Source organism: Rana temporaria, chromosome 1, assembly GCF_905171775.1.
Source record: "Rana temporaria chromosome 1, aRanTem1.1, whole genome shotgun sequence".
NCBI classification, from domain to species: Eukaryota; Metazoa; Chordata; class Amphibia; order Anura; family Ranidae; genus Rana; species Rana temporaria.
This window is the reverse complement of record NC_053489.1, coordinates 668,299,636-668,587,993: the sequence shown is the minus strand read 5'-3', so window position 1 is coordinate 668,587,993 and position 288,358 is coordinate 668,299,636. Positions and strand designations below refer to the sequence as shown.

Genomic DNA, 288,358 nt, shown 5'->3' with positions numbered 1-288,358 from the left:
CTTTAATAATCCTATTGTGTATACTACGGAAAAAAATGTGCTAAAGTGTTCGGGTTTGGCTTGAAGAAAAGGTGGCAACTCTACCCCTTACACAGCTTAAGGCATGGGCCCCCTGGAGCAGAGAACCGGGGGGGGTGCTGCCCTCTGAAATTGAGAAGCGGGGGGCTGCCGCAAATTGAGAAGCAGGGGGGGGCCTTTACAAAAAAATAAGAAATAAAGAAAAATATATATACAGTACAGACCAAAAGTTTGGACACCCCTTCTCATTCAAAGAGTTTTCTTTATTTTCATGACTATGAAAATTGTAGATTCACACTGAAGGCATCAAAACTATGAATTAACACATGTGGAATTATACATAACAAAAAAGTGTGAAACAACTGAAAATAGATTTCATATTCTAGGTTCTTCCACCTTTTGCAGCAGACACATCTCTAGAACTGGTAAGAGGAGACGGTGTGAATCAGGCCTTCATGGTAGAATATCTGCTAGGAAACCACTGCTAAAGAAAGGCAACAAGCAGAAGAGACTTGTTTTGGGCTAAAGAACACAAGGAATGGACATTAGACCAGTGGAAATCTGTGCTTTGGTCTGATGAGTCCAAACTTGAGATCTTTGGTTCCAACCCCCGTGTCTTTGTGCGACGCAGAAAAGGTGAACAGATGGACTCTACATGCCTGGTTCCCACCGTGAAGCATTGAGGAGGAGGTGTGATGGTGTGGGGGTGCTTTGCCGGTGACACTGTTGGGGATTTATACAAAATTGAAGGCATACTGAACCAGCATGGCTACCACAGCATCTTGCAGCGGCATGCTATTCCATCCGGTTTGCGTTTAGTTGGACCATCATTTATTTTTCAACAGGACAATGACCCCAAACACACCTCCAGGCTGTGTAAGGGCTATTTGACCAAGAAGGGAGAGTGATGGGGTGCTGCGCCAGGTGACTACCTCTTGAAGCTCATCAAGAGAATGCCAAGAGTGTGCCAAGCAGTAATCAAAGCAAAAGGTGGCTACTTTGAAGAACCTAGAATATGAAATATATTTTCAGTTGTTTCACACTTTTTTGTTATGTATAATTCCACATGTGTTCATTCATAATGTTGATGCCTTCAGTGTGAATCTACAATTTTTATAGTCCTGAAAATAAAGAAAAATCTTTGAATGAGAAGATGTGTCCAAACTTTTGGTCTGTACTGTATATATATAAAAAAGGGGGTAGCCATCCGGGGCCCTGGGGACCTCTGGACCCTTTAATAAAAATAAAAAAGAAACCTCTGGGCCCTTTAATAAAAAAAATAAAAAAATAAATAAAATAAACATTTATAAAAAATACATAAAAAAAGGGAGGTTGACATCTGGGGCCCTGGGGCCTTTTAATAATAAAAAATATATATATAAACAAAAATAAAAAAATAAACATTTATAAAAATAAATAAAAAAGGGGGGGGGGTTGCCACATGGGGCCCTGGGGACCTCTGAGCCCTTTAAAGTGCAGTTTCCATCCCAATTTTTTTTTTCATTATTGTGCTCATTAGACCTAAAAAAGTAAAAAAAAAAAACTCATTTGGAAATGCCTGTTGCTATGCGGTCCCACGAAATCTGCCTTTGAAACCACCTAGGATTCTGACATCATCTCCCTCTAATGCTCCTGGGAAATGTGTGTCATAATTTCCCAGGATGCAGTTCGCTACCCAATTATCACTCCCCATCCAAGACTTCCAGGAAGTAAATGCTTGTAGGCTTCACAGTGGCCACAAGCAAAATGACAACGATGTAGACATAGTTTTATAAACTATCTTTTTTGAATATCTATGCGGATCAGCGGCGGATTGTAAAATAGTAAGTGACCGGATTTATATTATAAAAATGCAGGATGAAAGGACATACAGTTAAAAAATGCTAATTGTGGTTGGAACTCCGCTTTAATAAAAAAATATATATATATATATAAAAAAAAAGGGGGGGTTGCCATCCGGGGGCCCTGGAGACCTCTGGGCCCTTTAATAATAATAATAATAATAATAATAATAATAATAATAATAAAATATATATATATATATATATATATATATATATATTTTTTTTTTTTTTTATATATATAAAAAATATATAAAAAAAAACTTTTTTTAATAAAAAATAAATAAAAAAAGGGGGGTTGCCGTCCGGGGCCCGGGGGGCCTCCGGGCCTCTGGGGGCCCCCTATTGGGCGGGGCCCATGGGCTTGAGCCCAGTCAAGCCCAATGGTAAGTCCGGCCCTGTCTGTAGGCTTCCCCAAGCCCTAATTTCTTGAATTGATTGGCTCCACCTGTTACTGGGACTGGAGGGAAGAAGGACTGGATTAAGAGCATCATGGGCCTGGTGCTGGGGGGGTGAGAGAGGGTTAAGAGAAAGAGGGGTGAGAAAGAAAGAGGGTGATAAAGAAAGAGGGGGTGAGAGAGAAAGAGGGGGTGAGAGAGAAAGAGGGGGTGGGAAAGAAAGAGAGAAAGAAAGAGGGTCAGAGAGAGAGAAAGAAAGAGGGCGAGAGAGAGAAAAAGGGGGTGAGAGAGAGAAAAAGAGGGGGTGAGAGAGACGGTGTGAGAGAGTCTGAGTGTGTATGTGAGAGAGAGGGGGGCGCGAGACAGGAGGGGTGAGAGAGAGTGTGTGTGAGAGAGAGAGAAAGAGAGAAGGGGTAAGATGAGAGAAGGGGTGAGAGAGAGTTGGTAAGAAATAAAGAAAGAGAGAGTGAGAAAGAAGGAAAGGGGGTGAGAGAGAAAAAGAGGGGAGAGAGAGGGGGTGTGAGAGAGAGGGTGAGAGAGATAGGGGGTGAGAAAGAAAGAAAGAGGGATGAGAGAGAGAAAGAAAGAGGGGTGAGAAAAAGAAAGGGGATGAGAGAGAAAAAGAAAGAGAGAGAGAAGAAATAGGGGATTAGAGAGGGAGAAGAAAGAGGGGGTGAGAAAAAGAAAGAGGGGGTGAGAGAAAGAAAGGGGGGTGAGAGAGAAAGAAAGAGGATGAGAGAGAGAAGAAATAGGGGTGAGAGAGAGAAAGAGGGGGTGTGAGAGAGAGAAAGAGGGGATGATAGAGAAAGAAAAGGGGGTGAGAGAGAGAAAGAGGGAGTGAGAGAGAGGGACAAAAAAGAGGGGTTGAGAGAAAGAAAGAGGGTGGGAGAGAGATAGGGTGGGTGTGTGTGTGTAAGAGAGAGGGTGTGTGTGTGTGTGAGAGAGAGAGAGGGGGCGTGAGAGAGGAGGGGTGAGAGAGAGAAAGGGTGTGAGCGAGAGAGGGTGTGAGCAAGAGAGAGACAGAGAGGGGGTAAGAAAAAAAGAAAGAAAGAGGGTGAGAGAGAGAGAATGAAAGGGGGTGAAAGAAAGAAAAAGAGAGGATGAGAGAGAGAGAGGGAGAGATAGAGAGAGAAAAAGAGGGGATGAGAGAGACAGGGTGAGCGAGAGAGGGGGTAAGAAAGAGAGAGAGAGAGAGAAAGAAAGAGGGTGAGAGGGAGAAAGGGGGGTGAGAGAGAGAGAGAGAAAAAGCCCAACAGAAATATTCCGTCTGGAATTCTGCAAGCACCTCCTCCAAGTCCATCGGAGCACCTACAACAGTGCTTGCCGGTCCAGGTTGGGCAGATTTCCCTTACTTCTTGCAGTACAGAAGAGGGCGCTATCATATAGGGGGGTGATAAAGAAGAAAGAGGGGTGAGAGAGAGAAAGAAAAAGGGGGTGAGAGAGAGGGGGATGAGAGAGAAAGAGGGGGTGAGAGAAAGAGGGAGTGAGAGAGAAAGAGGGAAAGGGGGTGAGAGAGAAAGTGGGGATGTGAGAGAGAGAGGGAGAGAGAGAGAGAGAGAAAGAAAGGAGTGAGAAAAAGAAAGAGGGGTGAGAGAGATAAAGAGGGTGTGAGAGAAAGAGAAAGAAAGAAAGAAAAAAAGAAAGAAAGAAGGAGGGTGTGTGTGTGAGAGAGAGAGGAAGAGGGGATGAGAGAAAAAAGGGGGGAAAGAGAAAGAAAGAGGGGGTGATAGAGAGAGAGAGCAAGGGGTGTGTGTGAGAGAGAGAGAAAGGGATGAGAGGGAGAGAGAAAGGGGATGAGAGAGAAAGAGGGGGGATGAGAGAGAGAGAAAGAAAGAGAAAGAAAAGAAAGAAAGAGGAGGTGAAACAGAGAGAAAGAGGGGTGAGAAAGAGAGATAGAGAGAGAAAGTAAGGTGATAGAGACAGAGAGAGAGAGAAAGACAGGGTGAGAGAGAGAGCAGTGACAAGAGGGAGGGAAAATGAAAGAGAGGGTGAGAAAGAGGGGGTGAGAGAGAAAGAGGGGTTAAAGAGAGAGAAAGGGGTGAGAGAGAGAGAGAGAGAGAGAGAGCGAGAGAGAGAGAAAGAAAGAGGGGTGAGAAAAAGAGAGAAAGAGGAGTGAGAGAAAGAGGGGGTGAGAAAGAGAGAGAGGGAAAGGGAGAGAAAGAGGGGATGAGAGGGAGGGAGAAAGAAAGAGGGAGTGAGAGAGAGATAAGATGCGAGAGAGAGAGAGGGGTAAGAAAGCAAGAGAGAGAGAGAAAGAAAGAGGGGGTGAGACAGAGAGAGAGAGGAAGAGGGGTGACAGAGAAAAATAGAGAAAGAGGGGGTGAGAAAGAGAGAGAAAGAGGGGGTGAGAGGGAGAAAGAGGGGATGAGAGAGAGAAATAAGGTGTGAGAGAGGGGGGGAAGAAAGCAAGAGAGAGAAAGAAAGAGGGGGTGAGAGAGCGAGAAAGAAAGAAAGAGGGATGAGAGAGAGCGGGGTAAGATAGAGGGGTGAGAGAGAAAGAGAAAAAGAAAGAGGGGTGTGAGCGAGAGAGAGAAGAGGGGATGAAAGAGAGAGAGAGGGGGGTGAGAGAGAAAGAAAAAGGGGGTGAGAGAGAGAGGGGGGTTGAGAGAAAAAGAGGGTGTGTGTGCGAGAGAGAGGGGGAAGAGGGGGTGAGAGAGAAATATGGGATAAGAGGGAGAGAGAAAGAAAGAAAGAAAGAAAGAAAGAAAGAAAGAAAGAAAGAAAGAAAGAAAGAGGAGTGAGAGAGAGAGAAGGAAAGAGGGTGAGAGAGAGAGAAAGAAAGAGGGGTGAGAGAGAAAGAAAGAGGGGGTGTGAGAGAGAGAGAAAGAAAGAGGGTGTGTGTGATAGAGAGAGAAAGAGGGGATGAGAGAGAGAAATAAATAGGGGGAGAGAGAGAGAGAAAATTAGGGATGAGTGAGAATGAGAGAGAAAGGGGGTGAGAGACAGAGAGGGTTGAGAGAGAGAAAGAAAGAAAGAGGGGTGAGAGAGAAAGAGGGGGTGAGAGAGAAATAAAGAATGAAAGGGAGAAATAAAGAATGAGGGGGTGAGAAAAAGAGAAAGAAAGAGGGGATAAAAGCAAGGGAGAAAGAAAGAGGGGGTGAGAGAGAAAGAAAGAGGGGGTGAGAGAGAGAGAGAGAGAGAGAGAGAGAGAGAGAGAAAGAACGAGGCTTGTGTGTATAAGAGAGAGAAAAATAGGGGTTGAGAGAGAGGGAGAAACAAAGAGGGGGTGATAGAGAGAAAGAAAGAAAGAAAAAAAGAAAAAAAGAAAGAAAAAAAGAAAGAAAAAAAGAAAGAAAGAAAGAAAGAGGGGTGAGAGAGAGAAAGAAAGAGGGGGTGAGAGAGGGGGGATGAGAGAGAGAAAGAGGGGTTAAAGAGAGAGAGAAAGGGGTGAGAGAGAGAGTGAGAGGGGGCGAGAGAGAAAGTGAGGATGAGAGAGAAAGAGGGGCGAGAGAGAGAGAAATAAAGAGGGGGACAGAGGGCGAGAGAAAGAAAGAGGGGGTGTGAGAGAGAGAGGCGGTGAGAGAGAGAAAGAAAGAGGGGGTGAGAGAGAAAGAGAGAGTAAGAGAGAAAGAAAGAGGGGTGTGAGAGAAAGAGGGGGTGAAAGAGAGAGAGAGAGAGAAAGAGGGGGTGAGAGAGAAAGAGGGGGTGAGAGCAAGAAAGAGGGGGTGAGAGAGAGAGAAAAAAATAGGAGATGAGAGGGAGAGAGAAAGAAAGAGGGGGTGCGAGAGAGAAATAAAGAGTTGCTCATCTTCCTTTAAAAAAGTAATTAGTTACAGTTACAAATTACTTCTCCGAACACTGTCCTCTGCAGTTTGCACCTAAAGCTACGTAGTGTGTGTACTGCCTTTGTCCTCTGCAGTTTGCACCTAAAGCTACTTGGTGTGTACTGCACGTGTCCTCTATAGTTTGCACCTAAAGCTACTTGGTGTGTACTGCACGTGTCCTCTGTAGTTTGCACCTAAAGCTACTTGGTGTGCACTGCACGTGTCCTCTGTAGTTTGCACCTAAAGCTACTTGGTGTGTACTGCACGTGTCCTCTGTAGTTTGCACCTAAAGCTACTTGGTGTGTACTGCCTGTGTCCTCTGCAGTTTGCACCTAAAGCTACGAGGTGTGTGTACTGCACGTGTCCTCTGCAGGCCATTAGTATGTCTGGAAGGACAACAAGGAGAGGCAGAGAGTCACGAGGCAACTGTGCTGGTCGTGGACACGGTGCATCCTCATCAGTTTGAACAGCCATGAATCCGGCCGACGTGTCGCTCCCCGCAGACGATCCATTACAGAGCATTGTTTGCAGACTCGAGACGCACGAAGCTAATCAGACTCAGGTGATGCGTTTCTTACAGGATCTGGCTTCCCGCTTTGATCAGCTTCAGACCTCGTTGGGAACCCTGAATCCGCAACCCCAAGTACAACCACTGGCTGCTCCTGTCGCACCAGTCGCAGAGTCGCATTCACCTCCAATCCGTTTTTCTGGAGACTCCAAGGCCTGCAGGGGGTTCCTTAGCCAATGCACTATTCATTTTGAGCTCCTGCCCCAACACTTTCTCTCTGATCGGGCTAAGATAGTCTATATCATTTCCCTCCTCTCTGGTGAAGCCTTATCCTGGGCCGCCCCTCTGTGGGAATCGAATGATCCAGTGGTTTTTAGCCTGTCTGTTTTCTTGAAACTTTTTCGGGATATCTTCGAAGAACCGTCTCGTGTCTCTTCAGCGGACAGCGCCCTTTTACGTCTCCGCCAAGAATCCCGTTCAGTGGGACAATATGCTCTTCAGTTCTGTATTTTCTCAGCTGAATTGAGCTGCAACAATGAGGCCTTAGTCGCAACCTTTTTGCATGGCCTTTCTGATAAAGTGAAGGATGAATTAGCAGGAAGAACCATCCCCACTGATCTGGACGGAGTGATCTCCTTGTGTAACCAGATCGATATTCGCTTTCAGGAAAGGACCCTAGAAAGGCGACGCCAACATTCCTTGGTCCTTAGTCAGCCTGACCTCCCCTCTCTTCGACCTGTGGAGAATATCATGCCAGCTGAGGAACCCATGCAGCTGGATCGGACCAGGCTATCTCCTGAGGAACGTGCTAAGCGCAGAACTCTGGGCCTGTGTTTCTACTGTGGGGTCAAAGGTCACTTTCGTGACACTTGCTCTCTTCGCCCGGAAAAACGCCCTGGTTCAATACATCTGGAAGGTGGAGTATTGGACCCAGAGATATCTCCTTCACCTTCTCGTCTTCTTCTTTCTGTGTCCCTTCATCTCGGTGCTTCTTCTCGTTCGGTCTCGGCATATCTAGATTTCGGGGCTGCTGGCAACTTCATGGACTGGGAAATCGCATCATCCATGAGACTTACTCTCTTGCCACTCACCACGCCATTGGTGGTCTTGGCGATTGATGGCACTGTTCTCCCAGGGGGCCCCATTCGCTTCCAGACACTTCCTGTTAAGATGTCAGTAGGGACACTTCACCAGGAGTAGATATCCTTCCTTGTCCTACCTAAGGCCTCAGCTCCTATCGTTTTGGGTCTTCCTTGGTTAAGACTCCATTCTCCACACATTGACTGGACTGCCGGACAGATCCTGGCTTGGGGTTCCTCCTGTTTCACTTCCTGCCTAACAAAGGTTGCCCCAAAAGAGAAACTTCCTGTTGCTACCATTCCAGTATCTTTTGCTCTTCCTATCGCATGTAGTGGTGTCCGGAATGTGTCCTGCAATAGTCAGGCTAATGCATTTTCTAGCCAATGTGGCACTCTGGATGAGGAGTCCGCCTGTGAACCTGAGCCGATCATTCACTCCAGGTTACCGTTGTCTGTCCCTAAAACGCACAGCCAGGCTAACTTGTCTACAAGTTCTGCAGTCGCTACGCCTTGTGATGCGATTCAGGTAGTCCATACACCTGACTATGCTATTCAATCGGCCTCTGCATCAGCTATGCCAGGCCAACCCATGCCCAGTGAGCCTCCTACCTTTTCTTGTTCAGGACCTTCTGCAACCTGTCTAAGGGGCTCAATCCATCCTTTTGATAGATTGCCTCATTCGGCCAAATGGGGTTTTCTACCTTGTTTTCAGGGCTCTCTGCATTCTGCTGGTTTCCCTGCTATCCAGCTTGACTCCTGTGCCCTGTCATCTTCTAACCAACCTGACCTCAGGGTTCCTCTGTCCTCTGCCCAGTCTGATGGTCCTGTGCTAGATGCCCAGTTCATATTTAAAGGTCTGCTTGATCCTCCTCAGATTTCTGTTGATCCTCTCACGCCCTTACTTATTCCTGAAAGGCCTTTGGTCCTCAATAAATCCTCTCGTCCTCTCCCTACTTCGGTTCTGGTCAATGAGGATACTCAAGTTCTGGATTCTCGTCTCTGCAGAGGCATTCTTCAGTACCTTGTGCTTTTGTCCTGAGGAGGCGTCTTGGGTTTCTGCATCTGAGATCTTTGCGCCCCATTTGTTGATGAGGTTTCATCTGGGATTCCCCTTTAGGCCTGGGTCCAGGCTGGGGAGGGGGAGGGGCCTTAAGAGGGAGGGTACTGTCATGGATATGCAACAAAGTCTGTCTGCTTACCTGATCTCCAATAGGTAGATTCAGAGAGATGGGATTAAATTTAGGGCGGCGTAGCCTAGCCTGTTTAGGCTACACCGTCGTAAATTAGCTAGGCTAGTAGTGATTTTCAATCTACTTTCCTGCTAATCTACGGTGGCGTAGCCTCAAACGAGCGGGCGTAAGGGCGCCTAATTCAAATTGGTTGGAGGGGGGCGTGTTGTATGGAAATGAGGCTTGACCTCAAGTTTTTTGCTACTGCGCATGCCCCGTGCTCCTACATTTCCCAGTGTGCATTGCGGCTAAGTACGCCGTACGGGCCTATTGATTTCGACGTGTACGTAAACGACGTAACTCACGATTCGCGGACGACTTGCTCAAACGACGTAAAAAATTTGAACCTTGCTGCGGGAACGGCGGCCATACTATAACATTGTTATTCCACTTCATAAGTGGAATAACTTTAGGCCGCCTAAGGCCTTACGGAAACGACGTAATTCGACTGCGGCGGCCGCGCGTACGTTCGTGAATCGGCGTACAAGCTAATTTACATAATCTACGCCGGCTGCAATGGAAGCGCCACCTGGCGGTCAGCCAAAACATTGCAATCTAAGATAAGACGGCGCAAGCCGTCCTATCTTAGATATGTTTAAGTGTATCTCTGTTAGAGAATACACTTAAACATAGGTCGGTGCAGATTCAGAGTTAGGTCGGCTTATCTGTAGATAAGCCGGCCTAACTCTTTCTGAATCTACCTACAAGTGTTCATTAAAGGCCTGACCCTGTTCTGGTTCCCCTTTTCATCACTTCCTCTTCCTGTATGGCCCCACCCAGGCCATTCCAGGAAGTCTATATTAACCGTTCATAGGAAAAAATGTTACTGCGCTGATCTAATTATCCAGAGGGTTTAGTCTCTGGAAATGTGAGCTGTGACTTAATATAATACACCCTCAACCATAAGTGGAATATATATATATCAGGGCCACAATGTGCCCAATCTTAAATGTGAGTAACCTAAATACAAACAATCTGTGAAAATATATAAATTAAATTTAAATCATGCATATGTGACACAGTTTTTGAATCACAAATATAAATTGGTGTATCGGCATACACATCAATCAATGTGCCACAGTGCTCCTGTGAAAGAGTGGCTATCGTTGCTGCTACTAGCCGGCTAAATAATGAAAACAATACAGAAAAAAGTATACTATATAAAACACACAATGTGCAATGTGCCAACTGCACCGTGAATTGTCCAATAACTGGTATTGGAAACAGGTAATCCCCAAAAAATTATGTATAGCAAAAAAAATATATGTATATATATATATATATATATATATATATATAGTTATCAAACAACCAATAAAAAGTGCAATGTGCTAGCTGCACTGACAATAGTCCAATGACAAGCAATCTTGATCCTATACAGTAGGTTCCAGCAAACAAAAGGTTCAATGTTGGTGGTGCTGTATACAGACAAGTGCCGCTATCTCTTCCACCCGATAAAAATGTGCCACCATCACCAATGGTTAAAATCAACACTCACCAGACCCCAGATATTAATAGGCTCCAAGGTGGTGTCTTTTCTTTATCTGTCAGTGGGTGTTACCTCCTTTTTCCTTTTACAAGGTATCCTTAAATCCTCAAAGACAAGGGGCTCATCATGGTGTAGTATGTTAAAAATATATTTATTTTAAAAAAGGTAAAAAATAACACTTACAATATAAAGTGCCTCTGACCGGCACTGAGTGTCTTTGGCAGTGTCAACGGTTAAAAGCCGCTGACCAGCATTTAAATGGCGTCCTAGGAGGTGTGCATGCCCCGCTTTTCTCCGCATGTGTTGCTACAAGGGGTCCTTGCGTGCTAATGTGCTTCACCCTCTATGTGTGTGTCCAGGCAGCCTCAGAGGCTATACATAATTTTTTGGGGATTACCTGTTTCCAATACCAGTTATTGGACAATTCACGGTGCAGTTGGCACATTGCACATTGTGTGTTTTATATAGTATACTTTTTTCTGTATTGTTTTCATTATTTAGCCGGCTAGTAGCAGCAACGATAGCCACTCTTTCACAGGAGCACTGTGGCACATTGATTGATGTGTATGCCGATACACCAATTTATATTTGTGATTCAAAAACTGTGTCACATATGCATGATTTAAATTTAATTTATATATTTTCACAGATTGTTTGTATTTAGGTTACTCACATTTAAGATTGGGCACATTGTGGCCCTGATATATATATTCCACTTATGGTTGAGGGTGTATTATATTAAGTCACAGCTCACATTTCCAGAGACTAAACCCTCTGGATAATTAGATCAGCGCAGTAACATTTTTTCCTATGCACTATTAACCCCTACCAAGGGCACACAGTACTGCAGCAGATCACGGTTTATAGTCATATTCATTTTATTTTCTTTTGCGCCGGTGACACTCACAACCAAATTCTATATTAACCGTTGCTCTACAGGTCTGCAGTGCTGTTCAACAGTGTTCCTTTGCTTAGTTCCTGTCTGCAGTGTAGTTTGCTGGTTCCTGTTTGCAGTGTGCTACGATCATCTTTCCGTGTACCGTTTTGGCTTGTTCCTGACTTATCCTTGTCTGCCTGTGCCCCTGACCATTTGCCTGTCCCACGGTTATCCTTGTCTGCCTGTTGCCCTTGTAAGCGGGGATGGGGTGCGGCGATTCACAGAGGGAGACACACGTAAAGTTCTTTGAACAAGGTAACGTTTATTACCGAGAGGCGGTAGTAGTAACAGTCTTTATAATCGAATGGCAAATGGTTCCTCTCCAGGCATGGAGGCACAAATATGCAGTACAGATACTGTTGTTCTAAGCGATGTGGATTTCTGAGTATCACAGGCACTTCCCACTTAATGGTACATTATATACTCCAGCACACAATGCTTATTGGAAGAGGCTGGAAACACATTACCTGTAGCAGCTGGGAGTCTTTCATCCGACCAAGGTTACCACTGCAGGACCCCGTAGGACCCCTAAACTATCCCTCACAGGCCGGAACACTCTCCCTGGCTTCTCCTCTCTCTCCCTCACAAGCAGGGTCTCTGTCCCTATCTACATCCACTTGTGTTCTGCCTAAAACGTGCCTGAGCTTTACTATAAAAAGAAACCACCCAAAAATGGTCACCCAAATCTCTTGAGATCTCGTGCGGCCTATCAGAACACAGGGCTTCTCCAAAATGGTGTTGGAGACACTCTAGAGGCAGAAGTGTTAAACATAAATACATACAAAAACATAACAATTCGACTGCAGTATGAACACATATGATTACTTTACCACTTGCTTTTGCAGAACTAGACTGCCCTATCACTGACAGCTGCTTACATTTCCCCCCCGTTTAAGAAGTGCAATCCCTTGCATTACCACAGTGCGAGAAGATAACAAGCAAGTCAATAAGCAACACAACAATTCAAGGTATAGTCAGCATAACGGACAGGTTTCAGTCCCTGTGTCGTACGCCTTGGGAAGGCTCCAGATTCCCCAAATGTCCATCTCTATCCGCTACAACAGGGCACTGTTCCTCACCCACGACAGGGTCAATAGGCGCTACTTCGGTTCTAAGAGGATCATCCTCCACAGGGATGGGGGTAACTTGCACATCTGGTAACCCTGCTAGCAAGTCCCATTCAGTTACGGTAGCTTGGTTATCTGTAGCTCCTTCAGCTGGGGATAAGCTCTCTACTGCAGGCAGAGGAGGCAAACACCATGTTGCAGAGTCACTGTTGAGTATTTCCTGGCTGCAGTCCCGTCTAGCCGACGGTGGGAAGACAGGAACAGGATAATCTGTTCGTGACTCCGCACTGAACACACAGGGACGAAGCAGATTACGATGCAGTCTTTTACGAGGCCCATCTGGCTTCTCTAAGACCAGATCATACACAGGCCGCCCCGTGAAAGGTTGGTGTTCGACCCGATACGGACATGGCTCCCACTTAGGCTCCAGCTTGCTGCCCCTCAGATGTTTGGGATTCCTCACCAAGACTCTGTCGCTCGCTGCAAGTGGCAGCAATTGGACAGCACTTTCCTCGGCTAAATCCTGGTGCTTTCCCAGCACTATTTGTTTGGCTTGATCCAGCCGGTGCCAGTGATCTTGGACCCACTCACCCGGGGGGTCCTTGACGTAATAGGCTCTGGGGTTTCTAGGAGTAAATCCACCGGTAACCGGCCGTAACGCCCAAACATCAGAAAATGAGGAGTATAACCAGTGGCTCTATGCACAGTCTGATTGTAAGCCCAAACGACATCTCCTACATACTGCGGCCAACGTTCTCGATGTTCCTGCTCTAAGGTGAGAATTAATCCCAACATGGTGCGATTAAAACGTTCACAGGCCCCATTTCCTTGGGGGTGGTAAGGAGTAGTATGCGACTTCCGAATACCACTAAGACGACACAGTTCAGAAAACACCTTAGACTCAAAGTTCGGCCCTTGGTCCGACAGAATCCTTTTGGGGCACCCATAGGGCTGGACTACATGGGTCCAGAACAGTTTAGCCGTGGTTGCGGCAGTCTGATCTTTAGTTGGCACCACGATGGCGAATTTAGAGAAGTGGTCCACAAACACCAAGGCATAGCGATACCCTGAAGATGTGTCAGCCACTGTCAGGAAGTCCATGGTCAGCAATTCAAAGGGTTCTCCCGTTCTCACCACCAGAGGGGTAGTTTGCTCTGTTCCTCCCTTGTGGATGGCACAACTCTGACACTCCTGACATGCCCTTTGCACCCACTTAGACAGTCCCGGACAAAATATGTACTTACAAATAAGGGCCTCTGTCTGTTCCGCACAGAAGTGTCCCCCAATCCGGTGAAATATTCGACAAACCTCCAAGGCCTCCGATTGAGGGATAACCAGCTGATGAATAACTCGCGACTCTCCAGGCACCCGTGCTTGTCGGTATAAGAGTCCATTATATCTTTCCAGCCGATCCCACTGTTTTAGCAGCTGGCACAACGTTGGTGAGAGCTTTCTTTGCTCCCTGGAATCTGGCTTCCGATTCCTGTCCCAGTATCTAACGAGCTGATCCAGGTCAGGATCGTTCCGCTGGAGTTGCAACCATTCTCGAGGAGTGTGGATTTCTGACCCTCCTGGTAGGCCCTGATTACTTTGCAGAGTCGTTGAAGCCAGTTGCTCCTGCGTGTTGACCCCGGAGGGAACAACCTCCTCCTCCTCGAGTTGTTGATCTAGATCATCCTGAGGCCGGTCAAAGGGAAATCGAGAGAGGGCATCAGCATTACCATTGGAGCGCCCTGGTTTGTAGTGAATGGTATAGCTGAACCGGGCCAATCGTGCCACCCAGCGTTGTTCCAAGGCGCCCAGTTTCGCCGTCTCTAGGTAGGCGAGAGGATTGTTGTCAGTATATATGTCCACCCGGCCACTCACCAAGTACTCAGCAAACTTTTCGGTGACGGCCCAGACTACCGCTAACAACTCCAGTTTAAAAGAGCTGTAGTTGACTGGATTACGTTCGGTAGGGCGCAAGCTCCGACTTGCATAAGCGATGACCTGCTCAGTTCCATCTTGCTCCTGAGCAAGCACAGCCCCCATACCTTGAAGGCTGGCATCGGTGTACACCCGGAAGGGTTTACGGTAGTCCGCGTAGGCCAATATGGGTGCAGAAGTCAGCTGCGCCTTGAGGGCCTCCAATGCTTCACTCTGTGCTGCCCCCCAACTGTCAATGATACTGGGAGAAGATTTATCCTTGTGATGAGCAGGCTGACCGCACAGCAACTGGGTCAAGGGGGCTGCAATAGTAGCAAAGTTCGGAATGAATCTGCGGTAGTAACCCACAAGTCCCAAAAAGGAGTGTAGCTCTGTTCCCCTTTTAGGGCTTGTCCACGCCTGTACAGCCTGAATTTTATCTGGATCGGGGCACACCCCTTTTGCCTCGACCACATGCCCCTAAATACTGGATTTTTGTTCTCATGAGATAACATTTTTTTGGTTTGAGCCGAAGGCCATACTGGGTCAACCGCTGGGGGACTTGATCCAGATGTAGCAAATGGCCCTCGAACGTTCTGGAGAAGATGATAATGTCATCTAAATAAATCAGGACAGATTCAATGTTCAAGTCTCCCAAGCAACGTTCCATCAACCGTTGAAACGTACTGGGGGCATTGGTCAGGCCAAAGGGCATCCGATTAAACTCCAAATAGTCCCAGAGGGGTGATAAAGGCCGTTTTTTCACGATCTTCCTCTTTTACGGGGACCTGCCAATATCCGCTGGCCAAGTCGAGCGTGGAGAAGTACTGTGCCTGCCCCAAGGCCATTAGGGATTCTTCGACCCGGGGTAGTGGGTAAGCATCCCGATGGGTACAGGCATTCAATCTGTGAAAGTCCACACAAAAACGTAAGCTGCCATCTTTTTTTCGCACCAGGACTATGGGCGCAGCCCAGGGGCTACAACTCTCTCGAATCACCCCCCCTTTCAGCATACCGCGTAACAAGTCTTTGACCTCTTGACAAAGAGCAGGGGGTATATTGCGATATCTTTCCCGAACAGGAGCTGTGTCTCCGGTGTGGATGGAATGATCCAAAGCATTAGTACAACCATAGTCCTCAGGGTCTTGAGAGAATGCCATCATATGTCTGTGAACTAATTGCTGGAGCTTGTTACGTTGGTCAAGAATCATTCCCGGCACCGGAAGTGCTAGTTGTGCTAACAATTTCGGAAGATGGGCTTCTGCTGAATCAGGTAGAGCCGTTTGCAGAGCAGCGCAGGCGGTCTCCACCCCAGGGCAAGGGTCAGTAATGCAGCTTTTGGGTACTGTATATAACTCGGCAATGGTCACGTCCGTGGGCACTCGAATAGGGGTGGACCCCAAGTTAACCAGTTGCACCAACACCTGTCCCTGACGGACAACAGACAAAGTTCTGGCTACCAGCCATTCACCTTTGGTTTCCAGATTGCGTTGTGGTTCTACCATTACAGTGGCCCCTCTGACGGGTCTTCTAGCTGCCACGTGAAGGGGGCACACCAACTCCTGGCGTGGGGGCATAATAACCCGATGTCGGGCAGGGAGGTGGATGAGCCCCACTTTCTCAGTATGTTTATGGCTCTGCGTCTGAACTGCCCGACAAGCTTTGATCAGATTCTGCAGCTGTGGTTCCGATTGCCCAGATGCTTGTGTTGAAGCTTTCCGAAGGAGGCGTGTTAAGTCCAGTTCCTTTAGGGCGTTCATGCCCAACACTACTGGGATCTCTGGGAAAGAGGCATTCCGAGTCACCACGATTCCAACCCTAGGGAGGATCTGCTCATATACATTCATGGACATCAAAGTGACCCCTACTACTGGAATAGGAAGGTTGTTGGCAGCTTTCAGTCTCACCCAGGAGGGGTCTAGCGTTGGGGTCGGCCCAAAATGTCGCTGATAGAATGAATAGGCCATGGTAGTGACTTCTGATCCAGTGTCCACCAGACATCTGGCCGGCTGTCCAGAAATCATTGTAGGATCACGTTGAGGCGGTGACTGAACATTTCCCGCGGGTCGCCCCTCTACCAGGGCAATCACTAGTTTAAAGGATGCCTTTGTACGTTCTGGGCTCCCAGTTTCGCACAGTCCCTTTGCGATGTGGCCAAACCGTCCATACTACCAGCATTTTCGGTCAGTATCTGGGTCCCTCCGGAGTGGGTTGGTCACCGCCCGGGGTTGTTCTGACCCTCTCCGCAAGGCTGCCACCTCTTGGCTGAGGGAGGCGACCATCTCAGCTAAGTCTCGTACGACCTTCTCCATCGAGGGCATCTCCACCGTTGAGACTGTGGCAGGGCATGGGCCAGTCGCTTCTTCCCGCCCCACCAGCCACCCGGCTCCCTGAGTGCAGGTAACCTGGCTTCTGGCACCAGCCCGTTCATGGTTCGACTCTTCCTGTTCCCTCTCGATGGCCTCTTGTAGGATCACTGCAAACTTCACTGTACCATCAGCCCTCACTCGATCCTTCAAGGCTCTTTTTAATGAAGGGGACCACACACCAGCGAGGAACTGGTCCCGTATTAGCTAATCAGGGTTAGCAACTCTAGTTCCTGTGGGGGCCATTTTCCCCTCCAACCGGCACCAGATCTCCTGCAATGCCACTGCAAATTGAGGAATAGTCTCTTGATCATACTGCTCCCGACTGTAGAAATTCTTACGGAGTTCGGCTATGGAGGTACTCTCACCATACAAACTTTCTAAGCGGGCCACAATGGCGGCTCTGTTATCTCTCTCCTTCTCGGGCAGAACCATCACAGCCTGGCGGGCTTCTCCTTCTAGCGCATTAACCACCAAATCTGCAAAGTGTGCTGCGGGTATTTCAAACAATCGGACCGAGCTGTCCAGTCTCTCCACCCAATCTGTCAGGGGAATATTTGCACCATTGAATTTTGGAATCAGTGCTAAGGCCGCTCCGTACGGTGCCATGAAGGACCCTCTAGCCGCTCCCCCGCTTGAGGACGATGGAAATGACATCCTGCCAACTACGCCAAAATGTAAGCAGGGATGGGGTGCGGCGATTCACAGAGGGAGACACACGTAAAGTTCTTTGAACAAGGTAACGTTTATTACTGAGAGACGGTAGTAGTAACAGTCTTTATAATCGAATGGCAAATGGTTCCTCTCCAGGCATGGAGGCACAAATATGCAGTACAGATACTGTTGTTCTAAGCAATGTGGATTTCTGAGTATCACAGGCACTTCCCACTTAATGGTACATTATATACCCCAGCACACAATGCTTATTTGAAGAGGCTGGAAACACATTACCCGTAGCAGCTGGGAGTCTTTCATCCGACCAAGGTTACCACTGCAGGACTCCGTAGGACCCCTAAACTATCCCTCACAGGCCGGAACACTCTCCCTGGCTTCTCCTCTCTCTCCCTCACAAGCAGGGTCTCTGTCCCTATCTACATCCACTTGTGTTCTGCCTAAAACGTGCTTGAGCTTTACTATAAAAAGAAACCACCCAAAAATGGTCACCCAAATCTCTCGAGATCTCGTGCGGCCTATCAGAACACAGGGCTCCTCCAAAATGGTGTTGGAGACACTCTAGAGGCAGAAGTGTTAAACATAAATACATACAAAAACATAACAATTCGACTGCAGTATGAACACATATGATTACTTTACCACTTGCTTTTGCAGCACTAGACTGCCCTATTACTGACAGATGCTTACACCCTGACCTCGGCCTACCCATCACCACCGTTTGTCCTGCCGGCTGCTTCCCCTCTCTCCCTGCGGAGTGTGACCTAGGGAATCTCGGGGTCGCGACCTGGATCCAGTTGCGGCCAAGGCCATCCCCACCATCAGGGGCTCCGGTGAATACAAAACTGGGTCTTAGACTCTGCGCGCGGGTTATCTTAGGTTCACGCTTCGTCCCTGATAGCAGCGGTCGGCCATAGGGTTCACCACCCTGTGGTGCATCCCTGACCCCAACGGGGTGCCCTTGTCATCTGACTACGGGTGACCTGACACTCCTTCCCTAGCCCCACCATGTCCTCCTGAGGAGTCCCCCGAACTGTTTGACCACAGTGTTGGGTACATGCTGCATGAGGATGCGCAGCATTTTGAAGGCTCCGATGATGGTACACAGATAGAGGAAAGCAGTAACGTGAGCCCAGAGAGAGGGGGTGCCCAAGAAGGACAGCAATCTGGCAGTCATGTTCCCCTAGCTGCAGCATACTGCCAGGTTTTCTACAGTGATGAGGAGGGAGGGGATGATGAGGTCACTGACTCTACGTGGGTGCCTGATAGAAGAGAGGAGGAGGCACAGGCACATCTCCAACGAGGCAGGATGCCCTCCAGGGGCCAGCTTAAGGGCAGCACACCGACTGCATCACAACGCAGAGCTACGCATATGCAGGGTGCTGCTGTGTCTCAGCGTTTCTGCAAAAGTTCTTTGGTGTGGGCCTTTTTTGAGACAAGTGCATCAGATCGCACCGCTGCCATATGCAAGGTACAGTAGTATTGGAGGTTGTTCCGCCACCACGCTTTCAAAATGCTACTACTGGTTGTGACACACCTCTCTCCTCCACCCCTCCTCTTCTTCTTCCTCTGTGGCCTCTTCCTGTGCTGATGTGTCCTCGGAACCAGCGGTGCTCCGTAGGCATTCAAGGGGCTACGCAGGTACGCAGGCAAAGAGATGCCATGCGGTGCTTGAGCTGGTGTGCTTGGAGGACAGGAGCCACACTGGGCCAGTGGTTCTGTCAGCTCTGCAGGTGCAGCCTCAGAGGTGGTTGAAGCCACGCCAGCTTAAGCCAGGAATGGGTGTTTGCGACAATGGCACCAACCTCCTCTCTGCCCTGCGACAGGGAAAACTGACCCATGTGCCCTGTTTTGCTCATGTCCTTAATTTGGTGGTGCAGCGGTTCTTGGGCAGGTACCTGGGCTTACAGGATGTCCTATAGCAGGCCAGGAAAGTCTGTGTGCATTTCCGATGGTCATATAATGCCAGTGCTCGGCTGGCAGACCTCCAAAGGGAATACAACCTCCCCAAGAACCGCCTAATCTGTGACATGCCCACCCAGTGGAACTCTACGTTGGCCATGCTGCAGCAGCTGCACATGCAGCAGAGGGCCATCAATGAGTATCTGTGCCAATATGGCAGCAGAACTGGGTCAGGGGAGCTTGTTTTTTTTCCCACGCCAGTGGGCCATGATCAGAGATGCATGCACTGTCCTGTCACCATTTGAGGAGGCCACGAAGATGGTGAGCAGTGACAGTGCATGCATCAGTGAGACTGTCCCTCTAAATTCACATGTTGGAGCACATGCTGCGTGGAATAATGGACAGGGCCCTTGAGGCAGAACAGAGGGAGGAAGAGGAGGACTTCCTTACCTCTCAAGGCCCCCTTTATCCACACAGTGTTCCTGCTTGTCCGCCTATCACACAGGAAGAGGAGGAGGAGGAGGAGATTGTGTCAGCATGGAGGTGGAGCCTAGCACTCAGCATCAGCAGCAGTCTTCAAGGGATCAACTACAGTCCCAAGGAACCCATGGACTTGTACGTGGCTGGGATGAGGTGGCTGCGGATCATGTCGTCCTCAGTGACCCAGAGGACTCTGCACCGAATGCCTCAGCAAACCTACGTTGTATGGCCTCCCTGATCCTGCAAAGCCTGCAGAAGGATCCTTGTATTCGTGCTATCAAGGAGAGGGATCATTACTGACTGGCAACTCTCCTTGATCCACGTTACAAGAATAAGGTTGCGGACCTTATCTTGCCGGCGCAGAGGAAGCAGAAGATGAAACATCTTCAGGAGGCCTTGCAGAAAGGTCTGTGCAACGCGTTCCCAGAGACTGGGGGGGGGGTTACAAAATCCAGGTCCTGGACAACGTGTTGCTGAGGCTTCGGTGAATCACAGAAGGAGCGTTGGAGAAGGTGGCCGTCTGACCGATGCGTTCAGACATTTTTTTAGTCCGCAGCCCCAAGGTATGACCGGCTCCAGCAACCATCACCAGCGTCTGTTTTACATGGAATACCTAGGGGCAAGATCAGACTTGGACACCTTTCCCACCGAAAATCCTCTGGCTTACTGGGTCTTGAGGATGGATCACTGGCCAGAGCTTGCACAGTACGCAATTGAGCTACTGGCTTATCCTGCATCCAGCTTTCTTTCAGAATGCACATTCAGTGCTGCTGGAGGCTTTGTAACTGATCACAGGGTGCACCTCTCCACCGACTCGGTCAATCGACTGACCTTCATAAAAATGAATCAGGCTTGGATCACCACCAGCTACCAAGCACCTGATGCTGATGTAACTGAGTAATTTTTTTTGAAATGTCAGATCCCTTCAAGACTGCCTATGCTGATGCTGAGTGACTATCCTGTTATACTGAGTGACTATCCTTTTCCTCCTCAATGATCATGCTGATAGCTTGTAAGAACATTTTTGGTTCTGGGCACCGCCACCAGTGGCTAAGGCCCAATTTTTCTGCCCCTGTTTAACAGGGGCATGTAATTACAATTTTTGATGCAATACTTTGCAGCGGGCTCATTCCTGCGCTCCAACAAGAGTATCGGTGAGGGGTTGCAGTTTTGTGGCACCAGCACCAGTGCCTAAGGCCCAATTTTTCTGCCCCTGTTTAACAGAGGCGTGTAATTACAATTTTTGATGCAATACTTTGCAGCGGGCACATTCCTGCGCTCCAACTAGAGTATCTGTGAGGGGTTGCAGTGTTGTGGCACCAGTGCCATCACCACCACCAACAAAGGCCCAATTTTTCTGCCCCTGTTCAACAGGGGCATGTAATTACAATTCTTAATCTAATATTTCACAGCAGGGCCCATTCCTGTGCCCACCAAGAGTAGCTGTGAGGGCTTACAGAGTTGTGGCACCAGCACCACCACCACCAACAAAGGCCCAATTTTTCTGCCCCTGTTCAACAGGGGCATGTAATTACAATTTTTGATCTATTATTTCACAGCAGGGCCCATTCCTGTGCCCACCAAGAGTAACTGGGAGGGCTTACAGAGTTGTGGCACCAGCGCCAGCACCAAAAGCCCAATTTTTCTACCACTGTTCAACAATGGCATGTAATTGCAATTCTTGATATAATAGTTCACACAGCAGGGCGTTCCAGCGCCCACCAAGACTAACTTTGAGGGCTTACAGTGTTGTGGCAACACCAACACCTAGGGCCCAAATTTCTGCAGAGTATATACAGCAGGCCCCTACTTTCAAACATCCAACTTACAAACGACTCCTACTTGCAAACGGAAGGAGACAACAGGAAGTGAGAGGAAATCTACCCCTAGGAAGGGAAATTCTCTTCTGTAATAGGTGTCTCCTGTCCACTGATGCTTTATCACCAATCCTTGTTTCACTAAAAAACCCACATTTTCAAAACATCATTTGTCATTGGGACAGAAAGTGAATTGCAATCTTCTGAACAGATGCACACAGACAGCAAAACAAATGTTTACAGGGGTGATAACCCTTCTCTATGTTTTCAGAAAAGCTTAAAAATGGATTTTATGGCTGGAGCTACACTTTAAAAAAGTACCAGTTCAAAATTACAAACAGATTCTACTTAACAACAAACCTGTATTGTTTGAACCGCCTGTATAATGCTTTTTCAAAGTATATAGGGCCAAAGGGGCTTGTAATGACCTGGGGGGAAGTGGGGGGAAACCCATGCTATTTTTCTCAATGATTTTCATCCATATTGCAGGGACCAGACATTACATTAAAGCCGCAAGCAGTTTTAAATTACTTTTTTCTTATAGTAATTTCATTTTGAGCAGGGACAGTTCTAAACACGTGCCACCTCACAGGCATACTATAGACACCCAGCAGGTACGATATTTAAAGGAATTTTTCTTTTTTTTTTCACTTTAAGCATCATTAAAATCGCTGCTCCAGAAAAAACAACCGTTTTTAAAACTTTTTTTTCCATTGATACATGTTCCCTGGGGCAAGACCCGGGTTCTCAAACCCGTTTTCCGACAATAACTTGCATATTAGGCTTTAAAATGAGCACTTTTGAATTTGAACGTTCAAGTCCTATTGACGTCAATGGGGTTCTAAATGTTTGCGCGAACGTTCGGTCCGTTCAAAGGTTCTGGTACGAACCGAACGGGGGGGTGTTCGGCTCATCCCTACCTGTGGCACTGTAATCACACGTTTCCCTAAAAATAAAGATGAATTCCCTCTAGATATATATTTTTATATTGCCCTTTTCCATTTGTATTTTGAAAGCCAGGAGAGATTTTCTGTTATCATCTGTGCTTAGTCCCTGAAGGAATACTCTAGAAAGTATAATTATGCTGAACATTCATTCCTGTTAGTATTCTTTGATTTCTCAGAATCAATCTATATGTTTTAAATGAGATATACATTTTTTTTTCATGTTGGATGGAGTGCAGAAGGGTTACAAATTTTGATAGGTCTTTACTACTGACCCTACTTGGAGTTACATAACAACACACGACCATTTTTCATGACAAGAAAAATGCAATTTTTTTAATTGGTCATTAAAAACGATCGTGTGTAGGCTCCAGAGCATTTTTCTCGACGTGAAAAATGGGCATTAAAAATTTAGAACATGCTCTATTTTTTCTCAACGTTTTTCACGTCGTGAAAAATGGTCGTGTGTAGGCTTTAACGACTGGAAAAGAAGCAAGTTATTAGAAGGGAAATTTGTATAATCAAGCCCAAAGAGTGGCGCCATTTAAATTGAACTTCCCCTTTATAGTGCTGTCGTACGTGTTGTACGTCACCACGCTTTGCTCGAGCATTTTTTTTTCACGACTGTGTGTATGCAAGACGAGAATCGCATCAAGAAAAACTTTGTTTTTTCCATGACACTAAAAACGGCAGTGTGTACGCGGCATTAGGTGTTGGTGGTACCTCACAGTTACTCTTGTTGATCACAGGAACGGGCCTTGCTGTGAAATATTGCCACAACACTGCAACCCCTCACAGATACTCTAGTTGGAACGCAGGAATTTGCCTGCTGAAAAGTATTGCATCAAAAATAGTAATTACATGTCCCTGTTAAACAGGAGCAGAAAATTTGGGCCTTAGGCACTGGTGCTGGTGCCACAACACTGCAACCCCTCACAGATACTCTAGTTGGAGCGCAGGAATGAGCCCGCTGCAAAGTATTGCATAAAAAATTGTAATTGCACGCCCCTGTTAAACTGGGGCAGAAAAATTGGGCCTTAGGCAGAGAGAGAGAGAGAGAAACTTGTATAGCGCAACACATGCGAACTGAATCGCCTCTGGGCGCTGTTTCCAGGGTAAGGAACCCCTTGACCTCAGAAGAGATGGGTTTTAATCTTTCTCCTGAAGGCCAAGTGGTCTAACTCCAGTCGGATGGTGGTTGGTAGTGCATTCCACAGGCGAGGTCCCTGGACTGCAAATCTTCGATCTCCTTTGGACTTGTATCTGGCTTTGGGTATCTGGAGGAGGATTTGATTGGTGGATCGCAGAATGCGTTTGGGGTTATTTTATTTTTTCGCATAGATATTGGGGGGCGTTACCTTGAATACACTTATGCATTAGGCAGAGTGCCTTGAAAGTGATTCTGTCTTTTACTGGCAACCAATGAAGGGATCTCAGTGAAGGTGAGATTGATTCCCATGTTTTTTTCCCAGTCACTAATCGAGCGGCCGTATTTTAAACCACTTGCAGGCGAGTGATTTGGTATTTGGGGAGTCCTAGATAGAGGGCATTTGCGTAGTCGAGTCTGGAATTGATGATTGTTCCCACCACGACTGCTATGTTTTCTTTTGGGATAAAGGGGGTGAGTCTGCGTAGTAGGCGCAGCAGATGGTGCGATCCGCTGACTACTGACCCTATTTGTGCATCCATTGTCATGTAGGTGTCGAAAATGACTCAGACACTTTTGACTTTGGTGCTAGGGGTGATAGTTTTACCCAGAATGGGCGGGGGAGTCCATGTTGAGGCGGGTTGATTTTTTAGGTTGGCGTGAAACAGGAGAAGTTCTGTTTTCGAACCGTTGAGTTTGAGATAGCTGTTTGTCATCCAGTTATCTATCAGAGTAAGGCATTTCTCTAGTACAAGAGAATGATCCTTTTTGTTGCAGATGCGGAAATACAGTTGTGTGTCATCTGCATAGGAGTGGTAAAGTAACTTCTGGTTACTGATGACTTCAAAGAGAGGGCGGAGATAGATATTGAACAGTACGGGCGATAAGGGGGATCCCTGAGGGACTCCCCATGATACTGTGCGTTTTTCAGAAGTGAAAGACCCCAGTTTCACTATTTGTGATCGGTTTTCCAAGAAAGAGGAGAACCAAGCTAAATCACCTTCCGCGACTCTGGCTACTTCAACTAGTCTAGTCGGTAGTAGTCCATGGTCTACAGTGTCAAAGGCCGTGCTTAGGTCCAACAGTATCAGGAGACAAGATTCTCCTTCGCCTGCGGCCTCTAGAGCGTCATCCCATATTTTAAGCAGCGCCGTTTCTGTTCCGTGACCCGGAGGGAAACCTGATTGAAACGGATCAAGTAATTTATGGGTGTCTAAATGCTGTTGCAGCTGTTGTACAACTTCTTTCTCCATTACCTTGGAGAAGACATTTAGGCCTGTTATGGGTCTCCGGTTGTTAGGATCTTTGGGGTCGAGGGTAGGATTTTTTTAGAATTGGTTTTATTGTACCTTGTTTCAGCAAGGTGGGCACCGTGCCCTCCTTGAATGATTGATTTATGAGCTGCGTGATAGCTGGCGCCAATATATCGGCACTTTCTTTCAGCAGTTTATTGGGGATGATGTCATTGTGTGCTGTGCTGTTTCGCAGAGTACTGATGATGGGCCAGATTCACAGACATTTGCTCTTGCGCCGCGTATCAGTGATACGCTACTCTGCCGTATCTTACCTGGCGGAATTCCGAATCCTCAGCGATTTTGCGCCGTAAGTTACGGCGGCGTAGTGTTTTTCTGGCGGTGTATTTGAAATTGGGCGGGTTGGGGGCGCGATTCATTTAAATGAAGCGCGTCCCCACGCCGAATGAACTGCGCATGCTCCGTTTTGAAATTTCCCGCCGTGCTTTGCGCGAAATGAAGTCGCACGACGTCATTTTTTGAACTTAGACGTGAGTTACGTCCTTTCCTATTCACGGACGACTTGCGCAAAAAAAAAATAAAAAATTTGACACGGGAACGACGGCCATAGTTTAACATGGCAAGTCTATCTATATGCCACAAAATAGCAGCTTTAACTATACGCCGGGAAAAGCCGACTAGCAACGACGTAAGAGAATGCAACGGCCGCACGTACCTTCGTGGATCGACGAAAAAAGCTAATTAGCATACCCGACGCGGAAAACGACGCAAACTCCACCCAGCGGGCGCCGAAGTATTGCACCTACGATCCGAAGGCGTACGAAGCCGTACGCCTGTCGGATCGAAGCCAGAAGCCGTCGTATCTTGGTTTGAGGATTCAAACTAAAGATACGACACGGCAAATTTGAAAGTACGCCGGTGTATCAGTAGATACGCCGGCGTACTTGCTCTGTGAATATGGCCCGATGTTTTTAGTGGCCTCGATGGAAATGGGTTTTAGAATGAATTTTGGTGATTGCGGCGGATTTATGTGGGTATTCGGTTTGTGATTTGGGGAGGGGTTTGTGACGGTTCTATTTTGCTGAATACTATCACGGATTTTTTCAATTTTATTAATGAAATAATCCGATAATTCGTTGCAAAATTCTTGTGAATCAGAATTGGGGGCCTCTAAACAAGCAGGATTCATAGTCTGAGTGACCAGCTTGAAGAGTTCGCGGGGGCGGTTTAGGGCATTTGCGATGATGTTGGAGAAATTATTTCTTTTGGCCATAAAGATTTCTTTGTGATATTTCTTGGTTATTTTCTTATAAATGGTGTGGTTTTCCTCTGAGGAGCTCCTTTTCCAAGCAGCTTCTGCTCTTCTACGACAAGGACAAGGAAAAGCGAAAGAAGAACTTCTCCGTGGATGAGAGGGCGATCCTGACCACGGCCATTGCGAAGTATGATACCTACCTCCACGGAGCACAGAGCAGGAGGACAAGCAAGGCCAGGAAACTAGAAATCCTCCAGAAGGTGACCCTGGAGCTGAACACCCTCGGCCACGAAACCAGAACATGGAAGGAGGTCCAGAAAAAAAATTAATGACATGCGTCGGCGTGTCAGGGAAAAGTTGGCAAAGATGAAGAGGCACCTCAGGGCCACGGGAGGCGGATCAGCTAGTAATTTAAAGCTGACTGCTGAAGAGGAGGTCATAGCCAGCTGCCTGGTGCAGGAGCAGGTGGAGGGCCTGGAGGGATTTGACTCCAGTGAACAGGACTTGAGGATAGGCAAGTGTGTTTCATGCCCCATCCGGTGTGGAGCATGTGAGGGAGTGCAAGGGAACATGTGACAAGTGTGTGGGCCCACCAACATGTGAATGCTGTGTGTCATCCACAGATGTGCTGGAGGGAGCTGGGCCATCATCTGCCTCTGGACGACCCACGCCAGCCAAGCAACACCATGTTCCTCGGTCTGCCCCCCTGGGAAGCCAAGAAGCTTGTCAACACACTGTGGCTGCAGCAACGGTGGAGGGGAGTGCACACACAGGTGCATTGGAGGTCGTTGTGGAGGAGCCTGTGGACATCCAACAGGAGGACTGGCTGTACCTCGATGATGAGACCATTTGCGCCGGACCCTCCGAAATGGTGGAAGTCGCAGACCTCCTAACGCCATCGACGCCCATCAGGTGAACCTCCCGAGGGCCAGCCCCGCCAGAGGAACACCTTCAAGGGCCACCCAGGCCAGAGGGACGCAACCGACTGCAACTCCCAGGAAGGCCCTGAGCAAGACCAAGGGTGCAGCCGGATCAGTCCAAAAAGGGCTCGAGAGGGAACAGGCCCACCAGACACGGCACATGGCAGACATTGCCATCGACCTCTACCGTGTGGCTGACAGCATAGCCTCCTTCGTTGGGTCCTCGGCGAAGGCACAGGCTGAGTCCGGGGCACCGCAGCCACAATGCAGCAGTGCCTCAACCAGCAGGCCGAACACACCAAGGCCATCTGTAACTGCATGCAGGAGGTCAATGCGAATTGTGCAGCCATGGCCACATGCCTATGTGACCAGTCACAGACCCTGGATGCCATGTATCACCACATGGTAGCAGGGGGTCCGGAAAGATCTGAGGACCAGGGATCTGTAACGCCACACTACTAACCTTACATTAACTACAACCACAGCTGGTTCTTTCCCTTACTACTGCAATCCGTTTCTATTGAAATCCTCTCACTTCCTGTACAGGCCTGTGCTCCACGCTGGTAACGGAAGCGGCACTTCCTGATGTGCTTCAGCGCGGCCTATTTAAACCCCCAGCACTGACAGTATGGCGTTCCTATATTCTGGCAGGACACCACTGTCAGCTGGGGTTCCAACCCCACCTGTATTGACAACCATCTCCTCGTACTGGACCACCAGGATTCCTAGCAGGGCTCAACAGCTAACATCAACCAGGTCCAGATCTGCAGCATGCCCATCCGTTCTCAGCAACCTATAACCGCAAGTACTCTGCTAATGCTTCCAAGTAATATGCAGCGCTCTCTATACAATATGCTTTGCTCTCATGCCTGTATTCACTACTAATCTTACCAAGTATTGCAGCACTGTCCATGCCTCACGCTTTGCTCTCATGCCTGTGTTCACACTCAATGTTACCAAGTATCATGGACTGCTTCTAAGCTTGAACTGCAGCTCTCATGTCTATGTTGATTGCTATTGATACCAATTACTGTGCACCACTCCCCATGCTTCATCATTTGCTCTCATGCCTGTCTTCACTACTAATCATATTAAGTACTATGGAGCTCTACCAATGCCTGATTGTTTCCCCTCATGTTATTGTGCACTACTAATATTACTAACCACTGTGGATTGCTTTTCATACCTACTCAGTACTTTACTTACCGTTGCTATTAAGAACTAAGGGGGTAATCCACAAAAGGGATACGCCGGCGTATCTACTGATACGCCGTCGTATCCCTGTTTCTATCTTTGGAACTGATCCACAGAATCAGTTTCCAAGAGATAGACAGAAGATCCGACATGTGTAATTGAATTACACTGTCGGATCTTAAGGATGCAATTCTAGGCCGGCCGCTAGGTGGCGAGGCCATTGCGGCCGGCCTAGAATATGCAAATGAACACTTACGGCGATCCACGAACACTCCGACGGGCCCGTCGCTCTAATGCTACGTCGTTTACGTCGAGTTACGCCGTGTAAAAATAGGGCTGAGTCCTATTTGACTAAGCCCTATTAAGTATGGCCGTCGTTCCCGCGTCGAAAATTCAAACTCTACGTCGTTTGCGTAAGACGTCCGTGAATGGCGCTGGATGCCATTTACGTTACCGTCTAAGCAAATGACGTCGGAGCGACGTCAGTTAGCGCAATGCACGTCGGGTAAGTTACCCGACGGAGCATGCGCAGTACGTCCGGCGCGGGAGCGTGCCTAATTTAAATGGGACTCGCCCCATTAGATTCGGCACGCCTTGCGCCGGACGGATTTGAGTTACACCGCCGCAAATTTCCAGGTAAGTGTGTTGTGGATCGATACCTAACTTAGGAAATTTGCGGCAGTGTAACTTAAATCACTTAAGTTACGTTGCGCTGCGGGGCTGTGGATTTGGCTCAAAGTATTGTGGATTACACCTCATGCCTGTCACTGCCTTATATGCTATTTATAAGGAGATTCACCTAACCCTGCTCACTACTTCAGATTCCATTTAGCGCTGCCAACGCTGTCACCTATTACTTCGAACCACTCTAGTCTGCCAACTACTGTCTACCAATTATTGAACTATGATGCTCAGACCAAGCTGTCCACAAGGACCTCATATCAGTCTTTACTAATCACGCACCACGGTGCTCACTCACCCAGGTCAGAGAGACCCCTAGTGTGCAGTCCTGATACTGCAACTACTCAACATCCTTTTACCTTATTGATGTCTTTAAACAAGATTTACTTTAATGTCGCCTATGCTGAAATAAGCGCCATATACCTTAATGAGGCTGTGATGATAGAACCCTAAGCAAGTTAAGAGTGAAACCTGGGTTCGAACCTGAGAAGTCTCCGCAGTTGCGATCCATAGATCTAAACCCAATTGGCATATCGTTACAGGATCGGACATGGACATGCAGATGACCCAGGAACGCAACACCACGACTATTGAGGAACTGCAAACAACAGCAGCAGGGATTGTGGCGGAGGTTAGGAGCCTGGGCGGGATCGCGCAGGCCAACATTGCCGCCATACGGTTTGAGGGACGCCAGAACAGGCGCCTGCAGCGCCAACACAATGCCAGTCAGAGGCAGTTACAGTCAGAAACAAATGGCGTGCTGATCCGCATTGCCATTGCCTTGGAGGGGATGCAGGCAACAGCTCAGTCCATATCCAGGAGCATCAGCCCAGGGGATGAACCACCACGAGATGCCCCACCCGAGTCATCGCCACGACACCTGCGGAGCAGATCCCTGGGCACGAGGCATGGACCGCGGGAGGGCAAGTGACTGTCCCGAGGACAATGGCACCACGAGTGCAGCTCAGAGTCTGAGTTTTTTTTTTTGGGTGACGTGCAATGAGGCATGTGCCTTGCACCTGTAAGATCTTGCCATGGCGGACAATGGCATGGTCCAAATTTGTATTTTCCTTTTCACGGACCCAGACCGTGGGACATGCGAGTCACCCCCACTGATGTCACAGCACTATCGGACTGCACACAGTCAGGAGTGCAGAAGTGTCTATGGTAACTGGACACCGGTTTGCAGGGGCAGGGTTTGTCCGGTGATGTCAGTGCTACGGTGTGACTGGTGTGTGAGTGTGTGTATGTGTGTGTGGCCAATTAGCTAGATTCAGGTAGCACCGCGCAACTTTAAGGCGGTGTAGCGTATCGTATTAACGCTACGCCGCTTAAGTCAGAGAGGCAAGTACTGTATTCTCAAAGTACTTGCCTCCTAACTTACGGCGGCGTAGCGTAAATGCGGCGGGCGCAAGCGCGCCTAATTCAAAATAGGCTGAGGGGGCGTGTTTTATGATCATTTTGTTTGACCTGATGTGATTGACGTTTTTTTGGAACGGCGCATGCGCTGGAGAAGATTTACCCTTTCGCTGAACAGGTTGTCCGCACAGCAACTGAGTCAAGGGGGCTGCAATAGCAGCAAAGTTCGGAATGAATCTGCGGTAGTAACCCACAAGCCCCAAGAAGGAGTGTAGCTCTGTTACTGCTTTAGGGCTTGTCCATGCTTGTACAGCCTGAATTTTGTCTGGATCGGGGGACACCCCCTTTGCCTCGACCACATGCCCCAAATACTGGATTTTGGTTCTCATGAGATGACATTTTTCCGGTTTGCGCCGAAGGCCATACTGGGCCAGCCGCTGGATGACTTGATCCAGATGTAGCAAATGGTCCTCGAACGTTTTGGAGAAGATGATGATGTCATCTAAATAAATCAGGACAGATTCAAACTTCAAGTCTCCCAAGCAACGTTCATCTGCCACACAGTCACCCAATTAGATAGAGCATTGAGGTCGGCTTGTAAGTTGGAGACATCCTGTAAGATCGTTATTCCACTGCATAGCTTGGTGTCATCTGCAAAGACTGAAACGGTAATTTAATCCCAGACCCTGGGAAGTTTCCTTCACTTTTTGTCCTGGTCCTGGTGAAGGGAATTTCTCCGGTGGGGGTTAACCTCCACCTTCCAATACCCACTACTTCCCTGACACAGTTTACTCCGCCCTCCAGGACCCCAGGGTCACTGACACACAACCTACCATATATAGTCTATTAATAGGCAGTAATATTCCTGTTGAGAAAACTTTATAGGAATGCCGGATTTAATAAACATTGGGCCAGATCCACATAGCGAGTACGCCGGCGTATCCACTGATACGCCGGCTTACTTTCAAATTACCCGCGTCGTATCTTTAGTTTAAATCCTCAAACCAAGATACGACGGCTTCTGGGTTTGATCCGACAGGCGTACGGCTTCGTACGCCTTCGGATCGTAGGTGCAATACTTCGGCGCCCGCTGGGTGGAGTTCGTGTTGTTTTCCGCGTCGGGTATGCAAATTAGCTTTTTCCGACGATCCACGAACATACGCGCGGCCATCGCATTCTCTTACGTCGTCTCTAGTCGTCTTTTTCCGGCGTATAGATAGACTTGCGATGTTAAAGTATGGCCGTCGTTCCCTCGTCGAAATTTGAATTATTATTTTTTTGCGTAAGTCGTCCGTGAATAGGGATGGACGTAAGTCACGTCTAAGTTCAAAAAATGACGTTGTTGCGACGTCATTTCGCGCAAAGCACGGCGGGAAATTTCGAAACGGAGCATGCGCAGTTCAATCGGCGCGGGACGCACTTCATTTAAATAAATCACACCCCCTACGCGCCGATTTGAATTCCGCCACCAGAAATACACTACGCCGCCGTAACTTACGGCGCAAAATCTTCCTGGATTTGACTTAAAGCCAGGTAAGATACGGCGGCGTAGCGTATCTCTGATACGCTGCACCTATCCAATTATATGTGGATCTGGCCCACTGTGTCAGAATACAGGGCAGTGAGGTTAGGTGGATTGATGTAAACGATACTATGAACAGAGATTGCTATAATTTGCAGTATGCTTGGATTTGGAAGGCAGAGAACCTTGCAATATATAATAAAAGAGAAGAAAGTAGTCGGTTCATTGAATACTTTGCTGTAATAGGTATGGGTCTGAAGTTCAGTTGCTCTTGCCCTTATCTTGTGATGAGCCCAGTCAGGGCCGCCATCAGGGGGGTACAGGCAGTACACCTGTAGGGGGCCCGGAGGTCCCCAGGGGCCAAGATGGCAACCCCCCTTTTTTGAAGACAGTTCTAAACACGTGCCACCTCACAGGCATACTATAGACACAACCATTTTTAAAACTTTTTTTTCCATTGATACATGTTCCCTGGGGCAAGACCCGGGTTCTCAAAGACGTTTTTTTCCGACAATAACTTGCATATTAGGCTTTAAAATTAGCACTTTTGAATTCGAACGTTCGAGTCCCATTGACTTCAATGAGGTTCTAAATGTTCGCACGAACGTTCGGTCCATTCGAAGGTTCTGGTGCGAACCAAGCGGGGGGTGTTCGGCTCATCCCTACTTGTGGCACTGTAATCACACGTTTCCCTAAAAATAAAGATGAATTCCCTCTAGATATATATTTTTATATTGCCCTTTTCCATTTGTATTTTGAAAGCCAGGAGAGATTTTCTGTTATCATCTGTGCTTAGTCCCTGAAGGAATACTCTGGAAAGTATAATTATGCTGAACATTCATTCCTGTTAGTATTCTTTTTTTTTTTTTTTAAAGCAATTTTTATTAAAGTATTCAGCAAACAAACAATGACACTCAAGTCCAGGACTGGGTGCAACCAGCAGTACATTTAGGTAGACATAAGAGCAGTTACAAGTAAAATCCAACTGTTACAAACGTGAACTATCACAATGATAATGGTGAGGCATTTAAACACCAATTGACAGTTATCCTAAGTATGGGAAGGGCGTAACCCAGGTGTGTCATTGAAGCCAGAATTATCTTCCCAGCCTGGAGCGTGAGAAAGCACAGTTAAAAGTGCTGTGAACCTAAAGGGGTCTCCCCCTATCCCGCCCACCCCTATGGGGAACTATCTGTGGGCGGAGGGAAGCCCTAGGTAAGTCAAGAAGTCCCGTCGTCAGATACGGTTCAATTATAGAACGGCAGAAGAGAGAGAAAAAAAAAAAGGGGGGGCAGAAGGGGAAGTGGAACGCGGTCGTCACCTAGACAAGCAAATTAGCAATTAGAGGCCTGAACTGTGGGGGTGTCAGCAGGGGCTGGAGGATCTGTAGGGTTCAGGGATTCTCTATAGTGAATTCAGCAGGCCCATGTTTCTCTAAACTTAGCATGGGTATCATGGGCACGGTGGATAAGTTGTTCCATTTATTCAATTTTATTCACTCTGAGGTGCCAGTCCAGCACAGTGGGGGGCGCAGTAGATTTCCACCTCAGAGGGATACACTGGGTAGCCGCGTTGACGAGGTGTTGTGCCAATGATTTACGGTATTGTGATTTCGGTAGGGTCGTGTGATGCAGCAAGTATTGCGCTGGGGTGAATTCCAAGTAATATGTGGTAATCTTAACAATGAGGTCGTGCACCTCTTTCCAGAATGGTTGCACCAGGGGACAGTCCCACCAAATGTGGAGAAGCGAGCCCCGTGGCCGAGCCAAATCTCCAGCATTCCGGGGGAACAGTTGGGAAAATCCTATGTAATTTGTCAGGGGTTCTGTACCACCGAGAGCAAAGCTTAAACCTATTTTCCTGTGCAGACACGTTAATAGACCCCTTGTGTGCATGTTCCCATATACAGTCCCAATCATCATCCGATAAGTCTACGGACAAATCCGTGTTCCAAGCAGATTGGATCGTAGCGCTGGGGACCGTATTGGAAAGCAGTAATGAATACATAGAGGAAACCAAATGGCGTTGGGGCTCTTGCGAATTGCAAATGCGCTCAAACGGGTGCAAACCTCTGCACCAAAATGACAGCGTTGAGGCACTGTTGAAGAAATGCCTAATTTGTAGGAATTTAAAGAATGGGAGGGCCAAGTGTGGAAAGGCAGCGGACATCTCCGAAGGGGAGAGGAGGGTGCCATTTCAAAAGAATTGACTAGCCCGCACCCGTGTGGGGTCCAGATCTGTCGTCGGGTCACGCACTGATATGTCAGGTGAGAAGTCAGGGATATGACGTAGAGGGGTCATGGGTCCAGGTGAGGGGGTCAGATTGAGCACGCGGCAAACTGCTTTAAAGTTTAGAACAGTAGATCTAATTAAAGGGTGATCTAGACATGGTTTAGGCACCGAGCACGGCTCAATCCATGGGAGATGGGTTATGGGAAATTGAAGGAACTCGTCTTCCAAAGCTACCCAGTCTTTGCTACTCCTATGGAGGTGCCAATCAACTATTCTCTTGAGTTGGCAAGCCTCGTGATAGAGTGCAATGTCTGGTAGACCAAGTCCCCCCTTGAGTTTCGGAAGGATCAATTTATCCCAGCTCAGTCTTGGGGAGCGGCCGGACCAGAGGAACACCCTACAGTATGTTTTGAAAGCAGAGAAAAAGGATCGTGGGAGTCTGATCGGGATTGCCTGTAGCAAGTATAATATTCTGGGGAGCTGTTTATCTTCAGCACTGCCGCTCTACCGAACCAAGAGAAATTACCCTTTGTCCAGCACAACAGGTCCTCTTTGACGACCTGGAGGACCGGCAAAAAATTAAGAGTATAAAGATCCTTCAAATCCGGGGGTATTTTAATGCCCAGGTATGTGATACTTTGGGTTTCCCATCTAAATGGGAAGGATTGCTTGCATAGGGAGACCACCGAGGGAGGAAGGGAGATGTTCAGCGCTATAGACTTGTCAAAGTTTATTTGGAGGTTAGAAAGGAGTTTGAACAATTGGAAATCCTGGAGTAGATTAGGGATCGTGGTGACGGGATTTGAAAGGAACAAAAGAATGTCATCAGCATACGCTGCTACCTTACACCACTTACCCTGAACGTCGATGCCCGTGATATTCGGGTTGTCTCGCAGTCTACGCAGCAGCGGTTCCATAGTGAGAATAAAAATAATTGGGGATAGAGGGCACCCCTGTCGGGTTCCATTTGTGATTGAGAAGGCGTCTTACAGTCGGCCGTTTACCCTGACCCTGGCAGTGGGGACAGAATACAGTGCCATAATCATTTGAATAATACGTAACGGGAGTCCCAGCTTGCCAAGAACAGTCTCCATGTAGTCCCAAGCCACCCTGTCAAACGCCTTCTCAGCGTCTAAAGACAGAAAGAACCCTCTTTTCCGTGACGACGTTAACCAGTGGTGTACATTAATCGCTTTAGTGGTGTTGTCCCTAGCCTCCCTGCCAGGGACAAAACCAACTTGATCAACCAAAATAATATTGGGGAGAAAGAGCAGTAAGCGGTTCACTAGGATTTTGGCATAGAGTTTCACGTCGACGTTGAGTAAGGAGATCGGACGGTAATTCGATACTAAAGTGGCGTCTTTACCTGGTTTAGGAATCAGGGATATGTGTGCTCCAAGTAATTCTTTGTTGTGAGGGACGGAATTTGGGAGGTCATTATAAGCTGTTAGAAAGTTCGGGAGTAAGACGTCAGCGAAAGTCTTATAGTAGCTAGTTGGGAGGCCGTCCGGGCCTGGGCTCTTTCCTGCCTTCATTTGTTTCAACGCCTTGAGGGCTTCCTCTGTCGTGATGGAGCAATCTAAGTGTGACAGGTCTTCTAGGGGGGCAATGACAGGGCCATAGTCCGCCAGAAAGTCGTCAATAAGCGTTTTACTATTCAAGGAGGTCGGGGGCAGCGGTGGTGTGGGCAGGTTGTATAGGTTAGAGAAGTATAGCACAAAATGGTACGCAATCTCATCTGTTTTCGTGACTGAGTCCCCCGACGCGGAAGTTATAGTGTGGATCGTGTGAGATGCCCTCTTCTTCTGAAGAGCCAACGCCAAAAGTTTCCCAGCCTTGTTCCCAAATTCATAGAATAGCTTATGGGAGAGCGTGTATCTGCGTTTCAGTGTCTTCTGGAGTTCCTCTAGGAGCTTCACCCTAGCCGCCAGTAAGTCAGCGTGTGTGCTATTCGCCAGCGTTAGTTTGTGAACGCGTTCAAGTGTTTTGACCCGATCCGACAGTTCCAATATACGTGCTTTCCTAAGTTTGTTGCGTTTGGCGAGCAGCGAGATAAACACCCCCCGAACCACACATTTATGAGCTGCCCAGATCCTAGTTGGTGAGGAGTCATCAACGGTGTTTTCGTGAAAGTAATGGGACAATGCTTCGGACACCTGCCTGGAGTTTTCTGGGTCAAGCAGTAGAGAGTCGTCTAACTTGACAAGATCAAGGATCTGGTGTGTTGCGAGGGGATCGTCAAGGTCAGAGTCATCGGGTGGTGGTCAGACAACAGCATTGGTTCGATGGTGTCGTTCATGAGGAAGGTGAGGTCATTCTGCGAGAGAAAGAAAAAGTCTAGCCTGGAGTATTACTGAACACCTTACTGAGGAGGAACAGGAAGTGAGAAATTCAGACAAAGAAAAAGAAACATTTAGAAGACAAATTGAAGGAAAAGGTAAGTAAACCAACAATGCACTAGCTTAAAGTAACCTATTTAGAAAATAAAAAATGAACCTTTACAACCCCTTTAAGGTCACTCTCACCTGTTCCTGGTGTGCTCTCTTTGGATTGCCACCTAAACACACAGTTATTTTTATAGTCACTAACATGCCTCATGTATTTCTTTCGTTTTTTAGTTTTTTGTTCTCTCTCCTCCTTTTCTAAATGATTTCTTAAAATGGTGGACATGATGTTATATTCGGAAGTGGATTTATGTGGTAGTAATTTTTCCCTAATATCTTTGATTTCTTTATCAATGAGACCTAGACGGGCTCTTTTTTTCCCCAATAGGAAAGTGATGAAAGAAATTCCTGCTTCATTAAAATAGCGGAACCATAGATCCAGTTCCAGGTCACCCTGTTGTGGATGTACGTCCCATTGACGTACATGAATATTGTTCAAGGAATGCACTATCCCATTCGAGGTGTAGCTGTGTGGTCATAAGATTTTTCAACCTCATAAACAAACCTTCCATTTCTGAGTCAGAGGTAATGGACACAAACACGCCCTCTGTGGTAAAAGTGCGATTAGTGCGGTATTCAAATACATCCATGTTGGAATGTAAGCGAGTACACAGGTGAGTGTGAAGGAGGCAGCAATATAAAAAGTCCAAAGTAGCAATCAAAAAAATATATATAAAATATTGCGCCAAAGAATAATAAATGATGGTGGAAGCTGCTAACACAACAAAAAGACAAAAATTGTAACAGTGCAAGAGTCATAAAGTGTAGCGCTGAGTGTAAGAAGAGATGAGATAACCCCACTCTATAGCGTAAAGATGATAAATAATAAAATTATAACCAATGATATTGTGTATAAACACTATACCCATACAAAAGATATCATGTGTGCGTATACGACATAAATTCATAAAACACTGCTGTGCTGATCGTAATGGTGAACAACAGAAAAAGTAAAATGTAAATAACTAAGTGACATAAAAGACCACTGCAATGAAGAAGTGAATCAAATAATCACTAAATGGAGTGTAGACAAAGTCCAAAGTAAATTCCGTGACATCCGTCACTATGGGATCATCAGTAAGTGTCCAAAATTGAATATCACAAATCAGTGTGAAGAGATAATCAAAAACTTCAATTGGTCTCTATATGAGCAGGAGTGGTATGCTATTCAGAAACATCACCAGGGAGTGCCTTCACCTTTGGGCTGGGGGGAGAAATAAATACTCTTACCCTCCAATGTGGATCCAACTCACCCTACAGTGGTGGATCGCTTGCGCTTATGTCCAAATCGGGGACTCGAGGGAACCAGATCTGCAGGTCATCTCCTCTCTCATCCACGGCACCTCCTCCAGGATTGGTGACTTCAAAGCAGGGATCCGATGTAGCGGGATCAAATATCCAAATCAAAAAAACTTTACCAGATGTCAAACATATGAAAAAGAATGGGAGATCCTCCAAAAAATTGACTTTATTAAAATCTAGATATGTGCATTCCCGTTCGTACGAATGTTATTTTAGTACAAAAATGTTCATTTTCGTACCCGCAGAATAATGTGTACATACGAAAAAATTAAAGCACCAAAATACGAAAAAACGACGGGATTACGAATGAGCCGCATAACGAACAACCGCAAATACGAATGAACGATCCGATGAAAATACGACAAAACGAAAACGGCAAAAGAACGAAAATGACATCTATAACAAAAGACTTGCATTCTGTATTTTGTTTGAATCCTTGTTCTGTTCGTATTTTGATTTTCAGTCGTATGTTCATATGACATCTAACAAAAGATTTTTATTCTGTATTTTGTTTGAATCCTTTTTCTGTTTGTATGTTCATATGACATCTCATAACAAAAGATTTGTATTCTGTATTCTGAATTCCTTTTTTCTGTTCGTAATTTGGTTTCAAAATACAGAATGCAAATCTTTTGTTATAAGATGTCATTTTCGTTTTTTTGAATGGACAGTGAGTGTAGATAGTTAGTGAAGCAGCTTCTCTTTTGTGCTGAGTAGTACAGTAAAGCCAAATAAACTTTTCTGTGGATTTTCGTCTGAAGGGAGAGATCAGTTGGCCAGACTTTTGAACCCAAAAATGGTTTTCTGATGGAGTTTAAAAACGAACAAACGTTCGGTAAAACGATCGTTTTTATGTTTGTTGTTTAAAAAAGTCTGACCAAGTGTATGGGGCTTAACAATAGTTAATATGGATGAGCCGCGTGTTGAAAGTGCCGCGAATCCCGCGATATATTTACGAAAGTACAAAATGACGAAAATTCACGAAAATTATTGTCTAACAAGTAACGAACATGAATTAAACAGAATAACGAATGTACGAAAATAAAACGGTAACCAAAATACGAAACGATCGGAATACGAAAAAATCGCGTTGTACTAAAAACGAACGGAAACAAACAGGAAAACGGGCGTCTTACGAAAAACGAACGGAAACGAACCTACGGAACGATACGAAACGGAAAAAAAAAAAAACGAAAAAAAATTCTGTGCACATGTCTATTAAAATCTTAAAAAGCTCCACAACTCAAAAGATATAAAAAATCCAAATAATATCCAAACCAACAATCCAAGAGCGTGGTATGGACAGCTGGAGCTAGCGTGTGATCCGACGCGTTTCGTCTGAAAAGGACATCAACTGGGGTGCACGCCAACTCACTGCCCCCATGCTTAAATAGGAAGAGAGAGTGTATTGAGAACTAATCACCATGTTTGTCCTACTGCGGAACACACCTGTGGAGGAGTGTGGGGTGTAGCAAGATGGCGGCGACATAACGTCACTTCCGTTACCAATTTTGACGGGTTGCCTAATCTGATGGAACACTGCCTTCTCACTGTGTCCTTACTGTGGACGAGTGCAGGGGGTGTAGCAAGATGGCGGCGACGGAACGCCACTTCCGCTACAAATTCCGGCGGGTCGCCTAATCTGACGAAACACTGTCAAGCGGACATCTTTTTACACCCACCAAAGTCCTGCATTTCACACTTATTTTTACCAGTAACCAGTGAGAGCTTATGTATCGTGAAATACAGTACAGGATTTTGAAATCCGTGACACTGTTTTGATGTTGAATTTCAACTACTGATGGACCGAGCCTCTTTCTGAGATTTGGTGTTTACAAGTTAAAACATTTTTTTTTGCTAGAAAATTACCCACAAAAAAAACACAAACATTATATATTTTTTTCTAACACCCTAGAGCAGCGGTGGGGAACCTGCGGCCCGCGGGCCGCATGCGGCCTGCGAAATCATTCCATCCGGCCCCCCGTGCCGCTGAGTGTGGGTCCGCGGAGCTGTCAGAAGGAGCCGATGTTTACATTGTAGTTTCGGCTCCTTCTGACAGTGTGAGTCACAGGCGGAGTCAGGGCCGATCCTGGCGGGGTGCAGCGGGTGCGGGTTTACTTCTGTCCCAGACCAGGACACATCATTCGCACAGACTGCACTGAGAGTGACATGTCTCCCCTCTCCCTGACAGCAGCTTGGTATAGCAGAGAAGAGCAGAGTGTCAATGTATCATAGCTCCTCCCCACAGGCTGCATATGATGTGCACAGAGGCTGTATGATGGACACAGGCTGCTTATAATGTGCACAGAGGCTGTATGATAGGCACACAGGCTGCATATGATGGGCACAGTGGCTGTATGATGGGCACAGTGGCTGTATGATGGGCACAGTGGCTGTATGATGGGCACAGAGGCTGCATATGAAGGGCACAGAGGCTGCATATGATGGGCACAGAGGCTGTATGATAGGCACAGAGGCTTCATATGATGGGCATAGTGGCTGTATGATAGGCACAGAGGCTTCATATGATGGGCACAGGCTGCATATGATGGGCACAGAGGCTTCATATGATGGGCACAGGCTGCTTATAATGTGCACAGAGGCTGTATGATGGGCAGAGTGGCTGCATATGATGGGCACAGTGGCTGTATGATGGGCACAGTGGCTGTATGATGGGCACAGAGGCTGCATATGAAGGGCACAGAGGCTGCATATGATGTGCACAGAGGCTGTATGATAGGCACAGAGGCTTCATATGATGGGCACAGTGGCTGTATGATAGGCACAGAGGCTTCATATGATGGGCACAGGCTGCATATGATGTGCACAGAGGCTGTATGATGGGCACAGAGGCTTCATATGATGGGCACAGGCTGCTTATAATGTGCACAGAGGCTGCATATGATGTGCACAGAGGCTGTATGATAGGCACAGAGGCTTCATATGATGGGCACAGTGGCTGTATGATAGGCACAGAGGCTTCATATGATGGGCACAGGCTGCATATGATGTGCACAGAGGCTGTATGATGGGCACAGAGGCTTCATATGATGGGCACAGGCTGCTTATAATGTGCACAGAGGCTGTATGATAGGCACATGTCCATTGTGTTTCGTTTGTTCTTTATTTGTAAAAATGGAGTATATAAATAAAGATTATACAAAAAAAAAGTTGATCATTTTGTACGGCCCCCGAATGATGTTACAAAAATCCAAATGGCCCTTGGCAGAAAAAAGGTTCCCCACCCCTGCCCTAGAGAATAAAATAGCTAATACTTTTTGCCATGCCCTATTTGCGCAACGGTCTTAAAAGCGCACTTTTTTTGGGGGGAAAATCACTTTTTTTTATTTAAAAATAAGAAAACCGTAAAGCTAGCCCATTTTTTTTGTATTGTGAAAGATAAGGTTACGGCAAGTAAATTGATACCCAACATGTCACGCTTCAAAGTTGCACCCGCTCGTAGAATGACAACAAACTTTTACCCTTAACAAATCCCCATAGGCGACTTTTAAAAAAATTCTACAGTTGTATGTTTTGAGTCACAGAGGAGTTCTAGTACTAGAATTATTGCTCTCGCTCTACCGATTGCGGCGATACCTCACATGTGTGGTTTGAATACTGTTTTCATATGCGGGCGCTACTCACGAATGCTTCTGCAAGCAAGCTCGTCAGGACGGTGCGCTTTTTTTTTTAAAAAATCATTATTTATTTTACTTTACTTTCTTTATTTTTACACAGTTTTTAAAAAAAAAAAAAAAATCGGTCACTTTTATTCCTATTACAAGGAATGTAAACATCCCTTGTAACAGAAAAAAGCATGACGGGTCCTCTTAAATATGAGATCTGGGGTCAAAAAGACTTCACATCTCATATTTAGACTAAAATGGAATAACAAATAAAATAAAATGATGTCATTCTTACAAAAAAAAAAAGGCCCTTTAACCACTTAAGCCCCGAACCATTATGCAGGTTAACCACTTCAGCCCCGGACTATTTTGCTGGTCAATGACCGGGACACTTTTTTGCGATTCGGCGCTGTGTCGATTTAACTGACAATTGCACGGTCGTGCGACGTGGCTCCCAAACGAAATTGGCATCCTTTTTTTTTTTCACACATGGAGCTTTCTTTTGGTGGTATTTGATCACCTCTGCGGTTTTTAGTTTTTGCGCTATAAATAAAAATGCACTGATTACTGTGAAAATTACAATGGCAGTGAAGGGGTTAACCATTAGGGGGCGCTAAGGGGTTAAGTGTGCCCTAAGGGAGTGATTCTTACTGTAGGGGGGCATGGCTGTAAGTGTGACGTCACTGATCGTCGTTCCCTATATCAGAGAACAGACGATCAGTGACACCATACTTGCCAACTGTCCCGTTTTTAAAGGGACAGTCCCGTTATTTGGGACCTAGTCCCAGCTAATTTAGCCTGCCGGGACTTGTCCCGGCTATTGGGGAAGGCAGGTGCGTCTTCTGGGTCTCAGCAGGGACCTGAGCCTGCGGTGTGTGTTTGGGATGCAAAGCTCCTTTCTGTTCCCTCCCCTCCTTCCAGTCTCGTGCTGCCTGTGCGGGGTCCTTGTTATCTCTGACTCAGCCTCCCCCTCCAATCAGCAGCGCGCTGTGCTGTGAGACCTTGGAGGCGGAGCTCACTGTAGCTCCTGTCGGCTGGCCAGAGGAAGGGAGGAGGTGAGTAAGCTGAACTTTTCTGTGGGAAGTTTCCTAGGGTGGATAGTAGTAGTACAAACTTTCAAGGAGATTTTTTCTTAGGAGAAGGATCAAAGGAGATAGTGAGGGGGAGGGGGCTGAGGTCTGCAGCCCAAACACATTTTGGCAGATCACTTCTAAGCATGAACACTCTGTGCAAACATCATCCAATCCAATTGCTCAGACTAGATAATGTGGAGTCATTTATAGCCATTCATGTAACCTGTGTGTGTATGTGGTGAGTTCACACTTCTGATTGTACATGTATACAGGTTCTGAGTCTGTGCAATCAGAAGTGTGAACTCACCACATACACACACAGGTTACATGAATGGCTATAAATGACTCCACATTATCTAGTCTGAGCAATTGGATTGGATACAGAGTGCTATAAACTGGATTACATAGATCTGTACTTACATCTAGTACTGTTGTATGATTCATTGTTTTAAATGTTTTTAGTGGATGAGTTTTTTTTTATTATATACATCGCTATCTGACCACTTCTCAGTCCCCCTCTCCTGTACATACTGCCCCCACCTTGCATCACCCCCAGATCACATCATACAGACATCACTCCGAGCAAAATCCCCCCCCCCCCCCCGCTGAGGGACATCATTCCATGGTCACTTACCTTCCCTTATCTTCCCAACATCACTTCCTGATTACCCCATAGACACCACAAGAAATCCCTCCCCATTATGCCACCGCCATACCCTCCAAACTCCTCTCCCGTACTAACTGTGCCCATCATACCCTCTGCACTCCTCCTCTCCTGTACATACTGCCCCAGCATACCCTCTGCACTCCTCCTCCTCCTCTCCTGTACATACTGCCCCAGCATACCCTCTGCACTCCTCCTCCTCTCCTGTACATACTGCCCCAGCATACCCTCTGCACTCCTCCTCTCCTGTACATACTGCCCCAGCATACCCTCTGCACTCCTCCTCTCCTGTACATACTGCCCCAGCATACCCTCTGCACTCCTCCTCTCCTGTACATACTGCCCCAGCATACCCTCTGCACTCCTCCTCCTCTCCTGTACACACTGCCCCATCATACCCTCTGCACTCCTCCTCTCCTGTACATACTGCCCCCATCATACCCTCTGCACTCCTCCTCCTCTCCTGTACACACTGCCCCCATCATACCCTCTGCACTCCTCCTCCTCTCCTGTACACACTGCCCCCATCATACCCTCTGCACTCCTCCTCTCCTGTACATACTGCCCCATCATACCCTCTGCACTCCTCCTCTCCTGTACACACTGCCCCCATCATACCCTCTGCACTCCTCCTCTCCTGTACACACTGCCCCATCATACCCTCTGCACTCCTCCTCTCCTGTACATACTGCCCCCATCATACCCTCTGCACTCCTCCTCCTCTCCTGTACACACTGCCCCCATCATACCCTCTGCACTCCTCCTCCTCTCCTGTACACACTGCCCCCATCATACCCTCTGCACTCCTCCTCTCCTGTACATACTGCCCCATCATACCCTCTGCACTCCTCCTCTCCTGTACACACTGCCCCCATCATACCCTCTGCACTCCTCCTCTCCTGTACACACTGCCCCCATCATACCCTCTGCACTCCTCCTCCTCTCCTGTACACACTGCCCCCATCATACCCTCTGCACTCCTCCGCCTCTCCTGTACACACTGCCCCCATCATACCCTCTGCACTCCTCCTCCTCTCCTGTACACACTGCCCCCATCATACCCTCTGCACTCCTCCTCCTCTCCTGTACACACTGCCCCCATCATACCCTCTGCACTCCTCCGCCTCTCCTGTACACACTGCCCCCATCATACCCTCTGCACTCCTCCTCCTCTCCTGTACACACTGCCCCCATCATACCCTCTGCACTCCTCTCCTGTACACACTGCCCCCATCATACCCTCTGCACTCCTCCTCCTCTCCTGTACACACTGCCCCCATCATACCCTCTGCACTCCTCCTCCTCTCCTGTACACACTGCCCCCATCATACCCTCTGCACTCCTCCTCCTCTCCTGTACACACTGCCCCCATCATACCCTCTGCACTCCTCCTCCTCTCCTGTACACACTGCCCCCATCATACCCTCTGCACTCCTCCTCCTCTCCTGTACACACTGCCCCCATCATACCCTCTGCACTCCTCCTCCTCTCCTGTACACACTGCCCCCATCATACCCTCTGCACTCCTCCTCCTCCTCTTCTGTACACACTGCCCCCATCATACCCTCTGCACTCCTCCTCCTCCTCTTCTGTACACACTGCCCCCATCATACCCTCTGCACTCCTCCTCCTCCTCTTCTGTACACACTGCCCCCATCATACCCTCTGCACTCCTCCTCCTCTCCTGTACACACTGCCCCCATCATACCCTCTGCACTCCTCCTCCTCTCCTGTACACACTGCCCCCATCATACCCTCTGCACTGCTCCTACTCTCCTGTACACACTGCCCCCATCATACCCTCTGCACTCCTCCTCCTCTCCTGTACACACTGCCCCCATCATACCCTCTGCACTCCTCCTCCTCTCCTGTACACACTGCCCCCATCATACCCTCTGCACTCCTCCTCCTCTCCTGTACACACTGCCCCCATCATACCCTCTGCACTCCTCCTCCTCTCCTGTACACACTGCCCCCATCATACCCTCTGCACTCCTCCTCCTCTCCTGTACACACTGCCCCCATCATACCCTCTGCACTCCTCCTCCTCTCCTGTACACACTGCCCCCATCATACCCTCTGCACTCCTCCTCCTCTCCTGTACACACTCCCCCCATCATACCCTCTGCACTCCTCCTCTCCTGTACATACTGCGGAGTGGGTGGAGCTTCGGGGAAGTGAGTGTGGTAATTAATTAATAGCTGTGCTGCAAAGTGTCCCTGGAATTTTTTTTCAAATGTTGGCAACTATGGTGACACTGCCACAGAGAAGAATGGGGAAGGTGTGTTTACACTCACCTCTCCCCGTTCTTCAGCTCCTGTGATCCAATCGCAGGATACCAGTGGCGATCGGGTCCGTGGGTACCGCGGGCGCGGTCACGGAGCTTCAGACCGGGTCGCGAGCGCACCGCCGGGGGCGGCGCGCGCGATCCACGGCTGAGCTCTTAAAAGCGACGTACCTGTACGTGCCTGTGCCCAGCCGTGCCCTTCTGCCGACGTATATCGGCGTTAGGCGGTCCTTAACCACTTAAGCCCCGGACCATATTGCTGGTCAATGACCGGGCCACTTTTTGCGATTCGGCACAGCGTCGCTTTAACTGACAGTTGCACGGTCGTGCGACGTGGCTCCCAAACAAAATTGGCGTCCTTTTTTTCCCACAAATAGAGCTTTATTTTGGTGGTATTTGATCACCTCTGCGGTTTTTAGTTTTTGCTCTACAAACAAAAATAGAGCGACAATTTGGAAAAAAATGAATATTTTTTACTTTTTGCTATAGAAAATATCCCCCAAAAATATATTAAAAACTATTTTTTTCCCTCAGTTTAGGACGATACGTATTCTTCTACCTATTTTTTGTAAAAAAAAAATCGCAATAAGCGTTTATTGGTTTGCGAAAAAGTTATAGCGTTTACAAAATAGGGGATAGTTTTATGGCATTTTTATTAATATATTTTTTTACTAGTAATGGCGGCGATAAGCGATTTTTATCGGTACTGCGACATTATGGTGGACACTTTGAAACATTTTTGGGACCATTGTCATTTTTATAGCGATAAGTGCAATAAAAATGCATTGATTACTATAAAAATGCCACTGGCAGGGAAGGGGTTAACACCAGGGAGCAGGGAAGGGTTTAACCACTTTAGCCCCGGGCCTGTTTTTCAGAGTCGGTGTTTACGAGACAAAACCATTTTTTTTTGCTAGAAAATTACTTAAAACCCCCAAACATTATATATTTTTTTTTCTAACACCCTAGAGAATAAAATGGAAGTCATTGCAATACTTTTTGTCACACCGTATTTGCGCAGCGGTCTTACAAGCGCACTTTTTTTGGAAAAAATTCACTTTTTTAAATGAAAAAATAAGACAACAATAAATTTGGCCCAATTTTTTTATATATTGTGAAAGATAATGTTACGCCGAGTAAAATGATACCCAACATGTCACGCTTAAAAATTTCGCCCGCTCGTGGCATGGCGTCAAACTTTTACCCTTAAAAATCTTGATAGGCGACGTTTAAAAAATTCTACAGGTTGCATTTTTTGAGTTACAGAGTAGGCCTAGGGCTAGAATTATTGCTCTCGCTCTACCAATCGCGGCGATACCTCACTTGTGTGGTTTGAATACCGTTTTCATATGCGGGCGCTACTCGCGTATGCGTTTGCTTCTACGCGCGAGCTCGTCGGGACGGGGCGCTTTAAAAAAAATTTTTTTTTGCTTTTCGCATTTATTTTTATTTATTTTACAATTTTTAACACTGAAAAAAAAAAAAAAAAAAATTATCACTTTTATTCCTATTACAAGGAATGTAAACATCCCTTGTAATAGAAAAAAGCATGACAGGTCCTCTTAAATATGAGATCTGGGGTCAAAAAGACCTCAGATCTCATATTTGGGCTTAAATGCAAAAAAAAAAAAAAAAAATTTGGAAATGTCATTTTTTCAAATGACAAAAAAAAAAAATGTTTCTTTAAGACGCTGGGCGGGACTGACGTTTTGACGTCACTTCCGCCCAGCGGAGCTATGGGGACGGGCGAAGGAGATTTTTCCTTCAGTCTCGTCCCCGCTCAGCTGCCGGATGGTCGCGATCTCCTCCGCCGCTACCGACGGCTCCGGTAAGCGGCGGAGGGCGCGGAACAGCGGCGGGAGGGGGGGGGGCCCCTCTCCCGCCACCGATAACGGCGATCTCGCGGCGGATTCGCCGCGGAGACCGCCATTATCGTTAACACGGCCGCCCACAGAAGAGATGAATATCTCGATTGTGGCAGCAGCTGCTACCGTTACCGAGATATTCATCTCTAAAGTGATGACGTATAACGGCGGTGGGCGGTCGGCAAGTAGTTAAGTATGTTCCCTGGGTGTGTTCTAACTGAAGGGGGGGTGGGACTGACTAGGGGAAATAACAGATCGCTGTTCATACATTGTATGAACATGCGATCAGTCATTTCTCCCCTCTGACAGGACCGGGAGCTGTGTGTTTACACTCACAGCTCCCGATTCTCGCTCTATAATGAGCGATCGCGGGTGCCCGGCGGTGATCGCGCCTGCCGGGCACGTGTGTCGGCATCAGCGGAGGGCGCCTCCGGCGGCGCACGCGTGCCCCTATTGGCTGAATGGCCAGATGACGTATACCTACGTGATCTCGCCCAGCAGAGCCGACCTGCCGCTGTATAACTGCGGCGGCTAGTCGGCAAGCAGTTAAGTGGCTAAGAGCTATGGGCGAAAGTGACGTTTTAACGTTGCTTCCGCCTTGCTATGGTATGGAGATAGGTGGGGGCCATCTTGGGGCGTATCAGCCGCAGAGACCACTTTTATCTTGTAGGCCAGGGGTAGGCAACCTGTGGCACTCCAGCTGTTGCAGAACTACAATTGTAACTGCCAAGCTGCCAACCCCATCATGCCTCTGGGAGTAATTGTAACTGCCAACCTTGCAATGCCTCATGGGAAATGTAGTTCCACAACAGCTGGAGTGCCAAAGGTTGCCTACCCCTGTTGTAGAGGACCGCCCACTGAAGAAGAGGATTCTGGGGTTATTGTAGCTAGCTGCTGCCATAACAACGATATTCCTCTTCAAACAGCCGACGTATAACGACGACGGGCGGCCCGTAAGTTAGGGTGACCAGACATCCCCAGTTTCAGGGGACAGTCCCCTGTTTGAGGACACTGTCCTCGGACCAAGTCTGTCCCCGGTTTTGTCCCCAGATTGGATTTAATAGGGGGCAGGGGCAATTTCAAAGACAATCAGTGCAGAATTAAAAAAAAAAAAATGAATTCCCCCCCCCCCCCCCGCTCCGCCGTGCCTACTAGCATAGGGGGGTTGTATTTTTCCCCATTATCTGTGCCCCTTTCTGATGATCATGTGCTGGTCGGAGCGGAGGGAATATTTCTTCAGTTTCGGGCGCATGCCCATTCAGCTCCGCTCGCATGTTCTTCTGCCTTGGCTCAAATCCTGGCCAGCCACCTGCCTATCTCCTTGCCTTCCCTGGCGGAGTGACCTTCCTGCGCTCCCCATCCAGTAGTAGCCGGGGCCCCAGAGAGTGAGGCTGCATTCACACCTTGGCGTACAAAAACGCGGCGTTTTGTCCCGCGAATTGCGGCGACAAATTGCGGCGTTTTGTACCGCGATTTGCGGCGACAAAACGCAGCGATTGTGAATGCAGCTTTACCCCCTCTATGGAGATGGTTCACATCTCCTATGCCGAACGCCGAAAGCCGCCTGAAAAAAAGGTCCGGGACTTGTTTTCAGGCGGCAGGCGTACGGCGTTCAGCGTGGAGATGTGAACCATCCCCATAGAGGGCAATGTGAAATCATCCCTCCAGCGTCCCAGGGGCGGCTGCGGCGTCGCACTACAGGAGTATATACGCCTAGGTGTGAACGGGGGGCTTAGACTTGAGAGGCTGTGAGGCGGGCGGCGACGGGCAGAGAGTCGCTGATTGTTGCCATTACTAGTAAAGAACAAATATGTCCCCGGATTTCATTTTAAAAATCTGGTCACCTTACCGTAAGTGGCTAAAAGCAGCGGCAAGCCTGCTGATCTGACAGGTTAGCGAATCTGACAGAACCCTGCCGCTTTTCATTTTCAACCTCAAAACAGCTTGACGGATTTTCAAAATCCTGTATTTCACAATAGAAGCCCGCTTCATGACTTCAGACTGTAGGCTTATAGGTAGATTCAGGTACAAGAGCCTACAGTTATGGCGGCGTAGCTTATCGTGTTTAGGCTACGCGCCGTAAGTTAGCTAGGCAAATACATGATTCACAATGTACTTGCCTGCTAAGTTACGACGGCGTAGCCTAAATCGGCGGGCGTAAGGGCGCCTCATTCAAATGTGTTGGAGGGGGGCGTGTTTTATGTTAATGAGGCTTGACCTCACGTTGTTTACGTTTTTTTTTTTTTACTGCACATGCACCGGGCGCCTACATTTCCCAGTGTGCATTGCGGCTAAATACGCCGCACGGGCCTATTGATTTGGACGTGGACGTAAACGACGTAAATCCCGATTCGCGGACGACTTACGCAAACGACGTAAAAAATTTGAATCTCGCGGCGGGAACGGCGACCATACTTTAACATTGTTATTCCACTATGGCCTAGCTCTAACTTTACGCTGCCTATCTCATACGTAAACAGCGTAAAAGTACTGCGTCGGCCGGGCGTACGTTCGTGAATCGGCGTATCAACTCATTTACATATTCTACGCCGACCGCAATGGAAGCGCCACCTAGCGGCCATCCGAAATATTGCAATCTAAGATAGGACGGCGCAAGCCTTTTTTATCTTAGATATGTTTAAGCGTATCTCTGTTTGAGCATACACTTAAACATAAGTCGGCGTAGATTCTGAGTTAGGTCGGCTTATCTACTGATAAGTCAGCCTAACTCTTTCTGAATCTACCTATTAGTGTGGGCGAGTGTTGGGTGTACCAAGATGGCCACGACAGAACTTCCCTTCGGTTGCACTTTCTGATGGGTAGAGGCTTTCTGATGGAACACCCCTCTCCCATCTTAAAAAGTTGTGAGGTATGTGTGTCAGGCTCTTACATCTCAGCAGTACAGTCAGCACCGGGAGGAATCCGTACATTGCTCAGGATCACAGGAGGAAGATACAATGCCTCTGTATTCCTGCAGCATTCACTTTCCATTCAGCGTCTTCCCCTCTGAGTGTGAGGAGATCATGTAATAACATGCAGCTGGGATCTGTTAGTGAGAAGGAGAAGTGACAAAGGGCAGGGAGGGATCATCATCTCCGGCTCCGCCCTGATCTGTCCCAACACCAGGAAGTTCCATTGAGAAAATACATCTGGGGAAATACACACTGAGATACGCATTCTACTTCCTACTGCCTGGCCTGCACCATGCTGTCCCTCTGCCGGCTACTGAGGACCCAGGTAATCCTGATTACCCGCACTGATCCACAGAGCACAGGTAAACCCGATCACCCACATCTATACAGAAAACCTGGGTAATCCTGATCACCTGCACCGACATAGAGAGACCGGGAAATCCTGATTACCTGCACTGACACACTGAGCACAGGTAAACCCGATCACCCACATCTATGCAGAAAACCTGGGAAATCCTGATCACCTGTACTGACACACTGAGCCCGGGTAATCATGATACCCTGCCAGCACCGACTCACTGAGCCCAGGTAATCCTGATAACCTGCACCGACAGAGAGCCCGGGTAATCCTGATCACCTGCACCGACATAGAGAGCCCGGGAAATCCTGATTACCTGTACTGACACACTGAGCCCAGGTAATCCTGATCACCTGTACTGACACACTGAGCCCGGGAAATCCTGATCACCTGCACCGACATAGAGAGCCCGGGAAATCCTGATCACCTGCACTGACACACAGATCCGGGGTAACCCTGATCACCTGCACTGACACACAGAACCCAGGTAATCCTGATCACCTGCACCGACATAGAGAGCCCGGGTAATCCTGATTGCCTGTACTGACACACTGAGCCCGGGTATTCCTGATTACCTGCACCGACTCACTGAGCCCAGGTAATCCTGATCACCTGCACCGACATAGAGAGCCCGGGTAATCCTGATCACCCAGGCTCAGTACACACCGAGCCTGGGTAATCCTGATCACCTGTACTGACACACTGAGCCCGGGTAATCCTGATCACCTGTACTGACACACAGATCCCAGGTAATCCTGATCACCTGCACTGACACACTGAGCCCGGGTAATCCTGATCACCTGTACTGACACACAGATCCCAGGTAATCCTGATCACCTGCACTGACACACTGAGCCGGGGTAATCCTGAACACCCACATCTATACTGAAAACTTGGGTAATCCTGATCACCTGGCCCAACATAGAGAGCCCGGGTAATCCCGATTACCTGTACTGACACACAGATCCCAGGTAATCCTGATCACCTGCACCGACTCACTGAGCCGGGTAATCCTGGTTACCTGTACTGACACACTGAGCCCGGGTAATCCTGATCACCTGCACTGGCACACAGATCCTGGGTAATCCTGATCACCTGCACCGACTCACTGAGCCCGGGTAATCCTGATCACCTGCACCGACATAGAGAGCCCGGGAAATCCTGATTACCTGTACCGACACACTGAGACTGGGTAATCATGATACCCTGCACCGACTCACTGAGCCCAGGTAATCCTGATCACCTGTACTGACACACTGAGCCCGGGTAATCCTGATCACCTGTACTGACACACAGATCCCAGGTAATCCTGATCACCTGCACTGACACACTGAGCCCGGGTAATCCTGATCACCTGTACTGACACACTGATCCCAGGTAATCCTGATCACCTGCACTGACACACTGAGCCGGGGTAATCCTGAACACCCACATCTATACTGAAAACTTGGGTAATCCTGATCACCTGGCCCAACATAGAGAGCCCGGGTAATCCCGATTACCTGTACTGACACACAGATCCCAGGTAATCCTGATCACCTGCACCGACTCACTGAGCCGGGTAATCCTGGTTACCTGTACTGACACACTGAGCCCGGGTAATCCTGATCACCTGCACTGGCACACAGATCCTGGGTAATCCTGATCACCTGCACCGACTCACTGAGCCCGGGTAATCCTGATCACCTGCACCGACATAGAGAGCCCGGGAAATCCTGATTACCTGTACCGACACACTGAGACTGGGTAATCATGATACCCTGCACCGACTCACTGAGCCCAGGTAATCCTGATCACCTGTACTGACACACTGAGCCCGAGTAATCCTGCTCACCTGCACTGACACACTGAGCCCAGGTAATCCTGATCACCTGCACTGACATAGAGAACCCAGGTAATCCTGATCACCTGCACAGACTCACTGAGCCGGGGTAATCCTGAGCGCCCAGAGGCGATTTAGTTCGCATGTGTTGCGCTATATAAGTCTCTCACTCACTCACACACTGAGCCCAGGTAATCCTGATTACCTGTACTGACACACAGAGCCCGGGTAATCCTGATCACCTGCACTGACACACTGAGCCCGGGTAATACTGATTACCTGTACTGACACACTGAGCCTGGGAAATCCTGATTGCCTGTACTGACACCCCCTTGTATCTCTCAGGTCTGCCCCCAGCTGGTGCGTTTTGCCTCTCAGGCCCCGTTCTGCATCCATCGCCTGGATCACCTGGTACTGACCGTGCACAGCATAGAGAAGACGGCCACCTTCTACACCCGGGTGCTGGGCATGGAGCTCGTCACCTTCAAGGTAAAGTCTGTCCCCCGTATTCTCCATTATAGAACACTCCGGGGTCCCCGTATTCTCCATTATAGAACACTCCGGGGTCCCCGTATTCTCCATTATAGAACACTCCGGGGTCCGCATATTCTCCATTATAGAACACTCCGGGGTTCCCGTATTCTCCATTATAGAACACTCCGGGGTCTCCGTATTCTCCATTATAGAACACTCCGGGGTCCGCATATTCTCCATTATAGAACACTCCGGGGTCCCCGTATTCTCCATTATAGAACACTCCGGGGTTCCCGTATTCTCCATTATAGAACACTCCGGGGTTCCCGTATTCTCCATTATAGAACACTCCGGGGTTCCCGTATTCTCCATTATAGAACACTCCGGGGTCCCCGTATTCTCCATTATAGAACACTCCGGGGTCCCCCGTATTCTCCATTATAGAACACTCCGGGGTCCCCGTATTCTCCATTATAGAACACTCTGGGGTTCCCGTATTCTCCATTATAGAACACTCCGGGGTTCCCGTATTCTCCATTATAGAACACTCCGGGGTTCCCGTATTCTCCATTATAGAACACTCCGGGGTCCCCCGTATTCTCCATTATAGAACACTCCGGGGTCCCCGTATTCTCCATTATAGGACACTCCGGGGTTCCCGTATTCTCCATTATAGAACACTCCGGGGTCTCCGTATTCTCCATTATAGAACACTCCGGGGTCCCCGTATTCTCCATTATAGAACACTCCGGGGTCTCCGTATTCTCCATTATAGAACACTCCGGGGTCCCCGTATTCTCCATTATAGAACACTCCGGGGTCCCCGTATTCTCCATTATAGAACACTCCGGGGTCCCCGTATTCTCTATTATAGAACACTCCGGGGTCCCCGTATTCTCCATTATAGAACACTCCGGGGTCCCCGTATTCTCCATTATAGAACACTCCGGGGTCCCCCGTATTCTCCATTATAGAACACTCCGGGGTCCCCGTATTCTCCATTATAGAACACTCCGGGGTCCCCGTATTCTCCATTATAGAACACCCCGGGGTCCCCGTATTCTCCATTATAGAGCACTCCGGGGTCCCCGTATTCTCCATTATAGAGCACTCCGGGGTCCCCGTATTCTCCATTATAGAACACTCCGGGTCCCCGTATTCTCCATTATAGAACACTCCGGGGTCCCCGTATTCTCTATTATAGAACACTCCGGGGTCCCCGTATTCTCTATTATAGAACACTCCGGGGTCCCCGTATTCTCCATTATAGAACACTCCGGGGTTCCCGTATTCTCCATTATAGAACACTCCGGGGTCCCCGTATTCTCCATTATTGAACACTCCGGGGTCCCCGTATTCTCCATTATAGAACACTCCGGGGTCCCCGTATTCTCCATTATAGAACACTCCGGGGTCCCCGTATTCTCCATTATAGAACACTCCGGGGTCCCCGTATTCTCTATTATAGAACACTCCGGGGTCCCCGTATTCTCCATTATAGAACACTCCGGGGTCCCCGTATTCTCCATTATAGAACACTCCGGGGTTCCCGTATTCTCCATTGTAGAGCACTCCGGGGTCTCCGTATTCTCCATTATAGAACACTCCGGGGTCCCCGTATTCTCCATTATAGGACACTCCGGGGTCCCCCGTATTCTCCATTATAGAACACTCCGGGGTCCCCGCATTCTCCATTATAGAACACTCCGGGGTCCCCGTATTCTCCATTATAGAACACTCCGGGGTCTCCGTATTCTCCATTATAGAACGCTCCGGGGTCCCCGTATTCTCCATTATAGAACACTCCGGGGTCCCCGCATTCTCCATTATAGAACACTCCGGGGTCCCCGTATTCTCCATTATAGAACACTCCGGGGTCTCCGTATTCTCCATTATAGAACGCTCCGGGGTCCCCGTATTCTCCATTATAGAACACTCCGGGGTCTCCGTATTCTCCATTATAGAACACTCCGGGGTCCCCGTATTCTCCATTATAGAACACTCCGGGGTCCCCGTATTCTCCATTATAGAACACTCCGGGGTCCCCGTATTCTCCATTATAGAACACTCCGGGGTCTCCGTATTCTCCATTATAAAACACTCCGGGGTCTCCGTATTCTCCATTATAGAACACTCCGGGGTCCCCGTATTCTCCATTATAGAAGACTCCGGGGTCCCCGTATTCTCCCGGGTCCCCGTATTCTCCATTATAGAACACTCCGGGGTCCCCGTATTCTCCATTATAGGACACTCCGGGGTCCCCGTATTCTCCATTATAGGACACTCCGGGGTTCCCGTATTCTCCATTATAGAACATTCCGGGGTCCCCGTATTCTCCATTATAGAGCACTCCAGGGTCCCCGTATTCTCCATTATAGAACACTCCGGGGTTCCCGTATTCTCCATTATAGAACATTCCGGGGTTCCCGTATTCTTCATTATAGAACACTCCGGGGTCCCCGTATTCTCTATTATAGAACACTCCGGGGTCCCCGTATTCTCTATTATAGGACACTCCGGGGTTCCCGTATTCTCCATTATAGAACACTCCGGGGTTCCCGTATTCTTCATTATAGAACACTCCGGGGTCCCCGTATTCTCTATTATAGAACACTCCGGGGTCCCCGTATTCTCTATTATAGAACACTCCGGGGTCCCCGTATTCTCCATTAGAAAACATTCCGGGGTCCCCGTATTCTCCATTATAGAACACTCCGGGGTCCCCGTATTCTCCATTATAGAACACTCCGGGTCCCCGTATTCTCCATTATAGAACACTCCGGGGTCCCCGTATTCTCCATTATAGAACACTCCGGGGTCCCCGTATTCTCCATTATAGAACACTCCGGGGTCCCCGTATTCTCCATTAAAGAACACTTTGGGGTCCCCGTATTCTCCATTATAGAACACCCCGGGGTCCCCGTATTCTTCATTATAGAACACTCCGGGGTCCGCGTATTCTCCATTATAGAACACTCCGGGGTCCCCGTATTCTCCATTATAGAACACTCCGGGGTTCCCGTATTCTTCATTATAGAACACTCCGGGGTCCGCGTATTCTCCATTATAGAACACTCCGGGGTCCCCGTATTCTCCATTATAGAACACTCCGGGGTCCCCGTATTCTCCATTATAGAACACTCCGGGGTCCCCGTATTCTCCATCATAGAACACTCCGGGGTCCCCGTATTCTCCATTATAGAACACTCCGGGGTCCCCCGTATTCTCCATTATAGAACACTCCGGGGTGTCTGTATTCTCCATTATAGAACACTCCGGGGTCCCCGTATTCTCCATTATAGAACACTCCGGGGTCCCCGTATTCTCCATTATAGAACACTCCGGGGTCCCCGTATTCTCCATTATAGAACACCCCGGGGTCCCCGTATTCTCCATTATAGAACACTCCGGGGTCCCCATATTCTCCATTATAGAACACTCCGGGGTCTCCGTATTCTCCATTATAGAACACTCCGGGGTCTCCGTATTCTCCATTATAGAACACTCCGGGGTCCCCGTATTCTCCATTATAGAACACTCCGGGGTCTCCGTATTCTCCATTATAAAACACTCCGGGGTCTCCGTATTCTCCATTATAGAACACCCCGGGGTCCCCGTATTCTCCATTACAGAACACTCCGGGGTCCCCCGTATTCTCCATTATAGAACACTCCGGGGTCCCCGTATTCTCCATTATAGAACACTCCGGGGTCCCCGTATTCTCCATTATAGAACGCTCCGGGGTCCCCATATTCTCCATTATAGAACGCTCCGGGGTCCCCGTATTCTCTATTATAGAACACTCCGGGGTCCCCGTATTCTCCATTATAGAACACTCCGGGGTCCCCGTATTCTCCATTATAGAACACTCCGGGGTCCCCGTATTCTCCATTATAGAACACTCCGGGGTTCCCGTATTCTCCATTATAGAACACTCCGGGGTCCCCGTATTCTCCATCATAGAACACTCCGGGGTCCCCGTATTCTCCATTATAGAACGCTCCGGGGTCCCCGTATTCTCCATTATAGAACACTCCGGGGTCCCCATATTCTCCATTACAGAACACTCCGGGGTCCCCGTATTCTCCATTATAGAACACCCCGGGGTCCCCGTATTCTCCATTATAGAACACTCCGGGGTCCCCGTATTCTCCATTATAGAACACTCCGGGGTCCCCGTATTCTCCCGGGTCCCCGTATTCTCCATTATAGAACACTCCGGGGTCCCCGTATTCTCCATTATAGAACACTCCGGGGTCCCCGTATTCTCCCGGGTCCCAGTATTCTCCATTATAGAACACTCCGGGGTCTCCGTATTCTCCATTATAGAACGCTCCGGGGTCCCCGTATTCTCCATTATAGAACACTCCGGGGTCCCCGTATTCTCCATTATAGAACACTCCGGGGTCCCCGTATTCTCCATTATAGAACACTCCGGGGTCCCCGTATTCTCCATTATAGAACACTCCGGGGTCCCCGTATTCTCCATTATAGAACACTCCGGGGTCCCCGTATTCTCCATTATAGAACACTCCGGGGTCCCCGTATTCTCCATTATAGAACACTCCGGGGTCTCCGTATTCTCCATTATAGAACACTCCGGGGTCCCCGTATTCTCCATTATAGAACACTCCGGGGTCCCCGTATTCTCTATTATAGAACACTCCGGGGTCCCCGTATTCTCCATTATAGAACACTCCGGGGTCTCCGTATTCTCCATTATAGAACACTCCGGGGTCTCCGTATTCTCCATTATAGAACGCTCCGGGGTCCCCGTATTCTCCATTATAGAACACTCCGGGGTCCCCGTATTCTCCATTATAGAACACTCCGGGGTCCCCGTATTCTCCATTATAGAACACTCCGGGGTCCCCGTATTCTCCATTATAGAACACTCCGGGGTCTCCGTATTCTCCATTATAGAACACTCCGGGGTCCCCGTATTCTCCATTATAGAACACTCCGGGGTCTCCGTATTCTCCATTATAGAACACTCCGGGGTCCCCGTATTCTCCATTATAGAACACTCCGGGGTTCCCGTATTCTCCATTATAGAACACTCCGGGGTCCCCGTATTCTCCATTATAGAACACTCCGGGGTTCCCGTATTCTCCATTATAGAACACTCCGGGGTCCCCGTACTCTCCATTATAGAACACTCCGGGGTCCCCGTATTCTCCATTATAGAACACTCCGGGGGCCCCGTATTCTCCATTATAGAACACTCCGGGGTCCCCGTACTCTCCATTATAGAACACTGCGGGGTCCCCGTATTCTCCATTATAGAACACTCCGGGGTCCCCGTATTCTCCATTATAGAACACTCCGGGGTCCCCGTATTCTCCATTATAGAACACTCCGGGGTCTCTGTATTCTCCATTATAGAACACTCCGGGGTCCCCGTATTCTCCATTATAGAACACTCCGGGGTCCCCGTAGAAGGAGGAATGTCAGTTCCCTCATCTCTCCTGGTACATGTGGAATAGTTATGCACACTGGAGGAGACATCAATAAGTACTGCAGAGGGTAGAGGTCAGCAGTAACACAGAGTTCAGGGGTCTGGAATATGTAAAGTAGAGCGCAGGGGTCAGGAGAAAGTAATGCAGAGCACAGAGGCAAGTACTGTGTAATACAGATTGCATAAATCAGTAGTGTGTAATGTAGAGTGAAGGGGTCAGTAGCTTGCATTGTAGAGTGCAGAGGCCAATAGTATGTAACACAGAGTGCAGGGGTAGGTAGTGCGTAATGTAGAGGCCAATAGTGTGTAGCACAGAGTGCAGGGGTCGGTAGTGTGTAGCACAGAGTGCAGGGGTCGGTAGTGTGTAATGTAGAGTGCAGAGGCCAATAGTGTGTAGCACAGAGTGCAGGGGTCAGTAGTGTGTAATGTAGAGTGCAGAGGTCGGTATTGTGTAGCACAGAGTGCAGGGGTCGGTATTGTGTAGCACAGAGTGCAGGGGTCGGTAGTGTGTAATGTAGAGTGCAGGGGTCGGTAGTGTGTAATGTAGAGTGCAGAGGCCAATAGAGTGTAGCACAGAGTGCAGGGGTCGGTAGTGTGTAGCGCAGAGTGCAGGGGTCGGTAGTGTGTAGCGCAGAGTGCAGGGGTCGGTAGTGTGTAATGTAGAGTGCAGGGGTCGGTAGTGTGTAATGTAGAGTGCAGAGGCCAATAGAGTGTAGCACAGAGTGCAGGGGTCGGTAGTGTGTAGCGCAGAGTGCAAGGGGTCGGTAGTGTGTAATGTAGAGTGCAGGGGTCGGTAGTGTGTAATGTAGAGTGCAGAGGTCGGTAGTGTGTAGCACAGTGTTCTAGGATCAGTAGTGTGTAATGTAGAGTGCAGCGGTCAGTAGAGTGTAACAGAGTGCAGGGGTTAGGAGTAAATAACACAGTTCTAGGGTCAGTAGTGTGTAATGCAGAGGCCAAGAGTACATAAAACAGAGAGCAAGGGTCGGTAGCGTGAGGTGCAGAGCACAGGGGTCAGCAGGGTGCAATGTAGAGTGCGGAGGTCAATAGTAAGTAACAGAGTGCAGGAATCAGCAGTGTGTAACGTAGAGTGCAGGAGTCATGAGTAAATAACAGAGTTCTAGGGTCAGTAGTATGTCGTGCAGAGGCCAAGAGTACATAAAACAGAGAGCAAAGGTCGGTAGCGTGAGACACAGTGCAGGGGTCAGCAGGGAGTAATGCAGAGTTATGTCAGTAGTGTGCAGAGGCCAACAGTAAGTGACAGAGTGCAGGGGACGGTAGTGTGAGGTGCAGAGAGCAGGGGACGGTAGTGTGAGGGGTCAGCAAGGTGTAATGCAGAGTAAAGTCAGTAGTGTGCAGAGGCCAACAGTAAGTAAACAGTGCAAGAGTCAGCAGTGTGTAACGCAAAGTGCAGGGGTCACAGGTAATTAAACACAGAGTTCTAGGGTCAGTAGTATGTAAGGCAGAGTGCAGAAATCAGTAGTGTGTAATATAGGAGTTCACAAGTCGGTAAGGTAGAGTGCAGAGGCCAATACTTCGTAACAATGTGCAGGGGTCAGCAATGTGTAATGCAGAGTGCAGGGGTCAGGAGTAAATAACACTTCTAGGGTCAGTAGTATGTAACACAGAGTGCAAAGGTCAGTAGTACGCAATGCACAGCGCAGGGGGGTCAGTAGTGTGTAAAGCAGAAAGAAAAGAAAAAGTAACACCCTCAGTGTCCTTTGGGGAGATTTCCATTCACTTCCTGTCCCAGAGAAGCAACAAGAAGTTAGAGGAAATCTCTCCCCAAGTGAGGACAAATCTCTTAACCCCTTCAATGCCGGGCTTTTATACCCACCCCAATACCGGGCCTATTCTGGCACTTCTCTCCTACATGTACAAATCATCATTCTTTTGCTAGAAAATTACGCAGAACCCCCAAACATTATATATGTTTTTTTAGCAGACGCCCTAGGGAATAAAACAGCGGTCATTGCAACTTTTTATCTTGCACGGTATTTGCGCAATAATTTTTCAAACGCCTTTTTTTGGGAAAAAAATTGTTTCATGAATTAAAAAAAATAACAAAACAGTAAAGTTAGCCCAATTTTTTTGTAAAATATGAAAGATGATGTTACGCCGAGTAAATAGATACCTAACATGTCACGCTTTAAAATTGCGCACACTCGTGGAATGGCGCCAAACTTCGGTACTTAAAAATCTCCATAGGCAACGCTTTGAATTTTTTTTACAGGTTACCAGTTTAGATTTACAGAGGAGGTCTAGTGCTAGAATTGTTGCTGGCGCTCTAACGCACGCGGCGATACCTCACATATGTGGTTTAAACGGCGTTTACATATGTCGGCGGGACTTGCGTGTGCGTTCGCTTCTGCGCGCGAGCTACCGGGGACAGGGGCGTTTTAATTTTATTATTTTTTATTTTTCTTTATATATATATATATTTTTGTATCACTTTTATTCCTATTACAAGGAATGCAAACATCCCTTGTAATAGGACTACTATGTGACAGGTCCTCTTTATGGAGAGAGGCGGGGTCAATAAGACCCCACATCTCTCCTCCAGGCTGGAAAGAATGAGATCGGTGAAAAAAATTTCACCAATCTCATGATTACTGTTGCTTAGTAGCCGCAATCGTGGCTTTGTTTACATACGGGGACCCGGATGTGACGTCATCACATCACGCCCGGGTCCTCCGACGGTCATAGAGATGACTGGTGACCATCTGGTCACCAGTCATCTCTACCATTTCTGCGAGCGCCGGACGATTCCTTCTCCGGGCCCCCGATGGCACGGGAGAAGCACCGGATGGAACCACCGCTCTGATCGTTCTTATGTTGCACAGAATCGCCCGGCAGAAGAGAAGGATATCTAAATGATGCCTCTAGCTGCCCCCATCATTCAGATATCCCCCACAAAGCCCAGGACGTCATATGACGTCCACCCAGGATGGGAGATCCCCTCTGTGGACGTCATATTACAATGGACCGGTATTGAAGTGGTTAAATAGCAATGTCTGGGATAAGGCGTCCCCATCGGAAGATTTTTCCCTCTCTCCTGTTCCAGTGGCAACTCAAAAATGTTGGATTTTCCCCCCACTTTCTGTGCAGGGGCAAAACTCAAGAAGGAGCCAAGACTTCCCCAGTCTGTCCAAAGCAAAGGAAATAAAAAAATCTGTGATGAATTGCGTATTGAACTTCCTCGGGACTTGTGCTCAGCGCTGTCATTAGTAATATATTATTTCATGTCACTTCCAGGGGGACAGGAAGGCTCTGAGCTTCGGCATGCAGAAGATAAACCTCCATGAAGTAGGGAAGGAGTTCGAACCCAAGGCCCGGCGCCCATCACCGGGATCAGCTGACCTCTGTCTGATCACGCAGACGCCGCTCACCACCGTCCTACAGCACCTGCAGGTCCGTGACGCCACTTTTGGTTGAGATTTCAAAATCAGCTTTTTTTTGCTAGATACCGTATTTATCGGGGTATTGCGCGCTCCGGCATATAGCGCGCATCCCTAAAGTGGACACGCATTCCTGTAAAAAAAAACATTTTAGTACTTACAGTTTTGGTGTCTTGCGCGGCGTCCATCGGCAGCCTCGTCGGGTCCGGCGTCCGTCTGCGGTGTCCTCCCCCGCTCGATCCCTGCGCTAAGTTTGAACCACTGCGCCGGCATATACAGAGCGCAGTACACTCGGGTATAGTCGGGCAGGCTCGGCTCCTCTCGCGGTCACGTCCTGGACGTACGTATATGCCGGCGCAGTGGTTCAAACTCGGCGTGGGAAGCGGGTATCGGCGTATATCGCGCACCCACGATTTTGCCCTGGGCAAAAAAGTGCGCGGTATACGCCAATAAATACGGTAATTACTTAGAACCTCCAAATATTTGACGTGTTCAGGAAAAACCCACGATCACGCGCCCACCAGGACGCGCAGTGCAGCGATCGTTGATGTGGTGCGTCGGTCTGACACAACGTATCACCGCTCTGGGTAAAAGAGCCTATGACTGAGGCTCTTTACCACGTGATCATCTGTGTCCAATCACAACTGATCACGGTGTAAACAGGAAAAGCCTGACAGACACGAGTAGAGGAGAGCCGATCGGCTACTCTCCTGACAGGGGGGGGGGTCTGCACTGATTATCAGCACAGGCCCCCCCTGGAGGATGCCCACCCAGGGCCACTGGGGATGCCACCCAGGACCACCAGGTATGAACTTTAGAGGTGCCAATCAGTGCCCATTGTAGATGCCAATAAGTACCCAGCAGTAAAGCCTGCCAGTGCCTCCTCATCAGTGCCGCCTATCAGAGCCGCCTATCAGAGCCCATCAGTGCTGCATATTAGTGCCACCTCACCAGCGCCCATCAGTGAAGGAGAAAAATTACTTATTTACAAAGTTTTATAATAAAAACAAAAGAAAACGTATTTATCCAGTTAAGACCCGGACCAAAATGCAGCTAAAGGACCTGGCCCCTTTTTGCGATTCTGCACTGCGTCGCTTTAACTGACAATTGCGCGGTCGGGCAACGTGGCTCCCAAACGAATTTGGCGTTCTTTTTTTCTCACAAATAGAGCTTTCTTTTGGTGGTATTTGATCACCTCTGCGTTTTTTATTTTTTGCGCTATAAACAAAAATAGAGCGACAATTTTGAAAAAAATTCAATATTTTTTACTTGTTGCTATAATAAATATCCCCCAAAAATATATAAAAAAAAAATTTTCCTCAGTTTAGGCCGATACGTATTCTTCTACCTATTTTTGTTAAAAAAAAAAAAAATCGCAATAATCGATTGGTTTGCACAAAATTTATAGCATTTACAAAATAGGGGATAGTTTTATTGCATGTTTATAATTTTTTTTTTTTTTTTTGTACTACTAATGGCGGCGATCAGCGTTTTTTTTTTCATGACTGCGACATTATGGCGGACACGGCGCCACAGCTCTCCCCGTTCTTTAGCTCCGGGGACCAATCGTGAGACTCGCGATTGGGTCCGTGAGTCCCGCGTCCACGGAGCTTCGGACCGGGTCGCGGGCGTGCGCCCGCGACCCACAGCTGGGCATTATACAATCACGTACAGGTACATGATTGTGCCCAGCCGTGCCATTCTGCCGACGTATATCGGCGTTAAGCGGTCCTTAAGTGGTTAAAAAAAAAAAAAAAACCCAGAGGTGATCAAACATCACCAATATAAATCTCTATTTGTGGGAACAAATTTATAAATAAAAAATAAATAAAAAAATTGTGAACAAACGGCTGGAAATTTCGCTCATCTATACCAGACCCTTATCATAGATGAGGGTCTGCTATAGATGTTAATGGGAGACACCCACAAAAAAAAAACATGAGGGAGTTCCCCTATAAAAAATGCTAAGAGCCTTCAGTTCAGAAATTTATTTTAAGGGTCTGCAAGTTTGAATAAGGGTCCGGTATTAATTTTTTGGGGGAATACTACACACATTTTGTTCTTTTATTTTTGTGTGGGGTCCCCCCAAAAATAAATACCAGACCCTTATCCAAGCATGCAGCTTGGCTGGCCAGGAAAGTAAAAGGGGGAGGGGGGGTTGTGTCCCCTTCATCCTGAACAAGGACAAAGGCCTCTTCCTCACAACCCTGGCCTGGTGGTGGTGGGGATCTTTGGGCAGAGGGCTTATAGGAATCTGCTAGCCCCCTTTCACATAATATTTCTACTCATTCACCAAAAACGTAAACAGTAAAAACAATAAGAATGTAAACAGTAGAAATAAATGTAAACATAAAAATTAAATGTGGTGGAATGCTCCACTTTTTTTTTTTTTTTTGCCATGAGGTTCCCCAGAAAATAAAATACCAGACCCTTATCCAAGCATGCAGCTTGGCAGGTCAGGAAAGGAAAGGGAGGGGGCGTATCCCCTTCCATCCTGAACAAGGACAAAGGCCTCTTCCTCACAACCCTGGCCTGGTGGCGGCGGGGATCTTTGGACAGAGGGCTTTTAGGAATCTTTTAGAAATTCACTTAGAAGTGCGGCGGCGTAACGTATCGTAGATACGTTACACCGCCGCAAGTTTTCATCGCAAGTGCCCGATTCACAAAGCACTTGCAATGAAAACCTACGCCGGCGGCCTCCGGCGTAAGCCCGCGTAATTCAAAGGGGCGTGTGCCATTTAAATTAGGCGCGCTCCCGCGCCAGACCTACTGCGCATGCTCCCTTTTGAATTTCTCGCCGTGCTTTGCGCGAAGTGACGTCATTTTTTCGAACGGCGACGTGCGTAGCGTACTTCCGTATTCCCGGCCATCTTACGCAAGAAGGAAACATTTTTAAATTTCGACGCGGAAACGACGGCCATACTTTATACAGCACATACGTGTGCTGTGTAAAGTTAGGGCACCAAAAACGACGACTAACTTTGCGACGGGAAACTGGACTAGTAGTGACGTAGCGAACGCGAAAAACCGTTGTGGATCGCCGTAACTCCTAATTTGCATACCCGACGCTGGTTTACGACGCAAACTCCCCCCAGCGGCGGCCGCGGTATTGCATCCTAAGATCCGACAGTGTAAAACAATTACACCTGTCGGATCTTAGGGCTATCTATGCGTAACTGATTCTATGAATCAGTCGCATAGATACTCTGAGAGATACAACGTCGTATCTGAGATACTCCGTCGTATCTCTGCTGTGAATCTGGCCCTATATTCCTACTCATTCACCAAAAACGTAAACGATAAAAATGTAAACAGTAGAAAAAAAAAATGTAAGTCTACAACCAAAGGGACATCATAACCCACTTTGTAACAAATGTAGCCAACCAATCCAATGGCTGATCTGCATACTTCTGCTTCCCTTGACCCGCCTGTTTTTCTCGCCCTCAGGTCTGCGGGGTCCCTATAGAAGAAGGGCCCGTGTCCCGCACAGGAGCGATGGGGGAAATCCAATCCGTCTATTTCCGAGACCCGGATCACAATCTAATAGAAGTATCCAACTACGTGGAGGAACCCGGCGCCAAATCCTGACCTGCTTCACCTCCGTATGCGTCGGCTCCATTGATTACCTTCTTCAGAAACTGCAGCTTGCCTGGCTGCCTCTGGCTTTAATAGTATCAGAGGGGTAGATTCAGAGAGCAATTACGCCTGCGTATCCATAGATACGCCGCGTAATTGCTAAGTAGCGCCGGCGTATCTACTTTCTGTATTCAGAAAGCTAGATACGCCGACTTTAGCCTAAGATACGACTGGCATAAGTCTCTTACGCCTTTGTATCTTAGGGTGCATTCTGACGCTGGCCGCTAGGTGGCGCTCCCATAGATGTCAGCGTAGAGTATGCAAATTACATACTTACGCCGATTCACGAACGTACGTGCGCCCGGCGGTAGTTTTTTACGTCGTTTGCGTACGTCGTTTTCGTCGTAAGGCTGCTCCTGCTATTAGTAGGCGCAGCCAATGTTAAGTATGGACGTCGTTCCCGCGTCGCGATTTGAAATTTTTACGTCGTTTGCGTAAGTCGTCCGTGAATGGCGCTGGACGCCATTTCCGTTCACGTCGATACCAATGACGTCCTTGCGACATCAATTACCGCAATGCACGTCGGGAAATTTTTAGAGACGGCGCATGCGCAGTACGTTCGGCGCGGGAATGCGCCTAATTTAAATGATCCACGCCCCCTACGGGATCATTTGAATTACGCTCGCTTACGCCGGCCCCTTTTACGCTACGCCGCCACAACTTTACAGGCAAGTGCTTTGTGAATCAAGCACTTGCCCCGTAAAACTTGCGGAGGCGTAACGTAAATGTCATTCGTTACGCCGCCGCAGTTTTGCGCGCCCCTACCTGAATCTACCCCAGAGTCGGTAAGCCAGAACAGGCATGTAGCCAATGAAGGCAGAACTCCCGAATAGACACGTGCACTTTGTATCGTTAGGAATCAAAATTTGTACAAAATTGTAATTATTCAGATGTATCTGATTCACAGCATTAGTGAATCTTAACGGATCCAAAATAAATTATAATGAAAATAACAAATTAATTTGTATTCGTTAATTTGTGTCTCTAGAGGGTTATGCAAGTTCAATAATGTGCCACACCCTGTATTGTTCAGTAGATCCCCATCTCATCAATACCATCATTCAACAGGTCTGCCAATTATAAGTATCCTTGTTCGGCAGATCCCCTGATCAGTACTACCCCCTAGCTGCTGATCTCCCGTTCAGTGGTAAGTGGTAACCCCCAGCTCTGAAGAACCCCCCCCCACTCAGTGGTAACCCCCAGCTCTCCTGATCCCTTACTAAGTGGTAACCCCCAGCTCTGCAAAACCCCCCCCCACTCAGTGGTAACCCCCAGCTCTCCTGATCCCTTACTAAGTGGTAACCCCTAGCTCTGCAGAACCCCCCCCCCCCACTCAGTGGTAACCCCCAGCTCTCCTGATCCCTCACTAAGTGGTAACCCCCAGCTCTGTAGAACCCCCCATCACTCAGTGGTAACCCCCAGCTCTCCTGATCCCTTACTAAGTGGTAACCCCCAGCTCTGTAGAACCCCCCCATCACTCAGTGGTAACCCCAGCTCTCCTGATCCCTCACTAAGTGGTAACCCCCAGCTCTGCACAACCCCCCCCCCCCCCACTCAGTGGTAACCTCCAGCTCTCCTGATACCTTACTAAGTGGTAACCCCCAGCTCTGCAAAACCCCCCCCCCACTCAGTGGTAACCCCCAGCTCTCCTGATCCCTCACTAAGCAGTAACCCCCAGCTCAGCGGAAGCCCCCAGTTCTGCTGCTTCCCCCCACTCAGCGAAAGCCCCCAGCTCTCCCGACCCCTCATCAAGGGGAAACCCCCAGCACTGCTGCTGCCCCACTCAGTGGAAACACCAGCTCTCCTGATCCCTCACTAAGACCCCTTTCACATTGGAGCGGGAGCCGCGGTGGCGGTATAGCGCCGCTATACCGCCGGGATTGTCGCGGGAATCGGTCGCTAGCGGTGCGGTATTAACCCCCGCTATCGGCCGATAAAGGGTTAATACCGCCCGCAATGCGCCTCTGCAGAGGCGCATTGCGGGCGCTATTGCCGCGGTTTCCCATTGTTTTAAATGGGAAGGAGTGGTGAAGGAGCGGTATACACGTCGCTCCTCTCACCGCTCCATAGATGCTGCTGACAGGAGATTTTTTTCTCTCCCGCCAGCGCATCGCCTCAGTGTGAAAGCCCTCGGGCTTTCACATTGAGTAGGCAGTGAAGGAGTTTTTTAGGCGGTACAGCAGCGCTATTTTTAGCGCTGTACCGCCTGAAAAACTCCTCAGTGTGAAAGGGGTCCAAGCGGTAATCCCTAGCTCTGTGGAAACCCCCAGCTCTGCTGATGCACCCACTCAGCGGAAGCCCCCAGCTCTGTGGAAACCCCCAGCTCTCCTGATCCCTCACTCAGCGGTAACTCCTAGCTCTGCGGAAACCCCCAGCTCTGCCGATGCCCCCCACTCTGCGGAAAGCCCCCAGCTCTGCTGATCCCTCACTAAGCAGTAACCCCAAGTTCTGCTGATGCCCCAACTCAACTCCGCTGGTGCCCCCAGCTCAGTTGGTCCCCCTCTCAGCAGTAGTGTTGCTCACGAATATTCGCATTGCGAATATTCGACTCGAATATAGCATATTCGAGAAATCGCGCTATATTTCGAAATTCGCGGTGAATATTCGCAATTCCGAATATTCGATTTTTTACAATTTTTTTTTTTAATCAGATCACATCCTAGATATCTCCATCGACGTCTAAAAGCATTGCTGGTATCATTAGAGACCCTGGGCCGAGTAGCTGAAGCGTTCATTGAATTTTCCAGAAAGATCGCAATGCGATTATTCGGCAAACGCAATATCGCGCGATTATTTTCCTCGCCCCGATCTTCCGCATCAGAGCGATTTTTACAGTTTCATTTTTAAAACAGATCACATCCTAGTGATCTCCATAGACGTCTGAAAGCATTGCTGGTATGATTAGAGCCATTGGGCCGAGTAGCTGAAGCGATCATTTTATATTGCCGAATATTCGCAATGCGAATATTCGGCAATAGGAATATTGCGCGATTATTTGCTCCGCCCTTTTGCATCAGAGCCAATCAGAGTTCTCCTTCCACACTCGTCACAGGTTAGCAACCAATAGGAACCTGCCTGCATGGACATTATATAAGCTCACTCCCAGCACCATTTCATTGCAGATTCAGAAGCTGGCTATAGAGTGTGGAGGCTGTTTCTGTGTTCCTGGTTTCCTGTGTCTTTGTTCTTGATTGATTTAGATCATCACCAGCATTGCTATTTAGTGATTCCAGTGGATCTTTTCCAGTATATCAACTGCTTTTTTCAAAGCAATAGACCCAAGAGCTTTTTTCAAAGCTACGTTTTGTGCTGTTTTGTGCTGTTTTTTTCATTTGTGTTACTGTTTGATCCTGCAATCCTCGCTGTTCAGTTATATTTGCAAGAGATTTCAGAACACATTTTGCTGAGCTTTATAAAAGAGCTTTTCTAAAAGCTAAGTTTTGTTCATCTTGTGTTACTGTTAGATCTTGCAGGTTCGCTGTTCAGTGATATTTGATAGGCATCTCAGTTCACATTTTGTTTAGTTTTCCCTAAAGAGCTTTTATAAAAGCTAAGTTTTGTGTTCAGTTTAGTTAAATTTTGTGTAGTAAGTGTACACACTGTGAGGCCCCGTACACACGACAGAGGAACTCGACGTGCTTGGCACGTCGAGTTCCTCGTCTCGTTTTGGGATGAAGCCGCCGAGGAGCTCGGCGGGCCGCCTTCTCCTATAGAACAACGCGGCCAACGAGAAAATAGAGAACATGTTCTCTATTTTCTCGTCGAGCTCCTCGGCGGCTCCATCGAGCCAAAACTGTACAGACGACAGAGATTCTCGGCAGAATCCGGGTTTTGACCGAGTTTCTCGGCGAATTCTGCCGAGAATCTCTGTCGTGTGTACGAGGCCTTAGTGTACATTTATTTCATCTAGCTTAGCTTAGTGTGTGTTTAGTGTCTGTGTTTTGTGTTTAAAAAAAAAAAAAAAAAAAAAAGTTAGTGTTTGTTTAGTGCTTTTTTTTTTTTCTTTAATTTTGTAGTCCTTGTCTGGTGTACTACTTTTCTTATAGTTTAGTAGCTGTCTGTGTACGTCTTTGTCTGCGTGCCTGTCTTGTAAAAAATACACAAAAACACATTTTGTTCACATTTACCCCCCCCAATAAAGTTTACCCCCCCCCACACACATATTAGCAATAATGAGCGGCATCCGTGGCCGTGGCAGCAGGGGTAGGGGAGTTACTCCCAGTGCTGGATCGCTGCCAGCACGGGGTACCTCTCGTGCCCCTACTAGTGGTAGAGGATCGGGTGCAAGGGGAGTACGCCTGATCCGGGAGTTCTTCCCATCGGGCAGCCGCCCGATATTGCCATCTCAGGCTCAAGTAGTGGTGGACTACATGGGGCACAGCAGTGCCACTGAGTCGTCGGTCCCGACTCACAGTAGTACCACCATTACACCGGTGCCTGTACTACCCCCCCCCAGCCCCCAAGAGTCCAGCATCTTACTGTTCGACAGCGACAGTGAGAGGGATCTCTTGGGGGAGGCCATGCATCAGGCAGACCTCCAGCTCTGTCCTGATGGTCAGGACCTTTTTGAAGGGATGGATGAGGAGGATGGGATACCTGCTGGCAGTATCCCAGAGACATCCCTTCAAACTGGTGCTGCTGTTTTGGTGCAGGAAACAGCAGCACCTAGTCAGACCCAGGCGTGGGTGAGGGGACAGCGGAGCCAGGCTAGAGGCTCCATGTCACGTGGTTCCCTCAGACCAACACATCTCAGCCCTTGGTCTGACATCTCTGGGGGCGAAGAGGGTGACCCATCATGGTTGCCATCTGACGCGTCGGCTCACTACGTCAGTGACGACGGGGAAGGTAGGCACCCTGGTGAAACGGTGCGCCAGGTCACCACCTGGGAGACCATCGTCAGGGTCTCCACTGGTGATGGCAGCAGGAGGTGTCAGGAGGAGGAGCAGCAGCAGCAGCAGCAGGCAGCTCCACCTGTGCGCACCGAGTCCCAGCAGGTGCAAGTAAGCGTCACCCCATCTGACAGGAGGGCGGTGCTGAAGTCACCTGTCTGGAATTTCTTTACCCTGGTGGCAGACAACCCTACCGTGGCCATCTGCCGGATTTGTAAAGTGAGGGTGAAGAGAGGGAAGTGTTTGGCTCGGGTGGGTACCACAGCCCTGAACCAGCACCTGAGGATAAACCACTGGGCGTTGTATGACGAGATGAAGCGTGGTGGTGGTAGCAGCGCCACCACCACAAGTGAGCAGGGTACAGCAGCCCCTGCCACATCTTCATCTGTTTCCAGCAGGTCATGCCCCCCCGCTCCCTCTAGTAGAGGTACTGGTACCGGCAGCCAGACCTCTACTTCCACAGCACCCTCCACGTCTGTGTCCCGCACTGCCGTCCGGCGCCAGGCGTCGATTTCAGACGCCTTTGACCGCACCACTCCCTTCCCCCCTGGAGACCGACGTGTGCGTTCCCTCAATGGGCTCCTGGCAAGGGTTATTGCCCAACATCTGCTGCCCTTCAACATAGTTGACAGCAACCCCTTCAGGCAGATGTTGGAGCAGGCCCAACCCCAATGGCGTGTCCCCAGCCGCCATTTCTTTGCCAGGACTGGTGTCCCTGCCCTACACCAGCACATTGTGCAGAATGTAACCCTGTCGCTGGATCACGCTGTCAGCGACAGGGTTCATCTGACAATGGATGGCTGGACCAGCAGGCATGGGCAGGGACGCTACATCAGCTTCACGGCCCATTGGGTTTCCCTCCGAGGCGTCGGTGAGGGATCGTCGGCAACCGATCTTGTGGTGCCGCCCCGGGGTGTCCAGGGGAGAACTGCTGGTCTCCCTCAAGCCACTGTCTCCGCAGCTGCTGAGCCTCCCAGCAAGCGCCCCCGTAGCTACTCAAGTGTGGGGCACGTGCGCTGTCAGGCCGTGCTCCAGCTTGTTAGTTTAGGGGACCGGAGACACACTGGAGAAGAAGTGCTGAAAGCACTTCAAGCTCAGGTCCAGAAGTGGCTGACACCCCGAAGGCTCCAGCCAGGTATGGTTGTCTGCGATAACGGCAGCAACCTACTCGCCGCCCTCCATGCTGGCAGTCTGACGCACGTGCCCTGTCTGGCACATGTCCTCAACCTGGTGGTGCAGAAGTTCCTGCGCACTTATCCAGGGTTGAGTGACATTGTGGCAAAGGCGCGTAGGATTGCCAGCCACTTCAGGCGCTCCCCAACCGCTACCGCGTCCCTGTCCAAATTGCAGCGGAAGTACAATCTGCCCCTTCACAGGCTGATTGTGGACAGTGTGACGCGGTGGAACTCCACCCTCCACATGCTGAAGAGGTTGTGGGAGCAGCAAAGGGCGGTGAGGGAGTACCTGATGGAACTAGGCACTGAGAGGGCTTCACCACAACTCCCTTTCATCGCCTGTGCGCAGTGGGGGCAGATAAACCAGGTCTGCCAAGTGTTGTCCTCCTTCGAGCAGGCGACCAAGATGGTCAGCAGTGAGCAAATTGGCCTCAATAGCGTGCTGCCAATACTGTTCATGCTGGAGAGGACACTAGATCGCCTGCTCGAGGCTGGGGAGAGTGCCTTGGTGGAGCAGGAGGAGTCAGCAATGCTCCACCGAGACCAGGGCCAGGACGAGGAGGAGGAGGAGGAGGAGGATGATGATGAAGAGGAGGAGGAGGTGGTTGCTGGTGTCGTCCCGGAGTCAGGGCCTGGTCAGGAGGGAGAGCCGGTGTTGGGGGCACCGATAGTCCGGGGGTTGGGCATGTCTGAGTTTGACCAGCAGCGCCTCAGGGATGAAGAGTCGCACCTCATTCACCTGGCCAGCATTGAGGAGTCACAGCGGGCTGTGCTCATCCCCATGGCTGCCCACATGCTGAGATGCCTCAGGAGGGACCCCCGGGTTAAGACCATCAAGACGAGGGATGATTTCTGGATGGCCACCCTTTTGGATCCCAGGTGCAAGGGGAAACTGGAGCAGTTCATCCCAGCCAGCACCGGATGGAGGAACTGCAGGCAGCCATTGTCAGACGGTTGGAGCAGGCAACTCCCCGGCCTCCAGTTGTCCCCCCTCATCTCACCCAGCAGGTGGCTGCACCCAGCTGCAGCCGAGCAGGGGACCTAATGGAAGAGATGAGGATGTTCTTCCAAACCGAGCGACCCAGTACCACCACCAGCAGCAGCAGCAGCAGTCACCACCAGCGGCTGGCCCACATGGTGGCAGACTACATGGCGTCCGTCGGTGCTTCTGACAGTATGAGCACCGACGACCCCATGGAGTACTGGGTTGCCAGATTGGACACCTGCCGCGAGCTCGCTCAGTATGCGCTGGAGTTATTGTCTTGCCCCCCCTCCAGCGTACTATCTGAGCGGACATTCAGCGCGGCAGGTGGGGTGGTCACGGACAAGAGGACCCGTCTGTCCACAGACTCCGTGGACAGACTCACATTCATAAAGATGAATGAGTCCTGGATCGGCGGTGACTTTCTGGCACCCGTCGTCGGTTCAGGGCGCTGAAGGGTCCCTTGCCATGCATTCCCTGATGAAGCCCCGGACCTGATGTATTTACAGTGCTGAATATAACTATTTCAACATCAGAGAAAATCAATGTTAATATTTGGTACAGTAGGCTTTCTTTGCAATTACAGCGGTCAAACATTTCTTGTAGTTTTACACCAGCTTTGCACACACTGGAGGAGGGATTTTGGCCCACTCCTCCACACAGATCTTCTCTACATCAGTCATGTTTCTGGGCTATCGCTGAGAAACACGGAGTTTGAGCTCCCTCCAAAGATTCTCTATTGGGTTTAGGTCTGGAGACTGGCTAGGCCACGCCAGAACCTTGATATGCTCCTTACAGAGCCAATCCTTGGTTATCCTGGCTGTGTGCTTTGGGTCATTCTCATGTTGGAAGACCCAGCCTCGACCCATCTTCAAAGCTCTAACTCAGGGAAGGAGGTTGTTGCCCAAAATCTTGCAATACATGGCCCCGGTCATCCTCTCCTTAATACAGTGCAGTCACCCTGTCCCATGTGCAGAAAAACACCACCAAAGCATGATGCTACCACCCCCATGCTTCACATTAGGGATGGCGTTCTTGGCATGGTACTCATCATTATTCTTCCTCCGAACACGGTTAGTGAAATTATGATCAAAAAATTATATTATAGTCTCATCTGACCACATGATTTTCTCCCATGACTCCTTTGGATCAGTCAAGACAATTATGTCAGCAGTTATTTCACACCCTATATACTCTTATTAAGACTGCTGTACATCATGGCAACTCCTGCCCATGTGATATGACTCTGTATCAACTACTACTGTTAATACTACTACTGCTGCTGCTTCAGCTGCTGCTGCCGCCCAGTCAATACACCTATGTCAGCAGTTGTTTAACACTCTATATACTCTTATTCCTACTGCTGTTCATCATGGCACCTCCTGCCCATGTGATATGACTCTGTATCAACTACTACTGTTAATACTACTACTGCTGCTTCTGCTGCTGCTGCTGCCGCCCAGTCAATACACCTATGTCAGCAGTTATTTCACACTCTATATACTCTTATTAAGACTGCTGTACATCATGGCAACTCCTGCCCATGTGATATGACTCTGTATCAACTACTACTGTTAATACTACTACTGCTGCTTCAGCTGCTGCTGCCGCCCAGTCAATACACCTATGTCAGCAGTTGTTTAACACTCTATATACTCTTATTCCTACTGCTGTTCATCATGGCACCTCCTGCCCATGTGATATGACTCTGTATCAACTACTACTGTTAATACTACTACTACTGCTGCTTCTGCTGCTGCTGCTGCTGCCGCCCAGTCAATACACCTATGTCAGCAGTTATTTCACACTCTATATACTCTTATTAAGACTGCTGTACATCATGGCAACTCCTGCCCATGTGATATGACTCTTTATCAACTACTACTGTTAATACTACTACTGCTGCTTCTGCTGCTGCTGCCGCCCAGTCAATACACCTATGTCAGCAGTTATTTCACACTCTATATACTCTTATTAAGACTGCTGTACATCATGGCAACTCCTGCCCATGTGATATGACTCTGTATCAACTACTACTGTTAATACTACTACTGCTGCTTCAGCTGCTGCTGCCGCCCAGTCAATACACCTATGTCAGCAGTTGTTTAACACTCTATATACTCTTATTCCTACTGCTGTTCATCATGGCACCTCCTGCTCATGTGATATGACTCTGTATCAACTACTACTGTTAATACTACTACTACTGCTGCTTCTGCTGCTGCTGCTGCTGCCGCCCAGTCAATACACCTATGTCAGCAGTTATTTCACACTCTATATACTCTTATTAAGACTGCTGTACATCATGGCAACTCCTGCCCATGTGATATGACTCTTTATCAACTACTACTGTTAATACTACTACTGCTGCTTCTGCTGCTGCTGCCGCCCAGTCAATACACCTATGTCAGCAGTTGTTTAACACTCTATATACTCTTATTCCTACTGCTGTTCATCATGGCACCTCCTGCCCATGTGATATGACTCTGTATCAACTACTACTGTTAATACTACTGCTGCTTCTGCTGCTGCTGCCCAGTCAAGACACCTATGTCAGCAGTTATTTGACACTCTATATACTCCTATTCCTACTGCTGTTCATGATGGCACCTCCTGCCCATGTGATATGACTCTGTATCAACTACTACTGTTAATACTACTGCTGCTGCTTCTGCTGCTGCTGCTGCCCAGTCAAGACACCTATGTCAGCAGTTATTTGACACTCTATATACTCCTATTCCTACTGCTGTTCATCATGGCACCTCCTGCCCATGTGATATGACTCTGTATCAACTACTACTGTTAATACTACTGCTGCTTCTGCTGCTGCTGCCCAGTCAAGACACCTATGTCAGCAGTTATTTGACACTCTATATACTCTTATTCCTACTGCTGTTCATGATGGCACCTCCTGCCCATGTGATATGACTCTGTATCAACTACTACTGTTAATACTACTACTGCTGCTTCTGCTGCCCAGTCAAGACACCTATGTCAGCAGTTATTTCACACCCTATATACTCTTATTAAGACTGCTGTTCATCATGGCACCTCTTGCCCGAGTGATTTGACACTGTATTGTCAATGTCTACTACTACTATTACAGCTCAGTCAAGACACCTGTGTCCCAATTTTTTGGTACACTATTGACTACTATGACCACTACTGATGCTGTAAAGTATTCCCCAAGTGTTTTTATGCTATGTATTACTATTACCACTACTGCTTGTAAATCATGCCTGTGTGATACTTAGTGGGAATGCTTTAATAAGCATTCCTAGTATGGATACCCGTAAATGTATTAATCTTAATTAGTGTGAATGCTTTAATAAACATTTCCAGTATTGATATCCGTAAATTTAGTAATCTTATTATTCCTTACGTTTTTTGGTTCTGCGTAACTTCGGCATACTTTCAGCTATTGAGACCATTCAACTGTAAAAATGTTCGTCTCGTTCAGCTAATGATGGGACTTCTTCAAGTTTTTTTCTACTTTTTACACTTTTATAAATTTTAAGCTTTTAGACCCTTTTTTTAAACATTGAAGTCAATGAGAACATCCTTTTCCCCTTTGAATTCACATGCCATGCCAAAAGTTTCAGCTACTTCATACTTTCACTTACAGACACTGAAAAAACTTTAAAGCGGTCACAAAATATTTAGCTATCCGGCTATGACTTTTCAGATCGTTATCGTTTACAATTTTTTGGTGAAAACGCAATTTACGTTTTGCGAATTTTTCACAAAAATGCAATAGGTTATAATGTAATCCTATGGAGGGGATTTAGAGTCTGTCATGTGACCTTAACATTGGAGATCTTTGTAATTAAAAATATCTTTACAAAAAGGGGAAACAAATTGGTCTCACGCCCACAAGATCTACTTTTCATACACAATTTTTATATCAAAACGTAGCTATGCTTGTCTGGTTTATGGCAATGTGACCAATTCTGCGATACGTATTTTAGTTTTAATTATTGGAGCAACAGCCAGAAATTATGTCTCATAGACTCTCATGTGAAATTATCTAAAAAATGTTGCTGCAGAACTCACAAAGACGCTCTTTTCTAAATCGCAGACATGGCCACATTTTTAAGTTTATCTACATAAATTTCATATCGATGCGTTTACAAGGGCCGTGTATTTCAAACGGTGTAGTCGTTGTATCAATTGCATGTACGTTTGAGGATTTATTAAGCTTTGTTTGGAGGCTTAAATCATGTATTAGATCTGTGAATTAAAAGCGTTTGTAATGTTATTTCTTTCCATAAATAACTTTCCTGACCTCAGTGCAATATTCCTCCTCACTGACCTGGGGGGGAGGGGAAACCTATTGAGGGGGGAGGGGCGACCAGGAAGTCAGCATACTCTATACTTTGCAGATAGAGAAAGAAGCTGTGTGTCCTAAAGATAGTGTAGTGGTTATGGTGAATGTCTTTGGCAAGGGGCTCACCAATTAAGCTATTCAGCATTCCCACTCGCATTTTCCTCAGGAAATGCATTGTCTAGTTATATTATATTTTAATACTCCTGCTGCTGCCTCCATGCTGAGTAAAGCTTCATGACCTTTCTGGCACAGCGGATCCACCAACAGCCTCCGCTACAAGCTACCAGACCGGACTACCAGACCGGATCTAAACAGCAAGTGTAACTATAACAATGAACCTTATGTTAAACCCTGTTTTGCGGCATTTATACTGCAACCATTGGGCTGACTGCAAGAGCTCATCTGCATTCTCTCTCTTTCTTGCTCTCCCTCTCTCTCTCTTTGTATATATATATATATATATTGTTGCTTTTGTTATGTTCATTTTTCAACAGTTTATTTTGTGTTCGTCGTGTCTGTGTCGTGTGCTTTAGTTTGTCCTAGGTTAATGTTAAATAAAATAATAGTATAAAATGTTTTTGCTTATTATGAAGTTAAATGTGTTGATGTTGATTTGTTTGATGTGAAGTTAGATGTGTTGAAAAACCTACAACTCTATCTCAAAAAGAAATGAAACATTTCCAAAAAATAAGTTTTTTTAATATAAAAATAAATTTAAATATAGCTCTCAATCCGTTTCTGAATGCGGTGCATTTCCGCAATCTGACCCGATAGCTGCTGCTCTAGCAGAGCATTTTGTTGGGTGAGGTAGCTCATCTTCCGCTGGTTCTGAAGGATCTTCTGGTGCGTCTTTTCGATGAGTATATTTTGCCTCCTCATATCTCTTGATGCTTTTAGGATATAATAAAAAAACATTTGGATTTCAAATAACGTTACCAAATAAATAAATATTTTTTTTTGCTTATTAATCAATCATTATCATGTGTATACACTTGTTATGTGTCTAACACATCCCGGGAGTGCAGAATTATTAGGCAAATGAGTATTTGGACCACATCATCCTCTTTATGCATGTTGTCTTACTCCAAGCTGTATAGGCTCGAAAGCCTACTACAGATTAGGCATATTAGGTAATGTACATCTCTGTAATGAGAAGGTGTGTGGTCTAATGACATCAACACTCTATATCAGGTGTGCATAATTATTAGTCAATTTCCTTTTCTTTGGCAAAATTGGCCAAAAGAAGGATTTGACAGACTCTGAAAAGTCCAAAATAGAGAGATATCTAGCAGAGGGATGCAGCACTCTTAAAGTTGCAAAGCTTCTGAAGCGTGATCATCAAACAAAAGAAGCGTGTGGAAAAACAAAGGTGCAAAATAACTGCCCATGAACTGAGAAAAGTTAAGCGTGCAGCTGCCAAGATGCCACTTGCCACAAGATTGGCCATATTTCAGAGCTGCAACATCACTGGGGTGCCCAAAAGCACAAGGTGTGCAATACCCAGAGACATGGCCAAGGTAAGAAAGGCTGAAAGACGATGACCACTGAACAAGACACACAAGCTGCAACGTCAAGACTGTGCCAATAAATATCTCAAGAAAGATTTTTCTAAGGTTTTATGGACTGCTGAAATGAGAGTGAGTCTTGATGGGCCAGATGGAAGAGCCCGTGGCTGGATTGGTAAAGGGCAGGGAGCTCCAGTCCAACTCAGACGCCAGCAAGGTGGTGGTGGAGTACTGGTTTGGGCTGGTATCATCAAAGATGAGCTTGTGGGGCCTTTTCGGATTGAGGATGGAGTCAAGCTCAACTCCCAGTCCTACTGCCAGATTATGGAAGAGACCTTCTTCAAGCAGTGGTACAGGAAAAAGTCACCATCCTTCAAGAAAAACATGATTTTCATGCAGGACAATGCTCCATCACACGTGTCAAAGTACTCCACAGCGTGGCTGGCAAGAAAGGGTATTAAATAAAAAAAAGTAATGACATGGCCTCCTTGTTCACCTGATCTGAACCCCATTGAGAACCTGTGGTCCATCATCAAATGTGGGATTTACAAGGAGGGAAAACAGTACACCTCTCTGAACAGTGTCTGGGAGGCTGTGGTTGCTGCTGCACGCAATGTTGATGGTGAACAGATCAAAACACTGACAGAATCCATGGATGTCAGGCTTTTGAGTGTCCTTGCAAAGAAAGGTGGCTATATTGGTCACTGATTTGTTTTTGTTTTGTTTTTAAATGTCAGAAATGTGTATTTGTGAATGTCGAGATGTTATATTGGTTTCACTGTTAAAAATAAATCATTGAAATGGCTATCTATTTATTTTTTGGTTAAGTTGCCTAATAATTCTGCACAGTAATAGTAGTCACCTGCACACACAGATATCCCCCGAAAATAGCTAACACTAAAAACAAACTAAAAACTACTTCCAAAAAAATTCAGCTTTGATATTAATGAGTTTTTGGGGTTCATTGAGAACATGGTTGTTGTTCAATAATAAAATGAATGCTCAAAAAATACAACTTGCCTAATAATTATGCACTACCTGTATACTTCTAGCATCAATACCATATTATGGTTCTACAATCTGACAGGTGCGCTTTATATGTTGTCCATTTTTATATCTACATTTTGTTGTTGAAATGTTATTAATCATTGTGCACATATTTACCTTCCTGAACGAGGCTCACAGGACCGCTCTCTTCCTCCTGCTCTTCTGCTTGAGAAGTTGGGGTGGTGGGGGGGGGAAGCTCCTCAGCTTGCTCCTCAACAGGAGCTGGGGTTGGGGAGTGGGAGGGCCCTGGCTGCTCCTCCTCATGCATCTCCTCCTCTGCCGCATCCTCCTCTGCCGCATCCTCCTCCTCCTCCTCATCGGCCTGGCGCCTTCTGCGCTTGGCGCGGACAACTGGCATTGGAGCTCCTATAATAACACAATGTTCATATATTATAAAAATGTTTTCTAATGACGTATGCAAATTCTGTGTACTCTGCTGTATTGTATATGAATACAAATTGATTTATATAGACAGTTAACCAATGGGACAATGTTATATTAAAGGGTCTTGTGGGCACTACAGGGGACTGAGCGTGAGCTGGGATGCAACCATGTTAAAATGAGCTGTTTTTGTCTACTTTGTTTTGTTCAGACCATCTCATGTTAAAAAAAGGGCCTGATGGAGCACACGGGATTACTATAACAACCCCACTCCTAACACAGGAATTTAGTGGTAATCTATATATATAAAACTCAACGTGTGTGTTTGTGCATAAATGTATGTATGTATGTATGTATGTATGTATGTATGTATGTTCCAGCATCACGTACAAACGGCTAAAGATATTTATATGAAACTTGGCACACAGGTTACTTATATGTCAGCCACAAACATAGGATAGGTGGTTTAAACCTTACCCACCCCCACTTGCCATGGTCGGGGTTTTTCTTTAAAGTCCCATGCAAAGCAATGGGAAAATTATGTTCCCACATAACTTCTGTGTTCCTGTCTGCTGTCCCATGTCTTTTTTCAACAGTACTATGAATACCTTGGCTGGTGGTGATATATGTTAGCACAACATGGCATCTTGGTTAACAACATCTGACCTTACATGAATTACATATGACCTTACATAACTGTCACCAAAGGAGCTGCGGTGGCTCCACACGATTGCCACTGCACTGACAAGTGATTCACCTCTGCAGCTAGGGGTTCGGATCCCGCTCTCGGCTACCTGTGAATTGAGTTTGGTGGTCTCAGCCCCGCCCCTGGTGGGTGTGCTATGCGAGGTTGGGTTGGGAGGACCCCCTCACACCCGCCATTGCCACCTGGGGCATGGAGAAAGATGGCAGATTGCCTCTGGGGGAGGCCTCCCAACTCCTGCAGGCCGGCTCCTCTCTCTTTCGAGTTCACGCACAAAATACACTTTTTAAAAAAAAAACATAACTGTCAACAATAACTTACCTGGATGATATTTAGCCCGAAGACGTCTGACCTCATCCATTTGGCGCCTCTTCAGGTCAGACCACTTCTTCACAATTACATTGTGGTCGTGTTGGCCGCCAAAGTCAGCGATTAGGGCGCTGACCACAGCCCTTTTCTCTGGCTGCCTCCGCAGCTTATCGTATCCTGTTTCCAGGAACTTCTGCAAGATGAAGAACAAAGTATATTGTAATACTTCTGTTGACAGCCTTATGGATATATGACGTAAATGTATGCTATTCAACAATTGGAAGCATTCTCGCCTTATTAATCAATGACAGGGGTAACATGACAGATTTTATATCCTGCCATTTCGGTCGCCACCTTTTTTGCATAAATATAGCAGCCATTATCATTTGCATAATTATGAATATATTATTAACAACACAGGATACACGTATAGAGGAGATATGCGTTGCTAACTCTTTTCCCTGTCAGGAGCCTAACGCCCCGGGGGTCAGAGACGGGACCTTTTCGGAGGGCCACTGACGTATGTACCCGTCGCAGTTTTTTGTGATGTCACTCTTTAGGTGTGTGCACATTTTTCACTGCATCCGGGTGGAGTTTTTGGGTTGTGTTTTGCACGCCACAGGCTTTTCAACAGGAAAAAAACAGCTGGAGGCAGAATGGTTGCAAAACACTACGGGTTTGTTACCTAACTCTGGGTTTCAAGACCAGTCCACCTCCAGCTGTTGCAAAACTACTACTCCCATCAGCCACGGTCTGTCAGTGCATGCTAAGAATTTTACTTTTGCTGCATCTAGGGTGCCACAGTTTAGAGACCCGTGCATAAAGGCCTGAAAAACGGGGGCCTGCAGAACTTACAATACTAGAAGTGCCAGCATTCCCAGGCATGCTGGAAGTTGTAGTTCTGCAACATCTAAAGGGCAATATGTATTCGAACGTCCTTGGGCCTTGAGGACACTGAAGTCAGGACGTTCGCATACGTCCTATGTCCAAAAAAATGTTAAATTCATTATGCTAAATAACAAGGAAAAGTGCCTAAATACACATTTGCCAACCAGGGTGTCTGCAGCTGTCCAGGCATGCTGGGACTTGTAGTTTTGGAAAAGCAGGAGACACATTTTTTGTGAAATACTAATATCTGATCATATATACTAACTTTTAAACTAGACTGAAATGCAGTTGAAGATAATGAAATAACAGTGGTCGAAATACTTACACAAATCAGCAAATTTTCCTCAGACTTAGTGAAATTACTTCCAACCATCTTGCTCTGCGATTGCGTTGCGATCAAAAAGTTGGAAACTGGCAAGGGTCCAGGAAATGGTCGCGTGTTGTTCGCGTGTTGATTGCGCTGCTTGGACCGAGATGGGTCCATATGGCTTCGGCTGTATGGACCACAGTAACTCTTTTCCCTGTCAGGAGCCTAACGCCCCGGGGGGTCAGAGACGGGACCTTTTCGGAGGATCACTGACGTATGCAACCGCCGCAGTTTTTTGTGATGTCACTCTTTAGGTGTGTGCAAATTTTTTCTTGCACCGGGTGGAGTTTTTGGGTTGTGTTTTGCACGCCACAGGCTTTTCAACAGGAAAAAAACAGCTGGAGGCAGGATGGTTGCAAAACACTACGGGTTTGTTACCTAACTCTGGGTTTCAAGACCAGTCCACCTCCAGCTGTTGCAAAACTACTACTCCCATCAGCCACGGTCTGTCAGTGCATGCTAAGAATTTTACTTTTGCTGCATCTAGGGTGCCACAGTTTAGAGACCCGTGCATAAAGGCCTGAAAAACGGGGCCTGCAGAACTTACAATACTAAAAGTGCCAGCATTCCCAGGCATGCTGGAAGTTGTAGTTCTGCAACATCTAAAGGGCAATATGTATTCGAACGTCCTTGGGCCTTGAGGACACTGAAGTCAGGACGTTCGCATACGTCCTATGTCCAATAAAATGTTAAATTCATTATGCTAAATAACAAGGAAAAGTGCCTAAATACACATTTGCCAACCAGGGTGTCTGCAGCTGTCCAGGCATGCTGGGACTTGTAGTTTTGTAAAAGCAGGAGACACATTTTTTGTGAAATACTAATATCTGATCATATATACTAACTTTTAAACTAGACTAAAATGCAGTTGAAGATGATGAAATAACAGTGGTCAAAATACTTACACAAATCAGCAACTTTTCCTCAGACTTAGTGAAATTGCTTCCAACCATGTTGCTGTGTGATTGCGCTGCGATCATAAGTTGGAAGCTGGCAAGGCTCCAGGAAATGGTCGCGTGTTGTTCGCGCAATTGCGCATGCGCGATCGAAAAATCGCAATCGCAATATGTATTTTGGTTAAAATATCATACATATTCGATTTCAGAGTGCTGCTACAGCAGTTTTCGAAATATCTGCAATCAATTTCGCATTCGCATGTTGCGATATTTCGATAAAATATCAGGAATATTCTGAGCCAATCAGAGCGCTCCTCCAGCATATCTCGAAATTGCGCAATAAATATCGCATTCGCATGTTGCGATATTTCGATAAAATATCACGAATATTCTGAGCCAATCAGAGCGCTCCTCCAGCATATCTCGAAATTCCGCAATAAATATCGCATTCGCATGTTGCGATATTTCGATAAAATATCACGAATATTCTGAGCCAATCAGAGCGCTCCTCCAGCATATCTCGAAATTCCGCAATAAATATCGCATTCGCATGTTGCGATATTTCGATAAAATATCACGAATATTCTAAGCCAATCAGAGCGCTCCTACCGCAGTTATTAAAAAATCGCAATTATTTTCGCATTCGCAATAGCGAAAAATCGCAATCAATTAATTTCGATAAAATATCACGAATATTCGAATTTAGCGAATATATCTCGAATATTCGAATATATATTCGAGATATATCGCGAAATCGAATATGGCATATTCTGCTCAACACTACTCAGCAGTAAACCCCCAGCTCTGCTGATCCTCTGGTTTGCTGGTCCCCACTCACCTCCCGCCATTTTGTTCCCATGCTGTATACCACATGTGACATATGCTAGTTTCTCCTGCTCTCCAGTCCTCTCTCACCTCCCACTATATTGTTCCGACGCTGTACACCAATGTAATGCAAGTTATGTTTTCAGGTTTTCCATTATTTTGAACAGGTGATTTGATCAGTTTCACTGCCTTAATAATTACTACTGCCAATTCATGTGAGGCGAAATCCTAAAAACATGACCTGTTAGAGGTACTTGAGGACTGGGAGTTGAGAAATATTGCTGTACACCACGTGTGACATCTGCTAGTTTCTCCGGCTCTGGCCCCCAGCTCTGCTGATTCACTCGCTCAGTCTCTCATAATCTCTCTCTCATAGTCAATCTCTCTCTCATAGTCTCTTTCTCATAGTCTCTCTATCATAGTGTCTCTCATAGTCTCTCCCTCCCATAGTCAGTCTCTCTCTCCCATAGTCTCTCTCTCTCTCCCATAGTCTCTCTCCCATAGTCTCTCTCTCTCTCTCTCTCTCTCCCATAGTCTCTCTCTCTCTCTCCCATAGTCTCTCTCTCTCTCTCTCCCATAGTCTCTCTCTCTCATAGTCAGTCTCTCTCTCTCTCATAGTCAGTCTCTCTCTCTCTCTCATAGTCAGTCTCTCTCTCATAGTCAGTCTCTCTCTCTCTCATAGTCAGTCTCTCTCTCTCTCATAGTCAGTCTCTCTCTCTCTCATAGTCAGTCTCTCTCTCATAGTCAGTCTCTCTCTCATAGTCAGTCTCTCTCTCTCTCATAGTCAGTCTCTCTCTCTCTCATAGTCAGTCTCTCTCTCATAGTCAGTCTCTCTCTCATAGTCAGTCTCTCTCTCTCTCATAGTCAGTCTCTCTCTCTCTCATAGTCAGTCTCTCCCTCCCATAGTCAGTCTCTCTCTCCCATAGTCTCTCTCTCTCTCTCCCCCATAGTCTCTCTCTCTCCCATAGTCTCTCTCTCTCCCATAGTCTCTCTCTCTCCCATAGTCTCTCTCTCTCTCTCTCTCATAGTCTATCTCGCTAATATTCTCTCTCTTAGTCTCTCTCTCTCTCCCATAGTCTCTCTCTCCCCCATAGTCTCTCTCTCTCTCCCCCATAGTCTCTCTCTCTCCCCCATAGTCTCTCTCTCTCTCCCCCATAGTCTCTCTCTCTCTCCCATAGTCTCTCTCCCATAGTCTCTCTCTCTCTCTCTCTCTCTCCCATAGTCTCTCTCTCTCTCTCTCCCATAGTCTCTCTCTCTCTCTCTCCCCCATAGTCTCTCTCTCTCATAGTCAGTCTCTCTCTCTCTCATAGTCAGTCTCTCTCTCTCTCTCATAGTCAGTCTCTCTCTCATAGTCAGTCTCTCTCTCATAGTCAGTCTCTCTCTCATAGTCAGTCTCTCTCTCTCTCAGTCAGTCTCTCTCTCTCTCATAGTCAGTCTCTCTCTCTCTCATAGTCAGTCTCTCTCTCTCTCATAGTCAGTCTCTCTCTCATAGTCAGTCTCTCTCTCTCTCATAGTCAGTCTCTCTCTCTCTCATAGTCAGTCTCTCCCTCCCATAGTCAGTCTCTCTCTCCCATAGTCTCTCTCTCTCTCTCCCCCATAGTCTCTCTCTCTCCCATAGTCTCTCTCTCTCCCATAGTCTCTCTCTCTCCCATAGTCTCTCTCTCTCTCTCTCTCATAGTCTATCTCGCTAATATTCTCTCTCTTAGTGTCTCTCTCTCTCCCATAGTCTCTCTCTCTCTCCCATAGTCTCTCTCTCTCTCCCATAGTCTCTCTCTCTCTCATAGTCAGTCTCTCTCTCTCTCTCATAGTCTATCTCGCTAATATTCTCTCTCTTAGTCTCTCTCTCTCTCCCATAGTCTCTCTCTCCCCCATAGTCTCTCTCTCTCTCCCCCATAGTCTCTCTCTCTCTCCCCCATAGTCTCTCTCTCTCTCATATTCTGCTATAGCATTCCCACGTTGCCCCGCTCACCTTCCCACTGATCCTTGTTGCACCCCAGATATGACGTCTGCTGCAGACACTTACAGAATACATACTGTAGACCAGAAGTGACTGCCGATGATAAGGTCTTTACAGTTCGCTTGTTCTTTTCCCAGTGCATCCTGGGATATCTCATACCTACAAAGGCTAACTCTGCAAGAGATAGATAAAAAAAAAAAAAACACTAAAACTTGGGCTACTATGTATAAAACATTTATTGTGTGGATGTGAAAACCACTTGCCTTTAGAACAAGCGGTTTTCTTTTTTTCATAATATATGACGCTTTTATATCACCACCTAGTGGTCGTATTGCATTTTTTCCAGGAAAGCCTCAATCAAGAAAAAAAAATGCATTATGGCCACTAGGTGGTGCATAGTGAACGTTTTGTACGGGGACCATTCGGAATAGGACTCTAAATATATTTTTTTCTATTTAACCCATTATTAACTTAGTTAACTCTTTCACCCCCCTTATATTTTCACCAGTTTGTTTTTATTCAATCCCCCCCCCCTATAATTTTTTTGTTTTTCATTAAAAAAAATTGTTGCAAAAAATAAAAAAATTGCAGTTCTCCCTCTATTTGCCAATAAAATGTCCCCTGCTTGTAGAAGAAACATACATTTAGTGACAGATAAAACGTAAATATATACTTTATTTACAGTAAAACTAACACTGGCCAAAAAAAACACTTTTATTTTTAAAATTATTTGTTTTTTATATTATGTAGAAAAAAAATTAAGACAAAATTTGTCCCTTAAAAAGGTGTTACTAAAGGCAAAACGTTTTTTGTAATTGGATAATGTAAGGAAGGGTTATAGCCCCTGTCAGAATTTTTTTTTTTTGTCATTTGTGTCCCATGGTTCGGGTGAGGCGAAAGGCTGTGGGAGGCACAATATGGTTCACATTTGTCTTCACAACAATGCGTGCAGCGGGTGTACAGACCCGGGAACTCAGCACAGGGATGGTGGGAACCCCTCATAATGGGCACAGCAGGTGTACAGACCCGGGAACTCAGCACAGGGATGGTGGGAACCCCTCATAATGGGCACAGCAGGTATACAGACCCGGGAACTCAGCACAGGGATGGTGGGAACCCCTCATAATGGGCACAGCGGGTGTACAGACACGAGAACTCAGCACAGGGATGGTGGGAACCCCTCATAATGGGCACAGCAGGTGTACAGACCCGGGAACTCAGCACAGGGATGGTGGGAACCCCTCATAATGGGCACAGCAGGTGTACAGACCCGGGAACTCAGCACAGGGATGGTGGGAACTCCTCATAATGGGCACATCAGGTGTACAGACCCGGGAACTCAGCACAGGGATGGTGGGAACCTCTCATAATGGGTACAGCAGGTGTACAGACCCGGGAACTCAGCACAGGGATGGTGGGAACCCCTCATAATGGGGCACAGCAGGTGTACAGACCCAGGAACTCAGCACAGGGATGGTGGGAACCCCTCATAATGGGTACAGCAGGTGTACAGAGCCAAGAACTCGGCACTGGGATGGTGGGAACCTCTCATAATGGGCACAGCAGGTGTACAGACCCGGGAACTCAGCACAGGGATGGTGGGAACCCCTCATAATGGGGCACAGCAGGTGTACAGACCCGGGAACTCAGCACAGCGATGGTGGGAACCCCTCATAATGGGCACAGCAGGTGTACAGACCCAGGAACTTAGCACAGGGATGGTGGGAACCCCTCATAATGGGCACAGTAACTGTGTACAGAGCCAAGAACTCGGCACTGGGATGGTGGGAACCTCTCATAATGGGCACAGCAGGTGTACAGACCCGGGAACTCAGCACAGGGATGGTGGGAACCCCTCATAATGGGCACAGCAGGGGTACAGACCCGGGAACTCAGCACGGGGATGGTGGGAACCCCTCATAATGGGCACAGCAGGTGTACAGACCCGGGAACTCAGCGCAGGGATGGTGGGAACCCCTCATAATGGGCACAGCGGGTGTACAGACCCAGGAACTCAGCACAGGGATGGTGGGAACCCCTCATAATGGGCACAGCGGGTGTACAGACCCAGGAACTCAGCACGGGGATGGTGGGAACCCCTAATATAGGATTGCCAAAGCGACGCAGTGCCCAATCGCAAAACATGCTCTGGTCATTGGGCAGCCAAATCTTCCGGGGCTGAAGTAGTTAAAGGGGGCTTCCAGATTCTAAGCACCCCTTCCACAATCAATAGCCAGGGTTGTGGGGAAGAGTCCCCCCCCCTATGTTGAGGGCATGTGGCGCCTTGGGGGGTGGGGGGATGCACTTGCTCGTCCCCTCCCTTTCCTGACCTGCATGCTCAAAGGAGGGTCTAGTATGTACGCGGCATTAGACTTAGACCGCGCATATCTCATGGATATCTTCCAATAGATGGATTTTCAGTTTTGCCCAAAGAAACACTAAAATAAAAAAAATAAAAAAATAAAAAAAAGGGAAGAAGGAGGGGGAACTACAATACAAAAACAGCCTCCAGTGCGGGGGAGGGGGGGGGAATTCATTCACGCAATACTGATAGTTTTTAGTGCCTGAAATCTCCTTTTCTATATCATCCCTGCACAGCAGAGATCAGACTGGGAGTAGTAGAGCTGTAATGACCTGATCACACCAGCAGGGGCACACATGCGCTGCACTGCAGATCTCAGTTGGCAAGAGGTTAAAGTCAAGAAAGAAAAAAAAAGTCTTTGTTTAACTTTATGTGCACCAGCGCGCTGTCATGCACAAATGGCGCATTTTTTCCTGTTTTTTTTTTTAAATCCAGCGCACATGTATGGTGTGAACAGGACAAATAGAAAACAATTATATTTTTCATAGTCCAGTGGGCAGGTAGGTAACAGGGGAAGCTGCAGTGCAGTCAAGGTAAATACCAACTGTGTAGTTAGGGGTTGGGCTGGATGTTCCACTTCAAGTTATATAAAAAGAAAAGCAAAAAAAAAAAAGACACTGTCTGCCCTCTACTGGTCAGATGTAGAACAGCACATCACCGCTTGTTTGCAAGAGCGGAGGACACCAGGTACGTTCTACCAGAAAGTCCATGGGGGTTGTTTGAGCTCGAAGGTCTGGATACTGCTAACATTGACCGGGATGGAAATGATGGCCCAGGGGAGTCCGTGTTGCTCTAAGGAGCGCTGAATCATGTACCTGATAAAAAAGAGAAAGACATACTATAAAGTCATACAGAAAATAGTAATAGCCCTTAACCCCTTATTGCCCCTTTAACCACTTCAGCCCCTTCGTGACCAGAGCACTTTTTGAAATACGGCACTGCGTCGATTTAACCACTTAAGCCACGGACCAAAATGCAGCTAAAGGCCCAGGCCAGGTTTTGCGATTCGGCACTGCGTCGCTTTAACTGATAATTGCGCGGTCGTGCGACGTGGCTCCCAAACAAAATTGGCGTCCTTTTTCCCCCACAAATAGAGCTTTCTTTTGGTGGTATTTTATCACCTCTGCGGTTTTCATTTTTTGCGCTATAAACAAAAATAGAGCGACAGTTTTGAAAAAAAATCAATATTTTTTACTTTTTTCTATAATAAATATCCCCCAAAAATATATAAAAAAACAATTTTTTTCCTCAGTTTAGGGCGATACGTATTCTTCTACATATTTTTGGTAATAAGCGTTTATCGGTTGGTTTGCGCAAAATTTATAGCGTTTACAAAATAGGGGATAGTTTTATTGCATTTTTATGAATTATTTTTTTTTTTACTACTAATGGCGGCGATCAGCGATTTTTTTCGTGACTGCGACATTACGGCGGACACGTCGGACAATTTTGACACATTTTTGGGACCATTGTCATTTTCACAGCAAAAAATGCATTTAAATTGCATTGTTTATTGTGAAAATGACAATCGCAGTTTGGGAGTTAACCACAGGGGGCGCTGAATGAGTTATGTTTCACCTAATGTGTGTTTACAACTGTAGGGGGTGTGGCTGTAGGACTGACACCATCGATCGAGTCTCCCCTATAAAAGGGATCACTCGATCGATGCAGCCGCCACAGTGAAGCACGGGGAAGCCGTGTTTACATACGGCTCTCCCTGTTCTTCAGCTCCGGGGAGCGATCGCGATGGGGCGGCTAGAAACGAATAGCCGCCCCCTCATCCCGGATTTCCGCTCCCAGATGATTTCCGACCGCCACATGTACCGGGGTGGGGGGGGGGGGGGTCCCGATCGGACCCCTGACCCGCGGAAAGGTGGGGACGTACATGTACGCCCATATGCCTGTACGTGCCATTCTGTGGACGTATATGTACATGCGGCGGTCGTTAAGTGGTTAACGGACAATTGCACGGTCGTGCAACGCTGTACCCAAACAAAATCGACATCTTTTTTTCCCCAAAAAATAGCGCTGTTGGTGGTATTTGATCACCTCTGCGTTTATTTTTTGCGCTATAAACCAAAAAAAATAAAAAAACATTTTTTTAACTTACTGCTTTAACCAGTTAACAACCGCCCTATAGACGATATACGTCTACAAGGCGGTTGCTTAACTCTGGACGTCCTCCCAGAATCGCGCGCACACGGGAATGTCCGTGCTGATAGCGGCGGTTTACCACGTGATCGCTCCGTCCAATGACGAAGCGATCACTTGTAAACAAACCGGCGTCATGTGATGACGCCGGTTCCTCCCTCCCCTCTCTGTACCGAACGGCACAGTGTATGAGGAGAGGGGGGGAGAGCGGATGCAGCACGAGTGCTGTGGGCTGGATCTGTGACACATGCAGTCACAGATCCAGCCAGCCAGCCATCCATCCCTGCTCCACCATCCCTGCCCCATTCCCATACTGTACAATACCCCACACTACCCCACAATACTCTGCAATGCCCCGCAATACCCCACAATACTCTGCAATGCCCCGCAATAACCCGCAATACTCTGCAATGCCCCGCAATACCCTGCAACGTCGCCTATGGGGATTTTTAAGTAGCGAAGTTTGTCGCCATTCCACGAGCGTGTGCAATTTTGAAGGGTGACATGCTGGGTATCTATTTACTCGGTGTAACTTCATCTTTCGCATTTATGCAAAAGAATGAGGAAAAAATACAAAATTTGCTAAATTTTATAACAGAAACAAAGAAAAATTCTTTTTTTTTTTACTGAATTTTCAGGTTTTTTTCTCTTATAGCGCAAAAAATTAAAAAACCCAACGGTGATTAAATGCCACCAAAAGAAAGCTCTATTTATGTGAAAAAAAGGACGAAAATTTCATTTGGGTACAGTGTTGTATGACTGAGTAATTGTCATTCAAATTGTGAGAGCACCGAAAGCTGAAAATTGGTCTGGTTATTAAGGGGGTTTACGTGCCCAGTGGTCAAGTGGTTAATAAATATCCCCAAAAATTATATATATATATATATATATATAAATAAACTATTTTTTTCCTCAGTTTAGGCCGATACGTGTTCTACATTTTTTTGGTAAAAAAAAATAAAAAATGGCAGTAAGCGTATATTGATCGGTTTGTTGAAAATGTTATAGCGTCTACAAAATAGGGGGATAGTTTTATGGCATTTTTTTTTTACTAGTAATTGGTGGCGATTTTTAGCATGACTGCGACATTATGGCGGACACATCGGACACTTTAGACGCCATTTTGGGACCATTCACATTTAGACAGCGATCTGTGCTATACTGATTACTGTGTAAATGTCACTGGAAATGAAGGGGTTAACCACTAGGGGGCAATCAATGGCGTAAAGTGTGTCCTAGGGAGTGATTCTAACTGTGTGGGGGCGGGGCTACCTGTGACAGGACACTGATCACTGCTCCCGATGACAGAACAGTAGATCAGTGTTGTGTCACTGGGCAGAACAGGGAAATGCCTTGTTTCGTGGGACACTGGCGGACAGAGTCTGCGGATCCTACAGGCACGGTCACAGAGCACGCGGCGGGCGCACGCCCGCATGGCGGGATTTTCAAAGCAACGTACAGTTACGTTGCTTTGCCCACACGAGCCATTCTGCCGACGTATATATACACACGTTAGGTCAGGGGTGTCAAACTGGCGGCCCTCCAGCTGTTGCAAAACTACAAGTCCCATGAGGCATTGCAAGGCTGACAGTTACAAGCATGACTCTCACAGGCAGAGGCATGATGGGACTTGTAGTTTCGGAACAGCGGGAGGGCCGCCAGTTTGACACCCCTGCGTTAGGTGGTCGGCAAGTGGTTAAGGGCTTCCCAGTCATGTGATCACACGATGGAGAACCCGTAAACCATGGGTGCTCAACCTGTGGCCCTCCAGCTGTTGTAGGAACTACAAGTCCCATGAGGCATTGCAAGGCTGTCGATTACACAAGCATGACCCCCAAAGGCAGAAGCATGACGAGACTTGTAGTTCCACAACAGCTGGAGGGCCGCAGGTTGAACACCAATGCAGTGTAAACACAGTGGAGTATCACACACACACCCGTCTCTGCCAAGTAAGAACAACGCCGGGATATCCGCTGTCCTCCCCGAGTTATCCTGGACCATCTCCACATAGATGCTGTCATTTTCCGATGCGTTGTCAGCGATGATCACCGCCATGCCGCCATTTTCCTGGATCACCCGCGTCTTGGACAGGAAAGAGCAGCCGCTGTTAAGGGAGGACAACAAAAGGAAAAAAGTCAGAAGCTGTGACCATGCAAAAAAAGGGGTCACCCCACCCAACACTGATATTAACCACTTGAAGACTTAGGCCCCTTTCACACTGGGGAGTTTTTCAGGCGCTTTAGCGTTAAAAAATTTAAAAAAGCGCCTGGAAGAAGCTGCATCTGCAATCCCAATGTGAAAGCCCGAGTGCTCTCACACTGAGGCGCTGCGCTGGCGGGACGTCAAAAAAAGTCCTGCAAGCAGCTTCTTTGCAGCGCTTTAGGAGTGTTGAAAACACCGCTCCTAAAGCGCCCCTTTCACATTAACCACTTCCCGACTGCCGCATGTACATATACGTCCACAGAATGGCACGTACAGGCAAATGGGCGTACCTGTACATCCCTGCCTTTCCGCGGGTCCGATCGGGACCAACCTCCCGGTACATGCGGCGGTCGGATTCCCGTAAGGAGCGATCCGGGACGACGGCGCGGCTATTTGTTTCTAGCCGCTCCGTGGCGATCGCTCCCCGGAGCTGAAGAACGGGGAGAGCCGTATGTAAACACGGCTTCCCCGTGCTTCACTATGGCGGCGCATCGATCGAGTGATCCCTTTTATAGGGAGACTCGATCGATGATGTCACTCCTACAGCCACACCCCCCTACTGTTGTAAACACACACTAGGTGAACCCTAACTCCTACAGCGCCCCCTGTGGCTAACTCCCAAACTGCAACTGTCATTTTCACAACAAACAATGCAATTTAAATGCATTTTTTGCTGTGAAAATGACAATGGTCCCAAAAATGTGTAAAAATTGTCCGAAGTGTCCGCCATAATGTCGCAGTCACGAAAAAAAAAAAAAACGCTGATCGCCGCCATTAGTAGTAAAAAAAAAAAAAAAAATTTATAAAAAATGCAATAAAACTATCCCCTATTTTGTAAACACTATAAATTTTGCGCAATCCAATCGATAAACGCTTATTGCGATTTTTTTTACCAAAAATAGGTAGAAGAATACGTATCGCCCTAAACTGAGGGAAAAAAAATGTATATGTGTTTTTGGGGGATATTTATTATAGCAAAAAGTAAAAAATATTGAATTTTTTTCAAAATTGTCGCTCTATTTTTGTTTATAGCGCAAAAAATAAAAACCGCAGAGGTGATCAAATACCACCAAAAGAAAGCTCTATTTGTGGGGAAAAAAGGACGCCAATTTTGTTTGGGAGCCACGTCGCACGACCGCGCAATTGTCTGTTAAAGCCACGCAGTGCCGAATCGCAAAACCTGGCCTGGGCATTTAGCTGCCTAAAGGTCTGGGGCTTAATTGGTTAAAGGAGCTTTTTTTTTTTTTAACGCCAAAGCGCCTGAAAAACGCCCAGTGTGAAAGGGGTCTTAGTGGCGCTTTACTAGCGTTTTTCGGGCGCTGGCAGTGTGAAAGGGCTCTGAAAGCACAGTCTTTCACATTGAAATTGCAGATGAGGCTTCTTTCAGGCGCTTTACAGGCTTTTTTTTTTTACGCCAAAGCGCCTGAAAAACGCCGAAAAACGCCCCAGTGTGAGAGGCGTCTTAGCCTTTTTTTCCCTGACACTTGTTGCTTACAAGTTAAAAAATCAGTATTTTTTGCTAGAAAAATTACTCAGAACCCCCAAACATACATACATATATTACATATACACACACAAACACACTCTATGGGCCGGATTCAGATACCTGAGCGTATCTGTCCGGCCGGCGTAACGTATCTCCGATACGTTACGCCACTCTAACTCTGGGCGCGAGTTCTTTATTCAGAAAGAACTTGCGCCCTTAGTTACGGCGGCGTAACGTATGCGTTACGGCGCAAGGCCGCGTAATTCAAATGGGGATGTTGGGGGCGTGTATTATTTAAATTTGTCTTGACCCCGCGTTTTTTACGTTTTTTTTTTTTTTTAACGGCGCATGCGCCGTCCGTAAAATATCGCAAGTTTTGTGACCTCCAACAAAAAAAAAATTCTTTACGAAGTTTATTGTGTCGCCAACCGCCCCAACAGGCTCCTGTGATGTCACAATCAGCCATCAGCGTATAAGTGAGGACGCTGAGCCGCTGTGTCACGCCTGACATTTGTCTAACAGATGGAGGTCACTGTTGTCACCACAGGGGGGGGAAGCGAAGGGTTAAACGCCTCGTCTCTGCAATCTAAAATGTGTGTAATCGGAGATTTCACATTCGCCGTAATCATTCCGTTTCCATGGATACAAGAAACGGGTAAAAAAAAAAGAAGGATGTCAGGGTAACGCACTATTTAATATGTCAAACGTTTCCATTTAACCTTCTAAAAGGTCTGTCGGTCATCGCGGTTTGGACGCGACGCAAGAGAAAAATTAATTTGACAACTTGAGCTTTGGTGGGTGGAGACTCACCCCCTCTCCACCAGAGCGATCTGTCCCTGGATGAACACCCCGTTATGGAGCTCGCCGCACGCCTCCGGAGGATCCGCCGGGACCAAGTGGATCTGGTCGTACCGCTGACTCTATGGGAAGAGAGAGGAGTCAATGTGTGACCTACCGTCATACCCGCCCATCACCTCTTATCCAATAAGGAAACAAAGTAACAAGATCACATTCAAAACATTAACAATGTAAGCAACTCTTATTAAATAAAGATTGGGAATCTCAATAAAGTGACGAGCCAATCACTAGAGAGCGGTGACATCTCTGAGAATGTACCTATCCCCTCACTAGAGAGCGGTGACATCACTGAGAATGTACCTATCCCCTCACTAGAGAGCGGTGACATCACTGAGAATGCAGCCTATCCCCTCACTAGAGAGCGGTGACATCACTGAGAATGCAGCCTATACAATCACTAGAGAGCGGTGACATCACTGAGAATGTACCTATCCCCTCACTAGAGAGCGGTGACATCACTGAGAATGTACCTATCCCCTCACTAGAGAGCGGTGACATCACTGAGAATGTAGCCTATCCAATCACTAGAGCGGTGACATCACTGAGAATGTAGCCTATCCAATCACTAGAGAGCGGTGACATCACTGAGAATGCAGCCTATCCAATCACTAGAGAGCGGTGACATCACTGAGAATGTAGCCTATCCAATCACTAGAGAGCGGTGACATCACTGAGAATGCAGCCTATCCAATCACTAGAGAGCGGTGACATCACTGAGAATGTAGCCTATCCCCTCACTAGAGAGCGGTGACATCACTGAGAATGCAGCCTATCCCCTCACTAGAGAGCGGTGACATCACTGAGAATGTACCTATCCCCTCACTAGAGAGCGGTGACATCACTGAGAATGTAGCCTATCCAATCACTAGAGAGCGGTGACATCACTGAGAATGTTATCTATCCATTCATTAGAGACCGGTGACATCACTGAGAATGTACCTATCCCCTCACTAGAGAGCGGTGACATCACTGAGAATGTAGCCTATCCCCTCACTAGAGAGCGGTGACATCACTGAGAATGTAGCCTATCCCCTCACTAGAGAGCGGTGACATCACTGAGAATGTACCTATCCCCTCACTAGAGAGCGGTGACATCACTGAGAATGCAGCCTATCCAATCACTAGAGAGCGGTGACATCACTGAGAATGTATCTATCCAATCACTAGAGAGCGGTGAGATCACTGAGAATGCAGCCTATCCCCTCACTAGAGAGCGGTGACATCACTGAGAATGTACCTATCCCCCTCACTAGAGAGCGGTGACATCACTGAGAATGCAGTCTATCCCCTCACTAGAGAGCGGTGACATCACTGAGAATGTACCTATCCCCTCACTAGAGAGCGGTGACATCACTGAGGATGTAGCCTATCCAATCACTAGAGAGCGGTGACCTCACTGAGAATGCAGCCTATCCCCTCACTAGAGAGCGGTGACATCACTGAGAATGTAGCCTATCCCCTCACTAGAGAGCGCTGACATCACTGAGAATGTACCTATCCCCTCACTAGAGAGCGGTGACATCACTGAGAATGTACCTATCCCCTCACTAGAGAGCGGTGACATCACTGAGAATGCAGCCTATCCAATCACTAGAGAGCGGTGACATCACTGAGAATGCAGCCTATCCCCTCACTAGAGAGCGGTGACATCACTGAGAATGCAGCCTATCCCCTCACTAGAGAGCGGTGACATCACTGAGAATGTACCTATCCCCTCACTAGAGAGCGGTGACATCACTGAGAATGCAGCCTATCCCCTCACTAGAGAGCGGTGACATCACTGAGAATGTACCTATCTCCTCACTAGAGAGCGGTGACATCACTGAGAATGCAGCCTATCCCTTCACTAGAGAGCGGTGACAAAACTGAGAATGTACCTATCCGATCACTAGAGAGCGGTGACATCACTGAGAATGTAGCCTATCCCCTCACTAGAGAGCGGTGACATCACTGAGAATGTAGCCTATCCCCTCACTAGAGAGCGGTGACATCACTGAGAATGTACCTATCTCCTCACTAGAGAGCGGTGACATCACTGAGAATGCAGCCTATCCAATCACTAGAGAGCGGTGACATCACTAAGAATGTAGTCTGTCCCCTCACTAGAGAGCGGTGACATCACTGAGAATGCAGCCTATCCAATCACTAGAGAGCGGTGACATCACTGAGCATGTAGCCTATCCAATCACTAGAGAGCGGTGACATCACTGAGAATGCAGCCTATCCAATCACTAGAGAGCGGTGACATCACTGAGAATGCAGCCTATCCCCTCACTAGAGAGCGGTGACATCACTGAGAATGTACCTATCCAATCACTAGAGAGCGGTGACATCACTGAGAATGTACCTATCCCCTCACTAGAGAGCGGTGACATCACTGAGGATGTAGCCTATCCAATCACTAGAGAGCGGTGACATCACTGAGAATGCAGCCTATCCATTCACTAGAGAGCGGTGACATCACTGAGAATGTAGCCTATCCCCTCACTAGAGAGCGCTGACATCACTGAGAATGTAGCCTATCCATTCACTAGAGAGCGGTGACATCACTAAGAATGTAGTCTGTCCCCTCACTAGAGAGCGATGACATCAATGAGAATGCAGCCTATCCAATCACTAGAGAGCGGTGACATCACTAAGAATGTAGTCTGTCCCCTCACTAGAGAGCGGTGACATCACTGAGAATGCAGCCTATCCAATCACTAGAGAGCGGTGACATCACTGAGCATGTAGCCTATCCAATCACTAGAGAGCGGTGACATCACTGAGAATGTAGCCTATCCCCTCACTAGAGAGCGGTGACATCACTGAGCATGTAGCCTATCCAATCACTAGAGAGCGGTGACATCACTGAGAATGTACCTATGCCCTCACTAGAGAGCGGTGACATCACTGAGAATGTAGCCTATCCCCTCACTAGAGAGCGGTGACATCACTGAGAATGTACCTATCCCCTCACTAGAGAGCGGTGACATCACTGAGAATGTAGCCTATCCAATCACTAGAGAGCGGTGACATCACTGAGAATGTAGCCTATCCAATCACTAGAGAGCGGTGACATCACTGAGAATGTACCTATGCCCTCACTAGAGAGCGGTGACATCACTGAGAATGTAGCCTATCCCCTCACTAGAGAGCGGTGACTTCACTGAGAATGTACCTATCCAATCACTAGAGAGCGGTGACATCACTGAGAATGTACCTATCCCCTCACTAGAGAGCGGTGACTTCACTGAGAATGTACCTATCCAATCACTAGAGAGCGGTGACATCACTGAGAATGTAGCCTATCCCCTCACTAGAGAGCGCTGACATCACTGAGAATGTACCTATCCAATCACTAGAGAGCGGTGACATCACTGAGAATGTACCTATCCCCTCACTAAAGAGCGGTGACATCACTGAGAATGCAGCCTATCCCTTCACTAGAGAGCGGTGACATCACTGAGAATGTAGCCTATCCCCTCACTAGAGAGCGGTGACATCAATGAGAATGCAGCCTATCCAATCACTCGAGAGCGGTGACATCACTAAGAATGTAGTCTGTCCCCTCACTAGAGAGCGGTGACATCACTGAGAATGCAGCCTATCCAATCACTAGAGAGCGGTGACATCACTGAGAATGTAGCCTATCCCCTCACTAGAGAGCGGTGACATCACTGAGCATGTAGCCTATCCAATCACTAGAGAGCTCTGACATCACTGAGAATGTAGCCTATACCCTCACTAGAGAGCGGTGACATCACTGAGAATGTAGCCTATCCCCTCACTAGAGAGCGGTGACATCACTGAGAATGCACCTATCCCCTCACTAGAGAGCGGTGACATCACTGAGAATGTACCTATGCCCTCACTAGAGAGCGGTGACATCACTGAGAATGTACCTATCCCCTCACTAGAGAGCGGTGACATCACTGAGAATGTAGCCTATCCAATCACTAGAGAGCGGTGACATCACTGAGAATGTAGCCTATCCCCTCACTAGAGAGCGGTGACATCACTGAGAATGTAGCCTATCCAATCACTAGAGAGTGGTGACATCACTGAGAATGTAGCCTATCCCCTCACTAGAGAGCGGTGACATCACTGAGAATGTAGCCTATCCCCTCACTAGAGAGCGGTGACATCACTGAGAATGTAGCCTATCCAATCACTAGAGAGCGGTGACATCACTGAGAATGTACCTATGCCCTCACTAGAGAGCGGTGACATCACTGAGAATGTACCTATCCCCTCACTAAAGAGCGGTGACATCACTGAGAATGCAGCCTATCCCTTCACTAGAGAGCGGTGACATCACTAAGAATGTAGTCTGTCCCCTCACTAGAGAGCGATGACATCAATGAGAATGCAGCCTATCCAATCACTAGAGAGCGGTGACATCACTAAGAATGTAGTCTGTCCCCTCACTAGAGAGCGGTGACATCACTGAGAATGCAGCCTATCCAATCACTAGAGAGCGGTGACATCACTGAGCATGTAGCCTATCCAATCACTAGAGAGCGGTGACATCACTGAGAATGTAGCCTATCCCCTCACTAGAGAGCGGTGACATCACTGAGCATGTAGCCTATCCAATCACTAGAGAGCGGTGACATCACTGAGAATGTACCTATCCCCTCACTAGAGAGCGGTGACATCACTGAGAATGTAGCCTATCCAATCACTAGAGAGCGGTGACATCACTGAGAATGTAGCCTATCCCCTCACTAGAGAGCGGTGACATCACTGAGAATGTAGCCTATCCAATCACTAGAGAGCGGTGACATCACTGAGAATGTACCTATGCCCTCACTAGAGAGCGGTGACATCACTGAGAATGTAGCCTATCCCCTCACTAGAGAGCGGTGACTTCACTGAGAATGTACCTATCCAATCACTAGAGAGCGGTGACATCACTGAGAATGTACCTATCCCCTCACTAGAGAGCGGTGACTTCACTGAGAATGTACCTATCCAATCACTAGAGAGCGGTGACATCACTGAGAATGTAGCCTATCCCCTCACTAGAGAGCGCTGACATCACTGAGAATGTACCTATCCAATCACTAGAGAGCGGTGACATCACTGAGAATGTACCTATCCCCTCACTAAAGAGCGGTGACATCACTGAGAATGCAGCCTATCCAATCACTAGAGAGCGGTGACATCACTGAGAATGTAGCCTATCCCCTCACTAGAGAGCGGTGACATCACTGAGAATGTACCTATCCCCTCACTAGAGAGCGGTGACATCAATGAGAATGCAGCCTATCCAATCACTCGAGAGCGGTGACATCACTAAGAATGTAGTCTGTCCCCTCACTAGAGAGCGGTGACATCACTGAGAATGCAGCCTATCCAATCACTAGAGAGCGGTGACATCACTGAGAATGTAGCCTATCCCCTCACTAGAGAGCGGTGACATCACTGAGCATGTAGCCTATCCAATCACTAGAGAGCTCTGACATCACTGAGAATGTAGCCTATACCCTCACTAGAGAGCGGTGACATCACTGAGAATGTAGCCTATCCCCTCACTAGAGAGCGGTGACATCACTGAGAATGCACCTATCCCCTCACTAGAGAGCGGTGACATCACTGAGAATGTACCTATGCCCTCACTAGAGAGCGGTGACATCACTGAGAATGTACCTATCCCCTCACTAGAGAGCGGTGACATCACTGAGAATGTAGCCTATCCCCTCACTAGAGAGCGGTGACATCACTGAGAATGTAGCCTATCCCCTCACTAGAGAGCGGTGACATCACTGAGAATGTAGCCTATCCAATCACTAGAGAGCGGTGACATCACTGAGAATGTAGCCTATCCAATCACTAGAGAGCGGTGACATCACTGAGAATGTACCTATGCCCTCACTAGAGAGCGGTGACATCACTGAGAATGTAGCCTATCCCCTCACTAGAGAGAGGTGACATCACTGAGAATGTAGCCTATCCCCTCACTAGAGAGCGGTGACATCACTGAGAATGTAGCCTATCCCCTCACTAGAGAGCGGTGACATCACTGAGAATGTACAAATCCAATCACTAGAGAGCGGTGACATCACTGAGAATGTAGCCTATCCAATCACTAGAGAGCGGTGACATCACTGAGAATGCAGCCTATCCAATCACTAGAGAGCGGTGACATCACTGAGAATGCAGCCTATCCCCTCACTAGAGAGCGGTGACTTCACTGAGAATGTACCTATGCCCTCACTAGAGAGCGGTGACATCACTGAGAATGTAGCCTATCCCCTCACTAGAGAGCGGTGACTTCACTGAGAATGTACCTATCCAATCACTAGAGAGCGGTGACATCACTGAGAATGTACCTATCCAATCACTAAAGAGCGGTGACATCACTGAGAATGCAGCCTATCCCTTCACTAGAGAGCGGTGACATCACTGAGAATGTAGCCTATCCCCTCACTAGAGAGCGGTGACATCACTGAGAATGTAGCCTATCCCCTCACTAGAGAGCGGTGACATCACTGAGAATGTACCTATCCCCTCACTAGAGAGCGGTGACATCAATGAGAATGCAGCCTATCCAATCACTAGAGAGCGGTGACATCACTAAGAATGTAGTCTGTCCCCTCACTAGAGAGCGGTGACATCACCGAGAATGCAGCCTATCCAATCACTAGAGAGCGGTGACATCACTGAGCATGTAGCCTATCCAATCACTAGAGAGCGGTGACATCACTGAGCATGTAGCCTATCCCCTCACTAGAGAGCGGTGACATCACTGAGCATGTAGCCTATCCAATCACTAGAGAGCGCTGACATCACTGAGAATGTAGCCTATACCCTCACTAGAGAGCGGTGACATCACTGAGCATGTAGCCTATCCAATCACTAGAGAGCGCTGACATCACTGAGAATGTAGCCTATACCCTCACTAGAGAGCGGTGACATCACTGAGAATGCAGCCTATCCCCTCACTAGAGAGCGGTGACATCACTGAGCATGTAGCCTATCCAATCACTAGAGAGCGCTGACATCACTGAGAATGTAGCCTATACCCTCACTAGAGAGCGGTGACATCACTGAGAATGTAGCCTATCCCCTCACTAGAGAGCGGTGACATCACTGAGAATGTAGCCTATCCAATCACTAGAGAGCGGTGACATCACTGAGAATGTAGCCTATCCAATCACTAGAGAGCGGTGACATCACTGAGAATGTAGCCTATCCAATCACTAGAGAGCGGTGACATCACTGAGAATGTAGCCTATCAAATCACTAGAGAGCGGTGACATCACTGAGAATGCAGCCTATCCAATCACTAGAGAGCGGTGACATCACTGAGAATGCAGCCTATCCCCTCACTAGAGAGCGGTGACTTCACTGAGAATGTAGCCTATCCAATCACTAGAGAGCGGTGACATCACTGAGAATGTAGCCTATCAAATCACTAGAGAGCGGTGACATCACTGAGAATGCAGCCTATCCAATCACTAGAGAGCGGTGACATCACTGAGAATGCAGCCTATCCCTTCACTAGAGAGCGGTGACATCACTAAGAATGTAGTCTGTCCCCTCACTAGAGAGCGATGACATCAATGAGAATGCAGCCTATCCAATCACTAGAGAGCGGTGACATCACTAAGAATGTAGTCTGTCCCCTCACTAGAGAGCGGTGACATCACTGAGAATGCAGCCTATCCAATCACTAGAGAGCGGTGACATCACTGAGCATGTAGCCTATCCAATCACTAGAGAGCGGTGACATCACTGAGAATGTAGCCTATCCCCTCACTAGAGAGCGGTGACATCACTGAGCATGTAGCCTATCCAATCACTAGAGAGCGGTGACATCACTGAGAATGTAGCCTATCCAATCACTAGAGAGCGGTGACATCACTGAGAATGTACCTATCCCCTCACTAGAGAGCGGTGACATCACTGAGAATGTAGCCTATCCCCTCACTAGAGAGCGGTGACATCACTGAGAATGTACCTATGCCCTCACTAGAGAGTGGTGACATCACTGAGAATGTACCTATCCCCTCACTAGAGAGCGGTGACATCACTGAGAATGTAGCCTATCCAATCACTAGAGAGCGGTGACATCACTGAGAATGTAGCCTATCCCCTCACTAGAGAGCGGTGACATCACTGAGAATGTAGCCTATCCAATCACTAGAGAGCGGTGACATCACTGAGAATGTACCTATGCCCTCACTAGAGAGCGGTGACATCACTGAGAATGTAGCCTATCCCCTCACTAGAGAGCGGTGACTTCACTGAGAATGTACCTATCCCCTCACTAGAGAGCGGTGACTTCACTGAGAATGTACCTATCCAATCACTAGAGAGCGGTGACATCACTGAGAATGTAGCCTATCCCCTCACTAGAGAGCGCTGACATCACTGAGAATGTACCTATCCAATCACTAGAGAGCGGTGACATCACTGAGAATGTACCTATCCCCTCACTAAAGAGCGGTGACATCACTGAGAATGCAGCCTATCCAATCACTAGAGAGCGGTGACATCACTGAGAATGTAGCCTATCCAATCACTAGAGAGCGGTGACATCACTGAGAATGTACCTATGCCCTCACTAGAGAGCGGTGACATCACTGAGAATGTACCTATCCCCTCACTAAAGAGCGGTGACATCACTGAGAATGCAGCCTATCCCTTCACTAGAGAGCGGTGACATCACTAAGAATGTAGTCTGTCCCCTCACTAGAGAGCGATGACATCAATGAGAATGCAGCCTATCCAATCACTAGAGAGCGGTGACATCACTAAGAATGTAGTCTGTCCCCTCACTAGAGAGCGGTGACATCACTGAGAATGCAGCCTATCCAATCACTAGAGAGCGGTGACATCACTGAGCATGTAGCCTATCCAATCACTAGAGAGCGGTGACATCACTGAGAATGTAGCCTATCCCCTCACTAGAGAGCGGTGACATCACTGAGCATGTAGCCTATCCAATCACTAGAGAGTGGTGACATCACTGAGAATGTACCTATCCCCTCACTAGAGAGCGGTGACATCACTGAGAATGTAGCCTATCCCCTCACTAGAGAGCGGTGACATCACTGAGAATGTACCTATGCCCTCACTAGAGAGTGGTGACATCACTGAGAATGTACCTATCCCCTCACTAGAGAGCGGTGACATCACTGAGAATGTAGCCTATCCAATCACTAGAGAGCGGTGACATCACTGAGAATGTAGCCTATCCCCTCACTAGAGAGCGGTGACATCACTGAGAATGTAGCCTATCCAATCACTAGAGAGCGGTGACATCACTGAGAATGTAGCCTATCCAATCACTAGAGAGCGGTGACATCACTGAGAATGTAGCCTATCCCCTCACTAGAGAGCGGTGACTTCACTGAGAATGTACCTATCCAATCACTAGAGAGCGGTGACATCACTGAGAATGTAGCCTATCCCCTCACTAGAGAGCGCTGACATCACTGAGAATGTACCTATCCAATCACTAGAGAGCGGTGACATCACTGAGAATGTACCTATCCCCTCACTAAAGAGCGGTGACATCACTGAGAATGCAGCCTATCCAATCACTAGAGAGCGGTGACATCACTGAGAATGTAGCCTATCCCCTCACTAGAGAGCGGTGACATCACTGAGAATGTACCTATCCCCTCACTAGAGAGCGGTGACATCAATGAGAATGCAGCCTATCCAATCACTCGAGAGCGGTGACATCACTAAGAATGTAGTCTGTCCCCTCACTAGAGAGCGGTGACATCACTGAGAATGCAGCCTATCCAATCACTAGAGAGCGGTGACATCACTGAGAATGTAGCCTATCCCCTCACTAGAGAGCGGTGACATCACTGAGCATGTAGCCTATCCAATCACTAGAGAGCTCTGACATCACTGAGAATGTAGCCTATACCCTCACTAGAGAGCGGTGACATCACTGAGAATGTAGCCTATCCCCTCACTAGAGAGCGGTGACATCACTGAGAATGCACCTATCCCCTCACTAGAGAGCGGTGACATCACTGAGAATGTACCTATGCCCTCACTAGAGAGCGGTGACATCACTGAGAATGTACCTATCCCCTCACTAGAGAGCGGTGACATCACTGAGAATGTAGCCTATCCCCTCACTAGAGAGCGGTGACATCACTGAGAATGTAGCCTATCCCCTCACTAGAGAGCGGTGACATCACTGAGAATGTAGCCTATCCAATCACTAGAGAGCGGTGACATCACTGAGAATGTAGCCTATCCAATCACTAGAGAGCGGTGACATCACTGAGAATGTACCTATGCCCTCACTAGAGAGAGGTGACATCACTGAGAATGTAGCCTATCCCCTCACTAGAGAGCGGTGACATCACTGAGAATGTAGCCTATCCCCTCACTAGAGAGCGGTGACATCACTGAGAATGTACCCATCCAATCACTAGAGAGCGGTGACATCACTGAGAATGTAGCCTATCCAATCACTAGAGAGCGGTGACATCACTGAGAATGCAGCCTATCCAATCACTAGAGAGCGGTGACATCACTGAGAATGCAGCCTATCCCCTCACTAGAGAGCGGTGACTTCACTGAGAATGTACCTATGCCCTCACTAGAGAGCGGTGACATCACTGAGAATGTAGCCTATCCCCTCACTAGAGAGCGGTGACTTCACTGAGAATGTACCTATCCAATCACTAGAGAGCGGTGACATCACTGAGAATGTAGCCTATCCCCTCACTAGAGAGCGCTGACATCACTGAGAATGTACCTATCCAATCACTAGAGAGCGGTGACATCACTGAGAATGTACCTATCCCCTCACTAAAGAGCGGTGACATCACTGAGAATGCAGCCTATCCCTTCACTAGAGAGCGGTGACATCACTGAGAATGTAGCCTATCCCCTCACTAGAGAGCGGTGACATCACTGAGAATGTAGCCTATCCCCTCACTAGAGAGCGGTGACATCACTGAGAATGTACCTATCCCCTCACTAGAGAGCGGTGACATCAATGAGAATGCAGCCTATCCAATCACTAGAGAGCGGTGACATCACTAAGAATGTAGTCTGTCCCCTCACTAGAGAGCGGTGACATCACCGAGAATGCAGCCTATCCAATCACTAGAGAGCGGTGACATCACTGAGCATGTAGCCTATCCAATCACTAGAGAGCGGTGACATCACTGAGCATGTAGCCTATCCCCTCACTAGAGAGCGGTGACATCACTGAGCATGTAGCCTATCCAATCACTAGAGAGCGCTGACATCACTGAGAATGTAGCCTATACCCTCACTAGAGAGCGGTGACATCACTGAGCATGTAGCCTATCCAATCACTAGAGAGCGGTGACATCACTGAGCATGTAGCCTATCCAATCACTAGAGAGCGCTGACATCACTGAGAATGTAGCCTATACCCTCACTAGAGAGCGGTGACATCACTGAGAATGTAGCCTATCCCCTCACTAGAGAGCGGTGACATCACTGAGAATGTAGCCTATCCAATCACTAGAGAGCGGTGACATCACTGAGAATGTAGCCTATCCAATCACTAGAGAGCGGTGACATCACTGAGAATGTAGCCTATCCAATCACTAGAGAGCGGTGACATCACTGAGAATGTAGCCTATCAAATCACTAGAGAGCGGTGACATCACTGAGAATGCAGCCTATCCAATCACTAGAGAGCGGTGACATCACTGAGAATGCAGCCTATCCCCTCACTAGAGAGCGGTGACTTCACTGAGAATGTAGCCTATCCAATCACTAGAGAGCGGTGACATCACTGAGAATGTAGCCTATCAAATCACTAGAGAGCGGTGACATCACTGAGCATGTAGCCTATCCAATCACTAGAGAGCGGTGACATCACTGAGAATGTAGCCTATCCCTTCACTAGAGAGCGGTGACATCACTAAGAATGTAGTCTGTCCCCTCACTAGAGAGCGATGACATCAATGAGAATGCAGCCTATCCAATCACTAGAGAGCGGTGACATCACTAAGAATGTAGTCTGTCCCCTCACTAGAGAGCGGTGACATCACTGAGAATGCAGCCTATCCAATCACTAGAGAGCGGTGACATCACTGAGCATGTAGCCTATCCAATCACTAGAGAGCGGTGACATCACTGAGAATGTAGCCTATCCCCTCACTAGAGAGCGGTGACATCACTGAGCATGTAGCCTATCCAATCACTAGAGAGCGGTGACATCACTGAGAATGTAGCCTATCCAATCACTAGAGAGCGGTGACATCACTGAGAATGTACCTATCCCCTCACTAGAGAGCGGTGACATCACTGAGAATGTAGCCTATCCCCTCACTAGAGAGCGGTGACATCACTGAGAATGTACCTATGCCCTCACTAGAGAGTGGTGACATCACTGAGAATGTACCTATCCCCTCACTAGAGAGCGGTGACATCACTGAGAATGTAGCCTATCCAATCACTAGAGAGCGGTGACATCACTGAGAATGTAGCCTATCCCCTCACTAGAGAGCGGTGACATCACTGAGAATGTAGCCTATCCAATCACTAGAGAGCGGTGACATCACTGAGAATGTACCTATGCCCTCACTAGAGAGCGGTGACATCACTGAGAATGTAGCCTATCCCCTCACTAGAGAGCGGTGACTTCACTGAGAATGTACCTATCCAATCACTAGAGAGCGGTGACATCACTGAGAATGTACCTATCCCCTCACTAGAGAGCGGTGACTTCACTGAGAATGTACCTATCCAATCACTAGAGAGCGGTGACATCACTGAGAATGTAGCCTATCCCCTCACTAGAGAGCGCTGACATCACTGAGAATGTACCTATCCAATCACTAGAGAGCGGTGACATCACTGAGAATGTACCTATCCCCTCACTAAAGAGCGGTGACATCACTGAGAATGCAGCCTATCCAATCACTAGAGAGCGGTGACATCACTGAGAATGTAGCCTATCCCCTCACTAGAGAGCGGTGACATCAATGAGAATGCAGCCTATCCAATCACTCGAGAGCGGTGACATCACTAAGAATGTAGTCTGTCCCCTCACTAGAGAGCGGTGACATCACTGAGAATGTAGCCTATCCCCTCACTAGAGAGCGGTGACATCACTGAGAATGTACCTATCCCCTCACTAGAGAGCGGTGACATCAATGAGAATGCAGCCTATCCAATCACTCGAGAGCGGTGACATCACTAAGAATGTAGTCTGTCCCCTCACTAGAGAGCGGTGACATCACTGAGAATGCAGCCTATCCAATCACTAGAAAGCGGTGACATCACTGAGAATGTAGCCTATCCCCTCACTAGAGAGCGGTGACATCACTGAGCATGTAGCCTATCCAATCACTAGAGAGCTCTGACATCACTGAGAATGTAGCCTATACCCTCACTAGAGAGCGGTGACATCACTGAGAATGTAGCCTATCCCCTCACTAGAGAGCGGTGACATCACTGAGAATGCACCTATCCCCTCACTAGAGAGCGGTGACATCACTGAGAATGTACCTATCCCCTCACTAGAGAGCGGTGACATCACTGAGAATGTAGCCTATCCAATCACTAGAGAGCGGTGACATCACTGAGAATGTAGCCTATCCCCTCACTAGAGAGCGGTGACATCACTGAGAATGTAGCCTATCCCCTCACTAGAGAGCGGTGACATCACTGAGAATGTAGGGTATCCCCTCACTAGAGAGCGGTGACATCACTGAGAATGTAGCCTATCCAATCACTAGAGAGCGGTGACATCACTGAGAATGTAGCCTATCCAATCACTAGAGAGCGGTGACATCACTGAGAATGTACCTATCCCCTCACTAGAGAGCGGTGACATCACTGAGAATGCAGCCTATCCCCTCACTAGAGAGCGGTGACATCACTGAGAATGTAGCCTATCCCCTCACTAGAGAGAGGTGACATCACTGAGAATGTACCTATGCCCTCACTAGAGAGCGGTGACATCACTGAGAATGTAGCCTATCCCCTCACTAGAGAGCGGTGACTTCACTGAGAATGTACCTATCCAATCACTAGAGAGCGGTGACATCACTGAGAATGTAGCCTATCCCCTCACTAGAGAGCGCTGACATCACTGAGAATGTACCTATCCAATCACTAGAGAGCGGTGACATCACTGAGAATGTACCTATCCCCTCACTAAAGAGCGGTGACATCACTGAGAATGCAGCCTATCCCTTCACTAGAGAGCGGTGACATCACTGAGAATGTAGCCTATCCCCTCACTAGAGAGCGGTGACATCACTGAGAATGTAGCCTATCCCCTCACTAGAGAGCGGTGACATCACTGAGAATGTACCTATCCCCTCACTAGAGAGCGGTGACATCAATGAGAATGCAGCCTATCCAATCACTAGAGAGCGGTGACATCACTAAGAATGTAGTCTGTCCCCTCACTAGAGAGCGGTGACATCACCGAGAATGCAGCCTATCCAATCACTAGAGAGCGGTGACATCACTGAGCATGTAGCCTATCCAATCACTAGAGAGCGGTGACATCACTGAGCATGTAGCCTATCCCCTCACTAGAGAGCGGTGACATCACTGAGCATGTAGCCTATCCAATCACTAGAGAGCGCTGACATCACTGAGAATGTAGCCTATACCCTCACTAGAGAGCGGTGACATCACTGAGCATGTAGCCTATCCAATCACTAGAGAGCGCTGACATCACTGAGAATGTAGCCTATACCCTCACTAGAGAGCGGTGACATCACTGAGAATGCAGCCTATCCCCTCACTAGAGAGCGGTGACATCACTGAGCATGTAGCCTATCCAATCACTAGAGAGCGCTGACATCACTGAGAATGTAGCCTATACCCTCACTAGAGAGCGGTGACATCACTGAGAATGTAGCCTATCCCCTCACTAGAGAGCGGTGACATCACTGAGAATGTAGCCTATCCAATCACTAGAGAGCGGTGACATCACTGAGAATGTAGCCTATCCAATCACTAGAGAGCGGTGACATCACTGAGAATGTAGCCTATCCAATCACTAGAGAGCGGTGACATCACTGAGAATGTAGCCTATCAAATCACTAGAGAGCGGTGACATCACTGAGAATGCAGCCTATCCAATCACTAGAGAGCGGTGACATCACTGAGAATGCAGCCTATCCCCTCACTAGAGAGCGGTGACTTCACTGAGAATGTACCTATGCCCTCACTAGAGAGCGGTGACATCACTGAGAATGTAGCCTATCCCCTCACTAGAGAGCGGTGACATCACTGAGAATGTACCTATCCAATCACTAGAGAGCGGTGACATCACTGAGAATGTACCTATCCCCTCACTAGAGAGCGGTGACATCACTGAGGATGTAGCCTATCCAATCACTAGAGAGCGGTGACCTCACTGAGAATGCAGCCTATCCATTCACTAGAGAGCGGTGACATCACTGAGAATGTCAGGTCTTCACAGGTGTGTGTTTGTTCACAGGTCTTCACAGGTGAGTATAAAGTGGCTGTACAAGCTCCCAGAGGAGCTGGCTCCCAGTTGATGGTGGCTTCACATGTGGACTTTCTGATCAGAAGTGCATTCTTTGATCAAAAGTGCGAGTTAAAAACCAGGAGTTTGAAACAGGAGGTAAGACAGGAGTCTTCATTATTTTTTTCAATCACTGATCCAGAACAAGCTTGCAGCTAATAAAGTTGGAACTCTTGCTATATAGATTCAGCGGTGCAGCAGACGCTCTCATCTTAGTCTGCTCACCCCAGGGATAGTGAGAGCAGGACGCTCTCAAACGAGTCGGCTCTCCCCAGGGATAGTGCAGCCAGGCAGGGTCCACCACACCCCCCTAGCCAATTGATCCAGGGTTGCACCGATCGCCGTTAAGGGGTCAGGAAGGAATTTTTTCCCCCGATCGCTGCAGATTGGCACAGCACGCCTGGGGTTTTTCGCCTTCCTCTGGACCAATCGGGGAGAGAAGACTCAACGAGTGACGGCTCACTTGGACAGTCTTCCACCCATCACGTCCGGCGTCTCGCGGCTCTTCCCGCATCCGCGCCAGACCAGGCCTCATTCGCGGCCGCCGCAATTAGGAAAGACTGATGACAATGTGACTGGCGACAATGGCTAATCTGCGATACTCTGCGCACTCTATTCGGGGTCTGAGACAATTCGCAACAGCATTACCAGCCGTCACCAAAAAGGCCTTAAAAATAGAGCAACTTTTGAGATTCGATCGACGATCGACCATCAAAAATTTTAACTATTTAACCCAGCTCGAGCACATATCATGTGCTTTGATCAACACAAGATCGGCAGTAAAACACCGATTAGAAATCCACGATTTCTTACTACAAAACGATCTAGACTGCCTCTTTTTTACAGAAAGCTGGCTCTCAGACGACTGCAACACCATTCTCGGAGAATTGGTGCCAGAAAACTATTGCATTATAACGGAAAACAGAATAGGGCAAAGAGGAGGAGGCCTGGCGGTGATCCACAAGAATCGCATTACAATCACTAAGCCAGCCCTTCAAAATCCTCTTCCATTCATGGAAACCCTTACTCTTCAACTTCAAACTTCCCCCCAGGAGACTGTTCACATTCTCCTCTGCTATAGGCCACCGGGGCCAAAATCGCAGTTTTTGCCATCTTTAACGGAGTTTATATCCACTTATACCCTTAACAGCAAACACCTTTTGCTGCTCGGGGACTTTAATCTGTGGGCCAGCTCCGCACAGGATCCCATTGCGGACACCTGCATCGATCACCTGGAAGGATTAGGACTACAGCAACTTATATGCGGGCCAACACATGCTTCAGGTCACACACTCGACCTAATTTTCAGACAAAATCTGAAAATAAGCATTTTAGAAAATGAACCATTGCCATGGACAGACCACCATGCAATTAATTTCATAATCTCCAAAATTCCCCCAGTGATAAAAGCACCCAAACCGGTGACAATACACTGGGCTAGGTCTCAGAAGAAGCTCCATTCGGAACTCTTCAAATCTACCTTGGGAAACAGAATCAAAACAATCCATCCACATCAAACAGCCGCAGATACACTGGACGCCATAAACGCAGCCCTGCTACAGTCAGCCGATTTAGTAGCACCGAAACGCAAAGCCTGCATCCGAAAAAGAAAGTCCGGCTGGTTCAACAACCAGCTGTCGCTTTTGAAGCAAGAGCGCAGAGGGGCGGAAGCCGCCTGGAAAAGAAGTCCTGCAGAGGATAACCTCATCATCTACAAGGCAATAACAACACGATATCATAAAGAAATCTTCAAAGCCAAGAAACATCATTTTTCTTTGGCGATTAACAGCGCCCTAAACCGCCCCCGCGAACTCTTCAAGATGGTCACCCAGACCATGAATCCAGGATGTCTTGAAGTCCCCAACTCAGACACCCAAGAGTTCTGCAATGAACTATCGGATTTCTTCATCAACAAAATTGAAAGAATCCGGGAAAGCATCATGCAAAACAATACCCCCCTCAACCCCACCGTCAATCAACCACAAAACACCCACAGAAACGCTCTACAATCAACAAAGTTCACTCTGGAACCGATCTCCATCGATACCACAAAAAATATCATTGGTGCTTTGCGGAACAGCACATCGCCCAATGATATCATCCCCACCAAACTGCTGAAGGAATGTGCCGACATCCTGGCACCACCCATCACACAGCTTATAAACCAGTCATTTAAGGAAGGCATAGTGCCATCCCTGTTGAAAGAGGGCACAATCCAGCCCATCTTGAAAAAACCTAACCTGGATCCCAAGGACCCAACTCACCGCCGTCCCATAACAGGCCTAAATGTTCTCTCCAAGATAATGGAGAAAGTAGTGGTACAACAGCTGCAACAGCATCTAGATACCCACAATCTACTGGATCCATTACAATCAGGCTTCCGTCCCGGACACGGGACAGAAACGGCCTTACTCAAAATATGGGACGATGCCCTCGAGGCCGCAGACGAAGGAGAATCTTGTCTCCTGATTCTGCTGGACCTAAGCGCAGCCTTTGACACGGTAGACCACAAACTGTTACTGATGCGACTAGCCAAGGTAGCAGAAGTCGCAGAAGGTGATTTACCATGGTTTTCTTCCTTTCTTGAAAACCGATCACAAACAGTTAAATTGGGTTGTTTCACGTCGGAAAAGCGCACGGTGTCATGTGGAGTCCCCCAAGGATCCCCCCTGTCACCGGTGCTTTTCAACATCTATCTTCGCCCTCTCTTTGATATTATCAGTAGCCAAGAACTACTCTATCACTCTTATGCAGACGATACGCAACTGTATTTTCGCATCTGCAACAAAAAGGATCATCATCTCAGTTTAGAGAAATGTCTCTCTTTGATAGAAAACTGGATGACTAAGGCCTCGTACACACGACAGAGAAACTCGACGTGCTTGGCACGTCGAGTTCCTCGTCTCGTTTTGGGATGAAGCCGCCGAAGAGCTCGGCGGGCCGCCTTCTCCTATAGAACAACGCGGCCAACGAGAAAATAGAGAACATGTTCTCTATTTTCTCGTCGAGCTCCTCGGCGGCTCCATCGAGCCAAAACTGTACAGACGACAGAGATTCTCGGCAGAATCCGGGTTTTGACCGAGTTTCTCGGCGAATTCTGCCGAGAATCTCTGTCGTGTGTACGAGGCCTCAGAGTTATCTTAAACTCAACAGTTCAAAAACAGAACTCCTTATGTTTCACGCCAGCAGAAAGAGTCAACTGGCAACAACCTGGACACCCCCGCCCATTCTGGGCCAAATCATCACCCCTAGCTCCAAAGTCAAAAGTCTCGGGGTCATCTTCGACACCTTCATGACAATGGACACAAATAGGGTCAGTAGTCAGCGGAGCGCACCATCTGTTGCGCCTACTACGCAGACTTATTCCATTTATCCCCAAAGAAGACGTAGAAGTCGTGGTGGGAACAATCGTGAATTCCAGACTGGACTATGCTAACGCCCTGTACCTCGGACTCCCAAAGTACCAAATCTCCCGTCTGCAAGTCGTTCAGAATACGGCCGCCAGACTGGTGACTGGGAATAAAAAATGGGAATCAATCTCACCTTCGTTGAGAACCCTTCACTGGCTGCCAGTAAAAGACAGAATTGCATTTAAAGCACTCTGCCTGACACATAAGTGCATCCATGGGAAGGCTCCGCAATATCGTTGCGACAAGATAGAACCTCACAATTCGAATCGCGTTCTGCGATCCACCGACCAAAATCTGGTCAGGGTACCAAAAACCAAATACAAGTCCAAAGGAGAAAGAAGGTTTGCTTTTCAGGGTCCGAGACTATCGAACGCTTTACCAACCAGCATTCGGTTGGAGGAAAACCACCTGACTTTCAGAAGACGGATCAAAACTCTGCTCTTTTGATGTCATGAGACACGAACAACTAGCGCCCAGAAGCGATTCAGTTCGCATGCGCCGCGCTTTATAAGTTTTTCATTCATTCATTCATTCAATGTACCTATCCCCTCACTAAAGAGCGGTGACATCACTGAGAATGCAGCCTATCCCTTCACTAGAGAGCGGTGACATCACTGAGAATGTAGCCTATCCCCTCACTAGAGAGCGGTGACATCACTGAGAATGTAGCCTATCCCCTCACTAGAGAGCGGTGACATCACTGAGAATGTAGCCTATCCCCTCACTAAAGAGCGGTGACATCACTGAGAATGCAGCCTATCCCTTCACTAGAGAGCGGTGACATCACTGAGAATGTAGCCTATCCCCTCACTAGAGAGCGGTGACATCACTGAGAATGCAGCCTATCCCCTCACTAGAGAGCGGTGACATCACTGAGAATGTAGCCTATCCCCTCACTAGAGAGCGGTGACATCACTGAGAATGCAGCCTATCCCCTCACTAGAGAGCGGTGACATCACTGAGAATGTACCTATCCCCTCACTAGAGAGCGGTGACATCACTGAGAATGTACCTATCCCCTCACTAGAGAGCGGTGACATCACTGAGAATGTAGCCTATCCAATCACTAGAGAGCGGTGACATCACTGAGAATGCAGCCTATCCCCTCACTAGAGAGCGGTGACATCACTGAGAATGTACCTATCCCCTCACTAGAGAGCGGTGACATCACTGAGAATGTACCTATCCTCTCACTAGAGAGCGGTGACATCACTGAGACTTACAAACACTCCTCCGAAGTCCTTGGCGGGGGTGGCGGTGAATATGTAGCGGATGTCCCCGGGACTCAGCACCTGGAAGTACAGATATTCCTGGAGACGGACACCTGTGGGGGGGGGAAGAGGGCGTGGTCAGCCACCAGGGGGCGGTACATAAACAGGGAGAGACATCCCATAATAACCCCCGGTGCATTTCCCAATCATACAGGGTCAGACATCACCCCCATGATCCCCCAGCTGTTACCCCAATCATCCAGGGTCAGACATCACCCCCATGATCCCCCAGCTGTTACCCCAATCATACAGGATCAGACATCACCCCATGATCCCCCAGCTGTTACCCCAATCATCCAGGGCCAGACATCACCCCCATAATCCCCCAGCTGTTACCCAAATCATACAGGATCAGACATTACCCCCATGATCCCCCAGCTGTTACCCCAATCATCCAGGGCCAGACATCACCCCCATAATCCCCCAGCTGTTACCCAAATCATACAGGATCAGACATCACCCCCATGATCCCCCAGCTGTTACCCCAATCATACAGGATCAGACATCACCCCCATGATCCCCCAGCTGTTACCCCAATCATCCAGGGCCAGACATCACCCCCATAATCCCCCAGCTGTTACCCAAATCATACAGGATCAGACATCACCCCATGATCCCCCAGCTGTTACCCCAATCATACAGGATCAGACATCACCCCATGATCCCCCAGCTGTTACCCCAATCATCCAGGGCCAGACATCACCCCCATAATTCCCCAGCTGTTACCCAAATCATACAGGATCAGACATCACCCCCATGATCCCCCAGCTGTTACCCCAATCATACAGGATCAGACATCACCCCATAATCCGCCAGCTGTTACCCCAATCATACAGGATCAGACATCCCCCCATGATCCCCCAGCTGTTACCCCAATCATACAGGATCAGTCATCACCCCTTTATCCCCCAGCTGTTACCCCAATCATACAGGGTCAGACATCACCCCCATGATCCCCCAGCTGGTACCCCAATCATACAGGATCAGACATCACCCCCATGATCCCCCAGCTGTTACCCCAATCATACAGGATCAGATATCACCCCACGATCCCCCAGCTGTTACCCCAATCATACAGGATCAGACATCACCCCATGATCCCCCAGCTGTTACCCCAATCATACAGGATCAGACATCACCCCTATGATCCCCCAGCTGTTACCCCATACATACAGGATCAGACATCACCCCTATGATCCCCCAGCTGTTACCCCAATCATACAGGATCAGACATCACCCCTTTATCCCCCAGCTGTTACCACAATCATGCAGGATCAGACATCACCCCCATGATCCCCCAGCTGTTACCACAATCATACAGGATCAGGCATCACCCTATGATCCCCCAGCTGTTACCCCAATCATACAGGGTCAGACAGACATCACCCCACGATCCCCCAGCTGTTACCCCAATCATACAGGATCAGACATCACCCCACAATCCCCCAGCTGTTACCACAATCATGCAGGATCAGACATCACCCCCATGATCCCCCAGCTGTTACCACAATCATACAGGATCAGGCATCACCCTATGATCCCCCAGCTGTTACCCCAATCATACAGGATCAGACATCACCCCATGATCCCCCAGCTGTTACCCCAATCATACAGGATCAGACATCACCCCACAATCCCCCAGCTGTTACCCCAATCATACAGGGTCAGACATTCCCCCCATAATCCCCCAGCTGTCTCTAGCAGTGGCTCCAACCATACAATAGTAGAGGTAATAGGAGAAGCAGCATGGTCAGTCAGCACCCCATAATGAGTCCAGATATCACCCCCCTTCCATGGGATACTAACCATTGGCCAGCAGGGGGAGTGAGAGGAGCAGTAGCAGGCTGAGGGTCAGGGGGTCCCCCATGTCTTCCTGTACTGCGAGCACATCAGGAGTCTCACTTCCCCTCCTCCACCAAAGACCACAGAGGGGGGAAGACACGCCCACATCCTCTACTGGACGAGAACTCGACTCTGATTGGAGCATTTTAATGTCATTCAAGGATTACCGTAATCTTCCTAATAGACGGCAAACCGCACTATTCCTAATATAAGGTAATAGTGTGTTATTAGTAATAGATGGCAATACCGTATTATTCCTTATAGAAGGAAATTACCGTATTATTCCTAATAGACGTAATCCTAATAATGTAATAACAGTTCTTCTATGAAGAATAATGAGTACGTAGAGAGTAACTCTCAGCATACTCCGGGGAGATGAACGATTCGTTGGTTCCGGGGTGATGATGGGGTTCCGGGGTGACGATGGGGTTCCGGGTTCCTTAGTTTGAACATAAAAGGGAGAGGTCTAAGAGGTTTGGTGTAGTAAGATGGCGCCCAGCGGCCTCAATGAAGTAATTAGTTAAAAGGAAGGAAGCTAATCAAGTGAGAGGGAGGCGTGGAACGCAGGCGGTAGTCTCTATGGTAACTGTCACGCTCTCTGGTGTCAGCTCCGACCAATGGCAAGCCAGCGAAGTGCTCAGCAGCCAATCAGGCGGCGGCTGTCAGAATAGAGGCGTGACCCGCAGGCTGAAGTCTCTGTAGTGACGGCGGAACGGCCCCGCCCACAGTGAGTAGACGGTTGGAAGGTTCCGGAAAGTTCTCGAGTCTCGGTGCATTGTGGGAAGTTCAGAGGCGGCCGGGTTCCTAAACACAGTGACAAGATGATGGTGAGTGACCCAATCTGGAGCCATCCTTCCCGGGGACAGCGGGGAGCGGGGCCAGGCGCTGCCCCGTACGCCATCCGAGGACCCGGGGTGCCGCTATCGCTGATATCAGCCCGCCGAGGTCCCCCGTCACCCCGAGACCGAGGAGAGGGCCGGGGGGGTCACGTGGGCAGCGGGCCTGAGAAGGGGTGGGCGAGACCATTGTGTGCAGGGGAGCACTTGTAAATATGGGGGAGCACTGTGCTGCCTGCAGGCGATAAGAGGGACCATTCTATCCTAATATGGGGGAGCGCTGCCTGCAGGTTATGGGAGGGACCATTCTATCCTAATATAGGGGAGCACTGCCTGCAGATAAGAGGGACCAGTCTATCCTAATATGGGGGAGCACTGTGCTGCCTGCAGATAAGAGGGACCATTCTATCCTAATATAGGGGAGCACTGTGCTGCCTGCAGATAAGTGGGACCATTCTATCCTAATATGGGGGAACACTGTGCTGGCTGCAGGTTATGGGAGGGACCATTCTATCCTAATATGGGGGAACACTGTGCTGGCTGCAGGTTATGGGAGGGACCATTCTATACTAATATGGGGGAGCACTGTGCTGCCTGCAGATAAGAGGGACCATTCTATCCTAATATGGGGGAGCACTGTGCTGCCTGCAGATAAGTGGGACCATTCTATCCTAATATGGGGGAACACTGTGCTGGCTGCAGGTTATGGGAGGGACCATTCTATCCTAATATGGGGGAACACTGTGCTGGCTGCAGGTTATGGGAGGGACCATTCTATTATGGGGGAACACTGTGCTGCCTGCAGTTTATGGGAGGGGCCATTCTATTCTAATATGGGGGAGCACTGTGCTGCCTGCAGGTATTGGGGGGGGGGAACCACTTTTTCCTGACCTGGGGGGGGCACTGTGCTGTCTGTGGGTGATGGCAAGGAACACACTATCCTTATATGGGGAAGCAATGTGCTGCCTGCAGGTATTGGAAGGGACAGGTCTATCCTGACCTAAGGGGGGCATTGTGCTGCCTGTATGTGATAGGAGGGACCATTCTATCCTAATAAGGGGGGCACTGTGCTGCCTGCGGGTCATGGGGAGGGACCATTCTATCCTAATAAGGGGGGCACTGTGCCACCTGCGGGTCATGGGGAGGGACCATTCTATCCTAATAAGGGGAGCACTGTGCTGCCTGCGGGTCATGGGGAGGGACCATTCTATCCTAATAAGGGGGGCACTGTGCTGTCTGCAGGTGATGGAACGGACCATCTGTATCCTGGGTGGGGGGGTGCTCTGTACTTCTCCTCTGCTCCCATATTCAGGAAGAGTCCTGCACTCAGAGCTCTGGCTCCTAATATTGGGGAATCTGGTAATCTTGTAAGTGGCATCAATAAAGTTGTTCTGAGTTGAGTATTCATCCCGTGTGGACCCCGGCGGAGGAATGGTATGGTCCACCCTGGGCTGTGAATTCTCCTATAGGTTCTTGTTCTCCCAGTAATGTGTTCTCCTCGGCTCGGTCACACGGCTGTCTAGGGACTCCTCCTCTCCTCTGTAATGTAAGCCGGGTCTTGCTGGTAGAATGTTCCCGTATAAAACGTTATCCATCGTACTACAAACCTTCTCCTCTCCCCCACACTTTTTTTTTTACAAATATGTGAAAAGTGTGGGGGGGGTACATTTGTATTCAGCCCCCTTTACTCTGATACCCCCAACAAAAATCTAGTGGAACCAATTGCCTTCAGAAGTCACCTAATTAGTAATTAGAGTCCACCTGTGTGTCATTTAATCTCAGTATAAATACAACTGTTCTGTGAAGCCCTCAGAGGTTTGTTAGAAAACCTTAGTGATCAAACAGCATCATGAAGGCCAAAGAACACACCAGACAGGTCAGGGATAAAGTTGTGGAGAAGTATAAAGCTGGGTTAGGTTATAAAAAAATATCACCAAGCTTTGAACATCTCACGGAGCTTCTGTTCAATCCATCATCCGAAAATGGAAAGAGTATGGCAGAACTGCAAACCTACCAAGACCTGGCCGTCCACCTAAACTGACCGGGCCGGGCAAGGAGAGCATTCATCAGAGAAGCAGCCAAGAGGCCCATAATGACTCTGGAGGAGCTGCAGAGATCCACAGCTCAGGGGGGAGAATCTGTCCACAGGACAACTATTAGTGGTCTCTCCACAAATCTGGCCTTTATGGAAGAGTGACAAGAAGAAAGACATTGGTGAAAGAGACATAAGAAGTCCTGTTTGCAGTTTGTGAGAAGCCATGTGGGGGAGGGGACACATGAAGAAGGTGCTCTGGTCAGATGACACCAAAATTGAAAATCTTTGATCTAAAAGTAAAACACTATGTGTGGCGGAAAACTAACACTGCGCATCACGCTGAACACACCATCCCCAACTGTGAAACATGGTGGTGGCAGCATCATGTTGTGGGGATGCTTTTCAGCAGGGACGGGGAAGCTGGTCAGAGTTGATGGGAAGATGGATACAAATGTACCCCCCACACTTCACATATTTATTTGTAGAAAAAAATTGAAAAGCAACTAGAGCGGCACGATTTTGGGGGGGAGATGAGAACCCAAATGCGATTTTATTGCTTAGAATAAAGACCACGATTCTCGCGGCGTAACGTCATCTTTCCCATACAAAACAAAAATTGGGCTAACTATATAGTCCCAGTCAGTCTTTGATGCGAGTTCAGATTCTTAGACCTCAAGTCTCCCTAAAACAGCGGCTGCGAAAGCGTGCGACTTTGAAGCCGTGGTAATGTGAAAGGGGCACTCATTTACAGACCGAAGTTCATTCCTTTGAGTTAAAGCATAAAAGTTGCAATGTTTATGGTTCAACAGCTGAGGAATGTTGTGAAACTTGGCAGGCTGCCTGTTTTTTTTATTTGTTTATTTTTGATAGCTGTCGACTTGAGAACTGCATAGAATTGGGAAAATGCTTTTGTTAAAGTGGAGTTCCACCCAAAAATGGAACTTCTGCTTTTTGGAATCTCCTTTCTTCTTCTTCCTCCTTTCCTCTCCTCCTTTCCTCTCCTCCTTTCTTCTTTCCTCCTTTCTTCTTTCCTCCTTTCTTCTTTCCTCCTTTCTTCTTTCCTCCTTTCTTCTTTCCTCCTTTCCTTCTTTCCTCCTTTCCTTCTTTCCTCCTTTCCTTCTTTCCTCCTTTTCTTCTTTCCTCCTTTTCTTCCTTTCCTCCTTTTCTTCTTTCCTCCTTTTCTTCTTTCCTCCTTTTCTTCTTTCCTCCTTTTCTTCTTTCCTCCTTTTCTTTCTTTCCTCCTTTTCTTCCTTTCCTCCTTTTCTTCCTTTCCTCCTTTTCTTCCTTTCCTCCTTTTCTTCCTTTCCTCCTTTTCTTCCTTTCCTCCTTTTCTTCCTTTCCTCCTTTTCTTCCTTTCCTCCTTTTCTTCCTTTCCTCCTTTTCTTCCTTTCCTCCTTTTCTTCCTTTCCTCCTTTTCTTCCTTTCCTCCTTTTCTTCCTTTTCTTCCTTTTCTTCCTTTTCTTCCTTTTCTTCCTTTTCTTCCTTTTCTTCCTTTTCTTCCTTTTCTTCCTTTCTTCCTTTTCTTCCTTTCTTCCTTTTCTTCCTTTCTTCCTTTTCTTCCTTTCTTCCTTTTCTTCCTTTCTTCCTTTTCTTCCTTTCTTCTTTTCTTCCTTTCTTCCTTTTCTTCCTTTCCTCCTTTTCTTCCTTTCTTCCTTTCCTTTTCGTCTTTTCTCCTTTCCTCCTTTCTTCCTTTCTTCCTTTTACTTCTTTTCTCCTTTCTCCTTTTCTTCTTCTTTTCTTCTTCTTTTCTTCTTCTTTTATCCTTTCTTCCTTTCCTCCTTTTCTCCTTTTCTTCTTTCTTCTTTCCTCCTTTCTCCTCCACATTTGGCACTTTTCAGAGGGGGGGAGGGAGCAGATACCTGGATTAGACAGGTATTTGCTCCTACTTCCGGCCATAGATCACAGCGGTAATCGTTGACCTACGCCACGCGTCTGGCGCCTACTTCGTCCCCCTCACTGTGTTCTGGGAGACGCACAGGTCCCAGAAGACAGCTGGGACCGGTGGAATCGCGCAGCACAGTAGGGAACCAGGAAGTCGAGCCGCTGCGGCTTGACTTCCTGATTCCCTTACTGAAGATGGCTGCGGCGGCAGCATCCGATGGAGAGATCGGCTTTGGGTGCCGACATCGCGGGCGTCCTTATATTAAAGCAGCTGCACTGTTTGCAGCTGCTGACTTTTTTAATGTTTTATTTTTTTGGCGGAACACTGCTTCAATATTGTTAGGGGGCAAGAATCGCAATCTCGATTCTCAATGATTAATCATGCAGCTCTGGTATACGCTTATTGTAATTTTATTTTTTGTACCCAAAACATGTAGCAGAATACACATTGTCATAAATTGATGAAGAAATTATATATTTTTTTTTCCTTGGATAGGTTTATCCACTTAAGCCCCGGACAATTATGCAGCTAAAGGACCCGGCCAGTTTTTGCGATTCGACACTGACAATTGCGCAGGCGTGCGACGTGGCTCCCAAACAAAATTGGCGTCCTTTTCCCACAAATGGAGCTTTCTTTTAGTGGTATTTGATCACCTCTGCGGTTTTTATTTGTTTGCGCTATAAACAAAAAATAGAGCGACAAATATTTTTTGCTATAATAAATATCCCCAAAAAATATATAAAACATTTTTTTTCCCTCAGTTTAGGCCGATGCGTATTCTTCTACATATTTTTGGTAAAAAAAAATCGCAATAAGCATTTAACAATTGGTTTGCGCACAATTTATAATGTTTACAAAATAGGGGATAGTTTTATGGCATTTTTATAAAAAAAAAAATTTCGTGACTGCGACATAATGGCGGACACATTGGACACTTATGACACTATTTTGGGACCATTGGCACAGCGATCAGTGCTATAAAAATGCACTGGTAACTGTAAAAATGACACTGTCAGTGAAGGGATTAACCAGGAGGGGGCGCTGTAGGGGTTAAGTGTGACCTAATGTGTGATTCTTACTGTGGGGGGGGGGGGCGTGGCTGGATGTGTGACATCACTGATCGTCTGTTCCCTATGACAAGGAACAGACGATCAGTGACAGTGTCCCTAGGAAGCACAGGGAGAGGTTTGTTTACACTTGCCTTTCCTTGTTCTTCCTCTCTGACCCAATTGCTGGACACCGGCGGTGATCGGGTCCGCTGTTCCTGCGGGCAAGGTCACGGAGAAGAGGACCGGGTCGGGAGCCTGCGATATTGCGGCAGATAAATCGGACACCTGACACTTTGATGCTTTTTGGGAACCAGTGAAACGAATAGTGATGATTGCTAAACAATATGCACTGTCACTGCACTAATGACACTGGCTGGAAGGGGGGTTAACGGGCGATGAAAGGGTTAAATGTGTGCCTGTCCAGCGTTTTCTTCCTGTGGGGGAGGTGCTTTTACTAGGGGTAGGCAGGGATTCCTATCCCTGCTTTGCAGGAACACAGGATCCATGCCTTCCCTACTGACAGAACGGCAATCTCCCTTGTTTACATAGACAGATCTCCATTCTGGCAGAGATCAGCTCCCACTGTGTCTAATTGCAGCGGGTCGCGGGCGGCGTGCATGCATGCGTCAGACCCAGAGGTGTCGGATTACATACTGGATACGCGATCAGTGCAGAGCAGCCGCCCTGCCGAGGTATATGTGTGGTGGGCGGTCCTAAAGTGGTTAAGGTAGCGAAGTTTCGAGTATCAAAAAATGGTCTAGTCATGAAGGGGATACAACCTTCCGGAGGTCAGGGGGTTAATGTTATGAGCAGAACCCCTCTAGTGATGGCAGTGAAGTGTCACCCCCTCCCCCACGCTTGGAATCTTTCCTCATTTCCGTGTCTTTTCTCTTGCAGCCCACACCTGTCATCCTCCTGAAGGAGGGCACAGACTCCTCGCAGGGGGTTCCACAGCTCATGAGCAACATCAATGCCTGCCAGGTGATCGCCGAAGCCGTCCGCACCACCCTGGGCCCCCGCGGCATGGACAAACTCATCGTAGATGACCGAGGTGAGCGCTGTGGGCGGGGATAGAGCCCGGGACTGTAGCGGGTAGATGTGAGAATCCCGAGGGTGACTGAAGTATTACTTTGGGGTTCACAATAGTCTATTGCGGGGATATGCAATTAGCGGACCTCCAGCTGTTGCAGAACTACAATTCCCATGAGACATAGCAAGACTCTGACAGCCACAAGCATGACACCCAGAGGCATGATGGGACTTGTAGTTTTGCAACAGCTGGAGGCCCGCTAATTGCATATCCCTGGGACTCTATTGGCTGAAGTATGAGGAAGCTTGGCTGACACCCAGGACATGTGTGCAGATCTTATTTGTTCAGTAAATGGAAAGTCCTTTTATTTCCATCTTGTGGGTGTCAGTCTTTGAGCCTCTTGATTGGTTGGCGAGGGATGACGTAACTGTTGCACGGGGACTGCGCCGGCGAATTAACCTGAGCTGCACATGCTTGGTGATAAGGGGGGAGGTTGGACCCAGGAAGGTAAAATATAAGCAGAATAAACTTCAGCTTTAAAGTGTAAGTTCCCCCCCTTTTCCAAAAAATCTGATCAGACGCCCTCCACCCTTCATAATCAATTAGTTGTTTCGGCGCTATATATATATATATATATATATATATATATATATATTTATTCTTGTGTGTGTGTGTGTGTGTATATGTATATATAGCCGAAACAACTAATTGATTATGAAATTCATCGTCGATTAATCGGCCAGTAACATATTGGGGTTAAAACAACCAAATATATATATATATATATATATATATATATATATATATATATATATATATATATATATATATATATATATATATATAATATTTGTGTAAGTTTATTCCCACTTTTTCAAAGAAAATATTTTCATGAAACGCTCCCCCAAAAATCAGGAGATATTAAAAAATGTATAATGGGCAAAAATATTTTCATAGATGTTTGTATCGGATGCAGCGGTTATATTTGAAAATGGTGTTTTTTATTTTAGGAAAAGCCACTATATCTAATGATGGAGCCACCATTCTCAAACTTCTGGACGTGGTTCATCCCGCTGCCAAGACCCTGGTGGATATCGCCAAGTCACAGGACGCCGAGGTAAACGCACACACCGCTGCTACCTTCTGATATCACACCGTGATTTGTGTGTGTATATATACACAACAAATAAAGATTCCTCCATGTTCCTGGCCAAGCTTGGTCTTTCTTTCTTTCTTTCTTTCTTTCTTTCTTTCTTTCTTTCTTTCTTTCTTTCTTTCTTTCTTTCTTTCTTTCTGCTCTTTCTTTCTTTCTTTCTGCTCTTTCTTTCTTTCTTTCTGCTCTTTCTTTCTTTCTTTTTGCTCTTTCTTTCTTTCTTTTTGCTCTTTCTTTCTTTCTTTTTGCTCTTTCTTTCTTTCTTTCTTTTTGCTCTTTCTTTCTTTCTTTCTTTTTGCTCTTTCTTTCTTTCTTTCTTTTTGCTCTTTCTTTCTTTCTTTCTTTTTGCTCTTTCTTTCTTTCTTTCTTTTTGCTCTTTCTTTCTTTCTTTCTTTTTGCTCTTTCTTTCTTTCTTTTTGCTCTTTCTTTCTTTCTTTTTGCTCTTTCTTTCTTTCTTTCTTTTTGCTCTTTCTTTCTTTCTTTCTTTTTGCTCTTTCTTTCTTTCTTTTTGCTCTTTCTTTCTTTCTTTCTTTTTGCTCTTTCTTTCTTTCTTTCTTTTTGCTCTTTCTTTCTTTCTTTCTTTTTGCTCTTTCTTTCTTTCTTTTTGCTCTTTCTTTCTTTCTTTCTTTCTTTCTTTCTTTCTTTTTGCTCTTTCTTTCTTTCTTTCTTTTTGCTCTTTCTTTCTTTCTTTCTTTCTTTCTTTTTGCTCTTTCTTTCTTTCTTTCTTTCTTTCTTTCTTTTTGCTCTTTCTTTCTTTCTTTCTTTCTTTCTTTCTTTTTGCTCTTTCTTTCTTTCTTTCTTTCTTTCTTTCTTTTTGCTCTTTCTTTCTTTCTTTCTTTCTTTTTGCTCTTTCTTTCTTTCTTTCTTTCTTTCTTTCTTTTTGCTCTTTCTTTCTTTCTTTCTTTCTTTCTTTCTTTCTTTCTTTTTGCTCTTTCTTTCTTTCTTTCTTTCTTTCTTTTTGCTCTTTCTTTCTTTTTGCTCTTTCTTTCTTTCTTTCTTTCTTTTTGCTCTTTCTTTTCTTTCTTTTTGCTCTTTCTTTTCTTTCTTTTTGCTCTTTCTTTTTGCTCTTTCTTTCTTTCTTTTTGCTCTTTCTTTTTGCTCTTTCTTTCTTTCTTTCTTTTTGCTCTTTCTTTCTTTCTTTCTTTCTTTTTGCTCTTTCTTTCTTTCTTTCTTTTTGCTCTTTCTTTTTGCTCTTTCTTTCTTTCTTTCTTTTTGCTCTTTCTTTCTTTCTTTTTGCTCTTTCTTTCTTTCTTTCTTTCTTTCTTTCTTTTTGCTCTTTCTTTCTTTCTTTCTTTCTTTCTTTTTGCTCTTTCTTTCTTTCTTTTTGCTCTTTCTTTTTGCTCTTTCTTTCTTTCTTTTTGCTCTTTCTTTTTGCTCTTTCTTTCTTTCTTTCTTTCTTTTTGCTCTTTCTTTCTTTCTTTCTTTCTTTCTTTTTGTTTTTTCTTTTTTTTTTTCTTTCTTTTTTTTTGTTCTTTCTTTCTTTCTTTCTTTCTTTCTTTTTGCTCTTTCTTTCTTTCTTTCTTTCTTTCTTTTTGCTCTTTCTTTCTTTCTTTCTTTCTTTCTTTTTGCTCTTTCTTTCTTTCTTTCTTTCTTTTTGCTCTTTCTTTCTTTCTTTCTTTCTTTTTGCTCTTTCTTTCTTTCTTTCTTTCTTTCTTTCTTTTTGCTCTTTCTTTCTTTCTTTCTTTCTTTCTTTCTTTTTGCTCTTTCTTTCTTTCTTTCTTTCTTTTTGCTCTTTCTTTTTGCTCTTTCTTTCTTTCTTTCTTTCTTTTTGCTCTTTCTTTCTTTCTTTTTGCTCTTTCTTTTTGCTCTTTCTTTCTTTCTTTCTTTCTTTCTTTCTTTTTGCTCTTTCTTTCTTTCTTTCTTTCTTTCTTTCTTTTTGCTCTTTCTTTCTTTCTTTCTTTCTTTTTGCTCTTTCTTTCTTTCTTTCTTTCTTTCTTTTTGCTCTTTCTTTCTTTCTTTTTGCTCTTTCTTTTTGCTCTTTCTTTCTTTCTTTTTGCCCTTTCTTTTTGCTCTTTCTTTCTTTCTTTTTGCTCTTTCTTTTTGCTCTTTCTTTCTTTCTTTTTGCTCTTTCTTTTTGCTCTTTCTTTCTTTCTTTTTGCTCTTTCTTTTTGCTCTTTCTTTCTTTCTTTTTGCTCTTTCTTTTTGCTCTTTCTTTCTTTCTTTCTTTCTTTCTTTCTTTCTTTTTGCTCTTTCTTTCTTTCTTTCTTTCTTTCTTTTTGCTCTTTCTTTCTTTCTTTCTTTCTTTTTGCTCTTTCTTTTTGCTCTTTCTTTCTTTCTTTTTGCTCTTTCTTTTTGCTCTTTCTTTCTTTCTTTCTTTCTTTCTTTTTGCTCTTTCTTTCTTTCTTTCTTTTTGCTCTTTCTTTCTTTCTTTTTGCTCTTTCTTTCTTTCTTTCTTTCTTTCTTTTTGCTCTTTCTTTCTTTCTTTCTTTCTTTCTTTTTGCTCTTTCTTTCTTTCTTTCTTTCTTTCTTTTTGCTCTTTCTTTCTTTCTTTTTGCTCTTTCTTTTTGCTCTTTCTTTCTTTCTTTCTTTCTTTTTGCTCTTTCTTTCTTTCTTTCTTTCTTTCTTTCTTTCTTTCTTTCTTTCTTTCTTTCTTTCTTTCTTTCTTTCTTTCTTTCTTTCTTTCTTTCTTTTTGCTCTTTCTTTCTTTCTTTTTGCTCTTTCTTTCTTTCTTTCTTTCTTTCTTTTTGCTCTTTCTTTCTTTCTTTCTTTTTGCTCTTTCTTTTTGCTCTTTCTTTCTTTCTTTCTTTCTTTCTTTTTGCTCTTTCTTTCTTTCTTTCTTTTTGCTCTTTCTTTTTGCTCTTTCTTTCTTTCTTTCTTTTTGCTCTTTCTTTTTGCTCTTTCTTTCTTTCTTTCTTTTTGCTCTTTCTTTTTGCTCTTTCTTTTTGCTCTTTCTTTCTTTCTTTCTTTTTGCTCTTTCTTTCTTTCTTTCTTTCTTTCTTTTTGCTCTTTCTTTCTTTCTTTCTTTCTTTCTTTTTGCTCTTTCTTTCTTTCTTTCTTTCTTTTTGCTCTTTCTTTCTTTCTTTTTGCTCTTTCTTTTTGCTCTTTCTTTCTTTCTTTTTGCTCTTTCTTTCTTTCTTTTTGCTCTTTCTTTCTTTCTTTTTGCTCTTTCTTTTTGCTCTTTCTTTCTTTCTTTTTGCTCTTTCTTTTTGCTCTTTCTTTCTTTCTTTTTGCTCTTTCTTTCTTTCTTTTTGCTCTTTCTTTCTTTCTTTCTTTTTGCTCTTTCTTTCTTTCTTTTTGCTCTTTCTTTTTGCTCTTTCTTTCTTTCTTTTTGCTCTTTCTTTTTGCTCTTTCTTTCTTTCTTTTTGCTCTTTCTTTCTTTCTTTCTTTCTTTTTGCTCTTTCTTTCTTTCTTTCTTTCTTTTTGCTCTTTCTTTCTTTCTTTCTTTCTTTTTGCTCTTTCTTTCTTTCTTTCTTTCTTTCTTTTTGCTCTTTCTTTCTTTCTTTCTTTCTTTCTTTTTGCTCTTTCTTTCTTTCTTTCTTTCTTTCTTTTTGCTCTTTCTTTCTTTCTTTCTTTCTTTCTTTTTGCTCTTTCTTTCTTTCTTTCTTTCTTTTTGCTCTTTCTTTCTTTCTTTCTTTCTTTTTGCTCTTTCTTTCTTTCTTTTTGCTCTTTCTTTTTGCTCTTTCTTTCTTTCTTTTTGCTCTTTCTTTTTGCTCTTTCTTTCTTTCTTTTTGCTCTTTCTTTCTTTCTTTTTGCTCTTTCTTTTTGCTCTTTCTTTCTTTCTTTTTGCTCTTTCTTTTTGCTCTTTCTTTCTTTCTTTTTGCTCTTTCTTTCTTTCTTTTTGCTCTTTCTTTCTTTCTTTTTGCTCTTTCTTTTTGCTCTTTCTTTCTTTCTTTTTGCTCTTTCTTTTTGCTCTTTCTTTTCTTTCTTTTTGCTCTTTCTTTTTGCTCTTTCTTTTCTTTCTTTTTGCTCTTTCTTTTTGCTCTTTCTTTTCTTTCTTTTTGCTCTTTCTTTTCTTTCTTTTTGCTCTTTCTTTTCTTTCTTTTTGCTCTTTCTTTTCTTTCTTTTTGCTCTTTCTTTTCTTTCTTTTTGCTCTTTCTTTTCTTTCTTTTTGCTCTTTCTTTTCTTTCTTTTTGCTCTTTCTTTTCTTTCTTTTTGCTCTTTCTTTTCTTTCTTTTTGCTCTTTCTTTTCTTTCTTTTTGCTCTTTCTTTTCTTTCTTTTTGCTCTTTCTTTTCTTTCTTTTTGCTCTTTCTTTTCTTTCTTTTTGCTCTTTCTTTTCTTTCTTTTTGCTCTTTCTTTTCTTTCTTTTTGCTCTTTCTTTTCTTTCTTTTTGCTCTTTCTTTTCTTTCTTTTTGCTCTTTCTTTTCTTTCTTTTTGCTCTTTCTTTTCTTTCTTTTTGCTCTTTCTTTTCTTTCTTTTTGCTCTTTCTTTTCTTTCTTTTTGCTCTTTCTTTTCTTTCTTTTTGCTCTTTCTTTTCTTTCTTTTTGCTCTTTCTTTTCTTTCTTTTTGCTCTTTTTTTTTCTTATGTGGCCTTTTCCTCATTAGGCAGCACATCTATGATGCAAATTTCCTGTTCCACCATATACCAAAGGTGCTCTATTGAGTGAGATCTGGTGACTTTTAGCGCTGATCACAGTATTTGGTGTCAAAGGTCCCCAAAAAAGTGTTATTTGGTGTCCGATTTTGTCTGCTGCAATGTCACAGTCCCCCCAGAAATGTTTCACCCAATGGGTAAAGCTTTCATCGGAATGCAGCTGTGCACTTCTAATAAGTGACAGTTGTACAATCTGTTTTCAGTCACTTTCCTGCACTGCTGTGAAAGAACAATGCAGTTGTTTCGGGATGTGGGAAACGGATATATCCCTTTTAGTGATGAGAGTAATTTTGTTTATAGGCGCTGTGAAGCAACTGTTGTGGTTACTGAGATGTCTTCTTGTGTTTTCAGGTCGGCGATGGAACTACATCCGTCACACTCCTCGCTGCGGAGTTTCTGAAACAAGTGAAGAGTTATGTGGAGGAGGGGCTGCACGCTCAGGTCATCATCCGGGCCTTCCGGACCGCCACTCAACTAGTGAGTACCTGTCCTGTCCACCATGATGTCATCTGATAACCTTTCCTTAGAAGTGACCCCCCCAGGGTGGATTTGATTTAAATCACAATTTTTAACGAACGGCTGTCATCTCTGTCCTGCAGGGGCTCCTCCTCTGACCTGCTGTTGACTCACCGACAGTCCCATTCACTTTAAAGGGGACTGTGGGTAAGGTAATTTTTGTGTTTTGCCTAAATAGCTTCCTTTCCCTTAGTGCCGTCCTCCTTCACTTACCTCATCCTTCCATTTTGCTTTTAAATGTCCTTATTTCTTCTGAGAAATCCTCACTTCCTGTTCTTCTGTCTGTAACTCCACACAGTAATGCGAGGCTTTCTCCCTGGTGTGGAGTGTCGTGCTCGCCCCCTCCCTTGGACTACAGAGAGTCGGGACACTCTCTACGTTGCAGATAAAGGAGCTGTGTGTTAGTGGGCGTCCCGACTCTCCTGTAGTCCAAGGGAGGGGACGAGCACAACACTCCACACCAGGGAGAAAGCCTCACATTACTGTGTGGAGTTACAGACAGAAGAACAGGAAGTGAGGATTTCTCAGAAGAAATAAGGACATTTAAAAAGAAAAATGCAAGGATGAGGTAAGTGAAGGAGGACGGCACTAAGGGAAAGGAAGCTATTTAGGGGGAATTTTTTTTTACCTTTACAACCCCTTTAATGGGACGGCTGGTGATGCGGCAGTGACACAACAAGGTGAGGGAAGAGGCGGCAGCAGGTGAGTGGATGCCCGCTAATGGGCGCTGCCATGATGGATCTGAAATGACGAGTGCTCTTTATATGTAAGGACTTATTCTTGCTGGTAATTAGACTCTTTAAAGCGGTAGTTCACACCCCCCCCCCCCCCCCCCCGACACATTTTACCATCGAGACAGGCATTGTAGCGCGAGCTACAGTATGCCTGTCCCGATTTTTTTAACCCCGGACTCACCTTGTAATCGGAGATCGTATTTTTCGGCTCCCGCGGGGAATGGGCGTGCCTATGGAGAGGGAGGATGATTGACGGCCGGCCCTGGCACGTCACTCTCCCCGAAGACAGCCGGAGTAGGTCTCGGCTCTTCACGGCGCCTGCGCACAGGCTATGCGCACGCGTCGTGAAGACCAAGCCTATTTCGGCTATTTCCGGAGAAGCGTGGCGCGCCAGAGCCGGCCGTCAATCATCCTCCGTCTCCATAGGCACGCCCATTCCCCGGTATCTTCAATCTACGAGAACAAGGTGAGTACGGGGGTAAAAAATTCGGGACAGGCATACTGTAGCTCGCGCTACAATGCCTGATTTTTATGGTAAAATAAAAAAAATGTTTTCGTCGATAGGGTGAACCCCCGCTTTAATATTTGCAAATAAAATGAAAGTTTCCTATTTAGAATAATGAACATTCATGTTAGTAAAACAACAATTTCGGAACAGTTTGTAGTGTACAAAGATCTGCAAAACAATGGGATAAATATTCCTTTGTTTTATCTCATGGTTACTGTGACATTGTGTGAATGCATCAATGCAGTGTTTGTCTACTTTGTCAAGTTTGTCTATCACATAAAATCCCAATAAAATACATTTACATTTACAGTTGTAACATGACAACATGTGTAAAATTTCAAGGGGTACGAATACTTTTTCAAGGCACTGTACATTCTACTTTTTATCTTTAAAAATTATATTTTTAATCCATGTTTTATCTGCCGAGGATCTCCGATGCGCACGCGCTGCTGCCAACAGCGGCGCATTGCGAGGGGAATATCTCCTAAACCGTGCTATAAAAATGCACTTAGGTCCAATCGATAAAAGTTTTTTGCGATTTTTTTTTTTTTTTTTTTTTTTTTTTTTTTTTTTTTTTTTTACCAAAAATATGTACAAGAATGTGTATCGGCCTAAACTGAGAAAAAAACGTTTTTTTATATAATTTTTTTGGTATTTATTATAGCAAAAAGTAAAAACTTGATATTTTTTTTTTTTCAAAATTGTCGCTCTATTTTTGTTTATAGCGCAAAAAATAAAAACCGCAGAGGTGATCAAATACCACCAAAAGAAAGCTCTATTTGTGGGGAAAAAAAAGATATCAATTTTGTTTGGGAGCCACGTCGCACGATCGCGCAATTGTCAGTTAAAGCGACGCAGTGCCGAATCGCAAAAACTGGCCAGGTCCTTTACCTGCATAATGGTCCGGGTCTTAAGTGGTCAAAGTGGTAGTACAGAATTTACTACCACTTTAAATTGTTGCTCTTCCTACACACAGTGCACAGCAGGTACACTGGATTGGTGCTTTACTTTGCTCTCCTCCTTTTCTCTTTCAGGCAGTCGCTAAAACCAAAGAGATTGCTGTGACAGTGAAGAAGGATGATAAAGCGTGAGTATCATCGGAGGTTCCTATGAAATGTGATGTTGAGTGTTTGGGTTTCCATATCTAATACGGGTTTCATCATCAGTGAACAGCGCAGCCTGCTGGAGAAGTGCGCCGCCACAGCCCTCAGCTCCAAACTCATCGCACTCCAGAAAGACTTCTTCGCCAAGATGGTGGTGGATGCCGTGTTCTTGTTGGATGACCTGCTGCAGCTTAAGATGATCGGCATCAAGAAAGTGCAGGGAGGCGCCCTGGAGGTGTGTATTGCCGCTCGCAGGCGCAGTTTCTAGGACTCGATCACTTCAGTAATGACCTTCCTCTGTTCAGGACTCCCATCTGGTGGCTGGAGTCGCCTTCAAGAAAACCTTCTCCTACGCTGGGTTTGAGATGCAGCCCAAGAAGTATGAGAACCCCAAGATTGCCCTCCTGAACGTGGAGCTGGAGCTGAAGGCGGAGAGGGACAACGCAGAGGTTCGCGTCAACAATGTTGAGGTGAGAAAGAACCAATAAACCTTTACAGTCGCAGGAACGTTGTGTCTTCTCAGATGTGACATTATGATGGGTGGAGGGTTGAGTGGCTGCATGGCTTCTTATTTCATAAGCACTCCAGCAGCAGATCCTTGCTATGGTTCCTGGATCTGTTACTGATTGGGAGCTGCACTCCAGTTATGGCTTAAGGAAAAATCTGGGACCTCTCATAATGACCACTGCAACTGCACAGACTGGGGGACTGATGATCTCCGTAGCGGAGACGTAAAGAGGTTATTGGGTTTAGCTCCAAAAGGCTGAACTTCAGGTAGAAATTATTAATTAATCTAAAAATCAATCCCTAACTTTTAACATCTATGGTGCTGTGTTTTGCTTTCAAAGCAACAACCACTGACCAGTCCTTGAATGCAGCATTTTCAGGGCTTTGTGTCCCTAACATTCTGTGTAAGACCAGTGACCACTGTGCCTGCACTGCTTGCCCAGGAGACTCTTGGTCTCTCCGGTGCACCATGACATCATACCTTGACTAACAGGACAGGTAGCTCTGGGACTCACTGGTGCACCATGACATTATACCTCAACTAACAGGCCTGGAGACCCTTGGCCTCTGGTGAACCATGACATCATACCTTGACTGACGGGCCAGTAGAACCTTGGTGTCTCTGGTGCACCATGACCTCATACCTTGACTGACAGGCCATGAGAACCTTGGCCTCTGGTGCACCATGACATCATACCTTGACTGACTGGCCAGTAGAACCTTGGTGTCTCTGGTGAACCATGACATGCCTTAACTGACAGGCCAGGAGAACCTTGGCCTCTGGTGAACCATGACATGCCTTAACTGACAGGCCAGGAGAACCTTGGTCTCTCTGATGCACCATGACAATATACCTTGACTAACAGGCCAGAAGATCCTTGGTCTCCCCGGCCCACCATGACAATATATCTTGACTGACAGGCCAGGAGAACCTTGGTGTCTCTGGTGCACCATGACCTCACACCTTGACTAACAGGCCAGGTGGCTTTTGGTCTTCCTCGTGCACCATGACCTTGTACCTTGACTGACAGGCCAGGAGAACCTTGGTCTCTGGTGCATCATGACCTTGACTGACAGGCCAAGACACTAGGTGTGTAGTACACATATTTCTGCCTGCTATAAAAGCACTAATTCCAGTTGTACAGTGGGGAATAATGGTTTGATATTGTGGTGCCAAAAACAAAATGTCAGCACCTCATCGATTCTTCTTCATGTGCCCTGGCCCTAGAAAAAGGTGTGTGTGAATTTTTTTTACAAAAAACTATGCAAGTTAAAAAAAATACAATTTTAAGTGTTGTTTAGTGAGGCAAAGTAATTGCAGTAATGGGTACATTTAGAATATGTATCCCAGGGTTCAGCTTGAAATGCTTATTTACATCCCCCTGACTCTCCTCTTTCTTCATCCCAGGACTATCAGGCCATTGTAGATGCCGAGTGGAACATCCTGTACGACAAACTGGACAAGATCCACAAGTCCGGAGCCAAGGTTGTTCTCTCCAAACTGCCTATTGGGGATGTCGCCACACAGTACTTTGCTGACCGAGACATGTTCTGTGCTGGACGGGTTCCAGAAGAGGATCTCAGGAGGACCATGATGGTAGGAAATCTTTAAACTCATTCAGTTCTAGAGTCACTCGTCTTGCCAACTGTTACTAACGGCGCTTTGTTTGGTACTCAGGCAAAGGCCACGCACTCTAAAATACGAAGTCTTTGTTATGTTTTTTTCCTTTTGTACCTGGAAATTAATAATTCCATATCTGTGTAAACACCAGAGCTGAATGCTGGCAGATGGGAAGGGGTGGACATGGTAGCATGGTGACAAGGTTTCTTACCGCCAATACCTTCTAAGGGGTGTCAGTCTGCTTAGGTTTGGTGGCACAAAGTCTTCTGCACCTTTTTTATAAGAAGTTTCTAGACCAGGTTTTCCCAACCTGGTTACTCTTGAGGAACCCTTAGGCCCCTTTCACACTGGGGCGGGAGGCGCGGTGGCGGCGCTATAACTAAAAATAGCGGCGCTATACCGTCGGAATTGCCGCAGAATTCGACCGCTAGCGGTGCGGCATTAACACCCGCTAGCGGCCGATTAAGGGTTAATACCGCCCACAATGCGCATCTGCAGAGGCGCATTGGGGGCGGTATTGCCGCGGTTTCCCATTGTTTCAAATAGGAAGGAGCGGTATACACACCGCTCCCAAGATGCTGCTTGCAGGAGATTTTTTTCCTCTCCTGCCAGCGCATCGCCTCAGTGTGGAAGCCCTCCGGCTTTCACATTGAGAAGGCTGGGCAGCAGTTTTTCAGGCGGTATTTAGGCGCTATTTTTAGCGTTGTACCGCCTGAAAAACTCCTCAGTGTGAAAGGGGTCTTAAAGTAATTTTGAGATCTCTGAAATGTTCTCATCCACAGCTCATGGTACATTTAGAGTGAGTTGTGGATATGGCAATAAATATACACAGTGGATATGGAAAATAATCTGTTTTTTCCAATGGAGCGGGATGCAGGACTTTGCAGCATTTAGGAGGTGTCGCGTTTGGCAGAAATGGTAGACATATGTAAGGGGAAGAAAGTCGGATCACCAGGAATCTTATATTCCGTAAACTTTTGAGTCCCTTCCCGGACCGTCGTCCAGAAGTGGGACAATTTAGGGCATGACCAAAATATGTGGAGTAGGGTTCCTCTATCCCCCCAGGCATCACCAACAGAGGTCAGTAGTACTGGTGTAGGAGGTGGGGGGGGGGGTGAGGTTCTGTGGAGCCCCCAATTGTTAAACCCGGTCTTACAAGTTGCTGTATATACTGTGTGTTTTAATATGCTGACTTGGAATCATTGCCTACCCTTCCATGCCTGTGTCTAATTTTGCCCCCCTGTTATTCCCAGGCCTGCGGAGGCTCCATCCAGACCAGTGTCGGCGCTCTGACCAATGATGTACTGGGTCAGTGTGCAGAGTTTGATGAGACCCAGGTGGGAGGAGAAAGGTGAGAGCGGTGGTCATGTGATTAGAGCGCTCAATGGAAATTTTGACCATTAACAAATTCTAACTTTCCAAGACTGGCTGCGGGTCAGCTGATGTTGTATCGGTGTATTAGACTGACACTGGTTCTGTTTATCTGCAGATTCAACTTCTTCACTGGCTGCCCCAAAGCCAAGACCTGCACCATCCTCCTGAGAGGAGGAGCCGAGCAATTCATGGAGGAGACCGAGCGATCTCTGCATGACGCCATCATGATTGTACGCAGAGCCATCAAGGTATTTATCCGAGCTTTCTTCCAGCCATATGCAATGCGTGTTTAGAAATGTATGTTTCTGTTCTCAGAATCCTTTGGGGGCAGCTGAACTTAATAGGGTTATTGTGCTATTTTTTTTATTGCCTGTAACTTCATAATTTTGGTTTCTTCTAGAATGACTCTGTTGTTGCCGGCGGTGGAGCCATTGAGATGGAGCTGTCCAAGTACCTGCGAGATTACTCCAGGACAATCCCCGGCAAGCAGCAGCTGCTCATCGGTTCTTATGCCAAAGCCCTTGAGATCATTCCTCGCCAGCTCTGTGATAACGCCGGATTCGATGCCACCAACATCCTGAACAAACTGAGAGCCAAGCATGCCCAGGTGGGTACAGCGTCCTATTACCGTCCAAACTGATGTCACATTATTTCCTTTCTCTAGATTTTTATCCAGTAGCAGAGTATGCCAGGTCGATGCATATACATTCCCCAGATGTAGGATGCACAGGTAGCGGGTGCAGATGCCAGAAAACGATTATTAGGTTATGTTGGTGCATCAGAATCGAGCCTGAGGATCTTAATACTTCTTGCCAGGGTAGCATCAGGTTAACGAATCAGTAAAGATAAAAAAAATATAACAAACATGTTATACTTGCCTCCACTGTGCTGCTCGTTTTTGCACAGAGTGGCCCTGAACCTGGTATTCTGGGGTCCCTCGGCTGCTGTCTCTGCTCTGCCCTTCAAGGACTCAACACCTTCATGCGAGCGATCTCCCATAGTGTTGAGTTATTGCGGGCGCGCTCCCGTGATACAGCGGCGGCCATAACCACCAACTGTATCACTCAGCCCCACCCCCCGGTGCGCCGCGTCATTGAATGTGATCGATTGAAGCGCCAGCCAATGGCTGCGCTGCTTTTAATCCATCCACTGTAAGCCAATCAACGGCGAAGAGGATGTCGGGGGCGAGCGCGGGACTTTCGCGGGGTCAGGTAAGTATAACGGGGGGGCGGTATTGTCTGATGTTTTTTCACCTTAATGCATAGAATGCATTAAGGTGAAAAAAATTGTACATTTACAACCCCTTTAAAGTCTAGAAGGGTGTCCTTTTATGTCCTGGACTTCCCCCTCTGGTTTTTTTTTTTTTTAAAAAAAAGAAAAAAATAATTGGGTCGCTTTTATTCCTTTTACAATAGAAAAAAAGCATGACTGGTCCTCCTTAATTATGAGCGCTGGGGTCAGAAAGACATCACATCTCATATTTGGACTAAAATGCAATAATAAAATAAATTGTCATTCTAAAAAAAGTCCCTTTTTTTTTTTTTAAGAGCCATTGGGCGGAAGTGACGTTTTGACGTCACTTACGCCCTGCAGTGATGTGGGGGGCCATCTTCCCCTCACTCATCTCCATACACAGCAAGGGAGAGGACCGGATCGCCTCTGCCGCTGCCGACGGCTCCAGTAAGCGGCGGGAGGGTAGCTAGCTGCTACAATAACAACAGTGTTCTTCTTCAAACAGACGTATAACTATGGCAGGCGGTCCGTGGTTAAAGGTAAAGGGGGTCTTTTGACCCCAGATATCTTCACAAAGAGGATGTAATAGGGGGGGGAAGCAATAAAAATGCCGACACTGTAATAATAAAGTGAAATGACCTGAGACTAGAGTCACACCTCTGCACTCCTAGTGGCCTTGGTGTGCTAGAGTTCTCGGAGAGTGACTGCTGATCTTTAATTACTGGTTGGTTCTTCATGTAGCTCAACCAGTCACTGGTACAGCAACACCCGGGAGAGCGCTTCTCCTAGGTGGGGTTATCTGATGTGGGGAGGAGCCGCCGAGGGACCCCAGACGTCGGTGATCGGGGGCCACTCTGCAAAACAAACTGCACAGTGAGGGTAAGTATGATATGTTTGTTGTAAAAGCCACCCAGCAGCTACTTGGCCGCTAGGTTGGCAGTTATATTAAATAAAAGTCTAGCTGCCGACATCATCCTGGTATAACCACTTGGTCAACTGACGCACATGTACGTGTTTTGGCGTTGGTGGATATACAAGACAAACTGGTAGTGTTACAAGTATTTTACTTGTATGGATTGTGTGTTTTTATTTTATTTTTTTTTCTTCTTTGCTCCATTCATCCTCTGACTCTGTTCTGCGAATGCTTTCAGGGTGGAATGTGGTACGGCGTGGACGTGAATAACGAAGACATAGCGGACAACTTCGAAGCCTGCGTTTGGGAGCCAGCCGTGGTGAGAATTAACGCTCTCACCGCAGCCTCAGAAGCCGCCTGTCTCATTCTGTCTGTAGACGAAACCATAAAGAACCCGCGCTCCACCGCGGAGCAGGGAGCCCCCCGTGGCAGAGGAAGGCCGCACCAGCACTAAAGACCTAGAAGGCCACAATGTGGAAGTGTCTTCTTCTGATGAGGGAACTGTAGGTGTGCGATCGCTGTCTGGATCGGCTAGTAAAGAAGGAAGCCGTAGCATTTCATCTGTCAACTGTAATGGCAGAACTTGGTGTTTGAGAACCTTGACAACTGTCAAATTGGCGATAACAGCGTTTGTACTCCCCGCAGAACAAAGGGGCTTGTGATGGAAAAGCATTGATAGGACTGTATCCCATAGTGATATCTTATTCTGGTCCTGGAAAAAGAAAATCTGGTTGCTCTTAACGACATTTGCTTTTTTTTTCTTCATTTTCCATCACAAGGCCCATTGTGTCTCCTCATCCCTTCACAATGCTCTGTAACTTTCCTGTTTTGTTACTGTATTTATTTTCTTTTGAACAAACGCAACAATGATTAAATGCACTTCACCAAATGAATGTGGTCTTTATCATTTTTTATATTGGGAATAAGGATAAGTTCACCTTTTAAAAAACATTAAATGCACATCTTTTTGTGTGTGTGTGTGTGTGTGTGTGTGTGTGTGTGTGTATATGTATGTGTGTGTATATATGTATGTATGTATATATATATATATATGTGTGTGTGTGTGTGTGTGTGTGTGTGTGTGTGTGTATATATATATATATATATATATATATATATACATTTTTTTGGGAGCCTGGACAGCATTGCACCCACGATCAGCAGGTGGGTGCTATGCAGGCTCTGTGTGGTCATGCATCATAGGCCCAAGCAGGAAGCATTAATGAACTACTACAGTGCTCAACAGCGCCGTGGCAGTTCATTAGGAACTACAAGCCGACAGCCGCCGCAAAGGCTGCTGGACCTTGTCCTTTTCTATTCACAGAACTCTGAAACGACGACATGGCCGGGCAGGCGGAGCCCCGAATAGACACGTTTTTTTTACAAAGTCTGGCCGCCTGTCGCATCAGGGAGGTACGGGGCCGGTAATGTGTTGCAACCCTGAATATAGGTGTAACCCAGGGGTGTCAAACTCGATTTGCTTATGGGCCATATCGGCATTACGGTTGCATATCAGCACCCCACCCCCTTTACATCAGATGTAGCCCCCAACCACCAGAAGTCGAGCACCCCCCACCCACCCACTGTCCCTTACATCAGTGCACCCCCTTGCCTTGTGCTGCTGCCAGGAGGGCTGGACAGAGATGGATCTAGTGGTGGAGTCCTATCCTCTCAGCTGCTGAGATGAGGGGGGGTGTGAGGGCCACATGAAATGGCCTGGAGGGCCGGTTTTGGCCCACGGCCTTGTGTTTGACACCTGTGGTGTAACCTGTTACAAAAGGTGACCGTCTCCTTTAGGCCCGGTTCACGCTGGTACAACATGCGCTCCGACTTTGGTAGCACAAGTCGCATGATATATCTAAATAAATGGTACCCTATGAGAGCTGTCTTAACTGGTCCTACACAAGTCAGTCTGACTTTGAAACTACTTTGGTCCGACTTTTGGTACTACTTCAGCCCATTGAATATCACTGATCCCACTTTGGCATGCCACTTGTGTTCTGAGTATCTTGAAGGGAAAAACTCGACCCCAAAAAGCAAACAAACGCGTAGAGTCCCCCCTTCTGCCTGGTATGGATTTTGAGGAGAACCCCCACGTCTTGTTTTCTTATTTTGGCATGGGGGTTCCCCTTAAAATCAATCCCATCATAAGCCAGCTCTTGTGGAACCCTCCTCTACCCAGCATGTGCTGCTTTCTAGACACTGGAACTCTTCTTTTTTTTTTTCCACTTTGTAAATCCTTTTCTGCAGGAACCACTTGCTGCCAGAATCTGTGGGGACCCAGGACTTGTTTGCCCTTAGTCTTCCTCAGATTGCCCTGCTGCATGCCCAAAGCCGGTCTCGGAATGCTCTTTTTGCTGTGTGCCCAGAGCCCTCCTCTGTGTGCCCAGAGTCATTAGAATGCCCTGTTTGCTCTTTCTGCCACGTGCCCAGAGCCTGCCTGGGATTGCTCTGTTTTGTGCCCATAGCCTTCCTCAGGTAGCCCTGCCTGCTGTGTGCCCTCCTCAGATTGCTCTGTGTGCCCAAAGCCCTCCTCAGATTGCTCTCTTTGGCATACCCTGCCTGCTGTGTGCTCAGAGCCCTCCTTGGAATGTTGTTGTGCCTGCTGTGTGTCCTCCTCTGATTACCCTGCCTGCTGTGTGTCCCCAGAGCCCTCCTCGGCATTCCATGCCTGCTGTGTGCCCAGAGCCTTCCTCGGGTAGACCTGCCTGCTGTGTGCCCAGAGCCCTCCTCGGGTAGACCTGCTCGCTGTGCCCTCAGATTGCTTTGTGTGCCCAAAGCCCTCCTCGGAATGCCATGCCTGCTGTGTGCCCATAGCCCTCCTCGGAATGCTGTGCCTGCTGTGTGCCCTCCTCTGATTACCCTGCCTGCTGTGTGCGCAAAGCCCTCCTCAGATTGCCCTGCCTGCTGTGTGCCCATAGCCCTCCTCGGAATGCTGTGCCTGCTGTGTGCCCTCCTCTGATTACCCTGCCTGCTGTGTGCGCAAAGCCCTCCTCAGATTGCCCTGCCTGCTGTGTGCCCAGAGCCCTCCTCGGGTTGTCCTGCTTTCTCTGTCTTTTGTGTGCCAAGAGCTCTCCAAATTTTCTTAGAACATTTTTTTTTCTAAGGCAGAGGCCATACGTTATGCAAATTACTTTTCTTCAACCACAGGTTGCAGGAAAGAAAATTCCTTGTTACCCCCATTTACACAGTCGGCATTGATGGGGGAATTCCCTGTGTGCTTTTGTGTGTTTCTGGGTTTCAACGGTCCTCTTTAGTCATAATAATCCCACAGGTCCTTGATTGCTGGGTGTGCTGGCATGCAGTCCTATCCTGTGAATGCCCTGTCTGGGTCTTTAAACCCATGTCCCTCAACCCTTCTGCCTGCCTCCCACTCCTGGCAACCTCACCTTGACTGCTTCCAGGCAGTCTTTCCAAACTCCAAGATGGCCACTGGGGTAGTACTTGCCCAAATCAAAGATGTCCCCCCACGTGATCTCTATCCAAGTCACATGTTACGCATAATGGATCATTCCTTCCATTGTAGACACGCTCTTACAAAATTGGCACTAGAATGCATACCGGAACACTGTGCAGCTGCAGCCCACCCGAGAGGAGATGTAACACAACTTATTAGGCCATTCACAGATCAATTCCATTAAAAAATAGAAAACATGCTTACCTTGGAAATGCGGTGTCACAGTTCCATGGATCCACTCACTTCTGGGACAGGGATAGCTCTTCTGAGGAACAAAGCCCTGGCTGCACTGCTGTATGGGGCTAGTTGGCACCTGATTTCTGACCCCCAAAGTTCCACAGAAGGGGCTTCCTGTCTTATCAGAGCATTTGTCGCCCCAAAGTCAAGGACTGCGCTACAGGAGAGGCTGAACCTGTGCGAAAAAAACACCAAAGGGTGTCAGGTAAGGGTTTCTTCTCTTCACACGGGCTGGGGAGTTCTGTGCCAAAAAAGTGAAATGGGCGGTTGTGTGGGTGTTAACTTTTTATAGCTATGCGGCCCTGTTGGTGGAAGTAGGCGGGGCTACTATCACATATATGCTGCCATGGAGGCGCCAGGAAAACTATTCCTTTGTGTCTTCCTGTTTTCATGCTTATAACCTTCACCCATATTTATTTGAAAAAAAAATATTCTGAAAATCTGAACAGAAATATATCAACTTTTTATTCAATTCAAGAAAACATTGCACCAGAGAGGCCAACAATGCAGCACATGGCTCATGGAACCAAAAGAAAGTGATCCAATCCAAACCTTGCTTCTGGGTGGTCGGTTTTTTTTTTTTTTTGTGTGTTTGTGTTTTTATTTTATTTATTTAATAGAATACAATGATCATTCATCCTGTATACTCCAGCATAAGCAGACAAAAATATAAAGAAACAATATAGTTTAGCAATCCACATAAAGTCATGAATTTGTCACAATGATAGTGCAAATGAAGAAAAGCAAGAAATGGCACTTGTCCTTGTCCCCTTCTGTCCCCCCGACCTCACCATGACACCATTACAACACCAAGCAGAAGGGAAAACAATTGAGAATTCGATCTAATAGACCAGTGGTGGTGAACCTTGGCACCCCAGATGTTTTGGAACTACATTTCCCATGATGCTCATGCACACTTCAGTGTATTTAACCACTTAAGCCCCGGACCAATATGCTGGCTAAAGACCCAAGGGGTTTTTACAGTTCGGGACTGCGTCGCTTTAACAGACAATTGCGCGGTCGTGCGACGTGGCTCCCAAACAAAATTGGCGTCCTTTTTTCCCCACAAATAGAGCTTTCTTTTGGTGGTATTTGATCACCTCTGCGGTTTTTATTTTTTGCGCTATAAACAAAAATAGAGCGACAATTTTAAAAAAAATTCAATATTTTTTACTTTTTGCTATAATAAATATCCCCCAAAAACATATATATAAAAAAAAAAATGTTTCCCTCAGTTTAGGCCGATACGTATTCTTCTACCTATTTTTGGTAAAAAAAATCGCAATAATCGTTTATCGGTTGGTTTGCGCAAAATTTATAGCGTTTACAAAATAGGGGATAGTTTTTTTTTTTTTTTTTTTTTTTTTTTTTACTAGTAATGGCGGCGATCAGCGATTTTTTTTCGTGACTGCGACATTATGGCGGACACTTCGGACAATTTTGACACATTTTTGGGACCATTGTCATTTTCACAGCAAAAAATGCATTTAAATTGCATTCTTTATTGTGAAAATGACAGTTGCAGTTTGGGAGTTAACCACAGGGGGCGCTGTAACATTTAGGGATCACCTAGTGTGTGTTTACTAGTGTAGGGGGGTGTGGCTGTAGGACTGACACCATCGATCGAGTCTTCCCTATAAAAGGGATCACACGATCGATGCAACCGCCACAGTGAAGCACGGGGAAGCCGTGTTTACATATACGTCTCTCCCCGTTCTTCAGCTCCGGGGAGCGATCGCGACGGAGCGGCTAAAAACAAATAGCCGCGCCCTCATCCCGGATCGCTCCCCGAGCGGACCCGACCTCCGCATGTACCGGGGGGGGTCCCGATCGGACCCCCCACCCACGTCTAGCAGAGGACGTACAGGTACGTGATTGTGCCTGTCCGTGCCATTCTGCCGACGTAAATGTACATGAGGAGGTCGGGAACTGGTTAAGCATCATGGGAAATGTAGTTCCAAAACATCTGGGGTGCCAAGGTTCTCCATCATTGTAATAGACCATGATTTGGTTCTTTAGTTACTTTAAATTCATATTTTTGGCACGTTAAATAAACCTCTGCAAGGAACGAACCCAAACCTTACATACAGCTACAGATACTTTATTTGCTGATTTTAGTTATTTATTATTGACGACTTGTTGGTGGATCTCAAAAATGTAGGACGTGCATGACGAGCAAAAGATAATTTCCAAACTATAATCATTGGAAGAGTGGGGCAAAATTTCCGAAAGAAACATCTGGAGGCAGCGATATCTGCCTGGGGGGTAGAGTGATAGGCTGGACAAGGTGCTCAAACTTAATGGGCCGGATTCAGAAAGAATCGCGTATCTTTCTGCGGGTGTAGCGCATCTCATATGCGCTACGCCGCTGTAACTAAGTCAGGCGAGTACCGTATTCAGAAACAATTTGCGTCCTTAGTTACGGCGGCGTAGCGTATATGGGCCAGCGTAAGCCCGCGTAATTCAAAGTAGGTTGGCAGTGGGCGTGTTTTATTAAAATAAACCGTGACCCAATGCAAATGAGGGGCCAAACGAACGGCACATCACAGTCATGTCGCAAATACTCCCCAAGATACGTCGGCTCAATGCTTAGTCGACGTGAACGTAACTTACGCCCAGCCCCATTCACGTACGACTTGCGCAAACAACGTAAAATACGACGCTGTTCCGACGTCCATACCTTAACATGACTTACCCCTGCTTTATGAGGGGTAAAGTTACGCCGGACCGACGCCTTACGTAAACGGCGTAGCTAAATCCGACGGGCGCAAGTACGTTTCTGAATCGGCGTATCTACCTAATTTGCATATTCGACGCGGAAATATACGGAAGCGCCCCTAGCGGCCAGCGTAAATATGCACCCAAGATACGACGGCGTAAGAGACTTACGTCAGTCGTATCTTGGAGAAAAACAAACGTAAATGCCTTTCTGAATAGGCGTAAAGATGCGACTGCGCACATTTTAATCTGGAGATACGCCGCCGTAAATCATTTCTGAATCCGGCCCTCAAAGTCTAACTCCACGTTTAGGCCGGGATGACACGACTGTGGATCCGACTTGGCCCTGCGACTTCCGTCCAACTTCAATGAACCAGATCTAACTTTGATCCTGACAATACCAGGCCCTTTGAGTCTGGTATGAATCTTGAGGAGGAACCCCTTTCCAAAATAAAAAAGAAAACAAAAACGTTCCTTTAACCACTTGCCGACCAGCCGCCGCAGTTTTACTTTGGCAGCATGGCTCAGCTGGGCGAAACAACGGTATGTTCTGTCGCTTCGCCCTGCAGCCACTAGGGGCGCGCGCACCCGCTGCTGGCCCCCGGAGCAGATGCGAGTGCTCGGCGGACTGCGATGGCGGTTAAGCGGTATGGCTTGGTCACACCTGCCCCCAGCTGTAAAATGCAGGCAGTACAATATAAGTATAATATGGTTTGGCCCACCAGATGCACCCCACATGTCAGTATAGTTTGTTGCCCACTTTTTTTTTTCCTCTACCTGCAGTTAAAGCGGAGCGCCACCCAAAAGGAGAAGCTCCACTTGTCTCCCTCCCCTCCTCCCTCGCTGCCACATTTGGCACCTTTTCAGGGGTGGTTTTGACAGGTACCCGCTCCCACTTGCGAGGAAGTGAGCCTGAAGTTTGGCCCCCTCTCCCCCCCTGCAGCCACCCCATTTACAGAGCGCAGCACGATTCGCACATGCACAGTAAGAAAAAGTACCCAAAATTGCAGCGGCAGCACCCGCGAGCTGATTCAAGAATCCGCTTGGGTGAGGACATCGCTGGATCTCTGGACAGGTAAGTATCCTAATAGTAAAAGTCAGCAGCTACAGTATTTGCAGCTATTGACTTAAATGCATTCACACCTGAGCATATCGTTTTTCGGGTGTTTTTCTAAAGCTTATTTTGAAGGTTTTTAACAAGCTTTTTCAAAAGGGTTTTTGAAGTGTAGAACAAGCGTTTTCACAGCTTCAGGTGTTTTTGTTTAGCCAATTTAACCACTTCCGGACCGCCTCCTGCACATATACGTCGGCAGAATGGCACGGCTGGGCACATGTACGTACAGGTACGTCCTGTACTAGTACCCAGCCGTGGGTCGGGACCGCGGGTCCCGCGGACCCGATCGCCGCTGCAGTGCGGCGATCGGTCCTCGGAGCTGAAGAACGGGGAGAGCCGTGTGTAAACACGGCTTCCCCGTTCTTCACTGTGGCGGCTGCATCGATCGTGTGATCCCTTTTATAGGGAGACACGATCGATGTTTCACACCTACAGCCACACCCCCCTACAGTTGTAAACACACACTAGGTGAAACGAAACTCCTTCAGTGCCCCCTGTGTTTAACTCCCAAACTGCAACTGTCATTTTCACAATAAACAATGCAATTTAAATGCATTTTTTGCTGTGAAAATGACAATGGTCCCAAAAATGTGTCAAAATTGTCCGAAGTGTCTGCCATAATGTCGCAGTCACGAAAAAAATCGCTGATCGCCGCCATAAGTAGTAAAAAAAAAAAAATTATAAAAATGCAATAAAACTATCCCCTATTTTGTAAACGCTATAAATTTTGCTCAAACCAACCGATAAACGCTTATTGCGATTTTTTTTACCAAAAATATGTAGAAGAATACGTATCGGCCTAAACTGAGGAAAAAAAATGTTTTTTTATATATTTTTGGGGGATATTTATTATAGCAAAAAGTAAAAAATATTGCATTGTTTTCAAAATTGTCGTTCTATTTTTGTTTATAGCAAAAAAAATAAAAACCGCAGAGGTGATCAAATACCACCAAAAGAAAGCTCTATTTGTGGAAAAAAAAGGACGCCAACTTTGTTTGGGAGCCACGTCGCACGACCGCGCAATTGTCAGTTAAAGCGATGCAGTGCTGAATCACAAAAACTGGCCAGGTCCTTTAGCTGCCTAAAGGGCCTGGTCTTAAGGGGTTAAAAAAATTGAATTTTTCTCGCCATGAAAAACGGTCGTGTGTACGTGGCATAAGACTAAAACGAAATTTGCTGCCAAAATTAACACTGGCGGATACCTGCTATTTGAGCGTCTTTACGGGTGTTTTCAAGCATTTTTCTGCTCAAGTCAGGCGTTTCTATTGAAGTCTATGGGGCCAAAAACGCCTGTCATCTGCCCAAAAAGAAGCTCATGTACTTGTTTGAGCTTCAGGCGACAAAAACGCTGAGACGTAAACAGGTGCCATTGAATGGGATTTTGCTTGTTGGGCGTTTTTGGAACTTTTGTGATGAGCGTTTTATGGGCTGAAAACTCTCAGGTGTGAATGCAGCCTCAGTTTTTGGAGAGATGGGGGGGCTCTACTTTAAGCAATATTGCTTGGTAAACAACCTATTCCCAGACGTATGATCTATGCACCCTTGCTGGACAATATAACCAACATATTGACCACTCTTTCCCCCCCACTGCAGTATAGGCCATATGGCTTGGTCACACACCTGCCCCCAGACGTAAAATCTAGGCAACCCCTACTAGACAGTATAACCAGTTTGTCGCCCCCACGCTTTCCTCTACCTGCAGTTAGGCAATATTGCTCCGTAAACAACCTGTCCCCAGACGTATAATCTATGCACCTTTGCTGACCACTTCTTTCTCCACTGCAGCTAAACAATATGGCTTGATCACGCACTTGTCTCCAGCCATGTAATTCTGGCTCCCCTGCTAGACAGTATAACCATCCTGCCAACCACTGCTGCCCTCAAGCAATATGGCTTACTAACCAACCTTCCCCCCAGATGTATAATCTATGCGCCCCTGCTAGACAGTATAACCAGTGTGCTGACCACTCTTTTTCTCTACTGGAGTTGGGCAATATGGCTTGGTTATCATCCTCCCCTCACACTGGTGAGGTCATCACTCTGCACTCTCCTGTAAGCATCTTCATACTGTTGTCTGACATCACTGTGAAAACCAGTAGAGCCTTGATTGGCTGACAGCACAGGTCCACCCACTGTCAATGTGAGGGGATTAAAGAAGGCTTGTATAAGGACAGGGTAGGTGTGCTAGTTCTATTTAAAAACACAACAAAGCTAATGTCGGGGACAAAAAAAAAACACATGCAGTACATCTATTAGCATTGTCTTCCCCGCCGCTCTTTTTCCACCCTGGTGACATAACGTTGTCAGCCCCTCGTCATTCTTTTCCTGTGCTGGCGATGTAAAGTTGTCGGTCCCTGCAGCTCTTTTCTTGTCCTGGTGACTTAGGGTTGTTGGACCCGCAACTCCTTTCCTGACCTGGTGATGTAGGGTTGTCAGTCCCCTCAGCTCCTATCCTGTCCTGGCGACGTAAACTTGTCAGTCCCTGCAACTCTTTTCTTGACCTGGTGGCGTAGGGTTGTCAGTCCCTGCAACTCTTTTTCTGACCTGGTGGCGTAGGGTTGTCAGTCCCTGCAACTCTTTTCCTGACCTGGTGGCGTAGGGTTGTCAGTCCCTGCAACTCTTTTTCTGACCTGGTGGCGTAGGGTTGTCAGTCCCTGCAACTCTTTTCCTGACCTGGTGGCGTAGGGCTGTCAGTCCCCTCAGCTCCCATTCTGTCCTGGTGACGTAACGTTGTCAGTCCCTGGAACTCTTTTCCTGACCTGGTGGCGTAGGGTTGTCAGTTCCTGCAACTCTTTTTCTGACCTGGTGGCATAGGGTTGTCAGTCCTTGCAACTCTTTTCCTGACCTGGTGGCGTAGGGTTGTCAGTCCTTGCAACTCTTTTCCTGACCTGGTGGCATAGGGTTGTCAGTCCCCTCAGCTCCTATCCTGGCGACGTAAAGTTGTCAGTCCCTGCAACTCTTTTCTTGACCTGGTGGCGTAGGGTTGTCAGTCCCTGCAACTCTTTTTCTGACCTGGTGGCGTAGGGTTGTCAGTCCCTGCAACTCTTTTCCTGACCTGGTGGCGTAGGGTTGTCAGTCCCTGCAACTCTTTTCCTGACCTGGTGGCGTAGGGTTGTCAGTCCTTGCAACTCTTTTCCTGACCTGGTGGCATAGGGTTGTCAGTCCCCTCAGCTCCTATCCTGGCGACGTAAAGTTGTCAGTCCCTGCAACTCTTTTCCTGACCTGCTAGCGTAGGGTTGTCAGTCCCTGCAACTCTTTTCCTGACCTAGTGATGTAGGGTTGTCAGTCCCCTCAGCTCCTATCCTGTCCTGGCGACGTAAAGTTGTCAGTCCTTGCAACTCTTTTCCTGACCTGGTGGCGTAGGGTTGTCAGTCCCAGCAAATTTATTCCTGACCTGGTGGCGTAGGGTTGTCAGTCCTTGCAACTCTTTTCCTGTCCTGGTGGCATAGGGTTGTCAGTCCCCTCAGCTCCTATCCTGGCGACGTAAAGTTGTCAGTCCCTGCAACTCTTTTCCTGACCTGCTAGCGTAGGGTTGTCAGTACCTGCAACTCTTTTCCTGACCTAGTGATGTAGGGTTGTCAGTCCCCTCAGCTCCTATCCTGTCCTGGCGACGTAAAGTTGTCTGTCCTTGCAACTCTTTTCCTGACCTGGTGGCGTAGGGTTGTCAGTCCCAGCAAATTTATTCCTGACCTGGTGGCATAGGGTTGTCAGTCCCTGCAACTCTTTTCCTGACCTGGTGATGTAGGGTTGTCAGTCCCCTCAGCTCCTATCCTGTCCTGGCGACGTAAAGTTGTCAGTCCCTGCAACTCTTTTCCTGACCTGGTGGCGTAGGGTTGTTGGACCTGCAACTCTTTTCCTGTCCTGTGATGACACAGCGTATTCACCCCCACAGTCCTTTTCCTGTCCGGATGATGTATCGGTACTGCCCCCTCGGGTCTTTTGTAGCATTGTTGCCCCCCCCCCACAACTCTCTCCCTGCCCAGGTGATGTGGAGTTGTTGCCTCCTGAAGCTCTTTTCCTGTCTGGTCGACAGATGCATGTCAGATGACGCATGCAAGCATCAGCTGCAGTTCTGTTGCATCAGAAATGCGCATACTCCCACTGGCTGCTGAGGGTGTCGGATCTCTGGGAAATTATGGCTAAGTGACCAATTGATAAAATAATTTGTACTGATAGCTTTTTATAAGATTTTAAGTTAGTAGCACCCTCTACTATAGGTAGGTGCTAGTGGAGGATTGTTGTGAGGTAAAGCTGTCAGTGCAGGTAAATTTAGGCAGGCCTATGCTTCAGACTAGGCCTGCTTGTTTGATCTGGGGTCAGGGAGTGGTTAGTGTAGTAGTGGGTGTGCCCACCTGTGCTTTAGTACTTGGGCGCCTCCCCTTCTTCCAGGGAGAATGTTCTGGAAGAGGGGCAGGGCCTGGAGCCCTGACCAATCCCCACTTGGAATTGGCAGGGGGCAGGCCTTCCATGTAAGCTGAGGTAACAGCTCACTGGGGAGGAGTTGTCGGCCAGGTGACGTGGGGAATGGAGTCCTATAGAGCAGCAGGGGCCCCAACCCCATCTGGGGAGGGGTGCGAGGCCCAGCAGGGGAGCCCAGGAGAGCTGGGAGGGAGCCTCACCATTTCCTTTTCCCCAACCAAGTTACATCCCCCAATAAACAAAAACAAAGCAATGCAAATGGCTGTTCATTGTCTCTGAGGTGATAGATGAAAGTCTGGCAGCAGGGTGACATGGTGGATGTTAGTAACTAGTAGCAACCATCCGCTACAAGTATTTGGAGCATTGCAAGCATTATGGTCTGTTGGATGCATTAAAATAGATGTAAAGTAAGATGTTTTTTTTAACTTAATGCATTCTAGTCAGTTAGCCAATCAGGGGAGAGGGGGGGGGGGGGTGGGGCCGGGGCTTCGTGTCTGAATGGAAACACGGAGCTGTGACTTGGCTCGGGTGCCCCATAGCAAGCTGATTGCTGTGGGGGCACTGAACAGGAGGGAGGGGCCAGGAGCAGCGAAGAGGGACCTTAGAAGAGGAGGATTCTGGGCTGCTCTGTGCAAAATCAACTACATAGAGCAGGTAAGTATAACATGTTTGTTATTTTTTTTTTTTAAAGCGAGACTACAATCACTTTAAGGCTTTTATGACAAAGGGCTGGGTGCAGGATTGTGGTTGACTAACCGTATGCATGATTAATAATGCAACACATTCCCCGAAAACAATCCCCGATGACTTGTCCTCCAACCGGAGCATGCGTCAAACCTCAGGACACTGCAAGATTGTAATCAGACAATTATTCTACAGTGGAACCTTGAATTACGAGCATATTCCGTTCCAGGAGAATGCTTGTTATCCAAAGCACTCGCATATCAAAGCGAGTTTCCCCATAGAAGTCAATGGAAACAAAGATAATTTGTTCCACATTGACTTCTGCGGCATGCAATACCGCATGTGGTCAGAGGTGGGGGGGGGGAGGACGGAGAGACTCGGAAATACTTGGAGACAGCTCAGCTAAACTCGGGAAGTGAGTTTTTTCAAACGCCTCCGTACCTCTGGCCAAATGCGGTACTGCACACAGCAGAGGCTTGAATCCTACTCGTTTTGCGAGACAACACTCGCAAACCGAGTCAGGATTTTTTTTTTTAAAAGTTGCTCGTCGTTTAAAACGCTTGTTAACCTCGTTACTCGTAAACCAAGGTTCCACTGTTTATGCCAGTGGTCTCTAAACTGAGGTTGGATGTGGTCCTTTGCTTGCCTTTATCTAGCCACTATTCCACCAACTGACACCAATGATGGGACATCAGTCCTCCAAATGACACCATCGATGGCTCTATTTTTCCCCATTTATACCAACCATGGGGTCTCATTAAAGCCAATGGAGCATTGTTCATGCCCACTAATGCCGGGGCATTTTTTACTCCCACTGGCTACCCCCCAAAAGCCTGAAGGAAACTGTCCCTTTGCTTAGAAAGTATGGAGACCCCTGCTATATACCATCCTGTCAGCAATACCATTACCAAATCTAGTCTTGTTAGGTATCTGTTGTAAGTAAATGAAGTATTAAAGAGTCAAGAGAGAACATTTTCACACTGCTGTCTACTTTATTCTCATCACCACACGGAAGGCTTTGTCCAGTTTGATGACCACTTCTCAACCAACTACGAGCAGTCACCAATTTTATTGCATTGGGGTTAGAGAATATTTCATGATCAGGCATATGTGTTCAGTGGTCTAAATCCTCAGAATGAAGGCACAAGTGATGCTGATAGGCTTGAGCTGCCTGCCCACGTACATGCAGGAGCAGTGTAAACAATGCAAGTAGAGGCCACTACAGAGGAAGGAGTTGTATTTTGCCACCTAGGCCTAATTCACAAAAGCATCACACATGGACAGGAGGTATGTTCTAGAGGCAGCTGTCCACCAGGACTGTATGGGAACAAGGCAGATAGGTACTCTTGCAGACTCCTACCCCATGTAAAAAAAATAAATAAAAAAAAAATTATATAAAAAAAATAATAATAATAAAATAATTAAGCAGAAAAAAAAATACCCATCTTACTCCGGCTTCTCAATGAAGTCACACTACTTACTGCCTAATGGAAGCAGCTCTGGTGTAAGGTGAATATTTTTTTCACGCATTTATGTTTTTTTAATTTTTTTAACATGGGGGAGGGGTCTAAAACAGGGGTCTCCATACTATGGTCGAGGGCAAAAATCCTCCGTCATCACAACTTTGAAAATCTATTGGACACCACCTTATCACTGAGCACACAGGACTGGACAAAGAAGAAAAAAAAACTGTAGATGGGAACATGACTACTTCTTAAGACCCCATTGGCTTGCACACTCCATGACAACATAGATCATACTGACGTTGCTGGTGGCAACCTCTCAACTGATGTTCATATCTGAGCTCATGTTGAATACATACGTACATAAGTATGAAGGAAATCTGTTTTTATCAATTTCATTAATACGGTAAAAATTACAAATAACTTAAAGCGTTTTTTTTGGTATCAATGGCGTGGAGCAGGTTATGAATTTCTACCAACAGATCTTAGACAAACAAAAGATTTCTATCTTGAAGTAAAGCTGTTATTACCAATATTCCAGCACTGGGGTGCCTGAAATGTCAGGCCAATGTAAGATGTCAGTTTTAAAACTGCCTAATAGTGGAAAGGCCAGACCTCCCTTCCGACTTTGCATATGTTCCTTTTGGCTCATCGCCATTGCAAAGTTGGCATCCATTGGCATATGGTTTGGTAGATCGCCAACACTGAAGGGGTCAAGGTAAATACCATGTGAACACCTGAGCAGCACACGTACCGATATGGGCAAAATTATGTGGACACCCCTCCAAATGGTTCAGGTGTTTCTAGTGAAGGTTACTGTTAATACTACAGCATACATACATTTTAGACAGTTTGGCTCTTCCAATCTTGTGGCAAGAGTTTGGGGAAGGTCTTTTTTCCCCAGTTTGACTGGGTCCCTGTACACAAAGCCAGCTCCATAAAGACAAGGTTTAACTAGTTTGATGTGGAAGAACTCAAATGACCTGCACAGAGCCCTGATCTCAACCCTACTGAACACAGAGCCCTCACCTCAACCCTACCGAACACAGAGCCCTGACCTCAACCCTACCGAACACAGAGCCCTGACCTCAACCCTACTGAACACAGAGCCCTGATCTCAACGCTACTGGACATGAGCCCTCAACCCTACTGAACATAGAGCCTGGACCTCAACCCTACTTGACACAGAACTCTGACCTCAACCCTACTGAACACAGAGCCCTGACTTCAACCCTAAAAAGCGATGGTCTCAACCTTACTCAACACAGAGCCCTGACCTCAACTCTACCAAACACAGAGCCCTGACCTCAACCCTACCGAACACAGAGCCCCAAACTCAACCTTACCGAACATAGAGACCTGACCTCAACCCTACTGAACACAGAGCCCTGACCTCAACCCTATCGAACACAGAGCCCTGGCCTCAATCCTACCGGACACAAGCCCTCAACCCTACTGAACATAGAGCCTGGACCTCAACCCTACTTGACACAGTGCTCTGACCTCAACCCTACTGAACACAGAGCCCTGACTTCAACCCTACAATGCAATGGCCTCAACCTTACTCAACACAGAGCCCTGACCTCAACTCCACCAAACAAAGAGCCCTGACCTCAACTCCACCAAACACAGAGCCCTGATCTCAACCCTCCTGGACACTCGCCCTCAAACCTACTGAACACAGAGCCCTGACCTCAACCCTACTGAGCATAGACCCAGGAACTGAACCCTACTAAACACAGAGCCCTGACCTCAACCCTACCGAATACAGGGCCCTGACCTTTACCCTACTGAACACAGAGACCTTCGCCTAACCCTACTGAATACCCAAGTCCAATATCAGTACCTGAACTCACAAATGCTCCTTTCGGCCGAATGGGCACAAATTCCCACAAGCACACTTTAATACCATTCAGAAGAGTCCTGCAAAAAAATAAATGGCAGGGTCTTCGGGATGTCCACAAGGCTCATTTACTGTAGATGTGATGGACAGGAATACACAAACTCTTGCCATTATACTGCACATGAAGGCACCAGCTGCTCCTGCGGTCTGTTCAGTGATTTTACCACGCTTTTCATGACTGCTCAGGTAATGATAATGAAGGCTGACCTTTCCATTTATCACATGATGAAACAAACAGATTCTTTAGAACTGAAAAAAGTAAAAAGCCTCAACAATGTTTGCTAAAACCTTTACAATTAGCCGACTGTGTTTTTTTTTATTCCAACAAAACTGGAGTTACCCTTACTTACAATTTTGGTTCAGGACAAGAGCAATCTGTACCATACGAAAGCTACACAATTGGAAGGTCTGGCAGTATAGGATGTAGCTTGCACCCATCATGATGTTATCTGTCTTCTGGTGTCCTTAACTAAGGACCATATACACCTGCTTCTCAAATATTTAGAGCTCACCCCCAGACCACCTTAAACCTATCTTCACAGCACTTCCCTGATGCTTTGTCCTCCATTGCAACCTTTGCAAAATGCCTGGTGTTAGCACTCTGACCTACTACACTCGGAGCTCTGTTCATCTGGCACTTTTCCAAATCACATGACTTCCTGTCTGTCCCATAATCCCTTGCTCCTAGCCCATAATATGCATATTGCACAAACCCCCCAACCAAAGTGACTCCTGTCACAGTGTCCACTGTAGATGGCCTTCTACATGCTCATTCCAGCCCAAAATACACATGCAGGCCCACCATAATACAATTAGTTGTCTTCCTATGTCCTTGTGCCCAGCCCATAAATTGTATGGTCTCCCACTATAATACAATCGGGTGGCGTCCTGTATCCTTGCACCCATAATGCACATGTCTGCCTGATATAATAGGACTTCAGCAAGTCCCTCCTGTCAAACCTTCATAGTCTCAGCTCAGATAATGCCAGGATTGTGGACATCAGAGGGGTTCCAGGGAGACCCTGCATGCAAGTTTGGCCACTCTATAAGCAGAAATACCAGGGCCATAGATTTTGCTGCAAAAACAGGCTGTAGAGACAAAGGAGACATTGACAGTAAACTTGCGAGGTACTTTGTTTTAACATTTTAGGTCTCCTTCCAAGGTTGTTATACCTAATCAGCAAGCCAGTTTACATAAACAGATTTATAAATGACATTTGCAGACATCTATGAAATAACTACAGGCATTTTGTAACCAATATGACGTTTGCCACAATAATATTACTATCGTCGAGACAAATTTTCCTGTGTACCATTCTTCTCCCATTTGGGGTACAAGATGGTGCTGTTCTGAGCCTGAAATGGCACTTGGCTAGAGAAATGTTAACACGTTTTTAAATATTTGAAGTCCCATCTAAGTAGAGGACACTTACTTCTGCTAAGACAAACACTCATGGTTAATTTTTATTAGGTACACCAATAGAGTGCCCATAAAGCCATAAAGGGCGGTTGTACTTGGCAAGGATGTTGCGATATTTAAATGATGCTCAATCCTTGATACCAATGTGCATCAAGAAATAATCCGCACAGCTCTGTCTCTTGTATCAGTACCACCAGCCTAAATCCGGGACACAGGACAGGACACCTCCATTGATTCATGCTGTATACCCCAAATTCTGACCCTGTCATCTGCCTGTCATGGTAGAACTTTGGACTGGTCAGTCCAAGTAGAGCTTCACCTGCTATCATTGATCCATTTCAGGATCCTACTATTGGCTTATTTTCCTGCTATGAACTTGTACTTCCATGGCTGGTCCTCTTCGAGCATTGACGTGTTGAGCATGTTGTCATGTGTGACGGGCCCCAAAGAAAACTCAGCAGAACTCCAAATAAAACTAACAAAATAAAAATAAAAAACACAACTGAACTGAACTGAATCCAGACATTTCCCCAGCAGTTTTTTTTCCTGCCACTAGAGGCCCCTGGTCTGATGGCCATTATTCTTCAACCCACTTCCTCTGGACCCATGCCATCCTGGACAAGCCTCCAGCCTATGACTGGACAGTGAAAGGAGAAGCAGCCCAGTGATGAGTTCATCTCTCTGCTTTCTCCTCCTATTATTATGCTTCTTGTCACCACATGAACTGCTTGACTGCTTCTTCTTCTTCTTCTTCTTCTTCTTACAGTGATGATAATGCACTAATTATTACAGAGCTGTATTAACTTATGTCCTTCATATAAGCGTAGAGTTCAGCTTTAAAGGTGCCCCTGTCACTCTAACCTTCATCTCAAAAACAATGCTTCTAATGACCAAGAAAAGGGTCCATAAGGATTGGGGCACCGCGGACGTAGAGAGAAGGAGGTGCTGTGGACATAGGAGGAAGGGGTGCAGTGGATGTAAGGGGTCTGGGATGTAGTTGATGTAGGGGGAAGGGAGCGCTTCTGATGTAGGCGAGGGGGTGCAGTGAATGTATGGGCATTGGGGTGTAGTGGATGTAGGGGGAAAGGGGCACTGTGGATGTAATGGTATTGGGGTGCTGTGGATGTAGGGGGTTCAGGGTGCAGTGGATGTAGGGGCAGGGGTGTTTTGGATGTAGGGGGAAGATTGCTTCCATGCCAATCTTCTAGAGCACAATTGTCAAACACAAGGCCTGCGGGCCGAATCCGGCCCTCCAGGCCATTTCATGTGGCTCTCACCCCCCCCCCCCCTTGTCTCCGCCCCTACCTGGTCTCAGCAGCAGAGAGGACAGGACTCCTCCACCAGATTCTGAACTTCTCTGTCTAGCCCTCCTGGCAGCAGCACAAGGCAAGGGGGTGCGCAGATGTAAGGGATAGTTGGGGGATGCACGACTTCTGATGGTGGGGGGCTCTTGACATCCAATGTAAGGAGGGTGGGGGGCTGATACAACTGGGCCCTTTGAGGGCAACCATAATGCTGATGTGGCCCGCAAGGAAATTGAGTTTGACACCCCTGTTCTAGAGGATTCCAAACTGTATATACTATTTTTTGCCAAGTGCAATTTTTAACTGCATATAAGGCTGTATAACCAGGCAGTTCTGGGCACCCTCTTTTTCTATGGTCTATGGATATAGCTACACACTTCAATGTGACCTTCTGCACAGTAAACTGCTATAAACAGTGGTTGTTGGTGCAAGTCTAGATTTCTTGACAGCTTAACCCAGTCCAGGTGTTTTCCTCTCTCTCTAACAGAACTACTGCCAGCCCGGTGCTTTCCTCACCACTCTCTGTAAACTCTGGACACCACAATGCCTGCAATCTCAGAACAATATCTAAGATGTCTCTGACTCCAACAACTATTCTTCGATCAAGGATACTTAAATTGCAGAGGGTTCTGCTAAATCGTCACATGAGGCAGCACATGAGACAGCCCATGAGCAGAGTACACTGCATGTTGATGGGTAGGGAGAGCCAGACACACTAGCAGAGCAGCTCCCCTCCCTCCTTGCAGATACTGATGCTGAGGAACCTGTACAACCAACTCTGTCTGAAATTTTTAGGGCAGTGCATGCTTGCACAGCCTCTGTGAACAACCTTAAAGAGCAATTTGGTGGGCTGAGAGAGGGTGTTTCCCTGTTAAGGCAAGACTTGCAGAAGATTAGAGAACGTACGACTGCATTGGAAAGCAGGGTGAGTGATGTTGAAGGTAGACTCCCGCCAGTTGCTCGGGAGACCCATGCCGCCTATCAGCTTGCCAAAGACACTAATAATAGAGCAGATGACATGGAAAATCGCCTGCGAGGCAACAATATCCATATAGTAGGATTGCTAGAGAAAACAGAAGGGGGAGATGCCACCACATTTGTGGAGACCTGGCTGATCAAGATATTTGGGAAGGAGGCCTTTTCCCTATTCTTTACAGTGGAACGGGTGAACCGCACACCAGGTCGCCCGCCGCAACCGGGTGCTCCCCCTCAGACCCATTTTGGCCCAGCTTCTGCACTACAGAGACAGAGGATACTTAAATTGCACACCTTCCACTTGTGGTAGAACAAAAGAACCTCTAAACCATCTACTAAACCTCAAGGTGTACCTAATAAAGAAGCCAATGAGTCTATGACCATTCATGGCTTTTTCAGAAGTTCTGAAGGTTGGTGGTCCTTTCCAACTTCATGAATGGTTCACCATAAAGTGCTAATGTTCCCATCTGTCACTTGGACCCCCAACTATCTGACCAACAGAACACCGTCTGCCATCTATGAAAAATAAATTGTATAATGAAGAAAAGAGGTCTGTTATAGCACCATGTACAGACGAAGGCCGCTAAGTCCTTGTAGAGAGCTTGACAAAACACTGGATGTATACATGCTTCATGAAGGCTTCTTGAAAAAGTTAGTAAACTGTTTTTCTTGGCTTGTGACTCCATGAAGACCGAGGCTGTAGCTCTATGTGGATACACAGGATTCTTGAGGGTAATACATTGTATTATATAACTGCCAACGGGTCTTACTGCCTTCCGAAAAAATACTGTAGCTCACTCGGGGTGCTTTGCACGGTGGACAGCCGATGGCCTTCATCCAAAACAAGGATTCCTCTCTATATACTCTACCTCTGAACATAAATTAACTGGAATACCAACTGGCTTCCATTGATGCTTTTTTTTTTCTTAAATAATAGCATATATTTATATATTTATCTTTAAAATATTGATATATATTAATATACAGATTTATAAGTATATCTCACTTGACAGAAACACAAAGAATACGATCCACACAGACATTAGGAAAATCTCGGAATCGCCTGCAGTGCTACATATACCAGGGGCGGACCCGTCGGACGCCGCTCAATATTGGGCCGCTGCAGAGAAGTTACACTGAAAAATGTTTGATAAAGACTCTGTCTGAGAACCCTGGAGGTTAGTGTTACCCTTTCGGCGCCAAGGGAGGGGCCCTGTCGGTGGGCGTGTCCCTCTATTGCACTGCTGTAGTCAGATGTTCCAAAGACACTTTCTTGGAAGCAGGTTTTTTTTTTGGCAATTGGTCTTGGTGGCACTTCCCATGATGAGACGGCACGGTTCAGTCTAGGTGTCGGAGGAGACTTGAGGATCACAAAGTCTATTTCCTATAAAGCGGGATTAGCATCCTTCCTCCACCTTAATGTGTAGAATCTTTGAGAAGCCCGGCCTCTTCTTAAGAGCCTAAAACACAGGAAAATAAAGTCACTACACTTGAACACTGCTACCCATAATTCAAGGCTCCACATATGGAATCTGTCAGGTTAAAGTGTATGTAAACCCCAACACTGAATTCTGTTAACTGTTCCATTGAGGTACAATTAACCATTTCAATACCGGGCACTGTCACCCCTTTCCTTCCCATGCCAATTTTCAGCTTTCAGCGCTCTCACACTTTCAATGACAATTGCGCGGTCATGCAACCCTGTACCCAAATGAAATGTTTATCATTTTGTTCACACAAATAGAGCTTTCTTTTTGTGGTATTTATTCATGACTCTTTTTTTTCTTTTTTGTGATATAAGCGGGAAAAAAGAGCGGAAATTTGGAAAAAAAAAAGATATTTTCGTCTTTCTATTTAAAAAAAAATCCAATAAAATCATAAATTTAAGCCAAAATGTATTCTGCTACATGTCTTTCGTAAAAAAAAAATCCTGTTAAGTGTATAATAATTGGTTTGTGTGATCACGGACATATGTACGCAGATGATCATGTACAGATGTCTGCAGGTGATCACAGACATATGTGTGCAGATGATCATTGGAACATGTGATTTTACTGTTACATATGGGGGGACAGGTGTTTTTACTGTGTGGGGACATGTGTGTGGCTACAGTGTTTTGGGGACACTATTTTGGGGACTTTGTGTGTTTACAGTGTGTTGGGACATGTGTGGGGACACTAGGCTGCAGAGATCCACTCTCCTCTCCTCACTGACACCTTCTGTGTGAGGAGAGGAGAGCCAATCGCCTAGTAACCGTCTCTTTATTTACATGACATGGCGGCTGTGATTGGACACAGCTATCATGTGATCAGGAGGGCCAATCACAGAGCCGTTCTGCCGATCAGAGATGCGCCGTGTCCGGGTGACACAAGCGCATTGGGAACGTGCCGCTGCGCGGCCAATCCCCCTCCTTCTGAGGGACGTCCCTGAACGTCCACTCAGAAGGAGGAAACGCCCACCCAGCCGTATATGTGCAGTGGCCGGGTGGGAGGTGGTTAATATACCATTTAAATAGCAGTTTGTTATCTCTGTTCTATAAATGCAAGTAAATACTTGCTGATTCTGTCATAAATCTTGTAAGCTGATAACTTCCTGCATTAACCATTGTTTCTAGGTACCCTTGAGAACTACAGAACAAGGTGGGGGGGGTTTCCCTGCAACTACAGATTGCAGGAAAGAAAATTGCTCGAATTTCCCATCAACCCAGTCAGGGTTCATGGGGGGAAACCCTCCTGCAGAGCTATTATGTTCTCCTGGGGGAAAACAGTGATTACTGCTAGCGGCTATAGCCACTGGCAATAATCGCATGCAGGGCCGCTGATAGGTGGGACCCGGGGCACACAGGGGGGCCCAAAAAGCAGGGGGAATTAGTGCCTGCGCCGTCGTATCTTAGCTGTCTAGTTCTGCTGGCCGCTAGGGGCGTGAACGCTAATTTACGCCTATACACTGATTCACGAACGTACGATTGCCCGTTGCAGTAAAGATACGCCGTTTACGTAAGGCGATTCCCGGCGTAAAGTTAGTCGAACAAATAGCTGGACTAGTCAATGTTAAGTATGGCCGTCGTTCCCGCGTCGAAATTTGAAAAATTTACGTAGTTTGCGTAAGTCGTCTGTGAATGGCGCTGGATGTAATTTACGTCCACGTCGAAACCAATACGTCCTTGCAGCGTACTTTGGAGCAATGCACACTGGGATATGTCCACGGACGGCGCATGGGCCGTTAGTAAAAAACGTCAATCACGTCGGGTCACGAGTAATTTACATAAAACACGCCCCCCTCATCCTCATTTGAATTAGGCGTGCTTACGCCGGCCCATTCACGCTACGCCGCCGTAACTTAGGAGGCAAGTGCTTTGTGAATACAGCACTTGCCTCTCTGACTTACGGCGGCGTAGCGCAAATATGATACGCTACGCCGCCTCAAAGATGCGCCCAGCTACCTGAATCTAGCTACATGTGTTGTAGGCTTCCCTGTCCTGTAAAAAAATGTTTTAAAAAAAATAATAGTTAAACATTGTAATAAATAATAAAACAAACTATAAAATAATTGTAATTTTTTATAAAAAAACAAAAAACAAAACAATTAAAAAAGGGCTAATTCACATAGGTTATCTGTTATGTTTGTGTTCACTAATAATAATTTTAGTGTATCTTTAGTGAAAATATGGTCTGGGCTGGGGGGGGGGGGGGGGCTGCCAGGTACGCTGTCCAGGGCCTCATGATTGCATGGTGGATGGATCGACTTGGGTAAAATCAGCCTGCCCACAGACGGATCGAACCTCAGTCAGTCCCTGCTGAACCAGCCTAGAGTTGATCCATCTATGGCCGGCTTAACAAAGTTGCTCCTCTGTAATTTCAGCACAGTGAAAGAATGTTGTCTCTCTCTAGGACAGAAAGGACCACCCAGGTGAAAAGCATGAAAAAAGAAAACTTGATGTAGCCTTCACATCTGGATGGAACTGGTTGACTGCAATATAATAGGGTTTTTGTAGTCACTATAAAATCCTTTTTTTGGAATCCATGAAGGGACACAGAAGTCATATACTGTCGTGGTGCCCAAAAGCCGTGATGAATGGGCCACAGCAACACTGATAGTGGGCCCGATGGAAAACAGCACTTGGGACTGCCTGCAACTCTAGAGCTGCCTGAAGGACCAACTTCAGAATCTGACACCAAATAAGGCAGAGTCCCCTTCCCAATAGGAGAAACTGCCAAAAGGACCAAAGAAAGGACACAGAGAATCAACCTGAGGCTCAAAACCAAAATGATAGAGAAGAATAATGCCACATAGCCATAGGGGAAGCACACAACTATGGATCACACCAAGCTGATTAACAAGAATCCACCAAAATTGGTAGAATGAACACCTAGGGCCAGATTCACAGTCAGCGGCGTCATTTTGTGCGGGTGTAACGTATCCGCTTTACGTTACGCCTCCGCAACTTAGACGGGCAAGTGCTGTATTCTCAAAGCACTTGCTCCGTAAGTTGCGGCGGCGTATCGTAAATCGGCCGGCGTAAGCCCGCCTAATTCAAATTTGGATCAGGGGGGCGTGTTTTATGTAAATCTACTGTGACCCGACGTGATTGACGTTTTTCCCGAACGGCGCATGCGCCGTCCGTGGAATTTCCCAGTGTGCATTGCTTCAAAGTACGCCGCAAGGACGTCATTGGTTTCGACGTGAACGTAAATGACGTCCAGCCCCATTCACGGACGACTTACGCAAACAACGTAACTTTTTCAAATTTCGATGCGGGAACGACGGCCATACTTAACATTGCTACGCCGCACTTATGCCACCATATAGCAGGGGCAACATTACGCCGGGAAAAGCCTAATGTAAACGGCGTATCTTTACTGTGTCGGCCGCGCATGCGGAATTCGCGTATCTAGCTAATTTGCATACTCGACGTGGAATTCGACGGAAGCGCCACCTGGCGGTCAGCAAAAATATGCAGTTAAGATCCGACGGCGGGATCTAATGGATATCAATGCGTAACTGATTCTAAGAATCAGGCGCATAGATACGATTAGGACTTACGACGGCGAAAATGGCGCTGCGTCGTCGTAAGTCCTTTCAGAATCTGGCCCCAAATTCCCAGGTAGGGAAGCAGTACATTCAACATGAAAGTAAACCAACACTCCCGTGCTTGGAAGAAATGTGCAGTGTGTCTCCACTGGTTCAGCCTCCACACTGGCTGTGCTGCCCCTCACAACAGGTCAAGGAAAACCAAGTGGGACTCTATAAAGGAAAGGAACAGGGCACACACCAGCCTAGCGCATTACCTCTGCAACAATTCATTATTAAAACATTTATAAATTATACTCACAAACAAATGCATAGGTCAAGCAAAATACAGTCCACCAAGTGCTCCACCCAGCCTGGTCGTGTTTCAAGGGGTGTCCCCTCTTCTTCAGGGGGAGTCAGCTCTGAGGAAGATGGGACACCCTTCAAAATGCATCAGCTCTTTTGGACTCTTCATTTCACAATTGGCACTTGCCAGCAGACCATGCTGTGTGGAGCATTTGGTGGAATGTATTTTGTTTGACATATGCATTTGTTTGTGAGTATAATTTATACATTTTTTAATAATACATTGTTGCAAATGTAATGCGCTAGGCTGGTGCGCCCTCTGATCCTTTTCTTTAAAGGGAAGCAGTGCAACCTACAAATTTATGCATATAAAGTGATATTAAAGGTAATTTGTTTTCTTTGGCCCGGATTCACAACGGAGTTACGACGGCGTATCTCCGGATACGCCGTCGTAACTCTGAGTTGTGGGGTCGTATCTATGCGACTGATTCATAGAATCAGTTACGCATAGATTTCCCTAAGATCCGACCGGCGTAAGTGTCTTACACCGTCGTATCTTAGGCTGCATATTTACGCTGGCCGCTAGGTGGCGCTTCCGTATATTTCCGCGAGGAATATGCAAGTTAGGTAGTTACGCCGATTCAGAAACGTACGTCCGCCCGGCGCAATTTTTTACGTTGTTTACGTTAGGCTTTTTCCGGCGTAAAGTTACCCCTGGGTCTATGAGGCGTACGCAATGTTAACCACTTCAATACCGGGCTTTAAAACCCACCTCCTTCCCGGGCCTATTCTGGCACTTCTCTCCTACATGTACAAATCGTCATTCTTTTGCTCGAAAATTACTCAGAACCCCCAAACATTATATATGTTTTTTTAGCAGACACCCTAGGGAATAAAATGGCGGTCATTGCAACTTTTTATCTTGCACCGTATTTGCGCAATAATTTTTCAAACGGCTTTTTTTTGTAAAAAAAATGGTTTCATAAATTAAAAAATAACAAAACAGTAACGTTAGCCCAATTTTTTGGTAAAATATGAAAGATGATGTTACGCCGAGTAACTAGATACCTAACATGTCAAGCTTTAAAATTGCGTACACTCATGGAATGGCGCCAAACTTCGTTACTTAAAAATCTCCATAGGCGACACTTTAAAATTTTTACAGGTTGCCAGTTTAGAGTTACAGAGAAGGTCTAGTGCTAGAATTGTTGCACACGCTCTAACGCACGCGGCGACACCTCACATGTGTGGTTTGAACGACGTTTACATACGTGGGCGGGACTTACGTGTGCGTACGCTTCTGAGCGCGAGCTACCGGGGACAGGTGCATTTTAATTTTTTTATTATTATTTTTTATTTTTTATTTTACTTATTTCTTTATTTTTTACACTTTTTTTACACTTTTTTTTTTTTCAATCGCTTTTATTCCTATTACAAGGAATGTAAACATCCCTTGTAATAGGAATGTGTGTGACAGGTCCTCTTTAAGGAGAGATGCGGGGTCAATAAGACCTCACATCTCTCCTCCAGGCTGGAAAGAATGAGATCGTGAAAAAAAATTCACAGATCTCATTCAAACTAGCCGCAATTGCGGTTTGTTTACTTACGGGGACCCGGGCGTGACGTCATCACATCGCGCCCGGGCCTTCGACGGTCATAGAGATGACTGGTGACCAGATGGTCACCAGTCTTCTCTATGGCAAACATCCGGCGGACGGCGATCATCTCTCCGGGCCCCCGGTGGGACGGGAGAGCCTGGAGAAGCACCGAATGGCGGTGGGAGGGGGGGATGTCCCCTCCCGCCGCATGTAAGAACGATCTAGCGGCGGAACCGCCGCTATGATCGTTCTTACGGTGCGCAGGATCGCCGCCGCTAAAAAATTATATCTCAATGATGCCTCCGGGTGCAGGCATCATTGAGATATCCCCCCGCAAAGCCCATCACGTCATATGACGTCCACCCAGGATAACAGGTCCCCGTTTTGGACGTCATATGACGGCGTGCGGGTGTCAAGTGGTTAAGTATGGACGTCGTTCCCGTGTCGAATTTTGAAAATTTAACGTCGTTTGCGTAAGTCGTTCGCGAATAGGGCTGTACGTAAGTTACGTTCACGTCGAAAGCATTGACGATTTGCGGCGGAATTTCGAGCATGCGCACTGGGATTCTTTACCGAACGGCGCATGCGCTGTTCGTAAAAAACGTCAAATACGTGGGGTCACACTAAATTTCAATAAAACACGCCCACATCATCTCCATTTGAATTACGCAGGCTTACGCCGGACCACATACGTTACGCCACCGTAACTTGGGGCGCAAGTTCTTTCTGAATACGGAACTTGCGCCCTAATTTACGGCGGCGTAACGTATCTGAGATACTTTACGCCCACAGAAAGATGCGCTGATCTTTCTGAATCTGGGCCTAATAATCAAGCATGTTCACTTCATCAAATCTGGCCCTCTGTAAAAAAAAGTTTGGACACCCCCGACATAAGAGAGGGGTCACAGATAAATGAAGTAGCTACCTGCAACTTATTGACCATCTCCTCAAACAGCTTTCGGGCTTCAGGACTGCTCGGATCCTTAAAATAATCTGCGATGCCCACCTGTACCACAATGGACTTCAGGTTGCGACAGACACCTGGAGATATACAGAGTGAGATGCAGAGGTCAGTCACTGATTACGAGACGTTCTATTAAAAGACTTACCAACTTTATAAGACCTTTCTCTGGCCAAATTCACCCTCATGATCTCCAATGCGTCTCTTTTTTTCCCCCACGGTTTGTCCATCCTCTGTATTTTCGCATCCTTCAATGGATCATCCGAATATAACTTTCATCGCTTTTACAAGGCCAGTATTACATTTGTCAGCTCCAACCACTTTAGAACCATTCCTGTTTTTCAAATGGGGAATCAGTGAGTTTAAAAAATGGTTCACCCTTTAATTCTATGCAAGAACCCATCACTTTATTGTCACAAGTCTGCTTCTTTATTGTAAATACAACTACCTTCAAAATCTTCCTCTAGCGCCTTCAAAAAGTATTCATACCCCTTGAAATTTCCCAAATTTTGTCATGTTACAACCAAAAACGTAAATGTATTTTATTGGGATTTTATGTGATAGACCAACACAAAAGGGCCAGATCCACGAAGCAGATACGCCGCGTAACTTCTAGTTTGCGCCGGCGTATCTTTGTTTTGTATCCACAAAACAAGATAGGCCTGAAGCTGTGCTAGATCCGACTGATGTACGTCTTAGTACGCCGTCGGATCTAAGGTGCATATTTACGCTGGCCGCTAGGTGGCGTTTCCGTCGATTTCCGCGTCGAGTATGCAAATTAGCTAGATACAGCGATCCACGAACGTACGTCCGGCCGGCGCATTTTTTTTACGTCATTTCTGTAAGGCCTCGTACACACGGACGGACTGTCCGCTGAAAACAGTCCGCCGGACCGTCCGCTGGAAAACGGTCGGCTGGACAAATGTCCGCTGGAAACCTGTCCGGTCGGCCGTACACACGACCGAACATGTCTGCGGACCAGTTGCAGCAGACATGTTCGGTCGTGTGTACAAGGCCTAAGGTGCATATTTACGCTGGCCGCTAGGTGGCGTTTCCGGCGATTTCCGCGTCGAGTATGCAAATTAGCTAGATACAGCGATCCACGAATGTACGGCCGCCGCATTTTTTTTTTACGTCGTTTCTGTAAGGCTTTTTTCCGCGTATAGTTACCCCAGCTATATGAGGCGTATCCTATGTTAAGTATGGACGTCGTTCCCGCGTCGAATTTTTAAAATTTTACGTCGTTCGCGAATAGGGCTTTGCGTAGAATGACGTTCACGTCGTAAGCATTGGCTTGTTGCGGGTTAATTTCGAGCATGCGCACTGGGATACCCCCACAGACGGCGTTCAGAAAAAAACATCATTTACGTCGGGTCAAGACGTATTACCATAAAACACTCCCCTATCTCATCCATTTGAATTGCGCGCCCTTACGCCGACACAGTTACACTACGCCGCCGTAACTTACGGCGCAAATTCTTTGAGAATCCGGGAAATACGCTGTAAGTTACGGCGGCGTAGTGTATCTGAGATACACTACGCCGGACGTAAAGAAGCGCCGCGCGTCGTGGATCTGGCCCAAAGTGGCACATAATTGTGAAGTGGAAGGAAAATTATAAATGGTTTTCAATTTTTTTTACAAATAAATATGTGAAAAGTGTGGGGGGTACATTTGTATGGCGCCCCCCGGAGTCAATACTTTGTAGAACCGCCTTTCTCTGCAATTACAGCTGCAAGTCTTTTTGGGGGATGTCTCTACCAGCTTTCCACATCTAGAGAGGGACATTTCTGCCCATTCTCTGTCAGATTGGATGGAGAGCGAGTGTGAACAGCAATTTTCAAGTCTTGCCACAGATTTTCAGCTGGATATAGGTCTGGACTTTGATTGGGCCGTTCTAACACATGAATATGCTTTGATCTAAACCAGGGGTGTCAAACTCAATTTCATCGTGGGCCACATCGGCATTATCATTGCCCTCAAAAGGGCCGGTTGCATCTGTAAGATTAGATGTCCAGCGCATCCCCTCCCCTCACATTAGCTGTCAAGAGCCACCCCACCATCAGAAGTTGAGTCCCCCACCCCACTTACATCACAGTGCACCCCCTTTCCTTATGCTGCTGCTGGGAACAAGCTGGATGCATTGCTTGAAAGCAGAAAGTACAGGGTCTGAAGAAGGACCAGAGGAGAGCTGGAGGTGCGAGGGTCATATGAAATGGTCTGGAGGGCCAGATTCAGCCCGCGGGCCTTGTGTTTGACACCTGTGATCTAAACCATTCCATTGTAGCTCTGACTGTGGCCCGGATTCACGTACAGCGGCATATCTTTGAGCGGGCGTAACGTATCCTATTTACGTTACGCCTCCGCAACTTAGACGGGCAAGTGCAGTATTCTCAAAGCACTTGCTCCGTAAGTTGCGGCGGCGTAGCGTAAATACTCCGGCGTAAGCCCGCCTAATTCAAATGTGGAAGATGTGGGCGTGTGTTATGTAAATGTTATGTGACCCCACGTAAATGACGCTTATTACGAACGGTGCATGCGCCGTCCGTGGAATATCCCAGTGTGCATTGCTCCAAAGTACGCCGCAAGGACGTATTGGTTTCGACGTGAACATAAATTACGTCCAGCCCCATTCACGGACGACTTACGCAAACGACTTAAAATTTTCAAAATTCGACGCGGGAACGACGTCCATACTTAACATTGGTACGCCGCATGTACGCCTCATATAGCAGGGGTAACTTTACGCTGGGAAAAGCCTAACGTAAACGGCGTATATGTACTGCGTCGGCCAGGGCGTACGTTCGTGAATTTGCGTATCTAGCTGATTTACATATTTCTAGGCGTAAATCAGCGTACACGCCCCTAGCGGCCAGCGTAAATATGCAGTTAAGATACGACAGCATAAGAGACTTACGCCGGTCGGATCTAATACAAATCTATGCGTAACTGATTCTATGAATCAGGCGCATAGATACGACGGCTCAGACTCAGAGATACAACGGCGTATCTGGAGATACGTCATCGTATCTCCTTTGAGAATCTGGGCCTGTATGTTTAGGGAAGTTGTCCTGCTAAAAGGTGAACCTCCCCCCCTCAAATCTTTTGCAGACTTTAACAGGTTTTCTTCTAAGATTGTCCTGTATTTGTCTTCATCCATCTTCCCTTCAACTGACCAGCTTCCCTGTCCCTGCTGAAGAAAAGCATCTCCACATCATGATGCTGCCACCACCATGTTTCACGATGGGGATGGTGTGTTCAGGGTGATGTGCAGTGTTAGTTTTCCTGACACACATAGCGTTTAGCTTTAAGGCCAAAAAGTAAAATTTTGGTGTCATCTGACCAGATCACCTTCTTCCACATGTTTGCTGTGTCCCCTCCCCCACATGGCTTCTCACAATCTTCAAACAGGACTTCTTATGTCTTTCTTTCCCCAATGTCTTTCTTCTTGTCACTCTTCCATAAAGGGCAGATTTGTGGAGAACACCACTAATAGTTGTCCTGTGGACAGATTCTCCCCCCTGAGCTGTGGATCTCTGCAGCTCCTCCAGAGTTACCATGGGCCTCTTGGCTGCTTCTCTGATGAATACTCTCCTTGCCCGGCCTGTCAGTTTAGGTGGACGGCCATGTCTTGGTAGGTTTGCAGTTGTACCATACTCTTTCCATTTTCGGATGATGGATTGAACAGAAGCTCTGTGAGATGTTCAAAGCTTGGGATATTTTTTTATAACCTAACCCTGCTTTATACTTCTCCACAACTTTATCCCCGACCTGTCTGGTGTGTTCCTTGGCCTTCGTGATGCTGTCTGTTCACTAAGGTTCTCTAACAAACCTCTGAGGGCTTCACAGAACAGTTGTATTTATACTGAGATTAAATGACACACAGGTGGACTCTATTTACTAATTAGGTAACTTCTGAAGGCAATTGGTTCTTCTATATTTTAGTTGGGGGTATCAGAGTAAAGGTGTCTGAATACAAATGTACCCCCCCACACTTTTCACATATTTATTTGTAAAAAAAAAATTGGAAAACCATTTATCATTTTCCTTCCACTTCACAATTATGTGTCACTTTGTGTAGGTCTATCACATAAAATCCCAATAAAATACATTTATGTTTTTGGTTGTAACATGAGAAAATGTGGAACATTTTAAGGGGCATGAATACTTTTTCAAGGCACTGTATATGCCAGCATATAGGGATCAGTTACTGCCATGTAGTTTTATTTGGCACCCAATTGCAGATAGTCTATCCAAGCTCTGCTACTACCGCATTTCACTTTGTTGCTTTTTATATAAATATATGTCTGTTTTATGATTTTTATTCTCAGACGTTACTTTACATGGGAGAATCTGTTTGTTTAGTAGTTTGTCTTAGAAACAGAAATCAGGTTAATTTTGAATGTTTGAGTGGACTTCATAAACAGATGCCTTGGTAACAATTAAACAAGCTGTCCTCAAACAATGGGAACTTAGGGCCAGATTCACAGAAGAGATACGACGGCGTATCTCCTAATACGTATCTCTGTGTTCCGGCCGACCTAACTATACGACTGATTCATAGAATCAGTTCCGCATAGATAGCCAAAAGATCCGACAGGTGTAATTGAATTACACTGTCGGATCTTAAGGATGCAATTCTAGGCCGGCCGCTATTTGGCGAGGCCATTGCGGTCGGCGTAGAATATGCAAATGACTAGTTACGGCGATTCCCGAACGTCCGCGCTGCATGTCGATCTAACTTTACGTCGTTTCCGTCGAGATACGCCACGTAAAATTAGGGCTGAGCCCTAGGTGTTCTAAGCCATGTTAAGTATGGCCGTCGTTCCCGCGTCGAAATTTAAAAAATCACGTCGTTTGCGTAAGTCGTCCGTGAATGGCGCTGGACGCCATTTTTCGTTAACGTCTAAACAAATGACGTTTGTGCGACGTCATTTAGCGCAATGCACGACGGAGCATGCGCAGTACGTTCGGCGCGGGAACGCGCCTAATTTAAATGGTGCGCGCCCCATTTGAATTGGGCGGGCTTGTGCCGAGCGCATTTACGTTACACCGCCGCAAGTTTACAGGTAAGAGTTTTGAGAATCAGGCACTTACGCTGTAAACCTGCGGCGGTGTAACGTAAATACGATACGTTACGCCGCCGTGGAGTAACGTAATTCTATGTGAATCTGGCCCTCATAATATATACCATTGTTATATGTTGGGCTATGTAACTGAAATCAACAAGTCAAGTTAATCAATGGTTAACCATAGCTTGACATGTATAATACAACAGTGCCATCTAGAGGTTGAATTGGAGAATACTTCTCCAATTGAAACAGTATTGCGAAAGGGGCCACACCAATGTGGGAATGCTAAAATCTTTCAAATAAAAAGCCAACAACAGAGAATCAAAGGTGGACTCTATAATGACTTTACACCAAGGAAGGTCTGTACAGTCATAAAAAGCTATACCTGAAGATGATCTCAAGCAACTGCTTATAGATTAGGCCTGGGATCCTCGTTGCCTACGGAGATTGTGAACATACTGTAATCTGAGTTAAGTAACTTTTAATAATATTTCTACTGTTTATAGTCCATAGTTTCTGCCTATTTGCTAGAATGTAGGCAGTATTTTGTTTGTTGTATGTATATATCTACCAGTCTTGTATTTTCTTTCCTATAATTGTAGCAGTTTCTATGTACAGCATTTTTGTGTAGTAAAAGGACATTAATACACTAAAGAGGTCTAAGCTTCCCTGCTTTATTTCAACATAACCTTACTAGACACCAAAGCAAAACATTCACTCATTAGGCGCTTATACCTTGTTGTGTCAGAGGAGATGCTTGGGTGGAGTGGCACCAATCCGGTGCCAATACAAAACTACCAGCCAGTAGCTGATCCTGGAGGGCGACGCTTTTCTTTTTTGTTTTCCTCAAGTTACTTGGGTAGCCGGGACAAGCTGTGTTAGCAGCCAGTACCTGGGACTGAGTAGCTGTAGGAAAGAAGTTATCTGCTGGAGCAGAAGAGTGTAACGGCATACCACAGGACCCTTTGTCAGGAATCAGCAGCTGAGATGGCCAGATCTGTGGGGCTACAGACCAAACCATATACAGTGGTGTAACGGAATGACCCGGGACACCCAGAGACTTTGTAAGGATGATGGGTACTCCTGTACTGGCGTCACCAAGGAGTCTTATGTCTAGGGTCACCTTATGTCCGATAGGGCTATAGGGTGACTGAGAAATGATGTCCTAAATTACAGGACAGGGGACATCACTGATAGTTCATATTGCAGGATTTTGAGATACTGCAAGATGTTGGTTAATTGTGACCCAACCAGTCAATAGTGACTAATTTCTATGACTAGCCCTGGCTAGTGACATGCTAATTGAGTCAGGCTCCTGGAAGACCTTTCATTGTGTGATAACACTGCTTTAAGCCTATTGATGCTCAGAGGTGTGAATACCTTTCGGTCAAGCTGTATGCGAAGACAGAACGTCTGTCTAGGGATGTGGATTAAGAAGAGATCATTGTGTGTGATGGTGTTTTGTTTGTTATGCTGTTAATGAAGGAATGTGCAGTAATTAGATCATGATAATTATAGGCCGGCGCCGACATGTCTAGAATGTTTAGTAATTAGCCTTAGTGTGTGATTAGGGGGGTGGAGATTTCATTGTCCCTTTGAATACTGTCACATGCTTGTAACTGCATAAAAAGCTGAGAAGAAACCATTAAAGTTGTCATTACATTTGGAACAAGTACAGAGCTGTGTGTCTCGTCTTGATTCTGGGGAATTGATATGGATCGGGTCCTGTTGGTTGGAGTGTCGATAAGCTGTCTTGGATGTGATGGAAGGTCGTAAACGGTGGTGACCGTTACAAGTGGAACCTTGGATTACGAGCATAATCCGTTCCAGCAGAATGCTTGTAATCCAAAGCACTCGCATATCAAAGCGAGTTTCCCCATAGAAGTCAATGGAAACGAAGATAGTTTGTTCTGCATTGACTTTTATGGCATGCAATACCGCATGTGGCCAGAGGTGGGGGCGCCAGAGAGCCTTGGAAATACTCGGAGACAGCTCGGCTGAAACCCTCAGAAAGGTTCGGAAGTATTTCTGAGTGATTCCGGTACTGCACACCCCATTAGCTTGAATTCTGTTCATTTTGCGAGACAACACTCGCAAACCGAGTCAGATTTTTTTTTCTTTTTTTTGCTCGATATTCAAAACGCACGTTAACCGCATTACTCGTAAACCAAGGTATATATTAACTCAATAACGCCGACAGTATGCAGATATACGGCCTCACTGGACTGGACTTTTTCCCAGTGGGGCCGCATATCTGTGCATCTGTCTTTGTGCTCTCCCAGCACAGAGACTGGAGTCTCATTGAGAGCCCTGAGTCCCATACTAACATTCGAGACCTGAAAATCCCGGCTCCAGGTCACCTGATCACTGTGATAGCCTCTGATTGGGGACCACAGTGCTCAGTCACTGTGAAGCCCGCCCTGTGTTTCTCTCTCTGTGAATGGAGAGGAAAGGTACATTGTATCTCTCTCTCATTGCAGAGAGAAAAAAAAGTGTGTTTAACCACTTAACCCCTGGACCATATTGCTGCCCAAAGACCAGAGCACTTTTTGCGATTCGGGACTGCGTCGCTTTAACTGACAATTGCGTGGTCGTGCAACGTTGTTCCCAAACAAAATTGGCGTCCTTTTTTCCCCATAAATAGAGCTTTCTTTTGGTGGTATTTGATCACCTCTGCGGTTTTTATTTTTTGCGCTATAAACAAAAATAGAGCGACAATTTTGAAAAAAATGAATATTTTTTTACTTTTTGCTGTAATAAATATCCCCCCCCCCCAAAAATATATCAAAAAACTTTTTTTTTCCTCAGTTTAGGCCGATACGTATTCTTCTACATATTTTTCGTTAAAAAAATCACAATAAGCGTTTATTGATTGGTTTGCGCAAAAGTTATAGCGTTTACAAAATAGGGGGTATTTTATGGCATTTTTATTAATATTTTTTTTTACTAGTAATGGCGGCGATCAGCGTTTTTTTTTGGTACTGCGACATTATGGCGGACACTTCGGACACTTTTGACACATTTTTGGGACCAGTGGCATTTTTATAGCGATCAGTGCTATAAAAATGCATTGGATTACTATAAAAATGCCACTGGCAGTGAAGGGGTTAACACTAGGGGGCGGGGAAGGGGTTAAGTATGTTCCCTGGGTGTGTTCTAACTGTAGGGGGGGTGGCCTCACTAGGGGAAATCACTGATCTTCTGTTCATACATTGTATGAACAGAGGATCAGCATTTCCCCCCCCTGACAGGACCGGGAGCTGTGTGTTTACACACACAGCTCCCGGTGCCCGCTCTGTAACGAGCAATCGCGAGTGCCCGGCGGCGATCGCGCCCGCCGTGCACGCGCACGGGACTCGGGGGGCGAGTGGGGGGCGCGCGCGCCGCTAGTATCCTGCGAGAGAGCCGACGTAGAGCTACGGGCTCTCGCGCAGGGGAGCCAACCTGCCCCCGTAAAACGACGGCGGCAGGTCGGCAAGTAGTTAAAAAAAAAATAATAATAATAATAATAATAGAAAATAGAAAATAAAGACAAAATTCATAAATCAATGTTTGACCTAGGTTAGTGTTTGGGCCTAGTAAGGATCAAAGGTCATGGTCAGTATATTTTGGACAGGATTTAAAAAAACAAAAGATTTTTAAAGCGGATGTGCCATGGGAAAAATATATTAAAAGCCAGCAGCTACAAATACTGCAGCTGCTGACTTTTAATATTAGGACACTTACCTGTCCTGGAGTCCAGCGCCGATCGCAGCAGAGGACGAGCGATCGCTCGTCTCTCTGCTGCTCCCCCCGCCATCCACGCTGAGGGAACCAGGAAGTGAAGCGCTGCGGCTTCACTGCCCGGTTCCCTACGGCGCATGCGCGAGTCGCGCCGCGCCCCGCCGATTGGCTCCCGCTGTGTGCTGGGAGCCGAGTGTTCCCAGCACACAACGGGGGGGGGGGGGGTGACGGGATGTGACGGAATGCCCGTCTTTTGCCCGTGAATGCCGGGCCGGAAGTGGGTGCAAATACCTGTCTTTAGACAGGTATCTGCACCCCCCTCCCCCCTAAAAAGGTGTCAAATGTGACACCGGAGGGGGGAGGGTTCCGATCAGCGGGACTCCACTTTAGGGTGGAGAACCGCTTTAAACTAGTATCAGTGTTTTAGGCAGGATTAAAAAAACAGCAAAATGCGTATTTATTTTGGGTTGTTCTTTGGTGATAGGTTATGGCAGTAACAAGAAATATACAGATACATTTAAAATATATATATATATTTTTTTTTACTATTTTGGGCCAGTTTTTCATTGGATAATAAAATAAAATCAGGATATGCATTACCATTTACCACCATTTGTCATGAAAAAAAATGAGATGTCATCCACCTGGATGCCCAAAGTAGTTGTGATCATATGTACAGTTTCACTAACGCATGTCAAAGTTGAAAAATTGTACTTAGGCATTAGGATTTGTTTTAGATATATTGGTAGATAATCTGTGCTGCCTCCAACTATTTAATTTTCAGCAAAATAAGTGAGAAATAAGTGAAAAACAATTAAGATACCAAAAAAGGGTTTAATTCCTTAACCGTGAAAGTGATGTGATTAAATATAGGTGCTGCAATTTAATTAGCCTGAATATACAGCTCATAAGTAATGAAAAAAGAGATTAAAATTGCGCAACCCTATGCATTAAATATCCAATGCAATTAAATTGTGTTAACATAAAAGTCCGTCTTGTGTTTCTGAAATAAAACTGATGATATCAAGCATTCACGTTGTAATTTGGGATTTTTTATTCGATGTTGACTGATAAGAGGGGCCGCTTACCAGATAAGGTGGATCTCAAATGGTAGGGATCAAATGGGCTCTGCAATATGTCGTTGTGACCATGGATATTCCTTCCAAGACACCAATGTTACACTCGCTCAAGGATGGGTCGGTCCGACAATGGATATTCCTTCTAGTACAGCTCCTGTAGCCAGTATTACTCCCGATACAGCGAGCTGCTGTATGCGTTTCCCTGTACAAGGCAACGACTGGGAACAGAGGCTTTGTACGGGGAAACGCGTCGGGTGGAGCACTAGTCTCTGACGTCACCATGCACCAGCTGGCTGGCTTGAGCAGCGGCTGTTTTGAAATTGTTTCATTGCCTTTGGATGTCAGTGTTTTATGGAAGATTTTGCAATAAATTCTTTTAACGAAAATACTGCACCATGAAGCCTCTTTTTCTTTTTACCTGGTAAATGAATCTGAGTTTGGAAGACATATCGGAGGATCGGTTAATGCTTTGTGAAAAATATTGCATATAACAGCAGCTCACTGTATCGGGAGGAATACTGGCTCAGGAGGTGTACTAGGAGGAATATCCATGGTCAGGCCAACTCATCCTTGAGCGAGTGTAACAACGGTTCTGGAGGTGTCTTGGAAGGAATATCCATGGTCAGACATATTTACTGAGCCTATTTGATCTCTATCATTTGAGATCCACCTTATCCGGTAAGCAGCCCCTCTTATCAGTCAACATCGAATAAGAAGTCTCAAATTACAACGTGAATGCTTGATATCATCAGTTTTATTTCAGAAACACGATATGGACTTTTATGTTAACACAATTTAATTGCATTGGATATTTAATATATAGGGTTGCGCAATTTTAATCTCTTTTTCTATTAGGATTTGTTTTACTCTTAGGTGGGAAGGCGGTTAAAGTGAATTTATTAATAGTAAACACCAGCAAACAGCTAAGATATATAGTGGGGATTGAAAGTTTGGGCATCCCAGGTAAAAATTTGTATTAATGGGCCAGATCCACAAAAGGGATACACAGGCGTATCCACTGATACGCCGTCGTATCCCTGTTTCTATCTATGCGGCTGATTCATAGAATCAGTTACGCATAGATATTCCTAAGATCTGGCAGGTGTAATAGTTTTACACTGTCGGATCTTAGGATGCAGTACCTGGGGGCATTTCTCGTCGAAATTCTGCGTCGGGTATGCAAATTAGCACTTACGGAGATCCACAAAGCTTTTTCCCTTTGTTTTTTTTCCATAAGTGTTAGTTTGCCGTCGCAAAATTAGGGCTGCTTTTACAAAGTGTAAACTTAGTACACCATGTAAAAGTATACCCTTCTTTCCCGCGTCGCTGTCAAATTTTTTTTAAATTTTTTTTTTCCCGCCGCACCTCTTTTTTTTTATACCGTCATTTACACTTTCAAAATTACAGAAAACCAAAAAATGGCGTCTGCAAAAGTTTGGACACCCTGCAGAATTTATAGCATGCACTGCCGCCTTCGCAAAGCTGAGACCTGCCAGTGTCATGGATTGTTCTCAATCATCGTCTGGGAAGACCAGGTGATGTCAATCTCAAAGGTTTTAAATGCCCAGACTCATCTGACCTTGCCCCAACAATCAGCACCATGGGTTCTTCTAAGCAGTTATCTAGAAAACTGAAAGTGAAAATAGTTGACGCTCACAAAGCTGGAGAAGGCTATAAGAAGATAGCAAAGCGTTTTCAGATGTCAATATCCTCTGTTCCTTGGAATGTAATTAAGAAATGGAAGTCATCAGGAACAGTGGAAGTTAAAGCAAGATCTGGAAGACCAAGAAAAATATCAGACAGAACAGCTCGCAGGATTGTGAGAAAAGCAATTCAAAACCCACGTTTGACTGCACGATCCCTCCAGAAAGATCTGGCAGACACTGGAGTTGTGGTACACTATTACACTATAAAGAGATACTTGTACAAATATGGTCTTCATGGAAGAGTCATCAGAAGAAAACCTCTTCTACGTCCTCACCACAAAACTCAGCGTTTGAACTTTGCAAATGAACATATAGACAAGCCTGATGCATTTTGGAGACAAGTTCTGTGGACCGATGAGGTTAAAGTATAACTTTTTGTCCGGAATGAGCAAAGGTACGTTTGGAGAAGAAAGGGCATAGAATTGAATGAAAAGAACCTCTGTCCAACTGTGAAGCATGGGGGAGGATCAATCATGCTTTGGGGTTGTATTGCAGCCAGTGGCACAGGGAACATTTCACGAGTAGAAGGAAAATGGATTCAATAAAATTTCAGCAAATTTTGGATGGTAACTTGATGCCATCTGTGAAAAAGCTGAAGTTAAAGAGAGGATGGCTTCTACAAATGGATAATGATCCTAAACACACCTCAAAATCCACGGGGGATTACATCAAGAGGTGTAAACTGAAGGTTTTGCCATGGCCTTCACAATCTCCTGACCTCAACATAATTGAAAATCTATGGATAGAAATCTCAAAGAACTGGAAGATTTTTGTAAGGAAGAATAGGCAAAGATACCTCAAACAAGAATTGAAAGACTCTTGGCTGGCTACAAAAAGCGTTTACAAGCTGTGATACTTGCCAAAGGGGGCAGTACAAGATATTAACTCTGCAGGGTGCCCAAACTTTTGCAGCCGCCATTTTTTTGTTTTCTGTAATTTTGAAAGTGTAAATGATGGAAATAAAATCTAACTTTTTTTGACATATTATAAGAATGTCTAATCTGTAATATGATGCCTTTTGGAGATTTTTCCATCTTTCCTTGGCTTCGTTATGCACATTAATACAAATTTTTACCTGGGGTGCCCAAACTTTTGATCCCCACTGTAAGTGAACAATAACCGAATTACAAAATACCCAACCACCTAACAATAATACAATGTATACAAGACGATGAACACAGGCCACAGGGCATACCGGAGATGTAAATAAGGTGGGAACCAGGGCAGGGATCAGGAATAAGGGGAGCAGATATAAGGCAGCAGGGTGCAGGGTACAGGATACAGGGCAAGATCAGGAGCAGGATAAATGGCAAGCAGTATCTGACTTAGCACAGCAAAGAAAAACACTGACGTGAATTGTACTAGCAGAGGAGAGACTAAATTCCCTCCCAGCAACCAGCATCAGGCGGAGACTAATTACTAAAAACTGTCGACTGCTGGGAGACACCTGCTGGTGGACACTGGAACTACAACTTTCCGCTCTAGGAAGCATAGTGCCACCAGCAGGTGACCCTGGTCCTGACACTCTTTTTCTATAAACATTCCCTGTAGAGGCGCAGGATGGTCTGCTGTGACATGTTCCAACTTAGAGCTCATGCACATACTAGCTTTTCATTTGTTATACCCTTAGGCGTGCAGGCGGTTAAAGTGAATTTATTAATAGTAAACACCAGCAAACAGTTAACAAAGATATAAGTGAACAATAACCAAATTACAAAATACCTAACCCACCTAACAATAATACAATATATACAAGATGAGGAACACAGGCCACAGCACATACCGGAGATGTAAATAAGGTGAGAACCAGGGCAGGGATCAGGAAGAAGGGGAGCAGATATAAGGCAGCAAGGTGCAGGGTACAGGATACAGGGCAAGATCAGGAGCAGGATAAATGGCAAGCAGCATCTGACTTAGCACAGAAAAGCAAAACACTGACGTGAATTGTACTAGCAGAGGAGAGACTAAATACCCTCCCAGCAACCAGCATCAAAAGGAGACTGATTACGAAAAACTGATGGCTGCTGGGAGACACCTGCTGGTGGACACTGGAACTACAACTTTCCGCTCTAGGAAGCATAGTGCCACCAGCAGGTGACCCTGGTCCTGACACTCTTTTTATATAAACATTCCCTGTAGAGGCGCAGGATGGTCTGCTGTGACATGTTCCAAACTTAGAGCTCATGCACATTGGAGCAGTTCGTCATACAACATAAATTGCAGGCATATTTCTGTGCCTGGGGTACACAGCTGCTGGGTACAGCTACCCATAATAACAAATGGCTGAATGTGGCTGTAGACGGGTTTGCGCGGCTACTTCTGTAAACCTGTGCAAGCGTACTGCTTTACGCATGCGCGTGTTTACACAAGTAGGGACATAAACCCTGCCACAGTACTAAGAATGTATAGTTATGCACCCCTGGTGTATTTCCACAGTTTACTTTGTATGCCCAAAAGCACCCAAGTACATGAGCCCTTACTGGTAAACAGGAGAGGAGATCACCATTTCAAACCCCCCAGCCCATAACGTGTCTGTACCCCCTACTTCCCAAACCACCTCAACCAGCCCGCTGTCACCATCCCAACCTACCCCCTCCCTGTGCCTGTTCTGGAATGGACACAGGTCTGCCAGTACTTACTGTTAAAATGTAGAAGAGCTTTTGGCGTGACCGGCGTGGATGTTAAAACCAACATCTCCAGTCCCTTCAGGCCCTCCCTGCAGACCTCCGCAGCCACCTCTTGGTTGATCTCCGTCACGTGATCCAGCTCGAGCACCTGCAGGCGCATGCAGTTCCGGGCTGTGGGATCACATGATTAAAAGTAATGTACTTTGTACAAACTGTATAGCACTGGAAATAAATTGCAATGAATGGATTATCAGCAGGTCCAAACCAGCCTTATTCTGCCTTAGTTGTCACCTCCTATGTGGTCACTTTTAGTATGCAAATACATGAAGTCAACGGATACTGGGTGAAGTAACAGACTTTCCTGGCTTCCAGATTCCGATAAGCCCCCCCCCCCCCGTCCGCAGACCCCCACAACCACAGCCCAGGGTTGTGGGGAAGAGCCCCGGCCAAAAGCACCTCCCCCATGTTAAGGGCATGTAACCTGGTATGGTTCGTGGAGGGGGGGGGGGGGGGGCTCGCCCATCCCCTCCCTTTTATAACCTGCCAGGCTGCATGCTTGGATAAGGGTCTGGTATGGATTTTGGGGGACACACCACGCGTGTGGGATTCGCTTCAAAATCCATACCAGATCCGAACATGCAGACCTGTCCCTCAGTGTTGTGCTGATGCCAAAACACTACAGCCTGGGGTCGGTCTTCTGAGGCAGAGCAGATCATATACCACTCTCAAGTTCACTCTGTCAAGAAATTACTTACAGGATTGCCATATAAAAATGGCATTTACCCAGGAGTCATTTCTTCTCTATACAAGATTATGTATATGTTTTATTGTCGGGATTTTCCACATTTATGTTAAAATGCCCATAAATAAAAGAGCAAATACAATATCATTTTTTTTTATTACTAAAATCACAGAATGAAAGGTTTCTCACCCAGTGAGGACAGCCCTTGCACTCCGCAGCCAGCTCCCCCGACGCCCAGCGCCCTCAGGTGAGGCCAGCATCGTCCTATCATCTGCAGGCACCGGTTACTGAAACGCGTAGGCTGTTGGCTGTAGGCAGAGGGAACGGGAGAAGAGGAAACAGAGATATTATCAATGATGGCTGAATTTTATTTATTTTTTTAGGAATTTTTACCTGGTGATCTAGCCATTAACACACCCCCTGTCTTAGGGTGTCTCCACTCTGGATGAAGGAGAAATTGAGGCACCATTGCACAGCAGCATTGTCAGTCTGGAGGGGGGGGGGAGTGTTAGATGTACTAACAGATTTATATTTTCCCCTTCTATGTCACCCCACACCCCCCGTATTCCCTCTATACACCTGCTTTATCCCCCCATACACCCCTTATATTCCAATATACTCTTTGTATCTGTATCTCCCTATACATGCCTTTTATCTCCCATACTTCCTGTATCCACCATACACTCCCTGTATCCACCATACACTCCCTGTATCCACCATACACTCCCTGTATCCACCATACACTCTCTGTATCCACCAATGCACTTCCTGTATCCACCATACACTCCCTGTATCCACCATAAACTCTCTGTATCCACCATACACTTCCTGTTTCCACAATGCACTTCCTGTATCCACCAATGCACTTCCTGTATCCACTATACACTCCCTGTATCCACCCCCTGTATCCACCAATGCACTTCCTGTATTCACCAATGTCCAATTCACTTCCTGTATCCACCATACACTTCCTGTATCCACCAATACACTTCCTATATCCACCAATACACCCCCTTTATCCACCATACACCCCCTGTATCCATCATACACCCCCTGTATCCACCCATACACCCCCTGTATCCACCCCTACACTCCCTGTATCCACCATACACTCCCTGTATCCACCATACACTCCCTGTATCCACCATACACTCCCTGTATCCACCATACACTCCCTGTATCCACCATACACTCCATGTTCCACCATACACTCCCTGTATCCACCATACACTCCCTGTATCCACCATACACTCCCTGTATCCACCCCCTGTATCCACCAATGCACTTCCTGTATTCACCAATACACTTCCTGTATCCACCAATACACTTCCTGTCATCCCTCTCATACAATCCTCTGTATCTCCCTTGTACACTTATTGTATCCCCTATACATCGACTGTATACACCCCCTGTGGCCCTCGAATACACCCCCTATATCCCCTTATACACCCCATCATATCCCTTATTAACACCCTTTACACCCATTGGGGGAGGGGGGAGTGTTAGATGTACTAGCAGATTTAGATTTTCCCCTTCTATGTCAACCCACACCCCCTGTATTCCCTCTATACACCTTATTTATCCCCCCATACACCCCTTATATTCCAATATACTCTTTGTATCTGTATCTCCCTATACATGCCTTTTATCTCCCATACTTCCTGTATCCACCATGCACCCCCTGTATCCACCATACACCCCCTGTATCCACCATACACTCCCTGTATCCACCATACACCCCCTGTATCCACCATACACCCCCTGTATCCACCATACTCCCCCTGTATCCACCATACACCCCCTGTATCCACCCTCTCCCTCCCCCTGTATCCACCATACACTCCCTGTATCATAGTTACATAGTTACATAGTTAGTCAGGTTGAAAAAAGACACAAGTCCATCCAGTTCAACCAAAAAAAAAAAAAAAAAAAAAAAAAAAACACAGTAAAATCCTATACACCCAACTCCATTCCCACAGTTGATCCCGAGGAAGGCAAAAAACCCCAGGAGAGCATGATCCAATTTGCTACAGCAGGGGAAAAAATTCCTTCCTGATCCCCCGAGAGGCAATCGGATTTACCCTGGATCAACTATACCTACAAATCTTAGTACTCAGTTATATTCTGTACATTTAGGAAAGAATCCAGACCTTTCTTAAAGCAATCTACTGAGCTGGCCAGAACCACCTCTGGAGGGAGTCTGTTCCACATTTTCACAGCTCTTACTGTGAAGAAACCTTTCCGTATTTGGAGGTGAAATCTCTTTTCCTCTAGACGTAAAGAGTGCCCCCCTTGTCCTCAGTGTTGACCGTAAAGTGAATAACTCAACACCAAGTTCACTGTATGGACCTCTTATATATTTGTACATGTTGATCATATCCCCCCTTATTCTCCTCTTCTCAAGAGTGAATAAATTCAGTTCCTCTAATCTTTCCTCATAGCTGAGCTCCACCATACACTCCCTGTTTCCACCATACCCTCCCTGTTTCCACAATGCACTTCCTGTATCCACCATACACTCCCTGTATCCACCCCTGTATCCACCAATGCACTTCCTGTATTCACCAATACACTTCCTGTATCCACCAATACACTTCCTGTCATCCCTCTCATACAATCCTCTGTATCTCCCTTGTACACTTATTGTATCCACTATACATCGACTGTATACACCCCCTGTGGCCCTCGAATACACCCCCTATATCCCCCTAATTCCCCCCTATCATATCCCTTATTTACCCCCTGTACACCCATTGTTTCCCCCAATACATCCCCTGTATCCCTCTATACATCTATTGTATCCCCCTATACACCCCCTGTATCCCACATACAACCCCTGTATTCCCCTATACATCTATTTTATCCCCCAATACACCCCCTAAATTTCCTCATGCATCCACCATACATCCCACATACACCTTTTGTAGCCCCACACTCATCTCACTGAAGAACCCCTTATATCCCCCATACAACCCCTGTATCTCCTTCCACCATACATCCCCATACAACTTCCCCCTATACCCCCTGTATTCTCCCTAACAGCTATAAACCCCATAAATCCCCACACGCATGCAGATAAGGAGTCCTGACTTCACCCCGCCTTTCCTCTTTTTGGAAAGGGTAAGAAACAAAGGGAAAATGGTGGCAAAAACACAAAAATAGATATGTTAAAACATTAACTTCTTTATTCATATTTAACATGCTAAAACCAGTACTAGGTCAGTTTTATTACTGGCCCATTCATAAAAGAATTTGATACATACTGTACACCATATACGCATAACAGGCATTTAACACTGTATCAATCACAATGCTCGTTGCTCAACATGTTTCGCTTGTTTGCTTCTTCAGGAGCTGTAAAGCACGTGCAACTACAAAAGAATGGCGATAATCAATAAACTGGGAAACACATAATGAATTAATACAGGTGCAATAAAAATTACCACTGAATGTATATTCATATATGGAAGGGTATCACAAGAGATAAACATCAGAATATATCACATATGTCAACATAGCCGATTAAAAATTTGTGTTTTTCAACCAATTTTACTGATGAAAGTCTGAACACAAAACCAGAGGCAGATAATGTAATATTGCTTACCATATGCGTAAATATGTATAGAATCAATTGAACAAAATTGGAGGTCCTGCAATAGACATAAGGAGGAGTTCCAGCAAATACGGTGTGACGAGACCCTTTCTCGCCCAGGTCCTGCTCTCCCAACACTCCTCTGCTACCAGTGAGTCAGCTTGCAGATTGCAACGTCTGATGGTCCAGTCATCCAAGGTTCCGGGATCCGAATTACAGCTATGTGCCATTCGGACCCATTAAGAACAAACACCAGGCAGGCTGTATGTAAGTTCAAACAGGACTCTTTATTTTCAAGTACACAGCACACTTTTATACAGAATTTGGAACATCCCACTCCCAACAACCGCGTTCCTATTGGTCAATTGTAAAGTATATGCAGTCTTCACTCAGGTCCTCCTTGACCATGCAAATGAGGACTTGAAATAGTCAACAGGGATTGGTCCAATAGCTTGGATAGAAAGACTTGTGTATTGAGACAGAAGCCCCAGGGGGTAATCAATGTACACAATAACCCGGTCTACTTAATTACTACCTCTGAGAGGTTACCTTCCTTTAGACAATAGAATGCTAATTCAATACAGCTGACAGGAGGCTTCCGACCTTTAGAACAATACAAAGTCCCTTAGCGTAAACACATACATCTTCAAACATACATAATAGATTCAATTAACCTTCAATCCACAATTCTAGCCAGACGGACTGTCTCCGACACCTGCTCTTAACCTGCAGAACACAATAAAAGGTATTTCACAAGCTGGATCCACTTAGCATTTCAATAGTCTGAGCTAAGCATTGAAGGGTCATTGTCTATTGACCTAGTCAGGACAACTAAACCACTTATATTGTGTCCAGTATCTCCTGCAATGAACTGTCAGTAATGTCCCATCTTCTGATATACACGAATTAGGATTTCAAGTAGAAACATTCTAGCACTGCAAGGCCAGGTCCATGACATACGGCAACCAAGGATCTCAGGGAAGCAGAGCGGGTGCTAAATGGGACTATTGGAATATCAAAGGACAATATTTCACAAAGGTGAGTACACCCCTCACATTTTTGAAAATATTTTATTTTTATAATATCTTTTCATGTGACAACACTGAAGAAATGACACTTTGCTACAATGTAAAGTAGTGAGTGTACAGCTTGTATTGTAAATGTGCTGTCCCCTTAAAATAACTCAACACACAGACATCAATGTCTAAACCGCTGCCAACAAAAGTGAGTACACCCGCTCTCACTCTCTCATACTGGTCACTGGAAGTTCACCATGGCACCTCTTGGCAAAGAACTCTTTGAGAATCTGAAAAAAAAGAATTGTTGCTCTACATAAAGATGGTCTAGGTTATAAGAAGATTGCTAAGACCCTGGAACTGAGCCGCAGCACAGTGGCCAAGACCATACAGCGGTTTCATGGTCGACCAAAGAAGTTGAGGGCACGTGCTCAGCCTCAAATCCAGAGGTTGTCTTTGGGAAATAGACGTATGAGTGCTGCCAGCATTGCTGCAGAGGTTGAAGGGGTGGGGGGTCAGCCTGTCAGTGCTCAGACCATATGCCGCACGCTGCATCAAATTGGTCTGCATGGCTGTCATCCCAGAAGGAAGACTCTTCTAAAGATAAAATTCTCACCGCTCCAGGTGAGCCCCGTAAGCAATCAAGGGCTGTTGAACCACCAAGGTGCTGGCAATGCTAATGATAGCAAAATGGAAAGACGAAAACTGGACAGCCGCACTCCAAAATCACTAAAAAAGAGATGTCTTTTATTTTTCAACTGTACATACAGTCACTGCAAACCAACAAAATACAGTATGGCCGACGCGTTTCGCACTGGCAGTCAGTGCTTAGTCATGGCTTAAGTGATTTTGGAGTGCGGCTGTCCAGTTTTCGTCTTTCCATTTTACTCTTCTAAAGACGATGCACATGAAAGCCAGAAAACAGTTTGCTGAAGACAAGCAGACTAAGGACATGGATTGCTGGAACCATGTCCTGTGGTCTGATAAGACCAAGAAAGATAAACATATTTGGTTCAGATGGTGTCAGGCGTGTGTGGCGACAACCAGGTGATGAGGACAAAGACAAGTGTGTCTTGTCTACAGTCAAGCATGGTGGTGGGATTGTCATGGTCTGGGGCTGCATGAGTGCTGCCGGCACTGGGGAGCTACAGTTCATTGAGGGAACCAGGAATGCCAACATGTACTGTGACAATGCATGATCCCCTCCTTTCAGAGACTGGGCCGCAGGGCAGTATTCCAACATGATAACTACCCCAAACACACCTCCAAGATGACCACTGCCTTGCTAAATAAGCTGAGGGTAAAGGGGATGGACTGGCCAAGCATGTCTCAAGACCTAAACCCTATTGAGCATCTGTGGGGCATCCTGGTGGAGGAGTGCAAGGAATGGAAGGTGGAGGAGTGCAAGGTCTCTAACATCCACCAGCTCTGTGATGTCATCATGGAGGAGGGGAAGAGGACTCCAGTGGCAACCTGTGAAGCTCTGGTGACCTCCATGCCCAAGAGGGTTAAGGCAGTGCTGGAAAATAATGGTGGCCACACAAAATATTGACACTTTGGGCCCAATTTGGACATTTTTACTTAGGGGTGTACTCACTTTTGTTGCCAGCGGTTTAGACATTAATGGCTGTGTGTTGAGTTATTTTGAGAGGACAGCAAATTTACACCGTTATACAAGCTGTACACTCACTACACAACATTGTAGCAAAGTGTCATTTCTTCACATGAAAATATATAAGAAATGGGCCAGATTCACATAGGTTAGCGGATCTTTAGATCCGCGTAACCTATGTGATTTAAGATCCGCCGCCGCAAGTTTTTGAGGCAAGTGGGTAATTCACAAAACACTTACCTCAAAACTTGCAGCGGCGTATCGTAAATCCCCCAGCGGAATTCAAATTCCGCGGCTAGGGGGAGTGTACTATTCAAATCAGACGCGTTCCCGCGACGATCGAATAGCGCATGCGCCGTCCGCGAATTTTCCCGGCGTGCATTGCTCCGAATGACGTCGCTAGGACGTCATTGGTTTCGGCGTGAGCGTAACTTGCGTCCAGCGCTTTTGAGAATCGACGTACGCAAACGATGTAAAATTTCAAAATTTGACGCGGGAACGACGGCCATACTTAACATTGGCTGCGCCTCATAGAAGCAGGGGTAACTATACGCCGGGAAAACCCTTACATAAACGTCGTAAAGTGACTGCGTCGGGCCCGCGTACGTTCGTGAATTGGCGTATCTCGCTGATTTACATATTCTCGCCGTAAATCAGCCCCCCGCGGCCATTTTAAAAATGCAGTTAAGATCCGACGGTGTAACACAGTTACACCTGTCGGAGCTTAGGCATATCTATGCGTAACCTGATTCTATGAATCAGTCGCATAGATACGACCGACGCAACTCTGAGATACGACGGTGTATCAGGAGATACGCCGTCGCATCTCTATGTGAATCTGGCCCAATATTTACAAAAATGTGAGGGGTGTACTCACTTTTGTGAGGTACTGTATGTATACATGTGTAGATGAAATACAGAGACAACCACGTGTATAAATACCCAGCTCACAGTGGAATACAAAATCAATGAAATTACCTGAGATTACATAAAGGAAAAATCTTTCCAAAACAATAGGAGCCCAGCAAACAAAAGAGGAGCATTTATATCCAGCCCTCCGAGGATAATCAGCAATTTACAGCCAAAGGTAGAAAAGCGCCGTTAGATATAAAGTCAGCCAGAGTCCATATCCCATGTGGATCTGACAAGGCAAAGTAGATAATCACAATTACTGCTTAAAAAGGTTCTTACATCATTTACCATAGTGGCTCAAACTGCATTTTTAAATACTGACTGACTCACCAAAAAAAATCAATCAGTGCCCATAATCGCGCCATCCAGGTTTCAGATAAGCATTCTGGGCCAGATTCACAGAGCGAGTACGCCGGCGTATCTACTGATACACCGGCGTACTTTCAAATTTGCCTCGTCGTATCTTTAGTTTGAATCCTCAAACCAAGATACGACGGCTTCTGGCTTCGATCCTACAGGCGTACGGCTTCGTACGCCTTCGGAACGTAGGTGCAATACTTTGGCGCCCGCTGGGTGGAGTTTGCGTCGTTTTCCGCGTCGGGTATGCTAATTAGCTTTTTCCGGCGATCCACGAAGGTACGCGCGGCCGTCGCATTCTCTTACGTCGTCGCTAGTCGGCTTTTCCCGGCGTATAGTTAAAGCTGCTATTCTGTGGCGTATAGATAGACTTGCCATGTTAAAGTATGGCCGTCGTTCCCGCGTCGAATTTTTTTTTTTTTTTTTTTGCGTAAGTCGTCCGTGAATAGTAAAGGACGTAACGCACGTCGAAGTTCAAAAAATGATGTCGATGCAACGTCATTTCGCGCAAAGCACGGCAGAAAAATTCAAAACGGAGCATGCACATTTCAATCAGCGCGGGGACGCGCTTCATTTAAATGAATCACGCCCCCTACCTGCCCAATTTGAAATACACGCCGAGAAATACACTACGGCGCCGTAACTTACGGCGCAAAATCTTCCTGGATTCGAAATTCCGCCAGGTAAGGTACGGCGCCGTAGCGTATCTCTGATACACTGCGCCAGGGCAAATGTCTGTGAATCTGGCCCTCTATGCTTCCCCCAATATGCAGGTGTTCTACCAAAAAAGTTCCCCCCTGGCGGATAAGGACCCCCCTGTACTGAGCAGGCGTGAACTGAGCTCCGAGAATAGCTGAACGTAGAGCTGAGAGTCAGCTCTAGACGGCACCTGCGCAATGATGGGCGGGTTCTTTTGCAATGTTGATGTAAATAGTTATTGAAACATGTCCAGGGTGACGTGGACCTCGCTGTTTTTTTTTAGCATGCTCCATGTCCACGGGGATGGTAAGAAATGAGCCTGTATCTCAGAAGTGTAGCACCACTGCCTCTGTTCGGCTATTTTTGGAGGCTCAGTTGACACCTGCGCAGTACAGGGGGTTCTTTATCCACCGGGGGAACTTTTTCGCCAAGACACCGGCGTCTGACGTCACCGGCAAATCGCGGGCAGGTTTTCTTCCACGCGCATGCACGAGCGTCAAGCGGGGATGACGCAATCTCGTGTGCCTTGAGGCCTCCTTCGGCCATCTTAGAACACCCAGTGGTGAAGCCAAGCATCCCACAGATGGGAGGGGTCAGCATGGAAGAAATACCCTAGGATAGTCAGGGAGGAGAATGATGCGAAACAAGTCTCTGCCCACCTATCTGCACACCCCGGCCAGGGCTAGGTACCAAGAGGGGGGGGGGATCTGCCGCACCAGCGTGATGGGCTCACCTCAGACCGGGATGGAGGCACACCAAAGGCAACCGTACTGTGAGGGGATCCCCCCGTCTGCTTATACGAGCCAAACTCCCCCACATGCAGTGAAAACAAGATAGAAAGACAAATACCCAAATAGATTACAGAAGGTTAATAATAAAACAATAATAATAAGACAATAATACTGCATTAAAGTGGATGTAAACCCACTCTCCTTTCTAAACTACTGCCATAGTGGTTATCCATAAGGATATACATGCCTCCTGCATGTATCCTTATCTGTCTGTTATGAGACCCGAAAAACTGCAGATTCTGTGGGTGGATCTGTTGTCTGGAGCTCGGTGGGTGGAGTCCTGATGTCAGTAGACTCCCCGCCCACCTCTACACTCCCCTTGTCAACATACATTTTCTCCGGTATATTTCTTACACTAAATTCTGCTATGATCGCTAACATCCAGTCAAAACACAGAAAAGTCACCACATGAGTTCAGCGTGCCCAATCATGCTGAGGTGTGAAGCAGCCAATCCTGAGAGAGCTGAAGATGAAAGGAGGAGGAGATCTGAAGTACACAGAATGTCTCTCTCGGGCTCGTGCATGAAATATGTAAATCACCTGTCACTCACAGCGAGGGGGAAGAACTGACTCCTATTTCTCTGTCTGCAGTGGCGGTTCGTCCATAGAGGGCGCTGGAGCGCCGCCACCTCTGGCTCTCATCGCCATGTTATTATCGCCGCTGCCGCCCACTATTCAGATGGCTGGACATGAGGCGCCGACCATCTGAATAACGGCAGCTGGTTGGCTGTACGAAAGTGCCTATCAGAGCCAGAGGCTCTGAGAGGCTTTCCGAGTACAGCCCTCGGCTCCCCGGAAGCTTATCCTTGGAACGCACACCATGTGCGTTCCGAGGATAAGCTTCCGGGGATCCGGATAAGACTGACAGGCGTCTCAGCCAATCAGGTTGGCCGGTTCTGGCTACTGGTAACCTGATTGGCTGAAGTGTCATCGAGTGCGAAAGAAGACATCGAGGCGAGGGTCGAGGACATGGATGGCTGACTCCAGTAAAGGTAAGTGCCAGGCGGGGGGGGGGGGGAAGGGGCACAGCGGCGACGAAGGGCACAGTGGGGACAAATGAATGGGCACCGTGGCAACAATTAAAGGGCAAAGTGACAACAACTAAAGGGCACAGTGGCAACAATTAAAGGGCAAAGTGGCAACAATTAAAGGGCACAGTGGCAACAATTAAAGGGCACAGTGGCAACAATTAAAGGGCAAAGTGGCAACAATTAAAGGGCACAGTGGTGACAATTGATGTTCGCACAGTGGTAACAATTGATGTGGGCACAGTGGTAACAATTTATGGCATGGCACAGTGGCTGCGTTTGATGGCACAGTGGTGACAATTGATGGGCACAGTGGTGACAATTGATAGCACAGTGGCTGCGTTTGATGGCACAGTGGCTGCGTTTGGCATGTCACAGTGGCGACAATTGATGGCACAGTGGCTGCGTTTGATGGCATGGCACAGTGGTGATGAATGATGGCACAGTGGCTGCGTTGCATGGAACAGTGGCTGCATTTGAAGGCATGGCATAGTGGCGACAATTGATGGCACAGTGGTGACAATTGATAGCATGGCACAGTGGCGACAATTGATGGCATGGCACAGTGGCTGCATTTGATGGGCACAGTGGCTGCATTTGATGGGCACAGTGTGCCTGCAATTGTTTTTTTGTTTTGTTTTTTTGTTTGTTTGCGGCCCCCCAAAAATGTTGAGCACCAGCCGCCACTGTCTGTCTATCAGTTTTCATCTTACTGAAAAAAGATAAGTGGATTGTTTAGAGCTGGATTAACTCTTGATGGCAAGACTGGGCACAGATGACATGAAATCCTATACTGTACAAGGTGCACGCCTTAATTAAAAAAAAAAAAATCGGGTTTACACCCACTTTAAAATAGTATCCGGACAATATCGGAACACCACAAAGTAAATATCTACACAAATTCCAAAATGCCTCTAGGATGAGCAATCAGACATTCAACAAAATACATTTTATACATATGGCAGAGGTTATGTCAATACACACATGGAAAAATGCAAAACAACAAATACAGTGGAACCTTGGATTACGAGCATAATCCGTTCCAGGAGAATGATCATAATCCAAAGTACTCGCATATCAAAGTGAGTTTACCCATTGAAGTCACTGGAAACAAAAATAATTTGTTCCGCACTGACTTCAATAGCATGCAATACCGCATGTGGCCAGAGGTTGGGCCAGAGAACCTCGTAAACACTTGAAAAGTCCCGAGGACACCTTGGCTGAACTCGGAAAACCTTGAAAAGGCTCGGGAGCGGAGTATTTCCGAACGACTCAGATCGGCGCCCCCCACCTCAGGCCAAACGCGGTATTGCACACCACTTTGGCTTGAATCTTGCTCGTGTTGCGAGACAACACTCGCAAATCGAGTCAGGATTTTTAAAAATACAGCGTTCGTATTGCGGAACGCGCGTTAACTGCGTTACTCGCAATCCGAGGTTTCACTGTAATTGTATTTTAGCGATATGGCTTAAAGCTCATGGCCTCATTCAGGCCAGGATATTTGGTGGCTGATAATTTATATAGCCATCTCGCCTCAATCTGTAGGAGTTTTTATTAATCAATGTCTCCACCCCCTTTCATGGGGAGGGACATGATCTAAAGCAAAAAAAAATACTTTGGATAAGTCAAAACCACGGTACAATCCTATGTGTCTGCTGATATAAGCTTTCATTTTCTTTTTGGTGACTATAGATACATAGGCCCGTCGTAAGTCCAAATGAGCGCCGTCGTATCTGCGCTGATTCAGAAAGGCAGTTACGCCTGAATTTGGCCAAGATCCTACCGACATAAGTCTCTTAGGCCGTCGTATCTTGGGTGCATATTTACGCTGGCCGCTAGGGGCGCTTTCGTAGATTTACGCGTCAAATATGCAAATGACCCAGATACGCCGATTCAGAAACGTACTTGCGCCCGTCGTATTTAGCTACGCCGTTTACGTAAGGCGTATGTCCGGCGTAAGTTTACCCCTCATAAAGCAGGGGTAAGTCATGTTAAGGTATGGACGTCGGAACAGCGTCGTATTTTACAACATTTTCGTAAGTCGTACGTGAATGGGGCTGGGCGTATGTTACATTCACGTCGACAAAGCATTGAGCAGACGTATCTTAGGGAGTATTTGCGACGTGATTCTGAGAATGCGCGCATGCGCCGTTCGTTCGGCCATGCATTTACATGGGGTCACGCTTCATTACAATACAACACGCCCACTGCCTTGCTACTTTGAATTATGCGGGCTTACGCCGGCCCATTTACGATACGCCGACTTAACTTTGGGAGCAAGTGCTTTCTGAATACAGTACTTGCCTCTCAATGTTACGTCGGCGTAGCGCATAGGAGATGCGTTACGCCCACTCAAATATACGACAATGTATCTGAATCGCGGCCAAGGTCTCTAATGCAATGGAAAAAGGGTTGCTTTGTTTTACCCACATAATAGGCCCCACAATCACAATGCATAATGTATATAATACCCAATGTTTGACAGTTGGCAAAAAAAAAATATGATTTCCAGATCAGGCCATTGGGTAGTCGGATCTGGTCAGCGTGAGTGACAAAGGAGCAAAAATGGCATTTGCCACAAGGGACAGCGACCAGCTTGAAAGACATGTGCACTGCCGAAAAATGTGTTTGTTTCATTAGTTTTTTTCGTAAATTAGAAAATGCTAAAAATCGTAAATTTGAAAATTCAGAATTCGGAATCCGTAAATTTGAAAATTCGGAATTCGACAGTTCGGGAAACCGAAATTAAGAAAGGGAAATCCGAAAATTAGAAAGAACGAAAATCCAAAATTCCAAAAATTAGAAATAATAACTAACTAATAACAACGATCCAAAATAAAGAATGCTGCAGGTTTTAGAATTTTCGGTTTTTCACTGTTTATTTCAGGTTTTCGTTGAATATCCGGATTTTCATTCATGTTTGGATTTCCGAATTTCTGAAATTTTGCATTTCCGAATGACGATTTTTTGAATATTCCGAAAAATTCGGAATTCGTAAATTAAAAAAAGTGTACATTCGAAAATTAGGAATTCGGAATTTTATAAACTCTAAGATTCGGAATTCGTAAATTCGAAAATGTGTAAATTCGGAATATGAAAATTTTGGAATTCGAAAAATTCAGAAATTCGGAAATCCGATAATTAGAAAGAACGAAAATCCCAAAATTCTAAATAATAACTAACTAATAATAACTATCCCAAATAACGAATGCTGCATCTAAGTAGATGGAACGAAACAAAATAATAATAATACGTTTTTATTATTATTATTGTTACGTTCCATTCGTTTAGATACAGCATTCGTTATTGCGGATAATGCATAAATTCGGATAAATTCGTATTTGTTACATTTACTAATAGCCAAAATTTGAAAAGAAATTCCAATAACTATAATCTATTACAATGCTCAACATTTTAAGTCCTGAGCTACTAGCCAGGCCTTAAGGGTTACTAGCCACCAGTTGGCCCAACCAATCCCTACCCTGCACCACCCCTTATTCCGCCCCTAAACACGCCCTCATAAATTATCTCATGAAATTACACTTACATGTTTTATGCAGAATTAAGTTACAAACTTTATCAGTGCAGCCACACCTGTGCCCATCATTGTAGCCTCTGTTCACTGTGCCCACCATTGCGGCCTCTGCTCACTGTGCCCACCATTGCGGCCTCTGCTCGATGTGCCCACCATTGCAGCCTCTGCTCGCTGTGCCCACCATTGCAGCCTCTGCTCACTGTGCCCACCATTGCGTCCTCTGCTCACTGTGCCCACCATTGCGGCCTCTGCTTACTATTCCCATCATTGCAGCCTCTGCTCACTGTGCCCACCATTGCGTCCTCTGCTCACTGTGCCCAACATTGCGACCTCTGCTCACTGTGCCCAACATTGCGGCCTCTGCTCACTGTGCCCACCATTGTAGCCATTACTCACTGTGCCCACCATTACAGCCTCTGCTCACTGTGCCCACCATTGCAGCCTTTGCTCACTGTGCCCACCATTGCAGCCTCTGCTCATTGTGCCCACCATTGCAGCCTCTGATCACTGTGCCCACCATTGTAGCCTCTCCTCACTGTGCCCACCATTGCAGCCTCTGCTCACTGTGCCCACCTTTGCAGCCTCTGCTCACTGTGCCCACAATTGCAGCCTTTACTCACTGTGCCCACCATTGCAGCCTCTGCTCACTGTACCCACCATCGTAGCCTCTGCTCACTGTACCCACCATTGTAGCCTCTGCTCACTGTGCCCACCATTGTAGCCTATGCTCACCTGTGCAGAGGATTGCCCCAGGGGAAGAGGAGCTGGGAGTGAGGGGGGGGGGGGGTGCCGGCATGCCGGGATTGACCGGGAGCCATTCTCCCATCGATCACCCCGGGGAAGAGAAAAGCCATGGGATTACAGAGTTGATAACCCGCTGTTACAGCTGAGTTTACATTGCAATTGCCTCCGCTCCGCTCGTGGTTACACACAGCCCCGCCTCCTGATCCCGTGCCTAATTGACAGAATGCCAGTCCAATGCTGGGATGTGTTCTGTCTATCTGATACAGGCGCGGGGTCAGGAGGCGGGGCTGTGTGTAACCACGAGCGGAGCGGAGGCAATTGCAATGTAAAGTCAGCTGTTATCAACTCTGTAATCCCGCAGCTTTTCTCTTCCCCGGGGTGATCGATGGGAGAACGGCTCCCGATCAATCCCCGCATGCCGGCGGTACCCGTGACCCCCCCCCCCCCACATCCTCGCAAAATGCGAGTAGGCGAGTGGAAAATTTGAGGGCTGATCTAATAGTTAGTAATAGTTAAAGCGGTGGTTCCCCCTAAAACAAATTTCTAACAATACATTCGTAAGACCCGTTACACTGCGGGTAGGCTGGCTTTTGTTTTTTTTTTTTAGTACATACCTCGATATCGGCGTTTCGTCCCTTGACGGTGGGCGTTCCTAGTTGATTAAAGTTCCTCAGACGGGCACATACGTGACGTCACGACTTTCCGAAAGAAGCCGAACGTCGCTGCGCAGGCGCCGTATAGAGCCGACTCTATACGGCGCCTGCGCAATGACGTTCGGCTTCTGTCGGAAAGTCGTGACGCGCAGTATGCGCCCGTCTGAGGAACGTTAATCAACTAGGAACGCCCACCGCCAAGGGACGAAACGGCGATATCGAGGTATGTACTAAAAAAAAAAAACAAAAGCCAGCCTACCCGCAGTGTAACGGGTCTTACGAATGTATTGTTAGAAATTTGTTTTAGGGGGAACCACCGCTTTAAGTTATTATTAGTTAGTTATTGTTTCAGATTTAAAAATGTTCAGGTTTTAGAATTTTTGGATTTTCATTCTTATTTTCAGGTTTTCGTTCTTTATAAATTTCTGGATTTTCATACTTATTTTTGGATTTCCGAATTACGAATTTCTGAAATTTAGAATTTCGATTTTCCGAAAAATTTGGAAATTTGTTAAAAAGCGAATTTGGAACTAAACGAATTGCACGTGTCTACTCGAAAGTAATGCCGCGTACACACGATCATTTTTCGGGTTGTAAAAAAACGAAGTTTTTAAAAAATGTCATTTAAAACGATCGTGTGTGGGCTTCAGAGCATTTTTCGGGTTCTGAAAAAACGGGCCAATTTTTTTTCCGAACATTCTCTATTTTTTCACGACGTTTTAAATGTTGTCGTTTTTCGAGTTTCTAAAAAAATGGTCGTGTGTGGGCTTTAACGATGTGAAAAAAACCTGCGCATGCTCAGAAGCAAGTTATGAGACGGGAGCGCTCATTCTGGCAAAACTACCATTCGTAATGGAGTAAGCACATTCATCACGCTGTAACAGACAGAAAAGCGCGAATCGTCTTTTACTAACACGGAATCAGCTAAAAGCAGCCCAAAGGGTGGCGTCATCCGCATGGAACTTCCCCTTTATAGTGCCGTCGTACGTGTTGTACGTCACCGCGCTTTGCTAGAGCATTTTTTCTTAACGATCGTGTGTGGGCAAGGCCGGTTTAATGATGAAGTTGAAAAAAACTTTGGGCTAGATTCAGATAGCCCGCCGTAAGTTTGTGCGGGCGTAGCGTATCTCAGATACGCTACGCCGCTGTAACTTAGTGAGGCTGGGGCTGGATTCATAAAGAACCTGCGCCCGAAGTTACGGCGGCGTAGCGTAAATCTGCCGGCGTAAGCGCGCCGAATTCAAATTGAGAAGAGGTGGGCGTGTTTTATGCAAATAAAACACGACCCCACGTAAATGACGTCTCTAACGAACGGCGCATGCGCCGTCCGTGAACGTATCCCAGTGCGCATGCTCCTAATCACGTCGCAAATAGCCAATGCTTTCGACGTGAACGTAATTTACGCAAAGCCCTATTCGCGAACGGCTTACGCAAACGACGTAAACGACCCAAAATTCGATGCTGTCCCGACGTCCATACTTAACATTGAATACGCCTCATATAGCAGGAGTAACCTTACGCCGGAAAAAGCCTAACGTAAACGACGTAAAGAAATGCGCCGGGCGGATGTACGTTTCTGAATCGGCGTATCTAGCTCATTTGCATATTCTACGCCGAAATCAACGGAAGCGCCACCTAGCGGCCAGCATAAATATGCACCCTAAGATACGACGGCGTAGGAGACTTATGCCTCTCGTATCTTAGCCTAATTTAAGTGTATCTGGTTTCCAGAATACGCTTAAATTTACGACGGCGTAGATTCAGAGTTACGACGGCGTATCTAATGATACGCCGGCGTAACTCTCTATGTATCTAGCCCATATTTTTTTCTAGAGCCTGAAAACGTTGTTTTTTACAACCCGAAAAATGATCGCGTGTACGCGGCATAATTGTAACTATCCACTTTGCCTTGTCAGATCCACATGGGATATGGACTCTGGCTGACTCTATCTAATGGCGCTTTTCTACCTTTGGCTGTAAATTGCTGATTATCCTCGGAGGGCTGGATATAAATGCTCCCTTTTTGTTTGCTGGGCTCCTATTGTTTGAGAAAGATTTTTCCTTTATTTAATCTCAGGTAATTTAATTGATTTTGTATTCCACTGTGAGCTGGGCACTATACATGTGGTTGTCTCTGTATTTGATCTGCACATGTATTGTCCTTTGATATTCCCAAAGTCCCATTTGGCACCCGCTCTGCTTCCCCTGAGATCCTCCGTATTTGCTGGCACACCTCCTTATGTCTATTGCAGGACCTCCAATTTTGTTCAATCCATTCTATATAAATTTGCGCATTAGTAGTTACGCCGACGTAACTCGGAGTCTAAGCCGTCGTAAGTTTAAGTGTATGTTAAAACTGAGATACACTTAAACCTAGCTAAGATACGACAGCCTGCGCCGTCGTAACTTAGGGTGCAATTTTTCCGCTGGCCGCTAGGTGGCGCTTCCGTTGAGTTTGGCGTAGAATATGTAAATGACTAGATACGCCGATTCACGAACGTACGTGCGCCCGTTGCAGTAAAGATACGCCGTTTACGTAAGGCGTTTTCCGGCGTAAAGTTATTCCAACAAATAGCTGGCCTAGCCAATGTTAAGTATGGCCGTCGTTCCCGCGTCGAAATTTGAAAATTTTACGTCGTTTGCGTAAGTCGTCCGTGAATGGGGCTGGACGTAATTTACGTTCACGTCGAAACCAATACGTCCTTGCGGCGTACTTTGGAGCAATGCACACTGGGATATGAACGCGGACGGCGCATGCGCCGTTCGTAAAAAACGTCAAATAACGTCGGATCACCCCCCATTAGCATAAAACACGCCCCCTCATCCTCATTTGAATTAGGCGCGCTTACGCCGGCCCCATTTACGCTACGTCGCCGTAAGTTAGGAGGCAAGTACTTTGTGAATACAGTACTTGCCTCTCTGACTTAAGCCGGCATATCGTAAATACGATATGCTATGCCGCCTTAAAGATGTGCCGCCCTACCTGAATCTGGCTAATGGTAACCAATATTACATTATCTGCCGCCTGTTTTGCGTTCAGACTTTCATTAATAAAATTGGTTGAAAACCCCTCCTTTTTATCGGAAAAAATTCGAACATGCTGCAGTTTTTCACGTCGTTTTTATAAATGTCGTTTTTCGGGTTGTCAAAAAATGATCGTGTGTGGGCTAAAACGAAGTTTTAAACCCGCGTATGCTCAGAAGCAAGAGACGGGAGCGCTCGTTCTGGTAAAACTAGCGTTCATAATGGAATAAGCACATTCATCACGCTGTAACAGACAAAAAAGCGCAAATCGTCTTTTACTAACACGGAATCAGCTAAAAGCAGCCCCAAAGGCCAATAAAACTTCCCCCTTTAGAGTCCCGTCGTACGTGTTGTACGTCACCGCGCTTTGTTCATCATTTTTCAAAAACGATGGTGTGTGGGCAACATCGTTTTTAATGATGAAGTTGGAAAAACGTTGTTGTTTTGGACATGCTGAAAAACAATGTTTTTTTTTCATGCCGAAAAACTATCGTGTGTACGCGGCATTACAGGTTTTCTTCTAAGATTGTCCTGTATTTGGCTCCATCCATCTTCCCATCAACTCTGACCAGCTTTCCTGTCCCTGCTGAAGAAAAGCATCCCCACCACATGATGCTGTCTCCACCATGTTTCACAGTGGGGATGGTGTGTTCAGGGTGATGTGCAGTGTTCGTTTTCCGCCACACATAGCGTTTCGTTTTTAGGCCAAAAAGTAAAATTTTGGTGTCATGTGACCAGAGCACCTTCTTCCACGTGTTTGCTGTGTCCCCTCCCCCACATGGCTTCTCACAAACTGCAAACAGAACTTCTTATGTCTTTCCTTCACCAATGTCTTTCTTCTTGTCACTCTTCCATAAAGGGCAGATTTGTGGAGAGACCACTAATAGTTGTCCTGTGGACAGATTCTCCCCCCTGAGCTGTGGATCTCTGCAGCTCCTCCAGAGTTACCATGGGCCTCTTGGCTGCTTCTCTGAATGTTCTCCTTGCCCGGCCCGGTCAGTTTAGGTGGACGGCCATGTCTTGGTAGGTTTGCAGTTGTGCCATACTCTTTCCATTTTCGGATGATGGATTGAACAGAGCTCTGTGAGATGTTCAAAGCTTGGGATATTTTTTTATAACCTAACCCTGCTTTATACTTCTCCACAACTTTATCCCTGACCTGTCTGGTGTGTTCCTTGGCCTTCATGATGCTGTTTGTTCACTAAGGTTCTCTAACAAACCTCTGAGGGCTTCACAGAACAGCTGTATTTATACTGAGATTAAATTACACACAGATGAACTCTATTTACTAATTAGGTGACTTCTGAAGGCAATTGGTTCCCCTAGATTTTAGTTTGGTGTATCAGAGTAAAGGGGGCTGAATACAACCCCCCCCCCCCACACTTTTCATATATTTATTTGTAAAAAAAATGTTGAAAACCATTTATCATTTTCCTTCCACTTCACAATTATGTGCCACTTTGTGTTGGTCTATCACATAAAATCCCAATAAAATACATTTATGTGGAAAATTTCAAGGGGTGTGAATACTTTTTCAAGGCACTGTATATGACAGATTGTGATGTATATCTGTTGTGATACCCTTCCATATATAAATATACATTCAGTGGTAATTTTTATTACACCTGTATTAATTTATTGTGTATTTCCCAATATATTGATTATCTCCATTCTTTTGTAGTTGCACATGCTTTACAGCTCCTGAAGAAGCAAACAAGCGAAACCTGTGATTGAGACAGTGTTAAATGCCTGTTATGCGTATATGGTATATGTATCAAATTCTTTTATGAATGGGCCAGTAATAAAACTGACCTAGTACTGGTTTTAACATGTTAAATGTCAATTAAAAATTCATGTTTTTTTTTTTTTTGGCACCCGAACAGGGAGCCAAAAAACATGTTTTAACATATCTATTTTTGTGTTTTTGGCACAATAAGAATCCCCTTTCTTACATCTTCCCCAAAAATTTGGAAGGATAACAAACCCTGAGGCTCAACATAATAGCCAGGCAACTAAGTATTTTCAGTTCAGCAGCGGCGGCCCCCATTTCTGGTGGTGTTCAGTGACTTCTCTTACCACGGATGTAATGGCGCCACCTGGAGGGAGATGATGTCTCTGCAGCCAGCTCCTAGTGCCCAGATCACCTCGTGACCCACCGGATCTGTGGAGCTCCTGGAAGTGTGATGAACATACGATATTGAAGACTTAAATGAATGCAGCTCTGTAATCACCAATACATGATTAAATGTCCTGCTCCTCTATCTTTATGTCCTCCTGCTTCTGTACCTCTATGTGTCCTCATGCTTCTGTACCTGTATGTGTCCTCCTGCTTCTGTACATTTATGTGTCCCCCTGTTTCTGTACCTCTATGTGTCCCCCTGCTTCTGTACCTGTATGGGTCCTCCTTCTTCTTTACCTGTATGTGTCCTCATGCTTCTGTACCTCTATGTGTCCTCATGCTTCTGTACCTGTATGTGTCCTTCTGCCTCTGTACCTGTATGTGTCCTCCTGCTTCTGTACCTGTATGTGTCCCCCTTCTCTTGTACCTCTATGTGTCCCCCTACTTCTGTACCTTTATGTCTCCTCCTGCTTCTGTACCTTTATGTGTCCTGCTTCTGTACATGTATGTGTCCTCCTGCTTCTGTACCTCTATGTGTCCTCATGCTTCTGTACCTGTATGGGTCCTCCTGCTTCTGTACCTGTATGGGTCCTCCTGCTTCTGTACCTGTATGTGTCCTCCTGCTTCTGTACCTCTGTGTGTCCTCCTGCTTCTGTACCTGTATGTGTCCTCCTGCTTCTGTACCTCTGTGTGTCCTCCTGCTTCCGTACCTGTATGGGTCCTCCTGCTTCTGTACCTGTATGTGTCCTCCTGCTTCTGTACCTCTGTGTGTCCTCCTGCTTCTGTACATGTATGTGTCCTTCTGCTTCTGTACCTCTGTGTGTCCTCCTGTTTCTGTACCTCTGTGTGTCCTCCTGCTTCTGTACCTGTATGGGTCCTCCTGCTTCTGTACCTGTATGTGTCCTCCTGCTTCTGTACCTCTGTGTGTCCTCCTGCTTCTGTACATGTATGTGTCCTTCTGCTTCTGTACCTGTATGTGTCCTCCTGTTTCTGTACCTGTATGTGTCTTCCTGCTTCTGTACCTGTATGTGTCCCCCTGCTTCTGTACCTGTATGTGTCCCCCTGCTTCTGTACCTGTATGTGTCCTCCTGTTTCTGTAACTGTATATGTCCTCCTGCTTCTGTACCTCTATGTGTCCTGCTTCTGTACCTTTATGTGTCCTCCTGCTTCTGTACATGTATGCGTCCCCCTGCTTCTGTACCTGTATGTGTCCTCCTGCTTCTGTACATGTATGCGTCCCCCTGCTTCTGTACCTGTATGTGTCCGCCTTCTCTTGTACCTGCATATTTACACCTGATTCTGTACCTCTTAAGTGTTTCCTTGCTTCTGTACCTGTATGTGTCCTCCTCTTCCTGTACCCGTGCCTCTGCTTCTGTACTTGTATGTGTCCTTCTGCTTCTATACCTCTGTGTGTCCGCTTGCCTCCGTACCTGTATGTGTCCCTTTACTCCCTTTCTTCTGTACCTGTATGGAGGACACATACAGTCCTGCTCCTATACCTGTATATGTCCCCCTGCTCCTGTACCTGTATGTGTCCCTTTCTTCCGTACCTGTAAGTAACAGCTTGCAGCGCCCGGCAGTAGCAGCTGGCCAGCCAGAGGGAGCGATCGGTCAGGATGTTGGGACAGTGGGAGATCCGCAGGATCAGTAGGTTTCCTCCTGTGGCTTTTAGTAGAGCTTCCAGTCCGGCTTCCAGCCAGCCCCTGTAGAGCAGAACACACAGATACACCAACATGGAATCACTATGGCCGCTCCTCCTAGTGCGCGTCACATGGGGGAACAGAAGAGGCTCTGCAGCCAGGCACAACTAATTGTTTTAAAATAAAAGGTCAGTCAAACAATATTTGAATGGAGTAGGAAAGAGTCAGAGCTCCTATTAGGTTTTTAATCTGACCCCCCCACCCGACTGGGTATCTCCGCCAAGAAGCTGCTTCCCAAGCTCCGGAACGCGAGGCAAGTGACTAAAGCTTTGGCTACCCCATATAACTAGACAACACTCATTTTTTTTTTTTTTTCAATTCTTTATTTTTCATTTTTCCTTATTTCACAATTCCACAAATACAGGGACATTACCATGCCATATTAGAGAATAAAAGTCAACAATCAAGCAACTATACATTGTCCTTGTTCCTGACCTATCTCTGACCCTGATTGCCGTTAAATAATTAGACTACTATATAGCTCCCGCGTTAATTTACCGCTTTTCTGAGTTCCTATTCCCCCAAAACATTTGACATGTCCTCTCCCTGTTTGAGGTAGTGAAAATCCCCATCACCCCCCTCCCACCCCAAAATCCGGGCCCCTGTCCAAGACCTTCCTGAGCCCAAAAAAGAAGAAAAAAAAAAAAAACAATCATTCCTCCAAAATTATTCTTCCTCCTCCACCCCTCCCCTCCCCCAATCCTCCCCCCTCCCACCTACTCCCTTCGTTCCCTATAACTATCATAGGGGGCCCATACCTCCCTGAACCTCTCCTCCTGTTCCCTCAGAGCCATCGTGAGACTCTCCATACATTGGATTTCCCTAATTTTTTCATGCCATTGTGGTCTACTTGGTGAGCACGTATTCTTCCATAAAGCTGGAATACATGCTCTGGCTGCTATTAACAGATGTCTTACCAAGGATTTTTTGTAGTTTACTACTGATATCGGAATATCTAACAGCAGATAGGCCGCTGGATTTTCTCCAAGAGACATTTCAGTTATCCCTTCTATTTCGTCTGAAACCATCTTCCAAAAATCTTTCACTCCTTCACAATTCCAAAAAATATGTAGCAGAGTTCCCTCTTCTTTTAGGCATCGCCAACACATATTTGACGTTTGTGGAAAAATTTGATTTAAAACTTCTGGGGTCCTGTACCACCTGCTCAGAATCTTATATCCTCCTTCCTGGTACTTAGATGCTAGGGAGGCTTTATGATTAAATTCAAAAAAAAATTTCCTCTGAGTCTCAGTGAAAGTTACCCCTAAGTCTCTCTCCCAGGTTTGTATAAAACCTATTTCTTGTGGAGCTTTCAGTTCGTTGATCAGGGAATAGAACAGTGATAATGAATGTCTAACCGCTTCTCCCTTTAAGCACAATTTTTCGAATTCCGATAGTCTTACCCTCACCGTAGTCTGACTCTGTATTGATCGCAGAAAGCCCCTTAACTGTCTTCTCCTGTATGGCTCCAAGTCCTCTGCTAACTCGCTTTCTATTTCCTCCCATGTCATTACCCGGTTTTCCTTCTGGAAGTGAATCAATCTAATTTTGCCATGTCTTTTTAAGTTCCCAAACCCTGGGTCATTCAGACCTGGCATAAATGCTGGGTTTCCCAGGACTGGTGTCATCGGATTTGCTTCTATTTCATCATTTGATTTTCTAAATACTTTTTTCACCACCCTGATTGTCGTCCTTATCGTTGGATGCTTTTTAACTGCTTGTGGTAAAATGGTTCTAGAAAGCCAAATTAGTCCTTCCAATGGTAATTCTATCATTGCCTGTTCTAAAAGGATCCATGGTTTAACTTTCGGGGTGACGCACCAATCCAACACTCTTGACAGATGCACAGCCTCGTAGTATGTGAGTGGGTCTGGAAAACCTATGCCTCCTTTTTCCTTTGGTAAAGTTAAAATGTCTCTCCTAACTCTGGCTGGTTTCCCTGCCCAAATGAATCCCGCAAACTTCGCTCTGATCTCTTTCAAAAATCCCTGAGGTATGCTAATAGGGAGTGTCTGTAATAGATATAATAACCTCGGCATTGCATTCATCTTTACGATATTGACCCTACCGAACCAAGTAAATACCTCTTTATCCCATTTTTGTAGGTCACGTTTTATTTGTATTACCAGCGGTGCTAAATTTAATTCTAAAATTCTATTTAATTTCTTCGGGATTTTGGTCCCCAGATATCCAATATGTGAATTTGTCCATTTGAATGGGAAAAAAAGAGGCCAATTGTTGTTGTTGTGCAATGTTCATCTCTACCCCCATTGCCTCTGATTTGTCATAGTTTACTTTAAAATTTGAGAGCTCGCCATATCTAGCAATCTCGGCCAGCAATGGAGGGAGAGATAAAGTAGGTTCCGTAAGAGAAAACAACAAATCATCAGCAAAAGCCGCCAGTTTATAAACTCCTCCCTTTACACAAATACCTCTGATATCGGTGTTCTGCCTTATTGTCCTTAAAAAGGGTTCAAGTGTCAAAATAAAAATAATTGGTGACAGAGGGCAGCCTTGTCGCGTCCCATTCCGTATCTCAAAAGGTTCCGACATAATCTCGTTTATTTTTATTCTAGCTTTCGGCTGAGAATATAGACTCATGACCCATCTTTGCATCCCCTCCCCTAAACCAATATATTTTATGATTGTTTTTAAAAACTTCCAGTCCACCCTATCGAACGCTTTTTCAGCGTCAGTTGATACGAGAACTAGAGCTTTCCTAGATACCTGGGAGAGATGGATCGTATTAATCACCCGCTGCGTATTCTCCCTGCCTTCCCTTCCTGGGGTAAATCCCACCTGATCTTGGTGTATCAGGTCAGGGATATATGGTAATATTCTATTTGCTAGGATTTTTGTAAAGATCTTCAAATCAACGTTTAGAAGCGATATAGGACGATAATTCGAGCATAGTGTTAAATCTTTTCCCTCCTTAGGTATAACCGCTATATGTGCCAAAAGATCTTCCTCCGGAATCCCCTGTCCTTCTCTTATCGCGTTATATGCCTTTAAGAATCTTGGCATAAGTTTTTCTGCATAGGTTTTATAGTAAAAAAGAGTGAACCCATCAGGACCGGGAGCTTTACCTGGTTTTAACAATTTGAGGGTGTTTGTAAATTCCTCAGCTGTAATCGGCCCTTCCATACTTCTCCCAATTTCCTCTGCTAATTTCGGCATTCCTGACTTCTCAATGTATTCCTTTATCCTTTCCTCCTGCCCACTAGTCTTTCCTGTGTCCAGCTCTTCTTTTAGTTGGTATAACTTCGTATAATAGTTTTTAAATACTTTTGCAATTTCTTGTGATGATTTTTTTGTGATTTTTCTTGTGATGACAACACTCATTTTTGAAGTAAACAAAAATAACTGCTTTACCATAAAAACACACTGAATTTATACAGAAAGCCCTCAAATAAGAGATTGTGACGGAGCGACTGGCACCCTTCCTGGGTGCTTCTGTCAGTATACAGCTTCCTCCAGCCTGGAACCAGGAACCGGGTATTATAGCGAAATATTGCACCCAAGAACTAGACGACACTAGCTTAGGTGCAAACTGGGACTGACTTTATTATAAACTCACATAGAATATATACCACACAAAATCAGGTAAGAGCTTGATCACATTATCCTAAACAATGCAAATTGTAAACAGTAAGATAATCAACATAGCTAAGGAAAAGCCAACATAAACTAAGCTAATTAACAACTAGTCACCCAGACAAGCCTAGGTGACTCAGGTCACTGCCCACCCAGACAATGCTTTGATTAATCAGGGATCCCAGACAGTCAGGCAACAGTCAACAACCCTGAATACACAAACTGTGGAAAAAAATATATTTTTTATATATTTTTGGGGGATATTTATTATAGCAAAAAGTAAAAAATATGGGCTAGATTCAGGTAGTTATTTACGCTACGCCTCCGCAACTTAGACGGGCAAGTGCAGTATTCACAAAGCACTTGCTCCGTAAGTTGCGGCGGCGTAGCGTAAATCTGCCGGCGTAAGCGCGCCAAATTCAAATTCTGAAGAGGTGGGCGTGTTTTATGTAAATAAAACACGACCCCACGTTCGTGAAAGAATCCCAGTGCGCATGCTCCAAATTTCCCTGCAAATCGTCAATGCTTTAGACGTGAACGTAACTTACGTACAGCCCTATTCGCGAACGACTTACGCAAACGACGTAAAAATTTCAAAATTTGACGCGGGAACGACGTCCATACTTAACATTGCGTACGCCTCATATAGCAGGGGTAACCTTACGCCGGAAAAAGCCCAATGTAAACGACGTAAAAAAATGCGCCGGGCGTACGTACGTTTGTGAATCGGCGTATCTACCGAATTAGCATATTCCTCGCGTAACTATACGGAAGCGCCACCTATCGGCCAGCGTAAATATGCAGCATAAGATACGACGGTGTAAGACACTTACGTCAGTCGGATCTTAGGGAAATCTATGCGTAACTGATTCTCTGAATCAGGCGCATTGATACGACCGAGCGCACTCAGAGATACGACGGCGTATCTGGAGATACGCCGTCGTATCTCGTTTCTGAATCTAGCCCCATGTTTTTTTTTCCAAAATTGTCGCTCTATTTTTGTTTAGGGCGCAAAAAATAAAAACCGCAGAGGTGATCAAATACCACCAAAAGAAAGCTCTATTTGTGGGGAATAAAGGACCTCAATTTTGTTTGGGAGCCACGTCGCACGACCGCGCAATTGTCAGTTAAAGCGACGCAGTGCCGAATCGCAAAAAGTGCTCTGGGGGCATTTTCCTGACACTTATTAGGACTAAAGACGTGGCTTGGAGAAGCTACAAAATGTCTTCAGCATTCCAGAACAAGTCTGGTTGAATGTGACTAACTAGTACTAGCTAAAAATACTGTAAGTCATACTTGCTGTTTCATATTTTCATCACTTAAAGCGGGAGTTCACCCGGAATTTTTTTTTTAACCTTAGATTGATGCTCATTTTGTCAAGGGGAATCGGGTGTTTTTTTTTTAAATCGAAGCAGTACTTACCGTTTTAGAGAGCGATCTTCTCCGCCGCTTCCGGGTAAGGACGTTCGGCTACTTTCGGCTACTCGTGACGCGATGTATGCGACCGTCGTTAGCCTGTCAATTAAATAGGAACGAACAGTCCCGCAGCCCATACCTGGAAGCGGCGGAGAAGATCGCTCTCTAAAACAGTAAGTACGGCTTTGATTTTAAAAAAACTACCCGATTCCCCTTCACAAAATGTTAAAAATTAACTTTTTGGATGAACCTCCACTTTAACCACTTAAGCCCCGGACCAATATGCTGGCTAAAGACCCAAGGGGTTTTTACAGTTCGGCACTGCGTTGCTTTAACAGACAATTGCGCGGTCGTATGACGTGGCTCCCAAACACAATTGGCGTCCTTTTTTCCCCACAAATAGAGCTTTCTTTTGGTGGTATTTGATCACCTCTGCGGTTTTTATTTTTTGCGCTATAAACAAAAATAGAGCGACAATTTTGAAAAAAATGCAATATTTTTTACTTTTTGCTGTAATAAATATCCCCCAAAAACATATATAAATTTTTTTTTTCCCTCAGTTTAGGCCAATACGTATTCTTCTACCTATTTTTGGTAAAAAAAAATTGCAATAATCATTTATCGGTTGGTTTGCGCAAAATTTATAGCGTTTACAGAATAGGGGATAGTTTTTTTGCATTTTTATTTTTTTTATTTTTTTTACTACTAATGGCGGCGATCAGCGATTTTTTTCGTGACTGCGACATTATGGCGGACACTTCGGACAATTTTGACACATTTTTGGGACAATTGTCATTTTCACAGCAAAAAATGCATTTAAATTTCATTCTTTATTGTAAAAATTACAGTTGCAGTTTGGGAGTTAACCACAGGGGGCGCTGTAACATTTAGTGTGACCTGTGTGTGTGTTTACTACTGTAGGGGGGTGTGGCTGTAGGAATGACGTCATCGATCGTGTCTTCCCTATAAAGGGAATGACGCGATCGATGCGCCGACACAGTGAAGCACGCGGAAGCCGCGTGTACACGCGGCTCTCCCCGTTCTTCAGCTCCGGGGAGCGATCGCGACGGAGCGGCTATAAACAAATAGCCGCGCCGTCGTCCCGTATCGCTCCCCGAGCGGACCCTACCTCCGCATGTACCGGGGGGGGGGGGTCCCGATCGGACCCCCCACCCACGTCTAGCAGAGGACGTACAGGTACGTGATTGTGCCTGTCCGTGCCATTCTGCTGACGTATATGTACATGAGGAGGTCGGGAAGTGGTTAAAGTGTTAGTAAACCCAGGACTCTGCATTCACTATATTTGGTCTTCCACACTACCCAGAAAATGTAAATGCAATTATTTTATTAAATATAAATGGCTAAATATCTTTTCTCATCAGCAGAATATAAAGCAGCCTTGTGACTCCTATCAGTGTCTGGTTAAAGCTTGTAGGAGGAGTTTTTATTCTACTCAGACTGTCCTATGAGGCTGCATGACCCCTGACCCTCTGTCTGGCCCTGTGCTGATCACATCCCCCCCCCCCCCCCAAAAAAAAAACCTCTCTAGCAATACACCCCAAACTGAGCATGTGCAGAGTGTCCCCAAGGCTCTGTACTATCAGGAGATGGCTTGGGGCTGTGGAAGAAAGGGAGGATCAGAGAAGACATGGTCAGGCAACCTTTGTACACAATGCAGAGGATTAACCCCTTAGGTTCCACAGTGAGTATAACCAGCATGCTTTACTGTATATACAGACTGATTTTACTGTTGTGGGTTTATTAACACTTTAATTGTAGCTATAGTCTCCAACACTCTCCTGTGATCTGCCTATCAATTAAATCCAGTCAGCACCCTTGCTGAACACTGTTCGGGCTTATGGCTACTTTTGCTTGGTCTAATTAACCGTCTTTATTAATATCACTTTCCCATAAAATCTCCAATGAAGCTGGCAATACAGCTGAATCCAGGGCCATCTTAATGCAAGGACACTCCTGGGCACTGCCCAGGGGCCCCAGGTACATGGGGGGGCCCACAATAATCTTGCATTACATACATACTTGCCAACTGTCCCAGATTTGCTGGGACAGTCATGCTTTTTACTAAACTGTCCCGATATGGCTGTATCCCGGGAAGAGTACCAGGACCTATACTTTGCCCTCCTGATCCCCCCTGTACTGTGCCCTCCCGATCCCCGCTGTACTGTGCCCTCCTGATCCCCCTTGTACTGTTCCCTCCTGATCCCCCCTGTACTGTGCCCTCCTGACCCCCCTTGTACTGTGCCCTTCTGATCCCCCCTGTACTGTGCCCTCCTGATCCCCCTGTACTGTGCCCTCCTGATCCCCCCTGTACTGTGCCCCCCTGATCCCCCCTATACTGTGCCCTCCTGACCCCCCTTGTACTGTGCCCTCCTGATCCCCCCTGTACTGTGCCCTCCTGATCCCAGTGTTGTGCCCTCCTGATCCCCCCTGTACTGTGCCCTCCTGATCCCAGTGTTGTGCCCTCCTGATCTCCCCTGTACTGTGCCCTCCTGACCCCCCTTGTACTGTGCCCTCCTGATCCCCCCTGTACTGTGCCCTCCTGATCCCCCCTGTACTGTGCCCCCCTGATCCCCCCTATACTGTGCCCTCCTGACCCCCCTTGTACTGTGCCCTCCTGATCCCCCCTGTACTGTGCCCTCCTGATCCCAGTGTTGTGCCCTCCTGATCTCCCCTGTACTGTGCCCTCCTGATCCTCCCTGTACTGTGCCCTCCTGACCCCCTTCTACTGTGCCCTCCTGATCCCCCCTGTAGTGTGCCCTCCTGACCCCCCTTGTACTGTGCCCTCCTGATCCCCCCTGTACTGTGCCCTCCTGACCCCCCTTCCACTGTGCCCTCCTGATCCCCCCTGTACTGTGCCCTTTGTGTTGACTAATCTTTGATTTATGGAATGTTTTCCTTTTGTAAAATCGATTTTATTGAAAGTACTAATGAATATAATATATGTGTATGTGACGGTATCGGTATGATATCCCCGTCAACGTTCCCTTCTTCCCATAACGAAAATCACCCCAATATTCCACGAGGAGGGATATCCCTGGAGTCGCCCAGAAAGCCACACATGAGACAAGCTTACTGCTTGAACAAGACAGACTTTAATGGTTTTTCTTCTCAGCTTTTTATACAGTCCAAGACATTGAAGCAACAATGAAATCTCCACCCAACCCAATCACACACTAAGGCTAATTACTAAAACATTCCAGACAGGTTGGCACCGACCGACAATTATCATGTCTAAACACTGCACATTCCTTACACAACAAACCACCTTCACACACTTGAGTTTCCTAAGCAGACGTTTCGTCTGCTTCCAGTTTGACACCTATTAACACCTCTGAGAATCACTAGGTTGTAGACAGGGTTATCACACAATTAAAGGCCTTTCAAAAGCTAGCCTTATTTAACATATGAACAGTCCTTACAGAGAGAGATGAATCACACATAAAACACCTGTTACCTGTAACCAACAGCATTAAGTTAGCAGGGAGAGCATTAGACTGAAGCATATAGGCAATTGCATCACAATGGCCCCCCCTTTTCTCCCTGCTCCGGCAAACCCGGTTGGACCTTCCCTGGTCCAGTAGGGTTGACGGGTTCAGAGCTTTTAGTCCGAGGTTAACTCCGTTTGGCGTGACTGACCTCCCTTGGCAACTGCTTCAGACTCAGGTATGCCACCGGGTCTTCAGATCACACGTCGGTCAGTCCCCAAGTCTTTGTGCGATCTGCAAAGTCACCAGAAGTCAGTGTGAAGATGGCGAATGGGTCTGTGCGCCGCCATCTAGGTGTCCCGCTATGGGAGGGGCAGGTTATGGCTCTGAAGTGACAATCACAGGAGATTCATAAAAAGAAAAAGTTATATTTGTTGAAGTGCTGTAGCACTGGTGCTCAGAGTCCGGGGGGGGGGGGGGGGGGAGAGAGGGGACTCAGAGCCCCATAAGGTCAGCCACCCCCTGCTCCCTCCGCAGCCGCCGGTTCTCCTCTTTGAGCTTTTCCAGCTCCATCTCCAGTTCATGGAGCCTGGGGGGGTCAGCCCGCTGTGACCTCAGGTGGTTGTTCTCCTCCTCCATGAGGCTTATGCACTCCTCCAGCTCTATGTACTCACGGATCAGATCCTGCTTGCTCATGTCCTGCAGGCTTTCAACGTGGTCCTTCATCATCAGGAACTGGGTGGTGGTGTAAGGGGCCACCGGTGGGCCCTTGGCGAACATCTCGGCCCGCATCTGGGACGCCCGCTGCGACTCCCTCTCCTCCAGTTGCTTCTTCTCCTCCCAGGTCAGCTTGTTATACGGCTTCCAGGACCTCTTCTTCTTGAAGGGTGGCCGGCGGTGCCTCTTTCTGCCCAGCTCCCTCCAGGGCCCCTCCGGCTCAGGGCTGTCGCCCATGACCAGCTGACAATGGTGTTCCCTGTTGTCCGTAATAACAGATTGTACCATGAGGGCTTCGTAAGGGGTGCCCAATGGTTCTTCCTGACCCAGCTCCTTTGGATCCCAAGCCAAGTCTACACAATGGGCTGCTGCTGGTGAGCGGTACCCAGGTTGAGACCAATTTGACCTGGTGTTGTCATTCATGGGGCAATTCTGCTTGAAGTGACCCAGCTGTTTGCACCGGAAGCAGCGTTGTTCGTTGCCCTCCTGGCGATGATAGCGAGGGCTAGATGTCACCGGTCTGTTAGGAGGTTGGTATCTAGCGGTTGGTGGGTGTGAGGGCACCGTTTGTGGTGGAGGTTGTTCCTGTGGTGTGACCTGGTTCGTCTTGCGAGTATCTGCATATTCATCCGCCAACTTCGCGGCCTCTGGTAGAGTCATGGGCCTGCGATCTCTCACCCAATCCTTGACGTCCGTCTGGATGTGATTGTAAAATTGCTCCAGGAGCATTAGTTGCAAAATGTCCTCTGCGGTGGTGGCCTGGCTGCTGTTAACCCAGTTAGAGGCCGACCGGGACAATTGGCATGCCCATTCCGCATAAGAGTCTTTCGTGGTTTTGCGTGAGTCCCTGAACTTCTGTCGGTGGGACTCTGGGGTTACTGCATAACGAGCCAGGAGCACTTCTTTAACCCGGGCGTAGCTATGAATATCCTGATCTGGCACGGTCCGGAAAGCATCAGAAGCTTTGCCTGACAGTTTGCCTAACAATATTGCAACCCAGTCTCCTCTAGCTATTCGGTGCAGGTTACATTGTCGCTCAAAATCCGCCAGGAAGTTATCAATCTCACAGTCCTTTTCATCAAAAGCTTTAAAAGCGCTAAACGGAATCTTCCTTGCGTCTGCTGTGCTGTACTCACTGTTTGGAGAAGGTGCGGCTGCTTGTTGGACTGCTGCCAGTTTTAACTGTAGCTCTGCGTCTCTTATTTGTTTATCCTTCTGTAGCTCTGCGTTTACTAACATGTCCATCACTTTCAGTACCACATCTGGCGTTGGGTTCGGGCCGAACCACGCTAGCTTCTCTCTCATTAGCTTGTTGGCTGGCGATTCCTCCTCCTGAATCACTGGTGTCTCCATCTCTTGTACTGCTGGCGTTGCTGCAATCCCGTCCTCCTGGTCTAGCTCCATTGATTCTGCTATGATGACCCGCTTGGTTTTGTTGCTAGCAATCCTTCCACGAACTTCCAGTAGTTCTTCCAGTGTCTGCTTGGAATCCGGGTGTGAAGGGGAATAGAAGGGAAAAATCCCACTGCTACCAACCAATTGTGACGGTATCGGTATGATATCCCCGTCAACGTTCCCTTCTTCCCATAACGAAAATCACCCCAATATTCCACGAGGAGGGATATCCCTGGAGTCGCCCAGAAAGCCACACATGAGACAAGCTTACTGCTTGAACAAGACAGACTTTAATGGTTTTTCTTCTCAGCTTTTTATACAGTCCAAGACATTGAAGCAACAATGAAATCTCCACCCAACCCAATCACACACTAAGGCTAATTACTAAAACATTCCAGACAGGTTGGCACTGACCGACAATTATCATGTCTAATCACTGCACATTCCTTACACAACAAACCACCTTCACACACTGAGTTTCCTAAGCAGACGTTTCGTCTGCTTCCAGTTTGACACCTATTAACACCTCTGAGAATCACTAGGTTGTAGACAGGGTTATCACCAGGCCCGGACTGGGACAAAAAATAGGCCCGGGCATTTTAGACTGAGCAGCCCGGGGGGGGGGGGGGGCTTCACGCGGCGGGGGTTAATGATGGGATGCCCGCACAGAGAGAGAGACTGCTCCACATTTGTGGCACAGAGAGAGAAATCACTCCACATTGCTGGAACAGAGAGAAATGGTTCGACATTTCCCATTGTTGTACTGAAGTCAGTTGATAGATCGGAGTCTGTATAACCAGTCTGCACATTGATAGATTGAAATTTCTGCTGAACTGGCAGATTTTCAATCTATTTATGATGGCCTAAGTCCACCAGTCTCTGAGTTTAATAATATCCTCAAATCTTCTGAAAGGGGTTCTCAACTTAGGTTTAGAAATTCACTTTGAACTCCACCTTATTTCCAGAACTCTCATTATGTATTAGATGTGCAAAGAATAAGGTGAGAGAACATCTAATACCTATAAGGAGTAATGAAAATAAGGTGGAGTACAAAGTGAAATATCTGGAGGGACTGGCTGAGGTTAAAACAGGCAGGGAGGAAATTAGGTATCACCTCCTCACTGTCTGTCAAATGCCTCTGAAAAGTGACATGAGAATTGATAACATTTCAGTGGAGTATCTGTGAGTGCAAGCCTTTTGGCTCACACTGGTGCTCAATTTTTTTTGGGGGGAAGCAATCAAACTGAACAAAAACATCAAATGCAGCCACTGTGCCCCATTATATGCAGCCACTGTGCCCCATCAAATGCAGCCACTGTGCCCCATTAAATGCAGCCACTTTGTCCCATCAAATGCAGTCGTTGTGCCCCATCAAATGCAGCCACTGTGTCACATCAAATGCAGCCACTGTGTCACATCAAATGCAGCCACTGTGTCCCATCAAATGCAGCCACTGTGCCCCATCAAATGCAGCCACTGTGTCCCATCAAATGCAGCCACTGTGTCCCATCAAATGCAGCCACTGTGCCCCATCAAATGCAGCCACTGTGCCCCATCAAATGCAGCCACTTTGTCCCATCAAATGCAGCCACTGTGCCCCATCAAATGCAGTCACTTTGTCCCATCAAATGCAGCCACTTTGTCCCATCAAATGCAGCCACTGTGCCCCATCAAATGCAGCCACTTTGTCCCATCAAATGCAGCCACTGTGCCCCATCAAATGCAGCCACTTTGTCCCATCAAATGCAGCCACTGTGCCCCATCAAATGCAGCCACTGTGCCCCATCAAATGCAGCCACTGTGCCCCATCAAATGCAGCCACTGTGCCCCATCAAATGCAGCCACTGTGCCCCATCAAATGCAGCCACTTTGTCCCATCAAATGCAGCCACTTTGTCCCATCAAATGCAGCCACTGTGCCCCATCAAATGCAGTCACTTTGTCCCATCAAATGCAGCCACTTTGTCCCATCAAATGCAGCCGCTGTGACACACCCTCCACCCACTCGCTGTCTGACCGACACTTACCCCATCTTAGTGGCCGGTCAGGCATGAATCTATCCATTTTACATATGGGGGTGGCATAATGGAGAGGGCAGTGCCCGTGTGCCCTTAATGGACAGGCCGCCACTGTGGCAGTTTTCCATAGCCCCAGTCCCTCAGACTTCTAATTAGAAATTGTGCATTTTTGCAGAATTTTTTGGAATTGCACCACAGATGCGGCATGCAGGACTTTTCGTGCACTTTCAGGACATGCAGCAAAAATGTACAACCTAATAGAAGTCTATGGGACTGGAGGGTAACATGCCAGAACACCAGCACTGCAGCTAAACTGCAGCTTGCCAGTGTGAACCCACATCATAACATCTAGGAGGGCAAGAAACTGTTACAGGCTGCTGTAATATAACACTTAATATGCAGAGAGGGGGAGAGAGAGCAGGAAGGGAGGGAGGAGAAGCTTACTTGTTGTCACTTACTTGGATGGGACATAATGGACAGTCCCAGGAGGGGCTCACTTTTTTTTTTTCTAAGGCTGTGGATGCCGAGCTGACTGCTTTGTTTTAACTTTCCCGCCCACAAATCTTCTTCACAGACAACACAGGGCTGCCAGGAGTGTGGGCGGGGAAAGAAAGAGCAGCTCCACCCAGCCTCTGATAGAGCTTTGTGTGGAGGAGGGAGGGGCTGGGCATATCTAAGGCCCCATGCACACGAGATGCTGGTAAACTCGAGTTCAGAGGCATTTGGGCATTTTTTTCAACTGCCCCTGAACACATTTAATGTTATCCTGTGTCCATGCACACATTCGTTTTTTTTTTTGCGTTTTAAAGCAGTTGGGTTTAGGCTCGTTTTTTCAGAAGCAAAATTTTGGGTTCAGATGCAAAAGTTTTTGCGTTTCAGACGCAAATCGCTGCTAAACGCGGCAAAACGCGGTACCGGCGTTTTGCCGCGATTTCGTTTATAGGCGTTTTTAAAGGTGACCTATTTTTTTACATAAGAAATCTCAAAAATGATGGCAAATTATGAAAAACCATAAAAAAAACATAAAAAAATGTAATTGCTTGCATTGCATTGTGGACAATCCACAACTTGTGGCAAGTGACGTGGCCAGGTGATGTGGCAGGTGACGTGGCCAGGTGACGTGGCCAGTGGACAATCCACAACTTGTGGCAAGTGACGTGGCCAGGTGACGTGGCCAGTGGACAATCCACAACTTGTGGCAGGTGACATGGCCAGGTGACGTGGCAAGTGTAAAATCCACAACTTGTGGTAGGTGATGTGGCCAGGTGATGTGGCAGGTGACGTGGCCAGTGGACAATCCACAACTTGTGGCAGGTAACATGGCCAGGTGACGTGGCAAGTGTACAATCCACAACTTGTGGTAGGTGACGTGGCCAGGTGATGGGGCAGGTGACGTGGCCAGTTGACGTGGCAGGTGACGTGGCCAGTGGACAATCCACAACTTGTGGCTGGTGATGTGGCCAGGTGACGTGGCAGGTGACATGGTCAGGTGATGTGGCAAGTGGACAATCCACAACTTGTGGCAGGTGACGTGGCCAGGTGATTTGGCAAGTGGACAATCCACAACTTGTGGCAGGTGACATGGCCAGTTGACGTGGCAGGTGACGTGGCCAGTGGACAATCCACAACTTGTGGCAGGTGACGTGGCCAGGTGATGTGGCAGGTGACGTGGCAGGTGACGTGGCCAGGTGACATGGCAAGTGGACAATCCACAACTTGTGGCAGGTGACGTGGCCAGGTGACGTGGCCAGTGGACAATCCACAACTTGTGGTAGGTGACGTGGCCAGGTGATGTGGCAGGTCACGTGGTCAGGTCACGTGGCCAGTGGAAAATCCACAACTTGTGGCAATTGACGTGGCCAGTTGACGTGGCAGGTGACGTGGACAATCCACAACTTGTGGCAGGTGACGTGGCCAGGTGACGTGGCAGGTGATGTGGCCAGGTGACGTGGCAAGTGACGTGGCCAGGTGACATGGCAAGTGGACAATCCACAACTTGTGGCAGGTAACGTGGCCAGGTGACATGGCAGGTGACGTGGCCAGTGGACAATACACAACTTGTGGCAGGTGACGTGGCCAGGTGATTTGGCAAGTGCATAATCCACTTGTGGCAGGTGACGTGGCAAGTGGACAATCCACAACTTGTGGCAGGTGACGTGGCCAGTTGACGTGGCAGGTGACGTGGCCAGTGGACAATCCACAACTTGTGGCAGGTGATGTGGCCAGGTGACGTGGCAGGTGATGTGGCCAGGTGATGTGGCAGGTGACGTGGCCAGGTGACGTGGCCAGGTGACGTGGCAAGTGGACAATCCACAACTTGTGGCAGGTGACGTGGCAAGGTGACATGGCAGGTGACGTGGCCAGTGGACAATCCACAACTTGTGGCAGGTGACGTGGCCAGGTGATTTGGCAAGTGCATAATCCACTTGTGGCAGGTGACGTGGCAAGTGGACAATCCACAACTTGTGGCAAGTGTCGTGGTCAGGTGTGGGGCAAGTGGACAATCCACAACTTGTGGCAGGTGACGTGGCCAGTTGACGTGGCAGGTGACGTGGCCAGTGGACAATCCACAACTTGTGGCAGGTGACGTGGCCAGGTGACGTGGCAGGTGATGTGGCCAGGTGATGTGGCAGGTGACGTGGCCAGGTGACGTGGCAAGTGGACAATCCACAACTTGTGGCAGGTGACGTGGCCAGGTGACATGGCAGGTGACGTGGCCAGTGGACAATCCACAACTTGTGGCAGGTGGCGCACTCGGCCAGCTCAGTGGCCTTTTTGCAGGACATTATAGCAGCCCAGGGGGCAAATGCATTCTTGCAACCCAGCCCTGTCCGCCCCAAGGGCCTTGGTACACCTCTGGGTAGAAGTGACATGCGGGCCGCCGAGGGCCGTTTGCGGGCCGCGATCGGCCCGCGATCGGCCCGCGGGCCGCCAAGGGCCATTCGCGGGCCACTACCGGCCCGCGGGCCGCCGCGGCCCACCGGGCATATGCCCGGTATGCCCTATGGCCAGTCCGGGCCTGGTTATCACACAATTAAAGGCCTTTCAAAAGCTAGCCTTATTTAACATATGAACAGTCCTTACAGAGAGAGATGAATCACACATAAAACACCTGTTACCTGTAACCAACAGCATTAAGTTAGCAGGGAGAGCATTAGACTGAAGCATATAGGCAATTGCATCACAGTGTAATTCTATCAACTATTTATACTTTATTTCTTAAAAGTAGATGTGTAAATTGGGGCAAACTGGTGGGGCCCCAGAGCATTACTTTCTGCTATTCTGGCTGAAACACAATCATATTTCAGGCACTGGGTGAGATTACGGTAGGTGCGTTGAACAATATTCTTGTACATGTCAACATATTTGACACAGTAATGGAGAAGCATATGGGGGAAGCAGAGGCTCACCTTGTGCTTTTCATGTACTCCTCCTTGGTCTCTGATCCCCCCTGTACTGTGCCCTCCTGATCCCCCTGTACTATGCCCTCCTGATCCCCCCTGTACTGTGCCCCCCTGTTCCCCCCTATACTGTGCCCTCCTGACCCCCCTTGTACTGTGCCCTCCTGATCCCCCCTGTACTGTGCCCTCCTGATCCCAGTGTTGTGCCCTCCTGATCTCCCCTGTACTGTGCCCTCCTGACCCCCCTTGTACTGTGCCCTCCTGATCCCCCCTGTACTGTGCCCTCCTGATCCCCCCTGTACTGTGCCCTCCTGACCCCCTTCTACTGTGCCCTCCTGATCCCCCCTGTAGTGTGCCCTTCTGACCCCCCTTGTACTGTGCCCTCCTGATCCCCCTGTACTGTGCCCTCCTGACCACCCTTCCACTGTGCCCTCCTGATCCCCCCTGTACTGTGCCCTCCTGATCCCCCCTGTACTGTGCCCTCCTGACCCCCCCCTTCCCCTTGTACTGTGCCCTCCTGATCCCACCTGTACTGTGCACTCCTGATCCCCCTTGTACTGTGCCCTCCTGATCCCCCCTTGTACTGTGCCCTCCTGATCCCCCCTGTACTGTGCACTGCTGACCCCCTTGTACTGTGCCCTCCTGTACTGTGCCCTCCTGACCCCCCTTGTACTGTGCCCTCCTGATCCCCCCTTTACTGGGCCCTCCTGACCCCCCTTGTACTGTGCCCTCCTGATCCCCCCTGTACTGTGCCCTTTGTGTTGACTAATCTTTGATTTATGGAATGTTTTCCTTTTGTAAAATCGATTTTATTGAAAGTACTAATGAATATAATATATGTGTAATTCTATCAACTATTTATACTTTATTTCTTAAAAGTAGATGTGTAAATTGGGGCAAACTGGTGGGGCCCCAGAGCATTACTTTCTGCTATTCTGGCTGAAACCCAATCATATTTCAGGCACTGGGTGAGATTACGGTAAGTGCGTTGAACAATATTCTTGTACATGTCAACATATTTGACACAGTAATGGAGAAGCATATGGGGGAAGCGGAGGCTCACCTTGTGCTTTTCATGTACTCCTCCTTGGTCTCTTTCTTCCCCCTCTGGCGAGGTTTGAGGTTCTGCAACGTCAGGGAGTGTGTCTGTGTGCACCACTGAGATAGCGTGAGCAGAAACTGCGGGAAGAGCAGGAACGCGTCAGTTGGGGGGGAGGGGCAAAGAGGATATATATACATGGTCATCAGAGAGAAGTGTACAAGCCTGGCAGACCCAGACTGTAGTGCATACATGTGCAAGAAGACCCCAGCATTCAGCAAGCAAAGGCCCTCTCCCCTCTAATCCGAAAACACAGCTACACTATACTGTCAAAAGTATTGGGACGCCTGCCTTTACTCCCACATGAACTTTAATGGCCTCCCAGTCTTAGTCCGTAGGGTTCAATATTGAGTTGGCCCCGCCCTTTGCCGCTATAACAGCTTCACCTCTTCTGGGAAGGCCGTCCACAAGGTTTAGGAGGGTGTCTATGGGAATGTTTGACCATTCTTCCAGAAGCGCATTTGTGAGGTCAGGCACTGATGTTAGATGAGAAGGTCTGGCTCGCAGTCTCCACGCAATTCATCCCAAAGGTGTTCTATCGGGTTGAGGACAGTCAAGTTCCTCCACCCCAAACTCGCCCATCCATGTCTTTATGGACCTTGTTTTGTGCTTTGGTGCGCAGTCATGTTGGAACAGGAAGGGGCCGTCCCCAAACTCCTCCCACAAAGTTGGGAGCATGAAATTGTCCAAAATGTCTTGGTATGCTGACGCCTTAAGAGTTCCCTTCACTGGAACTAAGGAGCCAAGCCCAACCCCTGAAGAACAACCCCACACCATAATCCCCCCTCCGTAGGGTGACCACATTTCCAAACTACCATTCAGGGACACCCTCCTTCCCAAAAATCAGCTTGTGCCCCAACGAATCACAGCACAGTGATTGGACACAAGAGGCGGGATTTATGATTTCTCCAATCACAAGCAGGGGATTGTGCTCCTCCAGGCATTCCCGGCCAGGACAAGTACTGTCAGTGAGTAAAGCGGTGATGTGGCGGCCTTTTCTGGGGGCATCAGAGTGGCCCTGGGGGTGGTTTCATTCCTGTCCTGGAATGAAGGTGCCCGGGACAGACCTGCAAAATGCGGGACTCTCCCGGGCAATCCGGGACACGTGGTAACCCTACCCCTCCACCAAATGGTTTGGACCAGGGCACAAAGAATGGTATTCACAGCAGTAGTAAGACACCTGGGCCCAGATTCACAAAGGATTTACGACGGCGTATCTCCAGATACGCCGTCGTAAGTCCGAATGTGAGGCGTCGTATCTCGGCGCCTGATTCAAAGAATCAGATTCCGCAGAATTTGTATAAGATACGACTGACGTAAGTCTCTTACTCCGTCGTATCTTGGGGTGCATATTTACGCTGGCCGCTAGGTGGCGCTTCCATTGATTTCCGCGCTGAATATGCAAATAAGCTAGATACGCCGATTCACGAACGTACTTTCGCCCAGCGTATTTAAATACGCTGTTTACGTAAGGCGTCCGACCGGCGTAACTTTACCCCTCATAAAGCAGTGGTAAGTCATGTTAGGTATGGACGTCGGAAATGTCGGAACAGCGTCATATTTTACGTTGTTTGCGTAAGTCGTCTGTGAATGGGGGATGGGCGTATGTTACGTTCACGTTGACTAAACATTGAGCCGGCGTAAGTTAGGGAGAAAATTTGACGTGATATTGAGCATGTGCGCACATGCGCAGTTCGTTAGGTGCGTCATTTACGTGTGGTCACGATTCATTACCATACAACACGCCCCCTACCAGCCTAGTTTGAATTAGGCGGGCTTACGCCGGCCCATTTACGCTACGCCGCCGTAACTTAGGGCGCAAGTTCTTTGTGAATACGGAACTCGCCTCTCTAAGTTACGGCGGCGTAGCGTATCTAGGATACGCTACGCCCGCACAAAGATACGCCCTCCTACGTGAATCTGGGCCCTGGTCCTTTAGCAGCTCTGTCTTTTCAGGTGGGCAGATGTAGGCATCCAACGCACCAAAAAACAAATAGCATCTGCTTTTTTTTGTATACAATACAGAGAGACAAGAAAACTGTCCAGAACTATAGTAGTAGCTGTGGCGCACCCATACATGACGATTTCGCAGCCATGATCTGACGTGCTTACCTTTGTAGACACCCTGGCGTTCTCCAGGAAAACCCGAGTCCAGACCGCCGGGTGCCGGGCCACGAACTTCCAGTCGCGGCTGACCTCAGCCGCCCGCAGCAGAGTTTTAGTATCGAGGTAGGTGAATATACAGAACAGCGCTGCCCTCATCTTCAGGATCTCCGGGCTGATGACCTCATTGGCACGAGACGGACTCCCCTTCTCCGGCCTCAACATCCTGCCTTCGCAACGGCCTAAAGAGGGTGTACAAAAAAAACGTTTACGCTCCAAGGAGAATGGATCGGTCTGTAACTGTTATTGCCTGCAGCATTGGAGTTCTACCTAAACAGCGATTCTTCTGGCCAAAGAACATAGCTTTCTCGTTGGAAAGTGGTAGATATATACTGCTAGAATATACTAATTATATAAATTAGGGATGTCCCGAAACCGATACTAGTATCGGTACTGATACCGAACATTTCCCTGAGTACTTGTACTCGGGGGGAAATGCTCCGATGCCTCACCCGATACCTGGGCAGGCAGGGGAGTTGCAAGTCTTCTCCCCCGTGCTGTCTTTCCCCCGTGCTCCTGGCCGGTCTTGTCTCCCCCCCCCGCTCCTGGCCGGTCTTGTCTCCCCCCGCTCCGTACCGGTCTTGTCTCCCCCCGCTCCGTGCCGGTCTTGTCTATCCCCGCTCCGTGCCGGTCTCGTCTCCCCCCGCTCCGTGCCGGTCTTGTCTCCCCCCGCTCCGTGCCCGTCTTGTCTCCCCCCGCTCCGTGCCGGTCTTGTCTCCCCCCACTCCGTGCCAGTCTTGTCTCCCCCCGCTCCGTGCCGGTCTTGTCTATCCCCACTCCGTGCCGGTCTTGTCTCCCCCCGCTCCGTGCCGGTCTTGTCTATCCCCACTCCGTGCCGGTCTTGTCTTCCCCCGCTCCGTGCCGGTCTTGTCTATCCCCACTCCGTGCCGGTCTTGTCTCCCCCCGCTCCGTGCCGGTCTTGTCTATCCCCGCTCCGTGCCAGTCTTGTCTCCCCCCGCTCCGTGCCGGTCTTGTCTCCCCCCCCCTCCGTGCCCGTCTTCTCTCCCCCCGATCCGTGCCGGTCTTGTCTATCCCCACTCCGTGCCGGTCTTGTCTCCCCCCGCTCCGTGCCGGTCTTGTCTCCCCCCGCTCCGTGCCGGTCTTGTCTCCCCCCACTCCATGCCCGTCTTCTCTCCCCCCGATCCGTGCCGGTCTTCTCTCCCCCCGCTCCGTGCCCGTCTTCTCTCCCCCCCACTCCGTGCCCGTCTTCTCTCCCCCCGCTCCGTGCCCGTCTTCTCTCCCCCCCTCCGTGCCCGTCTTCTCTTTCCCTGCTCCGTGCCGCTCTCCCCCCTCAACCTGTCAGGATGGAGAGCGGAGGTAGGAGCCGCTGAACCTACCTTTTCAGAATGAACAGAGTCAGTGATCACTGACTCTGTCCATTCATACAACTGAGCATCGTAACCTGTGTTTACGATGCTTCAGTTTATGAATGGAGAGGAGTCTCCCTTCATTCATTTCAGCTGAGGCTGCAGAGAAAGGGACTGGGGAATCTGTGTCCTTAGTCCCTTTCTCTGTCTTAAAGGGGAGATGTCAGACGTCTGTTAAGACCCCTGATATCTCTCCAAAGACCACCAACAGGGCTGATTAAAAAAAAAAAATTGCAATAAATATAAAAAAAAAAAAAAAAAAATGTAACAAAAAAAACACACTGACAATCCACTCCCCCCCCCCCCAAAAAAAATCACTGTAAAAAAAAAAAAATACTGCCACTGTCACATGACATTAAAAAAAAAGAAGTATCGGTATTCGGTATCGGCGAGTACTTGAAAAAAAGTATCGGTACTTGTACTCGGTCCTACAAAAGTGGTATCGGGACAACCCTAATATAAATGATGTATCCATAAACATAATGATTTGTAAATCTTTTCTTTTTTACATCAAATTTTTTTTCCTGAAGAAGACCAATAATTTAAAAGGTCGAAACGCGTTGAAATTCTATACAAGCACACAGAGTTCACACAACATGAGTTATGTGTAGTTTTCCTATCTTTTAATGAGTATGTTGTCTATGTTAGGGCCAGAACTGCTTTTTACGACTTTGACTTCTAGGTAATTGTGGAAAAATATTTTTGATACCGTCAAATAAATAAATATTAATTTTTACATAAAATCTTTGCTTTTCAAATACTAATTTTGCTGCTAAAAAAAAACCTTGAGGGATCTTCCAGTTAAAAAAAATGTTGGGATCCTGGATCTGGGCAATGCTGTATCCTGGCCTAGGCCAACAAGGCCCAGGCCTAGGGCAGCACGGACAGTGTCCCGGCCGGCTTGCGCTACACTGTTAGGCAAATTAGTTTAGCACCCCCATAAATCGGCCGCACTGTTTCCAGTATGTGGGCGTTTGGCATTCTGCAACTGTGGGGGGGCGCCGTCGCTTCAAATTTTTTACCATCCCTGTCCCATTGCAGAGATTTCCCTTCACTTCCTTTCCTATAGCCAAACAGGAAGTGAGAGAAAATCTATGCAAATTAAGGGAATCCATTGCCCCCCCCCCCCCCCCCCAGGCCATCAGAACTAGTGTCCCCACTTGAAAATGTCAGGGTGGGTCTTAAACCGCAAGGGGTGTGGCCTTGACAGGAAGGGGTGGGTCATATTTAAATTAGGGAGTGCATGAGTTTAGTCAGGCCTAGGGCAGCACAAAACCTAAATACATCCCTGGATCTGGGTCATGTTCCTCCTCAGATCTCTAGGAAAGTATGTTTCCCTATAGAGTCCCAAGCAACTCCTATCACTTCCCTACAGCTCCCACAACTCACCACTTACTGCCTACGCAGAGAGTCATCAGGTCCCATAAGATGGCGGGGGCATTTTTATTATTATTATTACTATACAGAATTTATATAGCGCCAACAGTTTGTGCTGTGCTTTACAATGTGGGGGCGGGGGGACAGTACAAATGCAATTCAATACAGATAGGACAGAAGGGCCCTGCTTGTGGAGCTTACATTCTACACAGAGAAGGGAGGTGGTACAAAAGCTAATAGCTGTGGGGGATGGTCTGATGGAGGTGCAGTTCTTAGGTAGGTGTGGGATCTTAGGTGGGTGTGGGATAGGCTTCCCTGAATAAATGAGTTTTTAGGGATCGCCTAAAGCTGGACAGGGTAGGGACTGACCGGACCTACTGGGGAAGGGAGTTCCAGAGGATGGGAGAGGCTCTGGAGAAGTCCTGAAGGTGAGCATGGGAGGAGGTAACAAGGGAGCTAAAGAGCAGGAGGTCCTGGGAGGAGCGGAGAGGATGATATCTGCAGATGAGGTTGGTGATGTAGATGGGGGCGATGTTGTGAATGGCCTTGTAAGTTGTGGTTAATATTTCGAATTTTATATGGTAGGGTAGGGAAAGCCAGTGAAGGGATTGGCAGAGAGGAGCCGATCTGTTAGTGAGGTGTATGAGTCTAGCAGTGGCATTCATAATAGACTGTAGGGGGCGATACCTTGTGTAAGGGTAGGCCAGTGAGGAGGGAGTTGCAGTAGTTGAGGCGGGAAATAATCATGGAGTGAATAAGTTGTTTTATGGTGCCGTTAGTCAGGAAGGGGCAAATTCTGGAAATGTTGCGGAGGTTAAGGCACCAAGATATAGCCAGTGATGGGGGCTGAAGGAGAGGTCAGAGTCTAGGATTACACCCAGCTCCCTGGCATGTATGGAGGGACCAATGGTTGTGCCGTTAATCTTAATGGTAAAATCATGAGGAGAGGATCAGGGAGGAGGAAATATTACAAGTTCACTTCTAGAAAGATTGGCCCGGATTCAGAGAGATCTACCTATCTTTAGGCAGGCGTAGCGTATCTCAGATACACTACGCCGCCGTAACTTAGAGCGGCAGGTCCCGTATTCAGAAACAACTTGCGCTGTAAGTTACGGCGGCGTAGTGTATCTGACACGGCATAAGCCCGCCTAATTCAAACTAGGGTGGTAGGGGGCGTGTTGTATGCTAATTAGCCGCGACCCCACGTAATTGACGTTCTTAACGAACGGCGCATGCGCCGTCCGTGAAAATGTACCAGTGCGCATGCTCCAAATTACGCCGCAAATAGTCAATGCTTTAGACGTGAACGTAACTTACGCACATCCCTATTCGCGTACGACTTACGCAAACGACGTAAACGATGCACAATTCAACGCTGGCCCGACGTCCATACTTAACATTGGCTACGCCTCATATAGCAGGGGTAACTTTACGCCGGAAAAAGCCTTACGTAAAAAAACGCGCCGGGCGGACGTACGTTTCTGAATCGGCGTATCAATCTCATTTGCATATTCTATGCGGAAGTCTAGGGAAGCGCCCCTAGCGGTCAGCATAAATATTGCACCCTAAGATACGACGGCGTAGGAGACTTACGCCGCTCGTATCTAGGCAACATTGAGGCGTATCTGATTCTATGAATCAGGCGCCGAGATGCGACGGCCCGCATTCGGAGTTACGACGGTGTATCTGGAGATACGCCGACGTAACTCCTTTCTGAATCCGGGCCTCTGAGTTTAAGGAAGTGGTGTGACATCCATACCGATATGTCATTCAGTAAGTTTGTGATACGTGAGCGGTTTGAAGGGGTGAGTTGAGGAGTGGAGAGATAGATCTGGGTGTCGTTGGCATAGAGGTGGTATTGGAAGCCATGGGAGGTTATCAACTGGCCCAGGGAAGAGGTATAGAAAGAGAATAGGAGGGGCCCAAGGACGAAGCCTTAGGGTACCCCAACAGAAAGAGGAAGAGGAGCGGAGGATATGGAGTTGGAGGGTTTGGATGAGAGTGTTGTAGTGGGTTTGTTTAGCAATGTGGAGCTCAGTGGTTCTCAACCCTGTCCTCAAGCATCCCCAACAGGGTTAGGGTCAGGGTTAGGGTCAGGGTTTCCCCTTAAAGAATAAGGCTAGGACTCAGGAATTGCAATAGGGACCTCCCCGGAGGTCAAAGGTCAGAATGCGTTTTCCCAGAGGTCAATGGTCACGAGGTGTGGCTGACCCACCCCCACCAAACTGTACCGCCTACCCCAACGAAGTGAGGGAATGAACAAGTCGGGGAAAGCGCTTTAAATCAGAGTCAATGGCTTGGTATTTTGGACAGCTATTTTATCTAAGAGAAATTCCCAAAACATGGCCTGTTGGGAGTACTTGAGGACGGGGTTGAGAATCACTGTTGTAGATGGTATTGGTCGGGTCTGGGCAGTCAGTAGCAGAATGAAGAAGGGAAGGGTTGAGGTGGCGAAGGTTCCTGCGGGTAACGGTTTGCAGGTTGGCAGCATGGGAGGTAGGAGACAGGGAAAAGTGTGAAACGGATAAGGTTGTGATCGGAGAGAGGAAAGGGAGTGTTAGAGAGGTTGCAGAGATGGGAGAATACGAGGTCGAGTCGAGTGTTGCCGTTGGAGTGGTGGTTTGTGCCCATTGCATTAGGTTAAAAGAGGAGGTTAAAGCGGAGTTCGGGCCACAATTTCACTTTTTAAATATAAATACCCCTGTAATACACAAGCTTAATGTATTCTAGTAAAGTTAGTCTGTAAACTAAGGTCCGTTTTGTTAGGTTGTTACAGCATTTAGACACTTTATAAAATAGAAATTGACTGGGGCCATCTTAAGTGTGGGCATCATGAAGCCAGACTGTATGACTTCTTGGATTTCAGCCTTGCAGATCTCGCACATGCTCAGTGCTGCACAAGCAGTGTCAGATCAGGTTTCAGCACCTGTGCTGTCCAAGTCACATGATTCTTTGAGACTGGGGAGTGCACAGACTCCTGGAAAGTTACACCCACTACATTCCCAGGAGTCTGTGCGGTGTAGGTTAGGAAGCATTAAGCCCCTAGGTGCAGGAAGTGGGAAGATTAACTATTCTGCCTAGCAACAACACTTTGAAGGCATCTAAAAAAAAAAAAAAAAAATTCCGTAAAGGACAAATGACATTTTTTTAAAACTACTGATGTAATGTTATATTTATGGGTGGAACTCCACTTTAAGTTGGAAAGGAAACAATATCTAGCAAGTGGACATTGATGGTCAGACTTTCAGGCCAGGGAAGTATGTTTTAAAAAAATATATTTAATAGCATATAAATACACAAACAATAATACAATATAATTTTTACAAAAAATTGACCACTGTATGTTCCTCAGAAGTCGCCAACGCACGTTTCGCCGTGGGGCTTCTTCAGGACGAAGACGAGGAAAGCATGTTTAGCAGTGAAACAGAAATTTATATGACAAATGGTCCTTCAACGGATACATCCATGAGGCATATATGGTAAAAGTAGAAAGATGCAAAGTCAGCGACGAGCTTGCATACTAGTTTTCAAAAAGCCAGCGATCTTCAAGTGGCCAATAAAGGTCAAAGCACTGGTCCGTGGGTTTGACACTTAAGCACACCAACCAATTTATATAGCTCAGGCGAACTATTTTGAATGGTCTTGAGCTTACTGGGACAATAGACAGTGGCAGAATAGCAAAGACATATAGACCCAGACTAGGGAAGCCTTAATTAGTGTTGAGATCCATATGTAGGCCATCAGGCAAGATGCGTCACTCACGTCTGTGTCCCAGGGTGTACACCGTGTACACCCTGGGACACAGACGTGAGTGACGCATCTTGCCTGATGGCCTACATATGGATCTCAACACTGTTTCTTACAGACAGCGCTGCTAATTAAGGCTTCCCTAGTCTGGGTCTATATGTCTTTGCTATTCTGCCACTGTCTATTGTCCCAGTAAGCTCAAGACCATTCAAAATAGTTCGCCTGAGCTATATAAATTGGTTGGTGTGCTTAAGTGTCAAACCCACGGACCAGTGCTTTGACCTTTATTGGCCACTTGAAGATCGCTGGCTTTTTGAAAACTAGTATGCAAGCTCGTCGCTGACTTTGCATCTTTCTACTTTTACCATATATGCCTCATGGATGTATCTGTTGAAGGACCATTTGTCATATAAATTTCTGTTCTACTGCTAAACATGCTTTCCTCGTCTTCGTCCTGAAGAAGCCCCACAGCGAAACGTGCGTTGGCGACTTCTGAGGAACATACAGTGGTCAATTTTTTGTAAAAATTATATTGTATTATTGTTTGTGTATTTATATGCTATTAAATATATTTTTTTAAAACATACTTCCCTGGCCTGAAAGTCTGACCATCAATGTCCACTTGCTAGATATTGTTTCCTTTCTAATATTATTACAGATGTGGCCCATGTGAGTGCTATCCGTATGTTTCTACTTTCTCTTCCCCTTTTTATTTTCACTTACTCTTTTCTCCCCCTTTCTCTCATTCGTAATTTTCCCCTTCCCTTCTTCTTTTCCTCCCTCTTCTTTTTGAAATCATTCCACTTTAAGTTGAGTAGTTGAGTGGTAGGGTGCATGCCTAAAATTATGCCAATATCGACATTCAGAAAGTCTGAGATTTTGTATAAACCGATGCCCGGGACCCACCTTTCGGTCTGCAGCCCCCTGATGCCCGTTCAGAATTGAGATCTGCTGAGCCGACGCTCTCCTGCTCCCAGACCTCGGCCTCAGATTCCGTGGTCCGGGACCCAACGTCCGAGATGTCCCCTTCTTCTCCCTCTGTGCTATTATTGCGGTACGGCCGGCGGTGCCAGTTCTGGATGGCTTGGCGCCGTAAACCCGAGCTGCGGCTGTTGTTCCTCTCGAAGCTGCTGTCTCCCTGGTCGTTGTTCCCGGAATAATGGGGATCTAAAGTCTCGTCAATGGCCACCGGTTCCACTCCATCGCTGTCGTAGCAGCCGGAGCTCTGAGAGACGGTCTTCACTCTTCCTCTGTGAGCGAGACGTGGAAAGAAAAAAAGATACTAAGAAACAACTGCCAAATATTCTCAACGCAATATTTTTGCTATAAACCGTGCGTCTGGACAGTTGACAATTACCCAATATACAGAGGGATCAGTATTTTCAAAAAGCACCACGTCCTAATTTTGTACCCATTAGGGAAGACCCAAAAAGGAAGGACACTGTGGACTTTTGGTGTGCAAGGATGAAGAAACTAAAAATCTTTTTTTGTAACCTTTATTCACCTGTAGTTAATTGAGTTGAGCGGACACCTGAATGTCGGACCCTAACCCGAACTTTAAAAAAAAAGTTCGGGTTCGGCAACCCGAACCCGAACTCCGAACCCCATTGAAGTCAATGGCACACAGACTTTTAGTAAAAAAAAAAAAAATGTGCAGAGGTCCCCGCAAATTCAATAACCAGACCCTTTAGGTCTGGTATGGATATTAAGGGGAACCCCGCCGTCAATTTAAAAAAAAAATGACGTGGGGTTCCATTCAGGTCTGGTGCGGATTTTAAGGGGAACTCCACCCCTTATAAAAAAAAAAATTGCCTGGAGTTCCCCCTAAAATCCACACCAGACCCCATATACGAGCACGTTGACCTGGCCGGCCGCAGAAAAGAGGGGGGGACAGAGTGTGACCCCCCCCTCTCCTGAACCGCACCAGGCCACATGCCCTCAACATTGGGAGGGTGCTTTTGGGTGCCCCCCAAAGCACCTTGTCCCCATGTTGATGGGGACAAGGGTCTCATCCCCACAACCCTTGCCTGGTGGTTGTGGGGGTATGCGGGCAGGGGGCTTATCAGAATCTGGAAGACCCCTTTAACAAAGGGGACCCCCAGATCCTGACCCCCCCCCCCTGTGTAAAATGGTAATGGGGTACACTGTACCCCTACCATTTCCCGAAGGAAGTGTAAATAGTTGTTTTCAGAAAAAAAACACACACACCGTAGAACAAATTACTTTATTAATTAAACCAAATAAAAATCCAGCGGTGAAAATAGACGATCGGTCCTGCACGCTGCTCCATCGTTGTCTCTATCCAGCGTCGGGTGATCTCTCCAGCGACGGGTGATGTGTCCAGCGATGAGAACATCCATCCATTCAGAGCACAGCTCAGCGAATGACGCGCCGATGCTTTGACGTTTCTTTTTATAGGGGAGGCGGCCACGCATCACGTGACCCCATCCCCCTCTAACGCACACTCTGCTACGTCACTGGGACAGCCTAGACAAGGGCTGGATTTTTATTTGGTTTAATTAATAAAGTAATTTGTTCTACGGTGTGTACAGTGTACCCCATTACCATTTCACACAGGGGGGGGGTCAGGATCTGGGGGTCCCCTTTGTTAAAGGGGTCTTCCAGATTCTGATAAGCCCCCTGCCCGCATACCCCCACAACCACTGGGCAAGGGTTGTGGGGATGAGACCCTTGTCCCCATCAACATGGGGACAAGGTGCTTTGGGGGGCACCCCAAAGCACCCTCCCAATGTTGAGGGCATGTGGCCTGGTGCGGTTCAGGAGAGGGGGGGCGCACACTGTCCCCCCCTCTTTTCTGCGGCCGGCCAGGTCAACGTCCTCGGATAAGGGTCTGGTGTGGATTTTAGGGGGAACTCCACGCCATTTTTTTTCAATTTGGGGTGGAGTTCCCCTTAAAATCCACACCAGACCTGAAGGGTCTGGTTATGGATATTTAGGGGGAACCCCACGTCATTTTTTTTTTAAATTGACGGCGGGGTTCCCCTTAATATCCATACCAGACCTAAAGGGTCTGGTTATTGAATTTGCGGGGACCTCCGCGCATTTTTTTTCCCCCGAACTCCGAACCCAGACCCGAACTTTCAGCAATTATTCGGGTCCGGGTTCGGGAAAAACCCAAAGTCCGTACCGAACCCGAACTTTACACTCGGGTTCGCTCAATTCTAGTAGTTAATCAATGAACACATGTAGACATCATTCTTAAAATGAGCGCAATAACAATCCCAATTAACATAGTGGACAACCCTGTGCTTTATCAGTGTCATACACACAGAACGAGGTGTGTTTTGGGGGTCCTTATTAAAATTGTTATTGCTTCTACGCGTTTCACATTTAGGGTAATCCCGCAAAACACGAGGCAGTAACAAGGTGGATAAGGATCCCCGACACACACCACAAATTGTGTGTATGATACTGATAAATAGTGTTGGGCGGGTAGTTCAGACCGAGCGTAGGTTCGGCACGAACATCGCCCGTTCGGCGAACACCCGAATTCCACGAGCGTCCCACAATGCACGTGCTGCACAGTGAATTCTAAGCCCTGATTGGCTAAAGCAATGCATCTGACCACAGGTCAAGTGCAAGGCTTTGCCCAATCAGGACACAATGAATAGATGGTTGTTAAAGCGGTGTTCCATCGGCAATTTATTTAACGCTTTATTTAACCGCTTAAGGACCGCCGCACGCAGATTTACGTAGACAGAATGGCACGGACAGGCAAATGAACGTACAGGTACGTCCCCTTTAATTTGCCGCTGTGTGGTCGTGCGCGCGCCACCGGTGCCACACTCGCGACCCTGTTGCGAGCTCCGTGCCCGTGGGACCCGCGGACTCGATGTCCACCGTTGTCCAGCGATCGTGTCACGAAGCTGAAGAACGGGGAGATGTCAGTGTAAACACATCATCACCCCATTCTTCCTATTGACATGTCACTGATCGAATGCTCCCTCTCATCGGGAGCAGCGATCAGTGACATGTCACTCGTAGCCACACCCCCTAACAGTTAGAATCACTCCCTAGGGCACACTTAACCCCTTCAGCGCCCCCTACAGGTTAACCCCTTCCCTGCCAGTGTCATTTTTACAGTAGTCAGTGCATTTTTATAGCATGGATCGTTGTAAAAATGACAATAGTCTCAAAATGGTGTCAAAAGTGTCCGATGTGTCCGCCATAATGTCGTAGTCACGATAAAAATCGCTGATCACCGCCATTACTATTAAAAAATATATATATTAATAAAAATGACATAAAACTATCCCCTATTGTGTAGACGCTATAACTTTTGCGCAAACCAATCGATAAACGCTTATTGCAATTTTTTTTAACCAAATATATGTAGAAGAATAAGTATCGGCCGAAACTGTGGAAAAAATGTGTTTATTTATAAAGTTTTTTGGGGGATATTTATTAAAAAATATAGATTTTTTTTCAAAATTGTCGCTCTATTTTTGTTTATAGCGCAAAAAACAAAAAACACAGAGGTGATCAAATACCACCAAAAGAAAGCTCTATTTGTGGGGAAAAAGGAACATCAATTTCGTTTGGGAGTCACGTCGCCACGACCGCACAATTGTCAGTTAAATGCAGTGCAGAATCGCAAAAATTGGCAAGGTCTTTGGCCAGCCAAATGGTCCGGGGCTTAAGCGGTTAATAAGGATACTTACCTGTGCAGGGAACCCGGGATTTCATGCCCCCAAGGTCGATCCGTTTCTTTGGATCGGGTGCAGGCACCGCCATTCCAACTAAAGGAAACCGGCAGTGGAGTCTTGCGGCTCTACTGCCGGTTTCCGACTGCGAGTGCGCGAGTTCTGTGCTGCTTTGTGAATGGCCAGCTTGTCTTCTGGGGCACACACAGGTCCAAGAAGACAATGGGGGAGCTTGCCGAAGAGGAGGATGTGACATCCTGGGCCACGGCCCGTCTGAATCGGAAGTACACTTGTACTTCAAAAATAAGGTACTATTGGGAAAAAAATAAAATTCAAATATCCAAAAACGAGGGGTGGAGAGGTGGTCTTCCATTAAGACCACCTCTCAAAAGTAGGTGGAACTCCGCTTTAAGGAGCAGGCCGGGAAGCCGGCTGCTACGTCCTCAACGACGGATAAGTCATCAGCTGTCGGGCTTCCCCCCGGCAGCTAAATGAGGAAAAAAAACATTGGCCCGGATTCAGAGAGCAATTGCGCCTGCGTAACCATAGTTACGCAGCGCAATTGCTTACTTGCCCGGGCGTAACGAGTGTTCTATATTCAGAAAGCTTGTTACGCCGACTGCAGCCTAAGATATGCGCGGCATAAGGCTCTTATGCCCGCATATCTTAGGCTGCATTCTTGCGATGGCCGCTAGGGGGTGTTCCCGTAGTGGTCAGCGTATAGTATGCAAATTGCATACTAACGCCGATTCACAACGTTACGCGAGCCCTGCGCACGCAGTTTACGTTGTTTGCGTACGGCGTTTTTTTTGCGTAAGGCTGCCCCTTCTATAGCAGGGGCAGCCAATGCTAAAGTATACCCGTTGTTCCCGCGTTGCGAAATTTGAAATTTACGTTGTTTGCGTAAGTAAATCGTGAATGTTCACTTTGAAGCAATGCACGTCGGGAACGTTTCCCGACGGAGCATGCGCACTACGCTCGGCGCGGGAACGCGCCTAATTTAAATGATTCCCGCCCCCTACGGGATAATTTAAATTGCGCGCGCTTACGCCGGGCATTTTGCCGGAGCGCCCTCGCAATTTACGGAGCTACTGCTCCGTGAATCGAGGGTAGCGCAGAAAATTTGCGGGGGCGCAGGGCAAAAATGGTGCCCTGCGCCTACGTAAAAAATGTGCATATCTTACTGAATCTACCCCAATGCCGGCAATAGAAAAAAATTGAAAATAATGCTGCGGACTGGTCCCCCCCAATCCATACTAGGTCTTGTATGGATTTTAAGAAGAAACCAACTCCAAACAAAAAAAACAGCGTGGGGTCCCTCCCAAAATCCATACCAGACCCTTATCCGAGCATGCAGCCTGGCAGACCAGGAAAGGGGTCTTTCCACCCCAAAGCACCTTGTCCCCATGTTGATGGTGACAAGGGCCTCTTCCCCAAAGACCCTGGGTCGTGGTTGTGGGGATCTGCGGGCGGGGGGCTTACCAGAATCTGGAAGCCCGCTTTAACAAGGGGATCCCCAATTCCTGCCCCCCCCCCATTCGTGAATGAGTATGGGGTACACTGTACCCCTACTCATTAAGCAAAAAAAAAGTATGAAAAAAAAAACACACACAATTTTTGACAATTCCTTTATTAAAAAAAAAAACAAAAAAAACAATATCCCCCAATATAGATCCATCGTCAACCACAATGCCTGCTGCACTGCCAGACCCAACAAAAAAAAAAGCTCCGCCCACGAGGAAGGCTCCGCCGTCTGACAGTTCTTAAATAGGTAAGGCAGGGGGACCACCTGGCAACATCGGGCTAGATTCAGGTAGGGGGACGTAAGTTTGTGCAGGCGTAGCGTATGTTATTTACGCTACGCCGCCACAATTTAGAGAGGCAAGTGCAGTATTCACAAAGCACTTGATCCGTAAGTTGCGGCGGCGTAGCGTAAATCTGCCAGCGTAAGCGCGCCAAATTCAAATTGTCAAGAGGTGCGAGTGTTTTATGTAAATAAAACATGACCCCACGTAAATGATGTTTCTCACGAACGGCGCATGCGCCGTCCGTGAAGGTATCCCAGTGCGCATGCTCCTAATCACGTTGCAAATAGTCAATGCTTTCGACGTGAACGTAATTTACGCAAAGCCCTATTCGCAAACGACGTAAAATTTTCAAAATTCTTACGCGGGAACGACGTCCATACTTAACATTGCGTACGCCTCATAGAAGCAGGAGTAACGTTACGACGTAAAAAAATTCGCCGGGCGCACGTACGTTTCTGAATCGGCGTATCCAGCTCATTTGCATATTCTACGCTGAAATCGACAAAAGCGCCACCTAGCGGCCAGCGTAAATATGCACCCTAAGATACGACGGCGTAGGAGACTTACGCCGCTCGTATCTTAGCCTAATTTAAGCGTATCTGGTTTCCAGAATACGCTTAAATTTACGACGGCGTAGATTCTACAGATACACCGACGTAACTCTCTGTGAATCTAGCCCATCACCTTTATATTGCAAAAAAAAAAAACATTGGCGATCACATACCACCAAAAAAAGCTCTATTTGTGAGAAAAAAAAATAATATAAATTCAATTTGGGTACAGCGTTGCATGACCGTGCAATTGCCAGTTAAAGTAACACAGTGCTAAAAAGCCAAAAAATGACCTGGTCATGAAGGGGGTAAAACCTTCTGGAGGTCAAGTGGTTAATTGCCTACATCTGAATAAAGTTTTTAGTTCCGTCGTCCTTGTGAACCTTTAAAAAGTCCACAGTGCCCTTCCCTTTAGAGTCTTTCCTATCGGGATAGGTGACAACACTAGAGCAAAATTCAAAGGCTGTTCCTGAGTGTTGTCACTGATCCAGAGCAGCCATAATGAACTTTATGTCAGGACTGACTGATATGTTTGGGGTGAAAGCATGGCCGATCCTAGGGTCACAGGCGCCTGGGTGCAATGCACCCTGTGCACCCTGCCTAGGATCGGCCCTGGGTGAAAGAGAGCGTTCTAAACAGCAAGGTTTATTGCACGGAGCACATATCATGTAACATTCACATTTATAACCGTGGATACACTTTAGAAACATCTGACGAGGCTGCTGTTAATAAATAATAAATAACAGACTCACCCGACACAGGAGGAAGATCGCTGATTGGACGCAGGATATGAACCATGGGTGGAGGAACCGGGCCCCTGGTGCCTGTCTATCCTCTAGGAGAAGAGAATAAACACTCAGATCAATAATATAGATTGATATTCCGCACTGGAAGAATAAAAGAAAAATATATGATTAATGAGAAACAAAAACAGTCTGATCTGTGAGATTTTGTTGTGATGTGTATCTATCCTTTTCCCCGTTAAACCTCTGCAGATCGAATTGAAGTATCCACTGTGGCCAAGGTGGGAATGCTTGCTCCATAAGTGCATGATTTTCTTACTGCTAGTCACCTTAGCAATTCAGGTACACCCATGCCAACAATATGGACATTAAACTATTTATATATTAACACTTAGTAAAAGAGCTAAAAAAAAAACAAAGAAGAAAAACCCTCACTCACCTCTCTACCTGCTTGTACTGTGAAGTAATTCATTCTCAAACATCCTTAAGGACGGTTGATCCTAAGGTTGGATCCATGAGCAATTAGGAGAAGTAATTCATGGCTTTGTGTTCAAGCAACGTGTCGCTATGGTTCAGCTGGGCCCCCCTCCAGCTGCAGTACTCCCATGTACTCTCTATGCCTGCTTCCAACTGCCATATTCACCTGTACTCTCTATGTGTGCATCCAACTGCCATACTCACCTGTACTCTCTATGCCTGTTTCCAACTGCCATACTCACCTGTACTCTCTATGCCTGCTTCCAACTGCCATATTCACCTGTACTCTCTATGCCTGCTTCCAACTACCATACTCACCTGTGCTCTCTATGCGTGCATCCAACTGCCATACTCACCTGTACTCTCTATGCCTGCTTCCAACTGCCATACTCACCTGTACTTTCTATGCCTACTTCCAACTGCCATATTCACCTGTACTCTGTATGCCTGCTTCCAACTGCCATATTCACCTGTGCTCTCTATGCATGCTCCAACCGCCGTACTCACCTGTACTCTCTATGCCTGTTTCCAACTGCCATATTCACCTGTACTCTCTATGCCTGCTTCCAACTGCCATATTCACATGTACTCTCTATGCCTGCTTCCAACTACCATATTCACCTGTGCTCTCTATGCGTGCATCCAACTGCCATACTCACCTGTACTCTCTATGCCTGCTTCCAACTGCCATACTCACCTGTACTCTCTATGCCTGCTTCCAACTGCCATATTCACCTGTGCTCTCTATGCGTGCTTCCAACTGCCATATTCACCTGTACTCTCTATGCGTGCTTCCAACTGCCATATTCACCTGTACTCTCTATGCCTGCTTCCAACTACCATATTCACCTGTGCTCTCTATGCGTGCATCCAACTGCCATACTCACCTGTACTCTCTATGCCTGTTTCCAACTGCCATACTCACCTGTACTCTCTATGCCTGCTTCCAACTGCCATATTCACCTGTGCTCTCTATGTGTGCTTCCAACCGTCGTACTCACCTGTACTCTCTATGCGTACTTCCAACTGTCGTACTCACCTGTACTCTCTATGTGTGCTTCCAACTGCCATATTCACCTGTGCTCTCTATGTGTGCTTCCAACCGTCGTACTCACCTGTACTCTCTATGCGTACTTCCAACTGTCGTACTCACCTGTACTCTCTATGCGTGCTTCCAACCGCCGTACTCACTTGTACTCTCTAGGCATGCTTCCAACTGCCATACTCAACCTGTACTCTCTATGCCTGTTTCCAACTGCCATATTCACCTGTGCTCTCTATGCCTGCTTCCAACTACCATATTCACCTGTGCTCTCTATGAGTGCATCCAACTACCATATTCACCTGTGCTCTCTATGCGTGCTTCCAACCGCCGTACTCACCTGTACTCTCTAGGCGTGCTTCCAACTGCCATACTCAACCTGTACTCTCTATGCCTGTTTCCAACTGCCATATTCACCTGTACTCTCTATGCCTGCTTCCAACTACCATATTCACCTGTGCTCTCTATGCGTGCATCCAACTGCCATACTCACCTGTACTCTCTATGCCTGCTTCCAACTGCCATACTCACCTGTACTTTCTATGCCTGCTTCCAACTGCCATATTCACCTGTGCTCTCTATGCGTGCTTCCAACCGCCGTACTCACCTGTGCTCTCTATGCGTGCTTCCAACCGCCGTACTCACCTGTACTCTCTATGCCTGTTTCCAACTGCCATATTCACCTGTACTCTCTATGCCTGCTTCCAACTGCCATATTCACCTGTACTCTCTATGCCTGCTTCCAACTACCATATTCACCTGTGCTCTCTATGCGTGCATCCAACTGCCATACTCACCTGTACTCTCTATGCCTGCTTCCAACTGCCATACTCACCTGTACTCTCTATGCCTGCTTCGAACTGCCATATTCACCTGTACTCTCTATGCCCGCTTCCAACTGCCATATTCACCTGTGCTCTCTATGCCTGCTTCCAACTGCCATATTCACCTGTACTCGCTATGCCTGCTTCCAACTGCCATATTCACATGTACTCTCTATGCGTGCTTCCAACTGCCATATTCACCTGTACTCTCTATTCCTGCTTCCAACTGCCATATTCACCTGTGCTCTCTATGCGTGCTTCCAACCGCCGTACTCACCTGTACTCTCTAGGCGTGCTTCCAACTGTCATGCTCACCTGTACTATCTATGTGTGCTTCCAACTGCCATACTCACCTGTACTGTTTATGCCTGCTTCCAACTGCCGTATTCACCTGTACTCTCTATGCGTGCTTCCAACCGCAGTACTCACCTGTACTCTCTATGTGTGCTTCCAACTGCCATATTCACCTGTACTCTAAGTGTGCTTCCAACTGCCGTATTCACCTGTACTCTCTATGCTTGCTTCCAACTGCAGTACTCACCTGTACTGTCTATGCCTGTATCCAACTGCTGTACTCACCTGTACTGTCTATGCCTGTATCCAACTGCTGTACTCACCTGTACTCTCTATGCGTGCTTCCAACCGCCGTACTCACCTGTGCTCTCTATGCGTGCTTCCAACCGCCGTACTCACCTGTACTCTCTATGCCTGCTTCCAACTGTTGTACTCACCTGTATTCTCTATGCCTGATTCCAAATGCAGTACTCCCCTGTACTGTTCATGCCTGTTTCCAACTGCTCCCTACTCCGCACTCATTCTCATTAGGTATGCCTATATATATTATAACAGTTTATTTAGCTCATGGGGTTCTCAACCTGTGGCCCTCCAGCTGTTAAAGAACTACAAGTCCCATGAGGCATTGCATGGCTGACAGTTACAAGTATGACTCCCAAATGCAGCGGCATGATGGGACTTGTAGTTCTGCAACAGCTAGAGGGCCACAGGTTGAGCACCCATGATTTAGCTCATCGCCTGGAGCTCAACTTGAAAGTTTGCACATTTTTTTCTGCCAATCACCGCTTTACACATTTGTGCACTTGCAGAACTTTTTGCGGTGAAACAGGTTAGAATAGTAAAAACAGCAGCAACTTTCAGCAACAATACAGAGCGTGATGTAGACTGTTAGTGAGCCCGTCCACATGGCCATACCTGCCTGGGTCCCTGTACGCGGGGCTCCTGTGCTTTGTATCCAGGGATGCTACACCTCCCCAAGCTGCCGTTCGGAGTCGACCCGCAACTACTGATAATCTGCAGCTGCTTCTCAGCTCGGTCCGCTCGGTCCAGGAGCTCTTCGATGAACTGTTGCAGGCGCACCTTGGCGTTGGCTTCTCGGCTCGCCGTCTCTTTCAGGAACAGGTCGATCTCAACCACCTCCCTGCATGACAGGGCCAGAAAAGAGAGGAGCTGTAAGGATGGTAGTATTTAGGGCATTGGTTGGCAACTTTCTCCTCACCTCAAGTGTGGCCCCCTGTCATCACCAAAGGCCCACACATAATATAATGCTACCAAAAGCTCTCAGAAAATGCATAAATGCAACAAAAGCTAACCACTAGAACTCAATACCTAGGTAAGGAAAACACAAACTATTGTCTACAGGAGCCTTGAGGGTCACACAACAACATATGCCAAAGGGCCACAGGTTAGGCTCTAGGGATCTAAGGTCAGGGGCATATTCTTAAAGATCTGAGGTGGCGGAACGTATGTCCTTTACGTTACGCCGCCGCAAGTTTAAGTGGCAAGTGCCTGATTCCCAAACTACTTACCTGTAAACTTGCGGCGGCGGCGCGTAAAGTCCACCCGCGCAAGCCCTCCTAATTCAAATGATCCTGGTAGGGGGCGTGGATCATTTAAATTAGGCGCGCTCCCGCGCCGATCGTAATGCGCATGCTCCGTCGGGTAAATTACCCGACGTGCATTGCGCTAAATGACGTCTCACGGACGTCATTTGTTTTGACTGTAACGTAAATGGCGTCCAGCGCCATTCACGGACGACTTACGCAAACGACGTTAAATTTTCAAATTTCGACGCGGGATCGACGGCCATACTTAACATTGAGTACGCCACCTAGGGGGCATGTTTATCTTTACGCCGCGTATCGCTTACGGAAACGACGTTAAAACACTACGGCGGGCAAGCGTACGTTAGATCATCGGCGTGACTAGTCATTTGCATATTCTACGCTGACCGCCACCTAGCGGTCAGCGTAAATATTGCAGCCTAAGATACAACGGCGCAGGCCGTTGTATCTTAGGCATGTTTAAGTGTATCTCAGTTTGAGAATACACTTAAACATAGGATCGGACTTACGTAGGCGTATCTGCTGATACGCCGGCGTAAATTATTTGAGAATATGGCCCTCAGTCCTTAGCAGGGGTCAAGTCCTGGGGAAAAAAAGTGTGGGAACTCCCACCCAAGATCCACTCCCCCACAAAAAAAAAAAAAAATGATATGCTCATATGCATAATTACTAAACCGCATGTTTTTTTTTTTTTTGATCCACTGTACCTTAGTACAGGGCTCGACAAATCCCGGTTGCCAGGGCGACTAGAAATAGTGTCCTGGCGACTTTTTTTTGTGAGCTGGCGCCATCTGGTGGTGAGCCGTTGGTATTACAAGTTATTACCACCAGATATGTGAGCTGACGCCATCTGGTGGTGGCCGTTGGTATTACAAGTTAAGCATTACAAGTTAAACAGCAATTCTAATGTCATTTTTCACTATTTTTCACTATTTTCACTGCCATCTTCTTCCCTCTAATTAGAACCCCAAAACATTATATATATTTTTTATCCTAACACCCTAGAGAATAAAATGGTGATCATTGCAATACTTTCTGTCACGCCTTTTTTGCGCAGCGGTCTTACAAGCGCACTTTTTTGGGAAAAAATTACACTTTTTTTTATTAAAAAATAAGACAACAGTAAAGTTATCCCCATTTTTTTTTAATATTATGAAAGATAATGTTACGCCGAGTAAATTCATACCCAACATGTCACGCTTCAAAATTGCGTCCGCTCGTGGAATGCCGACAAACTTTTACCCTTTAAAATCTTCATAGGCGACGTTTAAAAAAATCTACAGGTTGCATGTTTTGAGTTACAGAGGAGGACTAGGGCTAAAATTATTGATCTCGCTCTAACGATCGCGGCGATACCTCACATGTGTGGTTTGAACACCGTTTACATATGCGGGCGCTGCTCACATATGTGTTCGCTTCTGCGCGCAAGCTCGTGGAGACGGGGTGCGTTTTCTGGCTCCTAACTTTTTTAGCTGGCTCCTAGATGCCAAGCAAATTTGTCAAACCCTGCCTTAGTAATCCTTTATGTTACTGGCCGCTTCCTGTATATGGATTCATCGGGTAGTGTGCGGGTATTCCGTCACTTCCTCAATGCCGCAATGTCTCCTGGGAACAATGACAAAAGCTCCCAGGGGACATTGCGGCATCGAGGAAGTGACGGAATACCCGCACACTACACAATGAATCCATATATAGGAAGCGGCCAGTAACATAAAGGATTACTAAGGTTCGCCTGCCCCTGACAGTGCTCTAACGTATTCTGTAGTGCTGTACAGAGAACGCTTTGTCTCCAGGATTCACATTACAGGGTTAATGCTCCTTAGTAAAAAATGGAAGCACCAGTTGTGTATTTTTAAACCTGTGAAGCACGCGCTCACAACACACCCTGCAGGAACACTCTGCCACCTAGGTTTCTTAGTGATATTTTATTCAGACGTAATGAGTCGAGATCCCTCAGTCACCTTCCCTATCTCTTTAAAGGAAAACTGTAGCTGAGCAGTAATAACTTCTAATAAGCATGTATGGACAGCCAAGTTCAATCTGCCTTCTACCATGTACTACTCTTATCTCCAGCTCCGACATGCGGTGGGCATGCAGGGGGACGCTGCCGGCTGGACCTTGTCAAGCACCCCCATTTTTCACTTGCTACAGACTAGCACTGGAACTAAGGGGATCATATCACTTTGTTACCAAATGCTACTGACGCACCACTTAAAAGCCCACCCCACTAAGGCACCATCCCTGTGGGAGAGGGATGTAGGTCCACTAACGGGAGACCAATGGGATGAGGTCCTACAGTCAATTACTACTTGCTCTTTGAACATGGCTCAAAAGGTTTCCCAACTGTACATTGTACTTAGGGTGCATTGGGCCCCAATTAGACTGTATAGGATGGGCAGGCGGCATCACTCCCTGTGTAGCAGATGCGAGCGACATCAGGGTGACCTCATCCATCTGCTGTGGAGGTGCCCAAAACTCCACAGATACTGGAACGAGGTGCTGGAAACGCTTAATCAAGTGTTCCGGACGACTGTCCCCTTGGACCCGATTCATTGCATATTGAGAGTGCTGGAGGACATTGTCCCGGAGGAGATGACTAGAATAGCAATCTCTAGGGCATTGTTCCAGGCGCGTAAGCTTATCTTGATGGGCTGGAAGTCGGTCTCCCCACCCTCGGTAGCCTCCTGGATAACACATATGGGTAATTCCTTGATTATGGAAAAATACATATACCAACATAGGGGATGTCCTGGCAGATTCGAAAGAATCTGGGCACCATGGCTGGATACCCCTGGACTGAGCCCCAGGGAACTGGTGATGTCAAGATTGTTTCAATGCCCTACCGGAGGGCAGTAATGGGATGCGGTTGTATATCTCTGATATGCCAATATGTTTATATCGGGTGGATGTACCCTTGTCAGGTTTGTAGATAGGCTACTTATGTTGGACGCTGTGAAGAATGTTCATTGCGCATGGTATCGTATTCAATTACACTGTCTGTGCATTGGAAATAGTTTGAACTTGTTTATTAAACACCTTTTTGTTAAAAAAAAAAAAAGCATGTATGGTAATGAATTTATTGTGCTACACGCCCCGGGCTGCTTTCAATCCATTCTTACCTTTCTCACACTATTCCCATGGTCTCCCCCTGTTGTGTGGATCTCTGGGCAGCCACCCATTGTACCCTTGTTATATTCCACTACTACAGGTAAGATGGCTGTGCTCCGTATCTGCCAGTTAGATTTCCCAAGTGGCTTCTGCAACGAAATGGGGCCCTAGAAACTCCAGCTTAAAGGGGACCAGAAACCCTAGCTCCAGGTGGCAACAGAGACCCGTATTCTACTGTAGGTGTCTCCAGAAATCCCAGCTCCAGGTGGCAACAGAGACCCGTATTCTACTGTAGGTGTCTCCAGAAATCCCAGCTCCAGGTGGCAACAGAGACCCGTATTCTACTGTAGGTGTCTCCAGAAACCCCAGCTCCAGGTGACAACAGAGACCCATATTCTACTGTAGGTGTCTCCAGAAACCCCAGCTCCAGGTGGCAACAGAGACCCGTATTCTACTGTAGGTGTCTCCAGAAATCCCAGCTCCAGGTGGCAACAGAGACCCGTATTCTACTGTAGGTGTCTCCAGAAAGCCTAGCTCCAGGTGGCAACAGAGACCCGTATTCTACTGTAGTGCGCCCCCTGCCCCAAAGCACCCACCCCCCCATGTTGAGGGCATGCGGCCTGGTGCGGCTCAGGAGGGGGGGGGCGCTCGCTCGTCCCCACCCCCATTCCTGACCGGCCAAGCGGCATGCTCGGATAAGGGTCTGGTATGGATTTTGGGGGAACCCCCACGCCGTTTTTTTTCGGCGTAGGTGTTCCTCTTAAAATCCATACCAGACCGAAGGGTCTGGTATCATCCTGGGGAGGAACCTCACGCAAATTTTTTTTAATTTGCGCGGGTTTCCCCGCACCAGTCACCAGTCGCCCCGCAAGTCGGATCATCTTGATCCGACTTCTGGTGCGACCTCTATTCAAATCAATGGGCTCCCATGGGGAACCATTGATTTTGAATATAAACAGAAAAACGCGGCAGAAAACTAGCGCGGAAAAACGTGCATTGAATTCAATGCAAAACGCGGGAAAAATCGCGGGAAAAACGCTGCTTTTTTTCCTGGTGTCTGTACTAGCTTTACAGCCCGTTTTTTAAAACGTCCATGGAAATGAAGCCTAAAACTTATAAATACTCAAATAAAATGGACAACATTCCTGGATATATACAGTACTTAAGAAATTAGATTTTTTTTTTTTTTTTACTAATGCAATCTGAAATAAAAAGGTAACAAAATATTTATTTAAACTGCAAATTAGATCAAAACAGGCTGTAGAATGAAGAAGTACCATATTATGCCCACTAGATGGCAGCAGCTGTCACAGAAAGACTATATACCAGTCCAATGCAGAGTATTATGCCGCGTACACACGACCGTTTTTCGGGTTGTAAAAAATTAAGGGCCGGATTCAGATACATTGGTGTATCTATCCGCGGGGCGTAACGTATCTCAGATACGTTACGCCGCCGTAAATTAGGGCGCAAGTTCCGTATTCAGAAAGAACTTGCGCCCTGTGTTACAGCGGCGTAATGTATGTGGTCCAGCTTAAGCCCGCCTAATTCAAATGTGGATGATGTGGGCGTGTTTTATGTAAATTAATTGTGACCCCACGTATTTGATGTTTTTTACGAACGGCGCATGCGCCGTTCGTGAAATAATCCCAGTGCGCATGCTCGAAATTACGCCGCAACTCGTCAATGCTTTAGACGTGAACGTAACTTACGTACAGCCCTATTCGCGAACGACTTACGCAAACGACGTAAAATTTTCAAAATTTCACGAGGGAACGGCGTCCATACTTAACATAGGATACCCCTCATATAGCAGGGGTAACTTTACGCCGGAAAAAGCCTAACGTAAACGATGTAAAAAAATGCGCCGGCCAGACGTACGTTTCTGAATCGGCGTAACTACCTAATTTGCATATTCCTCGCGAAAATATACGTAAGCGCCACCTAGCGGCCAGCGTAAATATGCAGCCTAAGATACGACGGTGTAAGACACTTACGCTGGTCGGATCTTAGGGAAATCTATGCGTAACTGATTCTCTGATTCAGTCGCATAGATATGACCCCGCAACTCAGAGTTACAACGGCGTATTGTGAATCTGGCCCGAAGTTTTTAACGGCCTTGAAAAAACAATGTTTTTTTTCAACCCGATCGTTAAAACGGCCTTGCCTACCCACGATCGTGAAAAAAAATGCTCTAGAAAAGCGCGGTGACGTATAACACGTACAACGGCACTATAAAGGGGAAGTTCCATTCGGATGGCGCCACCCTTGGGGCTGCTTTTGCTGATTTCGTGTTAGTAAAAGACGATTCGCGCTTTTCAGTCTGTTACAGCGTGATGAATGTGCTTACTCCATTGCGAACGGTAGTTTTACCAGAACGAGCGCTCCCGTCTCATAACTTGCTTTTGAGCATGCGCGTTTTTTTTTTCACGTCGTTAACCACTTAAAGCGGGGGTTCGACCCAAAAAATTTTTTTTACATTAGATTCAGGCGAGTTGCTAGAATCACAATCGGGTGTTTTTTTTTAAATCGTTGCCGTACATACCGTTTTATAGATATATGTTCACCACGGCTTCCAGGTATAATCTGCGGGACTGGGCGTTCCTAATTGATTGACATGCTTCCGACCGTCGCATACAGCGCGTCACGAGTTGCCGAAAGGAGCCGGACTGCGAGTCGGCTCTATAAGGCGCCTGCGCACCGACGTTCGGCTTCTTTCGGCAACTCGTGACGCGCTGTATGCGACGGTCGGAAGCCTGTCAATCAAAAGTCCGATGAAGCGTACACACTCGGACTTTTGCTGTCGGAAAATCCGACTGTGTGTACGCGGCATAAGAGTTCCACTGGCCAGTGGTTAGCTTGGGTCTGTGCTTAGTACTTAGGTTATTGGCATTGCTGTTGCCTTGTCCCTTACATTACCTCTGTTAATACTGTGGTAAGTAACTTTTTAACTGCCCCTTTCCTTCTACAGGGTTTTGCACTGTGGTTCCCTGGGCGGAAAGTTGTGTTTCCTGTGTCCACCAGGGGGTGCTTCCCCTGCAGCCAGCAAATCCCATTAGTCAATGCTGGCTGCCGGGAGGGTACTTAAGTCCCTCTTCTGCTGATACACCTTGTGGCAGTTTTTTCTAGCATCTTTATTTTCTTTCTTTGAAACCAATTTAGAGTTCCCTTGGCTTTGTGTTTGAGATGATTGTCATGACCCGGTTCACCTGCTGGTGGCACTGTGGTTCCATGGGCGGAAAGTTGTAGTTCCTGTGCCCATCAGGGGGTGCCTCCCAGCAGCCAGCAAATCCCAGTAGTCAATGCTGGCTGCTGGGAGGGTACTTAAGTCCCTCTTCTGCTGATACACCTTGTGGCAGTTTTTTTTTTCTTTCTTTGAAACCAATTTAGAGTTTCCTTGGCTCTGTGTTTGGGATCATTGTCTTGCTTAAATGCCCTCCCTCGTGGGCATTTCATCATCCCAGTAGATGGCAGCAGATGTTTATCAAGAATGTCTTGGTAAATTTTTCTATTCATCCTTCCTTTAACGATATGAAGTTTGCCAGTACCGTATGCTGAAAAACAGCCTCACACTATATGATGTTCCCGCCTCCAAACTTCACTGTTGGAAAGGGGGTGTTTTTGGGGTGATGGGCCATTTGACCTCCAAACATGGTGTGTATTATGGCATCCAAGGAGTTCCATTTTGGTGTCATGTGACCAGATTATATTCCTTTCATGACTAAGCCTATTTTTGACATTCAGGGCCAGATTCTCAAAGGAGATACGACGGCGTATCTCCAGATACACCGTCGTATCTCTGAGTCTGAGCGGTCGTATCTATGCGCCTGATTCATAGAATCAGTTACGCATGGATTTCTATTAGATCCGACCGGCGTAAGTCTCTTACGCCGTCGGATCTTAACTGCATATTTACGCTGGCCGCTAGGGGCGTGTACGCTGATTTACGCCTAGAAATATGTAAATCAGCTAGATACGCGAATTCACGAATGTACGCCCGGCCGACGCAGTACAGATACAACGTTTACGTTAGGCTTTTCCCGGCGTAAAATTACCCCTGCTATATGGTGGCGTACATGCGGCGTACCAATGTTAAGTATGGACGTCGTTCCCGCGTCAAATTTTGAATATTTTACGTCGTTTGCGTAAGTCGTCCGTGAATGGGGCTGGACGGAATTTATGTTCACGTCGAAACCAATACGTCCTTGCGGCGTACTTTGGAGCAATGCACACTGGGATATGTACAAGGACGGCGCATGCGCCGTTCGTAAAAAACGTCAACCACGTCGGGTCACCCCCCCATTAACATACAACACGCCCCCTCATCCTAATTTGAATTAGGCGCGCTTACGCCGGCCCTATTTACGCTACGCCGCCGTAAGTTAGGAGGCAAGTACTTTGTGAATACAGTACTTGCCTCTCTGACTTAAGGCGACGTAGCGTAAATACGCTATGCTACGCTGCCTTAAAGTTGCGGCAGCGTCTGTGAATCTAGCTACATGTGTGTGTTAGGGTGACCACGTGTCTCGGATTCAGTGCCGATCCTGACCTCCCTGGGGCCCTAAGCAAAATGACATGTCACATTAAAGTTGAGAAGTGGGGGGGGGGGGGCACTGCCGACAGTGACATGTCACATTAAATATTAAAGTTGAGAAGCAGGGGGAGGGGGTGTTCTTCTATCGGAAATTACATCTTACATTAAAGTGAGAAGTGGGGGGTGCTGACTTCTTACCTCTTCTCCCATGCAGCCAGCGAGTTGTGAAGCGGGGTGAGGGACAGAAAATGACTCCTCGCCAGGCGGGGCCTCTAGTAATTTAGGGGGCCCCCTGTAGCTTTGCGGGGCCCTAAGCGGCTTGCATAGTGAGCCTATAGGGTGGATCGGCCATGCCCGGAACAGTCCCCCAGTCTGTCCCGGGCACCTGCATTCCAGGACAATACAGTGTCCCGGAATAAAACTGACACAGCCCCCCCCCCCCCCCGGGCCAATCTGATGCCCCCAAAGAAAGCCGCCACATATATATATACTCTCTTACATTGTTACAGTATCACAGTTTGCAGATTGTAATTGAAGATTCCCATTTGCACAACGCGGGCTGTAGGCTTATACACTATCACTATCCCCATTATCAGGCTCAGGATGGAATTACTGTCGGTCTCAGTAATAAGGAGTAAGATATTCCAATTCTTATTAAATCATATTTTATTCAAGCTGAGTCAGCAGCCTCTGTAGATGAAGCAAGAAAAGAATCTCTACCTCGGAATGGAGCCAGGGGATCTCAGGACAAGATGGCGGCTCCACTATTGTCTGCTCTAATGAAGAATTTCTTTGAACCCCAACCCTATCTCAAACCCTAAGTAACATCCAAGTCGTGACTTGAAGCTCACATGAAGCTGAGGACTTTATCCACACTTGAATGTGACAGTGCTTGACCAATCACCAAGCATCAGCATCCATTCTATGACTAAGATCTATTGCAGAGTGAAACGTGTCAGCTAAAGGAGCCTAGGCAAGCCAGGCTTTGACTCCCATTCAATAAGGTTGTTTATGCAGGGTTATGAAGGGTTAGGGTGGGATGGGTTAGGGTAGGTTAGGGGTTTTGGTTAGGGTTTGGGATAGGGTTAGGGTTCAAAGAAAAACAAAGTAACATCCAAGTCATGACTTGAAGCTCACATGAAGCTGAGGACTTTATTCACACTCGAATGTGACAGTGTTTGACGACTAAGATCTATAGCAGAGATAAATGTGTCAACTGATGGAGCCTAGTCAAGCCATGCTTTGACTCCTATTCAATAAAGTTCATGCAGGGTTATGAAGGGTTAGGGTGGGTTGGGTAAGGGTAGGTTAGGGGTTTTGGTTAGGGTAGGTTAGGGGTTTTGGTTAGGGTAGGTTAGGGGTTTTGGTTAGGGTAGGTTAGGGGTTGGGATAAGGGTAGGTTAGATGTTTATGTTAGGGTTTGGGATAGGGTTAGGGTTCAAAGAAACACTAAGTAACATCCAAGTCGTGACTTGAAGCTCACATGAAGCTGAGGACTTTATCCACACTTGAATGTGACAGTGCTTGACCAATTACCAAGCATCATCACCCATTCTATGACTAAGATCTATTGCAGAGTGAAACGTGTCAGCTAAAGGAGCCTAGGCAAGCCATGATTTGACTCCTATTCAGTAAAGTTATTAATGCAGGGTTATGAAGGGTTAGGGGTTTTGGTTAGGGTAGGTTAGGGGTTAATGATAGGGTTTGAGATAGGGTTAGGGTTCAAAGAAATACTAAGTAACATCCAAGTCGTGACTTGAAGCTCACATGAAGCTGAGGACTTTATTCACATTCGAATGTGACAGTGTTTGACGACTAAGATCTATAGCAGAGATAAATGTGTCAACTGAAGGAGCCTAGGCAAGCCATGCTTTGACTCCTATTCAATAAAGTTGTTTATGCAGGGTTATGAAGGGTTAGGGTATGGGTGGGGATTTTGTTTAGGGTAGGTTAGGGGTTTATGTTAGGGTTGGAGATAGGGTTAGGGTTCAAAGAAACACCAAGTCGTGAATTAAAGCTCACACGAAGCTGAGGACTTTATCCACACTCGAATGTGACAGTGCTTGACCAATCCCCAAGCATCAGCACCTATTCTACGACTAAGATCTATTGCAGAGTGAAACGTGTCAGCTAACCACTTAAGCCCCGGACCAATATGCTGGCTAAAGACCCAAGGGGTTTTTACAGTTCGGGACTGCGTCGCTTTAACAGACAATTGCGCGGTCGTGCGACGTGGCTCCCAAACAAAATTGGCGTCCTTTTTTCCCCACAAATAGAGCTTTATTTTGGTGGTATTTGATCACCTCTGCGGTTTTTATTTTTTGCGCTATAAACAAAAATAGAGCGACAATTTAAAAAAAAATGCAATATTTTTTACTTTTTGCTGTAATAAATATCCCCCAAAAACATATATAAAAATTTTTTTTTCCTCAGTTTAGGCCGATACGTATTCTTCTACCTATTTTTGGTAAAAAAAATCGCAATAATCGTTTATCGGTTGGTTTGCGCAAAATTTATAGCTTTTTTACAAAATAGGGGATAGTTTTTTTGCATTTTTATTTTTTTTATTTTTTTTACTAGTAATGGCGGCGATCAGCGATTTTTTTTGTGACTGCGACATTATGGCGGACACTTTGGACAATTTTGACACATTTTTGGGACCATTGTCATTTTCACACCAAAAAATGCATTTAAATTGCATTGTTTATTGTGAAAATGACAGTTGCAGTTTGAGAGTTAAACACAGGGGGCGCTGTAACATTTAGGGATCACCTAGTGTGTGTTTACTAGTGTAGGGGGGTGTGGCTGTAGGAATGACGTCATCGATCGAGTCTCCCTATAAAAGGGATCACTCGATCGATGAGCCGCCACAGTGAAGCACGGGGAAACCGTGTTTACATACGGCTCTCCCCGTTCTACAGCTCCGCGGAGCGATCGCGATGGAGCGGCTAAAAACAGATAGCCGCGCCCTCGTCCCGGATCGCTCCCCGAGCGGACCCGACCTCCGCATGTACCGGGGGGGGGTCCCGATCGGACCCCCCACCCACGTCTAGCAAAGGACGTACAGGTACGTGATTGTGCCTGTCCGTGCCATTCTGCCGACGTATATGTACATGAGGAGGTCGGCAAGTGGCTAAAGGAGCCTAGGCAAGCCATGCTTTGGCTCCTATTCAGTAATGTTTTTAATGCAGGGTTATGAAGGGTTAGGTTGGGTTGGGTTAGGGTAGGTTAGGGGTTTTGGTTAGGGTAGGTTAGTGGTTAATGATAGGGTTTTAGATAGGGTTAGGGTTCAAAGAAACACTAAGGAACATCCAAGTCATGACTTGAAGCTCACACGAAACTGAGGACTTTATTCACACTTGAATGTGACAGTGCTTGATCAATCACCAAACACCAGAACCCATTCTAAGATCAATTGCAGAGTGAAACAGATCAGTTAGAAGCAGCCTAGGCTAGCTATGCTTTGACTCCTATTCAATAAAGTTGTTTATGCAGGGTTATGAAAAGTTAGGGTGGGTTGGGTTAGGGTAGGTTAGGGGGTTTGGGATAGGGTTAGGGTTCAAAGAAAAACGAAGTAACATCCAAGTTATGACTTGAAGCTCACACGAAGCTGAGGACTTTATTCACACTCGAATGTGACAACGACTAAGATCTATAGCAGAGATAAATGTGTCAACTGAAGGAGCCTAGGCAAGCCATGCTTTGACTCCTATTCAATAAAGTTGTTTATGCAGGGTTATGAAGGGTTAGGGTAGGGGTGGGGATTTTGTTTAGGGAAGGTTAGGGGTTTATGTTAGGGTTGGAGATAGGGTTAGGGTTCAAAGAAACACTAAGTCGTGACTTAAAGCTCACACGAAGCTGAGGACTTTATCCACACTCGAATGTGACAGTGCTTGACCAATCCCCAAGCATCAGCACCTATTCTACGACTAAGATCTATTGCAGAGTGAAACGTGTCAGCTAAAGGAGCCTAGGCAAGCCATGCTTTGACTCCTATTCAGTAAAGTTATTAATGCAGGGTTATGAAGGGTTAGGGTGGGATGGGATAAGGGCAGGTTAGGGGTTTTGGTTAGGGTTTGAGATAGGGTTAGGGTTCAAAGAAAAACAAAGTAACATCCAAGTTGTGACTTGAAGCTCACACGAAGCTTTGGACTTTATCCAAATTCGAATGTAACAGTGCTTGACCAATCACTAAGCATCAGCACCCATTCTACGACTAAGATCTATTGCAGAGTGAAACGCGTCATTTATTCAATAAAGTTGTTTATGCAGGGTTATGAAGGGTTAGGGTGGGTTGGGTAAGGGTAGGTTAGGGTTAGAGTGGGTTGGGTAAGGGTAGGTTAGGGTTAGGGTGGGTTGGGTAAGGGGTAAGGGTAGGTTAGGGTTAGGGTGGGTTGGGTAAGGGTAGGTTAGGGTTAGAGTGGGATGGGTAAGGGTAGGTTAGGGTTAGAGTGGGTTGGGTAAGGGTAGGTTAGGGTGGGTTGGGTAAGGGTAGGTTAGGGTTAGAGTGGGTTGGGTAAGGGTAGGTTAGGGTTAGAGTGGGTTGGGTAAGGGTAGGTTAGGGTTAGGGTTAGGGTGGGTTGGGTAAGGGTAGGTTAGGGTTAGGGTGGGTTGGGTAAGGGTAGGTTAGGGTTAGGGTGGGTTGGGTAAGGGTAGGTTAGGGTTAGAGTGGGTTGGGTAAGGGTAGGTTAGGGTTAGAGTGGGTTGGGTAAGGGTAGGTTAGGGTTAGAGTGGGTTAGGGTTAGAGTGGGTTGGGTAAGGGTAGGTTAGGGTTAGAGTTGGTTGGGTAAGGGTAGGTTAGGGTTAGAGTGGGTTGGGTAAGGGTAGGTTAGGGTTAGGGTGGGTTGGGTAAGGGTAGGTTAGGGTTAGGGTGGGTTGGGTAAGGGTAGGTTAGGGTTAGAGTGGGTTGGGTAAGGGTAGGTTAGGGTTAGAGTGGGTTGGGTAAGGGTAGGTTAGGGTGGGTTGGGTAAGGGTAGGTTAGGGTTAGAGTGGGTTGGGTAAGGGTAGGTTAGGGTGGGTTGGGTAAGGGTAGGTTAGGGTTAGAGTGGGTTGGGTAAGGGTAGGTTAGGGTTAGAGTGGGTTGGGTAAGGGTAGGTTAGGGTTAGGGTGGGTTGGGTAAGGGTAGGTTAGGGTGGGTTGGGTAAGGGTAGGTTAGGGTTAGAGTGGGTTGGGTAAGGGTAGGTTAGGGTTAGAGTGGGTTGGGTAAGGGTAGGTTAGGGTGGGTTGGGTAAGGGTAGGTTAGGGTTAGAGTGGGTTGGGTAAGGGTAGGTTAGGGTGGGTTGGGTAAGGGTAGGTTAGGGTTAGAGTGGGTTGGGTAAGGGTAGGTTAGGGTTAGAGTGGGTTGGGAAAGGGTAGGTTAGGGTTAGGGTGGGTTGGGTAAGGGTAGGTTAGGGTTAGAGTGGGTTGGGTAAGGGTAGGTTAGGGTTAGAGTGGGTTGGGTAAGGGTAGGTTAGGGTGGGTTGGGTAAGGGTAGGTTAGGGTTAGAGTGGGTTGGGTAAGGGTAGGTTAGGGTTAGAGTGGGTTGGGAAAGGGTAGGTTAGGGTTAGGGTGGGTTGGGTAAGGGTAGGTTAGGGTTAGAGTGGGTTGGGTAAGGGTAGGTTAGGGTTAGAGTGGGTTGGGTAAGGGTAGGTTAGGGTTAGAGTGGGTCGGGTAAGGGTAGGTTAGGGTTAGAGTGGGTTAGGGGTTAGGGATAAAGGTTTAGGGCTAATGCTAGGGTTAGGGTTCAAAGAAACTCTAAGCACCATCCAAGTTAAAACTTCAAGCGTACACAAAGCTGAGGACTTTTTCCTCCCGCTCCAATGTGACAGTGACTGACCAATCACCAAGCACCAGCACCCATTCTACAACTAAGAGCTATTGCAGAGTGAAACGCGTCAGCAGGAGGAGCCGAGGCAGGCCGTTCTTTGACTCAGTAAAGTTAATCATGCAAGGTTATGAAGGATAAAGATGGTAAAAGCTAACATTTGCCTTTATCTTTATCAGCATGGTCCCCCTGGTGACCCGGAGGTAGGTTCCCAACGCGGAAAGGTCTCAGCTTCGGTGATGCCGGGTTATCAGATCCGCCGTGCCGCTCTCTATAATTATAACTCTGATCAAAGGAGGGAATTAACACCTCCGAGTCTCCTGCGTCATGCAAACGAGGTGAAGTCGCGCTCGCCTCGGCTGGGAGGAAATGTCTGCCGTTTGTTAACCGTTTCGCGGTCACAGCCAGTGGCCGGGGCTATCTGATGGCATAGAAGTAGGGCAGGTAAATGGGTCATTCACACCTCGTGTCCAAACACCTGTTAGCGCGTCGCAATTGCATCCACCTTCAATGGCACACCGTTGCTTGTTGCCGACTTGAAATGAGTGAGGTTCATGCGCGACCAGCAAGGGGCCGGAACCCAAAGGTGTAAATGTTCCTTTAAGGCCGAATCACGCTGCATTGGTACTAGATTACCAAAAGTTAGGGTTAGGGTTTCCCATTGAAGAATATGGCCAGGACTCAGGAATTGGAACAGGGACCTCCCCCAAAGGTCAAAGGTCAGAAGGCGGGTTCCCAGAGATCAAAGGTCACAGGGCGGGGCTGACCCACCACCACCAAAGTGAACCGTCTACCCCAACTAAGTCGGGGAATGAACAAGTCGGGGAATGAAACTTGCCTTTACACGCACATGAAGTTTAACCACTTAAGGACCGGACCAATATGCTGCTAAATGACCCAAGGGGTTTTTACAATTCGGCACTGCGTCGCTTTAACAGACAATTGCGCGGTCGTGCGACGTGGCTCCCAAACGAAATTGGCGTCCTTTTTTTCCCACAAATAGAGCTTTCTTTTGATGGTATTTGATCACCTCTGCGGTTTTTATTTTTTGCGCTATAAACAAAAATAGAGCGACAATTTTGAAAAAAATGCAATATTTTTTACTTTTTGCTATAATAAATATCCCCTAAAAATATATATAACATTTTTTTCCCCTCAGTTTAGGCCGATACGTATTCTTCTACCTATTTTTGGTAAAAAAAAAATCGCAATAAGCATTTATCGATTGGTTTGCGCAAAATTTATAGCGTTTACAAAATAGGGGATAGTTTTATTATTTTTTATTTTTTTACTACTAATGGTGGCGATCAGCCATTTTTTTCGTGACTGCAACATTATGGCGGACACATCGGACAATTTTGACACATTTTTGGGACCATTGTCATTTTCACAGCAAAAAATGCTTTTAAATTGCATTGTTTATTGTGAAAATGACAGTTGCAGTTTGGGAGATAACCACAGGGGGCGCTGTAGGATTTAGTGTTCACCTAGTGTGTGTTTACAACTGTAGGGGGGTGTGGCTGTAGGTCTGACGTCATCGATCGAGTCTCCCTATAAAAGGGATCACTCGATTGATGCCGCCGTCACAGTGAAGCGCGGGGAAGCCGTGTTTACATACGGCTCTCCCCGTTCTTCAGCTCCGGGGAGCGATCGCGAGGGGGCGGCTATAAACGAATAGCCGCGCCCTCATCCCGGATCGCTCCCCGCGGGAATCCGACCGCCGCATGTAGCGCGCGGGGGGGGGTCCCGATCGGACCCCCGACCCGCGGAAAGGCGGGGACGTACAGGTACGCCAATGTGCCTGTCTGTGCCATTCTGCCGACGTATATCTACATGCGGCGGTCGGGAAGTGGTTAATGGCATCCCAGTCTTATCCAGAGGGTTCAATATTGAGTTGGCTCCGCCCTTTGCAGCTATAACAGCTTCAACTCTTCTGGGAAGGCCGTCCACAAGGTTTAGGAGGGTGTCTATGGGAATGTTTCACCATTCTTCCAGAAGAGCATTAGTGAGGTCAGGCACTGATGTGGATGAGAAGGCCTGGCTCACAGTCTCCGCTCTATCTATATCATTGCAAAGGTGTTCTATCGGGTTGAGGTCAGGACTCTGTGCTGGCCAGTCAAGTTCCTCCACTCCAAACTCGCTCATCCATGTCTTTATGGACCTTGCTTTGTGCTCTGGTGCGCAGTCATGTTGGAACAGGAAGGGGCCGTCCCCAAACTGTTCCCACACACTTAGGAGCATGAAATTGTCCAAAATGTCTTGGTATGCTGACCCCTTAACAAGAGTTCCCTTCACTGGAACTAAGGGGGCCAACCCAACCCCTGAAAAACAACCCTACACTATAATCCCCCCTCCACCAAATGATTTGGATCAGTGCACAAAGCGAGATCCATGAGCGGGTTTGGGGTGGAGGAATTTGACTGGCCTGCACTTCAACCCAATAGAACACCTTTGGGATGAATTAGAGTGGAGACTGCGAGCCAGGCCTTCTCATCCAACATCAGTACCTGACCTCAAAAATGCTCTTCGGGAAGAATGGTGAAACATTCCCATAGACACACTCCTAAACCTTGTGGACGGCCTTCCCAGAAGAGTTGAAGCTGTTATAGCTGCAAAGGGCGGAGCCAACTCAATATTGAACCCTACGGACTAAGACTGGGAGGCCATTAACCAGTTCCCGACCAGCCGCTGTTGCTATACGACTGCTGATCGGCACAATCCCGCGAACTGTCGTAACTGCACGCCAGTCCCTTTAAGAAGCATAGCAAGCGCGCGCGCGCCAGCTGCATGGCGGGGGTGCTGATGACCGCCGCCCTCGAGCGATCGTGGGCACGAGAGGCAGAACAGGGGGGGTGTGGGCGTGTAAACACACAAATCCCTGTTCTGTGAGGGAAGACAGATCAGCAGTTCCTAATAACTAGGAACCACGATCTGTCATTTCCTCTAGGTCAGGCCCCTCCCCCCACAGTTAGAACACACACTAGGGAACACACTAGTGTTAACCCCTTCCCTGCCAGTGACAGTTTTACAGTAATCAGTACATTTTTATAGCACTGATCGCTGTATAAATGTGTCAAAAGTGTCCGATATGTCCTCCATAATGTCGCAGTCCCGATAAAAATCGCAGATCACCACCATTACTAGTAAAAAATAAAAAAAATAATAATAATAAAAATGTCATAATTCTATCCCCTATTTTGACGCTTCAACTTTTGCGCAAATCAATAAACGCTTGTTGTGAATTTTTATTACCAAAAATATGTAGAATACATATCGGCCTAAACCGAGGGGAAAAAAAACGAAAGTAAAAAATTGGGATATTTATTATAGCAAAAAACGTCAAAATATTGGCCTAGATTCACGTAGGGCGGCTTTACGTTGCGCGGGCGTAGCGTATCTTATTTACGCTACGCCGCCGCTACTTAGAGAGGCAAGTGCTGTATTCACAAAGCACTTGCGTCCTAAGTTACGGCGGCGTGGCGTAAATCGGCCGGCGTATGCGCGCGTAATTCAAAGTAGGCAGGTCGTGGGCGTGTTGTATTTAAATTAAGCGTGACCCCATGTAGATGCATGGCCGAACGAACGGCGCAAATGCGCACGCATGCTCGGTATCACGTCGTATTTACGCCCAAAGATACGCTGGCTCAATGCCTGTGACGCGAACGTAACCTACGCACAGCCCCATTCCCGTACGACTTACGTAAAAAGATATGCTTGTTCCGACGTCCATACCTTGCATGGGCTGCGCCACCTAGAGACCAGCTTTATCTTTACGCCGGCGTATGTCTTACGTAAAAAACGGCGTAACTAATTGCGACGGGCGTAGGTACGTTCGTGAATTGGCGTATCTTGCTCATTTACATATTCGACGCGGAAATAAACGGAAGCGCCACCGTAAATATGCACCCCAAGATACGACGGCGTAGGAGACTACACCGTTCGTATCTTGGCCAAATCTACGCGTAACTGATTCTACGAATCAGGCGCATAGATACGACGGCGGCCATTCGGACTTACAACGGCGCATCTGGATATACGCCGTCGTAAGTCTTTGAGAATCCGGGCCATTGTGTTTTTTTTTTTTTTTAATGGTCGCTCTTTTTTTCCGATTATAGCGCAAAAAATAAAAACCGCAGAGGTGATCAAATACCACCAAAAGAAATCTCTATTTGTGGGGAAAAAAGGACGTCAATTTTGTTTGGGGCGCCACGTTGTCAGTTAAAGCGACGCAGTGCCGAATCGCAAAAAAAATAAAAATGGCCAGGTCATTGAGCAGCCAATTCTTCCGGGGCTGAAGTGGTTAAAGTTCATGTGAGTGTAGAGGCAGGCGTACCAATACTTTTGGTAATACAGGGCCGGATTCAGGTATAATTGCGCTTTTTTTATGGAGGCGCAGGGCAACGTTTTTGCCCTGCGCCCCCGCAATTTTTTTGCGCTGCCCTCGATTCACGGAGCAGAAGCTCCGTAAATTGCGCGGGCGCGCCGGCAAAATGCCCCGGCGCAAGAGCGCGCAATTTAAATGATCCCGTAGGGGGCGGGAATCATTTAAATTAAGCGCGTTACCGCGCCGATCGTAGAGCGCATGCTCCGTCGGGAAGCTTTCCCGACGTGCATTGCGGCAAATGACGTCGCAAGGACGTCATTTGCTTCAAAGTGAACGTGAATGGCGTCCAGCGCCATTCACGATTCACTTACGCAAACTACGTAAAATTCAAATTTCGCAACGCGGGAACGACAGGTATACGTAACATTGGCTGCCCCCTAATAGCAGGGACAGCCTTACGCAAAAACCGCCGTACGTAAACGACGTAAATTGCGTACGCAGGGCTCACGCAACGTTGTGAATCGGCGTTAGGATGCAATTTGCATACTATACGCTGAGCACAACGGGAACGCCCCCTAGCGGCCATCGCAAGAATGCAGCCTAAGATATGCGGGCATAAGAGCCTTATGCCGCGCAGATCTTAGGCTGCAGTCGGCGTAACGAGGTTCCTGAATCAGGAGCACTCGTTATGCCGGGGCAAGTGCGCAATTGCGCTGTGTAACCTATGGTTACGCAGGCGCAATTGCTTCTTGAATCCACCCCACAGTGTATTTTTTAATGGCACTCCACCTGCATTGTAGTGCATTGCAAAAAAAAAAGGGGGGCGTGTCTGCTTTTGAATGTGCTGTGGTGTGTTAAAATGAATAACGTGCAGCAACAGCGCACGCGCCTTTATGAAATGCACAATGCAGATGGAACCTCAAAGCTGAGCTCCAGGAATATAAAACCATAGGGCCCCCTCCTCCCTGCATGGAGTCATTTGATTAATTGGTGCAGGCAGCCCGTGCAAGTGTATAGAGGGCACAGCGGCTGCAGCGACACATTCACTCATCTTAATATGACAAGCGTGCGCGTGAGCGGCCCCCGAGCCCAGACGGCGTTCATTTGCTTATCTGCACGCCTGTCATATTAGGATGAAGGACTGTGTACGTGCAGCCCCTACGTCCTCCATACACTTTACATGGGCACCTGATGGCGCACGCTGAATAAACAGATGCGCGGTCTACGGGCCTCAGCGGCGCCCACGTACGAAGGTCTATAGCAGGGTTTGACAAATTTGCTATGGGATCCAGGAGCCAGCTAAAAAAGTTAGGAGCCAAAACAACGCACCCCGTCCCGCCGAGCTTCGCACGCAGAAGCGAACGCATACGTGAGCGGCGCCCGCACATGTAAGCGGTATTCAAACCACACATGTGAGGTATCGCCGCGATCGGTAGAGCGAGAGCTATAATTCTAGCCCTAGACCTCCTCTGTAACTCAAAACATGCAACCTGTAGAATTTTTTAAATGTCGCCTATGGAGATTTTAAAGGGTAAAAGTTTGTCGCCATTCCACGAGCGGGCGCAATTTTGAAGCGTGACATGTTGGGTATCAATTTACTCGGCGTGACATTATCTTTCGCAATATGAAAAAAATAATTGGGCTAACTTCACTGTAGTCTTATTTTTTTAATTAAAAAAACTGTATTCTTTCCCAAAAAAAAAGTGCGCTTGTAAGACCGCTGCGCAAATACGGCGTGACAGAAAGTATTGCAACGATCGCCATTTTATTCTCTAGTGGTGTTAGAATAAAAAATATATATAATGTTTGGGGGTTCTAATTAGAGGGAAGGAGATGGCAGTGAAAAAACACATGAGAACTGCTGTTTTTTGCTCCATGTAATGGAATGTAACCTGTAATGCCAACGGCCACCACAAGATGGCCACTCCTAGATTCCTTCTGCAGGCCTCAGCTTCCTTCTGTGAAGGCCGCAAAGCCGTGGCCTCAATTACCAGCCGGCGCGATGAGGCCGCGGCTTTGCGGCCTTCTGCACCCCTCAGCTTCCTTCTGTAAAGGCCGCAAAGCCGCGGCCTCAATTACCGGCCGGCCCGCGCCGGTCCCATCAAAGTAGTTCCAGCTTTCACCCATCACGGCGGACAAGTTGTGCCAACCTTCAGGTTTACATAGGGTTTTATTAGAGAAAACCTCATACCTGGACCTGTAGAAGACTCTGCCAGAAACTTTTCGTGCCACGTATGTATAAGTACACCAAAGTCTGGATCCCAGAGCCCAGACCTCCACAGAGAGACATTACAGGCAAACCTTGTTTCTTCTTACACGAGGTCCGACTACCAACCATCTTAGGCCTTTTATATCAGCCAGAGGAATGGATCCGGTTGTAGAGCTCCTAGGCCTCCGCAGCCAGACCATCAAAAGAGCATTTTTCTTCTTAGCACATGTTAAACGTGACCAACCACCTTAACACTGGCGAAAAAACTGAAGTACTCTCCATTTGGGAGGGGTTATATAGGGGAGGAACTCAATTTTAACCACTTAAGGACCGCCTCCTGCACATATACGTCGGCAGAATGGCACGGCTGGGCACAAGCACGTACAGGTACGTCCTCTTTAAGTGCCCAGCCATGGGTCGCGGGCGCGCGCCCGCGGCACGCTCCCGCGACCCGGTCCGAAGCTCCGTGACCGCGGGACCCGATCGCCGCTGGAGTCCCGCGATCGGTGGCGCCGTCATCGATCGTGTGTTCCCTTATATAGGGAACCACAATCAATTACGTCACACCTACAGCCACACCCCCCTACAGTTAGAAACACAGGCCCAGATTCACATAGGGAGCGCGTATTTGCCGTCTGTGAAAGCATCCCAGTGCGCATGCTCCAAATTAACCCGCAAAAAGCCAATGCTTTCGACGTGAACCTAAATTACGCTGGCTCGACGTCCATACTTAACATTGGCTGCGCCTCATATAGCAGGGGTAACTTTACGCCGGAAAAAGCCTAACGTAAACGGCGTATCTGTACTGCGTCGGCCGGGCGTACGTTCGTGAATAGGCGTATCTAGCTGATTTACATATTTCTAGGCGTAAATCAGTGTACACGCCCCTAGCGGCCAGCGTAAATATGCAGTTAAGATACAACGGCGTAGGAGACTTACGCTGGTCGTATCTTAGAGAAATTCTGGCGTATCTGATTCTTTGAATCAGGCGCCAAGATACGACGGCTCAGACTCAGAGATACGACGGCGTATCTGGAGATACGCCGTCGTATCTCCTACGTGAATCTGGGCCACAGATGAGGTCATACATAACCCCTTCAGCGCCCCCTTGTGGTTAACTCCCAAACTGCAATTGTCATTTTCACAGTAAACAATGCATTTTAAATGCATTTTTTGCTGTGAAAATGACAATGGTCCCAAAAATGTGTCAAAATTGTCCGAAGTGTCCGCCATAATGTCGCAGTCACGAAAAAAATCGCTGATCGCCGCCATTAGTAGTAAAAAAAAAAATTCATAAAAATGCAATAAAACTATCCCCTATTTTGTAAACGCTATAAATTTTGCGCAAACCAATCGATAAACGCTTATTGCGATTTTTTTTACCAAAAATAGGTAGAAGAATACGTATCGGCCTAAACTGAGGAAAAAAAATACTTTTTAATATATTTTTTGGGGATATTTATTATAGCAAAAAGTAAAAAATATAGATTTTTTTTCAAAATTGTCGCTCTATTTTTGTTTATAGCGCAAAAAATAAAAACCGCAGAGGAGATCAAATACCACCAAAAGAAAGCTCTATTTGTGGGGAAAAAAGGACGACAATTTTGTTTGGGAGCCACGTCGCACGACCGCGCAATTGTCAGTTAAAGCGACGCAGTGCCGAATCTCAAAAAACTGTCCGGGTCCTTTAGCTGCCTTAAGGTTCGGGTCTTAAGTGGTTAATTGGGTTTGCCAGCGTCCAATCACCTGTGGTGACTACATAACCCATTAAGTAATTAAGGCTCTGTGTCCCGTGATGTAGGAGCAAGAAATACATTTGCTTGAAGAGGTTAATGGACATTCTCTACATCTTCAAACTAAAGTGCATTTGTCCTCACTATAAAATAAATAAATAATAATAAAAAACACCCCCCGTGGGAATGTCGGCTCCTCACGCTGAGGTCTGGCGGAGTCTTGGTATTTATAGACATGCCGGGCGATGGCGGTATCTTGGGGCAGTCGGGTGCCTCGGAAATCTACTTTATCATGCGTGGCTCTAAAGTGTCACTAAAATATAAAAACAAAAAAATGTTCCCTGCAAAGACACTGGGCCGGATTCAGAAAGGAGATACGACGGCGCATCTCCTGATACACCGTCGTATCTCTGAGTCCGGCCGTCCGCCGCTAGGTGGCGCTTCCATATCTTTTACGCGTCGAATATGCAAATGAGCATTTACGCCGATTCAGAAACGAACGACCGCCCGGCGCTTTTTTTTTTACGTCGTTTGCATTCGGCTTTTTCCGGCGGAAAGTTACCCCTGCTATAGGAGGGGTAAGTGCGGCGTATCCTAAGTTAAGTATGGCCGTCGTTCCTGCGCCGAGTTTTGAATTTTTTTACGTCGTTTGCGTAAGTCGTTCGCGAATACGGCCGGACGTAATTTACGTTAACGTCGAAACCAATGACGTCCTTGCGACGTCATTTGGAGCAATGCACGCTGGGAAAATTTGCGGACGGCGCATGCGCTGTTCGATCGGCGCGGGAACGCACTTAATTTAAATGCTCCACGCCCCCTACCCGGCTAATTTGAATTAGGCGGGCTTGCGCCGGGTGATTTACGCTACGCCGCCGCAACTTTACAGGTAAGTTCTTTGTGAATAAAGCACTTGCCAGTAACACTTGCGGCGGCGTAACGTAAATGAGATACGTTACGCCCGCTGAGTTTTGCGTGATTCTACGAGAATCTGGGCCTATATTATTAAAATGATTGGGACACCTGCCTTTACACGCACATGGGCCCGGATTCACAACGGAGTTACGACGGCGTATCTCTGAGTTGTGGGTCGTATCTATGCGCCTGATTCATAGAATCAGTTACGCATAGATTTCCCTAAGGTGGCGCTTCCGTCGATTTACGCAAGGAATATGTAAATTAGGTAGATACGCCGATTCAGAAACGTACATCCACCGGGCTCATTTTTTTACGTTGTTTACGTTAGGCTTTTTCCGGCGTAAAGTTACCCCTGCTATATGAGGCGTATCCTATGTTACGTATGGACGTCGAATTTTCTGTCGATTATGTCGTTTGCGTAAGTCGTTCGCGAATAGGGCTGTGTGTAATTTAGCATTGGCTTTTTTCGGGTTAATTTGGAGCATGCGCACTGGGTTACGTTCACGGACGGCGCATGCGCCATTAGTCAAAAACGTCATTTACGTGGGGTCATGTTTTATTTCCATAAAACACGCCCACCTCTTCACAATTTGAATTAGGCGCACTTACGCCGGCAGATTTACGCTACGCCGCCGTAACTTAGGGCGCAGGTTCTTGGTGAATACAGAACCTGCCTCACTAAGTTACGGCGGCGTAGCGTATCTGAGATACGCTATGCCTGCACAAAGTTACGGCGGGCTATCTGAATCTAGCCCATAGTGGGCTGGATTCAGATAGATTTGCACTTTTTTTACGGAGGCGCAGGGCAACGTTTTTGCCCTGTGCCCCCGCAAATTTACTGCGCTGCCCTTGATTCATGGAGCAGTAGCTCAGTAAATTGCGTGGGCGCGCCGGCAAAATGCACGCAATTTAAATGATCCCGTAGGGGGCGGGAATCATTTAAATTAGGTGCGTTCCCGCGCCGATCGTAGAGCGCATGCTCCGTCGGGAAACTTTCCCGACGTGCATTGCGGCAAATGACGTCGCAAGGACGTCATTTGCTTCAAAGCGAACGTGAATGGCGTCCAGCGCCATTCACGAATCACTTACGCAAACTACGTAAATTTAAAATTTTGCGACGCAGGAACGACGGGTATACGTAACATTGGCTGCCCCTGCTAATAGCAGGAGCAGCCTTACGCGAAACCCGACGTACGCAAACGACGTAAACTGCGTACGCAGGGCTCGCGTAACGTTGTGAATCGGCGTTAGTATGCAATTTGCATAGTATACGCTGAGCACAACGGGAACGCCACCTAGCGGCCATCGCAAGAATGCAGCCTAAGATATGCGGGCATAAGAGCCTTATGCCACGCATATCTTAGGCTGCAGTCGGCGTAACGAGGTTCCTGAATCAGGAGCATTCGTTACGCCGGGGCAAGTAAGCAATTGCGCTGCGTAACTATGGTTACACAGGCGCAATTGCTTCTTGAATCCGGGCCTGTGTCTTCATTACAGAGAACTTTTCATAAGCTAACCACAGGCCCTGCCACAGATGACCCCCTTCAGGCCCCGTTCACACTTGGGCACAGAAATTAGTATTTCTGCCCATGTGTCTGAAAATGTGCGAAAAACACGCTGAACAGCACAACGTGCTTTCAGCGCCATTATTTCTTCGTGGCACCCCAAATGCAGGTGGCAGCCGCACATTTGCTGGGTGTTTTCTGCAAGACAAAACACGTAACGCAAAACGCGGTTGGCTCCTAAATTTGGTACATGAACTCAACAGTGTCGCCCATCAGTGCCACCTCTCAGTACCTATCAGTGTAGGCTATCAGTGCCACCTATCAATGCTCATTAGTGCCGCCAACCAGTGCCCATCAGGGCTAGCACTCAGGGCCCCAATCAGTGCCCATCAGTGCCAACTCTCAGTTCCACCTATCAGTGCAGCCTATCAGTGCCCATCAATGCCACCTATCAGTTCCCAATCGTGCCACCCCTCAGTACCTATTAGTGCAGGCTATCAGTGCCCATTAGTGTTGCCTATCAGTGCCACCTCTCAGTGCCCCTGCCAATCAGTGCCCCCCAGGGCCACCTGTCAGTACCTATCAGTGCTGACTATCAGTGCAGCCTATCAGTGCCCATCAGCAGGGCCGATGCGCCCTATAGGCTCACTATGCAAGCCGCTTAGGGCCCCGTAAAGCTGCAGAGGGCCCCCCAAATTACTAGAGGCCCCGCCTGGCGAGAAGTAGTTTTCGACCCCTCACCCCGCTTCTCAACTCGCTGGCTGCATGGGAGAAGAGGTAAGAAGTCAGCACCCCCCGCTTCTCACTTAAGAGCCCTTTCACACTGGTGCGTTTTTGCGGTAAAAATAGCGCTATTAAAACGCTCATAAAACGCTGCCCATGCATCTCAATTGACCCTTTCACACTGAGGCGTTGCACAGGAGGAGCGTTGAGAAAAGTCCTGCAAGCAGCATCTTTGGAGCAGCTTTTGAGCGCTGAAAAAAACGCCCCTCTCCATTGTAATGAATTGAAAACGCAGTAAAAACGCGGTAAAATCGCGGTGTTTTACCGCTATTTTAACGCTCCGCTATAGGCGTTTCCAGTGTGAAAGGGTTTTTAATGTAAGATGTCATTTCCGATAGCAGAACACCCCCCCCCCCCCCCCGATTCTCAACTTTAATGTGACATGTCATTTTGCTTAGGGCCCCAGGAAGGTCAGGATCGGCATTGCCCATCCGTGCCGCCTATCAGTGCCCATCAGTGGCACCTCTCAGTACCTATCAGTGCAGGCTATCAGTGCCACCTATTAGTGCCGCCTATCAGTGCCCATTAGTGCTGCCCATCAGTGCCGCCTATCAGTGCCACCTCTCAGTGCCTTTCAGGGCAGCCTATCAGTGCAGCCTGCCAGTGCCCATCAATGCCCATCAGTGCTGTCCCATCAGTACCACCTCATTAGTGCACATCAGGACAGAATTACTTGTTTGTAACATTTTAAAGCATAAAAAACACTTTTATGTGAAATCGGACGGCCCGCCGTTTAATAAAATCCCGGGGGTCATGACAGCTATCTGGTGCCATAACCCCGGTACTTAAAGGCAAAGTAGCGACGTAAATAGACGGTGGGCGGCCCAGAAGTGGTAAAGTAATGCAAAAGTTGTAGTCGAATAATCAGGCCCAGTGTGGATATCTAGGGCCAGATCCACAAAAACAGGCGTTATATTTAGGCGGGCGTAGTGCATCTCATATGCGCTACGCCGCCATAAATAAGAGTGGCTCCTAGGGTATCCACAAGGAACTTGCTCCCATATGCGGCCCGGCGCAACGCAAATCTGCCGGCCTAAGCCCGCGTAATTCAAAGCCGGCTTGGAGTGGGCGTGTTGTATGGTAATCTGGTATGACCCCACGTAAATGACGTGGTTTTTTTTAACGACGAATGCGCCGTCCGCGGGGGTATCCCAGTGCGCACACTCGAAATCACGTCGCAAATAGTCAATGCTTTCGACGTGAACGTAATTTACGCAAAGCCCTATTCGCGAACGTTTTACGCAAACAACGGAAAATTCGACGCTGTCCCGACGTCCATACCTAACATTGCGTACGCCTCATAGAGCAGGGGTAACGTTACGGCGAAAAAAGCCTTTACGTAAACGTCATAAAAAAATGCGCAGGGCGGACGTACGTTTGAGAATCGGCGTATCTAGCTAATTTGCATACTCTACGCGGAAATAAACAGAAGCGCCACCTAGCGGCCAGCGTAAATAGGCACCTAAGATCCGACGGCGTACTAAGACGAACGTCAGTCGGATCTAGCTCACATTCAGGCGTATCTTGTTTTGTGGATACAAAACAAAGATACGACGGCGCATCGTAGAACTTACGCGGCGTATCAATAGATACGCCGCCGTAAGTTCTTTGTGGATCTGGCCCGTTGAATTTTTGCTCTGGTCCAGAAAAGCTTAACTTTTCCGTGTGAAGTTTTAAAATTGGGCCAGATTCACAAATGAGATACGACGGCGTTTCTCCTGATACGCCGTCGTATCTCTGTTTCTATCTATGCGACTGATTCATAGAATCAGTTACGCATAGATAGCCAGAAGATCCGACAGGTGTAATTGTTTTACACTGTCGGATCTTAGGATGCAGTACCGCGGCCGCCGCTGGGGGGAGTTTGCGTCGTAAACCAGCGTCGGGTATGCAAATTAGGAGTTACGGCCGATCCACAACGGTTTTTCGCGTTCGCTACGTCGTCCGTAGTCAAGTTTCCCGTCGCATAGTTACACTTTTTTTTTGGTGCCTTAACAAATTGCTGTCTAAAGTATGGCCGTCGTTCCCGCGTCGAAATTTAAAAATCAACGTCGCTTGCGTAAGCCGTCCGGGAATACGGAAGTACGCTACGCGCGTCGCCGTTCAAAAAAATTATGTCACGGCGTGCAAAGCACGGCGGGAGCTAGGAAACGGAGCATGAGCAGTAGGTCCGGCGCGGGAGCGCGCCTAATTTAAATGGCACTTTTGAATTGGCCCGCCTTGCGCCAGAGGCCGCGGGCGTAGGTTTTTATCGCAAGTGCTTGGTGAATCAGGCACTTGCGATTAAAAATTGCGGCGGTGTAACTTATCTAGGATACGTTACGCCGCTGCGATTCTACGTGAATCTGGCCCATTGTTAGCAAAAGAGTGATTTGCATCTCTAATAAATCCCGCAGAGACGGGGGCTGTGACTCTGTGATGAAATGATACATTATGCATTGTACACGGGGGGGCGCTCTGTGACTGGTACCCACCGTCCGGGGTACAGATCATCCCGATGTGACTACAACTCCCCATTGTTTTCTTACAGAGTCACTCCGAGACCACCACAGAGACCACCACAGAGACCACCACAGAGGTTCTATTGTTCTGACTGTAAGCCAGCTGAAAGTGTATTTTACTGCAAAACAATGTGAATAATGAGAATGTGGAGTGGGGGGGGGTAAATTTTTCTGTATTTTGCTATCAATTGACGATTTGCAGCAGCAAGAGGATGTAGAGAACCAAGCAGGTCCTCAAGGTACACAACCTTTGGTGCCCAAAGCAAACCCCCACTGCTAGCGTTGTCTTTTACAGTTGTGTTCAAAATTATTCAACCCCCCAATGCTGTAAAGGGTTTTAGGGAATTTAGTGTACATTTGTAATTGTATTCAGAATGCAATCCTACAAGGACTTCTTAAAGAAACATATGCAACTAAAATGACATCAATTGGTTTTGTAATACAGTAGTAAATGTTTATTTTGTGAATTCTTCATTTACACAATTATTCAACCCCTTAAAGACTACCACTCTGAAGAACAGAGGTTCATTGAAGTGTATTCAATCAGGTATTGAAAACACCTGCGGATGTCAGGGAGCAGCAATAAAGCCTAATAAGCATTAATTAGGCAGCTTTAAAATGACTGTGATACTCAGCTCCTTCTAGACATTTACTGGTGTGGTTACAAACATGGTGAAGTCAAGAGAATGGTCCAGGAAGACAAGAGAAGAGGTGATTACTCTTCACAGGAAGGGCAATGGCTATAAGAAGATTGCAAAGATGTTAAACATACCAAAAGACACCATAGGAAGCATCATTCGCAAATTCAAGGCAAAGGGCACTGTTGAAACGCTACCTGGTCGTGGCAGAAAGAAGATGCTGACTTCGACTGCTGAGCGCTACCTGAAGCGTAGAGTGGAGAAAAGTCCCCGTGTGACTGCTGAGGAACTGAGAAAAGATTTGTCAGATGTGGGTACTGAAGTTTCTGCTCAGACAATACGGCGCACACTGCGTAATGAAGGCCTCCATGCCAGAACTCCCAGGCGCACCCCCTTGCTGTCTCTAAAGAATAAGAAGAGTCGACTGCAGTATGCCAAAAGTCATGTGGACAAACCACAGAAGTTTTGGGATTGTGTTCTGTGGACTGATGAAACTGTTTGGGCCCATGGATCAACGCTATGTTTGGAGGAGGAAGAACAAGGCCTATGATGAAAAGAACACCTTGCCTACTGTGAAGCATGGCGGGGGGTCAATCATGCTTTGGGGCTGTTTTGCTTCTGCAGATACAGGGAAGCTTCAGCGTGTGCAAGGTACCATGAATTCTCTTCAGTAACAGGAGATATTGGATGACAATGTGATGCAGTCTGTCACAAACCTGAGGCTTGGGAGACGTTGGACCTTTCAACAGGACAATGATGCCAAGCATACCTCCAAGTCCACTAGAGCATGGTTGCAGATTAAAGGCTGGAACATTTTGGAGTGGCCATCGCAGTCACCAGACCTAAATCCGATTGAGAACCTCTGGTGGGACTTAAAGAAAGCAGTTGCAGTGCGCAAGCCTAAGAATGTGACTGAACTGGAGGCTTTTGCCCATGACGAATGGGCGAAGATACCCGTAGATCGCTGCAAGACACTTGTGTCAAGCTATGCTTCACGTTTAAAAGCTGTTATAACTGTAAAAGGATGTTGTACTAAGTACTAAGATTGAATGTCACTTGGGGGTTGAATAAAACTGATAATGATGTGAGCACAGAAAAGACATTTGTGGTTATTTCATTATAAATGTTATGTTATATTTGTCTGACCTACACGTGCCTCTTTGATTTAATTGTAAGCAGGATGACTGAATGATCAAAATCAATGTCAAACTGGCCAAAACAATAAATTTCAGTGGGGGTTGAATAATTTTGAACACAACTGTATACTCTTGTTTTACTGGTTCTATTATGGTTTAGTAGATAGCAAAGTATACTGGGGCGGAAAGGTCTATATTGGTGGGGGGAAAGGTCTGTACTGGGGGTCTGTGTTCTGTACTGTAGAGGAAAGGTCTGTACTGGGGGTCTGTGTTCTGTACTGTGGAGGAAAGGTCTATATTGGTGGGGGGGGGGGGGGGAGGTCTGTACTGGGGGTCTGTGTTCTGTACTGTGGAGGAAAGGTCTATATTGGTGGGGGGGGGGAGGTCTGTACTGGGGGTCTGTGTTCTGTACTGTGGAGGAAAGGTCTGTACTGGGGGTCTGTGTTCTGTACTGTGGAGGAAAGGTCTATATTGGTGGGGGGGGGGGGGAGGTCTGTACTGGGGGTCTGTGTTCTGTACTGTGGAGGAAAGGTCTATATTGGTGGGGGGGGGGAGGTCTGTACTGGGGGTCTGTGTTCTGTACTGTGGAGGAAAGGTCTGTACTAGAGGGGAGGTCTGTACTGGGGAGGAAAAGTTGTACCAGAGTAACAGGTTTGAACTGGGGGTCTGTGTTCAGTACTGCGGAGGAAGGTCTGTACTGGGGGGGGTCTGTACTGGGGGCCTGTGGACTGTACTGGGTGTTCTGTTTGGGAGGAAATGTCTGTACTTGCAGGATTGGGGGTCTGTACTGGGGAGCAGGGGGGCAGGTCTGTACAGGGAGGGGGGTCTTTACTGGGGAGGAAAGGTCTTTACTAGAGGGAGAGGTCTGTATTGGTGGGGGGGGGGGGGTCTGTACTAGAAATAGAGTGCTGTATTGGTGGGGGGATAGGTCTGAACTGGGGGTCTGTGTTCTGTACTGTGGAAACAAGCTCTGTACTGTGGGGAGAGGTCTGTACTGAGGAGGAAAAGTTGTATTGGAGGAACAGGTTTGAACTGGGGGGTTTGTGTTCGGTACTGCGGAGGAAAGGTCTGTACTGGGGGAGAGAGGTCTGTACTGGGGAGGAAAAGTAGCACTCACTACATTCACCGGGTTTGGTTTCCCTTCCTCAGGATGACCTGGTGATCCTGTCATTAACACCTCCTGCCCTAGAGTGACAACGTTCACTCATTGCACTGTATCTATGGAGGGAGCAGAGCATCAGTGTCACCCTAAGACCGGACTACAGATGACTCCCTTATCTCTGTAAAATATGGGGAGGTGTACTGGGCAGTACTGATAACTTCATTTGAGATAACACAGCAGAGGACACAGGACAGCACTGGATTCCTGGCAGGATCAACAGGTATCTTTCGTGTATAACAAAACACTTTGGGCCAGATTCTCAGAAGAGATACGAGGATGTATCTCAGGAAACACCGTCGTATCTCTGTTTCTGAGCCCGGGTATCTATGCGAGTGATTCCTAGAATCATTTTCGCATAGATACGGCCAAGATCCGACAGGTGTAAGTCACTTACACTGTCGGATCTTAGATGTAATTCGACGCCGGCCGCTAGGTGGCGTTTACGTTCAGTTCTCATTTGACTATGCAAATGAGCCTGATACGCCGATTTTGCGCCGACAAATTTGCGCCGCGTCGTCGCCGTTTACGTCGTTTCCGTAAGCGTAAGGTTACCCCTGCTATATGAGGGGTAACCTTACGCCAGTCCGCCGTATGCCATGTTAAGTATGGCGTCGGGTCAGCGTCGTCTTTTTCCGTCGGTTACGTCGTTTTACTAACTCGTTTGCGAATACGACTTTACGTCAATGACGCTCACGTCGGCGTCATTGACCTTTTCCGTCGTGAGCTGGAGCATGCGCATTGGGCTATTTTTCCGCCCGGCGCATGCGCAGTTCGATCGGCGCGGGGGCGCGCTTAATTTGAATACATGCCGCCCCCTTTGAATTACGCGGCCATACGCCGGGCCATTTACACTATGCCGCCGCAAATTACGGAGCAAGTGCTTGGAGAATACGGAACTTGCTCCAGTAAGTTGCGGTGGCGTGGTGTAAATGGCTTACACTACGCCAACGCAGATTCTTTGAGAATCTGGCCCTTTCAGTGGTATACTTAACAGACTGAAAGGGAACAAATAAGAGAAGCTCATTGTGACAGGAGTCACTTTGGGTGGGGGGTTTGTGGAACTCAGCTTACCTTGGAGAGCTCTGGAAACTCCATGTCCAGCTTCCCTGACCCCTCGTATGTGTAAATCACCCTGGCCCAGATTCACAGAAAGCAAGGCGCACATTACGCCGCCGTAGAGCAAACACTGTACGCTACGCCAACGCAGCGCAGAGAGGCAAGCATTGAATTCAGCAAGCCAGTGCTCCCAACGCTGCGCCAACATGGCGTGGGTTTGGAAGGCGTACGCCGGCGTAGGTGGAAGTGGGCGTGACCCCATGCAAATGAGGCGTGACCCCATGCAAATGATCGGCCGAGCGCCAGACAGGTACGTATCACGAACTGCGCATGCGCCGTGACATGGACGCACCCCCCTGCGCCTGCTCATAACCACGCCGGCACAACTGCCTAAGCTACGCCGGATCACTGTGTACGCCGTGAAAATAACGTACGCCCAGCCAGACACACGTCCAACGCACAATACGCCGGCTTGTGTTCCCTGGTGCAGATCTGAGCATGTCTGTTGCTGGGTTGCACCTCCTTTATGGGGAATAACTTACAACTTACGCGCATCTCGCGTAGCCTGCGCCGGGAACACGCACGTTCGTGAATCGCCGTATTTCCCTCATTTGCATGTTTGAATGGCTAATCAATGGGAGCGGCACCATGCGCCCAGCCTAAATGTGCGCCCACTCTACGCCTGCGTAAGCAAGATACGTCGGCGGGGTGTAGCCTGTTTTTAGGCGCATATTAGTTTGTGGGTCTGGCGCACAGATACGACGGCGCACATTTGCACTTACGTTGGTGTAACTTGTTATACGTCGGCGTAAGTGCTTTGTAAATCTGGGCCCCTGTGTCTCTAATAGGGGTACAAGGTGAATGAGAACCCCACTATGATCTGTACTAGACTGACTCTCTTTATAGCCGCACCGGAACCTTGTATATATTTATATATTGTGTGTTGTCTCATGCTGTTGGACTCCTTTGCTGAGATTGTTTGGGGTGTGGTTGTATTCCATTGTTTTATTGTCTCTGTCTGTGTGATAATAAATCAGTTTGTTACTCTACACTGGTGTTGTCTGGTACCTGGGTGGGTTAATGAGTCTTGGATAGTGCTAGTTCTGGACAAAGGAAGCATTGACGGCAGACAAAGTTCTGTTGAGGACAAGGGTTCGTCACACTCATTATTAGGGCTTACATACGCTTTAACCACTTTCCGCCCGCCAATGACAAATTGACGTTGGCAAAGTGGTTTCAATATCCTGAGTGGACGTCATATGACGTCCTCAGGATATTGAGCCGCTGCGCGCCCCCGGGGGCGTGCATCGCGGCGATCGTTGTTGCAGGGTGTCAGTCTGACACCCCGCAACACCGATCAAGGTCTCATGGAGACTCTTTACCACGTGATCAGCCGTGTCCAATCACGGCTGATCACGTGGTAAACAGGAAAAGCTGGCAATTGGCTTTTCCTCACTCACGTCTGTCAGACGCGAGTAGAGGAGAGCCGATCGGCTGCTCCTGTGACAGGGGGGGTTTGTGCTGATCGATTATCAGCACAGCCCCCCCGAGGATGCCCACTGGACCACCATGGATGCAAAAAAAACACAGGTATGCCACCCTAGACCACCAGGGATGACAATGACACAAAAAATGGATGCCAATCAGTGCCCACAATGGGCATCACTGATTTGCAGGCATTGTTTGGCACTGATTGGCATCCATTAGTACAACACATACGATAGTGCCCATCTATGCCTATCCGTGCCACCTATCAGTGCGCATCCATGCCGCCCATCAGTGCCCATCCATGCCGCCTATCAGTGCCCATCCATGCCGCCTATCCGTGCCACCTATCCGTGCCCATCCGTGCCTCCTATCTGTGCCCATATGTGCCGCCTATCCGTGCTGCCTATCCTTGTCCATCCATGCCGCCTATCCGTGCCGCCTATCAGTGCCCATCCGTGCTGCCCATCAGTGCCGCATATTAGTGCCCATCAATGCCACCACATCAGTGCCACCTTATCGGTGCCCATCAGTGCCACCTTGTCAGTGCAGTACCATCAGTGCCCATCAGTGAAGGCGAAAATGTACTTATTTACAATGTTTTATAACAGAAACGAAAAAAAAAATTCTAAATTTTCGGTCTTTTTTTTTTTTTTTTTTGCAGAAAATAAAAATTCCAGAGGTGATCAAATACCACCAAAAGAAAGCTCTATTTGTGGGAACAAAATGATAAAAATGTAGTTTGGGTACAGTGTAGAATGACCGCGCAATTGTCATTCAAAGTGCAACAGTGCTGAAAGCTAAAAATTGGTCTGGGCCGGAAAGGTGTATAAGTGCCCGGTATGCAAGTGGCTAAAGAGACAACAAGACACTAGCTCAAACCATACCAACTATAAGATACTTCACAAAGCTGCCTTATGTTTTCTGCATGGAATGGATGGAGACCTCCTTACATAAGGAAATACAGATCCACAAATGTTTTGGTGTTTGGGAATCTTTCTTTCAAACCTTGCTTACTGACACCCAACAATCCATGGTACAATATTTCCCATAAACTCAAAGGTATCAAGACCAGACCTAATGACCCTCCAATTGAGCTTTTACCACCCATCTAAACTTCATTTTATAGTCAATTGGCCAAGGCTCCGCCCCCAACTGCTAGATAACAGACTAACTGCCATCCATCCAACGCACTGGACCCAGTACCACCAGTTCAATCTTAACTATACTATCACAAAAAATACTGTTATTCTTCTATCGTTATGTTGGCCAAATGTTGTGGTTACCTTCATTGTCAACCGCATTATCACTCCTAAAAAATTATATAAAAAACAAAAATTCTTCACGGCACATTTAGAATTGACCACAGTGGCCAGAGAAAGATAGAACATTAAAGTCGAACTGAAAAAAACGAGGGCTGCCATCGTTGAGGTCTCTTTCTGATAATGACAATTGCTTGGCCGTCATGCCAACCCAGTGACTTCAGTTTCTGAGGCACTGACCCAGAATGAAGTCAGATCTCTGACATTCTAATCTGCATGCTTGATACGAGTCAATGGCTGAAAAAGTTCTTAGAAGGTCAGCAATGGCAGCCATCTTTTTCCCCATACAGGTTTCCATCGCAATGATATAGAAGACAACTATTCAGATAAATACTCACTGCTGTTTCTTGCCCAGTTCCTGCTCTTTCTGGACCAGGTCCTGCTTGAGGGACGCCAACATTTCCACACTAACGTCCACCTGCCTGGTGAGCTCCGAGGCCCGGTCCTCCAGTTCCTGCTTTTCCTGGCCCAGCCTCATACTCTCCTGCTTGGCCTTTTCCAGCTCCGAACTTTTCTTCTCCAGCTCTACCTGCAGTCTCCCAACCTGCGTGGCGATCTTCTGCTCCACCTCCTCCGTCAGCTTCTCCAGTCGCTTGTCCACCTCGAGCTTCTCGAAGGCTCTCACCTTCAGCCGTGCCAGGCCTTCTTCGTAGGCCGCATCCACGGCGGCGGAGGCCGCGGCAGCAGCCGCCACAGCTGCTGGCGGTGGGGTGTGAGAGGTTGCCATGGTGGTTTTGGTGAATATCTCTCCAAGGGGGATCTCCACCTCCTGGGTGTATCGAGGGGACGTCGGGCTAAATTCCTCAGACTGAACTAAGTCCCGAGTGAACCTCTGCTCTTTGCCTTGGAACGATGTGCTTTCAAAGACTTCCCGGCGGTGGGCTGGGGTCAACAAAGCGGCCTCGCTGGTCAGTGGGAAGACGGCAGCATCGCAAATGCTGTTGGTCTTGGACAGAACGTAAAGGGTCTCATAGGTGTGGTTGTATTCCAGGTGGGCCCTCAGTGAGGACAGGCTCCTGAAACGCTTGTGCTCTCCGCACCTCGGACACCGATAAGGCAGGTCCAAAGAGGCCATCCCTCAGCTCCTAATATGGCAACTGTCCCTTAGCCCTGAACAGAGCAGGCAGATAGTAGGGGTCATGGCGTGCCAGGGACTCGGGAGAAGTCAAAGATCGGGGGCAAACACTCTTTTAGAAGGCATTGGGTCAACGGAATCATCTTCTGTGGTCAACGGTCAGATCCTCTATAGTGATATTGAAAAAGATATTAAAGCTGGTAAAGTTCCGAGGCCGTATCATCCAAATGTTTACCAGACTGTGGAGAAGAAGAACAAAAAGCCATCATCAGATACAATGTAGACATCTTTATATGCAGCAATAAGCAACAATAACAAGTTATAAAGAGTCTTTTTAGTAGATCTAAGCCAAATTACTAAATTCCAGGGCTTTATTTTAGGGGGAACTTGGTGGAACTCAGTTCCACCACCTCTGGCTAAGACCCTTTGGTGCCTGCTCACCACAATCACTTGTAAACACAGAAGTCTGGTTTCTGTGTCTACAAGTGACAGCTCTGCACTCTGTGTGTAACCCCAATGAAATTCTGCACTCTGTGTGTAACCCCAATGAAACTCTGCACTCTGTGTGTAACCCCCCCTGAACTCTGCACTCTGTGTGTAACCCCCCCTGAACTCTGCACTCTGTGTGTAACACCCCCCCATCTTTGCACTCTGTGTGTAACCCCCCGATCTCTGCACTCTGTGTTTAAACCCCCCCCCATCTCTGCACTCGGTGTGTAACCCCCCTTGAACTCTGCACTGTATGTAACCCCCCCGAACTCTGCACTCTGTGTGTAACCCCCTCTGAACTCTGCACTCTGTGTGTAACTCCTCTGAACTCTGCACTCTGTGTGTAACCCACCCCCCATCTTTGCACTCTGTGTGTAACCCCCTGATCTCTGCACTCTGTGTGTCACCCCCCCCCCCGATCTCTGCACTCTGTGTGTAACCCCCCCTGAACTATGCACTGTGGGAAACCCCCCCCCCCCCCGAACTCTGCACTCTGTGTGTAACCCCCTCTGAACTCTGCACTCTGTGTGTAACCACCATAAACTCTGCACTCTGTGTGTAACCCCTCTGAACTCTGCACTCTGTGTGTAACCACCATAAACTCTGCACTCTGTGTGTAACCCCCATAAACTCTGCACTCTGTGTGTAACTCCTCTGAACTCTGCACTCTGTGTGTAACCCACCCCCCATCTTTGCACTCTGTGTGTAACCCCCTGATCTCTGCACTCTGTGTGTCATCCCCCCCGATCTCTGCACTCTGTGTGTAACCCCCCCTGAACTCTGCACTGTGGGTAACCCCCCCCCCCCCGAACTCTGCACTCTGTGTGTAACCCCCTCTGAACTCTGCACTCTGTGTGTAACCACCATAAACTCTGCACTCTGTGTGTAACCCCCATAAACTCTGCACTCTGTGTGTAACCCCCATAAACTCTGCACTCTGTGTGTAACCCCCATAAACTCTGCACTCTGTGTGTAACCCTCATAAACTCTGCACTCTGTGTGTAACCCCCCCTGTCTCCTAACTGTGCCCTATCTTAGGCATTAGTGGTGAACAATGCAAGCGGCCAGGACATACATTGCTCAACCATGGTCCACCGTTGTCACTGTTAGGTAGCTGCTACAGAGCAAACAATTACTTGAGCTCTACTTTAGACAACTTATTTTTGTAATTCATTTTTTATTAATATATACGTTGACGTGATTGACGTTTTCACAAACGGCGCATGCGCCGTCCGTGGACATATCCCAGTGTGCATTGCTCCAAATACGCCGCAAGGACGTATTGGTTTCGACGTGAACGTAAATTACGTCCAGCCCCATTCATGGACGACTTACGCAAACAACGTAAAATTTTCAAATTTCGACACGGGAACGACGGCCATACTTAACATTGGTACGCCTCATGTACGCCTCATATAGCAGGGGTAACTTTACGCCGGGAAAAGCCTAACGTAAACGGCGTATCTGTACTGCGTCGGCCGGGCGTACGTTCGTGAATTCGCGTATCTAGCTGATTTACATATTTTGACGCGTAAATCAGTGTACACGCCCCTAGCGGCCAGCGTAAATATGCAGTTAAGATCCAACGGCGTAAGAGACTTACGCCGGTCGGATCTAATTGAAATCTATGCGTAACTGATTCTAAGAATCCGGCGCATGGATACGACGGCTCTCATTCGGACTTACGACGGCGTACATGGCGCTACGCCATCTTAAGTCCTTTGAGAATCTGGGCCTAAACCTTTTTCTGACACTTGTTGGTTTCAAGTTAACCACTTCCATACAGGGCACTTATACACCTTCCTGCCCAGACCAATTTTCAGCTTTCAGCGCTGTTGCACTTTGAATGACAATTGCGCGGTCATGCAACACTGTACCCAAACTAAATTTGTATCATTTTGTACCCACAAGTAGAGCTTTCTTTTGGTGGTATTCGATCACCTCTGCGATTTTTATTTTCTGCTCAAAAAAATTAAAAAGAACGAAAATTTTGAAAAACAAATGCTTTTTTTTTTGTTTCCGTTACAAAACTTTGTAAATAAGTAAGTTTTCTCCTTCACTGATAGGCACTGATGGGGCTTCACTGACGGGCACTGATGGGCACCGATGAGGTGGAATTGATGGGCACTTATGGGCACTAATATGCAGCACTGATGGGGCACTGATAGGCGGCACTGATAGGTGGCACTGATAGGCGGCAAGGATGGGCATTGATAGGCGGCACGGATGGGCACAGATAGGCAGCACAAATGGGCACAGATAGGCGACACGGATGGGCACAGATAGGCGGCATGGATGGGCATGGATGGGCACTGACAGGTGGCACAGATGGGCAGGGATGGACACTGATAGGTGGCACGGATGTACTGTATTATATTGTACTTATGGATGCCAATCAGTGCCAAACAACAATGCCTGCCAATCAGTGATGCCCATTCTGGGCTATGATTGGCATCCCTGGTGGTCTAGGGTGGCATACCTGGTGGTGGGCATCCCTGGTGGTCTAGTGTGGGCATCCTCGGGGGGGCTGTGCTGATAATCGATCAGCACAAACCCCTCCTGTCAGAGCAGCAGCCGATCGGCTCTCCTCTACTTGCGTAGTGAGGAAAAGCCGATAACCAGCTCTTCTTGTTTACATCGTGATCAGCCGTGATTGGACACGGCTGATCACATGGTAAAGAGTCTCCGCCAGAGACTCTTTACCTAGATCGGTGTTGCGGGGTCCTGAGGACGTCATATGACCACTTTGTCGCCGTCTTTTTGTAATAGGACGGGCGGCAAGTGGTTAAAATTATTCTTTTTTTACTAGAAAATTACTTAGAACCCTCCGAACATGAAATATATTTATAGCAGAGACCCTAGAGAATAAAATGGCGGTTGTTGCAATATTTTATGTCACAAAATATTTGCGCAGCGTTCTTTAAATTGAAATTTTTGGGGGATTTTTTTTTTTTTTTTATAAAAAAAAAACCCAGTAAAGTTAGCCCATTTTTTGTATAATGTTATTCACGTTACGCTGCAAGAATCGTGATCTTTATTCTAAGAAAATAAATCGTGATGGTCATTTTTTCCAGAATTGTGCAGCTCTACCAGACCCTTATCCAAGCATGCTGCCCGACAGGTCAGGAAGGGGGGGGCAAGGTAAGCGCAACGCCTCCTGAACCATACCAGGCCACATGCCTCAACAGAGCCCCCCCCCCCCCCGCCCCAAAGCACCAACCCCCTCCATGTTGAGGGCATGTGGTCTAGTATGGTTCAGGAGAGAGGGGGGGGGGTGCTTGCTTATGTGTGGGTTTAGTATTACTTTAACACCAACAATTGTTACACAGGGCCAGATTCACAAAAGGGATACGACGGCGTTTCTCCTGATACGCCGTCGTATCTCTGTTTCTATCTATGCGGCTGATTCATAGAATCAGTTACGCATAGATATCCCTAAGATCCGACAGGTGTAATAGTTTTACACTGTCGGATCTTAGGATGCAGTACCGCGGCCGCCGCTGGGGGGAGTTCGCGTCGTAAACCAGCGTCGGGTATGCAAATTAGGAGTTACGGCGGATCCACGACGGTTTTTCGCGTTCGCTACATCGCCGCTAGTCGATGTTTTTTGGTGCCTTAACTTTAGTCATTGCTGTCTAAAGTATGGCCGTCGTTCCCGCGTCGAAATTTAAAAATCAACGTTGTTTGCGTAAGCCGTCCGGGAATACGGAAGTACGCTACGCGCGTCGCCGTTCAAAAAAATGACGTCACGGTGCGCAAAGCACGGCGGGAGTTAGGAAACGGAGCATGCGCAGTAGGTCCGGGGCGGGAGCGCGCCTAATTTAAATGGCACACGCCCATTTGAATTGTCCTGCCTTGCGCCGGAGGCCGCGGGCGTAGGTTTTCATTGCAAGTGCTTGGTGAATCAGGCACTTGCGATGAAAAATTGCGGCGGTTTAACTTATCTAGGATAAGTTACGCCGCCGCGATTCTACGTGAATCTGGCCCATAGTTACACAGTCAGGATGAAAAAAGATACAAATCCATCGGGTTCAACCAATAGAATTAGATACAATCTGATGGATTGATTGATTGGACGTCGGTGTCCCTGGAGGTGCCGGGACCATACAAGGATCCACGTGTTTTCCTCCAGCCTCGCGGACGGAGAACGTGTCACGCTGTGCCGGTTGCTAAGCAGCGCACGTTCACCTGAATCCTCACGTACCATGGCGGCGTTTCTCACACACGCCCGCCTGTGATTGGATATCGCCGTGGCGGACTCATTACAAGGAGGTTAAGTAAGTAATTGCTGCCACTGCGGCTGATCTGGGACACCCGCCGATCGGAGCTGCGAGAGCGACTTCCTGATGGTGCGGCGGAGGCTTTTATGTCTTGTTAGTCTACACCGAGCGTCATGGAGGGGTCACGCCTGAGGATGACAATCGCTGCGCGCCGCGCACGGCTAGAATAATAAGATCCCTTTACTGCATATCTCTTTTATGCTGAGTGCAGCGGGAATGCGTGGCGCCCCAGGGAACCTCCAAAACGCTGGAGAAGAAAAAAAAAATCAATGATTCTCTATGGAGACGGTTCACATCTCCACTCCAAGCCGCCTGAAGCTCCAAAAAGTTCTGGAGCTTCCCCTTTGTAGCTCGAATCGGGCAGATTTGAGCGTTTTTGGCACGTTTTTACTCCCATAGAAATTAATCTGATCACGCCATTCATGCGTTTTTTTGGGCGTGTTCGTGCGTTTTATCGTGTCTCTCTCTGCTCAAATGAAAAAATTGTAAAAATAAAATAGTAACAATAGATGAATAAATAAATGTAAAATAAACAAATAACTAAAAATCATCATAAATTAATAAAATGTATTAATAATATGTAGTAAATAATAATTAACCCCTAAACTTAAAAAATAATACATGAGTATTATTATTATCAATAATAATAAATACCCAAACAGGACAAAAAACAATAATAATAATAATAATAACATTTATTTATGTATCTATTTATTATGTGTTAGGGTGTTTTTTATTTATTATTATTATTTTTTTTTTTTTTTTTTAAGGATCAGGGCTTACGGTTAAGGATTGTTTATTTGTTATTACTTAGTATTAATTTATTGAATTTATTTATTTATGATTTTTTTTATTTGTGTATTTATTTTACATTTATTTTTTCATTTATTATTATCTATTTATTATGTGTTAGGGGGTTTGTTATTTATTGTTATTATTATTTTAAGGGTTAGGGATTAAAGTTAGGGATTATTTATTTGCTATTACTTAGTGTTAATTTATTTATGCATGATTTTTATTTATTTGTATATTTATTTTTTCATTTATTATTATTATTATTATTATTATTATTATTATGAGTAGTAGTAGTATCAACACCCTAACAAAAATAAAATAAATAACCCTAACCTTAAAAAGGTTACATAAATAAGTATTATTATTATTATTTATATTATTATTATTATTATTATTATTATTATTATTATTATTATTATTATTATTAATTAACACCCAAATCCAAGCAAAAATAAAATAGACATTTTTATTAATAATAATTAATTTATGTATCTATATATAATGTGTTAGGGTGTTTAGTTAATTATTATTATTATTATTTTTTTTTTAAGGGTTAGGGCTTAACCACTTCAGATCTGCCCTATAGCCGAAAGACGGTTACAGTGCGGACCTGAATTGCCGTGAGGGCGTCCATGGACGTCCTCCCGTGCTCGAGCGGCTTGTGCAACCCCCTGCAGGGCACGCTCTGTGATCAGCGAGTGAATGAGGCTTGGCGGATCACAGATCGGAGTAGGGGGTCGACCCCTTACCATGGGATCAGCTGATCATGTGATGTAAACAGAGCCGGTAACCGGCCATTTTTTCTCCTCCCGCTCATAGTGTGAGGAAAAAAAAATAGCCGATCACCGGCGGCTGTCAGAGGGACATCGGTTCCGATGAAGGAGACCGGGACTGATGCTCATCTGTGCTCACCTGTGCCACAGTGCTGCCTACCAGTTACCACCAGCGCCACCCATCAGTGCCACTTATCAGAGCCCACTGTGCCACCTATCAGTGCCCCCCATCAGTGCCTATTAGTGCCCTTAACCAGCGCCACCCATTAGTGCCCACAGTGCCACCTATCAGTGCCCCCCATCAGTGCCTATTAGTGCCCCCCATCAGCGGCACCCATCAGTGCCCACAGTGCCACCCATCAGAGCCCACAGTGCCACCTATCAGTGTCACCTACCAGTGCCCCCCATCAGTTACTATTAGTTCCACCCATCAGTGCACACAGTGCCACCCATCAGAGCCCACAGTGCCACCTATCAGTGTCACCTACCAGTGCCCCCCATCAGTGCCTATTAGTGCCCCCCATCACTGCCACCCACCAGTGGCACCTTATCTGTGCCTATCAGTGCCCACCAGTGCAGCCTATCAGTGCCCACCAGTGCCGCCTCACCAGCGCATATCAATGAAGGAGAAAAATTACCTGTTTGCAACATTTTATAACAAACTATGAAACATAATTTTTTTTTCAACATTTTCCATGTTTTTTTGTTTGTGTAGCAAAAAATAAAAACCCCAGCGGTGATCAAATGCCACCAAAAGAAAGCTCTATTTGTGTGAAAAAATATATATAATTATTATAAAAATATCATTTGGGTACAGTGTTGTATGACTGTGCAATTGCAGTATTAATACCAGGGCTTGACAAATTTGCTTGGAATCTAGGAGCCAGCTAAAAAAAGTTAGGCGCCAGGGACGCGCCCCGTCCCGCCGAGCTCGCGCGCAGAAGCGAACGCATGCGTGAGTAGCGACCGCATATGAAAGTGGTGTTCAAACCACACATGTGAGGTATCGCCGTGATTGGTAGAGCGAGAGCAATAATTCTAGCCCTAGACCTCCTCTGTAACTCAAAACATGCAACCTGTAGAATTGTTTAAACGTTGCATATGGAGATTTTTAAAGGGTAAAAGTTTGTCGCCATTCCACGAGCGGACGCAATTTTGAAGCGTGACATGTTGGGTATCAATTTACTCGGCGTAACATTATCTTTCACAATATAAAAAAAAATTGGGCTGACTTTACTGTTGTCTTATTTTTTTATTAAAAAAAGTGTATTTTTTCCCAAAAAAGTGCGCTTGTAAGACCGCTGCGAAAATACGGTGTGACAGAAAGTATTGCAATGACCGCCATTTTATTCTCTAGGGTGTTAGAATAAAAAAAATATATATAATGTTTGGGGGTTCTAATTAGAGGGAAGGAGATGGCAGTGAAAACAGAAGCTCCATTAGCATTGCTGGTTGTCTTATCATACCAACGGCCACCACAAGATGGCGCCAGATCACAGAAGGAAGCATAGGCCTGCAGAAGGCCGCAAAGCCGCGGCCTCAATTACCGGTCGCGCAGCGGGGGAGATGGAGGCACATGTAGACACAGGATACCCCAGCTGTGCTGCACCAGGTCGCTAATTCTAGTCGCAATTGCGACCTGGCGCCCGGGTTTTGTCGAGCCCTGATTAACACCCTAACAAAAAAAATAACCTTAACCCCTAATCCTGGCCATAACTTAATCTGAACTCTAATGCCTTTCCCTAATGAAAAATAATAATAAATGAATAATAATAATTAAAAAAAAAGAAATAAAAAGGGAAAAGCTAAAAAAAAGCTGAAATACCTAGCAACAAATGATGTAACAGATGATAGTTTTAGCTAATAAAAAAAACGATGTGTTAAAACGAGCACCAAAATCATGCATAAAAACGCTCCAAAAAAAATCGGCATAAAAAATAAAAAGAGGCATAAAAACGCTCAAAGACGCTACACTGAGGTGTGAATGAAGTCTTTTAGGAGCGGAGGGTGGCACGTTTTTTCACTGCGCACTTTTGACGCGTTTGCATCACGATTGCCATCCAGCAAAAAGAGCGCCGGCTGTCCATTAATGCTTAATGGCACTGCAAGCACCCACACCATGCATTTGTTTCCGTTCACTTGAATGGCCCCTCCCACCAGCCATGATCTGCCTGCATTGCATAGAGACACAATCAGATTAAACTTCAGCTTTAATAATCAGAGTTCCTTTTCTCTGATTACATTCCCAGAGGAGATTAAAAACAAACATCACGCTGATGATCCTCTGTACTGATGGCGTCTCGTTTAGTCGGCCCCCCGGGGTATGACATTTCCAGGACCCGAGGGATACTGGATCCCGCCGTTCATCCTGCGATGTGTCGGTGACAGATCACTAATTATTATTTTCAGAGCCGTGTACAGCGAGGCGAGAATGTTCCGATCACCCCCTCTGGGGACCCTCCGGGCACAACTGCCAGATACAAGACATGTGACTCCACCAATGAGACTCCACCAATGTGACTCCACCAACGTGACTCCACCGATGAGACTCCACCAACGTGACTCCATCAACGTGACTCCACCAACGTGACTCCACCAATGTCACTCCACCAATGTGACTCCACCAATGTGACTCCACCAACGCGACTCTACCGACGTGACTCCACCGACGAGACTCCACCAACGTGACTCCACCAACGTGACTCCACCAACGTGACTCCACCAATGTCACTCCACCAATGTGACTCCACCAATGTGACTCCACCAACGCGACTCTACCGACGTGACTCCACCGACGAGACTCCACCAACGTGACTCCACCAACGTGACTCCACCAACGTGACTCCACCAACGTGACTCTACTAACGTGACTCTACTAACGTGACTCCACCAACGTGACTCCACCAACGTGACTCCACCAACGTGACTCTACTAACGTGACTCCACCGATGTGACTCCACCAATGTGACCTCACCAATGTGACTTCACCAACGTGACTCCACCAATGTGACTCCACCAATGTGACTCCACCAATGTGACTCCACCAATGTGACTCCACCAATGTGACTCCACCAACATGACTCCACCAATATGACTCCACCAATGTGATTTCACCAATGTGCCTTCACCAACATGACTTCACCAACATGACTCCGCCAATGTGACCGCGCCAATGTGACTCCACCAATGTGACTCCACCAATGTGACTCCACCAATGTGACTCCACCAATGTGCCTTCACCAACATGACTTCACCAACATGACTTCACCAACATGACTCCACCAACGTGACTCCGCCAATGTGCCTTCACCAACATGACTCACCAACGTGACTCCGCCAATGTGCCTTCACCAACATGACTTCACCAACATGACTCCACCAACGTGACTCCGCCAATGTGACTCCACCAATGTGACTCCACCAATGTGACTCCACCAACATGACTCCACCAACGTGACTCCACCAATGTGCCTTCACCAACATGACTTCACTAAGTGACTCCGCCAATGTGACTTCGCCAATGTGACTTCACCAACATGACTCCACCAACGTGACTCCGCCAATGTGACGTCACCAACATGACTCACCAACGTGACTCCGCCAATGTGACTCCACCATCGTGACTCCACCAACGTGACTCCACCAATGTGACTCCACCAATGTGACTCCACCAATGTGACTCCACCAATGTGACTCCACCAACATGACTCCACCAACGTGACTCCGCCAATGTGCCTTCACCAACATGACTCACCAACATGACTCCGCCAATGTGCCTTCACCAACATGACTTCACCAACATGACTCCACCAACGTGACTCCGCCAATGTGACGTCACCAACGTGACTCCGCCAATGTGACTCCACCATCGTGACTCCACCAACGTGACTCCACCAATGTGACTCCACCAATGTGACTCCACCAATGTGACTCCACCAACATGACTCCACCAACATGACTCCACCAATGTGACTCCACCAATGTGCCTTCACCAACATGACTCCACCAACGTGACTCCGCCAATGTGACTTCACCAATGTGACTCCGCGATTAACACCTACACAGACCCCAGGCAGGAATCCCTCCATTCAATATCAGAATAAGAACAGATACAGAGAATTACACCCGGCATACAGGACAAGAGAAGTGGTACTGTGCAGAGTGGGTGGGTGGGGGTGTGGCGGGCACTGCGGCGCGCTGGTATATCTCAGGTGAGTGCAGTGTGTGGATTGCTGGGTCCGGGCTCTGGACTGTCAGGGTGGATTCCTCCAATCTTTATCATGATAACCTTCTGAGACGGGTGCAGAGCGGGGGATGGGGGGGCCTCGGGGAGAAGATATTGTGTGTGACAAGCGGGGAGAGGAGAATACAACGATTTATCGTCCTGTCCTTACTCATCAGCCACAGGGGGGTCCTGTCACCCCGATCACACCGGCCTGGCCCTGACGGAGCACTGCCTGGGGGCCCCAAACCGGTCAGGGCTGCTTGTCTGTACAGCATGGTGGCTTTGGGGGGGCTCCTACCGGACTATAGAGAGCAGGGGAGACCTGACCATAGAATTCCACGGCTCAGAATATTTTATACATCCCATGCACCCCAATATCGCTTCCATTATTCAGTATAGGTATCCCTGCACCCCATTATCGCTCTTATTATCCAGTACAGACATCCCCTGCACCCCAACATCTCTCCCAATTTCCAGTAGAGGCATCCCCTGCACCCCAATATCGCTCTTATTATCCTGCACAGACATCCCCTGCACCCCAATATCTCTCCCATTATCCAGTATAGGCATCCCCTGCACCCCAATATTGCTTCCATTATCTAGTACAGTCATCCCCTGCACCCCAATATCTCTTCTATTATCCAGTACAGGCATCCCCTGCACCCCAATATCTCTTCCAATATTCAGTATAGGGATCCCTGCACCCCATTATCGCTCTTATTATCCAGTACAGGCATCCCCTGCACCCCAATATCTCTTCTATTATCCAGCACAGACATCCCCTGCACCCCAATATCTCTTCTATTATCCAGCACAGACATCCCCTGCACCCCAATATCTCTTCTATTATCCAGTACAGGCATCCCCTGCACCCCAATATCTCTTCTATTAACCAGTACAGGCATCCCCTGCACCCCAATATCTCTCCCATTATCCAGTACAGGCATCCCCTGCACCCCAATATCTCTTCTATTATCCAGTACAGGCATCCCATGCACCCCAATATCTCTTCCAATATTCAGTATAGGGATCCCTGCACCCCATTATCGCTCTTATTATCCTGTACAGACATCCCCTGCACCCCAATATCTCTCCCAATTTCCAGTAGAGGCATCCCCTGCACCCCAATATCTCTCCCATTATCCAGTATAGGCATCCCCTGCACCCCAATATCGCTTCCATTATCTAGTACAGTCATCCCCTGCACCCCAATATATCTTCTATTATCCAGTACAGGCATCCCCTGCACCCCAATATCTCTTCCAGTTTTCCACTTTTCAGTATAGGTACTTGACCCCACTTTCTCTACCAATATCTAGTACAGACATTTCCTGCACCCCATTATCCCTTTCATTATGCAGTATAGGTATCCCCTGCACCCCCAATAGCTCTGTCACTATCCATCCCCTGCACCCCAATATCTCTCCCATTATCCAGTACAGGCATCCCCTGCACCCCAATATCTCTCTTTATATTGTACACATTATCCAGTGCAGGCACCCCCTGCACCCCATTATCTCTCCAATTATCCAGTATTGACATTTTCAGCACCCCATTATCTCACATTATCCAATATAGATATCCTCTGCACCCTCATGAACTCTCCCATTATCCAGTATAGGTATCCCCTGTACCCCATTATCACACATTATCCAGTATAGACATCCCCTGTACCCCATTATCACACATTATCCAGTATAGACATCCCCTGTACCCCATTATCTCACACTGTCCAGTAGAGGCATACCCTGCATGCCATTATCTCCCTCATCATCAAATATACTTAGTATACAGTACAGGCATACTCTGCACCCCATTATGTCCCTTATTCAATATAGTATACAGCACAGGCATTCCCTGGGCCCCAATATCTCTTTATTTAGTACACATTATCCAGTAAAGGCCACCCCGGCAGCCCATTATGTCCCTCCATATTCAGTACAGTATGCATTACCAGTATCCCCTAAACCTTTTTATCTCACATTATCCAGTATAGACATTTCCTGCACCCCGTTATCTCTCCAATTATCCAGTACAATATATTACACACATTCCCTGCACCCCCATCATCCATTTCATTATCCAGTACACTATAGGTATCCCCTGAACCCCATTATCATGCTCGTTATCTAATACAGCCAGGGTCCTAAAGACTTCAGACTTTAGATGGGCCAGACTGTGGCCAGCAGGAGTAGAAAACACAATGGCATCGGTTAGAGTAAAAAAAAAAATTACAGACTCACAGAGAAGTGAAAAATAACCCGTGGTTGGTGGGATTAAAAAGTGACAGTGACTGGGGCAGGAATAGTGCCCCCTAGTTGGTGTCAGTGGGAGGAATAGTTGCCCCTAGTTGGTGTCAGTGGGAGGAATAGTTGCCCCTAGTTGGTGTCAGTGGGAGGAATAGTGCCCACTAATTGGAGTCAGTGGGAGGAATAGTGCCCCCTAGTTGTTGTCAGTAGAAGGAATAGTCCCTCCTAGTTGGAGTCAGTGGGAGGAATAGTGGCCCTCAGTTGATCTCAGTGGGAGGAATAGTGCCCCATAGTTGATCTCAGTGGGAGGAATAGTGCCCCCTAGTTGGTGTCAGTGGGAGGAATAGTGACCCCTAGTTGGTGTCAGTGGGAGGAATAGTGCCCCCTAGTTGGTGTCAGTGGGAGGAAAAGTGCCCCCTAGTTAATCTCAGTGGGAGGAATAGTGCCCCCTAGTTGGAGTCAGTGGGAGGAATAGTGCCCCCTAGTTGGTGTCAGTGGGAGGAATAGTTGCCCCTAGTTGGTGTCAGTGGGAGGAAAAGTGCCCCCTAGTTAATCTCAGTGGGAGGAATAGTGCCCCCTAGTTGGAGTCAGTGGGAGGAATAGTGCCCCCTAGTTGGTGTCAGTGGGAGGAATAGTGCC

The 288,358-nt window shown here is 47.0% G+C and overlaps 4 protein-coding genes and 1 non-coding gene across 5 annotated transcripts; 3 read left to right on the top strand and 2 right to left on the bottom strand.

The window, feature by feature from the left end:
- The first annotated feature begins 50,139 nt into the window (after positions 1-50,139).
- GLOD5 (glyoxalase domain containing 5) lies at positions 50,140-65,411 on the top strand. The gene is made up of 4 exons (XM_040335590.1): positions 50,140-50,477; positions 52,678-52,821; positions 61,517-61,672; positions 65,107-65,411. The coding sequence occupies exons 1-4, from the start codon at positions 50,445-50,447 to the stop codon at positions 65,245-65,247; spliced, it is 474 nt and encodes a 157-aa protein (XP_040191524.1). The 5' UTR covers positions 50,140-50,444; the 3' UTR covers positions 65,248-65,411.
- Positions 65,412-88,500: 23,089 nt separating this feature from the next.
- PRADC1 (protease associated domain containing 1) lies at positions 88,501-116,704 on the bottom strand. Its single transcript, XM_040335949.1, has 5 exons — positions 116,553-116,704; positions 114,699-114,799; positions 94,558-94,667; positions 91,996-92,163; positions 88,501-88,723 (listed from the first exon to the last, which is right to left on the bottom strand). Exons 1-5 carry the CDS (start codon positions 116,611-116,613, stop codon positions 88,603-88,605), a joined length of 561 nt encoding a protein of 186 aa, XP_040191883.1. The 5' UTR covers positions 116,614-116,704; the 3' UTR covers positions 88,501-88,602.
- A 602-nt stretch (positions 116,705-117,306) lies between these two features.
- On the top strand, positions 117,307-138,507 carry CCT7 (chaperonin containing TCP1 subunit 7). Its single transcript, XM_040335589.1, has 12 exons — positions 117,307-117,415; positions 123,288-123,441; positions 124,431-124,537; positions 129,457-129,582; positions 131,898-131,950; positions 132,030-132,201; positions 132,272-132,436; positions 133,882-134,070; positions 135,348-135,445; positions 135,584-135,716; positions 135,869-136,075; positions 137,853-138,507. Exons 1-12 carry the CDS (start codon positions 117,410-117,412, stop codon positions 138,066-138,068), a joined length of 1,626 nt encoding a protein of 541 aa, XP_040191523.1. The 5' UTR covers positions 117,307-117,409; the 3' UTR covers positions 138,069-138,507.
- LOC120925400 lies at positions 137,340-137,471 on the top strand. Its single transcript, XR_005746674.1, has one exon. It is a non-coding gene; the product is annotated as a small nucleolar RNA SNORA3/SNORA45 family (small nucleolar RNA).
- Positions 138,508-156,316: 17,809 nt separating the features above from the next.
- FBXO41 (F-box protein 41) lies at positions 156,317-275,132 on the bottom strand. Its single transcript, XM_040335587.1, has 12 exons — positions 274,172-275,132; positions 238,970-239,195; positions 235,427-235,509; positions 228,558-228,901; positions 221,110-221,342; positions 218,962-219,077; positions 201,763-201,915; positions 200,170-200,265; positions 180,320-180,438; positions 179,401-179,559; positions 165,148-165,263; positions 156,317-158,768 (listed from the first exon to the last, which is right to left on the bottom strand). Exons 1-12 carry the CDS (start codon positions 274,906-274,908, stop codon positions 158,706-158,708), a joined length of 2,445 nt encoding a protein of 814 aa, XP_040191521.1. The 5' UTR covers positions 274,909-275,132; the 3' UTR covers positions 156,317-158,705.
- Positions 275,133-288,358: the final 13,226 nt, after the last annotated feature.

Bases quoted from the DNA above. Each gene is read 5' to 3' on its own strand.
- GLOD5 (XM_040335590.1), top strand. From the start codon at position 50,445: ATGCTGTCCCTCTGCCGGCTACTGAGGACCCAG. The intron at 52,822-61,516 runs GTAAAGTCTGTC...TGTCACTTCCAG, and splicing joins TGGAGCTCGTCACCTTCAAG to GGGGACAGGAAGGCTCTGAG. The intron at 61,673-65,106 runs GTCCGTGACGCC...TCTCGCCCTCAG, and splicing joins CCGTCCTACAGCACCTGCAG to GTCTGCGGGGTCCCTATAGA.
- PRADC1 (XM_040335949.1), bottom strand. From the start codon at position 116,613: ATGGGGGACCCCCTGACCCTCAGCCTGCTACTGCTCCTCTCACTCCCC. The intron at 114,800-116,552 runs GTTAGTATCCCA...CCCCCCCCACAG, and splicing joins ACTCCCCCTGCTGGCCAATG to GTGTCCGTCTCCAGGAATAT. The intron at 94,668-114,698 runs GTAAGTCTCAGT...CTCTTCCCATAG, and splicing joins AGGACTTCGGAGGAGTGTTT to AGTCAGCGGTACGACCAGAT.
- CCT7 (XM_040335589.1), top strand. The intron at 123,442-124,430 runs GTGAGCGCTGTG...TTTTTATTTTAG, and splicing joins ACTCATCGTAGATGACCGAG to GAAAAGCCACTATATCTAAT. The intron at 134,071-135,347 runs GTAGGAAATCTT...TGTTATTCCCAG, and splicing joins ATCTCAGGAGGACCATGATG to GCCTGCGGAGGCTCCATCCA.
- FBXO41 (XM_040335587.1), bottom strand. From the start codon at position 274,908: ATGGCCTCTTTGGACCTGCCTTATCGGTGTCCGAGGTGCGGAGAGCAC. The intron at 235,510-238,969 runs GTATGGCCATGT...CTCTTCTCCTAG, and splicing joins GCGTACAGGGACCCAGGCAG to AGGATAGACAGGCACCAGGG. The intron at 200,266-201,762 runs GTACGGAAGAAA...TCACACTTCCAG, and splicing joins CTGCAAGCTGTTACTTACAG to GAGCTCCACAGATCCGGTGG.